The sequence below is a fragment of the Tasmannia lanceolata genome, unplaced genomic scaffold (genome assembly GCF_043159265.1).
Source record: "Tasmannia lanceolata isolate RefF3 unplaced genomic scaffold, GAP_Taslan_0.1 ptg000054l, whole genome shotgun sequence".
NCBI classification, from domain to species: Eukaryota; Viridiplantae; Streptophyta; class Magnoliopsida; order Canellales; family Winteraceae; genus Tasmannia; species Tasmannia lanceolata.
This window is the reverse complement of record NW_027518731.1, coordinates 1,097,018-1,318,961: the sequence shown is the minus strand read 5'-3', so window position 1 is coordinate 1,318,961 and position 221,944 is coordinate 1,097,018. Positions and strand designations below refer to the sequence as shown.

Here is a 221,944-nt window from a genome sequence, read left to right as displayed (position 1 = left end):
TTTTCATCTTTATCTTAAAACTCATCATATTTAGGAGTACCATATTTTCATATATGGTGAATCTTATCAAGAATAGCATATTTATAATAATTAATAATAAGGTAAAAAGCCATGCCATGCATACATGCTAGAAATTTCGTGTATTTGATTTTATTACTAATAGATACTTGCATGGAGATTTCTTGTTCTTCTTCTTCTCTTTATTTTCAGGTTCAGTCCCTAGAGAAAATTAAAACAAAGAGATGGGTTTCTTTTTTCTTCCTTTTTATTTAATTCTAGGCTCAGTTCTTTTTTTTTTTGAAGAATTCTAGGCTCAGTTCTTAGAGAAACTTAAAACAAAGAGATGTGTTTCTTTCTTATTGTTTCTTTACTTTTAGGTTCAGCTCTTAAGGAAAATTAAAACAAAGAGATGGGCTTTTTCTTCTTCATGTTATTTCTATAATTTTAGGTTCAGTTTCTTAGAGGAAATTAAAACAAAGATATGGTTTTCTTGAGCTCAAGCAGAACTTGAACTAGCATCCATGCATAAATTACATACATGTGGATGCTTGCAGTCTTGCATGCATCCCAATGTACATACAGTTATCATGTATGATCAGAAGGAAAAGCGATTACAATTATATTTTTATCTTTTCTTAGAAATAAGCAATGGATGGCTATGATTTTGCATGATGGTATAATACAATATAATAATATTCTAATGTGGATATGTTCCATGGAAGGGAATCATAGAAGCTTTTTTTTCTCCTCTACCTTTATTCCTTCTCCTTCCTTGCCCTACATAGATGGGACCAACTATCTATGTAATGTGTATGTGTGCTTTTAAGGGGAATAGTCTTAAAGGGAGGGCTGAAAAGAAAAGAAGACTATGTGGTTTGATCTCCCACTTGAAAAAAATATCCATGACCCCTCTTCACATGGGAAAGCATGCTCTTGTATGAACTTGAATAGGAACATCTGTCTTTCCAAAGTGGCTTTTTTCCAAGATGGGCCCTAGTTCCTCCCTGCCAGGGAGGAACCCTCTTTCCTGGGGTCCCCATTTGACACTGTTTCAGGGTATGAAGGGTCACCATTCCATTTTGAAGGCCTGGGTCTCTCTTTTGAGGTGTCACCATCTGACCCCTTTGAGGGGTCTCCATCTTCTGATTCTTATGATCTAATCAAGGGTTGGAAAACTTGTAATGTGGTTACTATACATCCTTAGATACTTGATAAAAAAAAGCATTTCAGATAAGGGTTAATGAGAAAGTGAGGGGGTTGAATTAAAAGGAGAGGGTAAGTATGTAGTGTTTGGGTGGGGAGCTTTTGTCACTTGATGGGTTCTCTCAAGTACAATCTTTAATAGCTTGCCTTGGTGCCTTTAACGTGTAGTTGGAGTTCACTCCCTTGTGGGACTTACATTTTGTAAAGACTTGGGCTTTTGGTGGACCCTCAACTCCTGCTTTCCCACAAGGTGGCCCTCTCTCTCTCTCTCTCTCTCTCTCTCTCTCTCTCTCTCTCTCTGGGGTGTTCATTATTCGGTTAAAACCGAATAACCGAACCGAACCGAATTGGTTCGGTTTTTATCCATTTCGGTTTGGTTTCGGTTTTTTTTTGGCAATTCGGTTATTCAGTTTCGGTTTTGGTTATCTCCAAAAAAAATTCGGTTAACCGAAATAACCGAATTAATGATAAAAACCATTATTTTTTCAAAAAAAGATGTGATATGGGCACTCCAAAGGATGATCGAAACCGTCCATTTGATTGATCACAACTTAATTAGGTTATGCTCAAAAAATCATTTCGATTGGATCATCCTAGCCCTCCGATCGAAACAAAGATTTTGCTTTTTTCCCTCTTTTTCTCCCACAATTCGGTTTATTCGGTTATAACGGAATAACCGAATTTTTAATCGGTTTGGTTTTGGTTCGGTTTTTTAAAATTTCAGTTCGGTTTCGGTTATTTCGGTTCAGTTATAACCGAATAACCACCCCTACTCTCTCTCTCTCTCTCTCACACACACACATGCACACACACGCACGCACGCATTGGTTTATCAGAATATTCGGGGTATGCGGGTGCCTACAGACGACACGGGTTATCTAGGCTGGACGTTGAGATCAACATCTGCAACATCTATAGTGAGGAAGCTATCTGAAGATTATAACACGGTATGATCAATCTGATGCAACAGCTGCGATTAATTTTCATGCATAGGTAAACACCATGTGTTCTCGATTGGGGGAATCTGCCAGCAGGGCACTACTATATTGGCCACCAACCATGGACCATTGATAATCCCATGCTTTGTTGGTTAGGAGGAAATTGGTTTCTACAAAGAGGGCTGGACTACCTGTCCAGAACATGCTAGCAAAAGCCAGGCATCAAGGGAACCATCTTTCTTTTAAGAGAATGGTTTTATACTTAAAAACATAATATTATCATCACCTTATTTGATGAAAGTAGAAGATGAACATGGCTCTAGGCTAAAGAGAAAGACAAAAAGAGAAAAAAGAAAAGGGAGGAGTGAGATAAAAGAAAAGCAAAACCCTAGCATTTTCCTTCCCTCTTTGTGCTTTAAAGACCATTGAGATACCAAAGAGCTAGCTTTACTCTCACCTTGTGGCTTATAAGACAAGGAAGTATCTTTGGAAGGTGCCATAGTCCTCTTCATGTCTAGTGGCTTGCAAAAGCACCTTTGGCATTTAAAATTGTATTTAAACTATTTAGAATAAATGAATGCACACCTCCCTAGTATGATGGCAGTAGGACTGGTTGCATCACATAAAGCTTTCCCACTCACTTGTGTTTGATTTTTTTCCCCTTCTTTTTCTTCTTCATGTCTCAAAAGTCCAACTTCAGACACATTTGGCAAATAAAAACAAGTTAAACAACTACCCATTAACCATAGAAACACAAAAATGTTTGTGCAAGTTCTGCTTTGATGGTTCTTCATAGGTTTCGAAACAAGAATCCAAATTGCACTGTAAAATAGTAAAAAGCTGAGCTAAACACCCTTGGTGTTTGTGTGGTTTCTGAAACTATGCAGTGTGGGGATTCTTTTTTCGTCAAATCTCACAGAAGATCTTGGATGAAAATCATTTGCAAATTAGTAGTTTTGAACCTTTTAAGAGAAGGAATGGGACCATTGTCTTGATTCTTGCTTATCCTTTCGGGAAAGTAATGGTTGAATTAAAGGAGAGATCATCTTTCCCAAACATTTGGGCTCTTACTACTCGAAACCATATCGAATAAATGAGGTTCAGTACGGTACTGTAAGGGTAATTTAGTCAATTCAGTAGATGCTGTACTGCCGGGATATCTTGGTATGACTTGCAGATATATCTCAAAAGATAAGGGTATTTTGGTTATTTCAGAAGATGCCAGATTTGTCTTATTGGACACGTGTAGGGTATCTAGGAACTTGCCTTTTTTAGCAAAAGGGAAACCCGTTTTGCTAGCAGCTCTCCACTTATATTTATATATGTTATGATGAATTTGCTAGGGACACTCGCAGAAGGCATTTCGCGGAATGGGTGTTGCATGAGAGTGCAGCCACATAGGCTCAGATTTTGTCTTATTCATTTAATTCATCAGAGGTGGCTGCACTCTCATGCAACAGCCGTACCCCGAAGTGCCTTCTGTGATGGTCCCTAGCAAATCCCAAGTAATGATATCCGATCATGTTTTTGATATATAATTGCTTAGATTTTATATGGTGTGAGAAGCCATTATAGTCCCGTATTTTTCAAAAAGAACCTTAAGGACCACACTATAGGATGATCCAAAGTGTCCATGTGATGGGCCATAACGTAAATATGTTGTGCCCCAAAAATCATTTCCATAGATGTATAGAAGTTTCCATAACTCTATAGATCGGAGGGCTGAGATCATCCAATAGAAATGATTTTTTTGGGCACAACATATTTACTATATGGCCCATCTCACGGACGGTTTGGATCATCCTATATTGTGGTCCATACAGTACTTTTCGAAAAATAGGGGACCATAAGGGCTTACACCATATAAAATCTCATCCAATGCTAACTACTTGTCAAAGGCTATTACAATTCCCAAAAAACTCTAAGCAGCCTAAAAGTGTACAGTAAGGTGAATTGATTGATTTGATAATGAGATGACTCACCTTCATTTACACTTCTCTGCTTCGGTGCTAACTGCTAATCATGGGATTTGCTAGGCAAATTCAACGAGAGAAGAGCCACATCAGATGAATTAAATGAATAAAGACAAAATCTGTTAAATAGTGAGCCTACGTGGCCTTTCTCTCATGCGAAAGTCAGCTGCTAAGTGGCTTTACGTGAAATTGTCGATGCTTTTTTTACCAAACTAATTACCTAGATGGTATTGTATAGGCTATATGACCAAACCAATTTCGTAGCCCCCTTTTTTTTTTCTAGTGAGAAATACTACCTAATCCTTGACTATAATTTTTCATTTAATTCCTTAATCATTACAGTCATCGCATGTGTCGCTCTCCGAGAAAAAGAGGGCCGGGCTACAAAAACATGTTTTGCAAAATCGCCTAGATGTTCACTTTTATATAGTTGGTGCTTTAATAATTAATATTTTCAGTGACCATATTTTATATAAGGTATTAGAGAGTATTAGTTAGCTATATGACACTTCCTTTGTTCAAATTATTTGTCCTTGCATTGCTTATATTTTATGGTGCACCAAATTTTATATCTATCTATTTGGAAAGAAAAAAAATCGGACAACTTAAATTCCTATTGTCATCATCATGCTAGAGTCTATTGTAATTGCGACCACAACCATGAATTCCACTGAAAAGACCGAAGAACCTTTCCTATGTACCTACGTAGAGTTGTACTTACATACAATATATATTGTGAACATCATTATTGTTCACATGTATGTACTTTGAATAACGTTCCCAAAGAATGTAGTCTCTTATATCTTATATCACGATTTTGTAGTGAGTATGTTGGTTTTTGGTTTGAACAATAAGTCAAGAGAATGTAAATTTATGGAGTATTAATTGTTGAGCCCCAACTATATACATTTTTATGTGTGGAAAATGATATTTCCACCACCTTTTAACATGTTAGGTAATATTTTATAAATTGACCACAATGCCTTACAAGCAAAACATCACCATCTTTCTCTCTCTCTCCTCAATACTACGGAACCATCTTTTCTCAAAAATAAATGAGGAAAGACAAACAAGATCACCTAATTTTTAGATTGATGTGATCTAATTTGGACATTTATGAAAGAAATATACTCTAGGTGGTTACAGGCGAAGGAGAAATGGCCTAAAGATCCAAATGCATTTGAATGTAGCTCTTAAAAGAAAAAAGAAAATCTTTGCATGCTCTTGCACACTGAAGTGAAAATAATATTTTAATCAAGAACCTTTTCCATGTGAATATACATAAAATTTTAAGAGGAATTAGTTCATAAATTATCTCACTTAGCAATCAAAGTGTGGTTTCTTATTTGATTCACATTTAGCTCTCTTTATTTTACTCCAAAATTTTAGCCAACAAAAATTAGAGATGATGAACCTCTTTAAATTATTGCCCTCTATGTTATTTTAAATATTCTAGGAAAACCTAAGAAGAGAGGTGATGTGTGGATCTTCTCTTTAGAAGTAGGTTCTAACTTTAATAAAAGTTATTCTAATTTTAGTTGGACTAGGAATCCGATTCCCCGTATCACTCCTTATAGCAAGCAAATTCTATTGGTTAAGATTTTGGACTCACATAATGGCTATTGATATTCACACTACCATGTTTTGATAATGGGAGAACTCACCTTGTCTTGTATTATTTAACCAGTTGTCAAGCCCCGACCCCATTGTGTAAATATTGTCCGGTTTTGGGTTTTCCCACGCTCCCTGATTTTGTTTTCCTGGAGCATTGCCCTGTCCGATCCACTCCACAGGGACCCACCCCTTAGAGGTGCTTAAAACATGTCTGCACAGAGAGATGAAGAATCCACATATAGCCTATGAATCTCTTATCCCTTCCTGATGTGGGATCTTATATTAATGAACATTCGTTATTAGGCTAAAAAATACCTAGAAGGCTAGAACAAATGTATGGTAACTCTCCCTGAGCCACATAAAACTGGATAAAAAAGGACTTAATTTTGAACTTCAAAAGTTGTTTTTGAGAGAGAGAGAGAGAGAGAGTCTTACAATAATGAACACTCGTTACTAGGTTCAAAAATACCTAGAGTCTTACAATAATGAACACTCGTTACTTGGTTGAAAAATACCTAGAACCAATGTATGGTAACTCTCCCTGAGCCACGTAAAACTGGATAAAAAAGGACTTAATTTCGAACTTCAAAAGTTGTTTTTGAGAGAGAGAGAGAGAGAGAGAGAGAGAGAGAGAGAGAGAGAGAGAGTGAACTAGGGTCTACAACCCATATACATTGTCCATGATGAGAGGTGGTGTACTAGGGTCTACAATCCATATACATTTTCCATGATGCTGGTTCCCTTTGTATGGCCTTTTGTAGCATTGGTTTTGTAGAGTAGTGGATTTCCAAGTCACATTCGAATATGTGTCCCGTGTGCTGCCATGAACTCATAATAGCCCATATCCACTCGATGCCTCCTTTACTCAAGCATATATTCTCTTTCTACCTGAATTATCACACCCATCTACAATAAGTCAGCCCTACCTTGCATAAAAAAATATCTATACAAAGATAAAAGTACTCAAACCTGAGTCATTTCCCCTCTGAAACTTTTGTGGCTGGGCTACCATACTAAAGTACTCTTTTGTATTTTATAGCTAAAATGGAACCTTATAGAGTAAAACCTAATTTGGTCAAAGGCCTTTTTTTTAAAAAAAAATGAGAAAAAGAAATTGAAGGCACTTTCATGTCATGGCCACAAAAAAGAATGAGGGCATTAGGGAGGGAGAGGAAGGAATGTTTGACTGTACATAATCTAATGGAGGATTGTCAGCAAATTAAGGAGGATTGTGTTAAGCCAGAACCCTTTTTAAGGTGGAATCTAATCTGATGTGATGACAAATAAAAATTAAAGAAGAAAAGCTACATATTCTTTAATTTAAATTAAATGTGTAGAGAGGGAGCACTTTGGCCATCTAAAAGGATATTGTTGTCATAAAAGGGTCAGGCTGATTTATTGAGGATTTTAAGAGGTAGTTTATGTATTAAGCCAATGTTAGAAGATCAACCAATGAAGAAGCTGACGGTCTAGCCAAGTCTGGGGTCATTAGGCAGGGTTTAGAGTGGTTTGATTATCTACCACTTTAATTGTATTTTGTTTCGCTGATGTGTTTTTCTCTTCTTTCTGTTTTCCCTTTGTAGTCTGAGGACCATCTTGGTTCCTTTTAATCAATATATCTCGCCATTAAAAAAAAAAAAAAGTTTATGCATTAATTCAAAGTTGTAAGAGTTCTTTCACACATGCATGTGCGGAATGGGCTGTGTGTAACGCAGCAGATCAAATGAAAAGACAGTAGCCGAAATGTACGACTGCAGTAACCCTATAATCCACTAGCAAATTAAGGGGCTGTTTGGATACGCGGATTTTAGAATCTGGGTTTTTAGTTTGAAAACAGTGTAAAAGAGGGTTCATGATCAAGCAGTTGTATGCTGTCCTGACAGCGTTTCTGGGATTTTAAGCTAGTCAGGTTTTAAAAATCTCTTCTACATCCTAAGATTTCTAAAAGCTGGAAACATGGGAGGATATGCTACTATCTTGCTGAAGGGAAGAAGGACGAGAAGTAAAAAACGAGTAAAAAACGACCGCTGGTCCGCTTCATCTCTTGTCTCTTAGCTACAATTTAGAAGAAATCCCGGATTCTAAAATCCGTGTATCCAAACGGCCCCTAAGAAGAAGAAACTGAGAATCCACTGGAGAGAGAGAGAGAGAGAGAGAGAGAGAGAGAGAGAGAGAGAGAGAGATGGGTAGGATTTTTAATGTTAGAAAAATAAACTTCATGATTAGACATAAATGAAAGAAAATATGTCGGACATTAGGCTATAGATCCAATCGACACAATTCGGATCCAGCTACTGGGCCCAAATCATGTCCATTGAAGTTTGGATTCTTCGGATCCATCGGACTGGGAGTCCATTGACACCCCTACACATTAATTTGTTGCAAAAGTAGCAAAAGATTGATCACCCATCTTGTTCCGTGTTATTTTCATTTCATCAAAATGGTGTTGAGCTTGCCTTGCTTGTGGATTTTAGAGTTGGCGTTTTGAGCTAAATGGGTTTTGGGAGCAATCAGTGGCGGAGCCAGGATTTATATAGAAGGGGGACAAGCTTATACATAAGGGGGCAGGCTTCAAATTTTAAAGGTGGCTGAGCCCAATTGAGTTGCGCCTATTAAGGAGTTTGGCCCAACTCAACCCTTATGCTACATGTAGCTCCGCCCCTGGGAGCAATGATGTTCAAACCCAAGTCCTATCTAAGAAATGCAACCATGGGTTTCTCTTCCGCCTTACTTAGGCCTGTTTGTTTTGAATTTTGAGTGCCCATTGTGAATCCAAAACTGATTATTGGACTCAAACTTACATTTAATTGTGAGTCTAATAATCAGTTTTGGATTTAGAGGTACGACTATATATGATTATGATGATACGTTCAATTCAGTAGTTATAATTACAGCTATTCGTGTACTCATAGCCCATTCACTTGGTAAGTGTGGAAGTTTATAGCAAATGGATGTGAAAATACGTTTCTCCTTGTTGAGTGGTTCAAAAAAAATAATTATCGAACAACCTAGGGTGTTTGAGAGCAACAAGTATATGCAACACATCTACAAGTTACGGAAGGCTATATATGGTTTGAACCAAGCTCCAAGTGCATAGTATGGGAAGATAGCTGAGTTTCTAGCTGCTAGCTAATTTGTTTGTGCAGTTCACTGCTAATAAAATTTCAGTAGTACCAGAATATTTTGATGATCTAATCATGACTGATGATGCTTTCGAGGAGCAGTTTGGCCAGCTAATTTTTTTGTGCAGTTCATTGCTAATAAAATTTCAGTAGTACTAGAATATGTTGATGATCTAATCATGACTGGTGATGCTTTCGAGGAGATCACAAGAATTGAGTCAATCTTGGAACACGTTTTCAAATGCTCGATCACTTTCTTACTCTCGAGATGGAAGAAGAGAACATTTATAAGTCTACGGAAATATATCAAAGATCTACTCAAGCAGTTTGAAATTTTCGAAAGTAATCCAATTGCTACTCTGATGGAGGTTAATGCAAAGTTTTGAGTACGTAGACATAGGAACATTCGACACCCATGACATGATCGAATAGTTGGACGAAAAGTTTCGGAGGTATTTAGACCATTCAAAGCGACTCCGGAGATCCGAACACATACAAAATCAAGGCAAGAAGGCCCGCTTAAGCAGGCCAACAATATTTCATCCGTTCACTTGCTTCTTTTAGCTACTTAGCATGTGTGTTTGGAGTGTTTTTGGTCTTTTATGCTATACTTGAGATAGGATGCCTATAAAAGGGGGCGGCAACTCTCATTTCAGTTATGGTTTTTCTTTTGAGAATTTCGTTGCTGAGATAGAACTCGTGTGAGAAGCTGGGATACGAGTCTTGTAACAATTTTCAGAAGGAATTAGATAAGATACTGTATATGACAAAACTCTTGTCATTGATGTTAAGAGAGCACCGACTCTCTCTCTCTCTCTAGAATCCTCTCTCTAGAATTCTCTTCTTCTTTTTAGACAATCCTCTTTCTAGAGATTTCTCCACTCTTCCTTTTTCCTTCTTTTAAAACATTGTTCTAGATGTTTCTTTCTAGAAATATCTAATGCTAGAAGAGTGTAGCCACCATTCTAGAATAATGGGGAAGCATCTCTAGCAAGTATAAAAAGGAGGCATCCCCTTCCATTTGGGCATGTAGAGTTCAAAGCTTCTCCTTAGAGTGTGCAAAGGAGTAATGGAGTGTGTGTGATAAGAGCAAAGTGATTGTGGGTGAGAAACTCTTGAGTGCATTTGAGTATATACAAGTTGTGTACTTTTGAGCTTTTACATTGAATAAAATTTGTTCTTCCACCGCTCAAATTTCAACAAGTGGTATCAAAGCAGGCGATCAGGGATTGTTCTATCCAGAAGTTCTGCAACTAAACAGTCAGGGACTGTGAAGCTTATTGGTCTGGGACTAGGCTTACTTGGTAGAGTGCAAGGCATCACCAAGTCACGATGGCAGATATTTCTGGTCGGCCAGCGGCGTGGAGAAGCTCAATGACAACTACTGCAACAATTGGAGTGTTCACGTACAATTTTACCTGCTCGGACAAGACCTGTGGGATATTGTCAGCGGCGAAAACACCACACCACCCACTAATGTTGACGAGTTGAAGAAATGGAAGATTAAGGCTGGTAAGGCTATGTACATCCTTGCAGTAACTATTCAAGATGAATTACTGCAACACATTAAAAGTGCGAAAATGCCAAAGGAGGCGTGGGACACACTAGCGGCTCTTTTTGCACGAACGAATGATGCTAAGCTCCAGCGGCTAGAGAACGAGCTCCTATCATCTTCACAAAATGATATGACAGTAAGTGAATATTTCACAAAAATCAAATCTATTTGTGAAGAACTTTCAAAATTAGATCCTACATATGCCATCTCCGAAGCACGAATGAAGAGAATAATTATTCACGGGTTGAGGCCGGAATATAATGGGCTTATTACGGTGACCCGTGGATGGGCCAAAGAGCCAACTCTTATAGACTTGGAAAATATACTAGCCAATCAGGAGGCCTTAGACAAACAAACGTCTACAACCTCAGTAGATGATGACAAGGCTCTGTTCAGCAAGAGAAAAGGATTCAAGAACAAAAATATTGTGAAATAAAGAATTGGAGGTGATCGAAAATATCAAGAAGGTTGGAAAGGAAAGGGATCGCAGCAAGGGGGAGCTCGACAAGGACGAGACACCGAAGATAAGAAATATTGTTGCCAAAATAACCAATGTTACAACTGCGAAAAAAGAGGACACTTTGCACGGGACTGCTGGTCCAAGCGAGTGTAGGGTAATGCAGCAACATCCACCCAAAATGAGAATGACAGTGAAAATGAGTGGGATTTTCAAGCATCACTTGCCGTTGAAGACCCCACGGAGCTTGCGGCCTCATGCGTCATAGAACCATAGGAGGAGTCTGCACTTGTTACGGTGAGTGATAAATTAATTAATCATGATGATGATTGGATTGTAGATTCTGGATGCTCCAATCATATGACTGGAGATATGGAGAAGTTGACTGATATGACGGAATATAAGAAAGGACGAATGATCGTCACGGCAAATAACTCTAGATTGCCTATCACTCACGTCGGCAAGGCAACAATAGTGCCTCCTTTCAGCTCTAGCCAGGTACCATTGGAGAATGTGTACCATGTGCCTGGGATGAAGAAGAATTTGTTGTCTGTATCACAGCTCACAGCATCTGGAAATTATGTGGTGTTCGGACCAGACGCTGTAAAGGTATATCAGAATCTTAAGCTGAAGGGTACTCCAATCATGGAAGGAAGACGCTTAGAGTCTATCTACGTAATGTCAGCACAGACGGCATACGTGGACAAGACAAGGAAGAATGAGACAGCTGATCTATGGCACGCACGACTCGGACATGTCAGTTATCATAAACTCAAGGTGATGATGAAGAAAATGATGGTCAAAGGCCTTCCCCAATTAGAAATTCTAGAAGACACAATATGCGCTGGATGTCAATATGGGAAAGTACGTCAACTACCGTACGATGAATCAAACTACAGAGCTAAGGAGTCACTCGAGCTAATACACTCGGATGTATTTGGACCTGTGAAGCACCCATCCATCAGCGGCTTTAAATACATGATAACCTTCATTGATGATTTTTCGAGGTACGTCTGGGTCGACTTTATGAAAGAAAAATTAGAGGCATTTTCTATATTTAAGAAGTTCAAAGAAATGGTTGAGAAAGAAATAGGAAGAAAAATGAGATGTCTCCGTACGGATAATGGGGGAGAGTATACATCGAAGGAGTTCTCTGAGTATCTGCGTGATAATAGAATACGTCGACAGCTTTCATGTTCGAGTACACCTCGACAAAATGGAGTTGCAGAAAGGAAAAACCGTCACTTGGCTGAGATTTACAGAAGTATGTTGCATGCCAAGAACGTGCCACCTCGATTTTGGGCGGAGTTTATGAAGACCGCAGCACATGTTATCAATAAGCTACCTCAAGCAAGGCTTGATTTCGTTTCACCTCACGAGAAGCTTTGGAATATCAAGCCCACGGTGAGCCATTTTCGAGTTTTTGGATGTGTTTACTATGTGTTCGTACCTGATCATATAAGAACCAAGTTTGATAAGAAAGCAATACGATGCATATTCGTGGGCTATGACAATGAAAGAAAAGGGTGGAAGTGTTGTGACCCCACAACAGGACGGTGTTACACATCTAGGAACGTAGTGTTCGACGAAGCATCTTCGTGGTGGTCATCACAAGAGGTGTTGCTGCCGAATACGAAAGAAATTGAAGAAAAACTACAAGAAAGAATCGAAGATCAATCAAAACCTGGTGAGGTTCCAGAAGTTGAACCCCAAGAAGAACACGAAGAGTTTGGATCCAAGACTCCTGAAAAAGCAAAGAGTCATTGGCGAACATGAGCATTGCAAAAGACACCTGAAGAAGAAAGACCAAGACAACTTGAAGAGTTCGAGGAGGAAATAGATCCTCAATCAATTCCGAGAAGATCCTCAAGACAAAGAAAATCAAATCCCAAATATGCGAATGTTGCACTCACAGAAGAAAAGATAATAAAGGAACCAGCCTCATATGAGGAAACATCACAGTTGCCAGAATGGAGAAAGGCTATGGATGAAGAGATTTAAGCATTGCGACAATCAATCAGCCATAAGGTTGGCAGAGAACCCAGTCTTTCACGCAAGGACTAAGCTTGTGGAGTTACACTATCACTTTATTCGAAAGAAGGTGCTACAAGGACAAATTGAAATGAAGCACGTCAAGACTGGAGGCCAGGTTGCAGACATATTTACTAAAGGACTAAGTGACACAAAGTTTGAGGAGTTCAGAAGACAATTCGGCATGGTCACTAGATCGGAAATAAGGGAGAGTAGCCGATAAAGAGAGTTGTAGTTGAGGGGGAGTGTTAAGAGAGCACCGACTCTCTCTCTCTCTAGAATCCTCTCTCTAGAATTCTTTTCTTCTTCTTTTTAGACAATCCTCTTTCTAGAGATTTCCCCACTCTTCCTTTTTCCTTCTTTTAAAACATTGTTCTAGATGTTTCTTTCTAGAAATATCTAATGCTAGAAGAGTGTAGCCACCATTCTAGAATAATGGGGAAGCATCTTTAGAAAGTACAAAAAGGAGGCATCCCTTCCATTTGGGCATGTAGAGTTCAAAGCTTCTCCTTAGAGTGTGCAAAGGAGTAATTGAGTGTGTGTGATGAGAGCAAAGTGATTGTGGGTGAGAAACTCTTGAGTGCATTTGAGTGTATACAAGTTGTGTACTTTTGAGCTTTTACATGAATAAAATTTGTTCTTCCACCACTCAAATTTCAACAATTGAATCCTAGTGACTACCCAGTGGATTCAATCTCTTTTGAATAGCTTCCATTCATTTCGGCCAACACAACTTATCATCTTATCCAGGAATATCATTTCCATCCTCCTGCCAATACCACTGCATCATACATGAAATGAAAGAACTTTAGAGTCAAAGTTTGTATAGGTAACTAGTGGAACATCTTATATATCTAATTCTGACTAGACCCGATATAACTCAAACAATCAGTATCGTAAGTTGAATCATAAAAAAGTAGATAAAACCACACCTTGATGTAGTTATTGAATACTAAGGTATGTGAAAGACACGATGGATTTTAGCATAATCTATGAAAAATGTGATAATTGTGAAGTTGTGGGATTTTGCAATGCAGATTATGCATGAGATCTTTCCACTCAAAGATTTACTATTGGGTGTGTTTTTAGGCTGGGATTAGGAACTATTTCATGATGAAGTAATTAATAACAATCAACAGTTTCACTAACCACAACCGGAGTAGAGTATCGTGCTGCGACAATGGCATGATGCAGTTAATGAAAAGCCTACATCAAGATATCAATTATATGATGAGTTGTATTGCGATAAATAGAGTGTGATCAAGGTAGAAGAAAATCTAGTGTTTCATGCTAGAACAAAGCATGTGGAAGTACATCACTACTTCATCAGTGAGAAGGTGCTTCATGGAGAAGTTTGTCTCGTGTCAGTGGAGAAGTTTGTCTCGTGTCAGTTCGTTTGAATGGGCAAATTAAGTATCAACATATTTACCAAAGGGTTATGCTACAAGAAGTTTGCGAAGTCTAAAAAGGAACTTGGTGTGATTAGTAAAGAATCAATGCGAAGGAGGAGTGGTGGAGTCATCCCATACTCTTAGCCGTGTCTTTGAGTTAGAGTAGGATTTCTGAATTGATTCAGAATGAAGGAGTTCTAGTGCGTGTTTGGCGTACCGTTTAAAACACCGTTTTGGGGCCAAACAGCCGTTTGGGAGTGTTTGGATGTGCAACCACCGTTTGAAACACCGTTTTGAACCCTCAAAACGGCGTTTTGCAAACGGAGGGGGAGAGGTCCGTTTGCAAAACGCCGTTTTAAACGGAGTTTTTGGGCCGTGGGTTTTTACGTGTTTGCCCTCACCAAAACCCATTTTTACATATATATGCGTGCGACTTTATGCGTTATGTCAAATACCAAAAAAGCGGGGGTGTTAATATCATTCTTGAGGACACAAATTTGTTAAATTGTTAATATTTAATTCAAAACAAGGGGCTGCTGATATCATTATATGATCTCTTAATTTTGATTTTTTAAAGACAAAAGAATTTAAAAAAACCCTACTTTCTTACTTTCTTCATCTACTTTACAAAGTTGCAAACCCACTCGACCGCCTCACTGCTTCAACGCCTCCACTCGTTCGTCAAATCCGGCCGTTAAGAAGAAGAAGGAGAAGAACCCCAAAGGTATAGCCTTTTTTTTTTTTTTTTGGCAACGTTGTTTAATTTTAGTAGTGTTTGAATGAGATCCTAATGACCTTTTATTATTGGGCCTAATGAGAGAGTAGTTGAGTTACATTGAAGCCAACCAAACAATGCCCTTTTTGGTCATTTTACCACTAAAACTCTGTTTTGGGGCATTTGCAACCAAACACACAATACCTCGGTTTGCTGTTTAAAACGCCGTTTTGATCTGGCCAACCAAACATGAAAACGTCGTTTGGCAAAACACCGTTTTGAACCAAAACATCGTTTTGCAAAACGGCGTTTTAAACGCTATTTCAAACGGTACGCCAAACACACCCCTAGTAAACTTAAAAGGCTAGATAGTTTTTGTTTTGGTTTCTAGAAGTATAGTTATAGTATGATATGTTATCCCTATTTTATTAGAGTTTGGAAAATGTGGAGTTTGTCTTTGTCTATATAGTTGGCGTTTGTTTTCAAAAGGAAGAGAAAGAACACACGTTTTGTTCTCTCTGGTTAAAATATAATATTCAAGACAGAGTTTTGCTCTTCTCTCTCCTTAATTCCTCCTTTGCTGGTCCTCTCTCTCCTTCACGAGTCATGTGTTAGTCGTGCACAGCCTTTTTTGAAACTCCTCCATGTATTCTAAACTTTTGCTGTTCCTCTCTCTCCTTCACGAGTCATGTGTTAGTCGTGCACAGCCTTTTTTGAAACTCTTCCATGTATTCTAAACTTTTGCTGTTCCTCTCTCTCCTTCACGAGTCATGTGTTAGTCGTGCACAGCTTTTTTTGAAACTACTCTATGTATTCTAAACTTTCTTGTTGTGTGTGTGAGAACTTTCTGGGAATTAATGTACCAATTCATGGAAAAGTGTAAAATAAAGAGTATCAGTATAAATAAAACAAGGGAATGAAGGAATCATTTCTCCCAAATTTATGCTACTTATATTGCATGAATTACACGTGCCTTCTACCAGAATTGTACTTGTGAAATGCATTGTTCTAGATAATGTATGGTATAGTTTTCCATTCAAAATCTAATTATTTAACACTCAAAAAAAAAAAAAAAAACAGTAACTGGTTAGACCCAACAAAAATGATACAATACACCTCCTTTGTTTGTTATACGCCCCTATCCAAATTTCTAAAACATCAAATTAAGTTTACTTGGCTGGTCTTGGGCTTAATTTGTAGGCGTGCAACTCGGGCCTGGTTGGGTCAAGTTGAAACCAACCCAAGCCCAACCCGACCCGACCCGAGTTCAACCCGACCCAACCCGAGATTTTAAGCTTAGTATTAAAAAATTATTAAAAATGTCAGGTTTCAATCGGGTCGGGTTGCCCAAGCCCTCAACCCGAACACGACCCAAACTCAACCCGAACCCAAACCTGACCCGACCCAGCCCAACTTGGTTTTTTTTTTTCCGGGTTGAAACCGACCCGAGTTGCACCCCTACCATTATCTCAACCCTAACCCAATCCAACCAGAGCCCCAGGTCGGGGGTAAAACTACCCAACCTGCCTCTAAATCTATCAACCCTAACCCAACCCATTGGATCTGATTTTTTCAAATTAGGCCAGATTGGGTTCCGGTTGGCCCAAGGCCAAAAAAACAAAAGAAAAAAGAAATATAGCCCAAAAACTTCGAAAATTCCAATAACATCACAGTATGAGGAGGGGAATGGGGTCGAGTTTAGGTTGGGTGGGATTGCGCAATACCTCAACTCTGACCCCCCGAAATTAATTGGGGTTGGCTTTTCCTAACCCAAACCCCACCCAGCCTGAGAAAATGCCAACTCAACCTTAGATGATCGAAATTGGATTGAACCCATCAGGTTCGGGTTGAGCCCAGCCCAAGTTGAACCCTTCTTAATTAGACATACACATGTCTTAATTTGGCCGAGCTTCGAGTGGGTCCAAGTTGCAATGGGAGCTGTGATTGGGCATCGCCCCTATTTTAGAAACACTTCACGTTTGAAAATCTTCTCATCCTTGTAGAATCTTCACCAGGAATGGATACTATGAAACGTGATTAATATAAGTATCCATTCACAAGTCTTCATGACGAATGATACTACGAGTGCTTAAGTATTTTAATTAGATTAGCATTCAAAAAAAAGTATTTTAATCAGATTCTCTTACAATTTATATACGAAAACAACACACGATTTACACGCAAGAATTATTATCAACCTTGGGTCCCACTAGTATACATGTGCAATCAAGACCATTGGTTTGGTGTGTTCTCATGATCATTAGGCAATCTACATGATCTTAGTCTTGTGCCACGTGGATGCCTCGTCTATTTTTTTTATTTTTTTTTGAAAATTATGGATCCATGCCTGCAAAAATCAACATTTTAGCTTCTTTGGGCAGGCTCCCGAAGGCACTTTTATTGATCAAGAAAGGTAAGTAATATATTCGTCCCCTTTTACCCGGCCACCCCCTCTAATGTATCAATGACTCCTCTTTTTACACTTCAAGTGGCTGCCTGGGGAAGAAAAGGGGGCGAATATATCATTTCCTCAAGAATTTAGTAACAACCAATTATAGTGGGACCGCTTCAATGGTTTAGACTTTTGGTGCCTACCATTTCAACGAGTTTGATTATGTATTTATGTATTTATGCCCACCATTTTTTTTGTTTTTTCTTTCGTGACAAAATCTTCGGATTTAGACAATGTGGAAACTAGTTTTTAAATATATTATTTTTTTGTCATTTTAGTAGATTTTGTTGTTAAATACTATATATAGAGTCGGGGTGTAAAAATTAATTTTGCTTTTGGCTACATTTTGTATAAGATATTAGATAATATTAATCGGTAAATAGGTGTTGTCCATCATCCCTGCTCCTTACCCTTAGCCATGTGATATTTCCTTCGTCTAACTCTTTGTCCTTCCTCTGCTCATATTTTGGATAAATAAGGTTTTATATATATTTCTGGTAACTCCTACTTAGGGGTGTGCATTATTCAGTTATAACCGAATAACCGAATTGGTTTGGTCGGTTTGGTTCGGTTTTTTCCCTTTTCGGTTCGGTTTCGGTTATTTTTTTTGGAAATTCGGTTATTTCGGTTCGGGTTCGGTTATCTCAAAAAAAAAATTCGATTAACCGAATAACCGAAATTATGGATAAAAATCATTATTTTTCCAAAAAAGTTCTATATGGGCACTTCGTAGGATGATCAAAACCGTCCATTTGATTGATTACAGCTTCATTAGGTTGTGCACAATAAATCATTTCGATAGGATGATCCTAGCCCTTCGATCCAAACCGAGATTTTGCTTTTTTTTAGAAATTTCGGTTCGATTATCAAAATTTGATAACCAAAATTATTTCGGTTATCAAATTTCAGTCATTTCAGTTCGGTTATAACCGAACGAACACCCCTACTCCTACTATCATGGTTAGGCAGGAGTCTCCCACACTACATCTACTGCTGGTGCCACTGCAACTGCAATGTAAGAGTCTATGGCTGTTGTGACCACCACAATGGGTTCCAATGGAAAAATTGAGGAATGTTTTATATATATATATATATATATATATATATAGAGAGAGAGAGAGAGAGAGAGAGAGAGAGAGAGAAAACATTTCCTACACACTTGTGTAAGTAAGTTACCTACACACTAGCTTAAAATACAGTGGGGCCCACATTGTTTGGGTGATCATAACCATTCATTTGAATGGTCCTCACATAGATAGGGTGTCCACAAAAAATCCGATCCATAGGATCATCCCAACCCTACGATTTGTGGAGGTAAAATGGACGTGTATAAACCTTCACAAATTAGTCCATTTTTCGCCTCCATAGCTTGAATGGTTGGGATGATCCTATGAATCTGATTTTTTGTGGACACCCTATCTATGTGAGGACCATTCAAATGAATGGTTTGGATCACCCAAACAATGTGGGCCCCCACTGTATTTTAAGCTAGTGTGTAGGTAACTTACCTACACAAGTGTGTAGGAAATGTTTTCTTATATATATATATATATATATATATATATATATATATATATATATATATATATATATATAGAGAGAGAGAGAGAGTCCTTTTCAAAAAAAAAATATATATATATAGAGAGAGAGAGAGAGAGAAGATATACTTACATACATTATGTACTGTGGATGGCATTAATGTTCCCATCTATGTGTCTTGAACAAGGTTTTGTAAGAAGGTCGTCTTGTATATCTTAAATCCCTAGATTTTAATATTAATTAATAAAACAAGAGTATAAATTATCAGGATAGAAACAAAGTTGGTTCCTGGTTTGAACAACAAGATTTTAGAGATTATAAAGCATTAATTATTAAAGCCCCAACCCCTTTGATAATTATACCGGAAATGATATTCTCGCCCCATTTTTACTTGGGACAGCCCCCTCTAGTGTAAAAGAGGAGTCATATATACACTACAGAGGGCTGTCCCTAGTAGAAAAGGCTAATATATCAGTTCCCTAATTACAATCCTCATGCTTTGGTAGAAATAATGTCTCTATTTTGGGCCTTTTTTCATTGGGTTGTTACTTTTCCCCAAGACGGTACAAGAGCAAATAAAAAAAAATTAAGAGTAAAGATGGTTTGCATCCATACTTAAAATAAAAGGGGGTGTAAATATCAACTTACATTTCATGCCTCAGCTTATGAAATTTGATGAAGAGAAGCTTCTAATCAAACTGTTCCCTCCTTCCCCAGCAATTGGTTTGGTCTAAACAAAAAGTATCAGCAAAACTGACCACAGAAGTAGTCCACATTCTACTCAAATGATAAGGGTTTTCGTCAAATTCAATGATAAAGAACACGGTAGACTTTAGAAAGGGGATTGATAACGACACTACCATATTCTGATAGTGGCACTACTCACTTTGTTTTGTAGTTTTATAATTAGCTTTTAACAGCTCAACATCCAAGAAGAAAATTTTTAAATAAGTGAGTTTCTGGAATTAAAATACTAAAGAAAAATAAATATTTGACATTTTACGGAAATGTTATCAGCACAACCATGTTTTGATATTTGCACAAATGCAGCATATCTTTTCTTTTTAAATAATAGAAGATATGCTGCATCTGTGCAGTTATAAAAACATGGTTGTGCTGATAACGTTTCCCTATTTTTAAAATGGTCTTAAATTTTCACTTCTTGGCCATGATGATAGGCGTGTAAATGAGCCAAGCCAAGCTTGGCCCAACTCGGCTCGGCTTGGGCTCGAACCAGGCTCGAGCTCAGCTCTGCTCAGCCAGGCTCGCAAGCCTTATCGAGCTTGGCTTATATTAGGGGCAATGATATATTCATTCCCCGAACAGCCCTATCTAGTGTAATTTGACTACTCTTTTTACACCACCGGGGGTGGTCGAAGTAACAAATGGGGTTCCAAAAAAGAAGCGACATATATTGCCTCCCCCTTTCGCTCCATAGACAACCCTTTTAGTGTATATATTAATATAATATATATATATATATATATATATATATATATATATATTTAAATATATTAAATCCTTAACGAGCCGAGCCTGGCCTAGCTCGGGCTTGACTCGTTAAGCTTAACGAGCCTGGCAAGCAGGCTCGGCTCGGCTCGTTAAGGATTTGAGCCAAGCTCGAGCTCGAGCGGAGCTTTTACCTAGCCGAGCTCGAGCGCACTTCTGAGCCCGACCCAAAATTGACACCCTTAATGGATGATGATCTTGACGGTCAAAAGGTATAAGAGAAGCGTGAGGGTCACGTGATTGTATGGCTTTTTTGGACTGATTCTTATTCCAAACTTAGATGTTGAAATTTCTTTGGCTGTTATTTGACTGGTAATCAGTCCTAGTTTTCTTCTTCTTCTCCCCCTCCTCTTTCTTCTTATTTTACTTTCCTTCCTAGGTTTTTTCTCTTTAAAAAGTTAAAAAATATGGGCAAGACGTTTTCATATCCTAATTTCATAATATTTTAGTTGAAAAAATTGAGCATCAGTTTGGTCACTTGCATGTTAGCACAATGGGACCCTTCTATTACCTTCCTAGAATGTGACCCTTTTTGGATTGCAAGAAAAACATTTATAGCACAAATTTTAGGAATTTGTTTTCGATTCCGCTATTTAGAGATCGAATGAGACACTTTTCTATAGAATCTGACACTTTTTCTACTGAGAAGTGGCTACCAAAAATCAGTCATATTCTGGGTGAAGTTTCTTGTTTCCTTCTTTTTAATGCTTTTCTTACTCTCTCACCACTCACTCCCTCACGTTTCTACCCATTCTCACCACTGGGTAAGCTAATAATATTCCAGGAAAAAAAAAAAATCATGGTAGACAAACATGCCAGCCATTATAAGGTCTGCCAGTTGCCTTTGATCCCAATCTCATCGGATGATTCTAGGCCCTTGATTAAGGGTGATAAAAAAAAGGCATCATTTAATATATCTTTGAACTATTGCTCGTTTTGCATGCCTCAATTTAAAAATTGAGATTTATTTTTTTTAATTATTTCGTGGGTAATCTGGGATTGAACATACGACCTCAAGGTTGTGATTAAAAACCATGGCCAATTGATATATAGGCTCAATCCTAACCCATATGATGAAAGATGTGGGCCGCATAAGCCATGAATTGCGGCCATTTTCATTAATCAAGATGCTTACTAAACCATATTGAATTAGAAATAGATAAAAAAAAGTATATTATTAGGTACAAAAATTAATTTTAAATAGAGTTTATTTTTCTTCTTTTGTTTTTGTTATTTTAAAGAAAAATGCTAAAAAGAAAGTCACTTTTACATCCGTTATAAAAGACTCAAAAAATACTTTTCTTCTAAAAGTCACTTTCTGCGTGCTCAACGAATTTCATGAGAAAACTTCCCATTTGACGACAACTCTTGGTTGCAAACTTGCAATTCAGAAGACTTAGTCTCTGGTCCTTCGCTTGGAAAACCGCGTACATATTTAAACCCAAGACTTACGTAGGAAAGCGAAATGAAATAGTCGCCCACCCTTTTTTTTACTTGGGACAGCCCCCTGTATTAATAGGAATGGGAAGTGATATATTGACTCCCTTTTCTTCTCCATGCCACCCGCTTAGTCTATTTATGAGTACTCTTTCTGCGCTAGAAGGTGGTGTTGACAAGGGAAGAAAATAGGGCGAATATTTCATTTCCCCAATAGGAATTAGGTATGGTTTTAAATTTTAGAAGTGTTATATATTTAACCCATTTTTTTTTACTTGGGACAGCCCCCTCTAATTTCAAAACCATACCTAATCCTTATTGGGGAAATAATACATCCGTCCCCTTTTCTCCCCATTGCCACCCCTTCTAGTGTAGAAAGAGTATGCATAAATCTACTAAGTGGGGTGGACCGGGGAAGAAAAGGGGTCAAATATATAACTTCCCATTCCTATTAAACTCAACCTCATAAAAAATTTCAAAACCACCACCGGCCTTCTCTCTCTCTCTCTCTCTCTCTCTCTTTGCTACAATGAAATTCCACACCTCCAAAAACCTCCCTACAATTTCATGGCTCGTCTCTTCTCTCTTCTCTCTCTGATCTTCTTACTCTTCATTTCACAACTCTTCACAATCTCAACTTCTCTCTCCACAGTATCAATCTCCCAATATTCCACCAATTACACCTTAATTTGTGCTCTAAGAATCCCCTCTCAAAATCAAACCTCACCATCTCTCGATTGCAAAACTTTCCCCACACAGATCCAACTTCCCATCACCATACCTAATGACAACTCATTTTCCGCAATCTCCGGCGGGACCGGATTCTTATGCGCATTGAGATCCTCAATCCCATCTTCCGATCCGACCGCACTCCGGTGCTGGAGATTCTCTCACCGGGGAAATGGTAAGAGAATCTACATCGGCCCACGTCTCGACGAGCTCCAATCAGGACCCACCCACCTTTGCGGGCTCATCGGTGGGACCCGACGAACGGAATGTTGGCAATGGCCTGGATTCAACGTCCCCCATAGCCGGAATTTCTCGAAAATCGCCGTCGGAGGAGAATTCCTATGCGGGTTGTCCGAATCCGGCAATATCTCGTGCGTCGGAAACGATTCGGAGGTCGTCGGAAGGGAGCCCGCCGGGAATTTTAGCGTCATCGCGGCTGGATTCCGGCACGCGTGTGGGATTTCAATGGATGGTAGTTTGCATTGTTGGGGATCGATGGTGGGCCCCGCTCCTTCGGAGGAATTTGATTCCTTGGCATTGGGAGAAAACCGGAGTTGCGGAATTCGTATTGATGGAAAGGTTGTTTGTTGGGGGCAGAATTTCAGGTTACCGGAAAATTTAGCGCCCATTGAGTTTATATCAATTGAAGCAAAAGGGAGTATTTTTTGTGGGATTTTAAGCGAGAATTATTCTCTTGTTTGTTGGGGGAGTGAGATATTTAATACTAGTTCTATGGTTTTTGAGAGTGTAATGCCTGGGGCTTGTAGAAGTAGTTGCGGTGGGTGCAAAATCTTGCCGGGTTCCAGTAGATTTTGCGTCGCCGGAAATATTTGCGAACGGTGCGCACTTCGTCAAGGAGCAAATCCACCGGCGTGGCCGCCGACGTCGCCGCCGACGTCGCCAGAATCCGGTCGAAGAAGTAGTCAGAATTTGGCTTTCTTAATAGTAGGGTGTGTGGGAAGTGGAATTGGTTTAGCTACAATCCTTGGTTTTTTACTATTCCGGTATTGCACCGGCAGGGGTTGCCGAGTTCATGATTCCGGGCGGTTGGATGATGAAGTGACACCAACTCCGGATTTGTTAAATTCCCGACGAGAGGCGAGGATTGAACGTGTGGGGTCCATTCAGATTTTGGATAAACGGCTCAGATCATTTCTTAGCGTGGGGCGCGCTAGTAGCCACTTAAAAGAGTTCACATTGGATGTCCTACTCCAAATCACTAACAATTTCTCGGAAGACCACAAGATTGGCTCCGGAAGCTTCGGATCGGTCTACCAAGCAACTCTCGAAGATGGCCGAGAAGTGGCGATCAAGAGGGCGGATTTGCCCCCTTCACCTTCACATACAGGCGGTGGGATCACCAGGAGGAATGAGAAGGAGTCCGCTTTTATAGCGGAACTCGCACTCCTATCTCGTGTCAATCACAAGAACCTCGTGCAGCTCCTCGGCTTTTGCGAGGAGCAGAATGAATTCGTACTCGTGTACGAATTCATGCCCAATGGGACATTACACGAGCACTTGCATAAGCTCGAGGGGTCCCCACTTATGTCATGGGTCCCACGACTCAAGGTGGCATTGGACGCGGCTAGGGGAATCGAGTACCTCCACACTTATGCGGTCCCACCGATCATTCATCGGGACATCAAGTCTTCAAACATATTGCTTGATTCCACGTGGACAGCCAAGGTTTCGGATTTCGGACTCTCACTGATGGGCCCGGTCGAAGGCATGGCTCACCTCTCTCTAACCGCAGCTGGAACGGTAGGGTACATGGACCCAGAGTACTACCGGCTCCAACAATTGACGACCAAGAGTGATGTTTATAGCTTTGGAGTGTTATTGCTCGAATTGTTATCGGGCTATCGGGCCATCCATCCCCAGGAGGAGGATGGTCTACCGAGGAATGTTGTGGATTTCGTGAAGCCCCATATCATAGCCGATGAGATCCACTTGGTGTTGGATCGGAGGCTCCCACCCCCAACGCCTTACGAGATTGAGGCTGTCACTTATGTGGGCTATCTCGCGGCCGATTGTGTGAACCTTGAAGGCCGAGATCGCCCTTCCATGACCGAGGTTGTGAATAGTCTCGAAAAAGCCCTAACCGTGTGCCTCGCACCCATGTCGCTCTCTCGGTCCCCGTCCGAGTCCTCGACATAACGTTACTAACAAGCGCGTGTGGACTTGTCACATGACACACAATTCACACGTGTGAGAGATGATCTAACCCCTTTTTTGTCAATAATTTTTCTATTAATCTTTTGTTTTTTTTTTCTCTCATTCATTGATTGACTGAAATATTCAAGCCAAAATGGGATTTTTGTGTTATTTTACAGCTAATATTGTTTATAAGTCAAAGCGTGGGTTTGAAACATAGGCCACGTAGAGAAAGGACGGTGCACCCACTTTTGGTGGGGACGCATCCAACAAACGCCATTCATAAAAAGGTGGAGACTTGTGTTTTTCTTTCTAGACCCATCCATGATTTCCAATTCAAAATTTCCAAACTAACCCAAGAGAATCCAGAAATCTCCATTACATACAGATCAAAGCTTCCAAACCAATGGAGGGAGAGAGACCAAAAAGATAATTGATGCATATGGGTAAGTATGATTCATGCAACCCATTAAAAAAAAAAAAGTGTATTATTCATGCAAAAACTTCCTATAAGTAAGATTTTTGGGGACAAAGATGATGTATATTTTCATAATAATCTTAATTCGTAAAGCCTACTGATAATGGCACTACCATGTTTTATTAAGTGCACAAACTCAGCCTGTCTATTCTTCTTTAGTTGGCTTCCGAGAGCTTTTTGGGAACTTTAATAACCTCTGACAGCTCTTAAAAAGAAAAGACAAGCCGAGTTCGTGCAATTATTAAAACATGGTAGTGCCGACATATGTAGCCTTCTTAAAATATAAAAGTATGAAAAGTGGGTACTTCAAAAGACACTTATTTTATGAGAGAGCTGTTTGGGAGCTGTTCACGGCTATTTGAAAAGAAAAGACATGCTGAGCTTGTGCAATTATTAAAACATTGTAGTGCCAGTATCAGTAGCCTTCTTAAAATATGAAAAGTTGGTAATTGAAAAGAGCTTTTTGATTATTCAAAGACAACTTATTTTAAATAACAGAGGAAAGTTTTCCTATATGTCTTTTTATATTCTATAAAAGACATGCTGAGCTTGTGCAATTATTAACATGGTCATTAACGAAAATGATCAGAGATTAGTAATATCTGGAATCACCACAGAGCTTCTGTTTTCCGGCCATCATCGCCGCCATCCCGCCCAAAGCCCATTCGTTCATCTTCAAGCTCTCCCACAGTTGAGAAGAGCATCCAAAATAGCTTTTTTATTTTTCTGGTTTCTTTTTTTTTAAGAAGATTACTCAAAAGTGGGATGCCCCTACAAAGGGGAAGATATTCCGGTCCCATCCCTCCCTTCTCCCCTTTTGAAAGTTGTAACTTGAGATTCTTTAAGAATTCCCTTCACTCGGGTGTAATTCTTTCTTTATTTTTGGAATATATCTGGTAGGGGTCTTCCTAACCCCAGCTTACCCATAAAAAAAAACACCATCACCCTCTTTTTTGAAACTCAAAAGAACTCTGGGCCCAATTTTTTTGAGTTGGTTTAAAGGAAGAAGAAAAAGGATGGGGGGAAACGAACTATAAAAAATGGGAAATAAGAAGAAGAAGAAGAAAAAGAACTGAATAAAAAATGTCTTCTTCCTTGATTTTAGGGATTTTTTTTTCAATTTCTCTTCTCAGATTTTCATTAGCTTTTATTTGTTTTTTATTTTTCTGTTCTACTACTTCTCTCTTTTTTTCGTCTATGTATGCCTGCCGTTGTTATTTTTGTCTTCACCCACTAGATTCCAAAGCTCTGGAAGACTTCAAATGCACAGTAATTAAAGCTAGCTGCCTATGACCTATTGTTCTCAATTCGAAATTACGGCCATTGATTATTTAAAGCAAAACGCCAAAACCGCTAGTTGCCCTTCCATTTAAAACAATAATCATTCATCAAGTCATAGGTCTTCTTGCGTTTTGCCTTAGTATTTGTCCTTCCAAGCAAGGCTTTAAATTTCGGTTTCGGTACTACTAATTTCGGACCCACCGAAATCCAACATTTCAGGACGAAATTTGGTAACATTTTTTTTTTTTTAACTGGCATTTCCTCAAAATTTCGGACCGAAATCCCGAAATTTGGTAAAGGCCGAAATTTGGAATTTCGGGAAATTTCGGTTTTGGTCCCCACCAAAATCCGAATTTCGAGAAATTTCAGATTTCGGCCGAAATTTAAAACCATGCTTCCAAGCCACCAGTTGCCCCTTCTCTATGTCCATTTTTATCGTTTTTCGCTATTTTTCAACTTTAATTTCAGTTGAGGTACCTCTCTTTTGGTTGTGGTCTTCCGACGACGGCCGATCGAGCACAGCTTCTACTTCTTCTTTTTCTTTCATCTACTTCTTTGTTTGACGTCTCAACAGTCACCTTGTACATCAATCCGGCCAATATATGTTGTGACCGATCAAATGAACGGTTTGGATCATCCCAAGAAGTGGGCCCCACTGTACATTCTGAAAAATACTGGACTTCAGACGCTCAGATCATATCCTGAAAGTTTTGTAAGCTAACAAAGTAGATATACGAACTTGGATTTGAAGCAAATAGAACATGACACTAAATCACACAGCTGTAGATAAAAAGCCTTTTATTTCTAGGTCTAGGTAAGAATAAGATCATGCTGGCAACAATCGGCGAAGGAATAAAACTTTTCCCAAAATAAATGCAGCTTTTCCCAAAAATCAGAGACCCACCCCCGAACTTGCCACCAGCACCATAACCATGGAAGATCGCCAAAGAAATTAATACCTCCTCGCTTTGATCAAGATCCCCAAGACTTCATTTACCCATAATAATGCAAAATTGATGATCATTTGATCATTCCTGGCATTACAATCAAGCTTCAACTAGATTTCGAATGATTATTGTTCTGTGGGTTGTGTGATGTAGTATAACTTCTCAGCTAGATTTTGGCCGTACGAAGAAGATTGATCACAGGAAGGAGATTGATTATAGCCCAGATTTTAAACAATGAATAAAGCAAAAATAGGAGCAAAAGAGATATGGAAAAACTAATTAATGCTCGTGACCCTGACCCAGGATAGAATGTAGGATAGTTTGACGCAAATAGGGCTTCATCCTCAACAATAATCAAAAGGTCATGTACGCCACTAAAGTGACGTAGAATAAAAGAATGCAAATAACACTATTCATGTCACTATTTATTTACTATTTTCATCACTGTTCACAATGCTATCCATATCATTATTCATAAGGTTTGAGTTTGAGGCTAAGTTCATTTATTCTTGTTTAAAAGTCAGTAGTTAGAAGATTTGAAGTGTTAGGATTGTGAGTGCCGTAAAAGGAGTAAATAGTTTTGTTAAAGTATAAAAGATAAATAAAGCCTTTCTCTCTCCAACAGCTTAAGCTTTTGGAGAAGTTGGTTAGTTAACATGGTATCAGAGCCAAAGGTCTCGAGTTCAAACTTCCCGGATAGCAAAAATTCACATGCAATGGTCAGCCCAAAATGGGACCACATGTGCTACGTGTTTGCAAAGTGGGCCACACGTGCGGGGAAGTGTTAAAGTATAAAAGATAAATAACGCCTTTCTCCAACAGCTTAAGCTTTTGAAGAAGTTGGTTAGTCAACAAGTTTAGTACGTCTTCTATGTTTATTTTATCTCTTTTTTTTAATTAGAAACGTAGTCTGATTAGAACTCTAATTATCTGATATAATGAATATGACAAAATCTGCTCAAAAGTGAGCCTGTGTGGCTGCTCTCTCATGCAACAGCCAGCCGCGGAATGCCTTTCTGCGCTATTAATTGGGACTTCAATTTGTAATAGTTTTTATTTATTTATTTTTGACATGGAATAAGAAAAGGGAATTTTAGTTGTAGCACAGAAAATTTCTATAATTATTTTTGTTCTTGAAATTGTTGCACGTTTCACTATCAGAGTCTAATGTAGGCATTTGATGCAGCATTTTTTTACAAGGTCAAGTATCTTTGATATATAGCTTATACCAAACTCAAACATGGAAAATTCTCTATAAACACAATAGGTGTTGCTTACCCAGATGGTCTGCAAGAGTGAAAAGTATGACATGAGCAACATAATCATGCAATAAGGACACAAAGCTTCAAGGTTTTCTTTATCCACACCAATATGTGTTACCGCGCTTCCAGTCCTTTGCCCTCCTTTAGGGCTCCCATCATCGAATTTGATGTTTGAAACCCGAGTCAATTCCCAAAAGTTCTGCAGTAACTCTTGGACCCTCTCTCTCAATTGTTTTAAATAGTGTTAATCCTCCACATTAATCCTAGTTCAAGATGGTTGACCCAAGTCACGGACTGTTGGACAAAGTTTTTATTTTTATTTTTTGAAAGCTAAAATTTTCTCAATTTGTTAGGTACTGTTTGTAAATTTCCTTATTTTCATAGTCCTAGTAACCTCAAGTCAATGTGATGCACATCCCTTATCCATGCTTAATTTCAACATCTACTTATATGATAAACCTAAGTCAGTGCATAGTTTATGGCAATCCCCACTCCCACGCTTTTGAAATCATAGGTGCCTCTTTAGTGGTCAGTGCTCCATTGGGGATTTACCTCCCCTTCACAAATACATCAGCAACTAGAAAGCACCTCACATCCCTAATTCCTGGGACCCATTACCTTAAATCAAGAGGTTTCTATCTTTGGAAAAAAGAGCAATAAAGCTTGCATTGTTCAATCAGAAAAACTCAAGAAACAATCTTGTATTTATATCTTGCAGAACAATAAACATAGACCAGAAGGTTCAATAAGCTGAGTGAAGCTAAAAGCCAAAAGAAATAGTCAAGATGCCCATCATTTATGTTATCAGGCATCCATCCAGGCCTCTGTCCACTGCTTGTTACAGATTTCACAATGCTCAAAATCACAGAATTTAGATAATTCCCCATTGCAGTTGTAAGAAGAGCCAAAGCATTGCACAGACTCCGCATGGCATCGGGCGACTGGTTGTAGAAAAATTCGAGTTGCCCAATGAAGCAGAAAACCTCTGCAGCGCCAAACAAGAAATATTGAGGTACTTGCCAAAATATGCTCATTGGTACTTTGGCCTTCACATGTATTAAGTTATGGGTTCTTGCAATTTCCAAACGCTTGATCTCTACTAACGCAGCTGCTGCCATGGATAATATAGATATGAACAGGCCAATACCTATTCCCTCATGATTTTACAATTGCAACACTAAGAAAGTTATGCTCGTTGATGATAGATCATATCATAGAGTAGAGGGATTGATTTTTCTTATTTTACTCTCATATTACTGTGTCCGTTTGGAAGGGCCTCTCGGAATGATTCCCAGGGGTTCACTATGTTCAGTTAGCATATGTGTAACAAGTTGCGGGAAAAAGTTCATTATCAATGAGGAGTTTATCTCATAAAGATTTTCCCTGCAATTACAAGGAAAGATCTGATTTCACTCTTCCTTTTCACTTGGATCTGATGAGGCAGTCTCCCGTCCCTCTTCTTCAGTGGGGTGCTTTTGCCCACCTAATAGCCTCATCTGGAACTGGTTATCAACTCAACAACTCTTTATTGGTCAAGACCCTCTTTCTTCAATAACTCTTTTCTCCTTGAGTAGAATAAAGCTTCTGTGAAGACAATTTCTCCATATAAAGAACAAAGGGAAAAAAACAGGAAGAGAGGAGAGAAGAGAGTAGTGTTTGGTTGTCAACCAAGTAAAGTTGTGATAGGGAGTGTCTTTATCAATATATAGAGAGAAGAGAGATAAAGAACATAGAGAAAGTGAAAAAGATTCATTTTCACGAAATCTAAGCAAAATTCTACCTTTTTGTCGTATAGGCTTAGATATTATAAGAAGGGGACAAGGGTGATACAATAGGAGATATGCAAATGATTAACTAGGAGATATTCTTGGGAGTCTCTAGGGATTTCAATGCTATATTGGCAACCAAACATGGAGTTTTGTTGGCGTGACACCCAAATACCTAGCAAATCCCCCTAAGCCATCCCAGTTTTTGTGCAACCAGACACACTCAACACAGGATTGAGGATAACTATAGCCCTAGATATTCATTCTCACAATTGGAGATGGCTATTGTTAAAATATGAAAGATAAATAACGCCTTTCTCCAATAGCTTAAGCTTTTAGAGAAGTTGGTATGTTAACATGGTATCCGAGCCAAATGTCTCGAGTTCAAGCCTCCCGGATGGCAAAAATCCACATGCGCCACATGTGCCACGTGTTTGTCAAGTGGGCCACACGTGCGAGGGAGTGTTAAAATATAAAAGATAAATAACGCCTTTCTCCAATAGCTTAATCTTTTGGAGAAGTTGGTAAGTTAACAGCTATATTCTTTGATATCCCTCCCTAGAATCAGATGGTTGAAGTAGAGCTAGAATTCTCTAATTCTTTGATTGATCCCTTTCAATAAGGCTCTGTTCACTTGTTTTCCCGGGAAAGGAAAAGAAAATATTTCCCGGGAATCTGACGTGGCATTAGGAGTTTTCCCGGGAAAGGAAAAGAAAATATTTCCCGGGAATCTGACGTGGCATTAGGAAAAGAAATCCAGGGAATCTGTGTAGGAAAAATTTTCCCTAGACTGTTCACTTGCGTTGGAAAAGGTTTCCAGAGAAACTGCTTACCCTTCTTTTTGCACTAGTTTTCCAGGGAAACGAAATCCGTGTGTTTTTATTAGGAAATGAAATCCTTAAAGGGTGGGAAAATGGGCTTTTCCATGTCATTTTTTGCTTTTTTGCAAATATTCCACATGTGTAATTCTATTTTCCCTGGAAAGCAAGTGAACACCAGAATTCTGTCTTATCAAGGTCTTGTCAGGGAAAAAATAAGCTGTTTTCCAGGGATTGGCTTTCCTGGGAACGCAAGTGAATAGAGCCTAAGAGAAAGTACAAGAAATTTACTGGATTTTTATCATTTATATTGTGTTTTTTACTATTCCAAAAAGTCCAAAGCTACGTCAATTTTTTAACTAATCATCCGGGAGTACAAGATCAATCACTTTTCCAACACTTTTCTTTGACAACCAAACACCACATGGAAAGTGCTTCACTCCCCTTCCACTTAAATTGCTCTTCACTTTCCATCCTGTTTGGGTGCATCAAATTTTGGGAAAATTTGAGCGAAAGGCATATTTTCCTTTTCCTAGCTTTTTTTTTGTTTCCATTTATTAGTAAATTCACATTATAGTGCTGTCCATTTTCCCAATGCAAGCCTCTTTTATACTGTTTGACTTCCAAGGAAAAGGAAAGCAAAGAAATAGGAACCTATGTTCCTTTCCATCTATTTATATATTACATACATCCAAACGGACCCAGGAAAACCACCAAATGGATAAAATCCTGCACATTCACAAGCATAAACCAGTTTTAGACTAGTAATAATGAGAATTAGAACATTGTTGGGAAACTTTAGAATTCTATCTTAAAAAGCTTAGCGTGCTTGAGGTGCTCAGCAATGTCTGCAACCGAACCGACGGCGGCTACAAGGGAAACGACCAAACCAAACATGCTTAAGCTCTGCAACACCATCCATTTTCGACTCCCTCCCTTGATCTTTGCTTGAGCCATATACATTCTTACAGGAAGATATATAGTTAGTGGCCAAAAGGCGATTGAACCGAGCAAACCCACAACAGAGTTGAAGAATGGCAACATCATGGCAACCAATGTCGTGAAAACAACGAAGACTGTTCGTAGGAGAAGCTTAGAGAGGGTAAATTGGATAGAGCGTGCTTTGCTTAGGGGCAATCTTAAGGTGTAAACTGTGTGAAGGAATCCTGTTGTAGGCCATCTCAAAGCTAGCCACTTCTCGTAGAAGGCGAAAATCGGTTGAGCATATACCTGTGACATGTTAGAAATTTAGTTTGGTGAGCTTAAGTTCAGACTCCTGAGGCTAGTTTTAAAGTTCAAATAATTAGGTGAGGCAATCGCTTAGAAAATACCCTTAAAAGATTGTTTAATTGACTATAGATTGTTAATTTATATAGGTAATAGCCTTAAAAGATTAGAAATAAATTATATATATATATAATAACCTTACTGAAAGAGACATTGTAGTGAAATCTAAACTCACATTCGAATCACTCAAACCATTATTCCATTCTAATCACTTAACTATACTTTCTGTGATTCTTATGTGTCTTGGTTAGAAAAATAACTATAAATATGTGATAAATTTGCATGTTGCAAATAGAAAACTACGTACATTTTTCTCAAAAATTGTATAAAAATGAAGAACACCATATAGCATATATACCTGATAAGCTCCGCTTAAATGTATGATGACGGCGAAGTTCGCAATATCCACAAGCCAAAATGGCTCTCGAAATCCGGTCAGAACATTCCCTGGTGCATCATTTCCAAAGGCTGCATATCCTACGCATCCCAAAGATACATAGAATAGTGTTGTTATTCCGATGCCATACATTGTCGCTTTCTTCATCGTTTTATTTTCCGGTGGTGGCGATTTTAGAGTATCCTTCAATAACAACAATGAACACGTAAAAAAGTTTTCTAGTAAAAATGCACAAATAAGGAGCTGGTATTGTCACATCTTTTTCCGATTAGGCAAAAGGCAACAACCAATAAGAGAAGTTTAAAAATGGAATTTTATGCTCATAAATCCCTAATTTGCAAAGTTTTTTTTCTCATTAGTCATTAAAAATTATGAAATGGACCCAAATTATGGAACGAGTGAAGTTAACAAAAAGGATTTTTTCTGTTACATCCCTAATTTGCAAAGGTTTTTTTTAGGGAACTCAAGGTTGAAGAACGTAGCCTTTATCAATTAAGCTAGAGGCTCAACCCCTGCAAAAAAATTTCTTATTAGTCATTAAAAATTATGAAATGGACCCAAATTATGAAATGAGAGAAGTTTAGAAAGGATTTTTGCCATTAAATACATAAATTTTTGGAAATGATTTTCTCATTAGTCATTAAAATCTATGAAATGATTTTAACTTTATTTTTAGATAAAAACTTATAAAATGTCCTAAAATACTACACCAAACATATGTTAATGAAAATACCGCTCATTCAACTCCAAATTCTTGATTTTTCACCTGATTATTTTTTGGGAGATGATATTTTCACCCCCGCCCCCTGCATTACGCATGCGCCCCTCTTATAAGGTGATTTGACATGAGCAGTCGGCAACTTTAACGCTTTCTGACGTCAAATCACTATAAAAGGGCATGTGTAATGCAGGGGTGAAAATATCTTCGCCCTATTTTTTTACATCAGTGTTTTTCTTATTAATCCTCAACTAGTTTGGGACAAAGGCTTTGTTGAGTTGAGTTGAGTGATTTTCTTATTAATACGAATTAAAGTTTTCATAAGAAAGCAAAAAAAAAAAATGTTGGGAAAAACATTGTGCTTCTAGGGTTACTCGAAGGATGGTTTTGTCAACAAATAGTTTAAAATCTAATGAATGTTGACATAAGTAGTGTGTAAGGACTCTCATTGGAGGTGTGTTTTTAAAAGTTGAACTTTTTTGCTTGAATAATTAATCTTGATGACTGATTAGAATATATTTTACAGATTAGTAATTTATGGGTTAAAATCTCTCAAAAGAAATAAAGGGGTGCCAATATCACATACGGTCTAAGGTTTCAAAGTCCTTAGGTTCACTTTCAAAAGGAAAATGGGCGTAGAACAAATTTTACTCACATTTTTAAGTGTAGACATAAGCAAATATTTTTTACGTCCATTTTAATACGAAAGAAATTGAAACTAAAGTGGCCGTAAAACAAGTTGTTTGTTTTACGCCCATTTTTAAGTGTAAAATTGGATGCAAATTTTTGTATGCCCATTATAAGCTGAAAGAACAGCATAAAATGGGCGTAAAACAAATTTTACGCCCATTTTAAGCGTTAAGAAGGATGTAAAATTTGTTTTACATACTTTTTAAGCTGAAAGAAACGGAGGCGTGGGAACAAAAACTCCTAATTTTGGGGTAATTATCAAAATACCTGGATTTCGATGAGAAGCATGGCATAAGTGTAGGCGAAGGCAATATTTCCAAGAGCTTGAAAGGCATTCCAGACCTTAGTAGAGGCAGATACATTGTTCATCTCTATCTTAATGCCTGTTAAACTCCCTCTAATCTCATGGTGAGAAATGACTTTTACTATACATAAATACAACCCGATGAAGGAGTAAGTGAACGACATCGCGGCCGCGATAACAGAAAGAAATGTTACTTTCTCCAAGTTTGGGAATTGTGACAGTATGATCTCAATCACTCCGAATATTATCAGATACAAATTTCCAGACACCCCACACTTCGCATTCTCCCCCTTTTCACGGTAGCAGTTTGAGCGCTTCACAGACCTGTTTTTTTTATTATTAAGGAGTGCCGATATGAGTAGAAGAAGTGAACATAGAGAATCAATTTTATCTAAGTATAGAAATTTAAAATGTCATTCAGAAAATCATTTTTGGGATGTGGTATAAAAATCATTAACTATAAGGAAAATCATTAACTATTATTTGAAAATAATCATATTTAATTTCAAAAATAGTTTGCCTATATGCAAATAATTTTTGGGATCACTTTTTCACTATTTCCACTCCACCCGAACCCTTTTGTTTGTCTTTTCTTGAAAGTAAAGTTATTTTCAAAGAAAGAGAAACAAAAGGAGGTGAGAATGTAGCCAAGTTTCTGAAAAAGGCAAATAAGAAGGGGTGGAAATTCTATGAGAAAAGGGGTGGAAATAACACCATAGGTATCCAATGATAATTTGGATTGCAAGAAAAACATTTCTGACATAAATTTTTCTTTGGAATATTCTTTCCAAAATTTAGAGGGAAATGATATGATTATAGTTAATTTAAAAGGATTGTCATAAATTGAATTCCCTTCTAAGTAAAAATTGAATTGAGTTGGTTCAAGTCATCCCTTTTCATGTCTAAAAAATGTAAGAAATTGTAGAAATATTTTTCCTTTCCAAATTTTCCAGAAAATTCTTGCAATCCAAACAGGGCCTAAGTTCTATCGGAGTGAAGAGGGATGTCATTGGAGAAGCAGGGGGAGGTGAATATCAGAAAATTCTTGCAATCCAAACAGGGCCTAAGTTCTATCGGAGTGAAGAGGGATGTCATTGTAGAAGCAGGGGGAGGTGAATATGATCTATCTTAACAAACAACAAAACTCACATCATACTGGTAGCAGCTGTAATAGTATATCCCACCATAGTTCCCCAAAGCATGGCGTATTGTGCGATACCACATACCAAAACATCTCTCGCGCCTATGTACAAAATGGCACCCGTTATATACAAAAATTATTCATGCAAGAATATGTGTTTCAATTTTGGAAAAACTACTAAAAACTCCCTACATCAAAACTTATCTACTAGAATTCACCCAAATTTTCCCAATTACCAATAGAACGGTCTTGTACCTTAAACGCTTTTTAATTTTTTCCTTTTACCCATTTTACCCTTCATTAGATTACTCTTAGTTATTGATGATGTACAAATTCCTAAAAGGGATTTGCTAGGGACCATTGCAGTCTTGCAGAAGGCAATTCGCAGGGTGGCTGTTGCATGAGAGAGCAGCTACATAGGCTCACTTTTCAACAGATTTTATCTTATTCATTTAATTCATCTGAGATGGCTGCTTTCTCATACAATAGCAAGCGCGCGAAATGCCTTCTGCGATGATCCCTAGCAAATTCCTTCATAAAATCTTTCCTTTCATTATTAAAGGCAACCTTAATCCTTTGAAAACAAAATTAACACCCATTTTTAAGTGGAAAAATGAGCATGAAATTTGTTTTACTCCCATTTCACATCCAAAGAAATGAAGCCCAGTTAAAAATAGAGCCATAGTGAAAGATAATAGCTATGAAGAAATTTACATTTAGCTTTAGAGAAATTTACATGTATAAGATATTTAATAGTTAAAGAAAATTTGCATTTTATAATATTTAGTAGTTAGACTTTGTTTCTTTCAACGTGGACTTAAAACAAATTTTAAGCCCATTTTTAAGTGGAAGAATGAGTTTAAAATTTGTTTTACGCCCATTTTACGTCCTAAAAGAAACTTTTACATTTATAAGGCTTTAAATATCATGGGGGTGTAAATATTTGACGTTAAAATTACAAGTTGTAATGGGGAGATAATATCCAGTCTTAAAATTATGAACCTCTTCTGTTTATTTTAGGGGATTTACTAGCCACCATCGTAGAAGGCAGTTCACGGGCCGGCTGTTGCGTGAGAGAGAAGCCACATAGGCTCAGATTTTGTCTTATCCTATTAATTCATCTGAGTTGGCTGCTTTCTCATGCAACAGCCAGCCTGCGAAATGCCTTCCGCGATGGTTCTTATAGAATCCCTTATTTTAGACTGTCTAATTAGGAATTAGTGATTTTATAATTCCCAAAAAGTGCATTTAAATTCCAATTTTAAAAGTACAAAATAAAAAGAAGGGTGTAATTAACAAACCAAAATATATAATTTCCCAATAGTAATTAATGTTATGGTGATGCCTGGTTCTTACCTAGACATGCCCGGACGACCTCCATGTAGGTGTGATTTCTCCGTCCGCGGACAGGGTCCGGTGACCGGTAACAGTCAGAGAGGAGGGTGGCGGAATAATAAGTAATAAATGCAAAGCCAATGAGAACAAGGGGACCCAAAATCCAACCCATTTGAGCAACACTCCATGTCAGTGATAAGACTCCAGATCCTATAACTGCTGTAATTGCATGTGCTGTTGCTGTCCACACAGTCCCTGAATAATAACAAGAAATGAAACTAAGGTGAGGTTCCAAAACCATTCTCCGCAACACTTTTGTGCTTATTTCCCTGTAGAGAATGAAAAAATAAAAAACTTTTTTTTGGAACGAATGCATTCCGCAAACCCGACCATAATTCCCATTTCTCTTAATCTGAACATTATGGGGCCGTTTGGATACGCGGATTTTAGAATCAAGGTTTTTAGTTTGAAAACAGTGTAAAAGAGGGTTCATGATCTGCTGCCACTGTACTCTCATCGTTTCTTGGATTTAAGTAAGAAATTCAGGTTTTAAAAATCTCTTCTGCATCCTAAGATTTCTAAAACTTGGAAATATGGGAGGATCTGCTGCTCTCTTGCTGACGGAAAGAAGAACGAGAAGTCAAAAACTAGTAAAAAACGATGGCTGGTCCGCTTATTCTCTTGTCTGTTAGCTACAATTTTGAAGAAATCCCGGATTCTAAAATTTGCGTATCCAAATGGCCCTGGGTTTAGCACATAATAGAGTACAAATTGTTCCATGGTTGTATCTAAAGACTTGAGTTAATTTGCTTAAAGTTTTGAAGATTACCTGTTCTGATGCGGCCGTCATCCTCCACCTCCATTGTACTGAAACAAAACAGAGAGAGAGGAGAGAGAGTTGCCTGTAAAAGCAAATGGTGGGGATGACGTGAAAAGTATTATATATTATTAGTCTGGTTTTGAGGCAAAGTTGGCCACTTTCTTTAAAAGCTTTTAAAAGTAGAAAAAGTGCCTCAGCTCCCCATTATCATCCCATTAACACTAGATGGGGCCCAATGAATATTCATTAACACTAGAGGGGCTGTCACAAATCACAATTAAAAAAAGAAGAGAAATTATATGATGAACGAGCGGACATGCCCTTGATATTTGATCAAACAGCATCTTAAAAAGTGTGGTGATGTCAGATCAAATATTGATGGCGTATGATGAATACGAGCATGTATGTCCACTTGTTCATCATATAATTTCTCTTAAAAAGGGGAAAAAGGGGGGCTGCCACTCTTTTGTAGACCAAATTAAGATAAAGACAAGATGGTAACCCTGTAATATTCACCTAGATTGTATTGTATCTATCACATTTTCATTGGCCCCCACACAGATGTGATCGAACCACTGATCTGATTGGGACCACACCATAGTGGCATGACTCTAGCCCCATGATCCTGTTCGTTTCAGATTGTTGCAACCAATTGTGGACCCCAAGCCGATTATTGGACTCCAAACTAAACATAATTTGCAGTCTAATAATCAGTTTGGGGCCACAATCGGTTGCAACAATACGAAACAAACAGAGCCTTAATGATTATGAGAACCGATTGCAAGGCTTGCCATCTGGTTTCCATAAATTAGAGTGCAATAATAGGTATTGGACTTGCAAATTTGCAATTGGTTCTCCAAATCTTTAAAGGTGGATTGTCCAAAATTAAGTCTCAATTACAACATGTGGCCCGTGTAGGACTCAAAAAGTGATCGTTGGGAGTTAGTTATGTAGGATTTTTAGGCCTGTATATGAGGCTCTGGTGCACAAAGAGGTTTTGGTGCTCTTGCGCAAAGGAATCCCTTTCTGCCTAAAGATCCTTATAAGAAAGCCATGGATCGCTTCTAGGCGAAATTTTATCGATGAGAAGGTAATGGTTTTAATTTTTTTTAAATTTCCAACCCATGGTTTTAATTTATTTTTTTAAAAAAAGGTATGCAAGGACAGAGCAAGAAATAATGTTAATTTTAAAAAAATTTCCAACCCATGTTCTAAAATTTCATTTAAGTTTTGTCTTCCTAATCCTAATGCGAGCAGGATTTCAAAGCAATCTAGCTGAACATCATTGACATATAGAAGTACATATTCATAGCTAATTTGGAAAATCAAAAGATGCAAAACCATGATACTAGGAGATGTTCTTACTATGAGAAGCACCTGAGAATTGAAGCTTGACTTGGGCGCCATCCAGATGGATCAGCATGATTTGGGTCAAGTGGAACTTGTTCTTAGCACCCTCATATTTGGTTCATATGGAAGAAAAGAAACAGCAGAGTAATCAAAGGAGTATCTAAGGATTCAAGCAAGATCCAGGGACAAATCTTCTCTTAGGTTGTGTGCTTATAAGGCTTTGGACATTTCTAGCGAGAATGGGTCAAACGAAGCGGAGGTCCAGGTTCTTCTTTAGGGGATTAGATTGATTGACTCGTCGCAGTTCGATACATTCAGTATCAAGGTTAATTTCCTAAAATGTTAGATGAGTGAGAGACGAGATCACTTTTCCTTGGTGGTTTGTAGGGGTGGACATGGTTCAGGTCCAACTCGAGGAACCGAACCGAACCGAACCGGCCACTTTGGTTCGGTTCAGTTCGGTTCCAATTTTAAATGGTTCGATTCCTATTCAGATTTTTGGGAACTGATTATATATGGTTCGGTTCTGGGTTTGGGTTCCTGGAATCGAGAACCGAGCGTGATGCGCCCCATAATTATCAAGGGTTTCGGTTCCTTGAACCCTTGATAATTTGCACCCTCCAAATGTCCCAAAACACCATATGGATTCGATCTTCTCCCACGGCCAACCATGATAAATTTTGCTAAAATCATAGATTGTAGAGGCTCTTATGCCAATCTGATATTGACGCAATGATGAATATTTGATAAATCGCCTCATTGGCTTTACTTGAAAATTATTGCCCTATCGATATCTTGGGTGAAATGTCTTCCATCCTTCCGATTTGTATCGGCATTTGATCTATGGGAAGGATGGAGGGTAGTTTGCTTTAGTAGGGAAAATCGGCCTCGGATTATTCAGCGTTGGAAGGCTCCTCTTTTTGGGAAATGGAAATTGAATTTTGATGGTTTGAGTTTTGGAAATCCGGGTCCGGTTGGGATTGGCGGGTTGCTTCGTAATGAAAGTGGTGGAGTTGTGTGGGCCTACTCCAGCACTTTGGGGAGATGTGATGCCTCGGAGGCAGAAGTGATGGCAGTCTATCATGGTATTAAGTGATTAGATAGTGAGTGTTTGGATAATACCATTGTGGAGGGTGATTCCCTCAATGTGATTCGATGGTTGAAAAGAGAAGTGTTGCCTCCTTGAAGATTGTTATCCTTTTTTGGTGAAGTTGAGGATCTAATATCGGGTTCGTCTATTACCTTCGATCACGTGGGGAGGAGTGCTAATGGGGAGGCTGGCAGATGGGTTGGCTAGAAGTGGGGTTGACCGTTTGAAGTTGGAGTGGTTCGATTTTCTCCCTCCGTAGTTGATTGTGCTGTTTTCGTTTTTTTTTTTTTGTTATTTTGTTTCTTTGTTCTTTTTCTTTCCGTGTAATTTTGGGTGCGGTCCATCTCGGTCCCCTTCCCTTTCATAATATACTTCTGCCATTTCAAAAAAAAAAATTTGTCTGAAGTTCATGGAGCAGAAAACCACACGAAAATTTTCTCTATTGAGAAGAATAGGAAAAATATGAGATTAGGCAAAATATCTCCATTTGGTCAAAGGTTGGGTAAACCTTCGGTTTTGGTTCGGTTCGGTTCTAAAGATAAATGGTTTGGTTCTGGCTCCAATTTTTGGGAACCGATTATACATGGTTCGGTTCTGGGTATACCTTAGAACCGATCAAGTTCGATTTTGGTTCGGTTCGGTTCTAAAGATAAATGGTTCGGTTCTGGTTCCAATTTATGGGAACCGATTATACATGGTTCGGTTCTGGGTATACCTTAGAACCGAACCGAACCATGTCCACCCCTAGTGGTTTGTGGATGCTTTAGACACACTGGTGAGTTCAGGAGTTGACAGGGTGGCATTAGAGACTTGTAATAATTTGCCTCAATGAGGCCACAGGGGATGAGTTTGTCCATCTTGTATCTATTTGTCCATACGGATTGTGCAGTTATGTTTTTGTCATTCTTATTCTTAGACATGGTCATTGTGCGTGCCTTTCGGAGTATTGGAACAAAAATTCGCATCAAGCATGGTTTCCTCGTTCATCAATTTGGCCAGATCATCTCTTTGAGTAAAGTAACTCTGAGCATATCTTTACCCGGAGTAGAGCATAAACCTAGAAGAACTAAATAGGCCCATTCAAGAATAAGAAAATTACATTATGGGGTGAAATCTATACATTCTACGAAATTTTTTTTTAATATCAGTCTAATCGATATCATCTATCGATCTCATAAGTATTATTAAAATTTATTTGCATATAATCTTATATGAAAATAGTTTTGAAGTTGAATATGATTATTTGCAAATAATGGATATAATTGTTTTAGAAATCATATAGTAATGGCTTCCAAAGAGGTCTCAATGTCTCATGCAAATAAGATTTAGTTAAAATAGTCTTATCTGCTAATAAGGATCAATTTTGGTGGCATTCAAAGAGGTTCTATAGCGCTTCCATTACACATATACATGTGGAATTTGTTTTACCTCCATTTTACATCAAAAGAAACAGAGCCTAAAAGAAGGATGAAAGTATTCACACGCTATCTAAACAGCAAAACAAGCAATGCATCCATATACTAATAGAGACTGTTAAAACACACTTTGATAATGATTAAGAAGACAAAGATACATAATTGCAGTTAGTATTATTGCCATACTTACTGAGTTTGATGTCCTAGAAGCCCGAATCACCGAAGATATCGGAAAACAGGGAAAAATGACAGAACTAAACCTCCTAAGTAATCTAGAGACTTACAGGTTGCAAAATAAAGAGAAATATCATCTATACTAACAGGCTTCTCTTTTCAGTTGCTTCGACAGAATTTTATTGGTTCACTGCTGATTTTTTGCCATTCTTCCAGCCACTGCAAAGTATGGAAAAATTTTAGCATTTGAGAACTGTCTATCAATTCTTGAGGGAAAAAATAATTTAATGAAAATTCTGTACTACCATACCAAGTGCTGGGGCTTTAGAACCACTGATGATATATAGCCTTTTCACTGTGCTGATGAACATCCTGCAAGATTACTGGATTAGAATTTTATTTATCATCTCTCTCTCTCTCTCTCTCTCTCTCTCTCTCTCTCTCTCTCTGTGTGTGTGTTGCATGAGTACAAGTACAAGTTTTGGAATCCGACATGGGTACCCATATATTTTAATCAATTCTAATTTTATTTCTTTTACATGACAATATGGTTATAATAGGTAATTTATTGGGAATTATAGCAGGTTAAGTAAATAGAATTTTTTATTTTCATATAAAAACTTACTATTAAAATAGATAAAATTCCAAAGATGTGATAATTGTAAATATATTGTAGTATTTAGAAAAAAAATAGATATACCTCGCCCATTCAGAAGAATCCATCCATATAACATAGGTGTGTATCTATGTATATCTCTTCTAAATAAGGTTGAGTGATAGAGAAATTACATCACAAAATAGTAATGAAAATTTAAAAATCAAATACATACTCCCATGGCACGTCGCCTACAAGCATCCGGTCTCCTTCATTATCTTCATAAATAAGAACATGTTCAGGAGTTACAACCTCAACTTCCTCATTTTGTTCCTGGGTCTTGAAGTAATTACCTGAAAATATTAGGAAACAGGAAAAACATAAATAACTTCAGTCAATGAAAACTTAAGAGAAGTATTAAAGATAATTTGACAAGAGGCCATAAGGCTAAGAAGATTAATGCTTTCACTTGCATTGGCGGTATCACGTTTAAATCGCAAAAAGTTACAATATAAACAAGTTTAGATGCATTTTCAGACAGAAAGAATGCCATGGGTGATCACAAAAAGAAAAAGAAAAGGAGCAGAAACCCAAAGAAATATCATGCAAAGGCATTTTATGAAGAAATCATTCAAAAGAAAATCTCTTGAAGCACTATATTTGGAAGAGAGAAATTTTGTTTAAAAGGGTTATCATGCACTTGTTGGACGGTTTCCAAGATTAGAGTATCTAATCTTGGAGTAGTTTCCAGGCTTTTGACTTTCTAAAAACATGTATTTCCATGTTTTTGAGTTGCTAAAAGATGTGGCATTGCATATTAAGCAACCTTTCATTGTTATAGGTTAAACCCTTGAATTGGAAATGTTTTGGAAGGCAAGTTTGCTTAATTAACACTTTCCAAATTGTGCTTAAGGATCCAAACGAATTTGCACTAAATTAGAAGCTTTATGGGAGCTCTTTGCCTATAAAAGGAGACCCTTGGTCCCAGGAAAGAGAAGATTGAGGGGCGTTTCTGAGTTGTCCTTGTGCTCAGAAAGGTGACAAGCATTGTCGGATTTCACACCAAGGAGAGGCAGCCATGGCTCAAGGTATTTCTAACCCATCTCGTTCACTTCGGATTTTGCTTTGTTTTTCATTGCCAAAAATCGAAAGGGATCAATAATTAATGTTTTAGAATCACAGCGCTAAACAGAAAAATCAGATAATCATGCCACCCGAGAATCAGTTACATGAAAACGAAAAACAGAAGGAAAGAATAAAACTTAAAGAATAAGCCATGATTGTGTGGATATTTTACAATTATAATGGCAAAGTTACAAGACAAAATATTCATCTGACAAATGGTAACCAGAGAAACTCTATGACAGTAAAAATGTTGAAGCCAGAGCATTATAGTTAATAAAATTCAAGTTAAAAAAGAAAGAGTTGTATGGAATTAGCAACAAACTGAAAAAATCATTCAAAAGGCCATGAGTAAAAATATGGATTAATCAAGCAAATGCTCTACTAAAATCACAGAATTACTAAATGAAATATCTTACTACAGGAAAATCATGCAAACAAAGAAGAAGATAAGCATTAGAAAATTCAGTGAATAATAATCAGCTAAATAGGATAGAATTACAAATTAAATTAATCAACTAAGAGCATCCAGAGAAAGATGGTCTTTGAAAGACACATTGCATAATGCATGAGAAAAAGGAAATAAATAAATCATTAACATGGGTAAGCTAATATAAAGTGAACTGAAAACAGAGCTTCTATCTAATAAGAAACATGCAAAAGAGAACAGAGAAACAAGATAAAATTAGAAAAGTAACTGAATAAAATTCAATCATATTGGTCAACTGAATTGCCCAAGATAAATTCATGCCTCATCTAATTATAGAATTAAAATGACCCATATGAATTGCAACAATATCTCCCGCGGGGACTCAAACCACATTTGTCTCTTTCTCATTTTTGTCCAATGAATCTACAAGGTATTTCAACTTTCTAAAGATACACTGCTAGGCTAGAGAATCTGACCATGCCTACGCAGACATTTTACCTTTTCCTTGGAAGAATGTAACTGCAATATCAAATCTGACTTGATCAAAAATTTGTTACTCCCTTCAGAAGCCCTGCTTTTAGAATACTTGGATTGCCCAAAGAAACCCCATCAATTTTTATATACCAAACAGATTGAGGTACCACTGCAAATATATTTCCTTAATTTCAAGTGTCTTTCACTCTCAATCCTAAAAATCAAGGTACCAAATCATCTTATTAGTCCATTCAAGGTCAAAGCTACAATAAATGCCAATCTAATTTATCTGTTTAAACTTTATATTTTATTTATATACAAGGACGATTTTCTGCATCCCTGACTTCATGCTCTACGGTTGAAGGTGTCACCACTAGAACAAAGTCTCGATTTCAATCTCGTCAATCTTGCTACCTTATTGTCCCGCACTATGCATCAGGAGTTCTTTTTTTATCTCAAGGACTAGAATTTATTTTGCCTATGGTTCTTACATCAAACCTAGACCAGTCTTCTTCCATAAAAATCCATTACACAGAAACAGAACATTCAAACCAGAAAATAACATGAAAATAAACATAAAATGATTTTGCGAAAGAAGCAATTGAAGATAGTAGAAATATCAATTACATGATCCAGCTAAACCAATGGAAATTGTTGTATAACTGGGTTAACTAAAATCATACAGAATCATAAAACAGGTGATACAGATAACCAGAAAACAAGTAAATAAACACAGTTAAGAAAAAGAAATATCAGTGAAAATGGAATGAAAAACAAATACAGATAATCAATCACAAAAATATTAAAAACAGAATATCCAATTGGTGAACATCTTTACTGTGTGACTAAGAGAATACTAGAATTAGTCTGTCAATGTGACTAAGAGATTAAATTCTCAGATAACAAAAGGCACTGAAGAAATTACTAGAATAGAAGTTGCTGAACATCTTCTGAAGCGCGAGAGAGAGCGACTCATAACTGTCATGGGCCTTCAAATTGATCTTTCTCCCCACTGCATACCCTTCCATGTTGACTTTCACAAACATCGAGTTCTCGACCTTCTCCGGCGCCTCACCGGAAGTCGCCATAGCTTTCTTTTCAATCTCTGGTTTTGGTTGTGGAACTAAATTCTTCCTAAATGTGCGAACTGGCGGCCAACCCACAACAGGAGAGGCTCTGAAACACCATAAAAATATCAAAATTCTCAGAAACCTTCAAATTCAAAGTACAGTAACGAAAAGAACACCATAAAAAGATCAGAATTCATAGAAATAGCATCAAATTCAAAAGTACAGTAATTAATAAACACCATAAAAAGATCAGGATTCTTAGAAATACCATCAAATTCAAAGTATACTAATGAAAAACAGCATAAAAAGATCAGAATTCTTAGAAATAACATCAAATTCAAAAGTACAGTGATGATAAAACACCATAAAAAAGATCACAATTCTTAGAAATACCAACAAACTTAAAGTAGAGTAATGAAAGATAAGTACCAAAAGAACCCAAAAACAGAATGGGGTGAGTTCCAATACGAAGGGAGCTTCGGGTCTTTGTAAGGAGGTAAGGAAATGGGGGGAATGATGGTTTTTAGAGGACATGTATGGAGAAGAAAACCCACAACAAGGGAGGAGTGATTTGAATGGAAATGAAAAAAATTCCATGAAAGGAAGGTTTCAGATTACAGGCTGGTAGTGGCCAATGATGGAATGAAATTAGCCTGAAATAGGAAGGTATAGTAAATGTTCAGCAGAGGGAATTTCAGAACATTGAATTTTACCAAAATACCCCTCCTGTATAAATTTACAAAACTACCGTTATTTCAAAATTTACAGCCATGTCCAAATAAGGAGAGGTGAAGGGTATTATGGTAATTTTGATATTAATGGATGGTGAGATTTTTGGATCTATTCGGATTTTGATTTGGAACTGTTCGGATCCCTTAACCCTTGTTTGGTTGCCAATATAGTATTGACATCCCATGAGACAATCAGGGATGTCTCCTGGCAAATTGTTTACTGATGTGTCACCGTAGTTCCCTCCCTATGAAATCCATTCCAAAATTCACAGCTTGGATTTTGGATGGAAAACTAAACAGGAAAGAGAGGGAAATGAGTTTAGTGATTATGGCTGTTGATCTAGTGGGTAGTGACGGTCCATATTAAATTAGATGGGCCAAATTGCCCATAAATCATAGCAATCAAATGATCTTAGCCATCCAATTTATGTTCTGCAAGTGGACAAATAAAAGAAAAATTGATCGTCAACATTCGCAATGTTTGATCACGTGCATGGGTCCACGTGATCCCTGGGCCCACATCCAATGCAATGCATGGGCCCACTATGGTGATTTTGATTCTAATCCAGCGATTTGGCCCTTACACTAAAAAGCAGGACCCCAAGAATTCCTAATAGGAACTGATCAATATTTGTGGGTTTTGTTGACATGGCACCCGAGTGCCAAGAAAAACACCTCTAAGCTATCTAGGCTTTTGGGTGAAACTTGAGCCAGGTTGGGTTGGGTTGGGTCGAGGACTCAAAACCTCAGTCCGTAACCCGAGCCTCGGGTCAATGAGGGTCAACCCTAATCCAACCCCGCCTTTAAATCTCTCAACCCTAATTCAACCCGATTTTCCAAATTGGATCAGGCTTGGTTTAGTTGGAAAAAATTAGATTCAGGTCGATAAGAGGGGAAAACAGAATAAAAAAATCATAATTCTAAGATTTTAAAATCACGGTAAAATTAGGGAACATGGGTCGGGTTGCCCAAGGCCTCAACTCGAACCCAACCCAAAACTTAAATCGAGTTGGCTCGGACTAGTCAATGTTTGGTTAAGGGAAAATTTTTCCTTCGAAATGAAGTTTCCAGTGTTTGGTTAAGTCATTTCCCAAGTAAACTTTTTTCCAGAATTGAATAATTTCCGTGTTTAGTAGAATAAAAATCAATCTTACCAGACCCAAGAAATTGTTTTCCTGTAAGATATAATAAAGGAGGATGATAATATGATATTTCCTTAGAGTAATTGATGATTAAAAAATGGATTTTTCATGGATTTGTTTTTACCCATGCGAGAAAAATGAAGAACGAAGTCAACATTTTGGCTTTCTTGTTGTCTTTCTCCTCTCTTGTAAATATCCTAGAATTCTCTATCACAATCATCTTTTTAACTTGGACATTCACAACCCTCTCGTTTGGTATTGGCACGCCCCTCTTGAAGAAAAATTCTTCAATTGGCTATTTCAACCTATCAATTCCAAACATCCTGGAATTGCTGAAGTTCAATATCAATGAAGGGCTGCCAATATCAAATAAAGGGGATTAAAAAAACCGGAAGTGGTTTGTTAATACAAATTCCACCCTTCTCTTCTTCTCACGACAAAATATCTATTTAATGCAGAGAAATTATATGATGAACGTGCATAAAAAAAATATAATTTATCTTTATATTCATAAAAAAAGTTATAGTAAAATTTTGTTAAGAAGTTCAAGAAAATAAAAGGGAATTGATATTTCCACTCCCTTTTTAGACCAATCCACTCCAACAAAAGGAGAGCGGAAATATCAATTCCCTTATGCTTTGGATATTTCCACTCCACTTTTAGACCAATCCACTCCAAGTGGATTGGTCTATAAGTGGAGCGGAAATATCAGCTCCCAAATAAAAAAATTTATTAACATTTTGGGGCGGTTTGAATACAAGAATTTTATAATTCAAATAGTTAAAATCCAACACCCTTTAATTTATAAGCTAAAACCTAGTTGGAGTGGATTGGTCTAAAAGTGGAGCGGAAATATCAGCTCCCAAATAAAATTCTTTATTAACATTTTGGGGCGGTTTGAATACAAGAATTTTATAATTCAAATAGTTAAAATCCAACACCCTTTAATTTATAAGCTAAAACCTCGATGGTACATTATTATGATTGTAAAATCCAAGTTTTAGCTTGTAAAATTTAGGATTATACCCTTTCTTTTCTTTTTTGGGCCATAGGGTATCCCCACGCCACTTTGTAGAGCGGGACTATTCCCTAGGGATGCACGCAGGCACCCAGAAGACCATGCACATCGGGTAAAGAAGGGGGGATTCAAACGCTCGTCACTGGAGAGCAAACCTATGACTTACGGGTGTGGCTTTTTAAAATTTGAAATAAAAAATTTAAAATTTTATCAATTTTTCTGTTATTATAAAATAATAAAAATTTGAAACTGAACTTATATTTTCGAATAACGAATTTTTTTACTTGGGACAGCCCCATCCAGTGTAAAAGAGTAGTCATAAATACACTAGAGGAGGCTATCCCAAATATTAAAAAAAGAAGGCAAATATATCACTTACCAAAACAAAAACGAGAATTTGCCGTTCCATCAAATTTTAGCGGGAAATTCCAACGAACATGGTATTTGTACAGAAGAGAAGGGCAGGATTGGAAGAAGATTGAGTAAAAAAAAAAAAAACTAACCTGGACACTGGTGAAGAAGTGTTATGGTGGTTTTGGTCGAAAACCGCTTTGTTGTCCAAACGCCATGTATTCTCAAAACCACCTTCGGTTTCGGAAAACCACCTTTTGGCTCCAAAACCGCCATTTCTCTGTTTCAGTAGCAACCCATTTGGGCCACTTTTTCCCTCTACAGCCATGTCATCAAAACCATTTAAGGAGAACCCAAGCCTTAGCTCTGTTTCCCTGGTTTTGGGCCCAAGGTGGTTTTGAAAAGTGGTATTGGATTTCATCTGTAGACCCTCTTCTTCATCTTTTTGGGGTGTTTCATGAAGTCGGTTTTGCATGGTTTGTTTGTATGTGTGTTAGAGAGACAGACAGAGAGAGAGACAGAGAGAGAGAGAGAGAGAGAGAGAGAGATTTGAAGGGGAGAATGTTGTTGGTTGAAGGTTTTGGTTGCTTTGAGGCTGTGAGGAAAATGTGGGAGAATATGTGAAGATAAAAAAGGGGTTTGTAAGCACTGTAGCCACTAAAGGGGTTGGTGAGAGAGAGTCACTTTTATATTGGTTTTATTTGCATCCAAAAAGATATATTTGGATGGGTATATGGGCCTATGTTTCTAACTTTTGCCTTACAATATGCACAAATGATAATTAGAGAGAGAGCCCATTTGGATGTCATTTGTACTATGTCACATGGTACAAACAATTGGTGTATTGCCACGCATTGTCAATCAGATCATCAATCTGTACCGTTCATCATGGATGGGCCCACGATGGATCGATAAAGGATTGAAAATTGATTCTAAATATTAGATCGAGAAATTATATGATGAGTGTGCAGACATGCTTGTATACAGCGTGTACGACAGAAGTACCACTCTTGATATTTGATCGGAGAGAAGCATCTTAAAAAGTGTGTTGCTGTCTCAAACAATCAATTACTCGAAAAGCTTAAGCTGTTAGAGTTGGTGTTATTTAATCATTGGGAATTCCTAGCATCCATCGCAGAAGGCATTTCGCGGATGGTCTGTCGCATGTCAAACCACCTACCTCATGAATGGAGACAAAAAATGTTGTCTTTATTCATGAGGTGGCTGGTCTGCAAAATGCCTTTTGTGATGGACCCTAGCAAATCCCTTAATCATTTTTATACTTAACACTTCTCCTCACGTGTGGCCCCTCCTTTTTTAAGGTTGTCGCCTCTTTGAGTTGGCCATTACATCTGGGTTTTTAATGTCAAGGAGTTTTGAACCTAGGACCTTTGCGCTAATAGCATGTGAAACAACCAATTACTCCAAAAACTTAAGACATTGGGGATTGTGCTATTTAATATTTTATACTTTAACACTCCCCCTCATGTGTAGCTCCACTTTTTAGGGTTGGCCTACACGTCGCACCTGTGGCCTCTCTTTTGGGTTGGCCATTATACATGGATTTTTAATATCAAGGAGTTTTGAACCGTATAGACCTATCTTTTGATACCATGTGAAACAACCAATTACTCCAAAAGCTTAAGCCGTTAGAGTTGGTGTTATTTAATCATTTATACTTAACACTACTATTGGATCAAATATGAAGGGTGGGATGGTGAGTACAAGCATATCAACCCATTCAACAAGTAATTTCTCACATTACATTACTGTACTCTTTTTTTCACTATAACCCATCCATGGTGGGACCCAGTAGATGGATGTACAGATTAGCATCGATCACACCTGATTCACACAACCATGGTGTGGATGGGTTCAGAAATTGTAGCTTGTTGTCTCTAGGGGTGTAAACGGATCGAATTCAGAGCGGATATGGCTATATCCGAATTCGATTACAGTATAAACTATCCGAATTCGGATTCGGATTCGGATTCGACGGATATGTAATATCTATTACCGAATTCGTATCCGCCGGATATTGTTCGAATTCGGATATTATCCGTATCCGTTTATCCGGTAAATTCGAACATTTTATTGCAGCACTTTATCTTTTTTCTCCTTACTCGAATGAATTTTCCAAACCCTAAACTAGACCTCTACATTCTCTTCACAAAATTAGCTCCCAAACCCTAAAATATATGAGATCCTCTTCTTCCTTTTAAAACAAAGGCAGAGAGGGGGAGGTGGTGGGGATGGATGATAGTGTTGGTAGTGGTCTTTAGGTTTTTCCCTCTCTTTTTTTGTATATGATGGAATGGGTTTGGGCTATTTTGATGGAATGGGTTTGGGCTATTTTTATTTTTATTTTTATTTTCTAAAAAGAAAATTCACTTTTCTTTTAGAAACAAAAGATAGTGTGTCATTACTAAAAATAAATATTAATGATATTATTAATAATAAATAAAAAAGATTTACTTCTCGGATTCGGATGTTAAACAGATCAGATATACCATTTACTAGATTCGCATCCGTTAAGAGCCGGATATCTCATAAACGGATTCGGATAATATCCGCTTGAAACGGATTCGGATAGTATTCGCTTTAAACGGATTCGGATGCGGACGGTAATCGAATTTCCGAATATCCAGTTACACCGTTAGTTGTTTCTCTGATGGAATTAAGGGCCTCGCTCGCCCTACCAATGCTGGCCGAAGTATTGAACGTTTTTCAATGACATGTTCGGCAGTCATGAACATTGTTCCTCAATTTTTCTTTAAAAATAATTTTTGCTTAGAAATGGAGTCAACCAACTTTGAAGAAGTCATTATTCAAGGAATTAAATTAAAATTATTGGGAATAACAAGGTGTTTGACTGGTATGAGAACGGAAAATATAAGTGCATATTTGGATGACACTAAAATCAGTCCTTATTTGCAAATAAAATTATGAGTTAATCTTGTCTGTAAATGGGGCACTAAGACATTTTTGAAAGTTATTACATGTATAATTTCTAGAAATATTATAACCATTATTTACAAATAATCATACTTAACTTCAAAACCATTTGCCCATCTCCAACATGTCCAATCTAAGATTGGACGGAGATGGGACATGAGGTATCAGGATCATATAGGATTCCATGTTTCGTGCCCACCCATGGACTAATTTCTCAGTAGAGCATCTCACATCTTCTTTTTGTGTGTTCATCAAGCATTGTGCAAGTTTTTCTACTTACTTTTTGTTGGCGGTTGTGACTTTACTTAATCTAAAGATCTAATGCAATCTACAAATGCAAGGTCTAAAGATACCTGCATCGAATTAACACAGGTGGGTAGCTAGAGAATACCTAGCTAGGGGCTCAAGGCAACTCTATTGAGCGAGCTACCCAAAATAGCCTTTTACATCGGGAGAATGGGTACCTCCTCACGAAAGAGGTCATAGTGACAAGGCCCGACCTGTTTACTGATCTTAAGCCTTGACTCACCTTCTTTGGACAAACTTTTCCAAAATCAATAGGTTTATTTTTTGCTCGTTTATCTTTCAAAAGCGAAAAATATCTTTGAGAGATGGCGACAAATATCTTTGAGAGATGTTTCATGGATCCAAAGGCATATATGCTTGGAATAATTTCTATTTTGAGGGATTTGAAAAAGCACTCTCTCATTGAAGGGTCAGATACATGCCTATAAACTTATAGTATGGAAATACATTCATTTCTTCTACACCTATCCAGATCGATGATAATATGAGTGAAACAAGGGATCTACATGGGTCTATTAAGTTCCTTCTCGACATCGACTCTTTAGGGCTTCTGCCACATTTACTGGATCCATTGATTCCACCAAAGACCAAATGTCTGGTCAGATGCCATTCAAAACACTTTGATCAAATGATCCTATGCCCTTATCCATCAAGCCTCGTTTAGGGTTCTAGCTACCAAGAAATGACCAGGGACTGATATCCCCACCACCATGTTTTGATAATGGCACTAATAACTAGCTAATTAAAAATGTAAGACATAATTAGCAGTACCATATTTTGGCGACAGAAACTTAAATTATTATTATTAATAAAAATAACAGGGGATTGATATCTGCACAACCATATTTTGATAATGCACTACCAACCATATTTTATATTTTCAATTAGCTTTGTATGGGTGTTACACTAATCAAGAGATGCTATCCATTATCATATAAAAAAAAATGTAAATTAAACAAAGTGAGTAGTGCCATTATCAAAGTATGGTAGCGCGGATACCAGTAATGCTCTCACATTTTTATAAAGCTTAATGGATCAAATCCTCGATAGATTGATCTTTTTGTGTGGGGATCAGAGTTCATTCATATATGCCTGCTCGTGTACATCAAAACCGTGCTCTTCACTTTTCTAGAAGGAAGATCTCAATACTCAAATTTTTATATGGTGTACACGTTGGTGGGCATATTTTCCGAAAAGCATAGTATGCCACCTTATTTAAAGATCCAACGTAAACACGTTGTACACCAAACATCATCTCCATAGGATGATCCTAACCCTCCAGTCTGTAGAGGTTTCTATAATGTACTCTTTGGCTTTGTATAGTTGGAGGGTTAGGATCATTCTATGGAGATGACCGAGACAACGTCACACCAAGAACAAAGTATAATGACGCATGGATGTGGGATTTATTTTAATGGATGAGATTTATGTTAATCTCCGATAGATTAAAGATTTGTCGGCCGATGAATATCGTCACCACGACATTATAAAAGTACTTTTTAAAGCTAATTTAAGCATATTTTTATATCCAATGCATGTTTATCAGCATGCTTGATATCTACACTTTACATAAAATAAGAAGATTATTTGTTTAATGGCATTTATTCAAATTGAAAAAATAAGATAAGATTTTGTCTTCCTTAATGTGAGCTTTATTGACATTATTTTATTGTTGGAATACGGATTAGGGTCACGGGGCAGAATCCAAAATAAGTAAAATGAGTGACTGAAGAACTTGAGTTGATGTAAGCATGAGGTGGTGATTACTAAAACTAATAAAGTTGAGTATTATCTATAATACACAATTACACATGTTTATTTCCATTGGCATTCGTTTTCAAAACCTTTTCCCCTGGAAATTCGCCCCCACACCGAATTTACACCTATACATAGCATAAGGTGTGACCCACCATTTTGCACCTCATATTTTAATTTAGTAAGGCCCACCATCTCTATCCAAACCAATGAATATTGTAGGGCCCGCCATCTTACACCTATGAGTGGGCCCTCTATCTCCTCCCAAATCTATGCAAAGAGTCGGGTCCACCAGTTTTCAACATGTTTTGAGAGGGTTGTCCCACCAACTCCACCCAAATCCATGCATAGGGTGGAGCCCACTACACCATGTTTTGATTGGGTAGGTCTCACCAACCCCACTCAAACCCATGCATCGGATGGCCCCCACCATTTTACATCATGTTTTGATGGGTTGGCCACACGATCTCCACCCAAGCCCATGCATACGGTGGGATCCACCATTTTACACCCTTGTTTGGGAAATCAAAACGATTGTAAACAATGACCAAAATACCCATATATCAGGGTTAAAATTTTCAAATAAATGCCATCACAGGTAATGTTATCACAGGCAGCTGCTTGCGATAAATGCCATCGGTTTTTTAGATATGTTTTATGAAGGCTGGTGGACCATCTTTTGCAATTGGAGTTTCATGTGGGACGCCATATTGTTAGACGCGCGTTTCCTAGTATTGGAGTTTCCAAAACTCATTATGGGAACAAGTTTTTACATGAGTTGCTAAAACGTGCGTGGCCTTTCATTTAAGCAACCTTTCCATAGACTAGATAATCCATTAAGTTTAGAAATGTTTTGGAAGGCAAGTTGGCTCAAATAACTATTGTTAATCTTGTGTCAAAGGATCCAAACAAATCTCACTTAATTTAGGAGTTTTATGAGAGCTTCTCAATCAGTTGGCCAAGAACTTTGACAAGTAAAGCTTTTCCAACGTCTCCCAAGGCACTCCATCTTCTTCTATAATGTTATCTTCCAGGCATAGTCGAATCGTGTTGACCACCATCAACTCCATGTCTTCTCACTCAGCATCTGTCGTCTTCTCCGGCCTCCCATCCTCTCCAGTCATTGCCTTAGACAGGTCTTGTTGAACTAAAATGTCCTTCACCCTCATCTGTCATAAGGTGACACTGTCATTTCCATCAAACCTGTCGATATTGAATTAGATAGAACTTGATTTTACTGTCATCTCATATTACTCCGCACTTTTCGGTATAGTGCTTCACCTCGAACGAGAATCTTTCACACAATGGGAAAATCTGATTCGTTCATGCACAAATCTATGGAAAAGTAAAATAATAAAACAAGCTACAAGATGAACACCGAGATTTTACTTGGTTCGGCACAAAGACCTACATCTATTGGCAAGAACACGATCTTCCACTATGAGAAAAGCAGTACACAACAACCCTTTTCTTGCTTCTCTCACCCAAGACCGTAACCGAGAGTAACACAAGAGAAAACCTCGAGAAAATTCTCAAGAGAAAACCCGAGAAGACACCCCAAGAAGAAACTGGCCTCTCTCTCTCTCTCTCTCTCTCTCTCTCTCTCTCTCTCTCTCTCTCTCTCTCTCTCTCTCTCTCTCTCTCTCTCTCTCTCTCTCTCTCTCTCTCTCTCAAACCCTTGAGGTAGCGGACACACCCCAAGCCTCAAAAGCACTAGCCACACCACTTTTATGGCCATTCCAAACAAGAGCCTTTATACACTAGGTTTCCAAAAACCTAAATAGAATTACTTTCTAATTTCACTTCCCACCACAAATAAGAAGAGTGGCTTGGGAAAAAAGGCAACCTTCCCAACATCATAGCCCAAGCTTTCTCTTTACTCGGAAACTGCACTAACTGATGGAATGCAATATCTGGGGCCCTTCAGTATTTGGGACTCATTGTCTATTCTAATTCGGATTGAGATAGATACCTCAATGGAGGCCAAATCATGAGTAAGTTCGGTATCTTTCTTATTCACAATTTAGTCTCATGGAGCTCTTGAAATCAGCGAAAAGTAGGCATGCGGAATATACTTCGTTACCTAATACCGCAACTAAACTACTATGAATACATGTTGCCCTAACTCGGGAGGGTGTGGCTCTTTGGCGTAAGTCCTGGGTATGCTCCCTTGCCCTACGCATAGTTTCAAAACTCCCCCGCGTCATTGTAGGCTTCCCCTAGTCGACTTCCTTTTACCTTGGGCGTGTTCTTGTAAGAGTCTACATTTTGGCCTACAAAGTCAATCAAGAATTCTTTGACTCTCCTGAGTTATAGCCGCATCAACCGAGTACTTAGCCGCGTCAAATGTGTGCTCTACAGCGTAGTGCCGAGTCAACTAGGTTTTGCTTTGTCCGCGACCGCATCCCCGTTTTCAAACAATGGTCTCACATGATCTTAGCATTAGACTACACCTTCAACCAATGTTGTTGTGTGGCAATGCTGGTAGAACATACTTGACAGAAGAAACCTATCTTTCATGGGGGAGTGATAGATGTGGAAATTGACTTCCACTTTGTTCACGATTGGGCGGCAAAGAAACTTTTGCATATGCGTTGCATCTCCAAGAAGGATCAATTCTTGTTGATATGTTGACTAAGGCATTACCGATCGAGGACGACTTTCAGTGTGCTCTCCCTTACAAACTTCTCAACTTATTGATGTCGAGCTTTGTTTGATAGGCGTATTAAGTCTCCTACCTGAAAAGGAAATCACCATATTGCATTTCTCTTGAAAAGATTAGAATTAATCTAATCAATCCGATCTGATGTTGAGAGCTCATGCATGAGTGTTAATTTTTGAACACTTATTATATCAATAAATTTAAAATAAGATGAAATTATCATAGGATACTATTAGACAAGGATGGTGAATATTATGGAAACTAGTGTCTCCAAGGGATTCTAGGGACTGCATATTATGGAAACTTCTATAGATCGAAGTGTTGGGATCATCCTATGGAAATGGTTTTTGGGCCACAATATATTTACATTGTGGCCCATCGAATGGACGGTTTGGATCATCATATGATGTGGCTTGTAAAGTACTTTTACGTTGTAACCATCAAATGGACAGTTTGGATCCTCCTAAGGTGTGGCCCGTACATGTACTTTTTGAAAAATTATGGACTATACGAACTTACCAGATAAAATCTTCTTAGACAGAGATGTTGCCTTTATTTGAGAGAGTGAAAGATTTCCAAAGATTTAATGTGGTCTTTAGTGATGGAGAGATTTTAGGGATTTGTAAGCGTAATAAAATGAAGGGTAGAATAGGCAAAGGGAAAAACTAAAAGCAATTTAAGGCATAAAACGGTATCATTGGTAATTATGAAAATTTTGGGAGGATTCTTGTAGATATGTTTTGATATAGGGGGTTTCTAGTAGTTTTCCCTAAAAATGAAGGGCCTCTTTTGGATACTACAAAAATGGGTCATTATCCACAAATGGGAAGTTAATCTTATTTGAACATGGAACACTAAGCCACTTTAAAAGCCATAAACGCTTAGGGCATGTTTGTCAACCATGAAAACCAATTTCATGTAATATTTGTTTTATATAGGGCATGTTTGGTTACCATGATTTTTTTTTCAATGATAAATTGGTGTCTCCAAGTGGAAATGGGGTGAAGTGGCTAAAAATCAGGAAACAAAAAAACAGGAAACTAGTGTCTCCAAGTCATGAGAAGTGGCTAAAAATTAGGAAACAAAAAACTCTACTCAAAAGTGGGTCAACTTTTTCCACATTTTTAGCCATATCTCATGCTTATCTCAATCGTGCCCTCTCAAATCACTCTCTCCTTCTCCCACTACGCTACCCTTCTCACCACTTGGAGACACTGATTTATCATGAAAAGAAAAAAAAAATCCTACCTGCCAGACATGACCATAGTGTAAGACGGGTGTAGAAAGGGAGGAGAGAGTGACATTTGAGGGCGTGATGAGTGAGGAAAGCATGGGATGGGACTGAAAAATAGGGGGAAAAAAATTTAAAGAGAAGATTTTATTTCTCTGTTTCCCAACATCACGTGTCTCTTCACTCACTATGCTCTCAAATCTTTCTCATCAGTTCCCTCTCACCTTGGATGTTTGTTAAAGCAGGGAGCCCTCTGGACAAGCAAGGAATCCAAAATGGTGCCTGATCTGTGTCACGACTGGACAAAGGCTTGCCAGAATCCATAATCCTCTTAGTTCTAGACTTCTAGGCATACAATTGAGTACCCTGGACTATGAAAGGTGGCCGTTCAAACAAATATTACATGATTTTTTTTTCATGAATGCCAAACATGCCCTAAAACATATGAAACTATTACAACCGCAATTTCCACCTAAGATTATATGCAAATGATACTATATACATAGGATTATATGCAAATGCTTTTAAGGGTATCCAAAGAGGCCCAAACTCAACCCTCTTAAATTCGACTATAGTCTTGCAATATTTTTCTTCAAAACAATATTTCTTCTTGTTCCACTATAAATGATTAAATGAAACCAACTCCAACACACTACAAGAAAAGTGGTTATTACTGGTGTACATTTACTGGCTTTCATAATAAAACGCCGCTAAAGATACATATTTACCTGCAGTTTTTTAATGACTGCGGCAAAACTTATCACACACAGAGACTGCCAGAAAAAGCGTCAATAAAAATTGATCATTAGCGGCGGACATAATTGGTTGTTTCACATGGTATCAGAACTATTGGTTCACGGCAGTTTCCCAAGTTCAAAACCCAACAACTTCTTGATATTAAAAATCCAGGTGTATGACCAACCCAAAAGAGGGGGGCCACAGGTGCCACGAGTACAGCGAACCCAAAAAAGAGGGGCTACACGTGAGGGGAGTGTTGAAGTATAAATGATTAAATGAGACAAACTCCATCAGCTTATGCATTTGGATTAATTGGCTGTTTCACACTTTCTTGTGTCCCCTTTAAATTTTACTTTGGAGTTCAGCTTTCACTAGGGCTAAGCAGAGATCTTTTAGCTGTTTGAAGATACTTTTGTCGAACTCCTTTACTCTGGAGAGATCATTTATAGTTACATTTAGTCTATGAAGTTACACAAGATGGAAAAGACAGCATGAGCTCTAAGTCTAAGAGGAAATTATGTAATGGAGGACATAACGATTGAGATAAGACATATGAAAGTGTGTGAGGCATGAAGTTTGTTGATGGAATGTACATGAAACCCAATAGACTTTCCAATACTCATGACATAATATACTAAGAGCAACAAGTCACACCATTCACATTCCTCAGATCCCAAAAAGACTCTCTCTCTCTCTCTCTCTCTCTCTCTCTCTCTCTCTCTCTCTCTCTCTCTCTCTCTCACACACACACACAAGACACATGTTACTTTTTGGTACGTGAGAATATAGTTACAAAATTCTCTGAACAATGAAAAAATTCTAGAAAAATCTCAAATTTTTGATACCCCGTTTTAAACTTTTAAGATCCCAAAACCTTTAAATTTCTTATTTTGCAAATTAAGTGAGAATTTTCAGCTTAAACACAAATCTGAAAAATAATTCATCGATTTTTCATTTATTATTTGTAAATCCCATGAGAAATTCAAATAAATTTAAAAGACTGCAAATAACTATATTACAGCCAACACACACTTAATCATCCTTCCATACTTTTTGTTGTATCTTAGTTAATTAGAAAAATGTACACATTTATGGGAGATAAATATGTTTTGTAAATAGGAAAATACATGCATGTATTTTTTTATTTTTGAATCTTCCACAAAGTCTTCCCAAACATTTCCTTAACTTTTCCAACATTTGCCTCGCTAAATTATTCCGGAATCCGAACTTTGAGCAAATGAATTGAGCTAGTGACACTGAGTGAGCATGCATGCGCGTGCCACAAATGAAAAGGCTCTCTCTCTCTCTCTCTCTCTCTCTCTCTCTCTCTCTCTCTCTCTCTCTCTCTCTCTCTCTCTCTCTCTCTCTCTAACTCTAAGAATCCATAAAAAGCTGGTAGCCAAAAGGGTCGTCGAGATACTCTCCTTGAGGTCCACCTCATATTCCTCATACTATAAGCCCCATCTTGGACTGCAATTGGCAAGTGTGGATCCTCTAAGATTTTCTTTTTCTTTCTTAATATGTTGATATTATCATAACATCGCACATATTTGCTTTTAAGCACGAGTCTTACAGACTTGTAAAGTCTCTAAGCCCATGGCTTGATAGAGAAAAGAGAGAGCCCATGAGTGCTTCTTTAATGGGCCCTCAAGCCCTAGACATTCCAAAAAGATGTGATGGCTCCTTCCAAGTTGCATTTCCATATGGCCCACATACAATGTCTCTAGACACCAAAGTGCTAAGATTCAAACAAGGAATCAATGAGCTCTGTTCCCCCAACATTATCACATGTATGTTTTGCTCTCATTTTTCTCCTTTTTTTGTCTTTTGTTCGAGTAGTTATGTAATCAAAGATCAAAGAATTATCTGAAAATGAAAGACCCCTCTTTATGATATAGATAGAAAAAGCAAAGTTGAAATGATTTAGTGCCTTTCTCTAAAGTGCAAAGATGACTCATGGTCACAATAAGTAGGGTGCTATATGTAAACTACCCTGCAATAATTATCACCATCTTCACCTTCCTTGTGCCTTCTGCAACTTTTCTCTGCCTGACTTAGTGGAAGACCTTGAAAACCATATTCGCTTTCGAATTTAACGGTCCCGCCATCAAAATATACCATTTTCAGAGGTCTGGAAGTCCCACGAGGGACCCAGTTCTATTGTGTAGGGTTTCGTCATCTTTTCCATCTTTTTCTTCTCATATTTGCTCAGTTAAATTGATCAAAAGTACTAAAATGTTAAAAATAAAAACATCGAGAAGTAAAATCAACATCAGTAGTAATTAGGTATTAATGCTTTCTCCAGTCATTAATCTTCAAAATTGTGTAACAAATTTAGAGTCACACAGTTTTCCCTATATCCACGAAACATTGTGGTCTAGTCCATTTAAAAGGAACTTTTTTTTTTGTCTTATTATGTCGCCTCAATGGCACATGATAAAATGGAAATATATTGTCAATATATCATTTTTTTTTTCTCTTAACAATAATCCTTTGGTTTATATGTTGGATGCACTCTACATATTATCGATAGTTAGCCAACAATAAATCTAAAGAACATGTTCTTGATAATTTCCCTATAAAGTATTTATTTATTACTATGAATTGTAATATCCAAAGAGAATATCTAATTACTATTTTCAGTCCTAACTCGAGAAAATAAACAAATTGCACCCACAATTCAATAAGATTGCCCATGCTAGCTAAGTGGCCCTTAGTCCTAGTTTGGATTGCACGAATTTTTTGGAAAACTTTGCTTAACTCAGCTCAACTCAACTAAGCCTCTGCCGAAACTAGTTGGGGTCTGCTAATGAATCCTTTAGAAAATTTTCGTGAAGAAGGTGAAAGGATCTACCCGGCTCAAATTGAATTTTTTGGAAAACTTTGAAACGAAAGAATATTTCTAAATTTTTGTACCTTCTTTACACACGAAAAAAGATAACTTGAACAAGCCCTGTTCAATTTTTACTTAGAGCAGCCTTCAATATATAATAATATCCTTTTAAATTAATCAAAATCATATCATTTCCTTAATATCCCTCTAAATTAATCAGAATCATATCATTTTCCTCTAAATTGTGGAAAGATAAAAATTCCCCGAGAAAATTTTCCGTCATAAATATTTTTCTTGCAATCCAAAGAGGGCCTTAGTTCGTCAAGAGGGCCCGAAGTTGGACCTTTATCTATCATTATTAGGGAAGATAAGAGGAATGCTTCTCGCTGTAATGAAATAGAGGCATTCTGCTAGCTCAGTATGGCATAGTGGGTCGCACCTTAGATTGACTTGAGCCCTCGATTTTATAGGCCTTTGTTTCTATCTTCTATCACCTAAGAATTACTTGAATCATGCAATCCTAATGTTCAATAACAATAACAATATATATATATATATATATATATATATATATATATATATATATATATATATATAGAGAGAGAGAGAGAGAGAGAGAGAGAGAGAGAGGAAAATGATTGTGAGCTTGAAGCTCATATAGCTTATATGAGCTTGAGGGCCCAAACACATGTGGGCCCGTATTGTTAGGATGGTCCAAAGCATTCATTTGAAAGGCCCTTACATAGATAGGGTGTGTACAAAAAATCAGCTCCATAGGATCATCCTAACCCATCCAAAAGTGGAGGGCAAAATGGACAGACACCGTTGGTCACAAATTTGCCCATTTTTGCCCTCCGCTTTTGGAGGGGTTAGGATGATCCAATGGAGCTGATTTTTGGTACACACCCTATCTATGATGGGGTCTTGAAAATGAATGGTTTAGATCACCACAAAAAATGTGGGACCCATGTGTTTGGGCCCTCAAGCTCATATAAACTATATGAGCTTCAAGCTCACAATCATTTTCCTCATATATATATATATATATATATATCATTGAATGTGAACCCATGCCTATGTGTACTTTTTAACAATTCATGTTCAACAACATACACAATATTGGAATAATTTTTGGGCTATGGGGAATTGAAACCAAGGCCTTTGAAATATATAGATGGTTCAGACCAATCTAAGGTAGGACCTACTATATTGTTGGGAACTGGGTAGAACTCACCCTTAAAGGCTAGTTTTTAAGGTTAAGTTCTACCATGTCCTAGAGCTGGGGTTACCAGGCGTGGTAACCCCAATGTATCCCCGAGGAGAGAGAAAAAGCCTTGGGGAAGATCTCGGTAACCCCAGTATACCCTCGAGGATGGACATCAAAATCCGTCGGGGAAGATCTCGTAGTTCCCACGTTGCTTCTGCATGACACGCGAAAGCAAAGATCCCATATTGGAAAAGTGAAAGAATTTGGAAGGGCTTATAAGGACTTGGCTATCTTTTAAGGGAGAGTTCTACCTAAAGTGGGGATTGCACTTGCTTCCACAAAGGAAAGCACTTTGTTTCACTTTGTTGAGGTAGCTAAAGGAAAAGTTTATTATGTATCAATTTTTTTATTTATATAAGCTTCAAGGGTGTGGTTTACTATCAAGGGTGTAACTTTCCACCACGCTTTCACATCCGCTGTCCTCGGCAGCCGACTCTGTGAGGGCTTTCACTCTGGCCTTTTTCCAGGTAGCCCTTTCCAGCGGTCGTCCCTTCTGTGACGGATCATTTTGAGTCAACATTACTCCGACCGCTTTCACCCTAGCTTTTTTATTAGATGGGCCTTATAAGTTAGTCCTCTCCACAGGTCGCCCATTCCGTGACTCAAACATGGGGCGTGGTGGCTTCTATTTTACCAAGCTCTAGCTGATGGAACGTGCTAGGCTAGGCGCTTTAAATCTATCCCACATCAGGCTGGGTCCCACCCAGTCCCATACCTAGGCGGGCCCCACTCAAGACCCTACCATAGGATTAGGAGAGGAAAGAGAAAAGAAACTTTAGTGGTCTGAAAATGAAATGTTGTTGTTTATTGTTTTGAGTAGGGTTTTAAATGTTACAAAAAAAATACCCCTCGTGAATAGACATAAATGAACACAAATACGAAGGGCATTTTTGCACACCACTAGCCCCCTCTATTCAAATCTATGATGCTTCGTTGGATTTCGTGACTACATTGAGTCACGATCCAAAATAATTTTTGACCATAGGATATAGATCCAATGGACATGATTCGGATCTAGTTGCCGTGCCAATATCCGTTATATTAACATTCGGATCTTTGGGATCCATCGGATCTTCTGGGTGATTGGGTCCATTGACACCCCTAATTTAAGATAAAGAAAAGAGTGCCAATATCAGAACAAGGAATTCCAAATAACATGAGAAAACTCTAAAACCTTAATGGTAGACAGAGCTAATAAATATGTAGGGACATGGAGTTGATGAAACTAGAAAGAGTTGTTTATTGTAGGGTCCTGGCCTTGCACACTCCATAGCAAAAGAAAAGGAGCAAGAATTATGTCTTTATCTGTAGGCCCACATCCTCAAATGATAAGACTGGAGGGTAATCCAACAAGGTGGTGGTGAGTCCCACTCCAAAATGAGGAAGCATTTATCTTCCAAACTAGGAAAAAGTGAAGGGAAAAATGGTGAAGGACATCTACTCACTGAAAAAGAAGAACACAAAGTGCTCTTTTGAGTCGTGCCATGTCTTTTCAAGGGCACCCCACCTCGGGCCTTCGGAAATGGCGGGCGTTGCAGCCTTATAGCCTTCACTTACGCACCCTCCTTTTTGCATTTTTTTCTCTTCTGCCCCTTTGCCACTTGTGCCATTTTGCCTCTCTCTCCCTCCCCCGGTGGGACCCACCTCTTACATGAATATTGTTTTAGTTTTTAGAGTTATTATAGGACTCTATATGATAAGGGTTGTGGATAAAGGTTAGTTGGTCAGTTGGTCCTAGTCTTTAGGAATTTAACTAGATTGGGTCGCTTGGTTGTCAAGTGGTTTTATTTTGTATAAATAACTTGTAATCAGTCATTTTTCAAATGAATGAAGAGTTTCAGACTTAAAACCATGTCTATGTGCACAGAGGACCAACCCTTCCTTCGAAATTGGTCAAGAGGCTGATCTTTTCTCTAAGAAGATCAATCACGTTGCGAACTGATTTGGTTTCGTAACAAAACCCTTATCCGATCCTTTCTAGGATGCTTTTTGAATCCTACCTTCTGATTTTAAGCCATGATCTATTCCAAATTGACATGTCCATCGGAATGTCTTTGGTCCTACTTATGTTGTAAAAAGTTAGTAGTAAGGATTGAGAGTGAAGATAGAAGACGGAAGAAACTGAGAGAGAGAGAGAGAGAGAGAGAGAGAGAGAGAGAGAGAGAGAGAGAGAGAGAGAGAGAGAGAGAGAGAGAGAGAGAGAGAGAGAGAGAGTTGATACAAAAAAAAAAATAGGGCGGCCCACTGCACGAGGCTCCCGCCATTGCGGGGCTTGGAAAGGGCTAGATGTACGGAGCCTTACCCCTGCTTTGCAGAGTTCATTGATACAAAAAGTATGAAAATAAAATATTATTTGAATTTTGAGTAGGATTTTTAAATGCTACAAAAATACTTGGCCGGACCATTTGGGTCCATTGACAACCCTACGCGCGTGTAATTCTTTATAGAAAATTAATTGGGGATACCTTTATAGGACAGCCAATTACAAGAGGGCATATGTGTGGGTCCACTTACTCATGGTGCGTGTCCCACCCATGATGCCTCGATGGTGGGTAAATATATGATGATTATGGGACATGGAGGGATGTGACCTCTTTGTATATGAAGAGTCAACTAGGTATTTGATTATAGCATTGAAAGCTAGTTGCATCAAAACCCAAGCAACTTTGTTTATAGAGAATTCTGATTGGAAAACTTAAACCCATGTGGTGGGATCCATTTCTAATCGAACCATCCATGGAGTATCCTAGGTCCTATGTGTTACACAGGGCTTAGGGTTAGAGAAAGGAAGAGGACAGAAATGTGAGAGTGACAGAGAGAGAATCAAAATGAAAATGAGGAGAAAAAGAAATGAAAATGAAATGTTGAAGTATAAATGATTAAATAACACGAACTCTAACAGCTTAAGCTTTTGAAATAATTGGTTGTCACACCGTATTGAGCTATTGCTTGCGACAGGTACGTGTCAAAACCCAACAACTACGTAATATTTTAAAAAAAAATCCACATATACGGCCAACCCAAAAAAGAAGGGTACATATAGACCTGGCAAACGCGAACTGTGCCCGCAGGTCGACCTGACCCACCCGCAAATTTGCAGGCATGGATCTGAGTTTTAGTGACCCATCAAAACTGACCCCCCACCCGCAAATTTACGGGCACGGGTCTGAGTTTTAGTGACCTGTCAAAAATGACCCCAGGTGACCCAACCCGCAAAAACACGGGTCGGGTCGGATCAACCCGTGGGTCATTTGGCTTTTTTAAGGGTGGTGATTTTGTCATGCTAATCTAGTTAGATAGCTTTTTTTTTCTAATGCAAAGGATGGTGATTTTGTCATGCTAATTTATTTTTTAAGGGTTTGATGCCTGAATAGGTTATGGCTGGCATAGAATATAAATAGGTTGTGGCTGGCACCATAGGTTGATCCCAACCTTTCGATCTAAATGTTAGAGGGTTGATCACTTGATCCTAACCCTCTATAGATCGGAGGATTAGGATCAACCTATTGAAATGATTTTTGGGGCACAACCTATTTAGGCTGTGGGCTATCTAATGGACGGTTTGGATCATCCCACGGTGCCGGTCATACCGCCCTAATCAAAATCCAGTGATAACATTTCCCAAAATAAACGACTGTTTGAATTTGCAGGTGACCCGCGGGTTGACCTAGCCCACCAGCGGGCCGCGCGGGTCACCTAAATTCTGACCGGCAAAAATGTGGGTCATTTCCTGGCCCGACCCGTGTGACCCGCACCCGCATCACCCGCGGGTTGACCCGGCCCGGCCACCCGTTTGCCAGGTCTAGGCACATGTGAGAGTGAGTGTTGAAGTATAAATGATTAAATAAAGCTCTAACAGCTTAAGCTTATTGTTGCTTCACAATTTTGAGTAAGATTTTAACTGTTATGAAAATAAGCCTCATGAATAGGCTTAAACGGATAAAATCTCCTCCCTCCCAACGGTTTCTGTGAGAATGGTTCACTGCTGGAGGATAAATCGATTGTCATGCCCATGTGGTCCAAACCATTTATTTGTTAGGCCTCAACTTAAATAGGGCATGCCCTACACTTGCATGTATGTGTGGACACCATATCAAAATCTCATTTCTACTATGTATGTGTGGACACCATATAACAAAAAAAACAAATCTTGTTAAAATGACCAAATTGTTGGTTATTTTCACTCCCCTCTTTATTTCCAGCCCTCGTTTTAAAAGTATTTTCCTACCACGAATATGACCCAGGAATTATCAAGGAACCCGGGGCGGCACCTTAAATTTTATAGATAAGAAAAGATAATACACTATAGGAGGGCATGAAACTGTGCCCTTACTAGTCATCTAATCATAAAATTTGAAAAAAAAAAGACTGAGATAAGCCCTTTTAAAGTAAATATTGAAGGGATTTGCTAGCGTCCATCGCAGAAGGCATTTTGGGGAGCGTGTGTTGCACGAGGGAGCAGCCACATAGGCAAGGGAATATAGCTCGTTTCGTCCTCCGGAACGATAAAATAAGGATAGAATCCCACCTTTCGCACAATGAATGAGCAGCCGCCTCAAATTAATTAAATGAATAAGACAAAATCTGAGCCTATGTGGCTGCTCCCTCATGCAACAGACGCTCGCAACGGAAGCTAGCAAATCCCTTGAGTTTGTGCTGAAGACTGTTATAATTCCAAAAGGCAGCATTAGCCAATTAGAAAATTGTTTGATACAACAACAAAGGCAGCTGCAAAACCAATGATCCCTCAATTGCCAAAAGAGAACGCAAATAATAGGACAGAAAAACCAGACAACTGGACAAAGGATGAAAAATTAACTCAATGTGAACTTGCAGAAACTTAAAGCATCCTTGTCTAAACATCTCTGGGAAAGAGAAAATAACTTCATTTTACCTTATGTCTTTCTCAATGGCAACCAAACAGACCTTGGAATTGTGGTGCATTAAACATGTTTTAGCTTCTAAAATCCAGATTTTAACTCGTGAAACCCAGGATTGCAGGATTGTAAAATCCATGCTTCACTTGCTAAAATTAGGGATTGGATTTGCCAAAAGCATAGTAGAGCAGAAGAAGCACAAAATGTTCCCTACGACCAGGAAAGGGGCAATGCCAGAACCAGTTATGAAGGAGATCACTGTAGTTAATAAGCTGGGAAGTGAGGCACCACAAACCAACATTCAGGGTTGTTTGGATAGCCGGAATCAGACACTGGAATCGACAACTTATTCTGATTCCGATGCTTGGTTCAACAACAACAAAAATAGAATAAAGGGGAGGAATTGACATGGGGGTGAAATTAAAAGCGGAAAATGCCAGAATCTCTTTCCCACCACAGAGGTGGTATTCTCAATTCTGATTCCAATCCAATCGAAATGAAATTTTTATTGGAATTATAAAATGAATTTCAGAGTCTCTGTGCCTATTTGTGTTGCCCAGAGTCAGTTGGAGTGTGATTAAGAAGGGCTCTCTAATACATACAAAAAATAAAATAAAAGAGGGATGAATTTGTTCCAGATGTAGGAGTTCCACATCATTGGATTGGGAGCTTTCATGAATTGCCAAGCTTCTTGAACTATCAAATAAAACTAGATGAGAAAGAACAGGCCCCACCACTAGGAGAGACAGACTTAAGTTTGGTTTAGAGTACTTAAAAATGCTTAGGTTAACAACGACAAATAGCCTAGAGAAATGCTAATATCTTTCAGTACAGCATGCCCATTAGAACAAAATGTGAATGCATTGCATGACTATTTTGTAATGATAAAGACATTAATAATATGGGCAATGATTTTTCAAACACCCCCCCCCCCCCCGCGCGCGATTTGACGTCAAAAAACGTTAAAGTCTGCCCACAAACCTTAGAGGGGCGCGCATCATCCTTGCTGGGGGGGTGGGGGGATCATCATATTTGTGAAAAGCATGAAAAAAATTTAACTCACTATGGATCATATAACAACTCTCTATTATAATGGAAAAGGTATTCATAATGTTTGTCAGGAAATTTTAAAAACTTGTTTCATAACTTACCATAACTACCCTCTTAAATAGGTTGCAAAGAAGGGCTTGGAAACAAGCAGGGTATTTGTTTATCTTGTTAGTTCTGCCAAAACAAGAAAGACAAAGATGCCATTTTTTCAAATATCAAGATTGACAGAACTCTACGCCACCATTTGCACTTCAAGTCAGCAACTCTGTTCTGCACCATGACTTGGCTTTTTCCTTCTTAATGCACCATCCACTATGTTATCTTCAACTTTTCTAGTTAATCACGATGGTTGAAAAATGGAATGAGACCATGATTGGATCAGGAGATACTGAGATGAATGGAGTAATATTATGAAGATCAGAAGCCTCCTACTGAATTAGAGCACAATATGAAATGATTGAGGTGTAAATCTACCTTTAAGTTTCAAGGAAGGTCGTATTTAACATTTCCGAGGTAGAGGCCACAGGCAGGGGCCATTGGACTTGCAGCGGTCACTGTCTTTGCATTCAGAATTCTTTCAACTGAGTAGATTATTAAGGTGATGTATGAGTATGCATGTGAATTTTGAGGGAAACTTACACCCACAAGTAATAAAAATAAGGAGCAAACATAAGAGAGGAGAACAAACCATCGCTAGTTGTTAGTTCCCCAGTGCCAACGGATTTTAGAACACCGACAAGAAGCCTCACCTGAGAGAATTTTTAATTAAATTTCAGCCCGTAATTCATAACATTAATCAATTGTTTTTTGCATTGTAATACTCACAATAGTGAAAAAATTTCTTGCATCTAGCTAGGGTATCATCTCTCTAGTTACATGAAATTTTTTGTTGCATCTGGCTAGAGTATTTCTCTTTAGTTACATCTTTAGCTTAAAGACTTGCAGTTTATTGAAAGCAGATGTATATCCGTATATGTAATTGACTTTACTCTAAGGTTTTAAATTTCGGTATCGATTTCGGTTTTGATCAGCACAAAGACAGAAACATCTCAGTTTCGGTGGAAATTTTGGTGGAAATCATGTAAAATCACGGAAACGTATGGAAACATGTGCAAATGATGCAAATTTAAGATGAAACTTTGGCAAATGCTAGAATAAGAACAAATACGTACTAAGAAACCATCACATAAGCAAGAAAGTCATCCATAATGGCTTAATCACATCGAACACCTAGTGACATGTGTTGTCAAACATGTCTGTTCGTTCTGTTTGAAGAAAGGAAGGATCCCAAAGAATCGATCTTTCATTCAGCATAATGTCAATAAAGAAGTACAATGTAATGAAGTGTAAGAAAGCATGATGACCTGTCTCCTCTGTAAGGACCCCAACTCTATGTCAATACTGTCAATACAACAGAGCGACGAGGTATTATTGGTCCCATGCCGATCATATCGGGCAAATTTTGGGAATTTTGGTCGGAGAGATTTCATGTCGGTTGGCATGGAAACGGAAACATTTCGTCCATTTCGGGAAAATTTCGGACAAATTTAAAACCATGCTTTGCTCCCAAGTACAAGGAAGATGTTAGAACCAAAGAGCCCTACGATCCTGATTTAGCAAGATCATCAGGCATGACATTGGCAAGGCAAGGAATGCGGGCAAAAGATGCGCCCAGCCTAGAGCTAATGTCTCTAAAGTTGGTCCGGTCTCCCTACACTCAATACATGTCCACCCACTACATTCAATACATGTCCACCCAGGTGCCCAAGTGCGAGCTTCAGACCTTCAAGGAGACCTTTAACTTTAGTCTCATTGGGATCGACACCACCAATATGCCAGAAAATGATAAGATAATAGAAGCTACATCTTTTCTTTTTTTTGAAAGGTAATAATAGAAACCTACATCTCCTTTAAGCGTATTCCACCGATGCCAGCAGTGGCTGGGTTGCCCCTAGAGCTGCCATCTAAGTTCAGTTTTTCTGAATTGGCAGGTTGACCAAAGGAATCCAGCTAGCAGATTTCTTCATTGTGACAGATCTGTCCTATGAAATAAGACCACTGTGGAGTAACCTGTTGCCAAAAGAATAATGGAAATTATGATATTGAAGATTATAGATCCGTTATGAGCTCCTCCTGTCAAAGATTCTAGTGTTAAGCTCTTTCCATATGCCTCACAAGGTAGCAAGCATCACAATGCGCCACAAGAATCTTCCCAAGCTTACAGAGATACCATCGACTAATGTGCTCTCTCATCAACATCGAAAATACTCAATCCATGCCGAAAACTCCTTGGAATAGCCATGCTGCAATGTTCCCCAACTTATTGAATGTGGCTTTTTCCTACGAGGAGAAATACATGGTCCGAAATACAGGATTTACATAGAAGTCAACTCCGTAAATGAGGACTCAGTGGTGCCAGCCCTCTAGAATTTTTTTGTTCTTTTCTGTCAGGATCTCGCAACAACTTGATGTGGGGTTTAGGATCACAAAGTTGGATTCAGTGGGCCCCCCATATGTTCACTATCTCCATAAGTTGCTTGTTCTTCAAAGCGGATTTTATTGCCTACTGCTGATAACATTATTAGAACAGAAGGGAAGCGTTCTAAAATTCCATATTCCTGTTAATTTTATTGTCCTACTTGTTATTGTTACTCTTATTATCACTCTAGCCCATCACGGAATTTTAGCCATAAGTCTAATAGACCTGTCCAGAAGAGAGGAGAGACCACCTTTTTTCCAAATCCATCTATGTCATTTCAAATGAGGCACAGGTACAGCTGCAAATTTTGAATTGTGTCGGAGAAGAAATAACAATAACAATGACAGCAATTACAGTAATAAAAATAAAAATCACAAGTAGCAAATTGAGGCTTGTATATTTGGCCCCTTGATTCCCTCAATGAACAACCTGCTTGTAGAGGGGTGAAAGCTGCTCTTTACAATAGAGACTGGTCCAACCAAATAATAAAGGTAAAAAGCCTCCTTGCTCTAAAAGGCTGAGAAGTACCATGCTTCGAGAACACATAGATGTCGCACAATTGTCATGAGCTAGAGTTATCAACCCATCAAATGGTCACATGATTTCACATAAAAAAAGGTTCAAACATCCTTATCCAGATTTTGTACAAACAGATCACAAAATTAACGTGTGAAAAATTAAAAATATTTTCCTGCAAAGTTCTCGCTAAACAAGAAACTGATAGTACTTGTATTAGAATCACCTTTTTTACTACTGAATACAGAAAACGACACTATTGTTACCATGCACATCAGAAATAAATGTATTGGTAGTTGGTACTAACCATAGTTGTCGGAGTGGGAAGCGAGAGCGAGAAGCGATGTAGGAAGTAGAAACAGGAAGGAAAGGGTTTAAAATAGAAAAATCTATGGATATTAAATAGGAAACGCGTGAGGAGCATCATTGAGATTTAACACGAAGCATGTAATAAGCTTCATTGGAAGGGAACAAGAAGGTAAATGTAGGTTACAGACCTCACGGATGATTAGAATTACAAGTTTTAAGGATTACAGAGTTAGACATTTCATTTCTAGATTTGATGTTTAGTTTTGGAAAAGATTCACATAAGTTTTATTTGAAACATAAGATCAGCTTTTTCATTTTGAATTGCACTTCTTTTCTAAATATACTCCTTCGTCATTATCAAAAGGGAAAAACAGTCTTTAGGAAAAATAAGCAGCTAAAAAGAAAGCATGTAGGCAGCACGCTTCTACTCAATTTGAGAAGCGAGAAGAATTTAGTGTCCGAAGCTAGCTTTAAACCAGACTACGGAGCTTCCGGTAACTATGTTATTAACACAATATTAGAACTACAAAGATTCCATGGGATATACTAACAAGATAATGTGAAAAATAATCGGAGAATATAGTAGGCCACTTACTGCACACAAAAAAAACAGAAAATGATGCCCTCATAAAATATTGAGATGTAACTTGTAACTAGAATAAATTGCGGGAAACACTACTAGACAAGTAAAAATTCATAGATAGCAAGAGTCCAAAGCAGACCTGGTGGTACAGAAAGGAGCGTGCCCTTGCTGTAATCACATAGCAACGATGTCTTCTCCTTTGCCCAAATTCTTGACCACTTGTACTATTGGACACCGCAACTTCAAAATGATCGACACTTGAATCCTTCAAAGGAAATTCAATCTCTGATGTATTAGAGCATGCCTGAAGATACTGTTCAGAAGAATTAGTTTGTCCTCTTTCCTCGCTTGATGGAAAGTATGGTGATGAAACTTGCTCAGAAACATGAAGCTCATCCAAGGTTTTGATAGGTGACTTTGCCTGTGCTTTTTATAAAGAAAGTAAAGAAGAGAAAAAATGTTATGTCAAAGTGAATGCTACACAAATATAGAAACAATATGTACCCAATTATACGCAGGAATGGCATATAAAAACAGGAACTTGTGAGAACACCATGTAGTTGAGCCTCTTCAATTATTCAGTTTCTTAGTTTTACATAAATTAAAAAAAAAAAAAACAGGGATCACCAATAGAAGGACTAATGCTACATAAATATAGAAAAAAAAATTCCCAATTATATGCAAGAATTGCATAAAAGAACAGGAACTCATGAGAACACAATGCAGTTTCTCAGTTTTACATAAAAACAGAAACAAGGATCGTGAAATCTTATACTCCTTCTAATATCACGTTAATCATCTTCAGAAAATGCAAAAGAGAAATATCAGTAACGCCACAGAAATAAGAACATCCAATGTAGGTCATCTACTCTACTCCTTTAGTTAAAGTATTTTTTCCTTTTGCCTTTCCCAAGGCTTGATGATCCATGTTGAGAGAATCCCGTTCCATGATTAGAAGCTATCAATCAAGCCTCCATCCCATATTATAGCCCCAAAGATCTTTGTTGGGCACTAAACTAGTTGACACTCCTATGGATCCAAATAAAGTTACATGATCAAGAAAAGTTCTTTGACGATTTAAGCAGATATAGACAAGTTGTCGGGAAGCTAATTTGACCATCACTTGTCCTGACATTTTTTTAACGACAGTCCTGACATTGCTTTTGCAATTAGCGTGGTAAGTCAGTTCATGCGCTCACCCATAGTAACTGAAAGGTGCTCAAGGTGAAGGAAATATTTTTAAGCTTAGTGTTACTTGAGCTTGGGAGTTATTCTGAAACAGACTGTGATTCCTGTATCTGTTGAGATGTATTAAGCCCAAGTTATAAGGGCATTTTAGTCTTTTCTCATTTTAATATAGGGGACTAATATCCGCGCTACCATATTTTGATAATGGAATGGTGAAGGGATTTATGGACAGACACCAACGTTGACTCTAGTGGTGGCCATGTCAGCTCATTATTGACGGGGCAAACCGATGGGGAACATCTTTTCCCAAGATCATGCTCATCTGGATGCGTCTGGAGCTGGTTCCCCTCACCGAAATTCAAGTTTTGAAAATGATGTGAGTGGTCCAGGAGTCAGGAAGAATGTTGCCCTTCCGCCTCCATCTGAAACATGAGCGCTCAGTTGGAGTTGCAGCAACAGAGCAGTTTTACTTGGGCAAACAATTCTGATAGGAAAGTGGTTGCCGTGGCTCCAAGACATTTGTCAATTAGATACTGGATATCAGCGAGTAGATTGCAATCCATGGAGCTTGGAGTTTGGTATTGTTCTTGGAATTAAGCTTGAATGAACTGTGGTTGTAAGTTGCAAGCGAGGTCAGAACTCATCAAATTGATTACAGTTGTTGTCTTCGACAATAGTTCTACGACAACAAGATTCATTGGCTCTTGTCATATGCAAAGCAATTGTTATACTGGAGTCTTTCATGGTTGTCTTCCATCTAAGTGCTATCAGAGCATCCAGACCTAGCCAGTCATTCATTCTTGACAGCTGCATGCTTTCAACAAGGAATAGGGAGTAGGCTACAAACATTTTATCTAGGAGGAGACATGCCCGAGGGGGCAATTTAGTGGGAAACAGTTGGTGGGCCAGCCAGATGATGTTTTGTGCTCGAAGAGGTGGGACGTAACCGATTTGAACTGAGGTCAATTTGGTTCACAATGCAAGGCAACTTATAACTGAAAGAATTTTCTTGCAATCCTGAGCTACTGTGAGGGGTAGGGGGCAGGCAAAACCTGGAAAGTGGATGGTAGGCATCAGATAAGGATGGAAGATGAATCTCAGAATTGGTCGAGGGGACCGTGAACGTGGTTTGCTACTTGACAAAAGATGGAATGGTGGATTCGGACAGAAGGGGACAGAATAGTGATGCTCGGCATAGCGTCTCGTCTTAGTGGGCCTACATTAATGCTGAGTGTCTACGTTGCATGAGTATGGATACGAGTGTCGGAATCAGACATGGGTATAGTGTCAAATTCAACTAACCTCAGAAAGAATTTGTGGATTCAGCAAATTTTAATTCTTTTACATAATACTATGGTTTTTTTTAAATGGCAGCCAATTTTATTGAAAAAACAAGGGGGAAACCGAGATAATCAATACAAGGGAAAGCAAAATACCAAACTAAAGAGCTGGATCTAACAAGATTACAGGAGATCAAGGGGGAAGATAATCATAGAGACTCAACACTTCCTTTGAAACTCCATATCTAGCAAGACGGTCCGCTACCGAATTTGCCGAGCAAGTGAGCAACGCACATGCTTGAACACAACGGGTGAGGTTTTCAGCCAATCAAACATTTCATCAAACAAACTATCAAATCTCCAAGGCGGTTTCTAAGATCCATTAAGCCAACAAATGACGTTAAACGAATCCCCTTCAACTACCACATTCGTTAGCCAATCACGCTCCGCCGATCTCAATCCTTGATGAGCTGGACACACCTCTGTTGTCGTAGCATCTGCCACTCCTATGGGGCCCACATAGGCGCAAATAACCTCCCCAAGCTTTTTTTAAGAACACCTCCTATCCCAGCCGGGCCAGGATTACCCAAGCTAGACCCATCAAAGTTGAGCTTTAAAAATACAAGTAATGGGGGATCCATTCTTGAACAATTTTATGCTTAGTTTAAACACCTCTTCAGGCTTCACTCCATCTTTCCCATTGATAATAATCAGAGATAAAATTAAAATGAGGGAGGGCTTTACCCACGATATCGTGAAAGCAATCACTTTGACAAAAAAGAAATGCCGGATTCTTGGAAATTCCTTTGAAGATTCTAGCATTTCTTTCCTTCCAAATCAGCCATATGGTTGCCAAGAAAGAAACATTCCATAAGATTTTGCCTTTTTTAACTCCACGGGTTCACCGACCATCCCACAAGGACAAAGACGGAGCCAGGGGGCGAGGGGGGGCAATTGCCCCTCTAAAAAATCTGAGAAAAATTTCTATTCTTGAAAAATACCAAAAATGCCCTTTGCCCTGTTACTTTTCAATTATTTTAAAAAGGGCAAAGGTCATTTTTCTGAAGGGCATTTTTGGAAGTAATGTATGCATGACTGCTTTATGTCATCTTTTTAGAAATGTCCTGTCAGTAGCCCTTTGACCAATAAGAAACCCTAGTTATCTGGTGAAAATTGAAACTATGCTACTCATTGGTTTTTAAGGTCCTTAAAAACACTTGTGCTTTTTTGTTTTAATAACAGCACTAATGTAAATAAAAGGTTTATTATTGGTTACTGATTTTGATAACAGCACTCCACTTTTGCTAAATTCAACACACTTAGTTTTTAATATCTATAAAAACACTTGTGCTATTTTTATAACAGCACCCATGTAAATAAAAGGTTTCCTATTGGTGTATTGATTTTGATAACAACACTCCACGTTTGTCTTATATGAGAACTTCACATAAAACTTGATTTTCAAGGCTGATTTGGGTTCCTTTTTTTCCTAAAATTATAGGTGAGGATCTTTGTGATTGTGGTGGGTCATACAATACCATTTGAGCCTGGAAATTTTTCATTATTCCCTTATAAATTATATTAATACTTTATGTTGTCTTTATTAACAACCCCATCATAATTACTCTTTCACTCTCTTTTACAGCATTTTTCTGACAAACTTCAACTTACCCATAATTTATGCTGTAGTTTTGCTTGAGAAGATACTTTACACTTCCATCCGAAAAGGCTCCGTTTCTTTCGACATAAAATTGGTTTTACGTTGTAAAAGTGAATATAAAACAAATTTTACGTCCATTTTCACGTCGAAAGAAACAGAGCTTTAACATAAAATGGACATGAACCAAATTTTATTCTCGTTTTGAGAGTAAAAATAGGCATAAAACAAATTGTATGCTCATTTTTAGTGTAAAAATGGGCGTAAATTTTGTTTTTGCACTCATTTTATGTCGAAAGAAATGAAGCAGAAGTAAAAAATGAGCTTGAAAACTTAAGATATTTGAAATCTTCTAAATGGAAACTGTAATTGAGCTGCACAGAGTTGATGAGTTGTTTGCCCTCCGTGGGGCAAATTCCTGGCTCCGCCCCTGCACAAGGAGATCTATGAGATTAGATGGGAAGACCCAGCTAATACCGAATCTTTTTAACAAATTGCTTCAGATTTCCCTAGCAAATTTGTAGTACATTAACAAATGGACTACTGTCTCTCCTGTATAAGGCATAAATCACAACAGTCTATGATATGAATTTTCCTATTTGAGAAGAAAGTCTACCGTCTAAATCCTCTTCTTTGACGCCATCCAACCAAAAGTGCACACCCTACGAGGAGCCTTGGCAACTTTGGAGGACAGTGGGCTAGCCACTAGATGATGATAGAGAGACTTGACAGAGAAGTCTCCAGATGTATTCCAGATCCAAAACCCGTTTATCTTCCCCATCCTTCTTTACATAGCCCCCTTCTAACAACTCCAACGGTCAAGCAATGGATTCAAGCTCACGATCAAAGAAGTTTGTTCGAAATAGCGGCTTCCAAACTACACTCCCATTTCTTCTCTCCATATTATCCTTTTCCATGCTGTCCTTGGGCCATGCTATTACATAATACTATGGTTATACATTAGAATTTAAGGTAGGTTAAGTAAACATGTTTTATTCCCATATAAAAAAACTTACTATTAGAATAGATAAAACTCAAAATATGTGATAATTATAAATTTGTTATAATATTTAGAAAAAAATATTAAGGAGATCTAGAAGTGTCACAATGAGTCCTAAAGTATTGGAAACTGATATGCATCCAACAGGAGTACTTCACCGATTCAGAAGAATCCATATAACATATCTCTTTCCTCGCTACCTTTATATATATATATATATATATATATATATATATATATATATATATATATATATATATCATTCCTCGTTGTCATCTGGGTGTTGTGGAAAGAGAGGAATGCAAGAATCTTTAAGGGTCATGTTAAAAGTGTTTCTCACTTATCCACCAAGGTGATGGCGCTAACTATATTTTGAGCTAAATCCCTCCGCCCTAGTATTAACTTTGTTTCCGCCTATGATTTGTGGAATGAGTGGAAGGTATGCTTTAGCTTTGAGTCGAGACCTTCTATAATTCAGGCTTGGGCGCCTCCAGAGAGGGGATTCCTCAAGTTTAACTTTGATGGATCAAGTTTTGGAAACCCGGGCCATGCGGGAATAGGGGGCGTGCTAAAGGATGCGGAGAGAGTGGTGAGGTGGGCCTTTGCGGGTCCTATTGGAGTCGTTGATTCCAGTGAGGCGGAGGTTCGCGCAGATCACCAAGGAGTGAAGTTTTTAGTGGGGGAAGATCTTAATCGAGTGGTAGTGGAAAGGGACTCGCTCAATGTGATTCGTTGGTTGTACGGCTCTCATATTTTCCATTGGCGTTTCGCGGACCTTTTTAATTAGATAAAAGACATTGTGGGCAGCTCTCGTATATCCTATCGCCATATTAGGAGATCGGCCAATGGTGAGGTGGATAAGCTTGCAAGGGTCGGGGTTCGCTTGGAGGCTTTGGAGCTATTCGATTTCCTTTTCCCTTGAGCTTTGTCTTTTGCTTTCTTTGCTATTTGGTTGTATATGGTTGTGTTGTATTTTCTCTCTTTGTTCTTTGCTTCTGAGTTCTGACCATCTCGGTCTCTTTTAATGAAATCTTTGACCATTCGAAAAAAAAAAAAAAACACAGCTCGTTATGGACACTTGGTAAGGACACATTGTGGAGAATAACTAGGATCTGCCTTTAATGATAGAGGAGGGAGATTAGGTGGAGACTACAATGCTCAAAGTGAATTAATTATGGGGCCTACAGTTTGCTGGGAAAGTGGTGGCATGGGAGCTGCTCACATATCTGCAGTGGAGGAGATGAGAAGCCCTAGTGGTAGTTGCAAATCGAGAGATGGAGATAAATAAAGTTGTGACTTAGCAAGGCTAGAGTCCTCGGTGACATACGGTAGAAGGAATGGGAGTGAGGAGCAGGAAGGTGAAGAGCTAGTTCTTCTATCATAGGTGTGGTAAGGATGAGATACAAAGTCGATGTTCGTCAGAAGAAGATATAATCTGGAACATTAGAGGGTTGGTCAGCAAAGAGAAAAAAAATCCCATGTCAAAGAGGTTCTCTGTAACGCCCCGGTTTTTTCTTGAAAATACCAACTCGGTGCGTAGAATAATATGACATCATCTTTCTCAAAAACTTTCATTATTCTCAAACACTTTCATTATTCTCAAACACTTTCATTATTCCCAAGATCTCAAATACGTTTAGAGGATTTACAGAAATTAGGTCTAACTTATTACATCGTAATTCAAGACATAGTTGATACACATTTAAAACATAATTGTTCTTTAGAACAGTTCTGCATTCAACTCTAGCATTCCTCATCTTCCATCTATACTTCACCTGGGTTTTGGAACCATAAAACAAGGAAAAGAAGGGGGTGAGCTCAAATAGCCCAGTAGGGTATAAACAACAAGTGATGTAGAATTGTCAAGCTCATAAGAACATGATATTTTGCAGATATGACATCTCATATGGAAAGAAAGAATAAGCACAACAGGCTTTCCAAACGTATAGAGAAAACTTTTAGAACTTGATATCAAGATATATAGACTTCATTAAGCATAGATGCTTTCATTCATAGCCATATCTCGGCTCATTCATAGCCATACCTCGGCTCATAATCCTCTAGATTTACACTCTCTAGAGTCGTCATTACCCACGTGCACATGGAGGACTATAACGCGTCCATCCGTCATCATATCATAACTCAGTCCATATTCAGAATTAGGGTATCACAAGATAAACCCTAAACATAAACATATCTCATTGAAACAAGTTTCGGGGAAGAAAAACCTTTATATCAGCAAAAGAGAATCAATAGATAGGCAACCCTTACCTCAAAAACATGAAAGGAACACTCATTACTTCAAATATAGCAAAAGAGAATCAATAGATAGGCAATCCTTACATAAAAGAGAATCAATGGATAAGAAACCCTTGAAACCCTTACTTCAGCAAAAGAGAATCAATAGATAGGCAATCCTTACCTCAAAAACATAATCAAAGATAGGGGACCCTTACTTAAAAGAGAATCAATGATAGAAAACCCTTACGACCCTTACCAATAGTTTTCCGGTCACAGGTTTGTTTGAGCTTACACCTTGGAGTGAATAACCTGTAAATATTCTAATTTGTATCAAAGTCATGTTTTAAGATCATGTGGACCCCACATGCACTATTCATGTGGACCCCTCATGTTACTATTCATGTGGACCCCACATGTTACTATTCATGTGGACCCCACATTTTACATTCATGTGGACCCCACACGTTACTATTCATGTGGACCCCACATGTAAATTCATGTGGACCCCACATGTTACTATTCATGTGGACCCCATATGTTACTATGCTCAGCAGGTTTACCATTCTTTGATTTCGTTTATTTCTTGGCTACTATGCTTAGCAGTTCGCCTATGCTTAACAGTTTGCCTTTCTGTGCTGAAAGTTTACTTACGGTTACTATGCTTGCATTTCACCGTTCAAATAAGAGGGTAAAACTTGCATAATCTATAGCGAGTTATCGCCTCTTATGCATGTTTTATCCTGATTTACATAGATGGATATTTACATAGGTGGTAGAACCAACCATTTACTTTACTTTACGGTTACTATGCTAGCATTTCACCGTTCAAATAAGAGGGTAAAACTTGCATAATCTATAGCGAGTTATCGCCTCTTATGCATGTTTTATCCTGATTTACATAGATGGATATTTACATAGGTGGTAGAACCAACCATTTACTTTACTTTACGGTTACTATGCTTGCATTTCACCGTTCAAATAAGACTTGCATATAAAAGAAATACTTTAACTATTGAAAGATTTACCTTCTCCTCTCTCAGATTTCCTTTTCCTTCTCCTCTCTCAGATTTCCTTTTCCTTCTTCTCTCTGATTTCCTTTTCCTTCTTCTCTCTCAGATTTCCTTTTCCTTCTCCTCTCTCAGATTTCTTTTTTTTTTCCTTCTCCTCGTCTGCGAGCCTCTATTTATAGCCTTAACCTGAATTATTATATTATTATTTTATTTATTATTTTATTTGCATGAACAGTAACTTGAATTATTATATTATTAGTTTATTTGCTTGAATAGTAACTTGAATTATTGTGTGGGACCTACTTGTTGTGGGACCTACTGTTGGTAGGACCCGCTTGTGTGGGGCCCGCTGGTGTGGGACCCGCTTGTGTGGGACCCGCTGATGTGGGACCCGTGTGGGGTCCGCTGATGTGGGACCCGCTTGTGAATAGTACTCGGTAGGTCCTACTGTGAATAGTATTTTTACATAGTGCATCTCAATAGTGAACTTGCATAGCATTTCTTGCATAGTAATTTTACCGGTTCTTACATTCTCGCCCAGCAGAAGATGGGAATTTTCGTTCAGATGAAGCTAGACCCAGTTGGTCAAGTTGATTTACGGGAGATGGGTTGCAACAACATTTCGATTCATGTTCGTAATGTCGTTGGGGTTTCGGGTGGTATCCTAGTTGCTTGGAATGAATCCTCCTTGAAGGAGGTAATAGCTGTTTTCTGTATTTCAGGTTTGATTAGAAGGGTGACTGAAAACACTAGGTAGATTTTCTCAACGGCATATGGCCCCAAAGACTCAAATTACAGAGTGCATATGTGGGCAGAGCTGGATTCCATAAAAAACAGGTGGTGGTTTCCTTGGTGCATTGGAGGGGATTTCAATGTTAATTGATTCACCAATGAGAAGACGGGCATTTCCGTTGAATGAAGATCTGTGGGCCAAAAAATCACAACAATAGAAAATTGACAAAGATTTCTATCCTCGTAAGTCACATGCAACAAATATGTGGGATTGTTCGGGGGATTGTTCCTGTTCCTGGCAAATGGATTTTAATAAATCAGCATCACTAGAGCTACTCCTAAAAGGTTAAGGTATAAATCAAGGGGCAGAGTAACCCCAAGAACCTAACAAAAAAATTTCCATGTTCAAAGAGAAGGAACCAAATAAGCTAAGACAATCTCTCCTTGAGCATGGTCATTTAAGGAAGGGGTATTCTCCACAATGAAATCCATTTTATTTGATGTAGGGGATCCATAAACCCTCACTAGATTCATCACCTATAAAATAAAAAATAGCGCAAACTAACAACAAAATTTTAGTTAAGTTTCATAATTGGAGGTTCACAAGTAAAAGGACTATAATTGCCCCATGTTGTGGACATGGAGATCATGATCCATCCAGGTTATGGACACAAGGTTTCAAAATTCAACACACACCCAAACATTGGTATAAATGTTTTTTTTTTTGAATGGAAAGTATAATTGTATATTATAAGGGCAAATAGCCAAATACTAATTTTATACTGTCAGATACTATTGCTGTAGAATTGTATAATTATTAGAACATATAAGCATAAATGGAAAATGCCAAGAAATACATAATATAATTGTATAATTATTAGAATGTATAAGCATAAATGGAAAATGCCAAAAAAAAAAAAAGACAACTAAGGGTTTGCCCTCACTATTTTGTCAAGCTCTACCTTATGCACTCGCAAAAAAATAATATTTGAAAAGATGAATGTCCATGTGAGAATGATTTCAAAAGAATATAATCCTCAAATAGCAAGTATCAACAAATTATCAGATGCAATCCAAATAGCAAAGTAAATTAAAAGTTAAACAGTCATGGAAAAAGGGAAAACCTGACAACCAGCAGCCCTGAATGAACTGAAATCGTGACATCCAACGAGGACGCCGCATGCTTTCTGCTTGAAAACCAATCAATAAATAAAATGAAAAAGGAATTCGGAGAAAAAAGATTGAAAATGGATAAATCAACCTGCATAGCTAGAATATCTAACTCCTCAGGTACATGCCATGCCCGTTCTTTCTCAAATGTGGACAAAGGTTCCGGCCCAGAAAGCAAACGGTAGAAATATCTGGGAAAAGAGTACAAATTCACTCAGCAGCCCCTCCAGTAGTGCTTAAATTTAAATATACATAAAATAGAAAGAAATTATAGTGGAATATTTTTCTCGAGTAAAAGGTGAAAATATAGTAGGTTTTGAACAGATAATCTTTAGCTGGCTCTGGCATCATTAAAACTAAAACAAATTAAATTTCTACAAGTACGCAATAGTTAAGGATTTGAGACCTTATGTGCCTCCTGGCCAAGAAAGTCAAGAACTTTATAAAATGACAAGGAGGTTGCCGCCACAAGTTGGTCAGCAGCAAAAGACGATATAGTTTATTCCAAGCAGCATAATAAATTTACATTGACACATTTACTATCACCGTGTAGGTTGCAGCTTCAAATTGAGCTTAGCATAAAATTGGATTCTATGATACCTACGTGCGTTCTTGAGCTTTGTATCTAGCATGAAAATCTGATGGAACACATCTAACGTCAATCACCGTAATATCACCTTCATTTTTCTGTCATTAATCAGAAGCAAAAATGTATTAGAATCTACTCAACATAGATAAACAGTATAATGGAACAGCTAGAAAGACTCTGGTCTTGATTATTTTGGTGAGAACCTATACATATAAGAGGGTCATTCTGATTATATGACTCTAGCATCGTACATTTTACTAACTTCAATATTATCAGGAACCATGAACAGATTCCGTGGCCTAGTGGACTAAACATCATTTTGAGTAGATTAAGTTAGAGTAGGACTTTTTAATAATATCAACATAATTACAAAAAGGGAAAAAAAACTCCAGCACAAAAAAAAAAGTGGGACAAGTAATATAAAGGTCATTAGAGAAAGTCACACCCATAGTTTCAGGGACAATTAGAAGGTCACATGCATATTTTCAGGTCCATAGAAATATGTAGTTTTTGAATACAGAAGTAACATTTTAGATTAAGATGTCAAAGAAAGACTTTATTAATATATTTCACTTGTTAAAACAAAAGTAAAGCCTCTACATGTTTGTCACTAGGATTCAAGAGAAATTTTACAGTGCCATGAGACTGAAAAGCAGAGGCACAGATGTTTTAATTTATTAAAACAAGAAATATGATGGATAAATGCATGATTTGATAATATGAAACTTACTAGATCAATAAAGGCCACACCTGTAAGAAATGGTTCACAGCCTTTCTAACAACACATGGTTCATGAGGCGGTAACTGCATATTTACAAGAACCACAGTAAATGACACTTCAAATGTTGAAACATTAAAAGCGTATATTTGTATCACTCTTTCGCTGATTAAAAAGTGAGCACTCCAAACAAACACTACCATGTCATGAATTCTCAGAACTGTGGTCATATTCGTGTTCAGAGAAGAAACATGCAAAATGCAGACAAATATTTCATGTATCATTAATGATCAGAGAAGAAACATGCAAAATGCAGGCAAATATTTCATGTATCCAAGAAGTAACTGCATATTACGCTCTTGAGTATATCTGTATTTTGTATTAAATACATTTTAAAATATTAATTTCATGTATGTGCATATTTGGCATGTCAGAGTCCGAGGTTATTGCATCTTGAGGGATGTGACAGCCGCATGTCCATGCCCAAGATACCTCATTAAGAGCTTGTGAGCCTACTGCATTATCTTGTTTGTAACTTTTTTTTTCTACACCACACAGACACACACAATGAGTGGGTTTGTCATTCTCATCGTACTTATTTAAGGCAACAATCAAATGCATGGTCCTTCACCAGATAAATTTTAAGCAACAGCTACAAAATGATTTGTAGCACTATATTCTCGTTTCAGGAAATGATTGGGAGTCCAATTTATATGTAAGATTGCTCTATTCTGATATTATTTGTTTAGCAGTATCGATCACATAGGAAATAGAAACATGTTTTTAGGTTTTTATGAGAGTGCTTAAAAAGGGTCCCTCGATAATTGACAGTATTTAAATGAAATACATATATAGTATGGGAATTGCAAGCGTCCATTGCAAAAGGCATTTCGCGGCTGGTCTGTCGCATGTCAGACCACCCACCTCGTGAGAGTCTCCATTCACGAGGTGGCCTTACACGATGGACCCTAGCAAATCCCTTATAATAGCATATAAGAAATTTTTGTTTTCTTTCAAATAGTGTATTGCACTGTTGAGCTGGAAAATTTTACATAAAAAAAGGAGGAAGTAAAGACCCTTGGTAAAAATAAGATTGTGTAAGGAGTTTTTTTTTTTGTTTGAATGGCACATTATGTCTAACTTAAAATTAGAGAATGAGAGAGAGAGAGAGAGAGAGAGAGAGAGAGAGAGAGAGATTCCTAAATTCAAGGAAAAGTAAAAGAAGAAGAAGAAGAAGAAGAAAGGAAAGTAAAAAGTTTTAATAAAAGAGAAAAGTGATTGCAAAACCTACGACTAAATTTAAGAAAGGGAATTTCTAAATTTAAGGAAACTAAAAAAAAAAACGAGGTCAAAAAGAAACTTTTGCGAGGGAAGGAAACGAGTCATTTCCGTTTCAAAAAAAGGGAAGTTGTGTAACTCCCCATGAAACAGAAAGTTGAGGACATGGGACCAAAAGTAAAGGATAGAGTGGTAGTTGCCATCGACCCGAAGACAAAATTCTATAAATAGGAAGGGATACTTTTGGAGAGGGGATCGAAAACAATGCATAGAAAGGCAAGATCATCAATATTACCATTCTAGCAACTTGTTAAAACTAACTCTTATCCATAATGAACTACCTACTCTAGAATTTATCATATGTTTATGTTTATTCCATGCCTTCAGGTATCATATCACAAAGCATTGAGGGCCCCTACACATACATAAAGAATTTGAAGTAAAATACAAGTTATGGTATTCAATCTCATATTGCAAGAAATCCAAGAAATTTTGGGGGCACTAGCACGAGCAAAAATGGTTGAAAATGATTGATATTGGGGATTGCAAAGTTAAGGTATTTGATCATAAAAGTTGTGAGATCTTTTTTTTCTTACAAGAAAACAAAGGAAAGCAGGAAATATTAAAAGCTTTTTGTCCATCAACTTAAAATTTAGGAAGTACCAAATGCTTCTTTTGGACAAACATACTGCAAATTGTAAAAGAGAACCGTAGATAAATTTGTTTATAAAATACCACTTCACCAGGCTTCCTTTTGCTTATGCGCTCCACGTCTACATGGCAAACATTTGATAAAGCATGCACTCCTGCATCCTAGATAGATAAACATATGGGATTACATACATATAGAGTTATTTGGGCAGGAAGAAAGGCAAGCTACAGACAAATAATGCAGGAACGCAAGCTAAAGATAAATAATGCATATAATTAGTCTCTGCTAGCTACAAGTAAATTCGCTAACCAGATTAATAAATTAGATGGAGTTCTAGCAATAATAAAAGACAATTCAATGGTCTACAGATGTTAACAAAACAACAATTCAATGATCTAGCAATTTATAGATGTTGCATAAACCCAAGCACCAAGTACAACAATTTCCACATAATAGCTTCAAGCGAGTTCCATCTCCTCGATGGAAAATGCACCGGCAAGACTACCAAAGTACAATACATATGAGCAATTGCAAACTTAACTAATCAATAAATTGTTTGTTGCTAATTTTGCTATTTATTATAAATCCCATTTTCATTACCCTGTGTGTGATATTGATCACATTCAAAAACTCCATAAAGTATTTCTTTGGGAAGGAAGAGCATACCAAATTAAATTCCACCTTGTTCAATGGAAGCGCATACCAGAAGTGGTGGGTTGGAGATTAGAAATATGAAGTTGGTGCACCACGCATTTTTGGAGAACGAGATTTGGTGAAGAAGGGAGAGGGAATATAGTGAAAATTACAGAAGAGAATATGCAGAAAGCTAAGGAGACGAGAATGAGAAGTAGTCCCTCAAGGACGATTTCATTCATCATCAAGTGAAGTGGCTGTGTGACCTATATGTACAGAAAGCACATAAAATAAACCAAAATTACCTAATCGCCTACACATACATATATAAATATCACAGCTCCCTTAAGCTAATATGTTTTTTTGTAAAATATATATAGCTTTCCAATCAGAAGATGATAACGATTTCTTGCCAATGTCTTGCCACTGCTTTGGTGAAAACATTTGTAACCTAACCGAGGAGATGTGTCTCAGTATCAATTCAACACATTCTCTCTTTTCAAGCTGAATTATTGGGGCTATAGTATTGACTACACATAGGACTACTGAGGTAAAAGGATAGGATGTATTCCAATGAAATGCTATTGATTTTAGGACTATAATGGGGATGACATACCAAATCTCAGATTCTTACGCCTCACGGTCGGCAGTGTTTGCGACCAAGGGAGGGGCTCCTGGTGTGAATGGGAGAGCCTTTAAAAGCCCTTTGGATGAGCACAAGCCCACCTTGCCTGCACCATTCATTAATTGAAAGACACTTGAAATGATTGACCGCTGAATTGAGGACACAAGAGAAGGAGTAGTCCCTCAAGGACAAGTGGTTGTGTCTTGTCACCCATATGTACGGAGAGTACATAAAATAAACCAAAACTACCAAATACCTCTACAGATACATATAAAAATATCACAGCTCCCTTAAGCCCCGAAACACCTTGGGAACATGCAAAGGTGATAGGGCCCTAAACCAATTCATGGGTGAACTCAACTTTAGTTAGCAATGTTCCTCACTGGCTAGGCTTCATAGCGGATCACCAAGGCTTCGATTCCTTGCCTCAACTTGACCATTAGTAGGTGAGTGATAGAGGCTATTGTACAAGAGATGTTCCAAATATTTTCCACAAAGTACACCAAAATTGGTTATGAAAAGTTGTTTCGGTAAGAGCTATGGTCTTTTTGGAACCCTGCGCAACCTGACAACGGTAAGAGTTATGGTCTTTTTGGAACCCTGCACAACCTGACAACTTCTCCAAAGTTGGCAACATATGTGCCACACTTTGGATAGCCAAAAACTTCCAAGAATTTGAGATCGTTCCAACCAGTTGTGACTTCAACACCAATGGCATGAGAATCACTAGAAGATCCTGCATATGACAAAAAGTGAACCTAGTTAAGTCATAAATAACATCACCATAACCTGCTTTCCAAGTCGCAGCATGGCGCATTGATTAATTTACTAATACCATCAAATTTAACTTCAGGTATCCAGGAGAGGGCAGCACCACATGGTCTTTTCCCTTTGCATACCCAGAAAATCCCTACAGCCTACAGACAGCAATTATGAACAAAAAAGTGTAATGGCATTCCATTGAAATAATCCAGATATAAATCACGTTCAAAGACTTCGACAATGATGGACCGAGTCAACACCCTCAGCCATAAGAATTGCCAGAGAAGACCCTTGAATGCCACGCTTGCCAATTTTCTAAAAAGCAAAAGGGAAAAAGGTTTCCCAAAAGATTTTTCCTTCTCCGTTAACGCATTGAAATGCACCACCAATTCCATAATTCACCAATGTTGTTGAACCTAGGCATATTCATAAGTTGATTAATTAGCCAAAGAGAAATAACCATATTAAGGAATTGACAGGTACCAACAATTCTCAATTTGGAGTTCACAAATTTTACGAGCTGTCGTTGGATATATCCACCTGATCTCAAGTTGGCTCACAGTAAGAATATTACTACTAATGGCTAGCCACAAAAATGCCACTGCATCGGGTAGAAAATAGGGTCCAAATTGGGTAGGGCAAAGGTTGGTGAATGGCAATATACTGCTGAATGAATTTCTACTCCTTAACCAGTGGTAACTCTTTCCGTTATTGAATAATTTTCACTTTTCAAAATATATATGAAAAGATGTCTGATACTGCCTGAAAGTACGTTGATATGCTCTAACTCAAACTGATCCAGTAAATATTCTGTGCAGATTGACTTTGCCACAACATAAACAACAGAGCTACTTGAGCAATAAAATGTAAGACGAAATCACAAGTATATCAATCGACAAACCATTTGATTAACATTAGTGCTTTAAGATGATAAAATGCAAGAAAAGGAAGTCGCAATGATTTCCATTTCTTCTACATTGCTTCTAAGTAGATATTAAACTTACAGTTCGACTCGAACAGAAGATTGAAACAGGTTGTCCAATAAATTTATGAAAAGCCTCCTACATGAAACATAAGCAAATCAAGTTATTCACATTGATCAACAGGCTATGAATAAAAAAAATGAAAATCATTGGTAAGGATAACTAACAAACTCTCTCAATATTCCAGAAAACAAAGGATGTGTGGTTCACTGCAAGTTAGCTTCAGAGGTATGGGGCAAACTTTTAAGTAGATTTGGAATCACGTGGATGTTCCCGGCATCGATTGTGGAATTATTTGAATGTTGGAAGTTGGCACCTTGGAAGCGTAAAGGAAGGATTTTATGGTATGTTTCATTTTTAGCTACTATTTGGGCACTGTGGAAGGAACATAATGCTCAAATATTTAAGGGTTATTCTAAGGGAGCCCGATACATATTCAATAAAGTGATTGCTTTGTCTATCTCATGGGTCAAAACACTAGAAGACTTCAGGTTTGTATCGGCTTATGACTTGTGGCATGGGTGGAGAGAGATATGCATTGCCTCTTCTGATAGGCTGAAAGTAGTACAAGCTTGGTCCCCTCCACCTCAGGGGACCCTCAAATTGAACTTTGATCGTTCTTGTTTAGGGAAGCCGGGGCCTGCAGATATTGGTGGGCTATTAAGGAACGAAAAAGGGGATGTGATTTGGGCGTGGCAGACTCAAATGAGACAGAGAAGTTAGAGCCATACACACCAAGGAGTTAAGTTTCTGCAAAGTTAAGACATAAACAGGGTGGTGGTCAGAGGTGAGACTCTCTCAATATCATGAGATGGCTAAAAGATCCACTTAAGGTACCATGGAGATTGGGAGCTCAATTTGATGAGAATCAGGACAGGGTGGGATCCTCTTCGATATCTTTCAATCATATAACGTAGGGGGAGTGTCATTACCAATATAGAGTGAGAATAGAAAGAGAGAAAGAGATGAAATAGTTTATACCTGGAGAACGCCAACGACTGTTCTACAAGTGGATTGCTGCTGAGAGCCTGAGAATCGAGTGCCAACGTATTCGATTGCGATTAAATATCTTTGGATTCGAGGGTTTTGTGTCATGTTTTGGGAGAGGTTTTCAGATCGGGCGATCTTGGAGGGTTTCGGAGATTGAGAGGGGGAATCGAGAGATCGTTTGGGTTCTTCTTCAGGGGCTGTCGATATCGTTTCTGGGGGTGGATGCATTTTTCAGAGATCAGAGGTTTTAGGGCTTTTGGGTTCGCTCTTCCCGCCTCTTTAATGTTTTTATGCTGACGGCAAGTTAAACTAGGTAAGAGTCAAAATTAGTGGGGCCCACGTTATTGGGTTAAAGAGCAATGATTTATTTCTTTCCCAGGCCACCCCGTTGTAGTATGATCTTAACTAGACCTGGCAACCGGTGGGTCAGGCCGGGTCAACCCGCGGGTGATGCGGGTGCGGGTCACACGGGTCGGGTCAGGAGATGACCCGCATTTTTTTGAGTCAGAATTTTGGTGATCACGCGGCCCGCGCCGGGTCAACTCGCGGGTCACCCGCAAATTCAAACAGTAGTTTATTTTGGAAAATATTATCACTGGATTTTGATGAGGGGGTATGGCGGCACCGTGGGATGATCCAAACCGTCCATTAGATGGCCCACAGCCTAAATAGGTTGTGCCCCAAAAATCATTTCAATAGGTTGATCCTAACCCTCCGATCTATAGAGGGTTAGGATCAAGTGATCAACCCTCTAACATTCAAATCGGAGGGTTGGGATCAACCTATGGTGCTAGCCACAACCTATTTATATTCTATGGTGCTAGCCATAACCTATTTAGGCATCAAACCCTTAAACACCACCCTTTAAAAAGCCAAGTGACTTGCGGGTGCCCGCGGGTTGACCCGACCCGACCCGTGTTTTTGTGGGTTGGATCACCCGCGGGTTAGTTTTGACGGGTCACTAAAACTCAGACCCATGCCCGCAAATTTGCAGGTGGGTCGGTCGACCCGCGGGCACGGGTCGCTTTTGCCAGGCTCTCTACTACATAGGATGATCTTAACCCTCTCGTCCGTCCCTGGATGTTTTAAATGGACAGAACAATATGGAAACTTCCATAGATCCAATGGTTAGGATCTTCATATGGAAGAGGTTTATAGGGCACGACCGATATACATTGGGCCCCACTTAGAATGTTTTTTTATTAGGAAGTGATATTTTTGCCTTTTTTTTTACTTGGGACAGCCCCTGACTACCGAGCTACATGTAGCATAAGGGGGAAGGCCTGTTGAGTTGGGCCAAACTCTTTCATAGGCTCAACTCAATTGGGTCCGGCCCCCTTTAAATTTTGAAGCCTGCCCCCTTATGCATAAATCATGGCTCCGCCACTGGGTTGGGGTGGCCACAACTACTATTATTGGAGCTACAGAGGGCTTGGATTCTAAGGACACCGTTTAAAGAGATACTATACAAGCCCCCAAAAGCCTTTGTACTTCAGTAGGAAGAGCAATTCTTAAACCATAAAAAGGTGTTGACCACGTGGATGAGATGTAGATTTGGCAGTGGACACACGCAGTGTAAGTGGCCATAATGGCCATTTAAACATTATGACTAACTCATGTAACATGTGAAACCTAAGGATGACCATTAGGTCTGAATCATACAGCATTTGAACTCATTTGTGAAGTGTAAGCCTCAATTTGATTTTTCACATTTTGTGTATTTGATTGTAACTTGTTTCATGCATGAGCCATGCTTCCCTTTTTCCAGTATTATATACTATAAAATATGGAAACATCTTTTAAAAATTGTTGGCCATCACAAATCCAACATATTTCCCTTGGTCCCACTCTCATCAAATAGTTTTGGACCTTTGATCAAGTAGGATGAAAAATATCTTTCTAGAAGACTAGATTTTTTTTGCTTATTCTTCCAAAAGAGATTTCCATTAGGCCTCAGACCTAAAACTACTAGGCCGGATTTGTTGAAGAATTTGATGTTCTGGACCGATTTGGGGCATTTTTCAACTCTAACCCTATAGTTTCAAAGTCATCACATATCTCATCAACTTTCCAACACATTTAAATAGAACCCCTCTCTTGATGGTCCGTCACTTTAACCTGACGGTCTGCCACTCAAACTAGCCTAGGTTAATATTTTGAGGACAGAAATACTCTCCTCACTGGTTTTAAGCCATTTGCAGATGAATTAGGACTATGCCAAATCCTTCCAAGTTCGTTTTTTTCCGGTTGATAGTTCCTCATCCTCGAAGGCATAAGTGGCTCTTCTTCAAGATATCCCCACCACAAACAACGAAACCCCATTCCAAGGCTACATCAAACTCCACAATTCAAGAAAAAAAAATCCTAATTTTTACTCAGGGAAGATGAGGGCATTATAGTCATTTCCTCCACTCCGTTACGTTAAAGAAACCTATTGAAACCTAAACTATAGGGTTAAAGTTGAAAATGTCAGATAGTTGAGGACTTGAGGGGGTCTTTCTGTATTTTTCCCTTTTTTCATGATTAATGCTAGGGAAACTGGCATAGCAGGAAACCGAACAAATCAGCCCCTAAAATCATCATCATCATAGTTTGATCCTAGCTCTCCGATCCAGTGAGGTAGCAGGTTCCATCCCTCACCAGATCGGAGGGTTAGGATGATCCGATTACCTATTGTGTCTTCAGAAAGGAGCGTAAAAGTGACTTTCTTAGGAAAGAGCATTTGTTTTTTTATGAAAGAATAAACTCCCTCTGTGACTCTGTCCCTTCCCTTCCAAGACACAAAATCCAACCACCATTGACGTCCGTGCTTCGCGTGTGTGTCCGATGGCCTATTTTTTTCTCCTTTCTCAAATCATCAAATAACCGTCTAAATCGAGAGAGAGAGAGAGAGAGAGAGAGGGAGAGGGAGAGAGAGAGAGGAAAATGGCTGCTGGTTGTTTAAGCACTTTCTCAGTCTCAGCAAACCCAAAATCTCAACCTTTAACTCCTCTTTCTCCCTCTAATAAACCCATAAATGCTTTCATCTCTATTAAAAGGGTTTCTATCCGTCTAGATGAAACAATAATTCCAAGTCACCGGCAAAATTCCCGCTTCGAATCGCGTATAAAGCCCTTACCAAAGGCTCGACTCTTCCCGGTAGGTACCCAACTTCGATTAATTTAATGGGGATTGTTGTTCTTGTGTTGGTTAATTGTAATGGTTTTTTTCCCATATTTTGTTTGTAAATATAACTATACTAGAATCTTGTTTTGAGGTTTTCTTGTATAGGATTTTAGGGCAATTTGCCTTGTTTGGATTGCAAGAATTTTTTAGAAATGTTTGGAATGGGAAAATATTTCTGAAATTTTCTACTTTTTTTTTGTTTGTTTTTACAACGAGAAAGATAATTTGAACCAACCCTATTCAATTTTTATTTAGAGGGACTTTTGACATGATGAAATACCTGTGAATTAACCATAATTATATCATTTCCCTCCATATTTAATGAAAATTTTTTCCTAGAAAAAATTTCCATCAGAAACATTATTCTTGCAATCCCAAAAAGGAAGGAAGATATTGTTGAATGTTTTTAAATTTCTAAGGATTGTTGGTTTTAGTTTTTGATTTTTTTTTCTTTTTATTATGTGATCAGTTGAATTTATGTTCTTTGTGTGCTACTGTGGTTGTTTTAGGGCCTCTTTGGATGAAACAGAAATTGGTCCTTATTTACACATAGTTTTAGTTTAATTTGATCTTATTCCTTAAGGGTGTGTTTGGATTGCCGGAATCAAGAATCGGAATAGACATTACATACATTACATTCCTTTCCAATACCGATTCCCTTGTTAAACGGAAACTCGATTCCAATTCTAATGTTTGGGTAAGCATCAATTTTTTTTGGAATCAGGCGTCTCGATCTCTTCAGGAACTCCCACGGCCACCTTGCTCCCACCATGAGTTGGGCAAGCCCCCGCAGCCACGTTCATCTTGGGAGTGATCATGATAAATCAAACCAAAAGAAGAAGAAACAAAAAAATATATTTGAAAGCACCTTATTATTCACTTTATTTTTATAACTCTGTCGAGAGAAGAATCTGGATCTCTGTTAGTTTAGAAGGGGGAGGAACCGCCTTTCATGCCTTGTTTGAATAGGGGATTTCCACATAATCTGTATTTAGGATTTCTGGGTGGTTTTCTACATGTTCAGGGTTTCTTTACTCCAGGGTTTTAAGAATGGGATTTACATGTTTAGGGTTTCATTTGATTGCTTGAGGTGTGTTAGGGTTTTACATGCTTCTTTACTCTAGGGTTCTAAGAACATGAATTACATGTTTAGGGTTTCTTTTGATTGCTTGAGACGTGTAGGGTTTGTAGGACTCGTTGGGCATGCATGGTGGAACACGAGGGAGGAGAGGGAAGGCGACAGGAGAAAAGATGCAGGGTGGTTTGGGAGATAATGGATTGCATGTAGGATTGGAGTGATAGTTGATGGGTTTTGTTGCTTGGAGAGAGAGAGAGAGAGAGAGAGAGAGAGAGAGAGAGAGAGAGAGAGAGAGAGAGAGAGAGAGAGAGAGAGAGAGAGAGAGACCTGCTTTTTTTTTTTCTTGAGAGAGACGTCCCGAAGGAATCAGAATACCACCTCTTTGGGTGGGTAATGTACGCCCCCAAATATTCCGGGATTTTTTCCGCCCGGAGTCCCCATTCCGTTACCAATTGTGGACCCAAACACAAAAATTAGATAAAAATCAATCACGTTCCGTTTCTTGTTTCCGAAACCCGCAATGCAAACACGCCTAATAGTACATTAAATGCCTCTTTGGAGACCATTATTATATCATTTTGAGAACTATTATAACCATTATGTGTAAACAATCATTTTTAACTGCAAAACCATTTGCATATAAGATTATATGCGTACAATTTTTAGAGGTATTCATACCACCAAACTATGCCCTTATTTGCAAATAAGCTAATTCTTAAGCTTATCTTATTTGCAAATGACTATTTATAACCATTATTTGCATGTAATTATATGTAAATAAGCCTATATACATATAAGATCATATGCAAATAAATTATAGGGGTATCCAAAGATGCCCTTAGTCTCTGCGAAGCTTATTTTTAAGATAATCTTATTTGCAAATGGGACATTAAAACCACTTTGGAAGAACTCAACTGATATCGATGTAAAACTATTTGTATTGTAACCATTATTTGCATGTAAGTATATGTAAAGAAGCCTATATACATCTAAGATCATATGAAATTAAATTTCAGGGGTATACAAAGAGGTTCCTTCGTCTTTGCTATTTTTTTCTTTCATGATGTATGCTTTTTGTGAAGTGCCTTCTCTTGTGTATTGTGTGATCAGACTGTGGCAGCTATGAAAGACCCTCTGAAGATTATGATATCAGGGGCTCCTGCTGCTGGGAAAGGAACACAGTGCGAGTTAATCACAAAGAAAGTAAGTTGTAATGTCAAAATTTGATTCCTCTATAATGGCTTTCATGTCTAGGTGTGTATGAATGTGTACATTTACTCTATATATGTGTATGTGCATATTTATACATGGTGAACAATGAGAAGCACCTATATTACATTTACACTTACTTGTGACTGGATCTATCTGCATGCTATCAGTATAAATCCCATAGTCGGTTAGCCCTACTATATATATATATATATATGAGAAAAGTGTTGAGCGCACCACTTTTTTGGTGCGCTTAAGTTGTTATAACACCTCCCAGTGGGACCTAGCGGGACCCAAACATTTAAACGAATGGGAGGCGTTATAACAACTTAAGCGCACCAACAGTTCTCTCTCTCTCTCTCTATATATATATATATATATATGAGGAAACTGTTGGTGAGCTTAAGCTCACCAAACTTATGGTGAGCTAGCTTGCCCAATCATATGGGTCCCACATTTTGGGGAGTGATCCAAACCATTCATTTGCAAGGCCTTATCATTGATAGGGGGTGTACCAAAAATCAGCTCCATAGGATCATCCTAACCCCTCCATTTGTGGAGGACAAAAATGGGGCAGATTTGTGTCTGTCCATTTTTGTCCTCCACAAATGGAGGGGTTAGGATGATCCTATGGAGCTGATTTTTGGTACACCCCCCATCTATGTAAGGGACTTTCAAATGAATGGTTTGGATCATCCTAACAAAGTGGGCCCCCATGTGATTGGGCAAGCTAGCTCACCATAAGTTTGGTGAGCTTAAGCTCACCAACAGTTTCCTCATATATATATGCCACGGGCTAAAAATTACACTCGTTGGGCAATCCTGACTGTCTGAATGGAGACTTTAACATGGATCACTGTTAGATTTCTTTTAACCATCCCTGAGCAGTACACTAATCAGATGGCTAGAGTCATCTGATGAATGCCAATTTAGGTTATATCACTTCCACTGCATATCTCAGCAGATAAGCAGTCTATATCATGCTAGTGCACACGACACCGGATTAACTGAAGACCAACAAATCCCTTACATTTTTACAAAACCAGTGGCCATGTGCACACTTAATGCTGGTCAGGGAGATGATTTTTATAACTCAGGGAGATAGTTTAGACTCTCTCTACACATGCTGTTCTATGTCGAGGCAAATTCCTAGCAAACAAATTCATTTTTGAGTAATGCTGGTCCAGAAGATATTTCTTGCAATTTAGTATGCAAGTTTTGAATGAAACATCTGTAGTCACCAAATCAAAATGAGTATTTAACCCCCAAATCCCAGCTTACTTTCCATATTATTGGATAGCATTTATGGAAGATGCTGAAATATTTTTTTTAATCTATCTAAATCCTGCTGTAATATATATATATATATATATATATATATAGAGAGAGAGAGAGAGAGAGAGAGAGAGAGAGAGAGAGAGGGGAAAGTGTTCCTGAGCTTATCTGAGCTATAGCTTAAAAACACATGTGGCCCCACATTTTTGGGGGGATCCAAAGCATTCATTTGGAAGGCCCTTCCACGGATAGGGTGTGCACAAAAAATCAGACCTATAGGATCATCCTAACCCTGACATTTGTGGAGGGAAAAATGGGCAGAAATATGGACACACGTTGTCTGTCCATTTTCCCCTCCACCTTTGATTGGGTTAGTATGATCATATAAAGGGCTGATTTTTTGTACACACCCTATCCGTGGAAGGGCCTTCCAAATGAATGCTTTGGATCCCCAAAAAATGTGGGGCCACATGTGTTTTTGAGCTATACCTCAGATAAGCTTATCTGAGCTATAGCTCAGTAACACTTTCTCCTTGCTTAAAATGGTGATAATGTATGTGAATTAATGAGGGTGAGGATAACCTTTTTCTTTTACAATGGGGAAGAATTTGTCAAAAGGTGATGAGAGTGCGAGTCTGACCCGTTGCTCCTATAAGGTAAGTGATAAATCACTAAAGGGAATACCTGTGATAATGAAGCGGTAAATTGTTAAAGCTAATATTGCTTTTGACAGAGCTAAGGGCTCCTCAATAGTTTTTCGCCATGTCAGGAGATCAGCCAATGCGGAAGCAGACACCCTTGCCAAGAAAGGAGTCTTTCGGGCCGCGTTTGAGTGCTTTGACTATCTACCTCCTTGAATTATTGTACTGCTATCTTTGTATTATCTTTGTTCCTTCAGGACCACCTCGGTTCTATTTTTACACATATATATATATATATATATATATATATATATATATATATATATATATTCTGTTGCCCTTTTCAAAAAAAAAATATTGCTTTTGAAGACTCATCGTGGGCATATGAAAATTCCAAAATCGAATGGTTGATAATTGTTGAGTGAAAGAAGAAAAAATAATTTTAGACCACCCAAGTTGTGGGAGATGAAGTAGAGAAGGAGAAGAGGGAAAATAAGAAAGAAGGAATAGGGATAAGATGGAGTTTGTGAGGGTTGGATTCCGACCCCATGTCTCTCTCTCTCTCTCTCTCTCTCACACACACACACACACACACACACATATTATTCAATTATGCTTTGAATGACAAGTATGCCATTAGGTCCATCCATGATAGGCCCCATCCTACTTAGACATGAACGATAAATGGAAATACATAAAAGCAGATAACAGTAGTGTAGAAACTGCTTAAACTATCCTAATTCTTAACACTCCCCTCAAGATGTTGCATAGATATCATCTGGGACCATCTTTTTTGGCCTCTGACAGGACCAATATACTTCAATGTGCTAGTCCTCTCATGAAATACTTGGCTATTAGCAATGTAAGTAGTCACTTGATTATCGCAAAACATTTTCATTGGCCTGCTAACCTCAAAACCCATCTTTTCCATAAGATTCTCCAACCACATTAACTCACATGCAATGTGATCCATCGCATGGCACGTTGCCTCTACACTAGAGAGTGCAACTGCATTTTGCTTCTTGCTGCGTCAAGTAACTAGGCTTCCTTGATCCTGCCGAATCTGCATCAGAAAACTTTCCACTCTCAGGTGGTCATTCTCCATAGGCAATTCATTTTCCTTGTGCATCCTTTAAGCATCTCTGACTGCTCTTAAGTGCATCCAAATGATCAATAATAGGTGCATATCTTAAACAGGATGCAACTCAACAAGAAATAGAACGACAAGGGAGATAAATGAGGAGTAAGAGAAACGGCATACCTGGCTAATGCCATCAATCCGTTCTACTTCTTAAACTTTCCTCCTACAGTAATCCATGTTCACCATGTTTAACCCGTTTACTCATAACAACGAATTAGTATTTAGGGGCCTTTGATCCGCCGGCTAGATCTCTTGGATTGTGAAGTTGAAGGGACCTATGAGTGGGGTAACTTCATTTCATGCAACTACTTCCTTCATTTTTTCCTTTCTAATCTCTCTCCTTGTGGAATCCCTTAACTCCTTCAACTTCTTCCAGGGTAAGGGATGAATTACCCATTTCTTTCAGGGTCGAAGTGACCTTTCAGTTCTAATATTTTGAATTTCTTTTGCTATCACGTACTCCTTTTTGCTTCTCTTGCCACCTTGGTAAATGCGATTTGAATTTTAAATTGGACCTTTCCAGCTAGCTGACATACTCCTTGTATAGATTGAACTGCCCTTTGGACAGCTGGATCAACGATCAATGGTCTCGATGAGCCAACTATTTATGTGAATTCATTGCTTCGTGTACTGTGCTAACTTGGTGTAAGTGTGCAGCTCAGGAGGGCACACCTACTTCTGTCTAAGTTCGGGAGCCCACTCATTCTTCAACTCATAATTGCTATCTTTGGAAGCCCATATCCAAAATGTGCGATTCTTTACCTCTGAGCTTAGGTTAATTTGTGGTGGGCAGCAACCTCCAAACATGATTAGGAATCGGGCTTTCTGAACCCTACTTTCAAAACAACACGAATCGCCTAAGAAAGCTCTGCATCCATGTATTTCTGTGCTATCTGAACTACATCACATATGCCACATACCTGAGGCGTTTTGAGGCGTACCCCCTCAATACACCTCGATATGCCTTAGGCATATGCCTCACAAGCCCTACTTCGCCTTTAGACATACGCCACAAGTCTTACACCTTGTACACCTTTTAAAACACTGCTTGTAACAGTAATGTCATCGACATATAGACAGCTAATATCAGAATGTTAGCATTTTATACAAATTCCAAGTGCTCCATATGAGTTCGACGAAAACCATACTTGGTAATAATAGAACGTAACTTTTCAAACCAAAGACGGAGTAGTGTTCAACCCATACATATCCTTTCTCAACTTACAAAACCTTACCTGACCCCCTCTGAGAAACATACCCTTGATGTTGCTCCATATAAATGTCCTCTTGTAAGTCACCATAATGAAATGCATTCTTCACATCTATCGTCCACAATGGCCGATCTTAATTACCACCGATAGGGATAATAATTTTGACTAAGTTGAGCTTTGCCATAGGCTTAAATGTTTTTTAGCGATCAAAAGGCTTGTGCATAAACTTTAGCGATTAAGTTGAGCTCTGTCGTAGGCTCATATATTTTTGAGTAACAATACCTAAAGGTTTATGTATAACCTCTAGCAACTAATCGAGCCTTCAATCTCTTCCATCGGGAAGATACTTATTTGTATAGGCGCATCTACAACCAAGTTCCTGTTTCCCTTCACGTAGTTCATATAGATATGCAGGTAGTTCAAATAGATTCAATGTGTGATTTTGTTTAATAGCAGACATTTCTTCATCCATAATTTTCCTCCATCCATTATGAGAAAGTGCGTGTTGTTACACACTAGGTATGACAACAACGGACAAAAACAGCACAAAACTTTTATAGGAAGGAGTCAAACAATTATGGGCAACCAAACTAGCAATTGAATGCTAAGTGCATGTTCTTTTGCCTTTACAAAAATCGTAGGAACATTTGAAGTAGTATGACCCAACTCTAGAGCCTTGGAAGGCAAGACACCAGTCTCTGACAAGCGTACCCGTATGGAAAAGTTGAAGACACTAATTTTTGTAATGTCCACATCTAAACCTGAAAATAGGAATTATCGTAAAAAAGGTACATCTGCACAAACAAAATTTTCTTTGAAAAAAGGATATCTACGATATCCTCTCTGAGTATTGCATTTCATTTTTTGATCATTTTCATTCTTTTGTTAGGGATTTACCTTTCTGATTGATTTTCTAATATATTTTTGAACTGTTGATGGCCTTTTTGAGATGAATTTATGTCTCTACCAAATGATCTAAAAATCAAATACTTTTCCCCGTGACAATTTTCTAACACCGACATGTCCCTTTGGCTTCCATATCAGCTTTTGTTCAGTTCTACAACCACATTTGGCTATGGAAACTTTGAACATGAGAGCATACCCCACTATCAGATTATGTGATCAGTTGTCTGCAGTGGTTGTTGCCAGACACCAAATGCATATCAAATTTCTATGATATTTGGTCCAAGAATAAAAGGTTGATTTTAGCCATTTGAGGAAAAAAATAAATGAAAGGTTGGTTTTCTGGATGCTACACACTGGACTGGTGTATCTATATGAGTTTTCTAGTATCTAATGGTTCTTTTTCATGGCAAATATGGCTTTATATAGCAATTTATTAATAAATTTAGCCCTATTTATGTTTAATGCTGTTTTTTATTTCATTTTCATTTTCTTCTTCCCCTATGCCTGGTGTGGTTTCCGTCTGCATATGACTTGTTTTACTTCACGAATTTCTCGTCGGGATTACCCTTGAAGAAAAATAGATTGAATAAAGCATTCCTCATATATGCAGTATGGGTTGGTGCATATTGCTGCTGGAGATCTACTAAGGGCAGAAATTGCAGCGGGGAGCGAGAATGGTAAGCGAGCCAAGGAACATATGGAGAAAGGACTTTTGGTTCCAGATGAAATAGTTGTCACGGTACATGATTTGTTTTCCATGTCCTTAGTTTACCATCTTACTGTTGCACTTTCACTGAGTTGTTTGAGTTATCCAGATGGTGAAGGAGCGCCTGTTACAGGAGGATGCCCAAGAAAATGGCTGGCTTTTGGATGGATACCCTCGGAGCCTATCTCAAGCAACAGCTCTTGAAAACCTTGGGATCAGACCAGACCTATTTGTTGTCTTGGATGTAAGTAATTGCTAATGTTTGAATATCTGCCCATTTTTGCCCTCCACTATTGGAGGGGTTAGGATGATCCAATGGACCTGATTTTTGGTACACACCCTGTCTATGATGGGGGCTTGCAAATCAATGGTTTGGATTACCACAAAAAATGTGGGATTTATGTGTTTGGGCACTCGAGCTCACGAACAGCATCCCCAGTACACACACACACACACACACACACACACACACACACACACACACACACACACACACACATATTACCTAATAGGCCGGTTGCATTGAAGTATCTTGGTTACATATCAGAAAAGAATGTAAAAATATTGACATTGGACCCGTTGTATGCTACTTATCTGCTGATTTTATTGCTTGTGTGAGATTTGCTTGATTGCATTGATATTCTGAAGTAGAAAATTGTCTGTCCCTTATTTTTTTAATTGTCAATTAAGAGAGAAATAGTCCACTTAATTTATATGGTCGTTTTGTTCTTACAGGTCCCTGAAGATATTCTTGTTGAGAGAGTGGTTGGTAGAAGGCTAGATCCTGTTACTGGAAGGATATACCACTTGAAGTATTCTCCTCCAGAAACTGAAGAAATTGCTGCCCGGCTTACCCAGCGCTTCGATGATACAGAAGCAAAGGTATGTTTTAATCAATTCAATCAAATTTAATTCCTACTCCATGAATAGGACTTAGCCACATTAGAGTACTCCTCATTTGGCTTAGGTTCTTTACATTTTATATTCCAATTTCTACTTACTCTTAATTGATTGTGTTTCGGTACGTACCATTTCGCTACACGACATTTTACGTTCAAATATAGGCCGGCCTTACTGGTGACGGTTCCCCAATATACAAACTGTGATGCATGGCATTTTCTTTGTTTGCTTAACCTAGGTTAAGTTACGACTGCAGACTTTTCATCAGAATGTGGAGGCCGTACTTTCAATATATAAAGATCTCATAATCAAGGTATGCAAACTATTACTTTCTATTTACTTGAGTACAGAAAGTTCATGTGAATATCAACTTTAAAGAAGGTACATGGTGGAAAATGATTGAAGCTTGTACACTTTGGATGTGGAAATAGTGGTCTTCGATGGTTATACGGGTATCTAAAATACGAATGAAATGGATGTTTGTTGTCCCCACCATTCATGTTAGTGCCGGTCCTGATAAGGAAAAGGGGTTATTTATAACAAAGTTTTCGTGCTGTAGGTGTAGTCCTTTTTCTATGAAGCATAGGAGTCGGGCGCAGGATTTGTGGCGTGGGTTAGGAAACTATTTTCTGTTCTTGGAAAAGTCCCCCAAACAAAAATACGGAACCCAATTTTTTGTTGCTTAAGCTCTTCTTTTTTGGGGTTTTCAGCTGTTTCAAACTAAAACTAGAAATTAATACACACAAATGAAAGGTAAAAAAGGAGAGAAGATAAAGAAAGAAAATAAAAAGAAATTCAATGAATTATTTTTACCACCTCCACGCACACCAAGAAGGATAAGACTGTAGCCCCTGCCAGTAACAGTTTCGTCCACATGATGGCCCATGACTTCAGAGTTCTCCTTTACCTCACCCTTGCGTGAGCAACATACGCCTTAAATACCTGCTGTGTCCTTGATCGTCGGATTTGGCTTGTGCATGATACAGCCCTAGCCTTTGTGAAGCCTTGGAGACCAAGTCAATGAATAGTGCATAGGGGTTTTAATAGTTGTGCAAAAGAGAAGTAGATTTTACTGGGAATCTAATCTGATATCTAGAGGCAGAAATTCTTAATGAACCCCATTAGATCTGCTTTCCTTAAGGAAAGGGCACCAAGTCACCCAATGGCCAACTATATCTATCTCCAAGGATTAATTGTCGTCTTGAAGCCTCTCTGAACAACTTGTCTACCAAAAGAGCAGATTTTCCCTCGATCTAGTTCGTAGCTCAATTTTTTTCCCTAAATTAAGGTAACATCTTATCTTTGGCTTTTTAGATTCAGATCCACAAATAATCATGTGAAGAGATAATTCTTCACCACTATTTGTTGAGAAAACCACAGTACTAGTCCCATTTTTTAGGCCCAAGAGTTGATAAAAATCTTACGGGCTTAGACTATTTTCTACTACTATTTTCTCTTCCAGTAGATTCTTCGTACCCAGACGAGCTCAAAGTAGCTTTAGGTCAGTTTAGAAGTAGACCCACAACTCTCTGGACAACCTACCCTACTCTCAGGTTATGAAGGGCCTTTACATGCTCAGTAAGGCTTTAAGGCCTTTATATGCTCAGTAAGGCTTTAAGGTCCTCCATTGTTTTGTTGCGTGCGTAACTGGTGGTTGCCTCAGTGAGTTTATCTGTCTCCTATAGCGCTAAATTCGCTGCTTTGTCTCTGGCATTGCTTTCTTCCATGGACCTGAAAGGGAATTTTGTTTGCAAGAACGTACTGGATTCCTTATTCTTTAAGACCCATTGCAGGAATTTTGCTCTGATCCTTCTGGGGCCTCAACACGTCTAATCTCTTTATTTTCACTTTATACACATGCTACTAATTGCATCATTTTTACCAGTGAATTTCGTTAATTGCAGGTGAGAGGAGACCTCCCCAAAGAGGAAGTGTTTGCACAAATTGATGCAGCTCTGAGTGGACTTCTTGAGCGAAAGGCCAAGGATTCGGAATCCATGGCCACTGGGGTGGTTCTTTAAATTTAATAACTCCCAGAAGGTGATGTTTTAACCTATTCTTCTGATTGATTTTAATCTTTTTTGCATTAGTTTACTTTAAATCAAAGTTGCTCAAATTTAAAATCTGTTCATGAGGGGGGTGTATACGGGATGTATATTTTCACGTTGTCTTGTATTAGCTTCTTTTTTTTCTTTTTTAACATTGTGTCGTCTACATTATTGATAATTGAAAATTTTCTCATCTGATAGAAGCTCACATATATTTGCTTCAATACTCGAAAAATCTCAGTTCATATGCATCATCTAGTGCATTTTCCAGGAAGATATTAGGCTATGCATAGTTGAAAGACTTGAAAGTAAGACAAGTTGAGTCAACTCCACTGAGCACCCGCGTCTCAATAAAAACTTGGGTACTTTTTGCTATTAATATGCATATATTTTCCATATATTTCTTGTAATTTAACATTGTAAGAAAGTCACCAACATTGGTTTGGACTTAGGATCATTATGGTTGACTTTTTTACTGTGTTAAATTACAATATATTCAATGAATAAAAATACTCAAGCTTTTATCGAGAGTCCCGGGTGACTCGGTGGAGTTCACTCACCTTGTCCCATGGTCATGTATTTAATCTTTTCAGGGTTGCCGAGTTGATGGCGCTTCAATTGTTATGCCAGTCAGTTAACTCCGAACATGAGTTTCCAGTTATATTTGCATTTAATCTTATGTGCAAAATGGTTTTAAAGTGAAATATAATTAGGCTACTGATATTGGCGCTGCAATGTTTTAATAATTGCACTAATTTACCTTGTCTTTAATAATTTAACCAGATATCGAAGTTATTGCAATTCCCAAACAGCTCTCAATACACCAATTAAAAAAGAAAAGACAAGCTGAGTTCGTCCAATTATCAAAACTCAGCAGCTCCATTATCAGTAGACTATTTAAAATGTAACAATATATCAGAGACTACATCGTGATAGTGTAGTTATTAAAAAATTGCAGTGCCAATATCAGTAGCCTTTAAGTATTGCCAATAAATTACAAGACATCGGCCGATATATAGACATCGGAGAGGTATGTTGATACTGATATATATTGATTTATCAGCCGATATTCTCTCATCTTTAAAACTTTGGTTCTTAGTTGCTATTAGACATGAGATTAATGACGTAATAGCTGCGATTAGAACCAAACTTTGATCTGAATTTTCTGCCTTAAAAATTGTTTTTAGTAAAATGAATAATTACAAGAGCAGAGAGATCGTTGACGATTAATTTTGGGGTCCTAAAGTATGCACGAATCCAAGGCCGTTGATCTTGTAGATCATCAAAAGGCAGTCCACATGGTTTTGGACCCACATCCAATTGACATCTCAATTGTAAGATAAAAGCCTACAGAAATCAACGATTATGCTTTTCTTGGTGGAACTTTCAGAGAGATTTGATAGGTCAAGGGCTAGGATTATCCCATCAAGGTGGGGTCAGCAAAAATGGCCGGTCATATCAACAGAGCCAGGCGTGTGTCCAATAAAAAAGGCCTGTTGGGAAAAAGCCTAATAGCCACTGTATGCTAGGATTTTTTATTTTTTTTCCATACAAATATGGAGAAATCAGGAGATTAGAAGAAAACAAAAATATATGAAACCCACATCAAAATCTCTAGAATCACCCCAGAACTGGTAACCACCGTTCGAGCTCAAAACTCCAAAAAAAAATAAAAAAACCCAATGCTCCTCAAACAACTTCATGCAATCCCTTAACAAGAGACACCCAAAATCACTCCAATTGTTTCAACATTATCAAAGACAGCCTCTCAAGGCTTCCCCAAAGAAGCATTTCTCACATTCACCCAAAATCTCCTTCAATTATAAAGGGACCCAAGCTAACATTCACTTACCATCTTAGCCCCCAAAGTAGAGCTCTAGCTTTAGCCCAAAATCTCCTGAAAATTACATCAATAATCTACCACTATGATATTTTATGTCTCTTTATACAAGACCAGCAAAGGAGGCAAAACAAATTGCAAAGGAGGCACATAATGCTCTGATTTACTGGAGGAATTATTGTAGTTCTTCTTATTTTTGTGGTCCCTCATAGGCCGGGACAGCTTGTCCCCCTATGTATTGGTTGTTTTTTTCTGAAATAAATTTGTTACCTTTCAAAAAAAATATTTGAAAGTTGCAAAGGATTTTTTTTAGGGAAGGTGGAGAGGCCAACAAAAGACTCAAGCACCTCATCACCTCATGAGACAAAAGGTATGCAAACCGAAGAAACAAGGTAGATTGGGAATTGGGAAAATAAGATTGAGAAACAAAGCTTTATTGGGGAAATCGTTATGGAGATACAAGGAAGTGAAAATGCCTTGTGGCATTAAATTATTGGGCACAAATACGGACGAGACTAGGGGATTAGGATAGTATGAATCCTTTGTTTAGAAAAAGTTTGGGTGCATGTAAGTCTATTTGTGTTCCTAGAGTCCAATTTGAGTCTTGTTTGATTTAGAGTTGAAGGAGAGAGGGGTCAAAGTTTTGGGTAGATCTTTGGCTAGGTGAGTCTCGTCACTGTCATGCATTTCGGAACCTATTCAGGCCAGTGATCATTAGCTCCTAAAGGTCCTTCCCCGCCCAATATTATCTAGACAGCTCGAGATCAGCGAGGAAACACGTAGATAAATGTAGAAATGTGTAGAAGATTCTAGAGCACTCCTGGATTTTCTTATGATAGAGAACAATAGAAGAGACTAGAGAGCCTATTACATTTTTAGGAAGGTTTTGGACCATTGGATGATTTCCATTGGCATGATCATGATCGCCAGTCAGAAAGGAAGCAAATAAATAGGTGAGAGCTCCTAGTCTGGTGACCATCTCTAAAGCATCAGAACTTCAAGCCTTGTAAAGGTTTCCACAGTGTAACACGAGCTTCTTTTTTTTTTCATTTCAATCATGAGCTTCCTTGTGTGAGAGTTTTAAGTGTCCTTGCCTACTAGGCTAGGTAACTTCGGTTAGACTGGCTTTAACATTGAGGTATCCATGAGTACTACATGGGTAAGGATTAGCAGGACCGTTTTCAAAATGTAGTACTATTGTCCCTACGAGATGAAGGCCGTGAGCCTGTGAGTCGGGTGTTTTTGGACATTACACTGTGGAATTTGTTCAACTGATCATCTATGATTTATGGTTATTACAAGAAAGATGGTATAGATGAAGGCTTTGGCCACTTACCAGATCAGAATAGGCTGAATTGGAATGCATTGATAGAGGATTATACACAGAATGGGTTTTGCTGAGGAAGCAAAGGAAACATTTCGAAAAATGCAGACCGAGTCGTTCAAGCTGGATGAAGTTGCAGTGGAAAGTCCATTGTCAGCTTTTGAGCAGTTGGGTTCGTTGGATACTGGGGAGGAAATCTATGAACAGATTAATCAAAAGAGAATTAAACTTGACAAGTTTGTTCTAAATGAGTAAATCAGTAAGTAGGCAAAATGTGGGGATGCTACTACAGCTAGACTTCTCTTCGAAGGGATTGCTTGGAGGAATTATTTTTCTTGGAAAATGATGATCTTAGTGCTCGCAGTGTCAAATGGAGGAATCAAAAGAGAAGCCTAACAAGATCAATTTCTAGCGATTTTTGGCTTGTGTACATGGGGAAGTTGTGAATGACAGATTGGAATTTTTCACCAAGATGAAGAAAGATGATTTAGCCATGGGAATCCTCGTACTTGTGCTGTTCTGGAGTCATCTTCTTTCTAATAAATTTTAGTTATTTTCACAAAATAAATAAAGTGTTGATAGGGCATGGTTTTAGAACTATTTGCAGAACTTGTTAACTACATAAATTAGCACACCCAGTTCCAACTATTGTAAGGCAAGTGTTTCAGTGTAGAAATATAGATTTTTTAATGTAATTCTGAAAACATGCACAAGTTAACCATGCGCGAACATACCCATCTTCATTTATTGTAAAACAAATACCTCAATTCATGGAGATAGCTTTTCACAGATACTGAATGGAAGAAAAATGTGTCTAAAACGCATGTTTTAATAATTACATGCACAACTTTTTACTTATACACCAATATACCCATCTTGACTAATGGCAATGCAAATACCTCAATGTATAAAGACAGATTTTCACAGGTGCTGATAGAATACCAATGTGCTAGAAAGGATGATTTTAGAATTATATGCAAAACTCGTTCTCCTGGAGCAACTATACACCAATTTTCTGTAAATATCAATAAGAGAACATCCCACAGACTTGTTTTGGACCTTTGGAGAAGTTTACCCAACTCATTGTTCATGAATCTTAGACAACGCGGAAGGAGTCTGCAATCCTTTTCAGATCCTTAGAATGCCTTTTCCATTGAAGACCTACAATAATCACAGTTAATTATCCCTGTAGGTTTTTTTTTTTTTTTCTATTTTAGATGAGACAGTGAATTTGTTAGTTGTTACCATTTGCGGTTACATTGAACAAGTAGAGTCGGTTGCCAGCAGCAGTTGCGGTAATCAGAGCATGGGGTGGCTCCAACTCGAAATGGTAATATGTCCTTCCAGAATGTTCTACAGCTTCCATACTTAAAACCTTCCCTTCTACATTTTCCCCAATCACTTCTGGACCAAACGCATTAATCACTTTATCGGGAGTTCCAATCTCTTCAATTTTTACATCATCTCCAAGATCTACAAGTAACACAATGTCAAACAAATTATGAATAGTACAAGTTAAGAAAGTGAAATAGGAGTCACTAGTCAAGCATTTTTTTGTTACATTCCGTGAAGTGAAAAGCTTCTATCAGGTTACATAACAGAAATATAAAAAGAGGGAGCAACTTATATACTATAGAGCTAGAGAAGAACATTAACAAAATGGGAACATGAAAAACTAAGATAGAACAAATATTTATAAAAATGAATATGATACAGTAACATGGTATAACACATCTGAAGGAATGAACTTCCCTAAAATATGACTTAGACTTAAATATACTGGGAAGTTGGGGTGACGAGCAGCACACACACCTATTGCTCCCTTTTATTTGATGCGTGGGCTACATCCTATGCCTTGACCTTCGGTTGCGATGTTTTGCTGCATTTGGGGATAACAGTACCATCTCTTAGAACTATGTTTCAGCAAAAGCTAATATCAATTGAATTCATTGAAAACATATGATCCAACCAGAAGGGTTGGATGAAGAAAGAACAAGGGAGTTCATCCACCAACAAGGCCAGAAAAAAAAATGTTGCCCATGTATAAAACGAGAAGGTCAGTCCGAAGAGTTCTTATGAAGGAGAAATAGTTTGGAAAACTATCCTCCCCATTAGCCAAAAGGACCTAGTTTATGGTATTTGAACCAGTCACCAACCATGACGACCTCTACAGATGCATGAAGTCCCTCTGCTGGCAGAGCTAATTTATCGACCTCCAAGTAGAATACGTGAAGGGGTATCTTATTAGCAACTAGAAAAGCAGATTCACCCAACGAAGAACCAAACTCCTTGGAAAAGATAGTGGATCTATAGGAAGCCATTGGAAGAAATGCGCGGGGAATTAAGCAATAGAAGGTTGAAGAAGGGTCAGGAGGAGATAAAAGAGAAAAAGATGAATGAAAGATATGATGGAATGCTTATATATGGAGGAATGGTGTTGGAATACCATGAGTTGTCGCCTGACCCGAAGCGATTACATGGGAAACCAACACATGCCCTTGTAAGTTATGAATTTGATGGCTGGGGTTGTGCCACGCGTACAGCAAATCCAACGATCATGGGTGTGCAACAGTGGGAAGTGTGTGTTGCTCATGTAAGGAAGAGATAAGTGATGACCCTGAGTTATGGGCCGTCACATAGACAAGCCAGTGACCGTCAGTGTTGTGACTCCACTATTACATAACCCATACTCCACGACCTGGGAAACCGTCCCACAAGCCACGAGCGGAAGATGCTAATACGAAATTACAGACAATTCCAAGATGGTCTATAAATACCAAAGCCTTCGCCATGCAATAGGCATCACTCGATCACCCGGATCGTATAATCACCAGCACTTTTATTTATCTTTACGTTTCCTTGTACCGCTCGGCACCCCTAAGGTTGTTTATAATGTTTCGTTTCATTACCAAAGATCAAAGAACTCAGGAAGTTTGTTCGTTTATTGTACATTTCCTGCACTTTCTTTACATTTAAGGGAATTTACATTTCAGTTATTTACTTTCTAGTTATCATTTACTTTCCAGACATTCACTTTTGTCATAGCCTTTAATCTACCAGTCATTTAGTTTTCAGTCACTCTCCCATTCCTCATACCTAGTCGTCGTCTTAGGTATAGCTATCCTGCCTATTTACTTGATCTCTGCTAAAACGGTTGTCGGAGTGACCACTGATGATTGTATTCAAGGAGAGGACCCACTAAAGGGGAACCCAAAACTTCGTAATTGTCTAAATTAAAGTGACCAAATGGGTAACCGATAATCTACAGTCACCCGGTTGTAAGCAATTGTACAGTCAATTTGGTGCTCCGGGTCAAAGCTGGCCAAACACGATTAACTGCGATGGTAATTGCGCTTATCGCACCTGGTTTCTATATAATCCCTAACTAAATTAGTCCAAGCTACATTCATGGTTCTCTATCTCTTGTGCAAGTTTGACATGAGACTTTGCTTGTTTTTCGATATTTAAATTTGAAGAAGTTATGAACAATATTAGTAACTGAAAATTGTTTCCAGAAGGCATGAAGAATTAACTGAATAATAACAAACCACATAAATGATAAGTACAACCAATTCAAGTCTAGTGACATATGAAGTTAAATTCATAATTGTCAGTGGAAATCCCATTACCGTCTGAATTGAATGCTAGAAGCTACAATGTGAATAAGTATATAATATCCAGAAACACCTTAAGATATTTGCTTTACTGGATGAAGAAAAACCTATATAGTAGTAAACAAGAAAATCTAAAGCTCACTACCTGCAAATCTGAGAACAGGTGCAACAATAACAAATAAGCGTCCTTCCTGAGGGCTTGCAAATCTCAAATCAATCTCTGTGCCACCAAGATCGGCAATTGATACAGGAACCTAAGACACCATGGTATATAGATTTGGAGAAAGAGTATCAGGTGAAAAAAAGGAAATGCACCTTCAAATGTTTCGAGTGCAAACAAAGATCCAATAAATAAAAAAATTGCACTATACAGAACTAAATCTTGAGTCAAATAGAATAAATTACCTCTTCCCAGTCTTGTGAAACACGAAATGAGTACGGTATGATTGGACTCCACCCTACTCCATGTCCACCGGACTTCTCATCTGGTCTGCGGTATGTCCTCCAACCTGTCTGAGCAATTTCCTTCCTTATCAAGGGCTATCAACTTAGAAACTAACACAGAAAGAATATTATATAGTTTATACTTTAGCCTACTTCCTATGAAAATTTTGAAACCTGCCACCCTACCCCAGAAATAGTCAAAAGAAAGCTTGAATTGCTCTTTGACAATCTAGATTATCATTATTGCTATAAGCTTTGGGCTCTGCAGTGAAAAGAGTATCGGTAGTTAATATGGAGAACATATTAATATTCAAAGGATGTTTGTGTAATTTAATTGTATGCTTTCTTTGTCAGAGATTACAAAATTCTCATAGCTGTCCAAGTGATTGCTTGCAAAAATGCTGTGTATCTGTTGTATAATGGGAGCTTATGCTCAGAGTTAATCCAAGAGTGTAAACTGTAAACTAAGAATCAGTTGTCCGTTTGTTATCAGTTTTCTAGAATCATTCCAGATTGGTGCAAATAAAATTTTATTCAGAGGTTCCAATTTTGTATGGCGGAGAACTGGTTCATAGGATGAAGTGGAAGCTCAATGGAACTCTTAAAGGCATGTTCATGGTTGGTTGTCTTTATAACATGGATGAAAATCCAAACATAAAGAATGGCAAACGGAGTTCCAATTGGATTGACGAACGCGGCATGTCGTAAAAAAATATTATTATTTTTTCTAATATCTCAAAAAAGATGATCTCTGAAAAAAAAGTAATTAAAAGAAAGAAATCAGAGACCGGGCTTAATCATACCCGATATATTTTAGATGTTGCATGAAAAAAAGAGAGATCATAATTGGATAAGGTTGAATGTTGATGTTGCCACCAAAGGCAATCCTAACATTGCTAGGGGAGTGGGATTGCTTTAGGATGAAAATGGATGCATAAAGGACGGTTTTTGCAGAAATTGCCATCAGAGATTCAAGACCAATTTTATTGCTGAACCTAATGCCCTTCTGGATGATATCTTGTTGTCGAAAAGGTAATACTCCTACAGGTTGTTAGTGGAATATGATTCAAACTCAAAACAATTGTAGTATGGATTGTGGATATGCAACCTCCCAATTGGAGTTTAGAATAGAGAGAGGTAATGTAACAGAATAGGTTTACTACTTTGGAAACACAAGCATTAGTCGGAAGGTACAGAGTATGTGCTAAAAGTTGGAAAGGAAGAGGACATGAATGAGAGACCTGAGTTTATATTTAGCTGGGTTAGCTTTGAATGTTGTCTAAATACTCTTTCTTTTCTTAGTGTAATAATTGGGAAAGAAGAAAATTCTTCCTCAGTAGTAATTATCAATTTATCATCGAACAACTGCAAACAGAAATTCCAAAGCTGGGACAAAAGTAATTAACAAAATTCTAAGGCTCTACAGAATGAAATTCAAGAAAATATGAATAACAGGATAGTCTGACAAAGAACATTAAGGCCTGTTTTTTTTTTTTTTTGAGAACTGATTGAGTCCAAAACTGATTAATGGACTCAAATTTAAATTTTAATCCATCAGTTTTGAACTCACAATTGGTTCTCAAAATCCAAAAAGAAAGAGGTCCTAAGTCCATAATCGCATATGATTTTGTATAAAGTTTGTATTTTTTTTTCTAATTATTCATCTCATCAGTTGTTGTTCAATCAGGGAACATCACCAACATAAATAACAAAAAAAGAAAACCAAAAATGTGGTCACAAAATTGACATTCAAAATAAAGATGAAAGAGTTCAAGAGACACCTAAATTAGAACATACAATCTAAACCAGTGCTTCAAAACACAGATGCGGGTCAATTCGCGGCCAAAGTAGATCCTTGTCAACTTGGCATGACGCGGTCAAGTACTCAGTTGACGCATTCATAACTCGGGAGAGTCAAAGATGCGGACTTGGACAAGAACGCGGCCAAGGTAAAAGGGAGTCGACCCCGGGGGTTTTGAAACTACGATATAAACAGATAAAAAATATTATTACTGTAAAAGTGGCAATTTATATCCCATGAGCAAACCTAGATATTGAAATTGAAGGGGGTACGTTATTTTTCAAAAAGGTGCAGACTACCCATAAAAATACAGTATGTTATATTTTTCTCTCTTTCTTTTTCCAGCTATTCCACCTCAATATTCATGCTTGAACTTAAATGCAACAGAAGCCATATCCAAGAAATACTAAATATGAGAAAAAAGATTTGAAAATTCAACTAGTAACATACCACATAAAAAATTAAGAAAAGGAAGACAAAGAAAAGGCCAATAAAAATAGAATAAAATTGAAGCACATGAAAACCAACCATTTTCATCTGGTTCAGATAAACCAGGAATCCTCCCAGCTAGTAAGCCCTGTTTTACTGCCAATCCATCTTTCGAAAATCCCAAAACAAAAGAAATCAATGAAAACCCAAAAGTTATTGCTGATCTTCTTCTCAATAATCCAAACAATTTCTCAGATTCTTCATCTGTGAAGCCATTTTCTTTTGCAACTGCATTAAATTTAGTTGTTTCATAGCCCTTTGGTGGTGGAGATTTAGCATGGATATGGGACTTGATTACTTGCTTGGAGTTTTGGGGATTTCTGCAGAGAAAATTGGTAGATTGGTGGTGATGTTTGTAGGAAAAATAACAGCTTGTGAAGAAGGTGCTGCCCATTTTCTTTAGTCTATGATGGAAATAGAGGTGGGATAGACTAGAACTGGAATAGCAGAGAAGAGAAGCAAGAAATTTGCTTACTTCAACTAATTCAAGAGCAGACTGAGATTGGGAAAGTGGGTTTTTTTTTGTCCAGAGCTTCTTAGAAGCAGAGAGAAGTTCTGAGTATGTAGATTTTGTGGAAATTTTTGTGGACGTAGTAGTAGGCGTTTTTGAGAGAGAGAGAGAGTTCGCAGTAGCATGTTTTTGGCTGTTTTTTATTCCAAGCGTAAACCATTCATAGCCACAGATTGGGCTACACAAAAAACCGGCCAAACCGATAATCTAGCCGAACCGTTTGGTTCTGTTCGGTTTTTCTGGGCATTGGTTCGGTCACGGTTTAGACTTTTACCGAATCAAACCGATTGGTTAATGGTTTTTGAGTTTTAATCCGAAAATGAAAGCAACCGAACTGATGAGAAATTGTAGACACCCCATTTTTGCCACCCCTGTAGATGCCCATTGTTGGCCGCCCCTTAACTCAAAATTGCACCTCCTTTCTTTTGTCTTCTTATTAGAGGGCATTTTTGCCATTTTGGGTTGTCACTTGTCTAGGGGTAATTCTATATAAATGCGACATAAAAGCCTCATTTGAGAGAGGATTTTTTTCTTTTGGAGTTACACTGTATTTGTGTTGATGACTTGATTTGAATAGGTTCTAAAGTTGATGGCTGGATTTTTAGGCTGATTTGGATAGATAAACCTTTTTTTATGGATAAACTTATTTAACTACTTGATTTGTATCTGTATTAAAGGTGAACCAAAAAACGGATAAACCGTGAACTAAACAAAACCGAACCGGTAAAAAACGGTTCGGTTATAACCCCCACTAGTTCGGTTACAGTTTGGATTTTCTCCAAACTGATGGGATCGGTTCGGTTTAAAAAGCCTCCCTAAACCGGACCAAACGTTGTGCAGCAGCCCTAGCGACAAATATCAGTGGAGCATCCTAGATCCGAATAGAGGGCACTGATGTACCAAAAAAAAAAAAAAAAACTTTATATTTTATTCATTTTTTATCTGCACCAGGGGTATTTTTGTAATATTAAAAATATACTCAAAATCACATGGTACCCCAGGGCCCAGGTTCATATCAATTTCCTAAGATTAAATATAAATCTAAATTAAAAAAAATAAAAATAAAATAGAAATCCACAAACCATCCAACCCTCCCCTTGGTTGCACAAAAAATTGGGAAAATCAAAGGGAAGAGATTTTATAATGTGCGTGGGCATAAAGTCCGGCATTTTTCAAAAAGTACAGTGGGCCGACTTTATAGGATGATCCAAACCGTTCATTTGTTGGCCACAACATCAATAGGCTGTACCCCGAAAATCATTTCCATAAGATGATCACCTATTAGTATTGTTGCCTAGACTTTACTGATGCCGTAACGGGTAACATGCAATTTTTAACTCCCAAGCAGGGACATGTACATCCAATCAAGACCGTTGATCATGAATATCATGGAGCGACCCGGTCTTGATCTCATTCCAATCATCTTCCACATGTTCTCCAACCTTGCCCCTGTTTGGATTGCAAGAAAAATATTCCACAAGAAAACATTTTCCTTTCCACAATTTAGAGGGAAATGATATGATTTTGGTTAATTTAGAGGAAAATCATCACAAATATACGGACACAATAAAACTTGCATCGGACTGGTTCAAGTTATCTTTTTTCATGAATAACCAAGCACTTGAAAAGCAGGAAAATTCAGAGAAGTCTTCCCACTCAGAACATTTCAGCAATCAAATATTTTGATAAGGTAAAAGAAAAGGGAAATGATATATGCGCCCCTTTTCATCACTTGCGACACCCAGCTATAGTGTATCTATGACTGCAAAGGTGCTGAGCTGATGTACTTCACATTTGAAGGAATGAAGTGACCTGATTGCCACTAACAATGCAGCTGGGTGTCCCATGTGATGAAACGGGACGCATTTATCATTCCCCAAAGAAAATTATAAAAAAAATATAATTTTCATGGAAAATGAAATGGCAAGTTCTAAGTAGGCTTGCAGTTTTCATTTAAAACAAGGAAAATTCTAGATTTTGGAAATAATCCATGAAAAATAAGTTTACCAATCAATGAAAACTTCATTTTTCCATGAAACGTTGGGTAAAATGGATTTGGAGAAACAGGCAGGATTTGGTGAACAGTATTCTCCAATTTTCATCGATTTTTTATTCTCCGCATTAAAATAAGCACAAAAGCACTGACACAACCCTTAGCCCTGTTTGGATTTCAGGAATTGTTTCGAAAATTAAAACTTTTCCAGAATCTTATGCTTTTCCATTACTTGATAACACATGAAAAAAAGCAACCTGAACCACTGCAGTTCGAGTTATATTTAGAGGGGACCTTCAATTTATAACATATCCCTCTAAATAAGACATAACCATATCTTTTCTCTCTAAATAGGGACTAAGTGTCTTGGAGCTTATTTCTCCCTTTTGTTACCACATTTCTTATTGCTTCTCCCAAGTTGCTACTCATCTGCCATCACACCAGCTTCACAATATTTCAAGCCAAAAATGATTTGATCTAAACCATCCATGAGGTAGACCCCACCTCAGATAATTTTCATTGAAGAATAATCTTACCTTCTACAGGTCTTGGTAACAATTATAAAAGCACTCCAAAAAGAAGCTCTAAACCCAAAATGAATGAGATTACTCCATGGAAACCATAAATATTTCAAATGAGAAAAGAAACTAAGAATGATCACACCAGAGTAGAAGTTGAATCCTTCTTCATGTTTTTCTATGGAGATTGAGGGTTGAGTGAGAGGTTTTTGGTGAGGGTAATGAGAGATCCCTTGGGATCACTAAAAGTTATATATGATCCTGAAGATGCTTCTTCAAACTTTCTTGCCCCTACTTCCTTTTGCCCCTGCAGAAAGAAAAAGATAATTCCAGATGTAAAAATATGATCAGAAAAAATGTCAAAAGCTAAAAAGTTGCAAGGCTATATTACCACAAGTTTAACACGCAACTCAACTCAACAAAGCCTTTGTCCCAAACTAGCTGGGGTCGGCTAAATGAATCCTTCAGAAAAATTTCATGAAGGTTCCCTTAGTTGAATGCATAATGTAAATAGGAAAGATGATTTGGACTCCCTCTTTCATGCTGGTACTCCTTTCTTTATTTTTATACATTTCTAAATAACTCTAAGTTCTTGTAATTGCCAGAACCAGAAGGGTATCAATAGCCAATACGAATAGTTTTTAACGATGTTCAATTTTGAGTCAAGTAATCAGTTTTGGACTCAAAATCTAAAACAAACAGGGCCTAAAAATATTGGCATGAAAACTGTGAAACAAGTATTGATCAACTCTTACTCTGCCAATGTTAAAAAATTACATTACATGGTTCATTTAAAAAATACAGTGGAGTCCACTTGGTTCGATGATCCAAACCATTTACTTATTGGGCCTCAATCAAATAGGCAGTGCAAATGAATGGCTTTGATCATCGAACCATATCATTTTTAGTAGGTCTATCTATGGATTGGGGTTTCTCTTCCTGCAGAGAACTGAACCAATTCCCTTTGATTATTAGCTTCTCAAGTTCAATTTTCTTATTAAACACAACAGCAACCTAATCACCCTAACTGAAGGAGGAATAGAGAACCGAAAGGATTATGCTTCAAGTGTATTAAATTGCAGAAACTTGAGGGAGCATCAAATAGCAAATAAATCATTTCATGGAAGGAAGAAGATGATAGTACATCAAATTGAAGATGATAGAACATCAAATTACAACTTCAAAATTTCGTGGAAGGAAGAAGAAGATGGTACTTACTGGGGCATGATAATTATTGTTAACTTCTGGATTTGGTAGTGAATGTGTAGCGCTCCTCCTACCATGAAGCGATTTCTCCCTATCTTCGTAGAAGTCGAAATCATCTAATATAGATGTCTTTGCAGTATAACTCTTAAAAATATTCAACATCTCTGTACCTTTTGAAAGCCTAATCTGCAAAATAGGAATGGGTAATTATCAAACACAGAAAACACAAAAAAAGCATGCCGCTGAGATATCCAGCTTCAGAAATTAAAAAAAAAAATCTCAAAAGGATTAAAGATATGAAGTGAAAACAAAATGCTTTTTTTTTTCCTTAATCAGAAGAAACAGATTACAATTGATGGTCCCCTTAGTTGCCCATATGTAAATGATGATGCACAAATAATTGATTCCAAACAGATCACAACTCAACTAAACCTTTGTCCCAAGCTAGTTGGGGTCGGCTAATGGATTCTTCAGAAAATTTTCATGAAGAAGAAACAGATCACAATAATGTGGAAATCATTAAGGAATTACAATGGTACAGAATGGGACCCGTGCATGGCTGATTAGACAATATGTACATTTTAGAAAGCAACAAAATCGCAAATAGCAGTAGGTAAACAAATAAAACCAACAAGAGTGGGAATTGATATTTTGGTCCCCTTGTTTTCGTGCCATTCACCCGGGCTTATTTTACCAATGACCTGTATTTTACCAACAAGAATGGGTATCATACCAAAACTGAAATTCCTAACACTACCCCAGGCACAATGCCTCATTAAATAAATGTCTTCTTTGCGAGACACATGTCTCATGCTTGAGATGGAAGACACAGGGCATCTGAGTGTTACTTTCATGAACCCTTCCAGAAGAAATTTTTTACGTTCAGTCTCTTATGAGCAGGTACTGTTTGAGAAATGCAGGATGCATATATAAAGGGAAATGATATCAGCACAACTATATTTTGATATTTGCACAAACCATCTTCTCTTTTAGCATTTAAAGAGCTGTCTAAAGCTTATTACATTTCCCAAAAATATCTCACAAGTCAATTAAAGAAGAAAAGATAGCTGGGTTTGTGCAAATATCAAAATATGGTTGTGCTTATAACATTTCCCCATATATTGTTCTGAGAATCTAACATAAACCATTTGCAAAATGCATAAGATTTACTTTTTAGACACATATATTACTAGTCAAGCACTGAAACTCTTACAGTGTCAGTCATTCAAAGAATATCAACATAACAGACTCTTTACTGACTGTCAGAATCTATTTAACTTTTAATCATTACATAGCACATTTGCTATAAATCATACATCAGAAGCCTTTTCTCTATTACTTTTCATCATCTTTTTTAAACGATTTCTCTATTACTTTTCTAAATTCCATTTTGAAAAAAAAATACACAATGTTCTGGATGATACCTCTTAAGTAGTGTGTACTGCCAGTATTTTTTATGACATATCAGTCACTGATCACAAACATTGTGTCTAAGACTGAGACTTTAATACATGAGGCATGTCAAATGAAATGGGTGCACAGAGAATTTAAAAGTGATTGGGAGTATTACCTCCTGAGTATCCCTGCTATTAGTCACAGCCTTCTTGTCATTGTTTTCGAGGATAATATGCCGAAAATGATTGTTAGAGGCGTCCTTTACTATGTGCCATTTTACAGGGAAAAAACCATTCCACTTATCTTGCTGCCAAAAATTCATGCTCTTCTTGAAATCAACCTGCCCAATCATCTCAGCCAAGCCTACAAACTGCCCACTTCCATTTACCTGAAAATTTTGTATTAAATACTGAAAATTTTAAGAAAAATAAACAACGTGAGTCATGCAACAATACTATTATGATTAGAAAGAATGAGGCCAATTAAATAAATTTTCTATATACTTTTACTATTCTAAAGACCATACATGGTTGTATAATTGTACGCCATGTGCCATTCTCACTCCATTAATTAGAAAAAATGTCTCTTCGCATTATATATTCCAATTTTACAGATTTTCAATCTTATTTACATAACATTGAACTGCTGAGGTCAAACTCGTGACTTCAGCGGTGCAATCTGCTAGAGCCATGAGGCTCAACCCCATTTATAATTATTCAAAAATAAATAAATTGACTGAGGAGAGAGACTCCTCTAGTCAAAAAGAAAATAGAGATGGGTTTCAAAATGAAAATTGAGAGAGAGAGAGAGAGAGAGAGAGAGAGACCAACAAATCGAACAAAATGAAAGCTACATTCATGTAAAGGGTAAATCAAGACTCACCGAGAAGAAAAGGAAGATTGGGCATCGCGTGCCCTTCTCACGTGATTTTGTCTCAGCATCGTGGAATGCTGCGTCCAGCTTTTTGTTCCCATTTGGAGTACTTGCCCACACATTATACTTGATGCTCTTATGAACGTCATCTTCACTATAGGATTTTATAACAAAGAACATTGCTTGCTCATACTGTGTGGGAAAATCTTCCCGGTTATATTGATCTCTCCGTCTTGTATGAATCAACTGTTCCTTCTCGGCTGATGAGCTCAAAGGACCTTTCACTCTGTCGGCCCGAGGGCCACGGGTTAGTTCACTAGCATTAAAATCCCTTTTTTGAAAGTTCTCTCTCATCTTAAATCTGTCACTGCCCACTGGGTTTTGTCCACGTGGTAGGAATTTCGAAAAACCATTTTGCAAGTGCAATCCTCCATACCCTTGACCAGAAACTGAAGAGACCTTTCCCATGGGGTAGTATCCTTTTGGAGGACCAGTTGATCGGAATCCAGATGCCTGGGGTGACAATAAATTGATATAAATATGACAATCAGGCTTGATAAAAAGATACTCAACTCAACACAAAGCCTTTGTCCCAAACTAGTTAGGGTCGGCTTTGAAAAATTTCATGAAGAAGGTGAAAGGAATCTACCCAGCTCAAATCCTGCCTCTAGTTGGGTTCTTCTAAGTGGAGGATCATTTAGCTCGATAAAAAGATAAATGATTAAATTTAATAAACAAAAATTTAAAAATCCATTCAAACTAATGCACAAAAATTTAAAATCATTTTGGAATTAACTTAAGCATTTCAATGCCCTTGATGACTTCATGTTTCTTAGAACTTCAGAAGTGCCCACATCACTGTTTAAAAATCACCAAGTCAATCATGAGCTGCTCAAGTCGATTCGGTTTTGTTCCTACTGAGTTGATCAAAAACTCCTTTGACTCGCCTGAGTTAATGAAAATTTTAGTGCATTATTGTTAAGTCAATGAAAAACTGACAATGTCAATCATTGACTAACTTGAACACAGTTTTACCTTGGAAATGTTTTTGTTCAAGTACGAGTATTTTTAAACACAGGTCCACAGCACAGTAGTCCCACAGAAAGAAAATATTGAAAATGCCCATATTTATCTATGCTACCTTTGACCGTTAATGCCATAATCATATTCGGCACACTAAAGGTTTTTCTATCCCGACAGAGAGAAAAAAACCTTTACAAATGCAAAAATCACCAAATGTTCTCAGCAAACGTTTACTGGAAGCTTCGTCAGGCTGGGTAGTGTGAATATTTTTATTCAAATTCTGTCACCATATAAAAAATGAGACACCATAACTCATGAGTGAATCATCAAATGGTTTCCAAAGGAACAGCACTAAAAAATTATAAACAAGAATGTTTTTATCAAACTGATTAAAATCCAACATTATAAAATGAATCCGATTTTTCCACATTAAAAACAAATAAATAATAAAACAGATGCTCAGAGAAAAACTTCTTGCAGATTGTGTTAGAAGGTAAAACATGTCATTTCTTGAATACTTTTAGAAGTTATTTCCAAAAACGAAGTCCCAGTTTGCTTTGGATTTCGAGAACCCATTGTGAGTCCAAGACTGATTATTCGACTCAAAATTAATCGTAAATTTCAGTCCAATAATCATTTTGGGCTCACAATCGGTTTTCAAAAAATCCAAAACAAACAGGGCCTGAATCTTAAAATATTGAATGCTGGGTGTGAAAATACAACGATGACTCAAACCACAACAAAAAGAAAACCAATTATTAAGGGATGTATAAACTAACATAAGAACTGCATTTTTTTTTTCCCTTTAAACACAACTAAAAAGGCTTTTACCTTGTTTAAAGGCTTGAGAGGTCTAACTATGTAAAGTAGAATTAGAGAAGCTATGTGAGGCAGTAGAGACAAGTGACTTTGAATCTAATGGAAGTGTAGAAACATGGTCTCAATAGTACCCATTTGTCTTTATAGAATTCAGGTCTTTCAACTTCAAGGAAGTGACAAGATTTGGTGTGGACACATTTAGTTTTTGACTGGGTAGTAGACCATCTCTATTAGGGTGATCTCGAACAAGTGCTGTAGAATGACAGGAAAAAGATGAAACAACTCCTGAGCCACAAAAAACACGGCTCTGAAGATATCCTGATGAAGGGAAATATAGTTGTTGGCCAACACATTGTCCATCAACACCCATCAAAGTCTCGGGGAAAAAGGGGCTATATACCAGTACATAGTAAACCAGACATCCATTATCTGGTTGAAAACCCTGAAGCGGATACGACCAGATGTGAGAATTGGAAAAATAAGAATTACATAAACAATACTGCCAGATATACGAAATGGGAACACAACAGATAAGAAGGAAAAATGGCAAGCAAATTCAAAACCAATGTGCACGGCAAATCATTTAATTAAGCTTCTGCGAAGAAACTGAAATCTTTGTTGTGCAGGGTTCTCAGTGGAGCGACCATCACATTCCAGCATTGAAAATTCAAGCATGGCTTGCTTGAGACATAGAGCCTATGGTTCTCTATTCCCTCTGTACATGTGGCATAAGTTTAGGGTGATAAGATCACTACCTGTGTGATCTAGTGGATCACCACATGAATGGGTGGCGGACAACCAAAATTGAACACATTGATTGGAAGATCATAGCCACCCAATGTGTGCAAGTTTTACTAATTGATTGCCGACAGTTTGTTATCTTTTGCTACACTTTTTTCAAAACCATCCATTTGCATTCTAGTGATCTGATGGCTAACATGTGATAGCTTGCCAGATCAATCAACCTGATCACATACATGGATAATCTGTTCAGTTTTGTATAGCTCAAAAGAGCACTGTTTCAAGAAGCAGATGTGGGCTAAAACATGGCCAATGCAAATCCTAGTCAATTCGGCATGACACGATCGAGTACTCGGTTGACGCGGTCTCCGGAGATTTAAAGGAGTTTTGATTAACTTTGTAAGACAAAACACAGAGTAGGACAAGAACGAGGTCAGGATAAAATTAAGTCAACGGACGAGTCTATGATGACGCAAGGGAGTTTTCAAACTATGCAAAGAGGCATAACCTCATTAAACAAACTGCCAAACTAAAGAAATTTTACAATTCTGGATTTATTATTATCCAAGTTGCGAACTTCAGAATCAGCCAATGAGCATTCCATCCAATGTTTTGAACGCTGTCAGATATGGAAAGCCAGCTTCACACAGTAATCATCAAGCTGGCAAATTTCATTTTCCTTCTTATCAGTGAACAAAGATTGGAGCAATGACCTAAATATTGAAACTCTAAAAATCTTAATTGCAAGGCATGTGGCTTCGCCATAACTGCCCACTGATTTGAAAACTCCGTCATATGTAACCAAATCAAGCAAGTGAGGTCAAAGTATTAAGAAAATAAAAGATTTGTCACTAGTTCAGGCGAGGTTAATATCCAAGGACCAAATGAGTGAGTTAAGAACATACAGAGTATGGCACCTCCACTCCCTTTCTCGCAAAAAAATTACCCTGATCATCCCATTCAGGATAGGTCCCGTCATATCCTGCGAGCCATCAAGCAAAATATTGAAGCCATGATACACTTTGGAAAAATAGACCATTCTTACACAAAAGAATTGACCTACTTCAAAAGAACTAACCTGGATAACAGTATCCATAGCAGCTTGTCGGTGGGTGGTATATACCTTTCTCTGCAACCAACTCTTGATTAGGTCCGCCTCCCTTGACATTATTAGTAGCATCCCTTGACAGTGATATACAAGCTGTAGAATCCGATGGGCCACCATCTATTCCAGAGGCCTAAGATGGAGAGAACAATAATACAACATACTTTAAAGTGAAATTGTAGGGATTGAGTATGATAGAAAGGTGAAAAAGAGAAATTGCAAGTGTAGTTCATTATTTATGGGAGTCACTCATCAAACACACAGTCTGGTACTATCATGCTTTTAGGAGTACGTTACTACTACCAACAAGACATTGGTGCATCTCATGAGTGCCAGAAGGACCATAGAATATTGTTGCAACTAAAGAAAACCACAGGTTGTACAATTATTTATAATGGTAATTTTCAAGCAGCAAGGGAAGTTACCAATCTGTAGCTGTATGGGTTATGTGTTTTCAAACATAACTAATTGCAACACCCAATAGTTAACTGACAACCCCTCAAAAAGGGAACAGCAAATAAAAATGCAATAGCAGATAAACACCAAGGATCTAATAAGTAACATACCAGATCTTTTAGAGCTGATTTAGCTAAGGAATTTGAAATCAAGCCTTTGTGTCTCACCTCCATATCTAAAACAATGGAGTTAAAGTCGAAGGGAAAATATACTTAAGCAATAACAAAGTCTTCAAAACTGAAAAATGAAAACTAAGAAAAAGTAAGGCTAACTTTAGTTTCAGCCAGTTATCGCATTCATGCAGAGACCAGCCCAATTTGAAAAAGAAGAAGTTAAATACGCTTATTGCTTGTGTTCATCAATTTCTAGTAAAGTATAGCCAAATGCAAAAGATGGAAGCTTGTTATTGGTGGAAGCTCACATGAAAGTTCAAACAAATCAGAGAAATGGACTTTAGCAGATTTCACCTTCAGTGTATTTTGGTCTATAGGGGAAGTTTGGCTAGTTTTAACCAGTGTTTCAAAACATGGATGTGGGTCGAGTTGACTTGCAAATTCTAGTTGACTAAGCATGACATGGTCGAGTACTCAGTTGACGTGGTTGAGTACTCGGTTGACACGGTCATAACCCTGGAGAGGGAAAGGAATTTTAATTGACTTTGTAGGGAAAACACGGAATTGACAAGAACACAACCAAGGTAAAAGGGAATAAACTTAGATGACATCCACGATGGCATGGGGAGTTTTTGAAACTATGGTTTTAACAAAACATAGAGAAAAAGAAAAAAAAATTAGTGCAACATCAGCATATATTGTTGCACTATTTTTTTTTTCTTTTTCTCTATGTTTTGTTAAAACCATAGTTTCAAAAAATCCCCATATAAACAATACATGTGCTTATTCAAAAAAAATATAAACAATACATGTAAAGGTATTGAAAAATCAGACTTATCTCCATCAAACATTGGTAGAGTTTAAGGGAGCTCTCCAAGAATAAGCTATATAAAAAAAAAAAAGCAGAAACAGAAAACAGAACCATAACAAATGATTAATATTGATGATTTCTAAGGATACATTTTTGAATTTTCTTTTCGCCTGCCATCATCCAACACTAAAAAAGTTACAGCAGCAAAACCCAAATCTGTTTTCCTTGATTCGACCTCCAAAAATAAAAGCAGAGCTTTGGGGGGCTAAGATAATACCAATGCAACCCAGGAAAAAGAATTTATTCTGAACTGTAAAATGAGAAAGATTCCAAAAATTTTAAATTGTAACCAACAATACATAAAAAAGAAATAAATAATTCCACCCAATCTTTGCAAAGATTTTCACTATATAAATCATCAAAGTAGTATAAAAAAGTGTCAAATAGAGAGAGGAGCGCCGTGATCAAAGCAAGGGATTCGGTTAGCATACCACTTTCTAAATAAATAAAGGGAAATGATTTCCACACAGCCATTTTTTAATAATTCCAATAACCCATCTTGTCTTTTCTTATTTAAAAAGGGAAATGTTATCAGCACTACTGTATTTTGATGAGGGCACTCCTCACTTTATTAAAAGTACAGTATGGCCCGTACCATATGATGATCCAAACCGTCCATTAGATGGGCCACAGACTAAATAGGTTGTACCCGAAAAATTATTTCCGTAGGTTGATCCTAACCCTCCGATCTATAGACGGTTAGATCAACCCTCTAACATTCAGATCGGAGGGTTAGGATCAACTTATGGAATTGAATTTTGGGGCACAACCTATGGCTGTGGCCCATCTCATGGATGGTTTGGATCATCCTATGGTGCGGGCCATACCGTACTTTTAATAAAGTGAGGAGTGCCCTCATCAGAATACAGTAGTGCTGATAACATTTTCGTTTAAAAAACTGTCAAAGATTATTACGGTTTCAAAAAAGCAGTCAAAAGTCACAAGACAATTAGAAAATAAAAGAAAAAGACAACCTGAGTTAGTGCAGTTATTAAAACATTATTGTGCTTATATCATTTCCCTAACTAAAATAGAGTACATAAGTTTATAGAAACTTTTAACTTCGACTTTTTTTCCAATACAGACTGTAATATCATGAAAAAAGTACTTTTTCTCTAACGCGAGGACCGGAAAATCAAGTTTCCGGCGAAAACAGGCCAGATTTCGATGACGAGCTACTTAGACTGAGAAGAAAACAAAGAAACTTACTTTTCTAATTCTAGAGAAACTTACGTTTGCACAAAGAAACTTAATTTTAGAATGTTTCTAAAACAAAACCCTAATCTCTATTAGGCAAAGGGCTTCTACTTCAAAACACATCTTCGAAGTGCCCTCTTTTCCATTAAAAGATTTAAAAAAAGCTGCATTTTCTTTTCTAATTCCAGAGAACACTTCCTTCTAATTAAATAGTGTTTTCCTTCTTTTTTTCCAATGTTATTGTCTAGAAAACGAGTTAAAAGTCCCTAAAAATCGCATTTTTTCGAGGAATAGACTACTTATCTTTCAGAAAAAACTCTATTTTACACATCACAAGCACAAAAATTAATTTTTTTTTTCAGAATCAAAGCATTATTCTCTAAATCTTAAAACGAAGAAAAACAAAGAAAGAGAAAAAATAAGAACCTGAAATCAACTTGAGAAGGCCAAAACCGATGATCGGGATCTGATAAAACAAAAAAAGAAAACTCTCTTCAGATCAGAAGAAGAGAGTATTCTTCTGATCTGAAGAGAGGCGCAAAAGAGAAAGTGAGAGAAAAGAGAGTAGAACAGAACAAGGAAATTAATAACTCAAGTTGGATTAGATCGGACGCTTCATATCTTAACCTAATTTCTCAGCAAAGAATGTGAACCGTCCGATTAAGAGATAAAACAGGCTGCTTATATATGGTATCCTAGGTATCACACGTCCAAAATAACACGATTTTCTATGGGAAGTGATTTATTCACCCCTTTTTCTTCCTTGGGCCACTTCCTTCTACTGTGAAAAGTTCAATAGAGTGGTCATAACTCATAACTCATAAATACATTAAAAGGGGGTGGCCGAGGAAATAAAGGGGATAAAAATATCATTCCCCTTTATCATGATAAAAGGAAAATATATGATCCAGGTTCGACACGTGGCATGGATAAAGGGTGATCTTGATTTACACTTTATTATTCTTAAAATAAATAAATTTTAAAAATAAAAACTAATTGCATAATGAAAGAGATTTTATATGATGTGTGAGTAAGGGTGGCAAGGGTTCAGTTCAGTTTGACGCCGAAACCGAAATCGAACCGAACATGCTTACCTCCAAACTGAAACCGAAACACTCCAAACCGAAGCAATGAAAAGGGGCACATTTATCATTTTCCTATGAAAAGGGGTGCATTTATCATTGTCTAAACCGAACCGAACCGAAATTTGAATCGGTTTGGTTAAACCGAAACTGAATTTTCGGTTCGGTTCGGTTCAGTTCAGTTGAGTGTAAGGTATAGTATTTTTCAAAAAGTATATGGGGTCCACTTCATAGGATGATCCAAACCGTTCGTTTGTTGGGCCCGGACTTTACAGGGTGTGCCCGAAGCATCATCACCATATTACGATCCTAACCCTCAGATACGTGGAGGTTTTTAGACTATGCCGTCAATTTTAAACCTCCACAAATCGGACGGTTAGGATCACCATCTAGAGAAGACATTCTAGAGACACTCTATCGACGTCATGGCCCAACAAATGAATGGTTTGGATCACCCAACCAATGTGGGCCCCACTGTATTTATGGGTTGCAGAAGCATGTATGGCAGCCCACCATATAATTTCTCTCGTGGTGCTACTTTCCCATCTAATTAGCTTTCCCAACAAAATTGGAATTGGAAGATAATATTTTGGTTCCTTCCCCATTTTTGTAGCGGAAGAAAGTTGCGAGCAATTACTTACTCTCAATAGAAACAAGTCAACAGCCCATGAGAACTCTTGGCAGGGTTAGTCGAGCGGGATTTTAAATACACTCATAACTTCCTAACTTCCTAACTTCCTGGACTATGGGTCACTCAAAGGAAGTCCAGTGGATTGTGAGTCACTCTAGAATGTCTTGGACTCCACATGTAGGACTTTAGTAGGGTTTTTAGAGCGATCGAGGTTTTCAAGTTTTCCACCAGTGGTGAAGAAATGGGGACTGTAAAGTCTCAAAAAGTTTTACATTTTAATTTTGGGAAATGATATCCCCCATAACTGTTTCTGTGAGAATGGTTCACTGCTTGAGGATAAATTCACCCACCTTAACGTTTTTCTTTGCCTTTAAAGAATAATTTTGTTTCTTTACTTTACGTTTAAGCCAACAAATGAGCGGTTTGGATCATCCAATAAAGTGGGGCCCACTGTACTTTTTGAAAATGATTGGACTTCACGCCCACAGAGCATGTAAAATTGCCCGAGTAATAAAATTTGGGCGTTTTCAAGTATCATTGACTGAGTTGTGTGTATATATCAATTAGCTTACGTACGCTAATGAATCTATAGAAAGAGTTCGGGTCCCCTTCAAAGTCATGATGTATGGTTGAGAGCTTACCTCAAGCGTAAGAGTTTAAGATCTAGATGGGCGGCTAAGATTCCTGCTTAAATGCGGGTTGTTAGCATCGAGCGGTTTATATTTTCACAGCGGTTATTGAAACTCGCGAAAGCGTCCGGTTTTGGGAGTGATCAGATCTTATTTCGATCATTTATACGAGATACTGATATCCTTACTACCGTATTTTGATAACGGCACTCTTACTTCGTTAGGTTTTCTGCAAAAAGAGTCTCCAAATACGGCAAAAAGAGTCTTCAAATACGATATTTTCGCAAAAAGAGTCTTCTGGTTTGCTGATTTGCACATGTCATCTCATTTGGCCGACTGCCCAAATTACCAAACCCGTATTTTTCAAAATGTACGGTACTGCATATAGGATGATCAAAACGTCTATTTGTTTGGCCATAATGTAGAGAACTTATATAATGCCCGACCGTGAGATTATAAAGGGCGGAGAGAGAAAACCATCTCTCCCTTGATTTTTAATACAAGAGAAAGCCCTTTTTTCCGACTTTTCTTTGGTTCAAAAACCAAGGCTGCAGGTTTTGTCTTTAGCCGCCCTTTACATTATCATGGTCGGACATCTTATAATTTCTCGATAATGTAAATAGGTTGTGCCCCAAAAATCATTTTCATAGGATGATCCTAACCCTCTGATCTAATGTGCAGTCCTATATATCGAAGGAGGGAGGGGTTAGGATCATCCTATGGAAATGATTTTTAGGGCACAACCTAATTATGTTGGGGACCAACAAATGGACGGTTTGGATCATCGGTGGGCTGTACCGTACTTTTTGAAAAACATGCGATTGCACGTCCACTCATCATATAATTTCTCGGTGACAATTTTACGAACTTCTAAGGTGTCACAGACAGGTAGAAAGCAATCAGGGTTGCCATCATGTGGCAAGCACTATGACCATTGGGACGACGGGCCTTCAGTGGAAGCTCTTTGAAATGATTCTAGCTGTTCGACAACGTACAAACACACTGTGTGTTTATTTTAGACTGATGATCTGGTGGGCCATTACAAGGCGCCTGACATGGCCTTGTTCACATGCCAAACGGACAAAGCATTAAACCCTACTGAAATCAAGGGTCGTCCTATCTAAACAAAGACAAAATAATAAAACCAAAACCTTAATTTACTTTCAATTTAGTAACAAAGATTAGTGCGACCTCGCCGCAACTGGCTAAGTGCTTTCCTTCTTCCTCTTCGCTTCTCCGATTCTCTCTCTAGTAGTAAGTGTGTTTGGTAAAGTAAATATGTTTGAAATTATATGATGGACAGCCATGCATGCCCATGCAGCCCGAAAATACACTGGGGCCACATTATTTGGGCGATCCAAACCATTCATTTGTTGGGCCCTCACTTAGATAGGGTGTGCCCAGAAAATATCCTCCATAGGATGATCCTAACCATCCGATTTGTAGAGGTTTAAAATGGACGGAACAAAATAGAAACCTCCACGGATTGGAGGGTCAGGATCATCCCATGAAGAAGATTTTTTTGCTCAAACGCTATCTACATTAGAGCCCAACAAATGAATGGTTTGATCACCCAAACAATGTGGGCTCATTGTATTTTAGGGCTGAACTTGTTTTACTGTTTGGTAATAAAAGGTATTTTTAATCTTTTTATAAATTAAAATGGAATGCTGCTAATAAAGGGTGTTTGTAGAATGTGGCCAAATAACGTGACCTAATTTTCATATTTGCAAACCAGAAGACTCTTTTTGCAAATACAGGAGAATCTTTTTGCAAAAACCCCTAAATTTTATGAAATCAGCGACACAGCCTCATGTTTTACACTAAGAAAGAGTAAAGCAGAATGTGGAGTGCCATTATCACCAGGTGCCCTTTAATATTTCCTTACATATTTTGCATTTGGAGTTAGATGACATCATGACATGGTTGGTCAAATTACTAAAATGACCATGGTGTAGAAATTTTCTGCATTCCCTTGTTTTGATACTGGCAGCCCTTGATTTTTATTTTTTTTAAAATGTTTTTTTCCTGTTTGAGGATTGTCCTAGTGTCCTAGTTCCAAACGAGCCATCAGTGGACAACCAGAGAAGTTTTTGAGCCGTGCTTTACTCTTGAAACAAAGGAGGCTGCCAATATCAAAACGAGGAGTGTAATGTAAAAAGAATTAATGACATGGGTGTTTTCTGTTTCAGCATGACGAACCACTATCTGATCTTCGTAGGAAACTTGTCGTGTGTGGGAAACACATGCGGCCCCACCACATTCAAAAGTTTCCTGGATCCTACGGTTGTAGTTGCCTCCACGTTGATCCATAAATTGATCAACCACGTCACTGCTCACAATAGCAATAAAGCAGCTAGTAGAACGATATGGTGTGATCACTTGCAACAATTTGTGGGTCTTTTTTGTTCAATAAAAGAGTCTCTACTCATCTCTGAAAATCCCATATCATTTCTTCTGGCCTTTCCAGAGAGAGACAATGAATTTGGAGAAAAGAGTAGGAGAGGAGGGTGAGGATGATGGCCAGGAAAGAGAAGGTAAGTGTCTCAAGACTTCCATCTTATTCATGGGCTTTATATGAGTTTTTATATGGTGTGAGCTTGTATAGTCTAGTATTTTTCAAAAATTAGTGTAGAAACGTGTTAAGGGCCACAACTTAAATAGGTTGTGTCCAAAAAATCATTTTCATAGGCTGTTCCTAGGCCTCCGATCTGCAGAGGAACTGTACACCATATATAATATCTATGGACGAGTTTTTATATGGTGTAAGCCCCCTATAGTTCAGTATTTTTCAAAAAGTACTATACAGCACACACCATAGGATGATCCAAACCGTCCATTTGATGGGCTACAACTTCAATAGATTGTGCCCCAAATGTGAGCGGCAAAATGGCTTTCAATGAAATTGCTTAGCAAATCCCATATATTTATAGGGAAATGGTATAGGCACAAGCGTGTTGTGTTTTGATAATCGTCACCAACTCAACTTGTCCCATATGCTTTATCCTAGCTGTTGAGTGTTGATAGCTTTTTGAGAATTGTCAAGATGGTTAAGCAAATAGGACAAAATATGGTCGTGCCTATATCATCTCTCTCTCTCTATATATATATATATAATAATAGTGTTTCTATATGGTATCCTTGGGAAGATGAATGTTGTGATGGGTGTGGGGCCCATGGTCAATCGATGGCAGTTTCCCCTTTGCTTATTGATTTGATCCAACGGCAGCCAACCTTTTAAGAGGCCGCCGTTGGATCGGGGATCAATGGCGTCACCATCCAATTATTTCCTAATAAACAGAGATTGGTGAATGATTCGGATTAATCGCTAACGCTCATTTATAAGATCAATAAGATCACACGATCAGTGAACTACCACTCTAAGATCCTTGAATGGTGGGACCTTCTACGACCATCTATTAGTTGACTCCCATCGCAGAATATCTCAAATGCTTTTACAATAGACAATCTTAGCCATTTGATTGGTTTGAATACAAATTGACGGTTCACATGATCTAGATCATCCATATGATAGGATCTTAGTGGACAAACCCTACGGTCATATCGAACCTGAACCGTCACCACACATAGAACTCAATCGTCCACCAATAAGTACATTTAATTGGGTATTAGGATTGTCCAATTGTCGTGATTTATGGACCATTGGATATCCAATGTGGGTCCTATTAGATGGGCGGATCAACCAATGGTAGAGCTCACATACACATTTATGTTGACACATGTTTACAAGTGCTAACTTTGATTTCTTGTTTTAATTTTGATTCTGTTGTGTTTAGGGACTCTATTATCAGCAACCGCACATGTTGTGACTGCGGTAATAGGGTCAGGGGTGCTTGCTTTAGCATGGAGTGTTGCTCAATTGGGCTGGATTGTGGGGCCCATTGTTCTCTGTTGGTTTGCGTGGGTCACCTTTTACACTTCAGCTCTCTTATCAGATTGCTACAGATCTCCTCATCCGGTCACAGGCACTAGAAATTACACCTACATGGGAGCCGTTAGATCATATCTTGGTATTTTAATTTTCTTTGAAGATCTTGATATTCTAAATTAATCTTTTATATTAGTATGATTAACACAACTCAACTAAGCCTTTTTCCCAAACTAATTGGGTCGGCTAATGAATTCTTTAGAAAATTTTCATGTAGAAGGTGAAAGGATCTACCCGGCTCAAATTGACTAAGTCTAATCCTGACACTAGTTGGATTCGTCTACATGGATAAGTCTAATTAATACAACTTGTTAAAAAAAAAGAGGCAGTGCTAGTTTGAAACCTTAGCAAGCCCTGTTTGGATTGAAGGAATAATGACAGCTTCAAACCATCTTATTATTCTTTAATAAAATCCACAGACTCCTATTTTACAAGCCTTTACCCATTTTGTCCATGCCTCCCAAACTCATCTATCTTGAATAAAATCCACACACTCCTGTTTTACATGATCATAAGCTTTTCTTCTTCCGGCCACCCTCCTGTACTGTAAAACGGTAGTCCTATATACAATAGAGAGGGCTGGCCCAGGGAAGAAAAAGGGGCAAATAGATCACTTATGTTACTTTCTAATGTTAAATGCTTTTGTTCTAGGTCCAAGAAGCGTTCTTATGTGTGGGATAGCACAATATGTAAACCTCTGGGGTGCCATGGTTGGCTATACAGTAACTGCTACAAGAAGCATGGAGTAAGACATTTGTATTATGTCAAGGGAAATGATAGATGCAATCCTTTGTTTTAATGATGGCATTCCACACTTTATTAAAAACTTTTCTCATTGGGTTTTATAGCATTTTGGAAAATTTCATACTAAAATCATTCACCTGGTTCACATAGACTTTTTTATTTGTAATGTTGATTTACTTGAATTGTTAGTTGTAATCTCACAACTATAGGGCATTGAAAACTTCTTGTTTTTTTTGTTTCTCGATAAAAACAGAGCAATTAGGAGATCAAATTGCTTCCATAAAAATGGACATGATGCAAAGTGTGGAGGTTCTGGAAATTTATTCATGATACTATTTGGGGTGATGCAAGTTCTTCTATCTCAATTCCCAAACTTGGAGAACATAACATGGCTTTCTTTGGTGGCAGCTTTGATGTCATTTGTGTATTCTTTCATTGGCCTTTGTTTGTGTATAGCTAAATGGGCTTCTCATGGTGACTTGAAAGGGAGTTCAACAGGAGTTATGGCAAGTACTAATCATTTATCTTCATCCAATAAGACATGGCATACTCTCCAAGCTCTTGGAAACATTGCTTTTGCATACACATTTGCTGAGGTCCTGATCGAAATCCAGGTAATTGCTAATCCTGCTTTACCTTCTCAAAATTCTATATTTTAAACAATAATTTAAACATGGTCTATTCATCAAAATTAGTCATTTATGTTCCTTTTTCTCAATCACATTTATGTTCCTTTTTCTCTGTAATTTTGAATAAGATACCATCTGGGGTATATATAGTTCTTGACTAGACACCATGAAAATTGTGTAATTTCCTTTAACAATATATAAATTACAGTGTTCACTGCAATTCTTGCAGGATACTTTGAAATCACCCCCATCAGAAACCCAAACTATGAAGAAGGCAACAATATATGGAATAGGAATCACTACTATCTTCTATCTATCTCTGGGTTGCATAGGATATGCCGCTTTTGGATCCAACGCTCCCGGCAACATCCTCACTGGTTTCGGATTCTATGAGCCCTTTTGGCTCGTCGACTTAGCCAACTTCTGCATTGTAATCCATCTTGTTGGAGCTTACCAGGTAAGTTCTACATCATACTTTGATTAATATATTATCCAATAAAAGATCATGAACGATTCAATAAATTTTGAACTGTATATGTTTGAATTAAATGCATATTTTCCAAACTAAACATGAAACTGGACAAATTGGGAAATTATTTGTAAATGTCGTGCAAGATTGAAAGTTATTGATAAACCACTATAGTGAAACTGAACTCTTATTCTAAATATGTTTTTGGTCGTGTAAATAAGTATAAGTATAGGTATGTTAGCATAATTCAATTCTTAATTGGAAAACAAATTGTACATCCGGCCATGATGAACAGATCGAGATGGGTGTGATCCGACCATTGAAGACACTCGCAGTGAACACCCTACCATCTGTTGCTCACTAGACATATCTTCCAATCTACCCATGTCTCGATGAATCTATGACTTGCCTTGGTAGATCAGGGACCACTCGGGGAAAACCCTAGTGTGTACTCACCAATTTCTTTATGTGTGCTGCTCACATTAAGCTACTACTCTTATTTATAAATAGGAGATTAGGATTAGGTCTCACTTGCACTACAACCCTTTCTTATAATAGACCTTTAATTGGGATTAACCTTAATTAGCCTTAAATTCTAATTAGAAAACCCTAAGGGAAGTGATATTTACACCCCTTTTGATCACCAAGGACACCCAGTGCCAATGTACGTGGCAATCAAACCCACTTGATTCTTTTGACATAAAGTACATTAGCCCTCCTTTAGTCATTGATACATTGACACTGGGTGTCCCTAGAAATTAAAAGGGGCATAAATATCACTTCCCAACCCTAAACCTAATTAGTCTAGGTTAGCAATGTGGAACACCTAATGGAAAATGTACAACATATAGTACATATACTAGTAATAAACAGAAAACACATTTTTTTCCCGAATTTTTTCCAAACTCTTCCCGAATATTTTCCTTTTTTTTTTGAACATTTTCCTCACCGAATTATTGATCTGACACTGATTAATAACTGCTTTTTGTTGAATAACAGGTGTATTCACAGCCCATTTTTGCCTCAATCGAGAAGTCAATTGCCTCGAATTGGCCCGAGGCGAAGTTCATCCACACCATTTACCTGTTAAGATTACCATTTACCAAAGAAAATTCCTTAAAATTCACACTCTCTAAGGTTATCTTGAGATCAATCTTCATCATCTTCACGACATTGGTGGCCATGTTATTGCCCTTTTTTAATGCAATATTAGGACTCCTCGGTGCTATATCGTTCTGGCCACTGACCGTCTACTTTCCGGTGAAAATGTACATGGCTCAGGCTAAGATAAAGAGGGGAATGCCCAAATGGGGTTTTTTGCAGAGCTTGAGCTTTCTTTGTTTGCTAGTTTCTCTCCTTGCTAGTGTTGGTTCCATGGCAGATATTGTACAAAGTCTCAAACATGCCAAACCTTTTAATACACAGTATTAAACCCAGGAAGAATTCAGACCCATTTAGATCCTAATTATGTATATGATCACAGATTTTTCATGATGAAATGCTGTTACATGTAGAAAATATGTCATCAATGAAACATTTGAAGGGGAAAACTATGCTTTCTTGGGGAAGATACAGTGAGAACTACTGTGATAGGTCGGACCCGCATTATGTTGACATGATCCAGACCATCCACGAGGCGATCCTTTATATGGGGGAGGCTGGCAACTGAGAATTACACTCACCGGACGGTCAGGATCATCCGATTGGGTAGTTTGGAATGGCTGCAATGTCATCTGGATTCGCCACTTTCTCAATGATCCAAACCATTCATTCTGGGGAAATGATATATTCGCCTCTTTTTCTTCCTTGCGCCACCACCTTGTTGTGTTAAAGGGTAGTCATAATAAATAGACTAGAGGGAGTTGGCCCAGGGAACAAAAGGGGGTGCCCTCATTATGGATCGATGAGCCATGGAGGAAAATCCACCCTAACCCTTCAATTTGTAGATTTGTTCTAGATGAATACTGACCGTTATTTATTTTCTAGCCACTGGCCGAGTCATTGATTTAATAAGTCATCGACTTCGTGGGCCCTATCTCCTTTATTCCAAGTGAAATTTCTAATCACAAGATTGAGGCAACGCAGAGAACCAACTGATTAAAGATAAATCTGTAAAGATATCATCATCAATCAAGGGCATAGGATCATGCGATGCGGGTGGGACCAAAACTGGAGGTGTAGATATCAAAATAATCAACATCGGAAGGATGAGATTTTGATAAATATGTCTCAAAAGATTTTCAGTTCCATAGTTGCTGATCACTACTTGATCTTGATCTTGATCGAAAAACTATCATGTGTGGGACCATTTGATCAAGATCCAACCGTCCATCCATAACAACTATACGCTTAAATCTGGCTCGATACGATGAAGATCAATCCATCGATCTGAATGGATAACTGAGAACAATCCTTGATCCGATCTCGAGAGGATGATGGAGGGTGTGAATGCGATGTCGGTGATGAGTAGATCATATCCGTCGAAATTCTATCAGAAAAAATGGGTTTGTTTGGTTGTACAAAAGCTAGGGTGGCTTATACTTGGCATATGGATGCCACGTCAGCAAACCTCCTTGTTTGGTAGCCAGTATAGCATTTAAATCCCTAGCGACAACAAAGGATGTCTCCTATGTGTCACCCTAGCTTGTCTCCTACCAAAGAAATCCACGACAAAACCAACAAAAAAGGTAGTATTTTGCTTGGATTTACTGGGAATGATGCTTTTTCATGCTCTCTCTATATATATTATTAATGACACTCCCTACCACTACTCTACAAGGTTGACAACCAAACACTACTTACCACTATTCTACGAGGCAAGTTCCAGCAGAGATGGAGCCAAGGGGGGTCCCCCCCCCTGAAATTCAGAAAATTTTCAAAGCCTATAGGATTAAGTTTTTTTTTCATGAAGTTGCTCCTCTTCTATGAAAATCTGGGTTCTTCCCTATCTTATAGGATTTTGCCAACTAAATTAATGCCTTTTCCCACCTAGATTAACTCTATCCGGAATCTTCCATTTATTATAGGATTTGTCACCTATTAATGCCCTTTTTCCACCTAGATTAACTCTCTCTCTCTCTCTCTCTCAATATCAATCACTGCCCCCTCTCTCTTTTCAACTGATTTGTTGAGGGGAATCGCACCTCATCTGCATAATTGTATATGATGTAGGCTCGTATTTGAAAAATAGTAAACCACAAGACGATCCAAACCGTCCATTTGAGTAAGGGAGTCACAAGATTTTACATGGTGTAAGCCCGTATTAGAAAAATTGTATTGTACAGGCTGCCCAATGGATGATCTAAACTGTCCATTTGATGGGCCAAGGCGAAAATAGGTTGCGCCCAAAAATTCATTTGCGTAGTATGATCCTACCAATTTATGTGGGAAAATAATATGATGTACACCTCTATATATTGGAGGGCTAAGATCATCCCATGTATATGAATTTTTGGGCACAACCTATTAATGTTGTGGCTCATCAAATGGACGGTTTGGATCATCCTATGGCATGGCCTGTAAAATACTTTTTGAAAAATACTGGACTATATTGGCACACACCCTGTGAAACTCTCTACTAGTTATTATGAGATTTTATATGTTGTATGCACGTAAAGTCAAGTATTTTTTAAACAGTAGGGCCCAATTCATAAGATGATCCAAACTGTTCATTTGTTGCGGACAATATAAGTAGGTTGCACGCCCGTACCCCCGTAAATCATCTCCGTAGGATGATCCTAACCCTCCGATCCATAATGGGATTGACCGCTATAGAAACCTCTATAGATTGAATGGTTAGGATCATCCTACGGAGATGATTTACGTGATGCAACCTATTTATGTCGTGGCCCAATAAATGAACAGTTTGGATCATCGTATGAAGTGGGCCCCATAGTATTTTTTGAAAAATGCTTGACTTTACGTGCACGCAAAATATAAAATCTCGAATATTATTAGGATTTTCAGAGGAGAAAGTGATCCTCTTTGGGTGGGGGGTATTGGAATTTATTAAAATCACCAATATTCCTGGGCAATGCATAGTGGGTCCTACTACATCAAAATTTGAGGTTTAAATTGTGGGCTCCACCTTATGAATCGGTCCGGGGAGATGGCGGGCCCTACCTATCAAACATGAAGTGTAAAATGGTGGGCCTCAACATGCTATAGCAACCTTCTTTGCGACTTTGCCCCCCTAGAGCAAATTCCTGGCTCCGCCCCTGGTTCCAGGTAACTCCAACACTTGTCTCCTCCCTATTGACTACTCACACCACTACTCTACGTGGTAAATACCTGCAATGACCCAAAAAGTGTTGGGGTGTTCACTATTCGAATTGGTGGGCCATTTGTGCTTTTTATTTAGGGATTGCCTAGGGGCCTACCAAACCACATGAGAGCTAAGGCGGTTCACCATCTTCTTTCCTAGTAAACGAGCACGTACATTTGTTGCCTATTTATTCTCCCCTCTATTGCCGTATATATATCTAGGCAGTTAGCTCCCTTCCTTATTTTATGTTTCTATTAAGGAAACAACTAGTCTAGAAATTAAAAACTGAACAAGTTGAAGATGGAGAGAGGAGTAACGCTGAATTTGGAGAAAATAGTAAGAGAGTTTGTTGAAGATGATGGTCATGAAAGAGAAGGTAAGGAAACCCTAATGATACTACTTACTTTCACATTTATACTAACGGAAATGATATTTCCACCCCTTTATTCGGCATTGCCACCACTTATGTTTTTTCTTTTCATAGAAATGACTGCACTTTCATCCCCATTTTGTTGGCCGGTCTACAAATATTATTTCCCACATATATAATCATTTCCATTTTTCTATTTGGACACTTAGAACTCTCCACATGGGTGTAAAACAAAAAGAAAGGGAAGTGATATTTACACCCCTTTTGATCACTAGAGACACCCAGCGCCAGTGTATCAATGACTAAAGGGGGGCTAAATATCACTTCCCAAAAGAAAATGTATTAGTAAATAAATCATAAAAAATGTAGACCTCTTTTGTTATTTTAAATAAGGGAATTGCTAGCGTCCATCGCAAAAGGCATTTCGCGGCTGGTATGTCGCATGTCAGACCAGCCACCACGTGAATGGAGACAAAAGCTGTTGCCATTAGCTCACAACTCTTTCTCTCGCAGACAGTTGCCATTATAGTAAATGTCTACAGTAATATTGGCCAGAGAGAGACTCGGAGTAGGATTTGTAACTGTTTTTGAGAGAGAAGATGATTTGTAAATTGATTTTATATATTCTATTTTTCTATAGAAAAATGATATATTAGCACTCTTATTGTTTTGATAATGGCATGCGACACTTTATTATTCACTTTTTTTAATTCCTTAACGCCTACTTAAGAAAGTGAGAAAGCAGTATAAAGGATGGAGTGGCATTACTGAAACAAAGAGAATTTTGTATGGTAAAGATCATCTGCTAAGTGTGATCTTTGCACGAAAACCTGTCCAAGTCCGACTTTATGAATGGTTCAAATGAAGTAGGGGCGCAACTCGGGCGGGCTCAACCCGAACCCAGCGGGTTCAACCCGGAAAAAACTCGGGTTGGGTTGAGTTCAAGTCGGGTTCGGTTTTCTCAACCCGGGTTGAGTTCGGGTCGGGTTCGGGTTGAGGGCTTGGGCAACCCGACCTGAGTTCAACCCGAAATTTTTAATAAGTTTTTTAGTTTTTAAGCTTAAAATCTCGGGTTGGGTCAGGTTGGCAAAAAGGGATGCTCGGGTCGGGTTGGGTTGAACCTCGTTGGGTTGGAACTCGGGTCGGGTCGGGTCGGGTTTGGGTTGAGTAAATGGTTGCTCGGGTTGGGTTCGGGTTGGCCTCAACCCGAACCCGACCCGTCCCAGTTGCACCCCTAAAATCAAGGGTGCCATCATTTATATTGATCCAATTGTCTTTGCTGGCTACGATTCACAATTCATATAAGCATAGCGGGCCCACTATGACAATGAGGCGGACCCACTATTACATAGTGGGCCTCATATCTAATTTGATATTAGGATTGTCCAATTGCATATTGGCTTGATTAAAAATGAGGCCCACTATTACATAGTGCCATAATAAAAAATGAGGCCCATCCATCCATATGATAGGACCCATATTGGATATCTAGTTGCCCAAGAACTTAAGTAGATAACCTAATATTTAATTTGAAGTTAGGATTTTCCAAATACATAGTGGGCCTAATTTTTTATTTGGCACATTATTACATAGTTGCCCTAATACACAAATTGGGCCTCCTTTTTAATTCATAGTGGGCCTTGTTTTTTCATTCATCTAGATCCTCCTTCTGATGGTACCTATGTAGGATATCTAATGACCCAAAAACATGCCTAATATTTAATTTGATATTAGAATCGATTATCTCATTGGCGTGATTTATGGGCCATCGGATATCAAATGTAGGCCCTATCAAATAAACGATCTAGATCAACCAATGGTGGAGCCCCATATACACATTTTTATTAGATCATGATTACAAGTGCTAACTTTGATTTTTTATTTTAATTTTTTGTTCTTAGGGACTTTATTATCAGCAACATCACATGTTGTGACAGCGATAATAGGGTCAGGGGTGCTGGCCTTGGCATGGAGTGTTGCCCAATTGTGTGTGGATTGTGGGACCCATTGTTCTCTGTTGGTCTGCGTGGGTCACCTTCTACACTTCAACTCTCTTAGCAGATTGCTACAGATCTCCTCATCCAATCACCGGCGCCAGAAATTACACGTATCGGTATTTTCCTTCACAAATCCTGATTTTCTATATTAATATTTTGCATTTGAGTAATTAACAGAAAATTTTATATGTTGTATGCATGTGAAGTTCAATGTTTTTCAAAACGTAAAGTGGGGCCTGCTTCATAGGATGTTCTAAACCGTTCATTTGTTTGGCCACAACATATATTTGTTGTACCCCGCTATGTCACAAATACCTCCGATATTTTATTTTGATAAAGCCACCTCATGAATGAAGACAAAATCTGCTGAAAAGTGAGCCTCTGTGGCTGTTCTCACATGCAACAGACCATCCGCAAAATGCCTTCAACTATGGACACTAGCAAATCTCTAGTATATATTATAAGTTTTAGATTTTGCAAATAATTACTCCATTATATTTTGATCTTTAACTCTTTTCTTGTAGGTCCAAGAAGAGTTCTTATGTGTGGAATAGCACAGCATGCAAACCTATGGGGAGCTCTGGTTGGCTACACTATAACTGATACCGCAAGCATGGCGTAAGTCATCAGTATTTTATTATGAGAGATGATATCAGCACTCCCTTTTTTTATAATCACACTCCTCACCTATTAAAAACTCCTCTAATTGATTATTGATAAAATTTTGGAAATGTTAACAACTTTTAACAGATGATTGTATTAAAAATAAGTGAGTACAAATATCGGTCCATTTACTTATTGTGTTTGAATAATGATAATAAAAACTTCCTGGCTAAGTGTTGTCCTTAACCTCTTCGGAGGAGGTATAACTGGTTATTGATTCAAAATAGTAAAGGGCATACATTTTGGATTGGACACCACCCTTTGTTTCTGCTGTGGTGATGCAATATGGCAATGTAGTGAGAAATTTGTAGATGCTTATGACAAATTTCTAACTACATTTCCACATTGCATCACCACCACATTAAACAAGAGTGGATGTCCACTATAAATTTTGTCACTATAAATTCAAGTAGGTTGAAAATTGAACACATTCATTTTTTGGTGTGAACTGTATAGCCCTAATTGGGTTTTGCATTATCATTTATGTTATTGTCAAAGGGTTTATGCAATTACCATAATGCTGCACAAAACTAAACTTGTCCGCTGATTGTTAGACTGAATTAAGTGAACAATATGATAGTTCCTGTAGCAACGAGCTCACAAACAAAGTGGTAATCCACCTTGATGATGCTCAAATCCAGCCGAGTGAGTGGAAGGTCCTGATGCTACCTTCCGCCTGGCCCTAGAGGGAGGGATATTGCCTCGACTTGCTACATGCGCTCACAAACAAAAGGTTAGGGACACCAGGAGTGGGAACTGTTCCCTTAAGACTCCGGGGGGGGAAACCTTCCACAATCAATTCATGGTTGCAAAACATGGCCTACATAATTAGAATTCTTTATTCATAATGAGTTTCTTTACGTGTCTTATTTATTTTAATCTCACAATTGTATAGGATTAAAATAATTTGATGAAGTTATTAGTTATTTAAACTGGTTGGCTTTTGTTTCTCAACAAAACAGTGCAATTAAGCGATCAAATTGCTTCCATAAAAATGGACATGATGCAAGATGTGGTGCTTCTGGAAACTTATTCATGATAGTATTTGGGCTAATGGAAGTTCTTCTATCTCAATTCCCAAGCTTGGAGAATATAACATGGCTTTCTGTTTGTGTATAGCTAAATGGGCTTCTCATGGTCATTTGAAAGGGAGTTAAACAGGAGTTATGGCCAGTACTAATCATTTATCTTCATCCAATAAGACATGGCATGTTCTCCAAGCTCTTGGAAGCATTGCTTTTGCTTACACTTTCACAGAGGTCCTGATCGAAATCCAGGTAATTGCTAATACTTTCTCATGTCCATGTTCAATATAAAGTTCCTCTTCAATTTATGGTGGAAGCTTGAATTTCACAACATTTTTTTGCAACTCTTTTGCGAATTTTGCTTGTAAAAATATAGATAATAGAACTTTTAATTCGTGGAAGGAGCTCTAGACAGACCAGGCGTGTGGTTCATTGTGATGCATTGGGAATTGCTAGCTATAGAGGCAATCTTTACTTTAGGGCAGTGATAAATCAACCCCAATATATCTCAAATCTGCCTCTTTTAAAGTAAAATGTTAGGGCGTGTGAATAAATTTCTCATCTGCTGTTAAACACTGTATAAGTGTACAACTCACATGTCCTAACGTTTTCTGTTAAAAGAGGTCGATTTAAGATATATGGGGGTCGATTTATCACTTCCCTTACTTTACTGTATATCTTTGGGTTTGAAATTGAAGGCACCAACCAGGTTGTAAATTCTTAGAAATTAAAAAAACTTGTAATTTCATGCCCCTTTTTATGTTTAATACTATTGCAACAAATATTACATTATTATTGTTTCCCTCTTTGTTGAATCATATAATATTTTTTTGAAATACATAATCATTTCTTTCTTCAATATGAATAAAATGCCACTTGATTTCTCCAAATTATATACAAAAATTATATAGTTCATTATTACCCACCACTAAAATTATCTAATTTCATTTACTGAACATAACCCCAATGGTTTTTTGCATAAATTACAAAGGGTTCACAATTCAATTCTTGCAGGATACTTTGAGATCACCCCCGGCAGAAAATAAAACCATGAAGAAGGCAACAACGTATGCAATTGGACTCACTACTGTCTTCAATATATCTCTGGGTTGCATAGGATACGCCGCTTTTGTATACGATGCTCCCGGCAACATCCTCACTGGTTTTGGGTTCTACGAGCCCTTTTGGCTCGTTGACATTGCCAACTTATGCATTGTTATCCATTTTGTCCCACTTAATAGAATGATCCAACCCGTTCATTTGTTGGGCCAGTAAATAGGCTGTACCCCAAAAACATTTCCATAGGATGATTCTAGCCCTCGGATCTATAGAGGGACTAAACATTATAGAAACCTCTACAGATATGCTATACATCTTCTTACCAGTTATATTATACACAGTCGTTTGGAGATTTTATATGGTGTGTCCGGGTGAAGTCTAGTATTTTTCAAAAAGTACAATGGGGCCCACTTCATAGGATGATCCAAACTGTTCATTTATTGGGCCACAACATAAATACGCTGTGCCCCGAAAATCATTTCCATAGGATGATCCCTCCTATCTGTAGAGGGACTGCCCATTATAGAAACCTATACATCTTCCTTTCCAGTTATATTATACACCTTCCTTTGGAGATTTTATGTGAAGTTTCGTATTTTCAAAAAGAACAGTGGGGCCCACTTCATAGGATGATCCAACTCGTTCAATTGTTGGGCTGCAATGTAAATAAGATGTACGCTGATGATCCTAACCCTCCGATCTTTTATATTTTTATTTATGTTAAATAAATTCTTTTTAAAGTTTTACCCAATATAAATCTGAATATAAAATTTAAAATATCCTGTGATTTACCCATACCCTTCCCAAGAAATTCCTGAGACAAATATTTGTGACTATGATTAGGAAGAGCTGCATTAAAGATTTCCGGTGTGATCGCGAACTGATCTACCATTATTGTTTGAAAATCAGGTCTTTTCACAGCCAATTTTCGCCTCGGTAAAGAAGTTGATTGCGCGGAATTGGCCCGAGGCCAAGTTCATCCACACTATTTACTTGTTACGAGTACCATTTACCAAAGCAAGTTCCTTAAGATTCACACGCTCTAAGCTTATATTTAGGCCAATCTTTGTCATCTTCACGACGTTGGTGGCCATGTTGTTACCCTTCTTTAATGCGATATTAGGACTCCTCGGCGCAATATCGTTCTGGCTGCTGACCGTCTACTTTCCAGTGAAAATGTACATGGGTCAGGCAAAGGTTACAAGTGGAACTCCGAAATGGGTTTTTCTGCAGAGCTTGAGCTTTGTTTGTCTCCTAATTTCTCTCCTTGCTAGTCTTGGTTCCGTGGCAGATATTGTACAAAATCTCAAACATGCGAAACCTTTTCGTGCCCGATATTAAGCCATGTATGTTCTAAAGGTTATTGGTTATTAATGGGTTAATGATCCTTTTAATAAACCCATTGATGGTCATTAACTTAGGCTGAAGTCCAAAGTTGTGACTGATGATTTTCATGTAAGATAGAGAGAATATTAACTCATCTATTATCAACTTACAGATAATTTATTGGAGAGGAATGCTAAGCTCAAGGGCGCCCTTGCAAAAACTAAATTAAAGGGCGACCCATTGGTAGAATGTCACCCAGGTGCATTTAATGTTCTTTGACTCATCCACTTGATAACATCAACCTAAATAGAAACCCTTGTTGGTTTCCTTGCTTTCTACACACTATTTTGTGAATAATATGGGACCAACATTCTTCATTTTTAACTTTTCCAAATGGCTACTTACGACTGTTACAATTCCCAAAATGCAATCAGCAACCAATAACAAAAATGTTGAACAATCATCCTACCGCCATTTGTAAGGTGATTAGATCTATCAATATTCTTAGCCATCACAAACCAGCCTAGTGCCCTTGACTCCACTCATTGGATCATTCAGCACCTTTGATCGAACAAATATGAAAAAGACTGATTTAAGCCATCGATTTTGAGATGCCTCAATCTTGCGAATGGGATCTCCGCTCAGCCTCGGACTTGTCGACCCACTTGATCACTCTGTGATTGCACATTAGATCAACGGTCCCAATCACCAATTACATATGTAGCATTTTCCTTCATCAAGACTAGATCATCTTGATACTCTATCTCTAATGTTATATGCTAGCTTATAGCAGAAATAATAGTAACAGTAACAATAAAAACAACAACAATAATAATCATAGCGGCTCATGGTTTTTCTGATAAACTAGACTGTCCCACTCTCTATATGGCACACAACTTCAACTCTATATATGGGATGATCGAAACCCAGAAACACAACCACACACAAATCAAAGTGTCACACTTAAAACATATAATTATTAAGCACACCAAACGCTAGTTCAATGATCTATCACGCATATATTAAAGGAATTAAGAACACACTTCCACGTAAAATGCTTTTTCCTTTCTCTCCATTCTCTCCTGAGACTGAATCTGCAAAAAAAAAAATAAAAAAAAAATCAAAATATACAAAATCTGATGAGATAAGGCTATGGTTTGGAGGATGCAAGAGGCAACTAAAAAAACAAGAAAAAAAAAACGTTTTTCATTATCACTTTAATATTTTATATTACAACACCCATTATGCTGCTAATGACATGTTTGTCAACCATGAAAAAAAACATTTCATGGAATATTTGCTTACTAGTTTAGGGGAGAGGCATAGAGTGGGAGAGAAAGATAGATTTGAGGAAGTGGTGAGTGAGGAGAGAATGAGTTAGAGCTTCAAAACAGGGAAAACAAAAGACCTATTTTAAAAATAAATGTTTTACTTTTCTCTGTTTTCCAGCCCATATCCTCTCCTCACTAACTGCCCTCACAAGTCTCTTTCTCTTATGGGCCCTCTCTACCCCTCTTTCACCTTGGTAAACAAATATTCCATATCGAACAGGGTGAACTGGTAGTTTCACACTCCATAGGGTGAAAATTTTGGCCCCTCTCATCGTTTGGGTGCTGGGGTCATAATAAAAAAATATTCTCAGGAATTTCACTAAAAGGGTGTCTTGGGATCTTTTAATTTTTATGTTATTTTTGGATTTATATCAGAAAAAAACTAGAAAAAATGATATTGTGAAGATATCTTGGGATCTTTTAATAAATGATATTGTTGTGGTAAAAAATAAAATCTGAAGATATCTTGGAATTTTTTTTCTTCAGAATCTCGGTAAAATTTCAATATTTTATCATTTCATCAAAAAAATATGAAAATGAAACTGTTTTGCAAATATTAGAGATATTTGTGACTGTGTGGGGTCGATGGAGTTTCCCATATCAAATCATGGGGGGGGAGTTCTCATACCAGAGCTGGAGGACATGTCCTTGAAGAGTGGCATCTTGAAGGTTAGGCTGAGTAGGCTGAAGACGAAATGCATGGAGCTGAGGAGAGAGCTGAAGCATGTTCCTTGCTTGCTCATCTTGGTAAAATGCACCAAAATGTTCTAACATTGGTTGATCACATACCACCTTAGGTTCCATGGCAGCTTGGTGTTCTGCAAGCTAACCATCATCAAAATACAAAAAAATTAGAAACTTCCAAATCACATCTTTTATTCATTTCTCAATAGAAAAATCTAAGTAAAACTCATTAGTGAGAATTGACATTACTAAGCGACAAAGATGGCTGTTTTGGTCTTCTAGTATGTGCCTCTGTTGCAAAAACAAAAGAAAAAGAAAACACATAAAAAAAATCAACATATTAATATAGAACATAAGGGAGCTAGGGTGATTGGGTCGAATTTTTGGATATTTTGTTGATTCAAAATCATTTTTAGCAAAAGCTCAACCTGACTTGACCCAATCTGCACCCCTAGGTGTAACGGTTGCAACGTTGAGACGATGGGTTCGGTCCCATCTCAATCAGAGAAAAGCAAAATAAAATGCCATATTGTAATATTTACCTTCCTGCGTAAGTTCTCCATTTGTTGATGCAACAGTTGGTTCTGTATGCCCAATAAAAAATAAATGAGATTAGTTTCCCTTGATCAAATTTTGATTACATAATCAAGTAAGGATTGACAAAGTTTTTTTTTAATGAAGTTACATTATAGTACTTATTTCCATAATCAAAGCTACTGAAATTTACATTAAAAATTAAGGTATTTCCAAAATAATATAAAACATTAAACTAAAATCAGAGTTCCTATAGGAAGACACTCCTATTTAAGGGAGGCTCTTAGGGGCCTCCTTTTTGTGCTACGTGGGAAGAACCATATTAATCACTACTTTTATGACAAAAATACACCTACTTTTATTAAGATGACAAACATAACCCTACTTTGGTATAAGTGGCAGCTTTAAGGTGACTGTTTGAGAACCTCTTAAAACAAGTTTGTCTTCGTATCATTTTCCAAACAAAACATATGTTCAAGAGGATAAAACAACTTGTTTAAGAAGTGCTACTATCACTGCGTTTCCCAAATATCAAAGTTTTTCAAGTTTTAGATGACTTGGTACACACAAACACATCAACATATGGTTAGTCAATGCTATCTTCATTTAATGACCAACTGATTACATGTTAGTTAATATTATCTATGATTTTTCAGATAAAAAACTTGGTTCTACTATTTGCAATGGGATTTATGCTAGATGATGAGTCATGTCACATTAGCTAATTATTCAAAATGAATGTCTTTATCAATTCCATGGAATCTCTAATTGGTGGAGTCGAGAAGTCTTGATCATGACCGTTGATCTGAAAAACTAAATGGACTAAAACATAGGTCGTTGAGGAGAAAAAAGAGGATCCCAATGTATTATTATGCATAAGCAACAAACATCCAACAAGTGGAAAATCCCAAGCAAAGAAAAATCAGCTCTTTGAGAAGAGCTGAAAATCCACGGGCACCCCAGTGAACACCAAGTTTTGATTGAAAAACTTGCACCTTATTCTCTTCCTGATCTTCATTTTGCACATTGAATCCTTGACATCCCAGATCATCACAAATGATATATAATTTATGTAAGGAAATGATATCAGCAGAACCATTCTTTAATAATAACACAAACAGAGCTTGCCTTTCCTTTTTAATTGGTTTGTAAAAGCTTTTTGGGAACTATAATAACCCTTGGCAGCTCTTCAAACAATAAACGACAAGATGGGGGTAGTGCAACTATAAAAACATGGTTGTGCTGATATCATTTTCCTCTATATAATAAATATTTTAAGAAAAAAAGCTCCACTAATACTTGTTTTCATAGTTGCTACTGAAATTTTATACCATGAAGTTTTGATTATGATAACTACTAATTGCACTTAAGGAAGAAAACATACCTTCCGATCTCGGACCCTACTAACAGAAATTTCTAATTGTTCTTCAATCTGATGCAAGTCATTCAGCGATAAGGTGTCCAAGTCCTCACCAGTGAAGTGCCTCATGCTTGCTTGAAGATTACCATACTCATGCTTCAACCTTGTTACCTCACAGTATATTTGCTGAGGGAGAAACAAAGAGAAAATAAAAAACTCAAGCCTCTATTTCTATAGAAAGTGAGCTTAAGGATAACAATCTTACCTGATTATCATACTCTTGGATACGATTACCAGACATTTGTTGGTACCGATCAATGAGTTGTCGCATGCTTTGACATACATAAAGAGTAGATTAGAAATTAAACACCATTTAATGAATGATAAAAGAAATTAATGTTGAAGCTAAATATAAAAACAAGTTATCATCAACCATATCATCTCATGCAAAACATAAAATATATAAATGGAAGCATGATTTAGAAGTGCACTGTCTTGATAGCATATGACTATTGAGATTTTTTTCAGACATCTTGGAAGAAATAGATAAAAGCCTGGATAGAATTTTTGAAATAAAATAAGAAAAATCATGATGTTTCTTGAAAACAAACCTAAGATTAAAATATCTAAAGGGGTTTCTTATTTGTTTTCTAGGCTTTAAGATGAATTTCTACTCTAGCAAAAAAAAAAATCCTTTGGGGGTTCCAAAGTTATCCTAAAAGATATTTGGTAGGCTTTGTACTTGCTAAGAAGATATTTTGCTTTGTGATTATGAGGGAGAAAAAACTTGTATATGGGTGTTATGGGAAAATGTTCACTAATTTTTATTGATTATACATAACCCTAAATAATGCTTGAATAAAGTACTTAGGGGATAAAAATAGAAAGATAATGATACAAATGGAATGAGAAAACATTAATCCTAATCTAATATAGTCTAACAGATATGGATGCATGCAACTTAGAAAATATGAAAACATGATTCAGAAGTGTAGTGCCTTGACAAAATGCATTTAGGTTGATTGTCAATCTAACATATGGTAATTATGATTTTTCAAATATATTGGAAGAAGCAGACAAGAGAAAAAACCAATTGGAGACTCTCTCTCTCTCTCTCTCTCTCTCTCTCTCTCTCTCACACACACACACACACACACACACACACATAGAAAACCGTCTCTTGCAATTTATATCTTAGGTTTTACTAAAACCTAAAAAACCAGTTTCCTTTTTTAACCTCCCATCATACGTGGCAAAAAAGCAACTTCCCAACATTTCTTTTCCTTTTTAGTTACATTTATTGTCTCTTATTGTAATGAGTATCTCTCGTAATTTATACGTGTTTTTAATGATAAATAGAGCAATAATCACATGCCAAAGGCATTAGAGGAATATATAGAACTCAACTCAACTAAACTAAGCCTTTGTGCCAAACTAGTTGGGGCGGCTAATGAATCCTTTAGAAATTTTTCATGAAGAAGGTGAAAGAATCTACCCGGCTCAAATTGACCATGTCTAATCCTGACACCAGTTGGGTTCGTCTACGGATCATTTTCTTCCATTCTCTCCTATCCAAGGTCAAATAGAAAAATTTGTAAATTTTAGTTATTCTGTTCAATGTCATCCTCTAGCTGTAATGTGGCTGCACAATCAGGTTCTTCTCCAGCCCATCATTTCTCTTCCTCTAATAACTGTATTTTATTATATCCAACAGTCTTGGGAATTCTGTTCTCATGTGTTATAACAATGAAAATTTGTTTCCTGGTGAACACCAAAACAATCTAGTTGTAATGTATGTGAGCTCTTCTTCTTGCTTCGATCACTCTTTGTTGTTGATAGAGGAACACTAACACAATCTAGTTGTAACCAATATGCTAGAAACTCGGGGTCTCTTTAGATGCCAGCAAAATCAGTTCTTATTTGCAAATAAGATATTTATTTGAAGCTAATCCTTTTTGCATATTGGTTATTAAAGATTCTTTGGACACCCTCAAATAATAATTTATAAAGCATTAGCATATAACAATACTAAAGTTAAAAACCATGTGCATATAAGATTATGTGTAAATAATGTTCAGGGGTATCCAAAGAGGCCCTTAAATAAGCATCTAATGTAATGGCACCTAATTAAGCTACTATATATGGATTTCTCTAGAATTGTCTAGAGATAGTGCAAAAAGATTTTAAAAAATAACAAGAATTTTGATAATTTCCAAAATCCTTGTTAAAAAATAGTGAATTATCTAAGAATATGAGTTGATACTCTCAAATATTCTTGTTAAAAACAGGGATACATATTGCTTCTAAAAAAGTCATGTTTGCCAAACACACCCCCAAAGCCTAATTCTCCAAATACCTTCAAAATAGTTTGCCCATTTTTTCAAGCATGGCTGAGTGGCTTTGGACGATTTTGATTCTCGCAAGAATTAAAATCATTTGAAGTCAAGGACAAACTGTAAACTCTTGGTAATTTTTTACTGCATCAAGAAACAGTCACTGTCCTCCTAAGCAGACTCTTAATGCAAAGACACCAAGAGAAGGAAGATATCTTTCTAAAGAACTAGACTCATTCAAACTCCCCCCCCCCCCTACCATTATGATACAAGTGTTGTGTAGAAATTGTTCAAGCTTCTTTATGATTCAAAGAACAAAACAAAATTGAGATGGACTAGCTAAAGGGAGAACTCATTTGCAAGATTAAGGGCATGAATATCATATGATTTCCCTCTAAATTGTGGAAAGAAATTTTTTCCAAGAAATTTTTTCCATAAAAAGAGAGAGAGAATAATCGAAATTGAATTTTACATGATTTCTATTAGGAAAGCAAAAAATCGAGCAAAAACAGGTCTGGTAAAAAATGGGAAAAAAACAAAATCCTCCTTATTTTTCAGTTTTACTCGTTCTCTCCAAAGCAAAAATGAGAAAAACCACTTGCAAACAAAAAATTGTCTTATTAGCTGAACAAATAATAGCTCTGACATAAAGAACTCATACCAGTGTTATTTTGATTTTCGAACAGATGTTATTGCCAGTGATGGAAAAAAGGAAAAAAGAAAAGAAAAATAGCCAATGATGGAAAAGGAACCAAATATTCAACACTGCAAAGTGAAATGTCCTAGCCAAGCCATAGAAACTATGTAAAAATACCTCCATTGTGAGAGCTAGTACAAATTAAAGTAGTATTCTTCTTTTTCTTCTCTTCTAAGAGTACCAGTTTATATGCATTAAATAGAGCAAAAGTGGGTAGTAGTCATTAACAAAATACATTTGAAAATCAGAAACCTATCTTGAAAAAAAAAGGACTACACAAAATGAAATGACAACACATATTTTGAAAAAATAAATTTAAATTATCATCACATAAACCATGAAATTAAATTCAACTTGCACTAGGAAATTCAAACAATGGTGATCAAGACATGAATAATACTAGAAAAAAAAAAAAACACAAACCCATCTGATAAAAACCATTAAAGAAAACCAGCAACTTATCTGTGAAGAAAAAAAAGGTCTACACAAAACTGAAAACCCTAAAATGAAATCGCGTATTTTGAAAAATAAATTCAAGTTAGCATCAGATAAACCATGAAAATTGAACTTGCACTAGGAAATACAAACAATGGTGATCAACATATGAATAGTACTAGGAAAATAAAAACACAAACCCATATGATAAAATCCATCCAAAGAGAAGAAAATTAAATTAAAGAAAAAAAATTATATATATGGACCTTGATGGAGGGTTGCTATACTCAAACATCTTCCCACTACTGGAGAATATGATTAATCCTAGCTGCACATCACAGAGTACAGCCAGTTCACTTGCTTTCTTGAGAAGCCCTCCCCTTCGCTTGGAGAAGGTAACTTGCCTGTTTGTGGAATTTTCAATTCTCTTTATCTCTATTTTCCCACGACCCATTATTTTCAAGTATGATGGATCTTTTACTCTTCTGTTTGGGGAAATAGATAGGAAATTGGGAAAACAGAAGATTAGTACTCGATAGAAAACTAGAGAACAAAAATGTAGGTATTAGTTTTGGTAAGAAAGCTTAGTAGACTGAAAAGACTGTCATCATAAGTAGAAATTTTTTGTTTAACTAACCCAGATGGAATTTTTTTCCCTTCTTTTGAAAACTGAAAACAAGGAGGTGGAAGAAGAAAGGTTTTGGTAAGAAGGCTTAATTTAGGTGATTTATATAAGGGATTAGTAGACTGAAAACTCTGTCATCAAAAGTAGAAAACTTTGTTTTAATAACCCAAATGTTTTTTGTTTCCCTTAAGGAGGATGAAGAAGAGAGAAGGGAAGAGAAGAAGGAGAAGGGAGGTTGAGAAGAGACTGTGTATTACCTTCTTGAAAGATAGTTTGCTTGGGGAGAATGAGAGAGTTTGGAAAATGGTGTGAATTAAGTGCAACCCACTTACAGAAAGAAGACCATCATGGCTTTTAATATGGGATTTCATTTCACTGAAATTACAGATATGCCTTACCCCAAAGTATATCACATGCATGTGTGTGCCCTCCCATGTTTTGGTAACCGCACTCCCATGCTTTGATAACGGCAGTACACTTTTGTTAATTAAACACTATAAATAAGCTAATTAGAGAGGTTCAACACAAAGAGAGGAGGGTCATTATCATTTAGGATGGTTGCCGGTTGAACGTAGATTATTGGTAAATTATATTCTAACCACCCACTTAGGGCCCATAAGATCATTTGATTGCATTACAAAGAAAATTGGGTTTTAGGGGCGGTTTGGAGGTAAACCGGATTATAGTGGGGCCCACAGGATGAAAGGTCTGGAACTGGATCACATGAACATCTCAAGTTTAGTCACTATTATTGAAAGAAAAACGGTGGCAATTAGTCCTTATTTTTCAAAAAGTACAATGGAGCCCACTTCATAAGATTATCTAAACCGTTCATCTGTTCGGCCACGACATAAAATAGGCTATACTACGTAAATAATCTAAATACGATGATCCCAACCTTCCGATCTGGACTGCACATTATAGAAACCTAACCCTTCGATCTATAGGGGTTTCTATAATGTGAATGAAGTCCATATCGGAAGGTTAGGATCATCCTATGGAGATGATTTACGGGCTACACCATATTTACATTGCGGCCAAACAAATGAACGGTTTGGATCATCCAATGAAGTGGGCCCCACAAAAAAAGAAAACCAAATGGTCATTTCTAATAGAGTAATGGTAAATTCAGCAATTTTCCAGAAAAACGTGACCTAATCTAAACCTTGTGAACAAGCATTAGAACAAATGGGTGGTGTGACTGTTAACTGCACCAGCCCTGATTTGCTATCATAGAAATTCCTGGTTTTTGCCGTTTAGGGGAATTCTTCAAGGCTTAGAAAACCATGGAATGTTAAAAAAGGAAACCCTAAAACCCTAAACATAATGGGAAAGGACAGATAGTCACAATGCCTGAAAAGGACTCTCACCAATTTCCTTCTCTAAGTCATTAACCATCATTCCTTTTTTGTATTATTCGAAGGAATAGGGTGTACATATTAAAATCCATGCTCTTCACCCTCTTAAATTCCCTTTTTTTACCCATCTTTAATTTCTTACAAACCCTAAAATCTCTCTCTCTCTCTCTCTCTCTCTCTCCATTCATCAGCAGATGGTTAATTAGGATAATCCAGTAGAGAATATGTTTGGGGCATGTCATATCTATGATGTGGTCCAATAAATTGAATGGCTCAGATCATCTAATTAAACAACGTTTCTCTCTTTAACAAAATCAATAAAATCTCTTAATCACTCCTTAATAGGGAAATTAATGAACAACATAGAGGGGAGATATGTTCTCACTAATCTCGAAATGGGTCGTTTTTAATATTTAAGATGAGGCAAAGGGAAGAGTTTCAGAGAAAAAATCTCAAGAGGGAAGGAAGATTTTTTCCATGGGGAGGAAAATGAAGGGTTTTGGGTGTCAAGACAGATGACACTAAGTAGACTCATGATTATCAAAGATGACCCATTTATAGGAAGGGAAAATGACATGGTGTTTTGCATGGCATGTGGTGGGGTAGTTGAAAACGTGAAAGCCTACGAGAGAGAGAGAGAGAGAGAGAGAGAGAGAGAGAGAGAGCACATGGCACCAAGTTCGTGGGCCCTACCATAGATAGGACAATAATAGCAATTCGATTATATATGGATATGTTAGAAAAGAGAAGTGAGAAATGGCAACAAGGAAACTATTTATCTGATGGCTATGATCATCCAATTGGTAAGATGTGTACCCTATTATTACCCATCCACGTGGGGCCCACATCGAAGGTCCCAATAAAATCATGGGCCCTACCATAGATTAAGCAATATCAACCTTTCGATCGATTACGTATAAATGGTTGAGTTGAAATATTTCCTCAGTTGTTTTGAGTCTTGAGCTTTTAGTTGCTATTGGGTATGATATATGATTTTCCTAAGAAAGAATTTTCTGCAAGAAATTAAGGTTTTTCTAGCAATCCAAACAGGGCCACAAGTAAAAGGAAAATGATATTAGCACAACCATGTTCTTTATTTATTTTCACTAATCCATCTGGTTCTTAAGTATTTAAAGAGGTATCAAAAAGGTTATTACATTTCCCAAAAAGCTGTCATGAGCCAGTTAGAAAAAGAAAATACAAGCTGGGTTTGTGCAAATATTAAAACAAAGGTTGTGTCATTTCCCTAAGTAAAAATGTGTAATTTATGAGTGTCAATGCCAACTCCTCATATGGGAAGGATCTCACAGAGACCGGGTGCATGCATCATATCACCAGACTTCATGTTTTGCAGCTTTTTCTTGTCCCTCCATTTTTACATTTCTATATATTAACCATTGCAACACTCTCTCTCTCTCTCAACAATAAGCTAATTTTAGGCTGAGAATAATTTTTCAGAGATGCAATTTGAAGTAATATAAAAGATTTGGGACCACATATCCATACAAAAGCAAACTATAAAAAAGAAGCCAGAAAGAATATCTTACTTTCATTGTATCTTTTCCAGGTAGGTTACACGCTTCTTTGACTCTCTGCTTCTCTCATTAAACAAAACTTCAATAAGATTATGTTCACAAGTACATTATGTGAAAACACCTTTGTAGTTTGTACTCTTATTGCACTCTTGGTACAAGTGGCAGGCACGTTTGTGATCCTGAGTCCCTCACCGTTCATCTTGTGGGCCACCCTACGGTCGGGCCATTAGCCCCATGTTTATATTGGTCGAAACTATCCATCCAATCATGAGCGTTTTGTCCACTAAAATGGATTTTGGGAGCAAAAATGACAAATGGCCTTTGAAGATATTACTGTCAGAGTGAAAAGTTATCAATAGACGGTAAAATCTTATGTGGACAATCGTTGGTCTTAGATCAACGGTCTAGATTGATGAACGAAATTGAGTGTGAACTTCTTAGAGGCACCCATTGAACAAAGTGATCATTAAGGCCACGTCTGGATGCCTCATGCTTTTGTATTTGGATTTGAGTTTTGGATAAAAAATACATCAATCATCCTCATGCTCTTCTTGAGAGAGAGAGAGAGAGAGAGAAAGAGAGAGACGTCTGGGTCGAGGAGCAGTGAGGGTGAAGGTAATTGCCACAAATATTTTCAGGGCCCGTTTGGATTTGGATTTGGATTTGGATTTGGAGGTGAATTTGGATTTCCAAAATCCATGGATTTGAAATCAAGAATTTTAAAATTCACAAATTTATAAATAATGCCGTTTGGATGACCACGTATAGATTTGGATTTCAAATCTAAATTTATTTATTTTTTTGTTTGGATACTCTTTGGATTTGAATTTGAAATCTAACAAAACCAAAAAGCCCTAAAATACTTGATATAGGGGCATCATTTCAGCAATTTTCCATGATCCAGGGGTATTCTAGTCATTTTACTTTACATGGGGGTATTTTTATCATTTTTTATGTTATAAGGGTGTTTGGTCATTTTCACCCGGTATAGTTGTATTCCGGTCATTTTGCATGACCCGAGGGTATTCTAGTCCTTTTACCTAATATGGTGTATTTTTATCTCATGAGGGTATTTTTAGTCATTTTAATCATTTTAATGAGCCATAGGTCATTTTTATTTGATATAGGGGTATTTCGATAATTTTCCATGATCTTAGGGTATTTTAGTCATTTTACCCTATATGGTGTTATTTTGATCATTCTTATGTCATAAGAGTATTTTAGTCATTTTGCACGACTCGGGGGTATTTTATCATTTTTACCTGATATAGGGGTATTTCTAGTCATTTTACCTAATATGACGTATTTTTATCATTTTTATCTCATGATGATAATTTTAGTCATTTTTTATGAGCCATGGGTCTTTTTTACTTGATATAGGGATATTTTAGTAATTTTCCATGATATCAAGGTATACTAGTCATTGTATGAGGTTATTTTGATATTTTTACGTCATAAGGGTAATTTAGTCATTTTGCACGACTCGGGGGTATTTTGTCATTTTTACCTGGTATAAGGGTATTTCGGTCATTTTGCCTTACTCAGGTTTTCTAGTCATTTTACATACTACGATGTATTTTTTATCCCCTTTTAATGTCATATGGGTACTTAAGTCATTTAACACTTTTTTGGTATATTTTGGTCATTTTAACTCCTTACGGGGTCAGATTTAGATTTATAAGTAACCTCTCGCATAAAGGATTTATAAATCCAAAAAATTACACTAAGATGAGGAATTTGTAAATCTTGTGGATTTCACTCAAATCCAAATCCATATGTCATAAAGGCTTGCCAAAGGCCGAATTTGGATTTAAAAATCCAAATTCACCTCCAAATCCAAATCCAAATCCAAGGGGTATCCAAATGGGCCCTTAGTGACTTATTAAGGCAGCATGTTCAAAGAGGGAAAATGGTTGGAGACAGGGAGAACAACAAAAGGAAAAAATGGTTCTCACATCAATTTATGAAAAACAACAAAAAAGGGAAATGATATCAGCACAACCATGTTTTGGTATTTTCACCAACTCAATTAAGAAGTAAATGACATGCTGGAATGTGCAGTTATTAAAACATAGATGTGCCTATCACCCCCCGCCCCCCTAACACACACACACACACACACCCACCACCCAAAAAAAATCATCTTAGTACTTACATAGCCATCAAAGGTTATTACAGATTTACAGATCCCAAAAAAAAAATCATCTTAGTACTTAAATAGCTATCAAAGGTTATTACAATTCCCAAAAAAGTTCTTACAAGCCAATTAAAAAGGAAATTGCAAGCTGGGTTTGCGCAATTATTAAAACATACTTGTGTTTTGAGACTTTGGCGAAAAAGCAACAACACAAGTTACATTATAATTGAGATAGATGATTACTAGTACAAGCCATCTAATCTAAACATAGCTCTTGCATATTACACATAAATGTTGAAGAAAAGGAACACATAAATGTTGAAGAAAAGGAACATGATATGATCTGCCAGCAAAACCGCACAACAAAATTTCTGCAGGCATCTATACCTGTTCAGCTGAATTAGACTGAAGATGAGAAGCGAAAACCTTCAAGACTTGATCATAAACCGGCTTCTTGAAAGGAACGGCCTGCGGAAAAATAACAGGCTATAAATATCCAACTGCCATTCTTATGAGGACGAGTGCAGTAGGAATTTAAGGTTTACTCACGACATCGATTACTTGTTGTGGGGTCATCCACGACCATTCTGCAAACTCCGGTTTTTCAGTCCCATCACCCAAAAGATTGATCTCGTCCTCCTTTCCAGTAAATCTAAGAAGAAACCTGCTTATCATTCCAGTAAGAACTTGAATCACTTGTTTAATTTTTCAACGTAGCTCTGATTTTATTTTTTTGTAGAAAATTTTATTGAGAATCAAAGAAGACCGAGGTGGTCTGTACAAGCAGCACACACACACAAAATAAAAATAAAAATAAAAATAAAAATAAAAAGAGGAAAGAAGCAAAAACATCAAGGAGGAAGAGAAGCAAATAACTCCAGGGCCTCCCTCGAGACGCCATCCCTAGCTAACCTATCTTGTGTGAAGGCCTTTTTCAACGCAGCTCTGATCTTCAGGTGAGGGTATATTATAAAATACTATACATGCTTCCAAGGTTTCAAACCTGATCATAAATACTAAAATAAAGAGAGATCAGCAAAACTTTATGGCAGCTAATCTTTTAAGTTTTTTTTTTTCAGAAAGTAGAAAGTCCCCACATGCACACACCCCGAATGTGCAACGAGGAAATGTGTAACTGATTATAAAAACCTAAACGGGTCTTCAACAGATTTGAAAATCCAGCAAGATGTACAAAAAATATTTAAAAAGTGCTAGTAATCCAGGGAAGCTCTTCTCAATGGATGAAAGGCCCAAAAGCCTCAAAGGGAACTACTCTTTCGAATGATACTTTTGAAACTTTCTGAAACTTCATTAGTCCAATGAACAAGTTAACCATTAAATACAACTTAATATGCATGAACCAAAATAAAAGTAGCGGTTCACTTTCTAGTCGTATAGTTGTTTACCAAATAAAGCCAACATGCTTACCACTTTTGTGCTTGACCTTTCCAGTTTGATCCCCACCGTTTATTAAGGCTCTCTCTGACTTCTGGAGGGAAATCATATGTCAACCAATAAGGAACCTGCATCAAAATCCAAATTCAAGAATCACTTTAGCTGATGCATGAAATTACAACATTTGATGTCAAACAGACTTGTTTTCATCGAACTTTCATTCAATATACAGCATCTGAAGCTAATGTGCGATAAATAGGCACAATTTAATGCAATTTTGGGACAGCATAGCAATTAACTAGCCTTGAACAACCATTAAAAAAAAAAACACCCTAGCCTCGAACCATAATATCCAACACCATCATCCACATATCCTTGGAGTTCTATTTTCTTTTTCTTTTTTTGGGTAGGTAAGCTGGGGTTAAGGCGGACCCCCACCAGATTCATTAAAAAAACAAAGAGGAATTACATCCGAGTATAAGGGATCTGAAGAGAATCCCGGGATACAATGTCAAGAAGAGAAGGGGGTAAGAGAAGGGAATGTCATCTCCCTTACATGGGCATTCCAGTTTCAAGAGGAAGTCGGCGGCTGAATTTGCTTCCCGCAATGTATGGGTCATCTTCCATGCTTCAAATTGAGTGAGGAGCTGCCGAATTCGATAGATAGATTTGAGCTTGTTCCATGGCTCTTTTGCCTTACCTGTGAAGGCATCCACTGCTACTAGGGAATCCGATTCAATCCAGATATGAGAGATCATCTTGGTTCGAGCTAGGATGATTCCTTGGAGGATAGCTTCAATTTCTAACTCGAATATCTTTTCTGAGGATATAATTTTTGAGAACCGATGATAGAGCAGTCCGGAGCTCTGAGGATTCCTCCAATGCCAGAGCCATTAGAAGATAGGGAGGCATCAGTATTTAGTTTGATTACCTGGCCTTCCGGCTTTCTCCCAAGTGCATGTTTTTTGGACTTTTTCTGATTGGAAGATGGGGAAGTTCCAGCTCTCTGCTATGCCGATGTTCACTGTAGAGGGCTTTTCATGGAAGTTTAGATGGCGAATTCTATGTTGGATATCAGAGACAATCTCCTGAAGGATCACCTGCTTGTGATTATGATTTTGTGTGTGGACTCTGCCATTCATTTCCCATCATGTGATAAATACTAGTTTGGAAAGCGAGATTTATGGTGGTAGTGATGATGCCTTTCCCTTTGAAGTGAGTTCTGATCCATTCTTCTTCCTCACGAAGAGTTTTTTTTTTTTGCTTTCTTTTAATATCAAACCTCCGGAGAATAGATCTCCAGACCCAAGAAGAAAATTGACGGCTGAAGAAGAGGTGGTCTATGGTTTCTCTGGAATGACAGCATCGAGGGCAGTCCGATTCTCTGGTTAGACCCATGGAGAGTAATCTGTCCCTGGTATTTAATCTGTTGAGCAATGCTTGCCAGCATGTGAAGGCAAATTTTGGGATGTGCCCCGTAAACCAGATCATAGGAGACCATTGCTTTATCGGGGAGGTGTTTCTGATAGAATTCCATGCTAACTTTAGGGAGAACTCTCCGTTCGTAGATTCCTTCCAGACTGCTTTGTTTTCCTTATCTCCAGAGAGGATTGCTTCTGAGATGATCTTTTGGATATCTTGAAGATGGGGGGAATGGAGAACTGTGTTCCAAATCCCATCCGATAGGACTTTTTCAACAGTAGAACTCCGGGGAATATTGGAGCAGATAGCATGAAAATCAGTCTGACTTGAAACAAGACCCGCCGGGTGCCAAGGTTGATCCCAAAAATCTATGTTTTTGCCATCTCCAATAACATAGCAGGTGTGCTTACTGACTAATTCTCTGATATTGAGGATGCTTCTGAATGTCCAGGAGGGATTGGATGGCATTTTTAGGAGCCAAAGGTTCCCCTGTCTAATATACTTCTGTCCAAAGGGATTGGATGGCATTTTTGGAGTTCTAAATTTTGTTCTTGGGTAGTAATAATTAATAAATATCACTAAAAAGATTCATTTCTGTTCTTTCAGTCATATACAGCATCAGAAACTAATTTGCGGTAAATACTAAATAGGCACAAGTCAATACCTCAATTTAGGACAGCATAGTAATTAACTAGCCTTGAACCATTATATCCAACACCATCAGCCACACATCCTAGTGAGTTCTAAATTTCGTACTTAGTTAGTAATAAATATCACTAAAAAGGTTCATTTCTATTCTTTCATTCAGTATACAGAATCAGAAACTAATGTGCGGTAAACACGCACAAGTTAATGCCTCAATTTTGGGACAGCATAGCAATTAACTAGCCTTGAACCATTTTATCCTACATCATCAGACGCATCCTTGTGAGTTCTAAATTTCATTCTTGGGTAGTAATAAATATCACTAAAAAGGTTCATTTCTTTTTTTTATATATAAAAGACGTTCATCTATCAAACTTTACATGGCATGCCTGGGAAAAATGTATGGGTCCAGGCCAGCAGAAGCCAGGGCAAGTGACAGGTCATTTCCAAAACCCTTGCAATTTGTAATGCTCGTAAAGGGAACATGGATTCTTTCTAGAAAATGAAATGATCAAATAGATCTAAATCTTTACCCCATAATTACTGAATTTCTCATAGCCACCGACAAAGGATGCAAACCACAAACATAATGAGTGTGGTCAAGAATGCCATTAAAGAAAAGAGTGTAGTCAATAAATTGATCATTCCACTGATAAATTGTAGAAAACTCAAAGTCAAGGACCATGGAATCAACTAGTAAAATGTTTCCACAGTTCAGTGGGTCAGCCTGATGCCATGAAATTACATCCGAGTGTCATGATAATGTCCTCACTACTCAACAATTGCACCACCTTGATTGGAAGTATCATTTAGAGATTTAAAGGGCATTACTTAACGAAAGTGGTGTAAAAAAGTGTTTTGGGGGCCGTCAGTCAAGAAAATTCTTGGTAATTTGAAGACCATTTCCTCTTTGTGGTCTAGCCAGAGAAAATTATGGCCAAATGGATCCCTCCACCCATCAGACCCCTCAAACTAGGATTCAATGGAAGCTATTATGGTAATCCTAGCTTTGTCAGGGTTGATAATGAGTCTAGATCTTATGGTAATCAGGACTGTATATTTTGGGATCCACAGAATGTAATCTTGTTGAGGGACAACTTGTCTCCCTTATTGTTTTATAATCTGTTATTTGTGGGAATGAATAAAGTTACTGTTGTCAAAAAATAGTGAGAGTCTAAAAACCTGGTGATTATCAACCTCTGTCAAGTGGTTGCAGCCACTCTCAAGCACTTCCATCAGAGAGCTAGTGAGATAACCGGTCAAATGCTTAAAGACACATACTCGGACAAGAACATGGCCAAGATAAAATCCAGTGAATTGGGCAATTCAATGACTGACACTGAGTTTTTAGTATCTCGGGCAAGTCAAAGGAGCTTTTCCACAGTAGGGCCAAAATGGAGTCCACTAGGGCAAGTCAATGATTGACACGGGGAGCTTTTTTTAGTATCTTGGGCAAGTCAAAGGAGCTTTTGCACAGTAGGGCCAAAATGGAATCCACTAGGGCAAGTCAATGATTGACACAGGGAGCTTTCAAAACAAAGTACAACAATATTGACAGGGAAGTTGTCGAGAGGACTCTCAATACTGTGGGAAATTTGATAAGATTGTGCAGTGGTCTTCAGTCTTGGTTCCTATTTTTTTTTCTTCATTCTTTTGTTTGTAACTCTCTTTAGAGCATGCAATTTTTCTTTTGTTGTTTCCTTGGGCCTAGTTCATAATCCTTTTGTTGTTGATCTATTACATTCTTGTGCAACTTGTGTCGCTTAATATGTATATTTTAAAGTAACTGAAAAATAAGAGAGCAGAAAATGTTGATGCAAGAGTAGATTTATTCCAAGTGTTGTTTGAAATTTTAACAGGGCCATTTAAATCCTAAGAAACAAAAAAAAATTGGAAAAGCATACCATAAAAAAACAAATTAAGGTTCAAAGTTGCCAACAAAGAATTTAACAAAATAAAAATAAAAATAGTAGTGCATTCACTTGTTTGTAGTCTTGTAGACACGCACAATAATCACCTAATGACTATAAATTTGTCAGCTTCACATTTAAGGCTCAAGAAGTCAATAAGAAGCATTGTAAAGTATCATAATCAAACCTCTGCAACAATTTCTGCAGAAGTGACCCCAGTTTCTTCCCTCAACTCTCTGATAGCTGCATCTCTAGGATCTTCATCCTTATCAACACCTCCCTGAATACCTCAAATTCATAAGCTGAACAAGTCTTTCTCAAGTAAGTGGATGATATATCTTAAAAAAGACAGCTAATTTAATCAATGATAATTATGAAGGCAATAGAGAGACAGCTCAATTTTGAAAAAAAAAATAACTAGGTCCATTTTCATGATTTTTATTATATTAGTTTTCCATTTCCATTTCTACGCATTAAATCAGCAGCTGCTACTGCCTCCAAATTGAAATTTCCTTCAATCCAGAGAATACTGCAAGCTGGAACTATAGTTTCATGAATATTTCATTTAAGGGTGCTGATCTTGCAACAAACTCTCTCACTTCATAGATGCTTTGGGTCCTAAAATACCTTATATTCTACTTTTAGTTGTTGATCTATTATCCTCGCTCACTCCCTTTCCTACCGTTTCTGATAAATGGACCCCAACTAGAGTGGCAAAACCATCCGAATCAATGCACGAAAGACCCACAATGTGTTTGAAAAATTGGCAGAGTCCATTTCTGTAATGGTACACTCTTGTCATCATATTTACTAGATATTCTTTGACAAATCAATCTATCGAAACTCCAACCAAGAACGTCTACCTTCAATCAATTTTCTAAAAAGCCCCTTCACCTCCTGACATCATGGACATGATTAGACTTAATAATCTTTGCAATCCTACAAAATTGTGGATGTTTCTGCGATTTCTTTCAAACCAATCACTGTTTAGACATCAAAAGATACATAAAGAATACTCCTGTGTGAGTATATTTTCACGAAAAGAAACAGTGATTTACACTTGAAACACCCCTAGGTACCCCCAAGCAAAATTCGTCCCCTCTCTTATTAGGAGAGGGCGTTTTGGTACCATTCAAAAAAACAGAGAGAGAGAGAGAGGGCGTTTTGGTCTTTGGAAAATTTGGAGATTAGGGCTGCGCTAATCACCTATAAATACTAATCCTAGACAAGTTTTGCAAAAGTTATCCCTATTCTAAACATTTTTTCAGCCATAGGGACGTTTGCGCGCGGAAGATCGTGATCGAGGTAAGATCCACGCTCTAGGATAGTTTCGATCATTAGAAACCCTACTATTTTCGATGTGTTATTTGGAAAGATGTTATTTTGGTCATATGATAGTGTTCGGAAGGACCTTTGAGTTTGATCACGGATTCTTTGGGGTTTACCATGCTTTCGAAACCCCAACGAACCCAAGATCAATTCATCAATTCGTTTTGGCCATTGAAATTGAATTTTATGACTTTTGACCTAGATCTTGGATTCCCTTTCGATCGTTGTCCGGCGAGTTTCTAGCGGCCGGATTGGGTTTATGGAATCCTCTCGTCATGAGTCCATCACGTCCAACCTTGAATAAATTGGAGGTCAAACGAAGGAGATATGATCACCCAAAGTTGTGAAAATCGTCAAAGTCTGCAAATTCTCGGGTCTCGGAGAAAAACCCAAATTAGCGGTTTCGAACGCCTGAACCCCAAGGTTCGGATGCCCAAACATAGGGAAACCGTGAAACCATAGAGCAACAGTTTTTGCAAAATTTTGCAGGGTGGACTCCCGGGCACCCGTAGGTCGCCTAAGGAGGTTTGGATGCCCGAACATCCGAGGTTGGGCGCCCGACCCAACTGGGATTTGTGGTTTTTCGTTTTGGGTTTCGAAATGTGGATTTTTCGTTTTGGCTCACTTCTTTATACTCCTTAGTAAAGAAAATGGTATATATGGTTAGGGGATTAGCTTTCGAATACGGAAGACAGACGAATCCATCTTCAAGGTACGTAATAACATATTGATTTGGTGCATTGATTTTCCAAGCGTCCTTCGATCTCAGTTCTCCATAGGAATATGTTGATCTCCCTTAGAATCATGTGAATATTAGATCTCAGTTGTTAACGGGTTTAGTATGCCATTTCTCATGACCTCATTTGTTGTGAACCATGTGAATATAGTCTTGTGTTTACAAATGTTCTCATTGCCTCATATGATCTTATTGACTACAATTGAAATTTGATCCTCACTTGTGAACCATGTTTAGAGAGCGAGCCTTGGAGTAACGGTAAGGTTGCTCCATTGTGACCTGGTGGTCACTGATTCGAGTCACGGAAACCTCTCTGCAAAGCAGGGATAAGGCTGCGTACATCTAGCCCTCCCCAAACCTCACAATGGCGGGAGCCTCGTGCACCGGGCCGCCTTTTTTTTTACTTGTGAACCATGTTTAGAACTTTGGACTTTGACTACTCTATGATTCATGTGACCTTTGAATTTAGAAACTAGGAAATTTTATGCTGAGCTTTGATATCCATATGAATCCTATGAATGTGAACACTTCTTGAGGCTTAGATTTATGAACTTAGAACCAGCCCTGCCAATGGGGTCACAAAATTCGTTGGCCATGTGAATATAAAAACTTAGATCCCGCCAATGGGGGGACATACGTTGGCCTTGTCGACAGGTATATGAATAAGAACCAGGAACTAGTTCCGAAATCGCGGACAGTCGGTGCAAAATAACATGTCATTAGAACCGTGATATAACGCGGTGTATTATATGGTTATTATTATTTGACTAAGCCGATGACCGGAAGTGCTATAAGAACCATGCCGATGACCAGAAGTGCTAAAAAATGAAATGAAAAGCAAATACAACTCTCTAACAACCTATCGACACTAACTCGAATTCGAATTACCTGTGGCATTTGCCAGGCGGCCGTTATGTCGAGCCTTGAAGCAGCAAATATCTGCCCAAACTTGAACAAAAAAATTATAGTAATCATGAATTGCAAACAGAATAAGAAGAAGAAAGTATAGAAAAATTAGGGACCTTGTTAGAAGGGTTGATTAGACATAGCCCAACATTTTTTCTGTAACCTTGTGGTGGAGCTTCCATGGATGGAGATGATGAAGACGACAAGGAGCAGGAGACTAGCTTTACAGGCTTCTGTCACAGGAGGTCAAGTCCGTAAATTTGTGGGGATCCAAAGGGCAAAATGGGAAATGGAAAAGAAGTTCGTGCAAAGCCATGAAAGATTATTACAGTTAAAGCCATGAAATCAATATAACAAAAATGATATTTCCACACCCTTTTTAATAACAAATTTCCATGGAAACAAGGGTGTCTATAATTTCCATCAATCTCTTCTTTAGAATATAAAAAACAGAAAGAGGATGTGAAAAAAGGGAATAAGGAAATGATTTGGATAGAAGAGAAGAAGAGAGACCTGGTGGGTGAAGGAGGTCCGTCGGATGATGTTGAAGGTGGGATCGGACGGCTCAGAATGGGCTGAAACTACCAGAATCGTTTTGGGTCTGCACTCAAAAATCTTCCATTGCCATGATTTTAAGAAATGTCTGGGAGATCCGTGTGTGGTCAAAAATGTTCCCATTTATGCCTTGTTAGAGAGAGAGAGAGAGAGAGAGAGAGAGACTTCCTTTTTTCTTTTCTTTATGCGTTGTTTACGTGAAGCCCCTCCTAAATCATTATAATCCCGTTAAGATCCTCATCACATTTGACTGAATTTTGCAACTACTGTGGTAAGACCACACGTGCGAAGATCAAAATTACCAGTGTAAAAAGACCAAAATAGAAAATACGCACTTTGCTGAGTGATGTTTTGATAGGTTAGGTCCCACCAGTTCAAATCAAATCCATGCATCTGGTGGGGGGCCATCATTTTACCTTATGTTTTGATGGGTATTTCTCACGATCTCAACCCAATCCCATGCGTCTGGTGGGGCCCACCATTTTGCATAGGTTTTAGTTGTGTTGCTTGGACCCACTCTGCCCTATCAAAACATATAATTGAGGGTCATGGGTATTTTGGTTTTTCTTATTAGGTCATTTTTGTTTTTCACTTATGGCTCTGTTCACTTCTTTTCCCCGGAAAGGAAAGGAAAGGATTTCGTTTTCCTTTCCTTTCCAGGTGACATGGCAGAAGGAAAAGAAATTCAGGGAAACTGTCAAGGAAAAGGTTTCGTTTTCCATGGAAAGCCTCTTTCTGATATATTTAATCGGAAATCAAATCTCGAGTAATAGGAAAAAAGTCAATTTCCACGTCATTTTCAGCTTTTAAATAAGAAATTCCACATCTGATAATATGTTTCCCTAGAAAAGAAGTGAACACAGAAATTTTGTCTTATCAAGGTCTTGTTAGGGAAAAAAAAGAGGCTATTTTCCAGGGAAAACAGCACTAGAGAAAAGAAGTGAACAGAGCCATAAGGACACTTTGCACTTTTTCATGACTACAAAAAAATAAATAAAAAATCTAGGATGGGTATTTTGGTCACAAATTGATGGTAGACCTGATTTGCAAAATTCATACTCTATTTGTAATTTGTCAAAACAGAAGACTGCTTTTACGAAATAAACAAAAAGTAGAAGACTTATTTCTCACTTGAGTTGCCCGTATGAACCAAAAGAAGTGGAGAATGGCAAATCGGCTTGAGGTAAAGAACTACATGCTGATTAAGGCATGTTTAGATGTAGGGATTTTCTTTTATCCGGGGAACTCCATTTAATTCATTTTGGTGAATGCCTACTTTGATAATCTTATTTCCGGGAAAAAAATTTCTTAAAAAATTAAAAATCCAAGCTTTGGTAAACTCAATTTATGTGAATTTTAGAATTCTCGGATACAACTTTCCATATCAAATAAGGAAAGTAAAAAAAAAACCCTAGATAGAACTATTATTTTTGTTTCCAAGAAAATTTAATTCCCGTTTTTCGGTCCTTCCTCCATTGAGTCTAGAATGAGCACTCTCTCCATGGTCAGACTCTCTCTCATTTTCTAGCAAATGGTGTAGAAAATAAGGCCAAAATCCCGGCAAATACGTCTGGGCATTTGTCCAGCCATTTTTTTTATATTGATTCTTCAACCAGGGTTTCTTTCACCCATCCCAGTTGTTACAAACCCAAATCGGTTCGTAACAAATTTGATCTTCTTAGAGGGAAGATCAGCCTCTTGACCCACTTCGAGGGAAGGGTCAATTCTCCTCCTGTACTCAAAACACAGCTTCTGGGATAAAATTCTTCATTAATTAGAAAATGATTAGTTACATGTTGTTTATAGAAAACCCACTTGACCACTTCATCTAAAGCCCCTACCCAAGCCAATCTAGAAACCCTAACCCTTATCTCCCAGGCTCCCACACATACCAAACTACAAAGCAAATCCTACCCATCTAGGCATGTAACACCAGTTTTGAAGCTCTAATCTATCATTCTCTTCTTATTTGTGGGAGAAAACATTTGATGCAATTTTTGAGAAAAGTAGGGTTTCTCATATGATAAGAAAACATCCGATGCCAACAGATTTCTGCAACTTCTATTTGAGAGCTTCTGTGATTGGAATAGCATTTAAGAGTTTCGCAAGTGAAAACTATCTGCACTTATCTGAAATAGGTATTCTACATAAGCACCAACATTGCTTCGGATTCCCTCCCCCCCCGCCCCTCCATGCAGGGAGTAAGCCTTATTTTTACACTTTTCTCAGTGCCCTATAAGATTCCCAACAAGCTATCAACAACCTATCGAAATTTTTTACAATATTGACGTGTGCGAATATCAAAACAAAGAGTGCTGATATCATAGCCCAGAAATAGAAAAAATGGATAATCCCAATTAAAGGTAAAAATAGCCACATGTAGTAAAAATTGTGGAAAAAATAAGTTATTTCAATAATATTTTTATAATAAGGCTTACAAACAATGGTTCATAAGAAGAATTCTACTAAATAACCCAATCCAAGTTCTTTGTTCTGCTATTTCGGTGCACTGAACAGGAAAAAAATACAAGAACAGAGACACAGTTATAAACTTATAAGAGGTTGGTGGCAACCATAATAGCCAATGAAATGTGTAGAAAAAGAGTGTGCCTAATCTATCAAAACAAGGCATGCAATTATAAGTTTTCTATGGAAAAAAAACATAAGATGCAGTGAAATAAAAAAGTTAACATTACACATGCATTTTTGTCAAAGCTAACAAAAATCGACGCATTTATATGTATGGAAACTCAAATCGTACCATTCACAATCCACATCAATTTTACTCATGAATAGTTTCTATGTAGAAGTGAACCATAGAGGGTATTCAGAGAATACAAAATAAAAAGAAGTCAGAATCTTAACTGCAATTCAGTTTAATATCCTCATCTATTAAATGAAAATACTTTAAAACTAGTATTAATAGTCAATGGCTATACCAGTACATTTTGAGGGTGTCTTGCTCAATTTGTGCACAATTGTATCAAATAGAAGCCGAGTTGTCTTGTGGATCTTTTCCTATTTGAACTATATCGACCCATGTGTTGAGTTGATTCAATCACCACCTGCTACTTTGGACTGCCCTTTTCCCCCCTCTGAGTACTCGCACAAGGTAGATATATGAAGGGGGGGGGGGGGGGGGGGGGGTATATCAGTCCCCGATGCAAGACATGAAACCAAAGTCAACATTACCTCAGACTAAAACCTCCTTAATTCCTTGAAGGGGGAAGGAGAAATACCATGAACATAAGGCTCATTTTGACTTGTAGTGGTGAATTAGAAGTTTAGAACTGTAGTCAGCAGGTGCAATAGCAATGAAGTAGTCACCTCGTAGAGCAGTGGTGAGTAGTGTTTGTTTCCTGGAGTAATGCTAGGGAGACAGAGTACGAGCGAAAAAGAGACTGAACAAAAATGGGTTTTCACCACAACATCAAAGTGACGTAAGCCCAGTCCTAGGAATAGGAAAATCTGCAAAAAAAATTCCACACATGACACATTCTCATTGTCGGGCTATCCCATCGCTCGCACTCTGGTCTCAAAAATCATTTTCCTACCAAAATAAGGGGGCAGTAGGAATGTCATTTGAGAGAGAGAGAGAGAAGTGCTAAAACCCAAGTCTACTAGCAAAAAACCCCTTGATTTTTTCAAGTTGTTTGGTAAGGGACAAAAGTCATGCCACATGGGCAGACGGGGGACAGACAAGGCAAGTAGTCTACTAGTAATTTCAATCAAAGCATGCAACCAAACATTACTAGTAGATGATGGGCACCTCAAAACCACCAAAACACCTAGTAAAACCCAAAAATTGTGCAACCAAATAGACCCTAAAGGTAAAAGAGCTGATATTCTAGAGATCCTTTTCATTCCCCTCTAAGCTTTCAGTTTCTCCTCCGTTTTCTCTTGTTACTGCATGATCCAGTAGCATAGATCCTGAGCTTCTTGAGGATCCTCCTTTCACTCACACGTAGAACCAATGAATAGTACAACTTCCTTTCTTGCACACAAGAACAATTTCTCAGTGCCTTTATGTCGTCATTCATTGAATTCATACCATATAGACTCTCTCGAATATCGGCAAGATATATAAGTGCGGCGCAGACACTCTTTGTCAGCAACAAATCCACCATCTTTTCTTGTGTTTCAGAGAAAATCTCTTTGGTACTTTCGGTCGAAAAAAGAATGCTTAGATTTTTGTCAAAGTCCCCAACAGAAAATATCTTACAACTCAGCTTCTGATATGCTTCATCTGGCAAGGAAAAGATGTAGAGGAGAATCAGAAGCCCCAACTGAGGTTTCCCATCTGACGAAATTTCAAAATATTCAGAGTTCTGGGTGTCACATAGTCTCCTCCATAGTGACAACCTTGCTCTAGTGTAACGGCCAGAGAATGAGGATGAACTCCATTGAATTACCAAGTCTAGATCGATATTCACAACGTCAAATGGATTATCGGGCTCGGTAAATCCATATCTGTGAAGTAAAGCAGAGTTGCCCAAAGAACCATAAGTATTGAAAACCTGAAAAAGGAAAGAAATGAGATAAGAATAGAAACTTATTTTTCCGTGACAGGCATCTCGAGCAGTCAGTTGCTCCATAGCAGAGGCTGGAGAAAGGAAAGAAAGAACAAGGTAGATTAAACTATACAATACCACTCTTTCTCTACCCTTCAAAAAAAAAAAACACTTTCTCTGTTAGGAGTTGTTTCTCATTTTCAAGTGAGAGCTCAGAATAATTTGGTTAACTAAAAGTACAAGGGTTTAGTAGTCATTTCCCAAATGAATAATTTTGTTTTTAATGATAACAATGATTTTATTTCACAAAAAAGGCAACACAAAAGTGGGGACGAGATGTTCCACTACAACAAAAAAGCACTCAAAAAACCATAGACGGGTGCAAGAGTCTATTGGGGAAGCATTAAAAAAACGAGTCTATAAGGGAAGCACTAAAAAAACCATAGACGGGTGTAAGAGTCTAAAGGGGAAGCACGTCACCTAAAATCAATGCTTCTATATCCACGCCCTTCCTTTGCCAAGGTAACCACCATCTTGTTTGTGGACCCTGGCTTGTGCGGAAAGGATGAGGTTAGCCTACCACACAAGTCAAAGATTATGCTCGCTAGTCTCCAAGGTCCAAATAAATTTCTTTGTGCCCGTAAGATGGCATTTGATGAATTGTGTTCTACCAATAGCTCTCCACTAATCAATGTTGCAAAAATCCGGAGCCCACATAGTAGGGCATGCACCTCTGCTTTATTTGAATCACATTCCTTGGCGGGCCTAAAGTGAACCTTAAGAACAAAACTATAATGATAAGGGAATACAATCCCCACTCTGGTTAATCCTGGTTTTCCTCTTGAACTACAATCAAATTTTAATTTAATCCATTCATGGGAGGTGGTGCTCATTGAATGTTCAGTTATATCTTTTCTTATAGATATGCCAAATCATTACATATGGGAGGGGGAGCCATGGGATATTTCTGAAAATACCAAAAGGCCCCCCCTTCCCAATCAAGAACTTTCTCTATTGAGTTTGGGAATACCCACGATATGCCAAAATTTCCCATAAGAGAACAACATAATTTCCTTGAAAAGGGTAATGGATCATCATATGGACAATTGTTTCCTCTACCTTCAAACACGACACACACCTACTTGCTCGTTGAATATTCTTTCTTGTAAGTTTCTCACATGTGTGGTTTTATCCTGTCGTTACAGTCCGTGTGAAAGCTACTACACGTAGCAAGGAGATAAGATGAAGAATGGTGAGTCATGTGACAGTCATGATCTTGTTCTTTCATTTGGAAATCCCATTTTCTACAAGTGTGAAGGGAATGTCATTGCTAACGAGGTAGCGACCAAACATCAAAGAGCTGCACTCAATACTGCCATCAGAATTAAAGAAGGCAAGTATATTAAAAAATTGGGCGCATGCACACCACAATGCACGCATGTACGCACCACACACCACACTCATGCGCGTGCGCGCGCACGCACATACAATAGGAGGAAAAGACTCTTCAAGGACAAAGGAGCCATGAAAGGGTTGAATGGAAAGGAAAATGAGGAGACATACAGAAGAAGTGCCTGGAAAGAATGATTAATTAAAGATGGATTGATGGAACTAAGATGAAATTGAGGATTTTTTTTTTTTTTAAAAGTGATAAATTTTATTCATAAACCAAAGATAGAGTAGCAACAGAGAGGACAAGTTATCCCCATGACTGCTAACAGAAGCCCGAACAGCAAAAGCAGAAAGAAACAACAAAAACAGAAAGAGACCGGCAACAAAGGAGAAGGCAGGCAACCAATAACGGCTCTTAGTAAGGCAAGCCGGGTGAATTATCACAGCTGCCCTCTCCTAGGGGATCTAGTTTCAACTCTGCATCCACCTTTCCACACCTTCCTTTGCCAACTGATAAGCTGCTTCATTTGCCGATCTCCTCATATGCTGAATTTGGGGAGATAATGTCCGCACCATATCTCTAATTACTGCATGGACATCCTCAAGCTTCCACGATTCACTTGCTTTGCCTCATGCTCAAGTCAAAGCATTTTTAGAGTCCCCTTCTATGATTAACAGCCCCAGCCAATGCTTCACATACCATTTTAGGCCCCAAAGTAAGGATCTCACTTCTGTCTCATTAGCGTCACAAAAACCCGCTGGACCCGAGTAGGATACCAAAATGTTACCACTAGAGTCAAGAATTAACCCACCAATGCCAGCTTGTCCTGGGTTTCCTTTATAACTACCATCAAAATTCAATTTGAACCAACCCGAAGGCAGTGGGGACCATTGCGGGGATGCTTTCTCTTTTCTTCTCCTTTCCATCATGACCATTGCGGGGATACTTTCTCTTTCCTTCTCCTTTCCATCATCACTGTATTCCAATTCCTTAAAATATCTCCAACACTATAGCTAGAGCCCACCTTTTCTCTACCCCAAGCTATTATGCCTAGTCTAACTTCAAGAGCTAACCTTTCCCACCCCTTTATCCTCTCATTGATTCTATTATTTCTTTCATTCCATAGCCGCCAAATTAATGCATATGGTATTAATTTCCACATGGTCAAACCCGCACTTCCAAAAGGTCCCCCCATCCAATGGAATTTGACCTTGATGGACTGCTGAAACACAAAACATACACCAAAGGGCTTAATAACCGCATGTTAAAGTCTATAGGAAAAAGTGCAGTACAATAATAGATGATCCAATGAAGACTCCTCCCTCCAGCAAAAGATACAGCAGCTCGCTAAATGGAATGAACCATGTGAACTCTTCTTTCATCAGGTTACTGATCCATGAACTCTTCTTGTTTTACTAGGAATGAACATGCTATCCTGTACCATTTGCACACCTCGGAGATAAGGAGACAAAGATTAGTGTTCTCCACACCCTGTTTAAGACACAAGGAATTGCTACAATCCCCCATATTCATTCTCCAAATTTATTTAATTTTACAAAATAATATGAAGGGCCTACGAAACATGAACAATCTCAGCGTATGTAGTGAATCCCAAAATGGGAATTATTGCCTTCACCCCAAATTTCTTTACCCATGACTTCTAGAGGTAGTTCAGTTCCGACGTCAGCTTCTTGTGTATAGAACTCTTTTTGAAAGGTTTTGCTTATGGAACTTTGTGCTAGTGGGAACCGCAGCTAAGCAGATAAGCGATTCTCAATGTAGTAGGACCAAATGTATTCAAAGCTTTGTCGAACATGGCTGGAAGGGCTACAGTGATACAAGTATTTAGATCATAGTTTCGAAACTCTCCCGCATGATCGTGGATTCTCCCGAGTCAACTCCCTTTTACCATGGCCTCGTTCTTGTCGAGTCCGTGTTTTGCCCTACAAAGTCAATTAGAACTCCTTTGATTGCCAACCGAAAACTCAGCCGCAACGAACCAAGTCGACTAGGATTTGTTTTAGCCGCGTTCTGACCCACATCTGCGTTTTGAAACACTGATTTCGATCTAGTGCTTGTTTGATTATGTGAGTTAGTTTAGCCGCAAATATGGGATACTTGAGTTCTGAATGTGCAAACCGTATTTTGTTGATCCATGTCTTGGACAAATCTGTTATTGATCAAACTAAACCATGACACACACATAATTCTGTAAAATAAAGTCCATATCAAGCTGTCTTTCAAAAAAAAGTCCCTATCAAGCTCTTTCCATATTTCACTAACTTATTTTACTTATGATTGGTATCTTTTTTTCCCTTTTTAGTTTACTGATGATGGTTTGCAAATATATAAGTTCCATATGAATCATTTTGGGGCAAAGAGCAATGCAAATAGCCTCTGTTATTTTCAATAATTTTATGCAACTCTACATACATGGTTCAACAATGATTACTTTGAATTCCGTAGAGTGAATGGGTATCCAATTCCTACCACTAGTTATAAGAGTGTATAATTCGCTGAATTATGAAGAGAGAACCTTCCTTGCAAGAAAAATCAATTGAAACACCTATATGTGTTCCCTTCCAGTATTTACTGATGATGGTTTGCAAATATATAAGTTCCATATGAATCATTTTGGGGCAAAGAGCAATGCAAAGAGCAATGCAAATAGCCTCTGTTATTTTCATTAATTTTATGCAACTCTACCTACATGGTTCATTCCGTAGAGTGAATGAGTATCCTATTCCTACCACTAGTTATAAGAGTGTCTATAATTCTCTGAATTAAGAAGAGAGAACCTTCTTTGCAAGAAAAATTAATTGAAACACCACAAATTCAAACTGACTATGCAATGGCTTCATTGGATTTACATATTGATGGGTCAAAGCTTCTAGACAATTTATTAACCCCAATAATGGCGTAATCTCTCTTCTAAATGCAAGAAGTGAACACACTGAAGCAAAATACTAACCTCAGCGCCTGCTTTGACATCTTTGACAATTATCAGTTCTAGAGCTGGAGGATCATCTCCGGAATATAAAGAGAACTCTTTATCATCATCATCAAAGGAATTTTTTCCAGGAGTAGCAGTCAAATGTGTACTCTTCTTCGAATTAAGATGACTTGTACTGAGACCTTCATTTAATGGTTTATCATCACCAATATTTTCATACTCATCTTCATTGACATCATCCTTGTCATTGTCGGAGCCAGAATCCGAAGATCCAGAGGTGAAGTGAACATTCTCAGCTGCTGTCTTGTGATTGAAGCTGAATTGCATCAAAATACAGAAAGATGTAAATCAAAATAATAATGAAACATATTTGCAGACATGGAGAATAGAGAAGCCAATAAAATAGCAAAATAATAATGAAACATATTTGCAAAAACAACAGCTAAATAGCTAAGTTTATGTGAAACAACCAGTAACCCCAAAAGCTTAAGTTGTTGGAGAAGGTGTTATTTAATCTTTTGTACTTACACTCCCCCTCACGTGTGGCCACTCTTTTTTAGGGTTGGCCTACACGTGTCCCCCTTCAATAAATTTCTCCTGCGTCATGCAGACATCAGTTCCCAGACAATATTGATTACTTTTGTTTCCAGCATTAACATATAGCATATCCTGGCCATCCTTTGTGTCTCCTAGTAGTCATGCAATGCTTTCATGTTCACATGTTTTTGTAAAGGCCAATATTGCTCAAATAAGAAGCATGTATTTGGGTATGGGTGAAAATTTAGTGAATTACATTGAGGAGCGTCATTGACATTTTAAAGAGAAAATGTTTCCACATAGTAAATAGGTTTGTTCCTAGCTTGGCAGCAGGAAAGCTCCAATCACATTCCCATCAACTGCCATTCGGGAAGGGGGGCATGGTATGGGGTTTTTTATCCTTTGGAATTTACTGGGTTCACTCACAATCGTTCCAGGATCTTGTGGCAGGAAGGTGATTACATCATCTTGGGGCTAAAGGTCGTATGCTGTGGCTTTTAACTCTACTTGCGATAGACTGGAATATGAGGAGAGAGAAGAGAGATTGGAGGATCTTTCACAAGAAGTAGTCTACTTGCAATCGGTTGTTTGGAGCAAGGTCTCAGGTTGCAATTTCGGTATGCATTTCATACATGATGAAAATGGAAACATGTCGGTTTCAGGCAGAAATTTTAGTGGAAATTCCGTAAAATTATGGAAACATATGGAAATAAGAGCAAATGGTACATTTAAGATGAAACTTTAGGAAGTGCAAGAATAAGCACAAATAAACACTCAAAAACCATCACATAAGTAAAAAAATCAGCCATAATGGTTTAACATCAAATAATTATTACCATGCATTTCGTGTGTCTGATAATTCAGTACATACCACATATCATTTATAAAACATTTATAGATAATACACTTTTCAAAAAAAAATTATACATAACACATACACCATATTTCACATGCAATTTATATAAATATAACTGTGTAGTACATATTGGTATAGTATGCCACCAACACTTGCGATTTTGGTTTCGCTTCATGTTTGGTGGGGATGGAAAACATTTCGGTCATTTTGTGCCGGTTTCAAGAAGAGTTCAGATACTCTTTGCTCATGAGCCATTATGAAGGAGTTCACTGGCTACATCATCCATGACTTGTATTGTAAGTGGCCAAAAATTATTAGGGGTAGAGGAGCCTCGAAGAAGAAAGTTAAGTAGACTACCCCTAACCCACCCACCCATCCCCACCCCACCCCCAATACGGTTAACCCAATACAATTATGTTAAGCATCGACGAGGCATTGATCGGCAACCTGATTCCAGCTGGCACGGGCGGTGTCTCCAGAGACCATTTAGGAGGCATCATCCTCTGCTTAGTGGAATGTGCCAATTTTTTTATGAGATATAATTACTTAATCCATGAGCTAACGAATACAATGTTTTACTTACAGATCTGCCAACGGCACCATACCACAGCCATGATACTCATCTATTTGAAATGCTCGAGACGCAACCAAGGTTTTGGCAGCAACATATTGTTCAAAGCCAAAATCATTTGGATTAAGCTTCAAAGGCTCAGAATCAATAAGGGGCACAATACACTCTTTCCAATCCTCATAAAGAATCATCTTGTCATCCTTCACCATCTGCCTAGATATGCACCAAAAGAGACAAAGGACAAAAAAGATACAGCATTAGAACTAGAGAACTTTCAAATAGACTTTTAAGAAAAGGAATCAGAAAGATTGATAAAAAAAACCAATGAATTATTAATTAATGTGGTCTGAAGTCCAGTATAAATGGAATCTCACAAGAACATAATTCAAAGGTACTGGAGTTTGAATTATATTCTAAAATTTTGATTCATGCAAAATATTATTTTGTTAGTAAAGAATATGGACCAGAAGTAAAAATCTATTGATTGGTGCCCAAACAATGATACAAATAGTTGAAATAAGTGTAACCAAACAGTACTTTGAATTATTAAAGGACTGGCATGTGCCCTTGTCTTTAAATTCAAAGATCCACATTTAGGCAGAGAATTAACATCTGAACTTGTAAGTGCAAAACACATTCCACGCGCTTTGATCGAGCATAGGCTACAGCAAAATCTTATTGAATTAATAGATTTGGGGTCTAATTCTATGTTTTCCACAGGTCAAACTTATAGTGGGTTATTTTAGTCCATTTTGAGCTACAAGGGGCACCATCCTAAAGAAACACAAGAGCAATTAAAACCCTAAAACCCAAAACCCTAAAACCCTAAACCCTAAACCCTAAACCCTAAACCCTAAAAAAAGGAATTGGGTCGAATTGGATTACCGTGTAGAGCTCAGTCCCACAAAGAAGGGTCTCAATTTCCTCCAAACTCCACACAACAGGGACACATTCTTTCTCAGACAAGAGCTGAAGATAGCCATACCAAACAGAATCATGCCCTAAGCTTCTCTCATACATCAATGCCATTGAAAGCCCATGATAAGAGGGTAAATCTGAATTTTCAATCAATTCACAAGCCTTTGATGTCTTGACAGTTAGACAAGCTTGTTTGGGTATGGTTGCTATAAGATCCCCTTCTTTCAATTCGCAGAGAGCTCTCACTGCTATACCTTCAATGCCATCTGTGAGCTCTAAGGCATCACTGTAATCTATACGTTGAGTTTTCATCCATCGTTTGAATGCTCTCAAACGCCTGTATAAAAAAATACAGGTGTGAAAAAAAGCAAGGACCCACAACAGAGAGAGAGAGAGAGAGAGATTACCTGCTCATTGCGGCAGTGGAGAAGAGGAAGAGCTTTGGACGAGAAGGAAAATTAGGGTTGAAACCCGCCAAATATGAACAGAGATTGATATCGGCACTACTATTATTTGATAATGACGCGAATCGTCAAATTTTTAAGAACTAATATTGGCACTACCTTGTTTTGATAGTTGCACAAACTCAAATTGTCTTTTCTGTTTTAATTTGCTTATGAGTAGGGTTGCAACCCGGGTCCAGGCGGGTCAGGTTTTCAGAACCCTACGCTACCCGAGAACCTATCTTGGGTTGGGTCGAGTTGTTATTTAAAAAAAAAAAAAAAAACTAAGATTCCTAAACCCAACCCTACTTGAGAAAGTTTTCATTCTCTATACATGCACCACAATTAGGTATTGCTTGACAATTGTTTTATGAGATTTGCTAACTTACATTGCAGAAGGCTTTTCGCGGCTAGTCTATCTCACTTCAGACCAGCCACCTCGTGAATTGAGACAAAAGCTGTTGTCTTCATTCACGAGGTGGCTGGACTGACATGTGACAGACCGGTCACGAAACACCTTGTGCGATGGACGCTAGCAATTCCGTTGTTTTATTTAACCTCTTTTATCTAATATGCCCGTGTCAAGTGCCTACCCTTGTATATTGTAATACTGACATCTAATTCTCTTTAATCTCTTTTTAGTTTGCCTACACTTCTGCTCACTTTTAAATTGTAACTGTGAATTCAGCTCAAGAGAAAAATAGTATATGGTGCATTTGTACATGGTAGTAGAACTTTTAGCTGGAAATGATTTACCATATGTTTGATAGATCGGATTACAAGAAGAATCCTTATAAAATCAATCAAACCCATTTGAATCTTTAAGATAATTCTGACTAAAGCTCATCAGCTTGTTTTGTTAAATAAATACCCATATCCGTCATCATCGTCAACAAGTTATAGCACACCTTCCCAGTATAAAATGCAGTTCTAACTGATTGAATCATATCATACGAACAATCACCATTTTGCTCTTTCCTTTCCTTTCATCATCTTATCATCTGTGAAAGACGCAAAACTGTAGTTGCAACTCGGGTCGGATTTTCTAGAACCCTAACCTACCCGTCTTTTTTCATTAAAAAAAGCCCATAACATTAAAAAAAAGCCTATATTTACCTGACCCAAGTTGCAACCCTACTTTTGAGAGCTTTTTGGGAACCGTAATAACCTTTGACAGCTGTCTAAACAGGAAAAGACAGACAAAGTTAGTCCAATTATTAAATCATTTTAGTGCCAATATCAATAGCCTATTTTTACATCTCTTTTTAAGTGAGGTTGCTTCACATCCGTCGCGTTTAATACTTCCCAATCTAGATGTTGTAAATCTTTGTCTCCAAGACTATATTCGTATCAAACAACTAGTTCATTTCATTCCAAGCAGGACTCATCTCTAGGCACAGAACACTTTCAAGTTTGTCATGCGCAATCATAATGGCACACTTTGTCGACTTCAATGTACGCGTGACTCTAAAAAGTTCCACGGAAGTCCATGTAGTCTCGAGAGTCCCAAGTGTGCGCATATTCAGAGTCAAAGTCCCGAGTCAAAGTCCCCAAAGAGTCATTGACAATTTCATGATGTCCGTGACCCGCGCGATTAATCCCCCAGGAAAAAAGTGTAAAACAGAGAAATAAATGCCATCAACAAAACCTGGTAGTGTGAATATAAGTCCCAAATTTTGGCTTTTGACAAAAGTACCCTCATGGGCTTTGTTTGTGAGTAAGATGAGAGAATCCCATCGGGCTCTCATAAGAATGAATGCTTAATGAAGTTATGGTGTAGTGGTGATTGCTAGCAATGACCTACAGTAGACTTTATTAATTCACTATATTTCTGTAGCAACAAGAAAAATAAAGTTGAACATTATTATCTCAAACTTCTATTACACCTTTTAAAAGTTAAAAGTTATGCCATTAATGTTATTTAACAAAGTCTTTAAATTTAATAAATTAAGAAAAAAAAACTTCAAAAATTCAAGTTATGGGCTTTTGTAATTCACAAATACATGTTTCTGAAATTTAGGATACAAAATTTCCGTGTTGCTATGAAGAAATAGATTTCCTGCATGGTAAATGTGTTTGGTATCATTTCGAGTACAATCTATGAAGAAACGTATAAGGCGACGGACAAGATCGCTGCCTGAAGGTCCCAATATTCTCATTTACATTTAAAACAGGGTGTGATATTGGCACTACCATGTTTTAATAATTGCACAAACACAGCTTGTCTTTTATGTTTTAATTGGCTTCCGAGAGCTTTATATGAACCGTAATAACAGCTGTTTAAATAATAAATAGCTCTCACAAGCCAATTAAAACAGAAAAGACAAGCTGAGTTAGTGCAATTATTAAAACATAATAGTGCCAATATCAGTTGACTTAAAATATTATAAAAACAACAATGCACTACTATTCATACAAAAAAATGCCTGAAAATAGCCTCCACAAATGGATAAAAATTTATTATCCATTCAAATAAATACACATTGGTATATACTTCCACCTAAATATTTCAAATCAATCATACACTAATAATACAAGTACCACATTATATGGATTGCCTGTGGCGAGCGAAAGATCACCACCACCACCATTTTCATGGGTTTGTTCCTATGTTTGCCGAAGGCTTTGCAAACACAAAAGAGAAGTCATCTTCATTGCGTTTTTCTTCCAATTTGTGTTCCAAATTGTGTTCTTGTTCTCTTGAACTGGAGTCTATACCATTGGGATCCATGTTGTCAATCAAGACGGCGGTCTGTGATACAGGTGATGCATCTCCTTCCATGTCAGACATGTCTTGGTCTGAGTAATAACCCTTCCTAGAATTGGTTTTTGTGCTGGACGAATGCCCTGTAGTCTTGTAACGGTAAAATGGGTGCGCCGGTGAAGAAATTGGGCTCGCACCTGGGCTCATACTCACACCTAGGGTCCTAGTAGGAGATTGGCCTGACTTCCCACGCTTCTTCGCGGCTTGATGCCATCTCTTAAGAGCCTTGGATGTTTGTTCATCAAATATAGACTTCTTCATGTGTGATCCCATCTGAAAATTACACCATTAAAATCATGTAACTAATAGGAGATAGAATGGTTCTATCATGTGCAGCTACGAATGAATGATCAATGCCCTCTTGGCAAGTTACGGTAGAGAAAAATGCATTAACCAATGCCAAAGTTTGCAGAAATGAAAATTTCCACGTTGGGATGATATATAGCTCCCAAAAATCAATGAAGGCTAAACATTTCAAGGTGGCAATGGTCCAGGTATGGGTATTGCTTTTATCAAAAAATAAATCAACCCCATGCTCAGATCGGATATTGCTTTTGTCAAATAAATAAATAAATAAAATAAAAATCAGCCCCATACTCTACCTGCCATAACTTTTCAGTGCTGCTATGTTTTCAGTCTTATGTTTTATTTAACTTTTCAGTGCTGCTATGCTTTAAGTTTTATGCTTTACTTCAGTAGGGACTTTATGTTTATTTTTTTATTTCAGTTGGGTACCTCACTTTCCACATGAATACTAACGTAAACAATAACAAGTAGTTCAGTCCGATTAGGACTCTGTTAGGGAAGCAATACGGGGAGGAAGACAGTTTTATGAGTTAACCAGCAGAGAAGCAATACGGAGAGGAAGACAGTTTTATGAGTTAACTTTGGAGTTCTTAGAAGACAATTTTATGAGTTTTTGAATAAGAAAAGAGAGGAAGTTTCTGCACAAGGTTTTGCCGCAGATTTCACACAATATTTAAGTCTAAGAAAATGAAGTATCTTCCACACAGTACACCAATGATTTCCCCATTTTATCAACGATTAGACAATTATCAATTGTAACACTTGTGATTAACATGAGAGATTGGCAGAATCTGGACTTTTGGAGGGATAATTGGATTCTTCTAACAAAATGGTGGACTTTTTTGTTTATTTTCTGAAACTCAGGTGCATCCCCATCAAATTTATGACAATAAATTTACAATTTCAATTTGTGCTTTTCTATAACAAGATACCATTAAAGGACAGAATATAGTAGAAAATACCTGAGACACAAGTGCATAGAGCGGAAGTGTAACATAGCTGCACAAAATTTGGACTACCACTCTGCACAAACCCAACAGAAATATAGCCATTGATTAATAAGTGACGGTCAAAATCTTTAAGGGAAATACTGAATCCATTGTATTCTTTATATGGACTTCAATGCAACTGAATATGATTAAGCTGATGCTTTAGGCAATCATACATAGCACATGTATTGTTCCCAAATTCTAGAGAAAAAGACAACATTTTCATTTTTTTACAGAAAAAACATCTCAGTGGGAGGTCTGAGTTCTAGATCAAAGAGCATTCCCATTGATGAAATTCAAGGGACCTATGGTAATAAAAGGGGGTGCCCATATCATTCAATCTGGGTAACATCATTTCCATTAAAACTCCAGTGATAAGCCTTTTTCACCATCCTCGACATGGGAAGTGGGTACAACACCAATTTAAAATGTCCAATTACCATACATTAAAAGCAATATAACTTGGGCATGTATGCATATTCTGAGGCAAAACATTACCATAAGGTGTGAAATGGTTACCTAAGAAACCTAGAGACGGTGGAAAATCAGTCCAGGTGCAGCCTAATATTTTGATGATATATTGTCACATATATAAGTAAACAAAACAATGATTAATAGTAAATTACATCCATGCAGAATCTTGTTTAAAATATATCCAAGAATACAAAACAAGAAGAAAGGAAACATTTGAAACATGAACTCTTATCGTTACAAAGGTTAAAAGCATAAAAAATACTGTAGGAGTATCAAATACTTTTATTCTGGAACTCTAGCACAATAACAACCAAAAAAGGAAAAAAAGAAAAGTCAAAAGGGTAAACCAAGCCAACACAATGACTGGGACTTGAACCAAAAAAAAAACCCTGCATAGTTGGTCCAGGCAATTACAATTAAGAACTATTTTAAGAGTGCCTGTTTTTATGTTCACTGAGTAAAATAAAGATTAAAAATGGCAAGTGTTATGTTATAAAGTTATTGGCTCGTGTCAATTATCTTTTAAATGATTTTGTTCACAACTTTGTCACGCAAGAAAAATAGAAGAGGATAATTGGTCCAGACAAGTACACCTGAGAACTATCTTTATCACGGTCAGTTTTATGCCCATTAATTAAAATAAAGATAACAATGGCAAGTATCATGTCATCAATTTTTTGGATTGCAAAATGATTAGTGGTAATGTTCTCGATTTTTATGACATGACGATGCACTTGGATGAGCTGTATTGTGTCTGTTCCTTTCCTGTTCCCATTTTCTGAAATTGAAGATACATAAAGAAATAAAGAACCATTTAAGTCTCACTCTCACTGTAATTTAGAGAGTTAATGATTCCCTTAGTTTTGGTTGCAAAGATCCTCAGATTTGAGGAGTGGGGACTTGGATGCTTCATTTAGGTGACTTTAGTTCATCAAAAGTGTGATCCCAACCAAGGAAAATACTACAATACTTTGGGTCATCAGAGGGGCCATAGTTTGCCAAGATTGAAGAATCCCCACAATTACAGTTCTTTTAGCCATATAGGTAACATTTAGAAATGATCAGATTTGAACAATTTAACAGTGGGCCAGCCCACCATCTAAATAAATGCTTTCAAGTGAATTTTCCAAAATTATATATGTTTTGGAAGTTCATTTTGAAAGGTTTTGAAAAAATTGTTCAATTCTATATTGAATATCGATGGATTTGAGATTCAATCAAATACCTTGCATCCAACACTTTCACAGAAAATACTCTTTATCATATTTGACAAAATAATTGAAAGAAAAAAAAATCAACGCTTACCCAATAACAACTCTTGCAATAACAAGATAGAACTTCTCATGGAAGCAAGATCTCAGCTTAAATTCGTACTGCCATAGAAAAGCAAAAATACTTATTATACGTGACTGTAAATAAATGTTAATCATTACACTGAGCAAAAACAAATATTGATGAGCAAGAAAAGGAAAAAAAGTCCATTACCCATATCCAGAAGAAATATGTTATTTGGAATGCATTCTACAAACACATTTAAGAAGACGGGCATTCAGAACATGTAAATGTAATTACTTAAAATGAAAATACTTTAGGCCGACCGAACCAAACATATAATACCTGAAATAGTGTGAAATGGATGAGATATAGTAATAATTTCGGGTGACCAAACCAAAAATGTTGGTCATCAAGTTGCACAAGAGGAATTCCTTGAACCACGGCATGTTTCTCTTTGATTTCAAGAGCCATCTCTGCGATGATAGCTTGCAGCTTTGTTCCAACTGCCAAGATTATCTATAACCAACAAAAAGGTCAAAAACAATGATTGAACCAGAGGATGGATCATAATATAATCTTTTTTGTGACAAAAAATTGCTTACAATCAGGGGAAGTATGGATAGCCAAAACAATGCATATGACCCTGAAAGAAGTAAAAGCACCAATAATCAAGATACATTTATTTGGATGTGAAAACTAGATAATACTCACATAAAAAATAATGTTTTGGGGACGAAACTCACCATGAACATTAACGAGCAAAAAGATCACAGCTGAACCCCATAGTATAGGACTGCTCGAACATTAAAAAAAATCAAGTTACATAAGTTATGGTATCATTCAGTCGTATATCAAGCAAAAGCCAGCATGCAACAAAAGAAACCATGAAAAAAGGACGGTTATCAAATCCCATGTGTGTGTGTGTGCGCGCGCGCATGTGCATTGTGTAATTTGTTTATTGACATGTGTGTGTGTGTGTATGTATATATATATATATATATATATATATATATATATATATATATATATATATATATATACATATATAAGTGTGTGTGTGTGTGTGCGCGCGCGCGCGTATATGTAGAGATACGAAACTTAGGTTCAAAATAACAAAATGACTACAGAACTCCTACGAATGCCTATCATAAGCTTGAGTTTATCTTTGAAGAGGGAGATCTTGTTTGGGTTTATCTTTCCAAAGATAGGTATCCTATGAATGCCTATCATAAGCTCAAACCAAGAAAGGTGGGCCTCTGCCGAATTTGAGAAGATGGGCGATAATGCTTATGTGGTAGAACTCTCAGAAGCCATGAGCCAACGTTTTAAATTTCGGTTTCGGTGTCGGTTTTGGCCACAACCGAAACCGAATTTCGGTTTCGACCGAAATTTCCAATTTTCCTTGTAAAATTTGTTAAAAAAAAAAAAAAACTGAATTTCAACTGAAATCCGAAATTTCGGTATTTCAGCCGAACTTTAAAACCTTGGCATGAGCATCACTAACATTTACACCACCTCACTCCTTATCATGAGGAAGATGTGAGCTTGAGGCCAAGCTCCAACCAAGAAGTGGAGGATGATGTGGACTCCATTATGGACATGGCTGACCAAGTAGATGTCCTACATACCTTGATCGTCCCAAGCCACTGAGGAGATCGGCTAGACTAAAGGTGAAGGCGGCGAGAGACATGGACAGGGCAGCTAAGGACATTGCTCAAATGTAATAAAGCTACCACGGGAGTGGTTTCATTTGTAATTTCTTCTTTTAGTAAGATGTATTATACTTGCAATATGAGTGAAGTAGTGAGGCCTTTTGTATTTGAGGGGAACTAGTGTTGGACGACCACTATAAAAGGGGAAGTTATTTGAATTTTAGGGGCTTTTGGCTGATTTGAAAGAGAGCTTGTAACCCTAGCTTTGGGACACAAATTCCTTACTGTAAGAACAGCTTTGCATGAAGTTAGAGGGGAATTCCTGGATCTTGAAGGCCTTCCACTCCTTCTCAATTTGAGGTTTCAGCTGAGTTAAGTCTACTTCTTGCTGTTTTTTCCATTTACAGTTCAATAAAAATCAATTTCTACCATTCATTTCTGTTCTCAACCATCTTACTTGCTTCTTCTTCAATTGCAATTCGATTTCCGCACTTTACGACTCATAGTCTCATTTGGACAGCAACTTGCTATTTTGGGACTGTTCTTGAGCGGGTTTACATTCAATTTACTGTTCTAAACTGTTCTTGATGGTTTCTTGCTGGAATTTTACATTTCATAAGTAGATCTACTATAGATATACATCATTCCGTGCCTAGTTATTATGATGGATCAAAATGTTCATCGCGATGTATAATGACTACAGCACTATGGATAAAGATACTTGTTTTCAGTACTTGGAAAAAGCATAATCAAAATTCAAATTCTCCAACAGTCCCAAGAGTTTACAAAAGGTGTTTCTGGTTGCATGAATATCAGTATTCAAGAGAGTAGGATTCAAAGAAAATAAAAACTAGTGTCCCACACAAAATATGAAAGCATTTATTTTTTTCATCTTTTTGTTTGTACCTGATCTCCACAACTACTTTGAAATCATCCTCCAACGACCTTTTAATGTACTTTTGGAAGTTAAACTTACTGCCAGGAGCTAAATGGACCTAACAAAATGAAATATTCAACAAATCATACGTTAACACTATCATTCAATATATATATATATATATATATATATATATATTATACATTATACATTATACATTATACAATGTGGAGGCTGTAAATTTTGCAGTAGAAGAAACTTACAGCAATGAATCCATGCCGCAAGGTCAAGTAATCAGTCTTCCGAACAGATCTGAAAAATTGACGAAAGAAACTCACCTACAAGAGATGGATGAAAATGTCATATTGATATGAAACTATGACATAAAATGATACATTGCATTCACAAGAGAGGGATATTTGAAGAACCCTCAAAATCCATTTGCAAAATTATATGGCTTGCTTTTTATTTGGAAATGAACATTTTTGTTTCTCAGACACGTGTCTGGATAAGTGCCCTATTATTAGATATGTTGGCATAAATACGTTACTGAAGCCTTACTGTCCTTTTTTTCATGTCAAGCTATAAATAAGGTTTAAATGTCGGTTTCGGCCACCACCGAAACTGAAATATTTTGGTTTAGGTGGAAATTTTGTCCGAAATAATGTGAAAAAAGAAGACAAAATTTCCACCAAAATTTAGGAAATTTCCGTGGAAATCTTGGAAATTTTGTAAAAAGAGTCTGGTTGAAATTTCGCCGAAATCTTGTAAAATTCCTATTTACTGTGAATTTCGTTTCAGCATTGGCCGAAACCGAAACATTTCAGCTGAAATTTTGGATTTTGGTCGAAATTTAAAACTATGGCTATAAATGCAGGACTGCAAAACATGGTAACCTCCAAGATAGGAAGCTCAGTGATAATGTCATGTTTGGAAATGAATGTTTTTTTGCCTGTATATGTATTAATTTAGCTACAGAATAATAACAAAAGCAATGCCAAAAAACTTACAGCATAGAACGAGACTGCATATCTGAGCCATATACTTCTGTGTGCTCTCACAAATGATGTCTGATGAGCAAATCTGAACCTTGCAGGATCTGAATGGCATTATTATAAAGAAATTTAATTATGACCATAAAGGGGATCGAGTTGCTGTTAGTGCATCATGGAAAAGGTGGTGTGAGAAATCAGAAAAAGTGAATAAGATGGTTTTGTTAGTGCTATGAATACCATTAGAGAACTCATACGTAAGGGATGTAGTCTCCTTCTCCCATTCTTTCCATCCACGGATCTGAATGAAAAAGGAGTTCATTGAACAACCAAGTGTACATTCAACATATTGCATACAACTATTTTTAAATTTAAATTTTAAATAATTTGGGAAAATCATAGAAATATTTCCTGATTTGAAATCTACCTTTAATCTTCCAAATGCCATTGTCAGAGCACTATACACTACATGAGAGACTGCTAAGAAAAATATGAAGATGTGCAACTGATGTATCGCATTTGTAGAAACAAGAGGCACCTTCCCCTGTTGATAGAATTGCATTAGTGGTCACAAAAAGGAAAAAATTGCATAAAAAAGTTTCAATACACAGTATGCATTTCCTAGAGCACAAAATTTGATGAAATTAGACTTAAGATCTGAAAAAAAGGCAAGAAATTAGATGTCTGTTTAGTGACCAGTCTACAAAATAGTAGTCTCAGTTAGTCATACTTTCGAAACATAAGCTGTGCAAGCACATTTTCTCAATGGAAAGAATAACCTCCAAATCAACAAAGTTCAATTGGACATTTCTGTGGTAAGCCATGAAGACTGACCTTAAATATCTTCTTTTAAAATAAAAAAAAGGAAGCAAATTTGTATTTCCTAATTGATTTTCTAGTGCTACATTTGGAACATCTTAGGTTCCCCTGCTTTGTGTTGGCAGCAGACAGCGATGAAAGGCAATTTTATATTTCTATACTGTTTTGATACTTTGCTTCAAAACCACTGTATTTTTCATCTCTTTCAATATTTACAGGTAGAGATTTATGAAAGATTTTGAACAAGATTACCTAGGCCCAGTTGTTTTAATAATGATTCATAGGGCTATGGGAAATGTGTTCTTATTTCTGCCGATCATCTCGAAGTTCTTGGTCAATACTTTCATTACCAGAGTTATTTATATTAATATGAGTTTTGTTTATTTCATAGCCTGTTGGTGGTGTCTTTGTGCACCTTTTTTAACCTTGTGGCCAAGTAATAGTGATGATAACACCAACAAAAAATTGAAGGAAAATCTCTAATATTGGCCTTTACACCAGTAAAAACCCCAAGTTTATATAGTAGTGGCTTTACGGTAAATTTCTTATGATTCAGTATTCCAGCAGTCCAGATATTATATTTGGACTCAGTAATAAAAAAACTTTTCACCAATAATGATTTGATCCTTATTCTATAGCATGTCTTTGAGCACCAAATCATAAATCAACCCAACAAACCTAAGGAAAGAAATTAACTTTTTTTTTGTTTTTTAAGGAAAGAGATTAACTTTAAGCTACCTTAACTTCCATTTAACCAACCCTCTTGAACTTCAATTCACAGAGAAATCCATCAAACCCCTAGGGTAGAGATTATCTAACTACAACCTTAACTTCTGTTTATGATACTGTATCTGGCTAAAACTTACAAAATTCTAATGAAAAATCCCCCCCCCCCTTTTTTCTTGTGTTCTTTAATAAGGTGACACCAATAAATATTTTATTCAAACATGAGATGCACTAGATGTGAGTTCTTTTTCCTCTGTTGGGGTTTCAGAAAAATCTAAAGATTTTTTAACTATTTTCTCAGTTCTCACGACTACAGTAAGAAACTCTTAACACATCTTTCTCCCTACCAAGGTGATTTGTGGATGGTTCCATCTTGATTTATAGATAAAGGAGATTGTTGGGGTAAGGATCCTTTTTCTATCCATGCGGTCCATGCCTTTAACCTTTCCTCCCTCTTTTGTATGCGCAAGGGGCTGCATGAACTCTGTGGAAACCCCTATAATGGTGTTGTCATTAGATGGTAGATTTATATTAATGTTCTGGTGTAACTCTGTTGGTTATTTCTTAAGTATATCTACATTAGTAGGATCGGGCCCATCATTGGATGGCCCTAGTTGCACCTCATGTAATTAAAAACTTTCACTATGTGCGTGCGTGCCTGCGCGCGCGCGCGCGCGTGTGTGTGTGTGTGAGAGAGAGAGAGAGAGAGAGGACATGGTGTTAGCTTTCAACCTCCACTATTTTGTTCTTCCCTTCTCTCATATGAGTTGGGTGAGGGAGAGTTCTAAGTCTAACTATTAACATAGTGAAAGGAACAACTAAAGGAAGATTTTGACTCTTCTACTTCATGTCCACTAAACTGAAAAAAAAGTAAATAAAAAGGAAAAAGATGACCTCCCCAGCTTCTCATTTTGTCTCTCATACAAAAAATCATGCCTGTAGGCAATCTATGTGTTGCTCCTCAAGCATAGGAAGTCCATCTCTCATGCTTAACCTTTTTGTCAGTAGGAGTATCCAATTTCTATATTTTTTGTTATTGAAGAGCCACAAGAAGGCATCACTAGATAGTAATCACTACTACACATATTTCGTCCTTATCCAAAGTATCTATGCTCTCAATACATACATCATAGTTATTTTTGTGACACTTCTGACATGTCCCACTCATATAAATATTCTCCCTGATGTACTGACAAACCTAGAACAATTCCAGATGATTCCTACTAGCTTTGGATGATTCAGACACACACGAGCAGCATCACATTGCCGAAGCAAATGCAAGTACATAAATAAAAAGGAACCTGCTAGAAGGCATTCAGTTTTCTCTCTCCATTTCAGCAACTAGCAAATCCATTAAGATTTGACTTAAACAACCACATAACCATTGAAAATTGTAGCAATTAAACAACCCCATAACCCTTTAAAATTGTAGCAAGTTATGCAAGCCATCTTGGCCAAGTTATTAGGGTAATTGACATCTAGAGGGTTAATAACCCTGACCTTGGTGCATGGATAAAGCACTCTTCATTCCAAGAGCTCAGCTTCACCGAATCTCTTTGATGCAGATTGGAGGCCTAATAAGAGGCATATTTGGATACACGGATTTTAGAATCCGGGATTCCTTCAAAATTGCAGATAAGAGACAAGAGAACTAGTGGACCAGTTGTCGTTTTCTGGTTTCTCACCCTTCTTTCTGTCACCAAGAGAGGAGCAGATCATCCCATGTTTCCAGGTTTTAGAAATCTCAGGATGCGGAAGAGATTTCTAAAACCTGGATTTCTTACTTAAAATCCAAGAAACGCTGTCAGGACAGCATACAGTAGCTTGATATGAACCCTCTTTTACACTGTTTTCAAACTAAAACCTGGATTCTAAAATCCGTGCATCCAAACGGCCCCTTAGAGATTTATTTCCATGTTATTTAGTTTCAAGGATTCTTATTTCCATGTTATTTAGTTTCTAGGATTTTATTTTTCATGTTATTTTTAGGGCTTTTATTTTCCATGGAATTTTAGTTCAATTGCCTATATATATATATATATATATATATATATATATATATATATATATATATATATATATATGCCTCATGTATTAGGGTTTAGGAAGTTTTGGATGATTAATTAAAATTGATTGGCTTCTCCCCTCTACAGGTTTTCTTCTTCCTCTTTCTCCTCCATTCTTCCCCTGCTACTTCTCCCATATCTCTTCTCTTCTACTTCTAATTCTTCACTTCTTCTCCTATTCTTCTTCTTCTCTTCTTCTACTCTTCCCTCTCTTCTCTTCGTCTACTCTTTTCCTCCCCTTTCTTCTATTTCTCTTCCTAGTCCTACATCACTCTTCTATTCAAGTGATAAGAAAAGGATTAGAAATAGATAATGTCCAGGTGCCCAAAGAGACCATGTCAACCTCAAAAAACATTCCAAAATTGTGTATAAAAAGATTAAAAATATGGAAAAAAAAATACAAAATACAAAAAAAAGTAGGTAAATTTTGTAAAATGCATATGAATTATTGAGTTCTGATTTACTTACTGATTGTGATTTATGAATTATCAGACAATCAAAGCTTCTAATTTGATCAATTTATAAAATGAAAATATAAACTAACTAGAAAGTAGTAACTACTAGCTAACAAATATTCTTAAGCAACTATCCCTAAACTAGTCATTACTCTACACTCAAAATTCAACAATAGTAATTAATGAACATTCATGATTTAATATACTAGATAACATCATAATCCATAACATATAATAAACATCAAGAAAAGAGATTGCACTATTGCAGCCTACATAAATAGACATTCATTGAATCATTGTACAATTAACATTTGAGCTTCAATTAATGTGAAAATACAATACCAACTGCTTCAAATTTATAGTTTAAAAGTCAGAATGAAAGGAATTGTGTAAGTCATACCTTAAATGCATATCACATGTTTTCATAATGGCCATTGAACAACGATTCATACATTCAACGAATGCTATTAGTGCTAGCACTTAGTATTAAAAATTGATTAAACAGTAACAACACATCCAAGTGTTGGCCCTATTAGTGCTAGCCCTTAGTATTAAAAATTGATTAAAAAGTAACAACCCATCCAAGTGTCGACCCATAAGACATTAGCAATCATAAAAAATCCAGTTTATTATTTTCATGTTAAAAAGAAGGGATTTGCTAGCATCCATCGCAGAAGGCTTTTCGCGGATGGTCTGTTGCATCTGACAGCAGCCACAGAGGCTCACTTTTCAGCAGATTTTGTCTTCATGCACTCTGTGGTTGCTGTCAGATGCAACAGACCATCCGCGAAAAGCCTTCTGCGATGGACTCTAGCAAATCCCTAAAAAGAAACCACTAAATTTTTTATGTGTTCGACACCTCATCAAAGGTGTTAGACACTTGAACTATCTGATTTTTAAGTGTCCAGAATGGGACACATTTAAATGGAGTGCCCAGAGTTCAACACTTTTGATGAAATTATCCCGACACACCAGGTGTTCAGAGTCCAAAAGTGCCACCACTTCATTCAGCCAGAAAATTGGACATCCTAGGCAACATAGGCGACCTATTGATTAGCTAAAAGATGTTACTCAGGTAACATAGGTGGCCTATTGATTAACAGTCTCCAAAAAATGCAGTTGATATCACATACTGGATAATTTGTTTCGTAACATCCCCTTAAAGAGATATTTTCAGGGCAACAACACAGAAGGGGCCATTTTATTATGGTCTTGTGCCATAGCTCCACCCATGAAGATGCAGCCTTCAGAAATTAGAATGCCCATTTTTAGGTAATTGTGCATAATATCAGATATATTACATTAAGTATGCACCTTGTAAAATCAATTTCACTCAGAAATTAGAATGCCCATTTTTGGGTAATCATGTATGATATCAGATAAATTACATTAAGTATGCATCTTTTAAAATCAATTTCCAAGGTTTTGATAAAGATTCCCGATAACAATCTAAATTTGAACCTACATCAAGCAACTACACACACTAAAGGATAATGATTTAGCACAGAAAGAGTCCTTACAGTGCCACACTTAGAAGTTGGTTCTTCGGCTAACACCCTACGTGATGAACTCAAAGCCACAAAGAAATCATCCCATAAAAGCCTTCGTTGATTTCCCTCAGTTTTCTTAGTTGTATCTGTTCTAAGTGAACACGGCAGCATCGTATCTGCAGCTTTCACTGGGATACAGATTCTAGCAATGTAGCTCTGCCCAATTGTCAGAAGTAAAGAAATAAAACCAAGAACCATCAACTCTGCAATATTCCAGAAGGAAAAGGAAAAATCAGTTAGTCACTTATTTATCTTCCCAGTAGAAATGGCAATAACACTGACAAAAAAAATGAGCACCACCCTTCATAATAAAAATCAGAATAAACACAACCAGTTTCATACTTCTTACTAATCATTGAAAGAAAATAACTTACAACCACTATAAGCAAAATCAACTGGGCCCAATTTGATATTTTACCACAAAAATCAAATTTCAAATTGTAAAAAGATCAAGTTGATTTTTGACATTTATTTTTCATACATAGCAACCCAGGTTGTGTTCTTACCAGCTTTAATCTTCTCGAGAGCATCAAACAGTGCCTTCTTGCGTCTTTCTGTAAACCACTGAAATTTAAACCCATATTAACAACATTATAAAACCTCCAAATTTTAATTGAACGAGTCAAATCACTACTTTATTAAACAACAGCCTAAGATTTAGAAAAATAAAAAGTGAAATCTCCTTAACATCTGAATAAACAAACAAAGAAATGACCAAACTTCAAAAGCTTACAGATAAAATAATTTTAAAAAAACAGTGAACACCGCCAAAAAATCTTAAAATCGTGTTATCACTGAACTCAACTCGAATTGAGCAAAAATCCAAAAAAAAAAAAAAAAAAGTTTTACTCTTCACCAACAGATAATTTAAAAAGAAAAAGATGAATAACCAACAAAAAACCACTACCTTCTATGCAAAAAAATCCAAACATGAAAAGCTCAAGAACCAATGCCAGAGAATAAAAAAACTTTCCTTTGTCAGCTGAAAACCCAAACAGATATTTGCTTAGAATCTAAAAAAAAGAACAGAAACTTCTTTAAATCTTGATCTACTGAAATCAAAGCCAAACCAACAAAATGAAACACCCATATTTTTAACTCTTTATGAATCCAATCCTTACCATACCAAACAAAAAAGTCCTTTTGCTACAAATACACGACAACTCCCCCTCCTTCCAAAAAAACGAAAAAAAAGAAGAAAGAAAAACAATCATTCCACATTTACCTCTCCAAGCCTATGAAGAAGCTTCTCCAATGCAAGAGAGATTATTATAATAGCTGTAACAACGACAGCGACTGCCCATGTGGGTGTCTGATCAAGTTTCCTTTCTTGACTACTATCACTACTTCCTCCTGCCATGATTATAGACCAGAGAATAGTAGAAAAGCACCAGGATTACTCTATCATTGGCACGACCTCTTTTGAATATTCCTCAAGGTGTTGACTATGGAAACACCAGTCTTTCCTCTCCTGTAACAGTAACCACCAACGAATAACAATCCATAACACATGGCATGGTAGGATGGAGTTAGGCAACGGCTGAAGTAGATGAGAGCTCGCTAAAAGGTGACTTTTGCTGGTCATTTCTTCAAAATCAATTTTGGAAAGCATTTTTTGTCGATTGCATTGCCATGTAACAGTAAAAATTAAACTCAGAGAAATAAAATAAGTGAACTTAAATGTAACCTGCAGCACTAATCATGATTTACCATTCAATAAATGAAAGGTCAAAATTTAACTAAGAAACAGTTATAGGGACTTATCAAACACCCCAGTCACTATGTTGTGGAATGTAATGGTGGCCTAGCTCTGATCGAAGCTACTATTATTCGATCATATTTACGATCCATATCATGATTATTCAGTTCACTCTAGTTTTTCAATGTCCCACAAATTATAAATGACAGCAGTCTAACTCCAAACACCCCATGTACATGATAAGTACATGATGATTGCAACCGATCATTTAGTGGGGCCAATATGGATGGTTCACAATCCAAATATCCCATTGGTTGAATGACTCTAGCCATTTGAGCTCTGGGATGCAAATGGATTGCTAAAAATGGACAACAGATCATATTCAACAAGCAAAAGTTGATCAATTGGATGGTTACAATATTCCCATTGTTGGGGCAACAGCCCTTTAGATGACCAATTTCAATCACTACACATTTGATGTCGACAATGGAAAGTCGGCTAGACTACCAACTCTAGTAGTGTGAAGACCACCACTTTGCCTCTCAACAATGAAGTTAAGAAAACTAGTAAGAGAAAAGAAGAGTAACAATTTACATACAGAATCATAGTATTGTGTATCAACAAACGGCGAGGATTCTACGGCGACTGTGCCGGTGAGAGGGTATCGTCGGCTGATGACGACGCTAAGTAAAACATGGGGCTCGGACTTCTACTGCGCTGGGCTGGAATAGTCCTTGGGGGAGCGGGTGGGTTCTGATTGGGTGCCAAAAAAGTCTCGGAGTTGTGGGTGCCTGGCATGGAGCGTCCTCTCCGGCGCGTCCGTGTCGTTCTAGAGCGGGGACTCCCTGTTGTGTTTTGATTGTCTCCCCCCATTTCCTCTGTCTCTGCTCCTGTTGTCTCGATTTCTCCGACTGTTTCTTCGTCTTCCTCTTCATCTTTGTCTTCTTCCTCTCCCTCTGTATCTGTGGGAGTTCTCTCTGGATCTGTGTCAGTTTCCTCCACTGTATACACTTCTGGTTCATCATATTCGCTTTCTGTATCTGTTTCGGTTTCCATCTCACTTCCTCCTTCCGTCGCGTTTTCTTCTTCTGCCTCCGTTTCATCTTCAGTCGTGCGTGGTGAGATTGGTATGCACATGGTTAGTCTGTTAAGTTCGGGGTAGCTTGCAACTTCTATTGATGGAGGAATTTGTGAAGAATATGAACTCAAATGGGCACGCGCAGAATATGGGTCGGAATGCTTTTCAACCCCGAATCTGGAATAACAACAGGGATTCCAGGGCAAAAGAGTACCTCTCTGGGAGTCAAAGATTACAGGAGGTCTGGAAAGTAAAACGTAGCAGAAGAGATGTGAGATTGGTTAGGGTGGCAAAAAGAAGAAAAGACGGTAACTTAGGGGATTGGAAATGTTCTAAGTGTAAGTTTATCAACTTTAGAAGAAGGGTGGAATGTTACAGGTGCCGAAAAGTTTGGTCGGGATTCGACATTAACGTTCCCTCTTCTTTTTCAAAATTCTCAACAGTTATATCATCTAAGGAGAAGTTGACAGATCCTACATCTAAGATAGCTACATGTGTGGAGGCGGCTAAGTATACAGGAGTTGTCTCTGACGTAGTTTGTAATGAGGAGGGAGATGCAGGTTATGCTGATGAGCCAGAATTTACTGAGGCTTCAGTTTTTTGTCCAGAAGAAATCTGGGCGGACTCCATCACTTTAGCTTCCCAGTTCAGTATTAATAGCACTCTATGGGGGAAAACGAAAGGTGGAATAACTCTTAATGCAGAGGAGTTGCGAAAGTGGTTGGAAAAGATGTCAGGAAACACAGGAAGCTTAAAGGTTACTCAGGTGGCTCCTCAGGAGTTTGCGATTGCCTCATCACAAATTCTCTTACTAGACTCGTGTAAGGTACAATGGGCAAATGTTGAAGCTAATCCATTCGTAAAAATATCTGCGTGGAAGGATAGATTTTCAGGGAATTTCTTATCTTCTTGGTGGTTGATAAAAGGTTTGCCTCCGCATGCTTGGTCGGTGGTTAATTTCAGAAAAGTGGGATGCAGAATTGGGAGAGTGCTAGCGACAGATGGGTCTTGTGAACAGGGTAATGGATACGAGATGGCTTTGATATTATTAATGGTATCTAATTCAGCTCCCGAGGTAATTAAAATTCCGGTGTGTATAGACGAATCCGTTTTTTGGGTGGTGGTATCACGGTGTTCTACTCGACCTTGGCTAACTGAAGTTTTTGAATCGGAGGAGTCGGCAGAACTGTTTGTTCAACCTTGGTCTGGTTCGACCGAGTTTAATGGCGGAGTCGCGCCGGAGAAGAGGGGTGCGCAGTGTAGCAATCAAGGAGGAGAAAAACTTTCGTACGCCTCTTCCTCTTCTAGCAAGCCATGCGACGTGTCCTCTTCACGTGGTGGTAGCTTGAGCTATGAGGAGGTAGCCTACGGCGATTTGAACGTTGAGAAGATTACCATGCAGAGGGTTAGCGTGGAGGGCTCTCATTTATCTGCAGTACGGCGCTCGTCAAAAGTAGGTTTCTCGAATACGGAGGAGTCGCCTATCCCTCTGATAAGCTTAGAGGGTTCTCAACCGTTGGATGAGCAATATATGCAGATGGGCCCGTATCCGCAGATTGTTTCTTCACCTATCCCTCGGATCTGTGGATCTAGCCGTCCAACCCTTCCTATTGAATCCTCTCCGTTGGGAATTAAAGAGGTATCACGTTCGGTGCACCTTTTTAATCTGTGTTGTTTAGAAGCCCAAAGCCCACGGGATCTGATGGACTTTTTGGATATATCGGTCAATGGGCTTACTATCGCTTATCCAAGTGGGGTCGAAAGCCCGGGTGATCCCCAAAGTCAGTTGGAAGCATCGGAGAATTCTTCTCCTTCTCTTCTAGTCAATTGGTCTGTGCGAGCCAAGGATTATTCGACCTTTCTAACACCACGTTTGGGAACCCGAGGGGAAGAAGGGGAAGAAGGGCTTCTGGGTGAATCGAATCTTATCTCTAACCTATTGAACGTGTAACGACCCGATTTCCAGAACCAGGCCGCTACACCTATTTGACAAAATCACCTAAATTTTTTATTTATTTAAAGGAACAACTTAAATGAGCGGAAGCATTCACAATAATAAAATCCATCCATAATTTTAAAACTCACTCTGTTCCAAATTAAAGACCTAGCATTCCAAATAAAATTTATTACAGCCCGAAATTTAATAACTTAAACTGAGTTTAATAAAACGACAGGTGACCCATCTGTCACCCCACCCTCTCTATTTATTTCCCCATTCCCGCTTTATTTATATGTCTTCGTTTGCGAAGGCTCCCTCTTCTACTAATCCTGTGGAGGGAAATGTAGCAACGTAAGAGCAAGGAAAAGGGCTAACGACATAAAAGCAACACGGTACAATAACCATAAAAATTCTCAATGATTAATATTAGAATCCATTTTAACTATACAGTTTTTCTCAAATCCTACATAAATGAGACATAACTACATTGGCATTTTATTTATTCAAATTACAAGAAGAAATATAGGTGGAAATAAATCAAGCAATATGTACTCTCATCCCCAATACTCATACGGCAATTCCCAATAAGATCATGTTCGGTGGCCTTCCAGCCTGGCCGTCAACTATTGACCATCAAGGAGTCCTCCGTCCCCTAATGAGACGTGCTCCTTTCTAGGGTTCTCTTTGGGTCACCATATGGTTCCACCCGAAATGCATTGTCAGCCAGGTGTCGTACGCTCTCAGCCTGGGTAACTTTTGGCTTTTGCCCAAGGAAGAATCTAAGGGTCTGCCTTAGTCCTCCCTCCCTCGTTTCCAAATCCTAGAATGGCATACAGAATCTACAATTTTTCTTTATGAACATGCTGGGTCTATTTTAATTTACAACTTTATCTAACATAAATCATAGCAAATTTGCTTTCTGAAATGAAAGCCTAAAGAAATATGGTATTGAAACATATGCGATGCCTTTATCTTCTAACACAGTCACATATCAAATAATCATAGGAATTACACTGAGTTACCGTTATGAAGCGAGTCCATATTCACTTGCCTGATTTCTGAATGTAAGGACAAAGTTAGGTCTCTACAAGTCACACAGAAATATGCCCTGCAATATATACCAATGTCAATGCATTACTTTGAAAATCATTTCCTTATTTTTAACGTTTTATACCTTCTCTATTTTGCAGGTTTTATCAACGAGGGTTTTGGGGGTGGAAGAGATCTGAACAAGGGAGGTGTAATGGGTTTTTGGTTGGAGATCTTGTGGTCAACAATTTTGAAGGGATGTGATTTTATCAAATGAATGTTAGGGTTTTCCGCTAGAATTTTCTTGTGCAATGATCAAAACATGTTAGTAAACATTAGTAGTCCTTTCAATAAGTGATATCATATACCTACCACTATGTTTTATAAATGGGAAAATTAACAAAACATGGCTTTATAGTTATTAAAACATGTCTGCGCTATATCAACCCTCTTAGACAACAAGGTGGTGTGAATATAAATATAGGGCTGTGAAATGTTTAAACATGGTTGTGCGATAGCAATTCCCTTTAGAAAAACTAGGTGGTCCAATTATGAAAGCATGGCTGTGTAGTTTATTTATCAATCCCCTCCCTTAATACATTCTTGTTCTTACTTACCAATTATAATACCACATTAAATAACCCTATGTTGACATATCTACTACAACTGGTTAGATTTTTATATGTGAAAACCTTATAGTTTAGTATCAGGTCAAGAAGTTTGCACGGCCCACCTATATGATGATCCCACCGTCCAAATGATGGGCTCAACGAAATCAATGTATAAGCAAATTTCCTTTCACAAATTCCATCTTTTTAGACATGATCACACCCTTTCTTCCCTGGACCTCCCTCTTGTAATAAAATATAAGATGCTAACAAGGGTGGCCCAAGGTAGAAAGAGAGTGGATTTATTCCCTTCCCGTTTTTTTTTTTTTGTTACTAACTTCACTCTTTCTCTTCTCATCACTTACGTTCGGGTTTTTCTTTTCTTTTTGCAGGTTCTTGGTTCTATTAAGATGTACAGGTGAAGATGATGGCTCCACATGGGATTGAAGGTGTTATTAAATGGGGGTTTCACAGTCGCCAAGAAGAAGGGTTTTTAATGAGTTGTTATGTATTGGGTTTAAATCAATTGAAACAAAACAAGAAATAAGAAAACTACAGTTGGTGGTACCTACTTGAAATTTAGAGGTGGGTCTCAATCCCTTTACTTCTTCTTCTTTGGCTTCTACTCTCTCTCAAACTCTCATTTACAGTAGGAGGGAGATGAGAAAAAAATGGGTTTGTAAAACCCACGATTGGGTTTTATAGGCTCAAGTTCCATGCTTTCTAATTACCCTAAAAATTTGTATCTTTTGCATGCCTAAATTTCATAGATTTTCTAATTTACCATATTACAAAATCCTAATGGGGTGTAATTGCCACCCCTCATTACCCTAATTTAGGAAATTAGGATTTTGTAAGGAAGCAAACCTCTCTCTAAATATCCTGTTTCCAATTAAATTTGTGTCTGTCATCTTTTCTTATCCTCTTTCCTTCTTTTTTTTTTTTTTTGCATCAGATGGGAAAGAGATCCCACGATTTTGGGTCTCTATAAAACCCCTAAATCGTGAGATGTATTTTGGGTGTCTTTATCAATGTGACTTAGTGTTTTTAGTAGGGTGTTAATACCAATAAAGTACATGGTTAATTTGAGGGCGTTACAGAACGAGTTTGCAGAAGCTTCCCTGGTGGCAAGTAATCGCGAGGAAGGTATTCAGGGCGAAGTTTGTTTGACAGGGGGGAGTCCAGGTCAGTTACTGTTACAAAGTGTGGTGGAGAATGATGTTATCCCTTCATCAAAAGTATCTTCCGGTAATTGTGTGCAGATGGTTCAGCGGGAGGGTATTGGTGGGAAGGACAATAGGGGACACGAAGAATCATATTGGTCCGAGAACAGGCGTAATAACCTGGCTTTGGTTATTACTCAAGAGGAAGATCCAAAACCAATTTCCTGGGTTGATCCTAAAGCTCAGATTCTGGAGGTGTTTGTGAACCACATTATTTCTACAAGCAGGGCTTTGGGTTTGACTTACTCCGGATCCGAGGATGAGTTAATCAATTTGTTCAGGGTTGCAGAGGGAAGAGAATTAGACCAGAGAATGTTATCCGACCCTTCCAGCTTGGAGGGGATCAAGAAGATGCTACGGGAATTAGCTAAACTCAAATCCGATGTTAATTATGATGGGTCTAATAGTAGAATCCCCAAATCTTCAAATAGGAAAAGTAGTAGAAGAGGCGGTCCAAGGGGTCCTGTAGCTCTCCAATCGGTGTGTCCATGAAGATAATTTCTTGGAATGTGAATGGGTTAGAGTCTTTGGAAAAGAAGGCTCAAGTTAAAGCAGTCGTTAAACATAATAAACCTGTGGTAGTTTGTATTCAAGAAACTAAGTTGGGGGGGGGGGGGGCAAATAGGTCTCTAATTAAGAGCTTAGGAGCAAATGCGAATTGGGAATTCATAGCCTTAGATGCCATTGGAGCTGCAGGGGGCGTTCTAGTGATGTGGGATCAATCAAGGTGGAAAGTGCAAGATTCATGGTTAGGTAAGTTTTCCGTTTCAATTGTCCTGAGGAAGGTGGGGGAACCTATCCTGGTAACCTACACAGGTATATATGGCCCAACAGTGAGGAATGACAAGGTCCATTTATGGGAAGAATTAGCCGTAGTCAGGAATAAATGGGGACATCCATGGTGTTTGGGGGGTGATTTCAACGAAGTTAGATGGGTAGAAGAAAGGATGGGGTGCAGAAGATCCAATCAGTCTATGAGTGAATTTTCTGAGTTTATTGCCAGGCATGAATTGATTGATATTCCTTTGTCGAGGGCTAAATTTACTTGGTCTCGAAACTCCAGGAAAAGTCGGATTGATCGGTTTTTGTTTTGCTCAGAGTGGGCATCCATCTTTCCGCTCTCATATCAAAAGGCTCTTATTCATTCTGTCTCGGACCACTGCCCTCTATTACTGGATCCAAGATTGGATTCTTGGGGTCCCTCTCCGTTCAGATTTGACCTAGCTTGGCTTGAAATTCCGAAGATGGAGGAGTTGATGGGGGAATGGTGGGTATCGCACAAAGTTGAAGGGGCGGCGGATTTTGTAATAGGGGAAAAGCTCAGAGCGGTTAAGAAGAAACTCAAAGAATGGAACTCTAATAGACTGGGGGAAAGATCAGAAAGAACAGTGTGGTTACTCGACCGTATTCGAGCTATCTCTTTCGCGGATGAGGAGGGGAATGCTTTAGAGGAAGAGCTGCTAGAGTTGGGTCGCTACAAGGAAGAACATAGATGTCTTTTATTGCAGGATGAAATATCGTGGAGGCAGAAATCAAGAGCTTTGTGGTTAAAGGAGGGGGACAAAAACACCGCTTATTTCCATAGCATAGCTAGTGCGAGGAGACGTACCAATCATATAGCGGCTCTAGAGGTCGGCGGTGTTCCATCATTCAGTCGGGAAGCCATCACCAAGGAAATTGTGGATTTCTTTAGGTTGTTATATTCTTCGGAAGTATTCGTGAGACCGGTCTTAGATGACGTGCATTTTAAGGTTCTAGATGAGAACAGTAGGTTGGCGCTGGAAAGGCCGTTCTCGGAAGAAGAGGTGGAGGTTGGGGTCTTTTCGATGGACCGCAACAAAGCTCCTGGGCCGGACGGTTTTTGTATGGCTTTCTTCCAATCCTGCTGGGAGTATGTTAAAGGGGACATCTTTAAATTTTTCAAGGACTTCTATGAAGGTATGGAGTTGGATAGAGGTACTGGTGCATCGTTTATAGCTCTGTTGCCAAAAATTAAAAGCGCGGTGAAGGTCTCGGATTTTAGACCTATCAGTCTAGTCGGTTGCCTTTATAAAGTCCTGTCCAAAGTATTGGGAGATAGATTAAAAGTGGTTCTTCCTATGATTATTTCGACGAATCAGTGTGCTTTTGTAAGCCAGCAGCAGATTTTGGATTGCTCGTTGGTGGCCAATGAAACGGTGGATTGGTTGGTCAAGACGGGTTCGGCAGGGGTGGTGTGTAAACTTGACATGGAAAAAGCGTATGATAGAGTTGAATGGCATTGTTTGGATCATTTCCTTGGGAAAATGGGGTTTGGGAATCGGTGGCGGGGGTGGATAAAAAGTTGCTTATCGTCGGCGTGGTTTTCCATCCTTATAAATGGTTCTCCAAAAGGATTTTTTAGATCGTCTCGAGGCTTGAGGCAAGGGGATCCATTATCTCCTTTCCTGTTCGTTATCGTCGCTGAAGCTCTGAGTCTCTTAATGGAGAAAGGCAAATCAGTGGGTCTAGTCAAGGGGATCCAATGTGGCCAGAATAGAGTTGAAGTGTCTCATCTGCAATTTGCAGATGATACTCTTTTATTTAGTTCTCCTCAGACTTCGAAAATATTGAATCTTAAAGCAGTGCTGAGGTGCTACGAAATAGTCACTGGTCAAAGATCGAATTTTTCAAAGTCTTGTATGTATACTGTGAATGTGGGAGAGGAGGAAGCAAAAAATTTGGCTAATCTAATGGGATGCCTTTTGGATAGGTTCCCCTCTTCTTATCTTGGGCTCCCTCTGGGAGGGGGTAGACAAAAAATAGGTTCGTGGGCGCCCATTGTGGAAAGAATCGAACGGAGACTGGATACATGGAAAAGGAATTTGGTTTCCAAAGGGGGAAGGTTGACTTTGATTAAGGCTGTGTTGCCTAATATTCCTATTTACCATCTATCTTTGTTCAAGTGTCCTATTTCTATTGCAAAGCGGATTGAATTAATTCAGAGGAGGTTTCCGTGGGGAGGATCGAAGGAAACTAGGAGCTTCTCTTTGGTCTCATGGGAAGATGTATGCAAGCCGGTACTTGGCGGAGGTTTGGGGATCCGAAAGATCAAACAGGTTAATGCTGCTCTCATGGGGAAATGGCTGTGGAGGTATGGCGAAGAACAGTCACAGTTATGGGCGAAAGTTATTCGCGGTAAATACGGCTCAGATGTGGGAAATTGGAGATCCCTAAATCGATTCAACAAAACAGGGGTGACTCTGTGGAGGGATATTTTGCGTTTGAGTCCATGTTTCGACCGCGGCATCAGGTATAGAGTTTACTCGGGGGATAGAATTTCTTTTTGGAATATGGTATGGTGTTCCATCATTCCTTTAAAAGAGTTGTTCCCGGATCTTTATGTCGTGGCCGTTGACAAGCAAGCTTTAGTTAATGAGTGCTTCGAGATTCGGGACAAAAAGGTAATATGGAAGCCGCTGTTCCGCAGAAATTTCTTTGACAGGGAATTGCTCTCGCTGGTCTCGCTACTTCAGGTCTTGGAAGGCAACGACATAAGTTCTACAGAGGTGGATAAAAGGCTATGGGTGTGGGATTCTTCGGGTCAGTTTTCGGTAAAATCTTTCTACAAATGACTGAATCCGTGTGCGGAAAATCTTTCTGTTGCAAAAGTGTGGAAGATGAAGGTTCCCCCAAGAATTTGTTTCTTTGGATGGTCAGTGATTCAAGGTCGTATTCAAACGGTGGATTTTTTTAGGGCAAGGAATATGATCATAGTCAGTCATTGCGCTATGTGTATAGACGCGGGGGAATCGGTGGATCATCTATTTATTCATTGCAAAGTAGCTCGAGAGGTTTGGGGAAGAGTACTGTCGAGATTTGGTATCGCGTGGGTATTCCCTTCCAAAGTGAAGGATCTTTCGAAGGGTGGGTTTTCATTCCATGGAGGAAAAAAGGGAAAGTTTTGTGGTCAATCTCGTTATTGGCTACAATGTGGGTTCTATGGTCGGAAAGAAACAATAGGATTTTTGTTGGGCGTGCAAATTCTACTTACTATCTATATATCAAGGCAATTGCGTTATCGATTTCCTGGGCGAGGTCCCTGCCCATGTTCAAATTTGTTTCGGCTTTCGACATGTGGGCGGGTTGGAAGGTGGTCTGCAACAGTCAAGTTCCCGTTCCTAGAATTTCTCAGAAATGGGCCAATCCTCCTGTTGGATTTTCCAAACTGAACTTTGACGGTTCAAGCTTGGGTAATCCTGGTCCAGCCGGGATCGGGGGTGTCGTCATGAATTCAGATGGGGAAGTTGTGCAGGCTTATTCTGGGCCTATAGGTGTTGCAGATTCAAACGAAGCTGAAGTTAGAGCCGCATATCAAGGCATTCTGCTATTAGGGAGCGAGAGGGTAGCAAACACTATCGTGGAAGGAGACTCGTTAAATGTCATTAGGTGGCTTAAGGGTTCGGCGGTTCCTCCGTGGAGATTTCTTCATTTTTTCGATGAAATAAAGGATATAACAGTCGGGCGCTCAGTAGCGTTCCAAAATGTTAGGAGAGCAGCCAATGAAGTCGCTGACAAGTTGGCTAAAGCGGGTGCAGTCAAACAGTCTTTGGAGCTTTACGACTTTCTCCCCCCTTGATTTTTCGTTGTTTTGTTTTTCCTTTTTTCCATTTCCTCTGTGTAATTCTGGCATAGTGGGGTTCACGGGGGTTCTTTTTTGGTCTCTCCCTTCTTAATATATTCAGTTACCTTACCTTTCAAAAAAAAAAAAAAACAAAGCAAAGATTCAAACATCGGTTTCGGTCCCCACAAAAGTGGAAGTACTTCAAGGTAGTTTATGGGAAGTCTATGAAAATATTGTAAAAATCATGGAAGTCCATGAATACAATGGAAATTTAAGATAAAACTTCAGGAAATTCTAGAATAAGCACAAATACACTTAGAAACCATCATATAAGTAAGACAAGCATCCATAATGATTTAACAACATCAAATACCAAGTGAATTGCATTGTCAATGATCATTAAAAAAATTTGGATTTATTTTTGTTATATGAGAGCATTAAAGGACTCAAACTTGGGATTTCGGCCCCCACAGAAGTCGAAACATGCAGATTGAAGTGTAAGTTTAAAACCATGCATCAAAGGACATCTATAAAATGCCCAACCAATTAAATGGAGGCACCCAAAAGAAGTGGACCTATGATTGAATAACGAGTAGGTGTGTCATTTTCTTCATTGTGAAATATTAAAATTGTCATCAACAAATGTGTGTGAGAGAGAGATGAGAAGCAGAGAAGTGAGAACCCAAACTAGTCGCGGGTTATGTATTACACTATTATGGAGATTACAACCCTACTGACTACTTTATAATGACAAAGTAAACTAATTATAAAAATGGCATTATTGATGTACGCACCATAATCACAGGTATGAATGCACCATAGCAGCAAGTATGAATGGACCATAGTAATGCATATGACATTATGTGCTATTTCTAACACTCCCTCTCAAGTTGTACTATGTCTCTGAAAATGTACAATTTGTTAGATGAATGCAAATGATGATCACTTCTTAGCCCTTTAGTAGGGACAAAAAAAAGGAGGACCTATCTCACCACTCCCCTCATTCTCTAAAAAATCGAAAATCAATCTATGTGTATTTTATTCTCGTATGAAACAATGCATTTTGGGAAATTTAATTGCACTTTCATTATCACGATATAGATTTGCATATCACTGTGACAACGAACCCATTTCATGAAGTAATTGTCCTAACGAAAGCAACTCCGCGGTATCAAAGTCATGACTCTATAATCCACTTTAGCATGGTCTTGCAACTGTACTACTCCATGAAACTAGATAACCATCCACTAGGACACATACCACTAGATAATCATTCACTAGGACACAGTACCACATAACTTATCTCCTGGTGTCAAGATCTCCTTCGCAATCAACATCCAAAAATCTACGCATTGATTCTTTTTGCAACTTGTACATGTCCTTGCCTTGGATCATTCTTGTAAAAAAAATATAATCTGATTCATACGTGAGATGGAGAAGAGCGAAGATAGAGAAATATGTTCAGGGAATCTTAACTCAGTTCCTTAATTCAACTAAATAAAAAATACAATCTACACTTTCAACTTATATACATGTTGGTCAAAAGACCAAAATACCCCTAAATGGTCGACCCACTCGTAACACTCCCTCTCAAGCTGACATGTGTCCTGCAATGACATGTTCAGATTGTCTACCAAATAGTGGTGATGCTAGGCTGTGATCCCTTTAGTGAGAATATCAACAACTTGCTCTCAAATAGAAAACATAGCCCAAATAAACTTCACCATCTTCCACTTTGCCACAAAGTGGTAATCAACTTCAACATGCTTAGTACTAACATGGAAGACTGGATTCTGTGACACTTTAATGGCTCTCTGATTGTCACAGTATAGGTATAACTGTATAAGTATGACACCTCAAAAACAGATATCTTATCTACGTCAGCTCAGCCCTAGCAGACGCCATTGCACTGTACTCATCTACTACACTTAATTCAGACACAATCTTCTGCTTTTTAATGCTCCGTGATATTAGGAATCCATTTAGAAAGACACAATATGGAATAAAATACCCTTCTTGGACCTTGCCACCTCAATTCCAGTAAAGTACTTGAGCTCTCCCAGATTATTGATCTCGAACTCAGCAACTAAAAATGCCTTCAACTTACAAATTTCTAGGGGAATATTCCAAGCACTACAATATCTGTAAGAGCTGTAATTAGAGAACAACTCCTCTTAATAAACAATGAATGCTTGATATGGCTTTGTGAGTAACCAAATCTCTTCACTGCCTAACTAAACCACTCAAACCACACCCGAGGAGACTGCTTTAATCCATACCTGGACTTCTTTAACTTGCACACTTTACTCTCAACATTTGAGAACTCCAACCCTGAAGGAGGAGACATGTAGCCATCTTCGTGTAAATTACCGTGTACATCCAGTTGATGAAGCACCCAAGAAGAATTTGCATCCTGAGACAAAAGATTCATTTGTGTGACAGACACAAAGGTTTTCTTGTAATCTATTCGTACTTTTGAGAGAATCCTTTTGCAACCAGTCAGGCCATGTCTCTTTCAACTGTTGGCTTCTTTCCATTAGGAAAGTCCACAATTTCCCAAGTTTCATTCTTTATTAAATCACATATTTCTTTTTTTTTTTTAAATGGTCAGCTAGTAAGAGATAACACGATGCATCATTCATAGTATATTAAATCACATATTTCATCATTCATAGTATGTGCCACTTAAGATCAGCCACTGTTTTGGAAAACTAGAAGGGAAGAGGCACAAAGGACACAAAAGACAAGAAAGCTATACAGCAAAGAGAAGGGCAGCATAAGATACAAAGTTAGAAATTGGATGCTGATACTCTGGGTCCATTTGGATGCCCAAAAGTGTAGTAAAGTAACTCGAAAATCCCCTTTTTCCAGATGAACGACTTGGAATCGGTGTTCGGTTTACATGTAACATAGATTTTTGAAAAATGAAGAAAGACTTGCTGGTTGCTAGTCGATTGGCATTGCATCCGATTTGGCGATTAAAGTTTCTCCTTCGTTTTAGGCGGAAAAGGTGAGAAAAGAGAAATTCCCTATCTTCAATGGCGTTTTTCTGGAAACATTCTCCTTTTCTTTCAATGGTTGATCCAGCACAGTACAGCCTGACTATCTTCCCCAACCACCCTCCTTACAATCGACCATCAAAACCTCATGCAACGTCGTCATGATCGTCACCGGCATTTTCAGCCTTGTCGCCGCAGAGAGAAGGCCACAAGATCATCGGTTGGTAGAGGATATCATAGACAGTTTGTGGAGGGTTACAGAGAATCTCTCTCAAATCAGATTTCCACCCTGATTTTTCGACTTTATATCTCCAATTTTTTAGCACCTTCACAGTTATCATCGAAATCAAGCAGCAAGAAATCCACCAAACATTGCATGGAATTGGAAAATTTTCTGATTCGACTGCTTCCCTTACCCTGCTGGTCATGTGAGAAATTCCCACCTATCTGACTCCGATTTCTTTCCTGACGTCCAAACAGACCAATGCTTAGTTTCTGAAGAGAAAAATATCAAATAGTTTATGCAAGTGATGGAGCAGAAAATCAACATCATATGCCTTTAGATACTCATACACAATCAATCAACTCTAGTGTAAGTGGATCTGGATCAAATATCCTGTGAGTTTGACTCCTTATTGCAGAGATTTTAACTAGTTTCTACTAGAGGGCATACATCTACTGCTACATCAGCTCACTCAAGTACTACTATGTGTCATGTCTCTGAACAATCCTCTCCTTAGGTTAATGATTCAAGAGCTTCTGAGCATATGATGTGCATGTCAACGCTATTTACTGACCTTAAAGATTGTGTTCTATGTCTTATGTTATGCTTTCTGATGGGTCTTCTCGTATTGTTACTAAAAAAGGAACTGCTTGCCCAACATCATCTCTTTCTCTTTCTTCTGTGTATTTTGTAAGTCAATTTCCTTTCAATCTTCTTTCCATTATCATTTTTTTTAATGACATTATGAAATTAACAAAATATCTTTAGTGATCAGTGACATTTTATCACTCTTATTGTGTCTTCCAGGATCTCAAGGCGAAGAGGGTGATTGGTGGTGGACGTGAAGTGGATGGCTTATACTATCATAAGCCATCTGGATATTCATATTCGGTCTGGTGTTATTGCTCTCAACTCGAGTGTGTCTGCAAGCCACTGACATTTTACTTTGGGTGATCTGTCTCTAAAGAGGATAAAGTTGTTAGTTCCATCATCATACCCAATATCTCAACTTGAATGTGAGGCTTGTGAATTAGGCAAGCATCAGGCGTTTCCTCCTAGATTCGAAAATCATAAGTCTAGTCCTTTTGAAGTATTGCATAGTGATATTTGGGGACATAAGAGTTTGTTCAGTTATTCGTACTATGTAACATTTTTTTATGATTGTTCTCCAATGACATGCCTTTTATTAAAAAAATGTTTTGTATTACTATCAATCTTTAAATTATTTCATATGGAAAAGGAAGTCCAATTTGGGAGACCTATTTGTGACTAGAGATTTGATAATGCTAAAGAATATATAAAATATGCTCTGCAAGTGTAACGACCCGATTTCCGTCGTGTCGCATAGTACTTTCCCTGTCTGAAGGTAGTGACGTTATGGACTTGGATTACGGTCTCGCATTTGCCGAGCCGGGGATACTATCCCTCGGGGATACTTTCCCTTTTTGGTTGGTTTGCCAACGAAAGGCAGTACACGCTTCTCGCGTTGGCCTTTGGACCTTAGGTCCCAGGATGATTCCACCACACCCTTAAGTTCCCCTTCACTTTCCCCCATGTATGCAACATGTATGCAATTACTTACCTTTGCCTTTCTTCCTGCATTCATTTCAATTCATTTGATTCCAGCATTCATTTCAATTCATTTGATTCCAGGCAAGCGAGTATAAATTCACTAAGCAGGTATTTATCAGGCAATTTATAAGCAGAGCTACATTGCATAGACAATTATATTGAACACCATTACAAGACAAGGTCTAGCTGTCACCTGCCTTTTCTTATAGTCGCAGTAGGACGAGATGGCTCCTGTAGGCAAATAAGTGAAATAGGTCAACTTATTTTAGTCTAGGTCCTTTTAATATCACACAGACAACACTTGTCCTTTCTGTGTCCATTTATGTCCTAAAATAAGGTTCCCTGTGTTCACTATTCATGTGGGCCCCACATGCTACTATTCATGTGGGCCCCATCATGTCACTATTTATGTGGGCCCCGCATGTCACTATTTATGTGGGCCCCATCATGTCACTATTTATGTGGGCCCCATCATGTCACTATTCATTTCACCATAAGTTGATAAAGTTTACTTTACGGTTACTATGCTAGTATTTCACCGTTAAGTATATAGGTGGTAGAACCAACCATTACTTTATCCATATAGGTGGTAAAACCAACCATTACTTCAAATAAAATATAGGTAGGTGGTAGAACCAACCATGAAAGAGATCATTAAATAATTTAGGTGGTAGAACCAACCATTGAAAGAGATCATTAAATAATTTAGGTGGTAGAACCAACCATGAAAGAGAGACTATTATAAAAGACTTACTTGGTAGTGGATTTTCTTTTTCCTTCTTCTCTCTCTCTCTTCCTCTTTCTCTTTCTTCTCTTCTCTTCTCTTCTCTTCTCCTTTTCTTCTCCTCCTCCTCCTCTATTTATAGATTTTTTTTTGCATAGTACTTTTTGCATAGTAAAGACTATTTACTATTTTAAATTATTATTTCAGTCGGTCAATAGTATTTTTGCATAGTACTTTTGCATAGTAAAAACTATTTACTATTTTAAATTATTATTTTCGTCGGTTAACAGTATTTTGCATAGTTAATAATATTTTTTTATTATTAATTTTGTCGGTCAATAGTATTTTTGCATTTTTTTATTATTATTTTCGTCGGTGCGATGATATTTTCGTTTCCACTAGGGATGGGTCCCGCTGGTGGTAGGACCCGCTGGTCGTGGGGCCCGCTCGTGTGGGACCCGCTGATGTGGGACCCACTGGTGTTGGATCCGCTTATGTGGGGCCTGCTTGTATGGGGCCCGCTGATGTGGGACCCGCTTATGAATAGTACTCGGTGGGTCCTACTGTGAATAATACTTTTAAATAGTGTATCTCAATAGTGAACTTGCATAGTATTTCTGCATAGTAATCTCGCATAGTGACTATTGTGAATAGTAATTGTGAATAGTGACTATTGGAAATTTTTAACATATATATATATCTATTCCGTTTTTGTTGACATCTGGGGCGGTGGCTTAGTGGTAGGAAGCCGTTCAATCTTAGCTTAGACTTGGGTTCGAATCGTGTACGCCCCATTATGCCAGATGTCCTCATGCCCGATTAACTTGGGGAAAATGAGTAATGGCCGATGATTACCCACCTATGAGGCCATTTTTATATTTATATATATATATATTTTACCGGTTCTTACAGCAAGATCCTTTGCCTCAATGGAATAATCCATCAGACATCTTATGCTATTACTCCACAACAAAATGGAGTGGTTGGATGCAAGAACATTCGTTTGTTTGAAGTTGCTAGAGAGGATGATTAATATGCATGCTCCAAAACACTATGGGGGAGTTTTCGTAGTCTCTACTTGCTGTCTTGTTGTCTTAGACAATCAAACCATAGTTTCAAAACTCCCTCACATCATCAGGGACTCCCCCAAGCCAACTACCTTTGACCTTAGTCGTGTTCTCATCCGAATCCGCATTATGCCGTACAATATCAATCAAAACTCTATTGACTCTCCTAAATTATGACCACGTCAGCCGAGTACTCAGCCGCATGAACCAAGTACTTGACCGAGTACTCAGCCGCATCAATTAAGTACTTGCAACAAAATGTGTCTTTTTACATTAAAAAGTAAACAAAGTGTGTGACTTTAGGTTATTCTCGTACTCAAAAGGGATGTCGATGTGATCATCCTAGTTCTCATGGATATTATGTCTGTGTTGATGTCACCTTATTTGACAGTGCATCTTATTCTCTTGCAAAAGAACAGCATTTCGATGTGGACTTACTTGAACTTACGGGGAGTCCGTTCCTACATCTACCATTCCTACTCTTGTTCCTGTAGTCACTGAAGTAATAACTGTCAACTCAACATCCTATTGCTAATTTTGTGTCCTTTCATAGTTTGTCTCTTGTATATCATTCCTTTCCCTTGCCCTTGTCTTCTATTGCTATTCCTAAGTCATATAAGTAGGCTATGATGTATTCAAGGTAGAAAGGTTCCATGGATGGGAAGAGGAAATCCATTCATTAAAAAAACACTTGGTAGTTAACGAATCTCCAAGAAGGATAAGAAATAGCAGATACAGAAATAATGAAAATGTCAACTTACCTCAAAAATAATGTTGCTTTTGCTTGCAACTCACAGCCAGTCCTCTTTCCCTTAATAGTGAAAGACCTAAATCTTTACAGTATCCTGAACCAATAGTCCTTTATCTTTCACGGCAAAAAATCAGCTTAATAGCTCGATCTTTAACAATCTGAAAATGAAAATTCCATCTTGATTGAATCTTCAAAAAAGAAAAGGCATAAAAAGACACTCATGTGTAATAAGTAAAACATGGTCACTGCAGCAATAGCTTCTAAAACTGTCCAATTAAGCAACTTCCTTTGGATTTACAGTTCCAAAACCATATGCGCATTACAATATTGAATTAATAACATTAAACTTGGTTAACACTACCATAGAGATGGTGTTGGTCGAAGAACGGACTCCTAAGCAAATATTTATAAACAACAAATTATTCAAAAAAAAAAAAAAAACAAACTGCAAACATTTCAAGATTTCAATGGCAGGCAATCCTATGCATATCAGCTATATACTTGTTACGCACTTAGCTGTAATTCATTCCTAACAAAGGCGCTTCCATAACAATTATAATAAGTGTCTTTAAACATTTTTCATAAAATTGCATTTAAGAAGAGGATGATACAATGCAAGTTGTGTGTGCCCCGCAATTATTTTTTCTAGGTGGGTTTCTTTGATCAGTCCCAAAACTTCTTCCTTCCTATTTCATTCCTTATAGATCTTGCCAATTTCATTCCCTTTTTGAATTATTTGTAGGTGTGAGGTTCTTAACCTCTATGGTTGGGGACTTGGGTTCTCTACCTGTGGACATCCTTTGACTTTGGGGGTGGTTTTTTGGGGCTTCTTGGAGTTTCTACACCAGAGGTTCAGATCTCACACATTATTTCTTTGTTTGAATGATAAAGAAAATATTATTAAAGGAGAAGAGAGGAGTATACAAAAGCCACGACCGATAGTGGGGTGGCCCCGAGGACATTACAGCAAGAGCACAACCATCTTCCTCAAAAGGGAAAACATCTCTAACAATTAGAGCATAAGAGGAAGCACCACTAAGAGCTAAAGAATGGGATTCACAAATTCAGATGCAGTATAGAGAATGTAATTGCCGGATCTGATCGTTTTGTCTTTTTCTCTTGAGTTTTTAGATATTGAAACTGAAACAATTGCTGACTTTGGTTTTCCCTTTCCAGTTCAGACAAGAAGCCTATTTTTCTGTCAAGATCAGGGGTTTTCCTCTGTTTTCTTATCTTAATATCTCCTTTTCTGTTTCAACTGCAGAAAATCACCATACCAAAGGATCTCTAAGTTGTGGGGGGCTCTCTCCAATCTCCTCATTAGACCCTTCCTAATTTTTATCATAGTTTCAAAACTCCAATCATTGTTTCAGAACTCCCTCGTGTAGACTACCTTTTACCTTGGCCGCATTCGTTTGGACTCTCTCGAGTTATGACCGTGTTAAGTACTCAACCGCATCGTGCTGAGTCCACTAGGATTTGCTTTGACTGCGTTTTGAAACAGTAGTTTTAATGGCATAGAGAGAAGAAGAAGGGGGCTGATTTTTTCTATAAAATAAATCGTATATAGGTAAAAATTGCACAATACATAAAACCAAAATCTACAACATTTCTACAACTCTTAAAGTTATGGGGCTCTTCTCCCAATCTCTTCATTAGACCCTCCCTAATTTTTATGGTATAGAAAAGATAAGAAGGGGCAGATTTTTTTTCTATAAAAAAAATACAGAAGGATCTCCCCAGACCAAAAAGGAAACATAAAAAATCTAGACTAGTGACTTTCTAAAACAAATACTGCTCATATATAGCTAAAATTGCACAATACACAAAATCATAATCTATAACATCTCTAAAAGACTACAACTATGAAGTTCTAAAAAGTAATTTCTCCACAACTTTCCAACCTTTTCTTCCCAAAACTAAACATTTTCCAACTTTTTCTAAACAGAATAAAGAAATAAATATTCCAAAGAGCTGAAAACACCGTTTGATTGCAGAAAGTCGAACAGATGGTAATGGTAAATACTAAAAAAAAACAGATACTAAATAAAAAGAAAGGAGTGTTATTAGAAAAAGAAAGGTGGGTTTCTATCCATTTTTTCTGCTCTTCATCTTCTTTCTTCTTGAAGCATAGACTGAAAATCCAGTCTCCAAAGAACAGGAAAAGAAAGGCTACTGATATTGGCACTACAATTTTTTATAAATGCACTAACTAATTTGTCTTTTATTAGTTAAACAGTCGTGAAAGGTTATTAAAGTTCCCAAAAGATCTCACAAGCCAATTGAAAAAAGAAAAGACAAGCTGAGTTTGTGCAATTAGTAAAACATGGTAGTGCAAATATCAGTACCTAGAAGAAAACTTCACAAAAAAGTACAAAAAGATGATGAATAGTTACCTTCAATAGCAGCACCACCAGTAAGCCTTCCTTCCACCACAAAAACAAATACTTTAGAGAGAATGATATTAGAAGTAGTTTTTGAGAGGGGGATTTAGAGAGAGAAATAGAGGGAGAGGGAGAGAGAGAGAGAGAGAGAGAGAGAGTTAAATGGGCATGCAAACATTAGAAAGAACGAATCCTAATAAGGATTTTAGTCAACATTTGTAAGTTACTATTCCTAATAACGCTGACGTGGTTCGTTACTGTTGTAATAAAACTGTATATTTATCTTAGATTTGGTCAATTGACTCAATACCGTTTTTCTAAAAAAGCCCCTACAATAATCAAACACGGGCGATTCTTCAAAATCATGTGAGAAAAAGACCCTAATACCTTTCCGACATGATCAGAGTCCTCGTATCGTATGTTGCCCTTCCTGATGGATGAGAACGTCAATCATTATCTTTAAAAATTTTAAAAGATGAGAATATCAATGCAGGGGGTGAAAATATCATAAAAAACGTTAAAGTTTCCCACTTTTCATGTAAAATCAAGTACGTCTCTCTTGGCTTAGAACGGTGATGTTATTGAACATTTTATTATTTTTCACGTCTCTTAGTTTAGAACACAACTGAATTCTTTAGTACGCGTCCGGATTATCAAGTACGACGCTAAATTCAAGAAACATCCATCGTTCAAAGATATCAAGTACGCAGTCTGATTCTAGAGTATGCGCCGGAATATAGAGCACGCTGCTGGATTTTCTAAGTTCAAACATTGTTCTAAATGTATTGAGTACGCCACTGGAACATCAAGAGGTACGCCAATGGAAATAGGATGTAAGCAGAAATAGAGTGTACACTAGCAGAAACAATGGGTACGCCGGCGTAAATAATGGGTAGGCCGGCGGAATCTCATACATAGAGGCAGTATTATTAAAAGATGTCACCGTTCCATATTGATGTCCACGTGTCGTAGATCCGACCGTCTATGCATATTGGCGACGGCTAAGATTTAAACGAAACCAAGGGACTCTGGGTTCAAAGAAAGATTTTAAATCCAAACCAAACCGACTGTGTATAGAGGCGCCGGCGTTCAAAAAAAAATTTCAACACGTGTCAAGCATCCACTTGTCTCTAGTTATTTCTGACGGCCAAGATAGAAACGAACCAAGGTTTTGATGGTTCAAATACACATTAAGACAGAACCAAAAGAAGCCTGGTGAAGCGCGTCATTTAATGGGCAGTAATGAAAAAGTAGATTTCTGTTGATTTCATAAGGGTATCAGGGTCTTTTTCCCACCCGATTTTGAAGAATCACCCGTGTTTAATTCTTATTTTCAACGGTACCCGAAATCCGTAATTCCTTGAAACTATTGCACACATTACGTAGATATTTCCACCCACCGTGCAGTCTACTTTTCTCTTACAACCCACTTTGTCATCCACTTTTCTCTTACGTTTTTGTCTTTTTTAACATTTTCAAAGCTGCGTGGAACAGAAGCTTCTTAATTTCCTTGGACTCGCTCCTTCACATATAAGAAGAAGAAAACCCATATAAAAAAAGGGTTAATGGTAAATGATAAATTCACCCCTTTTTTACTTGGGACAGCCCCCTCTATTTTAGAAGAGAAGTAATAATTAATAAATACACTAGAGGAGCTGTCCCAAGTAAAAGGATGAGGTGAATACATCATTTCCCTTGAAAAAAAAAAACTAGAAGTCAAACTAGTATTGGAGAAAACCCTCTGATTGGATAAAACAGCTTTCTTAGACGCCCATAGCGTGTACCGTGTATGAGAAAAATCATTCTCCACTGACCTGTGTTAGCAAAATTTAATCTTCTTTTAGAATAAAGAATTCGTAAGAAGACACGTTACACGGGTTTCCTCTTACTTTAATGTTCAATTTTAAATGATAAAGTATACCCTCCAATCAGTTTTGAAAGACGTGGTGTCTAAACACGAAATGACTCGGTCAAGTACTCGGTTGACATGGCTGAGTACTCTGTTGACGCGGTAATAGCTCATAAGAGTCAAAGGTACGAGTTTTCACTTTTGATTAGCTTTGTAGGGCAAAACAAGGACTCCAACCAGAACACAACCAAGGTAAAAGGAGGGAGTCCACCAGAACACAACCAAGGTAAAAGGAGGGAGTCCACCGGGATAAGGTAAAAAGAGGGAGTCCACAATAATGTCGGGGAGTTTTGAAACTATGCCTCCAATACACATGCAAATGTTAGGAGGTGGGTCTTGAATCTTGATAGTACTCTAGAAAATTTTGAAACTTTACATTTTTTAAGAAACTTTGTTTTATTTATTTTCAAAAAATAATTTTGAAAGTGGACAAGTTTCTCTCTACTCTATAATTTTGCACACAGATCCCTGCGGATGCATAAAAAATTGTATAAGTAGCATAATCGGTCGGCTATTTTCTCCCCTTCTTTATTTTTAGAACGGAATCCTATTTTAGAAGTGGTTTCCTAAATTAAGTGAATAAAACAAATTCACATGTGAGGTGGTCTCTCTAGAGATCATAGGATTAGGATTATCCTGTGAAAAATGATCTACGTGAGAGAGCGTATTTATGTTGTGGCACAACAAATGAACGGTTTTGATCATCCTATGAAGTGGGACCTACTTTACTTTAAAAAAAATACTAGACTTCACGCGCACACACCGCACACTCTGCAAATAAAATCCCTTTTGCTCTGTTTCTTTCGACGTAAATTGCGTAATACAAATTTTACGCCTATTTTTATGTAGAAAATGGCTGTAAAATTTGTTTTACACCCATTTTACGTTGAAAGAAATGGACCCTCATTGAAAAATGTGAAATCAACTTCATTTCAAACATATGAACACAATCACAAAAAAATTGGCTGATTATCCATTCAAAAGAATTATTTATAATATAATAAACATGCTATACCTCGAACTTGCTAAAAATTTTCCATCCCTACAAAAATAATTACGCCAACAGAAATGTGCACGTCCCAAGTCCAGTTTCTAGGTACAATCATATCTAGAGAGATGTTTGGTTGAGTTCAAACCAAACATCTATATTCCCCGCTTTTCTTCCCCGGACAACCCCCTTGTAGTGTAAAAAAGTAGTTATAAATACACTAGGGGTTGGCCCGGGGAAGAAAAGTGGGCGAATATATCACTTCCCTAAATGTAAATATTCTTATAACTGTTAAATACCTTGAAAATATAAATTTATTTATTGCTATCTAATAAATGAAAGTATTTTTATACCTATTAAATATGCAACTATTTTTTTCATGTTCATTTTAGTGTGGGATTGGTTGTAATTCATTCTAGGAAGAAAAGTGGGCGAATCATGTACTGCTATATGGTTGTAAAATCAATTCTTTTCAGTGTGGGATTGGTTGTAATTCAGTACAATTTGATTATTGTCACGTCAGGACCACAATAACTACTCTAGTAGCTTGTCGCCATTGGTCGAGATGGAGGTCAGCCCAGGCAAGTGATTTTCATGGCGATTGGCTAGGATTTTGGATTTTTCCATGGAGATATTAGAATATCTCTGACTATTTCAAAATATTGCGATTTTATCATGATATTCTTCTAAAACGAAGAAATCGCAAAATAATTTAAGAAAATTTTGAGATATTTTCATTTTTATCATTTACTAGGAAAAATATCGTGATAATTTTATTTTCTTTAAATTTTACATTTTTTTATTTAATATTCTATTTTTCTAGTTTTTTTTTCCAATATAAACATGAAAGTAACAAAAATAAAATTAAAATCTCCCATAATATACACTTCCTAAGAAATTCGGGTGGAAAATATTTGTGACTATGCCCATGATTAATGGAACACATTAGGCTAGGCCCTTAAACTGCTTAGGATCGTAACATTCGACTACACTTTCTAGCTCTTTGCAACTCCAATTGGCTTTCACTCTAGTTGTTCTCTGGTAGCCCTTTTCATAGGTTGCCTCTTTTGTGACTCGCGTGGCGTTGGCTTTGATACTATATTTTAAAGTAAATGATTCTCAATAACTATCCAATCAACCCTAAACAATGCTTATATATAGAACTTAGGGGATAAGCATATAGCGAGATAAAGATAAGCATAAGAAAAGATTACTAGAAGAATGATCTCAATCAAACCTAATTACCTAATCTAGTATAGTTGCCTAAATAAAAAGCCTGGATGATCCAATGGTCAGATCTTCAAATCTAATAGGATCTGATATAGTCTAACAAACTTAGAGGATGTTTTCCTCTTCCCAGTTCGACTTTAATAAATTGTCTCTATTTTTTAGTGCAGTTACATTATTGATGGGTTTAGAGACTTTAGACCACAAAAAAAAAAACTATAGCAGTTAGATGTCAATTTATGCAATAATGTTTTCCTCCTCTCTGCTGAACTCGAATTCATTGTCTCTCTCTTTCAGTGCAATTTGTTTAGCAAGACTTTATGCCACAATAAATACTGTAGTAGCTTCATGTCACTGTTATCAACTTATAGCGTGCTTTTATTTTTACTGGAACAATCCTCAACTGTGTAGACATCTGTCACTGTTAGTAACTTTAGGCCCTATTTGGATTGCAAGAAAAACATTTCCGAAGGAATTTTTTTTTCTTTCCACAATTTAGAGGAAAATGATGTGATTATGGTTCCTTTAGATGGATATTATCATAAATTGAAGGTCTCTCTAAGTGAAAATTGAATAGGGTTGGCTCAAGTTATATTTTCTTTCATGTGCAGAAAAAAGTAGAAAATTTTAGAAATATTTTTCCTTTCCAAACTTCTTTCAGAAAATACCAAAATTCCAAATTGGTTTAGTTCTGCTATGCTTTTGTAGAATGATATATAGCAGATTTTGGCATTTTGAAAAAGTAATGGTCTAAATACTCTGAATAAGATTCAATAATGAATCATATGCCCACAAATGAGGAGACTCAACCCAGAAAAACTTGGAAACTCAAACTGGGCCGGGTCGGGTTGAGCTTTGGCTAAAAAATTATTATAATCAACCCGAACCCGAACCCAATTTTATGGTAAAAGCTGAACCCAAATTCCCAAAAATCGAGCCGAGTTGCATCCTTGCTCAGACAAAATCTGTAGAGTTGAGTCAACCCAAACAAGTGATTTCTGACTCAATAAAACCCGGACCACAATTTCCTGTCAGTGTATGAAGATTTTATAAGTATATCTGTACTCTCATTTTAATGCATAAGAGATGCAATACACTAAATAGAAGCTTGATGGTGGCTCGGATTTGCAGAGGTGGAGGTTTGCGGCTGTGGAGGAGGCTTGGCCGGAGGAGTGGCCGGAGGTGGAAGAAGGTGGTGGCTGTGGGTTTCCCTCTTCTCTGCTTCTCTCTCTCTCTGTTTTCTCTCAAACGAAAATGAGCTCTCCTCTCTCTTCTTTTTTGTTTTGTTTTTTATAACTAGGGTTAGGGACCTAGCTCTAATCCTCACCATCCATTTCCTTTGAT

At 37.7% G+C, this 221,944-nt stretch overlaps 13 protein-coding genes and 2 pseudogenes across 23 annotated transcripts; 5 read left to right on the top strand and 10 right to left on the bottom strand.

Annotated features, from left to right (window-relative positions):
• The first annotated feature begins 22,429 nt into the window (after window positions 1–22,429).
• CCR4 (CRINKLY4 related 4) lies at window positions 22,430–24,997 on the top strand. The gene has a single exon (XM_077375561.1). The coding sequence runs from the start codon at window positions 22,504–22,506 to the stop codon at window positions 24,820–24,822; it is 2,319 nt and encodes a 772-aa protein (XP_077231676.1). The 5' UTR covers window positions 22,430–22,503; the 3' UTR covers window positions 24,823–24,997.
• Window positions 24,998–29,473: 4,476 nt separating this feature from the next.
• On the bottom strand, window positions 29,474–29,905 carry LOC143864906 (protein NRT1/ PTR FAMILY 8.3 pseudogene; annotated as a pseudogene).
• Window positions 29,906–32,005: 2,100 nt separating this feature from the next.
• On the bottom strand, window positions 32,006–38,218 carry LOC143864778 (amino acid permease 4-like). Its single transcript, XM_077375596.1, has 6 exons — window positions 38,073–38,218; window positions 37,265–37,498; window positions 35,917–36,010; window positions 34,731–35,091; window positions 33,017–33,238; window positions 32,006–32,601 (listed from the first exon to the last, which is right to left on the bottom strand). The coding sequence occupies exons 1-6, from the start codon at window positions 38,104–38,106 to the stop codon at window positions 32,170–32,172; spliced, it is 1,377 nt and encodes a 458-aa protein (XP_077231711.1). The 5' UTR covers window positions 38,107–38,218; the 3' UTR covers window positions 32,006–32,169.
• Window positions 38,219–41,994: 3,776 nt separating this feature from the next.
• On the bottom strand, window positions 41,995–49,632 carry LOC143864863 (auxin-responsive protein IAA25-like). The gene is made up of 5 exons (XM_077375727.1): window positions 49,178–49,632; window positions 45,639–45,889; window positions 42,923–43,040; window positions 42,403–42,464; window positions 41,995–42,311 (listed from the first exon to the last, which is right to left on the bottom strand). The coding sequence occupies exons 1-5, from the start codon at window positions 49,498–49,500 to the stop codon at window positions 42,280–42,282; spliced, it is 786 nt and encodes a 261-aa protein (XP_077231842.1). The 5' UTR covers window positions 49,501–49,632; the 3' UTR covers window positions 41,995–42,279.
• A 19,084-nt stretch (window positions 49,633–68,716) lies between these two features.
• Window positions 68,717–90,390, bottom strand: LOC143864854 (Pseudouridine synthase family protein). 2 transcript variants are annotated; one of them, XM_077375716.1, is made up of 11 exons: window positions 90,086–90,390; window positions 89,126–89,182; window positions 86,185–86,262; window positions 84,204–84,257; window positions 83,469–83,551; window positions 82,956–83,055; window positions 82,819–82,881; window positions 72,726–73,007; window positions 69,388–69,448; window positions 69,174–69,280; window positions 68,717–69,087 (listed from the first exon to the last, which is right to left on the bottom strand). In XM_077375716.1, the coding sequence occupies exons 1-10, from the start codon at window positions 90,320–90,322 to the stop codon at window positions 69,183–69,185; spliced, it is 1,113 nt and encodes a 370-aa protein (XP_077231831.1). In that variant the 5' UTR covers window positions 90,323–90,390; the 3' UTR covers window positions 68,717–69,087; window positions 69,174–69,182. The 2 variants fall into 2 exon arrangements, with proteins under 2 accessions (XP_077231831.1, XP_077231832.1); XM_077375717.1 differs by having other exon boundaries at window positions 68,717–69,031.
• Window positions 90,391–92,810: 2,420 nt separating this feature from the next.
• AMK2 (adenosine monophosphate kinase) lies at window positions 92,811–104,584 on the top strand. 2 transcript variants are annotated; one of them, XM_077375701.1, is made up of 7 exons: window positions 92,811–93,232; window positions 95,448–95,540; window positions 101,331–101,459; window positions 101,536–101,670; window positions 102,162–102,308; window positions 102,583–102,639; window positions 104,231–104,584. In XM_077375701.1, exons 1-7 carry the CDS (start codon window positions 93,020–93,022, stop codon window positions 104,345–104,347), a joined length of 891 nt encoding a protein of 296 aa, XP_077231816.1. In that variant the 5' UTR covers window positions 92,811–93,019; the 3' UTR covers window positions 104,348–104,584. The 2 variants fall into 2 exon arrangements, with proteins under 2 accessions (XP_077231816.1, XP_077231815.1); XM_077375700.1 differs by having other exon boundaries at window positions 92,814–93,232; window positions 102,565–102,639.
• Window positions 104,585–108,259: 3,675 nt separating this feature from the next.
• Window positions 108,260–114,509, bottom strand: LOC143864804 (thylakoid lumenal protein (Mog1/PsbP/DUF1795-like photosystem II reaction center PsbP family protein)). Its single transcript, XM_077375638.1, has 5 exons — window positions 113,926–114,509; window positions 111,558–111,661; window positions 111,298–111,406; window positions 108,784–109,011; window positions 108,260–108,699 (listed from the first exon to the last, which is right to left on the bottom strand). The coding sequence occupies exons 1-5, from the start codon at window positions 114,278–114,280 to the stop codon at window positions 108,635–108,637; spliced, it is 861 nt and encodes a 286-aa protein (XP_077231753.1). The 5' UTR covers window positions 114,281–114,509; the 3' UTR covers window positions 108,260–108,634.
• Window positions 114,510–116,861: 2,352 nt separating this feature from the next.
• ECT11 (evolutionarily conserved C-terminal region 11) lies at window positions 116,862–127,288 on the bottom strand. Of its 5 annotated transcripts, none has more exons than XM_077375453.1 (9): window positions 127,134–127,288; window positions 125,600–125,760; window positions 124,637–124,701; window positions 124,044–124,203; window positions 123,871–123,947; window positions 120,392–120,895; window positions 119,685–119,897; window positions 118,127–118,300; window positions 116,862–117,215 (listed from the first exon to the last, which is right to left on the bottom strand). In XM_077375453.1, exons 2-9 carry the CDS (start codon window positions 125,628–125,630, stop codon window positions 117,087–117,089), a joined length of 1,353 nt encoding a protein of 450 aa, XP_077231568.1. In that variant the 5' UTR covers window positions 125,631–125,760; window positions 127,134–127,288; the 3' UTR covers window positions 116,862–117,086. The 5 variants fall into 5 exon arrangements, with proteins under 5 accessions (XP_077231568.1, XP_077231571.1, XP_077231569.1 ...); XM_077375456.1 differs by having other exon boundaries at window positions 125,600–125,675; window positions 127,134–127,210; XM_077375454.1 differs by having other exon boundaries at window positions 125,600–125,715; window positions 127,134–127,152.
• Window positions 127,289–131,443: 4,155 nt separating this feature from the next.
• LOC143864787 (amino acid permease 6-like) lies at window positions 131,444–136,785 on the top strand. Its single transcript, XM_077375617.1, has 6 exons — window positions 131,444–131,586; window positions 132,847–133,080; window positions 133,650–133,743; window positions 133,996–134,356; window positions 134,601–134,828; window positions 135,840–136,785. Exons 1-6 carry the CDS (start codon window positions 131,529–131,531, stop codon window positions 136,269–136,271), a joined length of 1,407 nt encoding a protein of 468 aa, XP_077231732.1. The 5' UTR covers window positions 131,444–131,528; the 3' UTR covers window positions 136,272–136,785.
• Window positions 136,786–139,404: 2,619 nt separating this feature from the next.
• Window positions 139,405–145,559, top strand: LOC143864905 (amino acid permease 6-like; annotated as a pseudogene).
• Window positions 145,560–146,311: 752 nt separating this feature from the next.
• On the bottom strand, window positions 146,312–153,907 carry LOC143864771 (MADS-box protein AeAP3-2-like). Of its 2 annotated transcripts, XM_077375588.1 has the most exons (8): window positions 153,801–153,907; window positions 153,185–153,403; window positions 149,719–149,785; window positions 149,478–149,639; window positions 148,102–148,143; window positions 147,809–147,850; window positions 147,504–147,700; window positions 146,312–146,638 (listed from the first exon to the last, which is right to left on the bottom strand). In XM_077375588.1, coding segments are annotated over exons 2-8 (699 nt in total). In that variant the 5' UTR covers window positions 153,373–153,403; window positions 153,801–153,907; the 3' UTR covers window positions 146,312–146,637. The 2 variants fall into 2 exon arrangements, with proteins under 2 accessions (XP_077231703.1, XP_077231704.1); XM_077375589.1 differs by lacking the exon at window positions 147,809–147,850.
• A 4,714-nt stretch (window positions 153,908–158,621) lies between these two features.
• LOC143864741 (nudix hydrolase 26, chloroplastic-like) lies at window positions 158,622–167,659 on the bottom strand. 3 transcript variants are annotated; one of them, XM_077375538.1, is made up of 7 exons: window positions 167,430–167,659; window positions 167,033–167,149; window positions 166,899–166,949; window positions 164,133–164,225; window positions 160,002–160,096; window positions 159,135–159,237; window positions 158,622–159,041 (listed from the first exon to the last, which is right to left on the bottom strand). In XM_077375538.1, exons 1-7 carry the CDS (start codon window positions 167,592–167,594, stop codon window positions 158,955–158,957), a joined length of 711 nt encoding a protein of 236 aa, XP_077231653.1. In that variant the 5' UTR covers window positions 167,595–167,659; the 3' UTR covers window positions 158,622–158,954. The 3 variants fall into 3 exon arrangements, with proteins under 3 accessions (XP_077231653.1, XP_077231652.1, XP_077231651.1); XM_077375537.1 differs by having other exon boundaries at window positions 159,123–159,237; window positions 167,033–167,146; XM_077375536.1 differs by having other exon boundaries at window positions 159,123–159,237; window positions 167,430–167,657.
• A 2,575-nt stretch (window positions 167,660–170,234) lies between these two features.
• LOC143864856 (SET domain-containing protein) lies at window positions 170,235–179,655 on the bottom strand. 2 transcript variants are annotated; one of them, XM_077375720.1, is made up of 5 exons: window positions 179,618–179,655; window positions 179,178–179,547; window positions 178,305–178,501; window positions 176,347–176,644; window positions 170,235–171,988 (listed from the first exon to the last, which is right to left on the bottom strand). In XM_077375720.1, the coding sequence occupies exons 1-5, from the start codon at window positions 179,623–179,625 to the stop codon at window positions 171,350–171,352; spliced, it is 1,512 nt and encodes a 503-aa protein (XP_077231835.1). In that variant the 5' UTR covers window positions 179,626–179,655; the 3' UTR covers window positions 170,235–171,349. The 2 variants fall into 2 exon arrangements, with proteins under 2 accessions (XP_077231835.1, XP_077231836.1); XM_077375721.1 differs by lacking the exon at window positions 179,618–179,655 and having other exon boundaries at window positions 178,305–178,505; window positions 179,178–179,317.
• Window positions 179,656–182,062: 2,407 nt separating this feature from the next.
• On the bottom strand, window positions 182,063–216,638 carry LOC143864678 (MLO-like protein 9). The gene is made up of 17 exons (XM_077375424.1): window positions 216,489–216,638; window positions 214,103–214,250; window positions 195,824–196,069; window positions 195,105–195,162; window positions 194,569–194,801; window positions 189,410–189,526; window positions 189,223–189,283; window positions 189,001–189,089; window positions 188,254–188,328; window positions 188,020–188,108; window positions 186,205–186,254; window positions 186,064–186,104; window positions 185,804–185,977; window positions 185,672–185,707; window positions 185,492–185,559; window positions 183,686–183,746; window positions 182,063–182,690 (listed from the first exon to the last, which is right to left on the bottom strand). The coding sequence occupies exons 3-17, from the start codon at window positions 195,956–195,958 to the stop codon at window positions 182,247–182,249; spliced, it is 1,731 nt and encodes a 576-aa protein (XP_077231539.1). The 5' UTR covers window positions 195,959–196,069; window positions 214,103–214,250; window positions 216,489–216,638; the 3' UTR covers window positions 182,063–182,246.
• Window positions 202,028–206,771, top strand: LOC143864904 (uncharacterized). Its single transcript, XM_077375769.1, has 3 exons — window positions 202,028–202,654; window positions 202,960–205,746; window positions 205,890–206,771. The coding sequence occupies exons 1-3, from the start codon at window positions 202,028–202,030 to the stop codon at window positions 206,769–206,771; spliced, it is 4,296 nt and encodes a 1,431-aa protein (XP_077231884.1).
• Window positions 216,639–221,944: the final 5,306 nt, after the last annotated feature.

Bases quoted from the DNA above. Each gene is read 5' to 3' on its own strand.
- LOC143864856 (XM_077375720.1), bottom strand. The intron at 178,502-179,177 runs GTAATCCAATTC...ATATCTAGGCAG, and splicing joins GTGGGACTGAGCTCTACACG to ATGGTGAAGGATGACAAGAT. The intron at 171,989-176,346 runs GTTAGTATTTTG...TTCCTTTTTCAG, and splicing joins ATGTCAAAGCAGGCGCTGAG to GTTTTCAATACTTATGGTTC.
- AMK2 (XM_077375700.1), top strand. From the start codon at position 93,020: ATGGCTGCTGGTTGTTTAAGCACTTTCTCAGTCTCAGCAAACCCAAAA. The intron at 102,309-102,564 runs GTATGTTTTAAT...TGCTTAACCTAG, and splicing joins TCGATGATACAGAAGCAAAG to GTTAAGTTACGACTGCAGAC. The intron at 102,640-104,230 runs GTATGCAAACTA...CGTTAATTGCAG, and splicing joins ATAAAGATCTCATAATCAAG to GTGAGAGGAGACCTCCCCAA.
- ECT11 (XM_077375453.1), bottom strand. From the start codon at position 125,630: ATGATGGCAGGCGAAAAGAAAATTCAAAAAT. The intron at 123,948-124,043 runs GTTAGTTCTTTT...GATGGCTCGCAG, and splicing joins CTATGGATACTGTTATCCAG to GATATGACGGGACCTATCCT. The intron at 117,216-118,126 runs GTAAGTACCATC...TTCTTTCTGCAG, and splicing joins ACAATAATTATCATGCCCCA to GGGCAAAAGGAAGTAGGGGC.
- LOC143864787 (XM_077375617.1), top strand. From the start codon at position 131,529: ATGAATTTGGAGAAAAGAGTAGGAGAGGAGGGTGAGGATGATGGCCAG. The intron at 133,081-133,649 runs GTATTTTAATTT...CTTTTGTTCTAG, and splicing joins AGCCGTTAGATCATATCTTG to GTCCAAGAAGCGTTCTTATG. The intron at 134,357-134,600 runs GTAATTGCTAAT...CAATTCTTGCAG, and splicing joins AGGTCCTGATCGAAATCCAG to GATACTTTGAAATCACCCCC.
- LOC143864863 (XM_077375727.1), bottom strand. From the start codon at position 49,500: ATGCAAAACCGACTTCATGAAACACCCCAAAAAGATGAAGAAGAGGGT. The intron at 45,890-49,177 runs GTTAGTTTTTTT...ATGGTGTTTCAG, and splicing joins ACTTCTTCACCAGTGTCCAG to AGCCTCTCCTGTTGTGGGTT. The intron at 42,312-42,402 runs GTATGGTAGTAC...CATACTTTGCAG, and splicing joins TTCTAAAGCCCCAGCACTTG to TGGCTGGAAGAATGGCAAAA.
- LOC143864804 (XM_077375638.1), bottom strand. From the start codon at position 114,280: ATGGGCAGCACCTTCTTCACAAGCTGTTATTTTTCCTACAAACATCAC. The intron at 109,012-111,297 runs GTAGTGAGCTTT...TGTTACTTGTAG, and splicing joins ACCTGTTCTCAGATTTGCAG to ATCTTGGAGATGATGTAAAA. The intron at 108,700-108,783 runs GTAACAACTAAC...TGATTATTGTAG, and splicing joins GTTCAATGTAACCGCAAATG to GTCTTCAATGGAAAAGGCAT.
- LOC143864771 (XM_077375588.1), bottom strand. From the start codon at position 153,372: ATGGGTCGTGGGAAAATAGAGATAAAGAGAATTGAAAATTCCACAAAC. The intron at 149,786-153,184 runs GTCCATATATAT...TGTATGTCAAAG, and splicing joins TATAGCAACCCTCCATCAAG to CATGCGACAACTCATTGATC. The intron at 147,701-147,808 runs GTAATGTCAATT...GATGATGGTTAG, and splicing joins ACAGCCATCTTTGTCGCTTA to CTTGCAGAACACCAAGCTGC.
- LOC143864854 (XM_077375716.1), bottom strand. From the start codon at position 90,322: ATGCATCCACCCCCAGAAACGATATCGACAGCCCCTGAAGAAGAACCC. The intron at 89,183-90,085 runs GTATAAACTATT...TGTTTCATGTAG, and splicing joins CAGTCGTTGGCGTTCTCCAG to GAGGCTTTTCATAAATTTAT. The intron at 82,882-82,955 runs GTTGATTTATCC...GTTTTCAAGCAG, and splicing joins TAGATATTCTAGCTATGCAG to AAAGCATGCGGCGTCCTCGT.
- LOC143864778 (XM_077375596.1), bottom strand. From the start codon at position 38,106: ATGGAGGTGGAGGATGACGGCCGCATCAGAACAG. The intron at 36,011-37,264 runs GTAAGAACCAGG...TTTTGTACATAG, and splicing joins GGTCGTCCGGGCATGTCTAG to GCGCGAGAGATGTTTTGGTA. The intron at 33,239-34,730 runs GTATTTTGATAA...TTGTTATTGAAG, and splicing joins TGCTTCTCATCGAAATCCAG to GATACTCTAAAATCGCCACC.
- LOC143864741 (XM_077375536.1), bottom strand. From the start codon at position 167,594: ATGGGAACATTTTTGACCACACACGGATCTCCCAGACATTTCTTAAAA. The intron at 166,950-167,032 runs GTCCCTAATTTT...AAGTTTGGGCAG, and splicing joins TAATCAACCCTTCTAACAAG to ATATTTGCTGCTTCAAGGCT. The intron at 160,097-164,132 runs GTTTGATTATGA...ATTTTGATGCAG, and splicing joins CTGCAGAAATTGTTGCAGAG to GTTCCTTATTGGTTGACATA.
- LOC143864678 (XM_077375424.1), bottom strand. From the start codon at position 195,958: ATGGCAGGAGGAAGTAGTGATAGTAGTCAAGAAAGGAAACTTGATCAG. The intron at 188,329-189,000 runs GTAAGTTTTTTG...CATCTCTTGTAG, and splicing joins ATGCAGTCTCGTTCTATGCT to GTGAGTTTCTTTCGTCAATT. The intron at 183,747-185,491 runs GTAAGCGTTGAT...GGGTTTGTGCAG, and splicing joins ATTGCAAGAGTTGTTATTGG to AGTGGTAGTCCAAATTTTGT.
- LOC143864904 (XM_077375769.1), top strand. From the start codon at position 202,028: ATGGTTAATTTGAGGGCGTTACAGAACGAGTTTGCAGAAGCTTCCCTG. The intron at 202,655-202,959 runs GTGTGTCCATGA...GTCCTGAGGAAG, and splicing joins GTCCTGTAGCTCTCCAATCG to GTGGGGGAACCTATCCTGGT. The intron at 205,747-205,889 runs GTAAAATCTTTC...GGATTTTTTTAG, and splicing joins ATTCTTCGGGTCAGTTTTCG to GGCAAGGAATATGATCATAG.
- CCR4 (XM_077375561.1), top strand. From the start codon at position 22,504: ATGGCTCGTCTCTTCTCTCTTCTCTCTCTGATCTTCTTACTCTTCATT.